Raw genomic sequence first — 213,819 nt, forward strand, 5'->3', positions numbered from 1 at the left:
AGAAGAAACTATCGGACATGGGTAAACCCACAAAGGGAAGGGATGTCCCGTTTACAAAATGCTGAGGGCAGGAAGAAGGAAGGCTTCTAAACAGAGCCAAGAAGTATAAGGCAACATTTTACTCTGTGATGTGTTGAAGGCCTTGTGTTTTGAGGTGGTTCTAGATTCTTCGTGATTTGTATTTCACCTTTACCCAGCAGTTACAAGTTAGGGCCCGTGTGTGCTGAAAGGAGTATGGAGGAGGACACCAGTTCCCTCCCACAGGGATGACTGAAAGCCTTGGAGTAGTTAGGACCAGGGACTGGAGAGAGAGCTCTGAACTCTGCCAGGAAGCCCTGGTGCTTGGGAGAGGCTGCCCTGCAGGGACTTGCCCTGTAGCTCAAGCCTTCCTTAGTAGCAGCCAATATAAATGACAGGGATAGGTTCCCACCACCCTGGGGACCCTGGAAGAAACCAACGCAATTAGCATCAGGTCTGTTGGCTGCTGCTGAAAAGACGGCAATGAAAAATACAAAATCTGCCAGGCACAGTGGCTCACGCCTGTAATCCCAGCATTTTGGTAGGCCGAGGTGGGCGTATCATGAGGTCAGGAGTTCGAGATCAGACTGGCCAGCATGATGAAACCCTATCTCTACTAAAAGTACAAAAATTAGCCGGGCGTGGTGGCGCACGCTTGTGATCCCAGCTACTTGGGAGGGCTGAGGCAGGAGAATGGCTTGAATCCGGGAGGTGGAGGTTGCAGTGAGCTGAGATGGAGCCACTGCACTCCAGCCTGGGCGTCAGAGTGAGACTCAGTCTCAAAAACAAAACACACACAAAAAAACAAAACCACAATATAACCAGGAAAGAACTAGACTCCGTAAAAGAGCTTTACAAACCTAATCAAGGGAACAAGACACCCCAAACTGTACTTTGAACACTGCTGAAAGTTGCGAAAGTCATGTTCTAGGAGTTGAAATTTTTGCTGATCAGCCCACTCTCTCAGGAAAAAAAAAACAGACCCACAAAGAAAATAGGAGGTTTAAAACACAAATGTCTGTAATTAAGCAATGGAATGACGTCTTCCGCTGGCCCGAGCTTCCCACTGTTGTGTTTTTATCAAGAGGGGCCCCGGGTTCTGCCTGGCCCGGTTCGCTTTCGCCTGCGTTGGCTCTCTCAGCACTCAGGCCTTCCAAAGTTTCCAGGATCCCGTTTCCAAGATACAGACAGAGGCTTCATGTCTTGATATTATCCTGAGTCGATGTTCTCCCACCTTTAGGCTACAAGGCGCCATAAACAGCACGTACAGAGTTGGGAGCGCTTCGAAAAGACGCACGTGAGAGGGAGGCGGCATCTTCCTAGCTGGTCACCAGGATTAACTTGGTGGTGGCAATGAGCCCCGGAAGATGGGGCAGGAGAGATGCGAACGCATCGTGGGACCCCCTCCTCGCCCCCCGGCGTGAGGTTTCCGACGACCGCCTGCGGCCAATGCTGAGAGGCGGGGCTGGGAAGGCTTCCTCCAGGCGCTGGAACTGCGGCGCGGGGACCGCCCGCTGTGGGATGCCTGGGACAATGGCGAGCGAGCTCCCGGCCAGGCAGGCCTTGTGGACCGCGGGAGGGGGCGGCTCCCTGCGCGGTAATCCGAGCCGGGATAAACAGGCGTGGAGGGGCGACGCGTCCCGGCTCCGCAGCGCGCTTGCTTCCCTGGGTCCCCGCTCCGGCCGGCCTCGCCCCGCCCCCGCCGCGAGACCCCGGCAGCGCCCCCGCCCCGCCCCCACCGCGAGCCCAGGGGCCGTGTCCCAGCGCGCGAAGTCCTGCCGCGGCTCCCCGCGCTAGGCACGCGCCGCCGGCTCCTGCTGCAGCCCCGCGCTCATTGGCTGCTCCGGCGTGGGCGCTCCCGCCCCGCCTCGCCATTGGCTGGGGCCGCCGCGGTCCCCGCGCGGAGCTGCCGCTGACATCACGCGGCCTGAGGCGGCGGCGGCGCCCCCGGCCCAGCCCCGCAGTCCCCTCGGCAGAGGCGCCGCCGTGGTGCCCGGCGGAGGATGGTGCGCGGCGCGCCGGGGGCTCCCTGCTGCCAGAGCCGCGGCGCCGCAACGGAGCCGGCCGCGGCGGGCAGTCGACCCCCGCACCGGGCGCGGGTTGGGCGGCCGCGGTGAGGCACGGAGGGCGGCGCGGGAGCCGGAGCCGGGCTGGGGCTGCAGCCGTAGCAGCCATGGGGGCCCTGACGAGCCGGCAGCACGCGGGCGTGGAGGAGGTGGACATCCCGTCCAATTCCGTGTACCGCTACCCGCCCAAGTCCGGTGAGGACGGGCGAGCGCCGCGGCCTCGAGGAGGGAGAGAGGCAGGGGCGGGGGTCCGGGTCGGGACGGCCCGAGGGGGCCCCACGGGTCCTCGGGGACCCAGTGGTCGCGGCCGCTCCGAAACGATCTTCTAGCGCTGGAGGTCCTCGAGAAGGCTGAGGTCTCCCCCCTCCCCGGGCGAATTAGCGCAGGAGGCGTTCTGCGGGGCCTGGCGGGGGTCACCGAGGGCACCGAGCCCCTCCACCGGAGGACGGGAGCGGCCTCCATTGTAATCGGCCCCGTGACGGGGACGCGTGCCCGCAGGGACTGCGGCTCCCGGGGAGCGGGGCTGCAGCGTCGCAGGCGAGGTCGGCGCCCCGCACGGACTCGGCAGGTCCGGCCCACAGCCCGTTTGCCTCGCGGGGACCGAGGGCCGGGGGGAGGCGGCCTCGGCATCCTTAACAGGCACCTTCGCCAGGTGCTGTCCCTGCGCTGCAGCCTCCGGATCTCTGGAAAGGTTAGAATTAGGTTTCTTCTGGAAAAGCTTTTATTGCCTGCGGAGGATGGAAGCCAAACATGCATTTGCAGTGCTGGTGCCTTTCCAGAGGCTGTCAGAAGCGGGTGGAGGTGGGGAAGAGTAACAGAAATGTTTGGGAATCTGAGTATCAGAGTCACTCGGATTGCCCCTTTGCCAGCGTTGCGGCAAGCTTGGGTTTTGGAGTGAGACTAGCTCTGGGTCAAGGCAGAGATATTGGAAACGTATAGAAGTATTATGTTTGTTATCAGAATCAAACCTTCACTTAAAGAGATGAATGTCTCCAGTCTCTGGGTTGTGGTATCAGCATTGGAGATGGAGGAGGATTTTGACAGCAAAGCAGAGAATCACAGGAAGGTAGTTCAGTTATGTGAGCACCAGTTAATGTGAATTGCTGCTGCATGACCTACCTGGTGTTTACTTTTAATTGCAAGTAATTTTCCTTTAATTGCAGTTATTTTTAAATTACTTTTAATCTTATTCTCAATACTTCAGGGGATGGATGGCTACCACCTTCTCTCTGGCTTAGGACCTGATGGAGATTTTGGTGATCTTGGAATGAGGTGGCAGAATTGGAGCGGAGCCTCGTCTCTTTTTGGTAGAGTAGAGACATGCTAATGAGATGAGCTGATTTCTCAGCAGTGTGTCCAGTGTCTGCCAGGTAAAAGCAGGGGCCAGACGATGAACCTGCCCGCATCCCTGCCGAGTGTCTGCCAGAGCTGTGTTTCTCACTGCTTTTGTGCCAAAGAATGAATCCTTGCAAAGATGAATATGATGAATTGTTTTATAAAGCTGTGGGTCATGAGTATTTTAATAAAGCTCTGACTGATTATGACTACATAAAATCAATGCTAAAGAAGGCATGGATTTTGTTTTTTAATAGACAAAAATATGCAGCAGTATTTGTGGACTCGGTTTTTCTTAAACCACATGGCTTTTATTGATCAGCATATGGAACATACTTTGCTGAGCTTGGAATTTTCAAACTTGTTTGCTGCCTCAGGAAAGTATTCACCCCTCCCTTCACATGTGAAACTTAACATAGATAAACCTCTGGAAGGCTGTTCCCCAAAGCATTTTTATACAAGTATGAATCTTAGGTGATGATAATAAAAGGATAATAGACCAAACCAAAACTTTTTTGTCAATTAACACACTCGATAATTTGCCTTAAATAATCCTCTCTACCCTACCAATCTTTTAAAAGTTTTACTTAACTGTAAAACTGTAATTCATGTTAAATCAGAAGTTACACATGAGAGAAGTCTTCACAGCCAGTGGACCAATTATTTCTGTTGAAGCTAAAGCACAGAAAACAGAACCAGAACATCTGTGTCTCTGTCAGCAAACCTTTGTGTATTTGAAACCTTATGTGAGCTTGCATGTATGCTGTAGATAGAGGCATTGCCTTTCTTCTGATCATTGAATTGACCTGGCTCTTTATGGGATTACAGTATTAGTCCTGAAAGGAACCTTCAAGAGAGTTTGGCCGCTACCACCATGCCTAGCTAATGTTTAATTATTATTATTATTATTTTGAGTCAGAATCTCACTCCGTCATGCCCAGGCTGGAATGAAGTGGCGAGATATTGACCACTGCAACCTCCCATGTCCCGGGTTTCAGCAATTCTCCCGCCTCAGTCTCTCAAGTAGCTGGGATTACAGGCGCTCACCACCATGCCCGGCTAATTTTTTGTATTTTTAGTAGAGATGGTGTTCACCGTATTGGCCAGACTGGTCTCAAACTCCTGACCTCAGTTGATCCACCTGCCTCGGCCTCCCAAAGTGCTGGGATTAGAAGCGTGAGCCACCACGCCTGGCTAAGTTTTTTGTAGAGACAGTATCTCACTATGTTGCCCAGGGTGGTCTTGAACTCCTGGTCTCAAGCAGTCCTCCCACCTTGACCTCCCATTCATTTCACTAATAAGAAAATGGAGACCCATTGAAATGAATTGGCATGGCTACGGTCTCTCAGCCAGTTAGTGTTCTTTATAGTATACCATCTGCCTCTGCCTTTCAAGGAATTGGGTTTTGAACTTGTATGTGTTTTCAAAACACATGACTTAAAACAATCATTCCATGATTATGGAGTAAAGCTATTTTGTGTCACAATTGAAATCCTTATAGAGGAATCAGCCTGGGTTGATTTTGAGAAGTCTCCTTATCCTGAGTACCGATAGTGGAAGAAAGCAAGCAGCAGAGTCAGTTTTCTCCAGATGACATACCTTGTGGCCTGGGTGTTAAGTTGAGACCACTACCTGGCTCTCTGGAAAGCGGCTAGAGCTGTACTACCTGTGGAACGGTTGCTTCAGAAAGAAACAACCATCATCTGCCCTTGTTTTTTTTTTTTTGAGATGGAGTTTCGCTCTTGTTACCCAGGCTGGAGTGCAATGGCGCGATCTCAGCTCACCGCAACCTCCGCCTCCTGGGTTCAGGTAATTCTCCTGCCTCAGCCTCCTGAGTAGCTGGGATTACAGGCACGCACCACCATGCCCAGCTAATTTTTCGTATTTTTAGTAGAGACGGGGTTTCATCGTGTTGACCAGGATGGTCTCGATCTCTTGACCTCGTGATCCACCCGCCTCGGCCTCCCAAAGTGCTGGGATTACAGGCGTGAGCCACCGCGCCCGGCCCATCTGCCCTTGTAATGATGTTTACTGTGCCCAGCAGAAATTGCTTTTTTCTGAATATTTGTAATGGAACTTCTTAGTTTTGTATGCACATTGAAATAGAAACATTTAAAACCTATCAAGAATGGCTGTTTTCAAGTTGAGACTTGGATTCGTAGCTTTTTTCTATCCTTAAATAGAGGTAGATAGAAATAACCTAAATTATTTGGAATTGTTTATTTTTGAGTAGGCAATATAGTCACATGGTTCAAAATTTAAAGGAATGAAAAAGCATACTGTGAAAGCCTTGTTCTCGCTGCTGTTCTCCCTCCCTCTAAACCTCCCAACCCATTTAACCACTTTTGGTTTCTTTGGAATTCTTTTAGATTTTCTTGTGTAAATGCAAGCATAGCATGCTATTAGACTGTTCTACACCTTGCTCTTTTTGCTTTCAGAGATATTGGAGATCTTTTTTTTTGAGATAGAGTCTTACTCTGTCACTCAGGCTGGAGTGCAGTGGTGCAATCTCGGCTCACTGCAACCACCGCCTCCCAAGTTCAAGCAACTCTCCTGTCTCAGCCTCCCGAGTAGCTTGGACTACAGGTGTGTGCCACCACGCCCAGCTAATTTTTTGTATTTTTTAGTAGAGACAGGGTTTCACTGTGTTAGTCAGGATGGTCTTGATCTCCATCTCCTGACCTTGTGCTAGGCCTGCCTTGGCCTCCCAAAGTGCTGGGATTACAGGTGTGAGCCACCGCACCCAACCTGGAGATCTTTTTATATTGTCTCATATTTGACAGTTTCTTTATATTTTTTAACAACTGTATAGTATTCCTCTGTATGTGCCATCATATATATATATATATATATATATATATATGTTTTTTTTTAAATTGCGTTTTAGGTTTTGGGGTACATGTGAAGAACATGCAAGATTGTTGCATAGGTACATACATGGCAATGTGGTTTGCTGCATTCCTCCCCATCACCTATATCTGGCATTTCTCCCCGTGTTATCCCTCCGCAACTCCCCACCCCCCACCCCCAACCCCCACCCTGTGATGAACATCTGTGGATTGTTTTTTCAGTATCTTACTGTTGCAAACAATGCAACAATGAAAAATGTTATGTATTAGGTGATTTTTAGATGTATTAATGTGTGAATATTAATCATTTAAGTAATAGTGTGCTGGGAGTTTCTAAATAGCATTTCTACATTAGCATAGAAGGCAGTTTAGAGCACGATTGTGCTGTATTTGGTTGTACCTTTGTAATTTTTGAGTTAGAGGTCATACATCCTTCTCTAAGATCTTTGCATCTTTAAAAGCCCAAGATAATTTGTTTCGCAAAGAAAGGTATGGCTTTGCAGAGATGGTTATTTTTATGAAAGATCATCTTTTGACAGTGATAAAAGTCCATGTTGATAAGAGCCTGTTTTCTCTATCCAGGAAGAAATAGGCATACTATAAAGACAATTTAATTTATATAAACCAGTACCTCATAAATCTAGTTTGTTTCCCCCCACATATTTGAGTAAGTTGGAAAATAGGAATAATTTGTTTTGCTGAAGTCTTTAAGAACTAAACCTACTATAAAAATTCAGAATGGTAATCAGAGTCCTGACCAGCTAGCTTGGTTAAACCTGGGTTTCTGCTTTTAAGGACTTCAACTGACTAGACAAGGCCCACCCATATAATCAAGGATAATCTCCTTTACTTAGAGTCAACTGATTGTAGATTTTTAGAAATTAAATAATTTATTTTTAGAAGCAGGGTCTCACTCTGGCACCCTGGCTGGGTTGCAGTGGTGTTATCAAAGCTCACTGTAACCTCAGAGTCCTGGGCTCAAGTGATCTTCCTGCCTCAGCCTCCTGAGTAGCTGGGATTACAGGCACATACCACCATGCCTGGCTAATGATTTAAAGTTTTTGTAGAGACAGTATTTCACTATGTTGCCCACGCTGGTCTTGAACTCCTGGTCTCAAGCAGTCTTCCTACCTCAGTGTCACAAAGCACTGGGATTACAGGAGTGAGCTGCTGCACCTGGCCATAGATGTATCACATCTCTCTACATCATCATTCTCTAAATGTTTGTTATTTTACAGTACATGTATGCTTGTCAAATGGGTCTTTCCTATTGCAAGAGCAGTTTTTAAAGGCATGGGTAATAAGTCTTTGTCAGATAACTAAAAAAGTTTGTATATAAGTTTCTCCTAGCTTTAGGAGTGTCAATTTAATATTAGATTTGAAACCATACGCTTAAAAAATATGTAACTTACTACAGAATAAGGAATTATTTGGTTGGCACAATTTGACACTTTAACTAAAACGTCCAAAATAATTTTGAAAAAGAACAAAGTTGGAGGACTATCACTACGCTATTTTAAAAATTACTATACACATAATTACAACAATGCTACAGTAATCAAGATCGTAATGGCACAACGAAAAGCATATAGATCAATGGAACAGAGTTATGAACCAGAAATCCTTACATTTATTGTCAGTTTATTTTGACAAAAGTACTGAGACAATTCAATGGGGAAAGGATAGTCATTTCCACAAATGCTGGGACGAGCAAAAAAGAAAATGAACTCAGACCTATTCTTACATCACCAAAATTAGCTCAAAATGGGTTACAGAGTGAAAAGAGAACCCAGAGAATGGGAGAATATATTTATAAATCATAAATGTGATAAGAATTTGTATCTAGAATATATAAGGAACTCTTACATTCAATAATAAAAAGACAATCGAATTAAAAATGGTCACAGCACTTGAATAGACATTTCTCCGAAAAAGATACACAGTGGACAGTAAGTACATGAAGAGATGATCAACGTTATTAAATATCAAGGAAATACAAATCAAAACTACAATTAAATACCAGTTCACACCCACTAGGATGGCTATAATTTTAAAAAGTGATAATGACAAGCATTGGTAAGGATATGGAGAGATCGAAACCCTCATACCCTGCTGGTGTGAAGGTAAAATGGTGCGGCCACTTTGGAAAGCAGTTTGACAGTTTCTCAGATGGTTAGTTACTATATGACTCAGCAGTTCTACTCCTAGGTATACACCCAAGAAAGATGAAGAAAATACATTCACGTAAAAACTTGTACATGAATTACTCATAATAGCTAAAAGGTGGAAATAACCCAAGTGTCCATCAGCCGATGAATAGAATGGCTGATGAGTAAAATATGGTAAGTCTGTACAATAGAATACTATTTAGCAATAAAAAGGAATGAAGATTTGATATGTACTACAACCTAGATGAACCCTGAAAATGTTATACTAAGTGAAAGAAGCCAGGTGCAGAAGGCCGTATATTGAATAATCTTGTTTATAAGAAATGCCCAGAAGAGGCAAATCCACAGAGACAGAAAGTAGATTAGTGGCTGTGGCTGCGGCTGCCAGAGGCTGGGTGGAGGGAGAAATGAGCTATGACTGCTAATGGATTTCTTTTTGGGGTAATGGCAGTGTTCTAAAATTAGATAGTGGCAAATAGTTGTATAATACTGTTAATATACTAGGAACCATTGGATTGTACACACTAAATAGGTGAATTCTGTGGTATATAAATTGTATTTCCATAAAGCTATTTTCAAAATGGGGCCGGGTATGGTGGCTCATGCCTGTAATCGCAGCACTTTGGAAGGCCAAGGCTGAAGGATGGCTTGAGCCCAGGAGTTCAAGGCCAGCCTGGGCAACAGAGTGAAACCCGTCTCTACAAAAACTTTTTTTTTTTTTTTAAGATTAAAACTTTTTTATTGTGGTAAAATGCATATAATGTAAAATTTGCCATTTTAACCATTTTTAAATGTACATTTCAATGGCATTAATTACATTCACAATGCTGGGTAACCATCACCACTATATACTTCCAAACCTTTTTCATTACCCTAAACAGAAATTTTGTAATGAAGTAATAGCTCCTTTTTCCCCTCTCTTGTTAGACCTTGGTAACCTCTAATGTAATCTGTGAATCTGCCTAATCTAGGTATTTCATATAAGTGGAATCATATAATATCAGTCCTTTTGTGTCTGAATCATTTCAATGAGGGCTTTTTTTTTTTTAATTAGCTGGGGATGGTGGCATGATATCAGCTACTCAGGAGGCTGAGGTAGAAGGTTTGCTTGTGCCTAGGAGTTCAAGGCTGCAGTGAACTATGATTGTGTCACTGTGCTCCAGCCTAGGTGACAGATTAAGACCTTGTCATTAGTTAAAAAATAAAAATAAAAATGGATCATAGACCTAAATGCAAAGTGAAAATTATGAAACTCCTAGAAGAAGACATAGGAGAAAATTTTTATTTGATTTGGGTTGGGCAAAGAGTTCTTAGATATAACACCAAAAGCGAAATCCATACAAGTAAAACATAATAATAAATTGGATTTCTTCAAAAAAATATTTCCACCTCAAAAGACAGTAAAAAGATGAAAAGACAAGCTACCTTCTGAAAGAAAATATTTGCAAATCACATAAAGGTTGTGTATCAATATTATGTCAAGAACTCTTACAACTCAGTATTATGAAGACAGACAACCCAATTTAAAAATGCAAAAGAGGCCAGGTGCAGTGGCTCACACCTGTAATCCCCGCACTTTGGGAGGCTGAGGTGGGCAGATCATAAGGTCAGGAGATGGAGACCATCCTGGCTAACACAGTGAAATCCTATCTCTACTAAAAATACAAAAAATTAGCCAGACGTGGTGGTACGCTCCTATAGTGCCAGCTACTCGAGAGGCTGAGGGAGGAGAATCACTTGAACCCAGGCGGCAGAGGTTGCAGTGAGCCAGGATCTCGCCACTGCACTCCAGCCTGGATGACAGAGCGAGACTACCTCTCAAAAAAAAAAAAAAAAAAAAAGCACAAGAGTTGAATAGATATTTCGAGATATAGGAATGGCTGATGAACGCATGGAAAGATGCTCAACATCAGCAGTTATTAGGGAAATATAATTAAAACTGCAATGAGGCTGGGCGCATTGGCTCATGACTGTAATCCTAGCACTTTGGGAGGCTGAGACAGGCTGATCACCTGAGGTCAGAAGTCCAAGACCAGCCTGGCCAATGTGGTGAAACCCTGTCTCTACTAAAAAAAAAATACAAAATTAAATGGGCGTGGTAGCAGGTACCTGTAGTCCCAGCTTTTCAGGAGGCTGAGACAGGAGAATCACTTGAACCTGGGAGGCGGAGGTTGCAGTGAGCCGGAGGTTGCAGTGAGCCAAGATCACACCATTGTACTCCAGCCTGGGTTACAGAGTGAGACTCCATCTCAAAACAAAAACAGAAAAAAAAAAAAAAAAAAAACTGCAATGAGATACCACTTCACACCTACTAGGATTAGGGTAACTAAAATAGAAAAAACAGACAATGTCAAATATTGAGAATGCAGAGAAACTGGAATCTTTATGAAGTACTGTGGGAAATGTAAAATAGTACAGCCACTTTGGAAAATTGGGCAGTGTCTTAAAAAGGGGAACATAAATTTGCCTTATGATTCAGCAGTTCCACTCTTATGAATCTGTCCAAAAAAATGAAAACGTGCACTCAAAGACATGGGTGCAGATGTTCATAGCAACATTGCTCATAATAGCCAAGAAACTGGAAATAATCCAAGTGTACATCAGCTGATGAATGGATAAACAAATTGCATTGTTTATTCCATGTTATATTCATACAATGAAACACTGCTCAGCAATTTAGTTTTTTGTTTGTTTGTTTTTGTTTTTGTTTTGGAGACAGGGTCTTGCTCTAGTTCCCAGGCTGGAGTGCAGGGGTGTGATCATAGCTCCCTGCAGCATCAACTTCCTAGGCTGAGGAACTCCTCCAGCCTCAGCCTCCCAAGTAGCTGGGACTATAGGCACATGCCTCCACTCCCAGCTGATTTTTTAAATTTATGTTTTGTAAAGATGGAGTCCCACTCTGTTGCCTGGGCTGATCTTGAACTCCTAGTCTTGAGCCATCCTTCAGCCTCAGCCTCCCAAAGTGCAGGAATTACAGGCATGATACACTATGCCTGGCCATATTCAGCAATTTAATGGGATGAACTACTGATACATGCTACACAACATGATTTAACTTCAAAAACATTATGCTAAGGGAAAGAAACCAGATGCAAGACTATATATCATGAGTTTGTGTATGTGAAATGGCTAGAAGAAGCACATTTGTAGAGATAGAAAGCAGGATAGTGTTTGCCTAAGGCTGATAATAGGAGTAGGAATTAATTGTAAATGGGCATGATGGAACATTTTGGGGTGATGGAAATGTTTTCAACTGGATTGTGATGATGGTTACCAAAATCATTGAATTGTTCAAAGGGTGAATTTTATGCCGTGTTTATTATACTTCAGTAAAGCTCTTTAAAATAACAGCATAAAGGGGATCCCTTTGGATAAAATAAAGGCAAGAACTTGGTAACTGAAAGGGTGGGGTCTTGGTAGCAAAAGGCATTGAAGGTAGACTTTTTTTTTATTTTTTAAATAAATGGAGATAGGGTCTCGCTATGTTACTCTGGCTGATACTGAACCTCTGTGTTCAAGCAATCCTTCCCCTTTTGGGAGGCCAAGGCAGGAAGATCACCTGAGGTTAGGAGTTTGAGCTCAGTCAATGTGGTGAGATCTCATCTCTACAAAAATTTTTAAAAATTAGACAGGCATGGTGACAGGCACCGAGTAGTTCCAGCTACTTGGGAGGGAGAAACAAGAGGATCGCCTCATTGCAGGAGATCAAGGCTGCAGTGAGCTATGATCTGGTTACTGCATGTCAGCCTGGGTGACAGAGTGAGACCCTAACTCTAAAAAAGAAAAAAAAAAAGGGTTAAATCTTTTAATCTTAGAAGAGTATCTCTTTTGATGTAGTGTTGCTCTTTGGCCCAGACTGGAGTGCAGTGGTAATGATCTTGGCTCACTGCAGCCTCCGCCTCCCAGGTTCAAGCAATTCTCCTGCCTCAGCCTCCTGAGTATCTGGGATTACAGGTGCCTGCCACCATGCCTGGCTAATTTTTGCCTTTTTAATAGAGATGGAGTTTCACCATGTTGACCAGGCTGGTCTTGAACTCCTGACCTCGTGATCCATCTCGGCCTCCCAGAGTGTTGGGATTACAGGCTTGAGCAACTGCACCTGGCAGTGTCTTGCCATGTTGCCTAGGCTGGTCTCAAACTTCTGGGCTCAAGGCCTTCCCAAGTGCTGGGATCACAAGTGTGAGCCATGGCACCTGGCCTCTCCTCATCTATTAATTGTTCACTCACCCAGAGGTACAGTTCATATAGGAAAGGCAAGATAAATGCTTGAGGCTTTCCCTTTACTTACCAGTTTCCGTAATAATGAATTGGTTTACTTGTATCCTTCAGTGGTGATTTTTTTTTTTAGATATTATTATAAATTCATAGACTTATTTTATTCCTTGCCCTTATTATCCTGATGAAGCTTAATATATTCCATCTTTGCTCTGCGGGAACCTCCTTAAGTCAGTTCTTGAGTCCTTTGGACATGACCCTAGTAGGTTTTGAGAGGGTCCTTGTTATCTGGTATGACAAGATGTTCTAGGGGGGTGGGGTAAAAAAAAAAAAAGAAAAAAAAAAGACAAGATATTCTAGTCCCATCTTGTGTATTTCCTGCCACAGACTTGGAATGTGGCCTCCAAAGAGCCCTTGTTCCTGTTAGTGGGAAATGACTTTTGGAGACTACAGACTGGGTGCTAGAGGCACCCCCTCCTACTTTGCAGGTCTTTGTTTCTAGGCCTTTTCAGTGGCCAGAGCTAGGAAACATTGTTTGGGTAGATAAAATACACATCATGCGTTTTTATTGATATTTCTAATACAAATTCAGGACTATGTGATTTTTGTTTAACCTTGGCTTTCTTTAACTTTCTCTCTGATTCTCAATACACGAGGTATGATAAAGTTGAAATATCACATAATCTGCTTAATGCCACATTCTCAGAAAAAAATACTGCCACCAATAATATGATTACTATAAACTGAGATACGTATTTTACAGTTTTCTTTCCTATTGAGGTGTACAGTTAAATTAGTCTTTTAAAGTTCTTGGGAATAGTTTCTCTTTCTGTGGTTATTCTACTAACTACACACACACTTAGGTGCGTTTGTTTCATTTTACTTTTGATTTTTAGGGATTGCTTTACAGAACTTTTAATTTTATAATTATGCAAAATGTTTACATGGTTGCAGTGGTAGATGCACAAAATGATGCATATTCAAAGAAATCTAGCTTTTGTCTGTCCCTCCCTTCCACTTCATTCCCTCCCTCCTCCTATAGATAACTGCTTTAAAAGTTTTATGATTTATCCTTACATTGCTTGTTTTAAAACTATTAATTGATATGTATATTCCTTACATGCATGGTAGCTTAATGTAAATTAAGCCTATTTATATTTATTGATATAATTGATATGTTTGGCTTAAGGTTGGCCTTTTTATGTTACATTTATATGTATATAAATATATATATAAATTTGTATAGTTGTTCACTATGTAGTCTGGTTTGCTCTTTTTTTAAGATTATTTTTTGGATTTAAGAAGGTTTGTATTTTTCTCTAATGGCTATTTAATGGTTAGTAGAGATGGGGTTTCAATATGGTGAAATATGTTTCACCATTAAACCCTTATTAAATCTTTGTGTACTACTGTTAGGTTATTATCATTATTATTATTATTATTAGCTTCCTACTGTGAATAATATGCACATAACTAGTAACCTCTTCACTCACCCTCCTCTTTACCCCAGCATTTGATTTCAAGTATCTCCTTTGACTCTTTCACTTACACCTTAAGTTTGTCAGCAAACTTATTCTGCTTTTTTTCTGCTATCCCCTTTCTCCTTTATTTTCTGAGAGCTGTACTGTATTTTCTTTCTTTCTGGTTTTATTTGTTTGTTTTTTTGTTTTTGAAATGGAGTCTTGCTCTGTCACCCAGGCTGGAGTGCCATGGTGCAGTCTTGGCTCAGTGCAACCTCCACTTCCCAGGGTTCAAGCGATTCTCCTGCCTTAGCCTCTCAAGTAGCTGGGACTACAAGCACCACTCCTGGCTAATTTTTGTATTTTTAGTAGAGACGGGATTTCACCATGGTGGCCAGGCTGGTATCAAACTCCTGACCTCAGCTGATACACCCACCTTGGCTTCCCAAAGTGCTGGGATTACAGGCGTGAGCCACCATGCCTGGCCTGTTTTTCGTATTTTGAGACAGAGTCTCACTCTTTACCCAGGCTGGAGTCCAGTGGTGTGATCATAGCTCACTGCAGCCTTGACCTTCAGCAATCCTCCCACCTTAGCTTCCCGAGTATCTAGGATCACAAGCACATGCCACCATGCCTGGCTAACTTTTAAAAATTTTTTTTTTTTTTTTTTTAGACAGAGTTTTGCTCTTGTTGCCCAGGCTGGAGTGCAATGGCACAATCTTGGCTCATCACAACGTCCGCCTCCAGGGTTCAAGCGATTCTCCTACATCAGCCTCCCAAGTAGCTGGAATTATAGGCATGCCACCACACCTGGCTAATTTTGCATTTTTAGTAGAGATGAGGTTTCTCCATGTTGGTCAGGCTGGTCTTGAACTTCCGACCTCAGGTGATCCGCCCGCCTCAGCCTCCCAAAGTGCTGGGATTGCAGGGGTGAACTACCATGCCTGGCCACCAACTATGCAATTTTGAGAAAATCATTCGCAGTTTTAAGTATACAGCTTATACAGCTTTTGTGGGTCTTTTTGTTTTTGTTTTTGTTTTTTGAGACAGGGTCTTGCTCTTTTACCCAGGCTAGAATGTAGTGGTGTAATCTTGGCTCACCGCAGGCCTGACCTCTTGGGCTCAGGTGATCCTCCTACTGAGTAGCTGGGACCACAGGCTTGTGCTACAGTACCCAGCAATTTTTTTATTTTTTTGTAGAGATGAGGGCCTAATTGTAATATATTGTGAACATTTTTAATGTCAGTAGATACAGATTTACAACACCACTTTGAATGACTTCATAATACTCTACTGACTGAATATACCATCGTATCTTTTCTTTTTTTTTTAATATACAGAGACAGAGCCTCACCATGTTGCCTAGGCTGGTCTTGAGCTCCTGGGCTCAAGTGATCCTTCCACCTTGGCCTCCCAAAGTGCTAGGATTACAGGGGTGAGCCACCATGCCCAGACTATTTTTTATTTTAATGCAAGGCAAAACGACAGTTAGCTCTACACATCTTTTGTGGTCATTTATTTTCTTTTAATATTATGGCATAAAAAGGCATTTCTAATAGAACCCTGTTGCCTGCTTTAACTCATTAGCCCCCAAATCATTAGTGCTTCTCTCTCGCTAGGTTCAATCATGGCCACCTCTAAGCCAATCATCCATGGATTTTACTGCCCCAGATCCCTCTCCTGAGCTCTCACAGGTACTGGAACCTCAGTGGTCCCACCCTGAGGTCAACCTAGACAACTCTAGACGTCAAACTCTCTCTCTTCTCCCCTTTCTTTATTCGTGATTTGGGCAAGCCATCCATCCATGTAACATCTTTAACTTTTCCAATTTTACCTAGTGTATGATAAACATATAATCCCTAATGTACACAAAAATATATCTTACTAAGGTTCATCAATAAATGACTTAAATTATTTGAGATGCCTGCTTCTACTTAAGGCAACTAGGTACCTCCCCTCTCCATAAATTATGCACTTGGAAAATAGGACTAGCAAGTGCTAGACATAAATAATTGATAATTAAGCTTTCCTAAATGATGAATGCCGCTGTTGTATCACTGCAGATGGCTGCCCTTTGTCTCTTTAAGTTTCGATGGGTGACTTTCAAGAGTTCCTCAGTGATTGCTTTGATTTTGTCTGCATTATTGCTCTCAAATAATGTTTTCCTTGTTGTTTAATTCAACAGTTGCCTCACTTTGTGGTGAGTGACTTTATCCAAACTGTTTTGTTTAATAGGTGTTTCTAGACTAAAGCTCCATGTGTAGAAAATTTTAAAAATAAATGTTTGGATCAGTTTTTGCTAGAATTTTCTTCTCTGTCTTCTTTCCTATGGCTTCTCCGCAGGCTCAAAGTGCCGAATCTCATTTTTTTTTAGTTTGCTATAAATATGTTTTTACTCTTTTCTTTTTTCTTTATTTCTTTATTATTTTTTTTGAGACAGGGGCTCACTCTGTCACCCAGGCTGGAGTGCAGTGGCATGATCATAGCTCGCTGCAACCTTTAACTCCTAAACTCAAGTGACCCTCCTGTCTCAGCCTCCTGAGTAGGTAGAACTACAGGTGCAGGCTACCATGCCCAGCTAATTTTTGTGTTTTGTATTTTTTTTTTTATTTTTAGTAGAGACAAGGTCTTGCTATGTTGCCCAAGCCGGTCTTGAACTCCTGAGCTAAAGCAATCCTCCTGCCTTAGCCATCCAGAGTGTTGGGATTACAGGCAAGACCCATCACACCCTACCTGCTACAAATCTTCAACAAAAATTGCAACTGATTTAGGAAGTTTGTGTATATCCTCACTGTATTATACACAAGCAAGCCTTTCACCATTTATAAGTTCCTTGTATTAATTTCAGAAATGGGGTATATGAGAGTGTTGATAAAGATATATTATGGGATGTGTTCTTTACTTTGAACAGCTTACCTTCATGGGAGAATTAGATAATAGAAATTAGGGGTAGGAGGCATTCGTTTAATCATCAGATTTAAAATGTATTCCCAGATGGAATTTTCAGCATAACCTAAGCCTCCTTTGGTGACTTCTCAGTTCCGTCATATCCTGGCACAGTTCCTTGGTTTGTCTGGATGAGACTGATGGGAATTTCGGCCCTGACTGCTGATTTCATTTGGTTATTATATTGTATTGAAAATATTTCTGCCTCCTGGCTGATTAAGAAGGGACAAAGGGGTCCTGTCATGACTGATGTCCCAGCCTCCCAGCAGCTCTGGCCATTAGCACTGTTAATAAATTTGAGGTGGAGAGGATATGTGTGTAGCCTTCTTTCATAGCATTAAATTGTCCTCTTATTTTATACCATAGTCTGTGTGGTAATTGGTAGGGAAAGCCAGGGATAGGTGTATTATTTAAATTCATGTTTTCCTATGAGACAATCATGTTTTGAAGCAAGTTATGATGAAGAAGAACCTTCATCATAGAAGATTATAGAGGTATAGAAGTAGTGGTGGGTGGGTACCAGGATTTCTGTGTGTAGCTTTAAGCTGGCTTATGAAAATCTAGGCAAAGACATGTATCTGCAGATATAGGGAAAAACTCAGTTTCTCCTGTACTCTCACAACACAAACAGCACAGAAAACTTCTGTATCCTCTGGTCAGCAAAATGTGTGGGGATTCTTCCCACCAGCAACCACTCAGTTCTGCAGAGGACACCAGCTGTGTGTCCTCCAGTTCATTTCAGTTCTGATAACTACCTGAAGATAACGTCTGATCCCACAGGTTGAGGGTATAGTCCCGCAAGACTGCCCCTCACTTCTGATGCCCATCGCAAGCCCCAGGTTGTTTTACCTGTGCTTCCGGCTAACCAACCAGAAAGCAGGGTTCCTATAACCCCCTCCTTGGGTTTGATTAACTTGCTAGAGAGGCTCACAGAACTAGGGAAACACATTTACTAGTTTATTATCAAGGATATTGCAAAGGATACAGAGAGAGAAACATAGGCCAAGGTTATGTGGGAAGAGGCACAGAGCTTCCATGCCATCTCTGAGCATGCTACCCTCCAGAAACCTCCAAGTATTCCCCTGTTTGGAAGCTCTCCGAACCCAGTCCTTTGGATATTTATGGAAGCTTCATTACACAGCATGGTTGATTACATCATTGGACATTGGTGATAACTTTCAGCCCCTCTTCCCTTCCTCGGTGGTTGGGGGATAGGCTGAAAGTCCCAACCTTCTAATCCTGCCATATTCTTTCCAGTGACCAGCCCCCATCCTGAGGCTACCTAGGGACTGCCAACCACTGGTTAATTTATTAGCATATGTAAAGACATGACTGGCTGGTGAGGTGGCTCACACCTGTAATCCCAGCACTTCAGAAGGCCAAGGTGGGTGGATCACCCAAGGTCAGGAGTTCAAGACCAGCCTGGCCAACATGGTGAAACCCCATCTCTACTAAAGATACAAAAATTAGCCAGGCATGGTAGCGGGTGCCTATAATCCCAGCTACTCGGGAGACTGAGACAGGAAAATGGCTTGAACCTGGGAAGCGGAGTTTGCAGTGAACCGAGATCATGCCACTACACTCCAGCCTGGGCAACAGAGAGAGACTCTGTCTCAAAAAAAAAAAAAAAAAAAAAGATCACTTTGAATATTCCAAGGATTTTTTTTTTTTTTGAGATGGGAGTCTCTCTCTGTTGCCTAGGCTGGAGTGTAGTGGCGTGATCTCAGCTCACTGCAACCTCTGCCTCCCAGGTTCAAGCAATTCTCCTGCCTCAGCCTCCCAAGTACCTGGGGCTACAGGTGTGTGTCACCACACCTGGCTAATTTTTGTATTTTTAGTAGAGACAGGGTTTTGCCATGTTGGCTAGGCTGGTCCCTAACTCCTGATCCCAAGTGATCTGTCCCCCTTGGCCTCCCAAAATGCTGGGATTATAGGCGTGAGCCACCATGCCTGGCTTGGATGTTCCAAGGATTTTAAGAGTTGCATTCCAGGAAACGGATTGAAGATTAAACATGTATTTTATAATATCATAGTGTATATATATGCTGATGCCTGTAGCTGAGATTCTTCAATACATGGAATAACTACTTCAAATTTAAGGGCAAAAATCAGGAACAAATATATATATATGATCATTAATGTGCATTGGCTGGAGGTATTTTAGACAGATCATGAGAAGAATTCAATTAAGAATGTTAAAGGAAAACAGTGACCTATTCTATGTTTGGTATCTTGGGTTTTCCCTGCTATGATTTTACTTATTTTGTGCCATTGTCCCAAATCAGGAAAAGAAAACACTCTTGGGATTAGAAATTGCTCTAATTATTCATTTGAAGGGTTAACTTTTTTGTTTTTTTTAAACAGTGTCTTGCTCTGTCGCGCAGACTGGAGTGCAGTGGCAGGATCTCAGCTCACTGCACCTCCATCTCCCGGGTTCAAGAGATCCTCCTACCTCAGCCTCCTGAGTAGCTGGGACTACAGGCACATGCCACCACACTCGGCTAATTTTTCCATTTTTAGTAGAGACAGGGTTTTGCTATGTTGGCCAGTCTGGTCTCAAACTTCTGACCTCAGGTGATCTGCCAGCCTCAGCCTCCTAAAGTATTGAGAAACCTCCAAGTATTCCCCTGTTTGGAAGCTCTCCGAACCCAGTCACATTACAGGTGTGAGCCACCACACACAGCCCAAAGGCTTAACATTTTTAAAAATCAGCTTTTTTACTACCTATAGTTTGACTGTTTTCTGGTTGTTTGATTTTTTTTCTGTTTGTTTCTCTCTAGGAAGCTATTTTGCCAGCCACTTCATTATGGGAGGAGAGAAGTTTGACTCAACTCATCCTGAAGGTTACCTGTTTGGAGAGAACAGTGATCTGAACTTTCTGGGGAACAGACCAGTTGCGGTATGACTGTAATCAGTTTACTCCCTCTGGGAGGTTAAGTTGCCAATTCAAAAAGTATAACAAAAAATAAGTTTGCAGTTGCTCATTCAGCAGTTTGTAGCTTGGTCTGTGTTGAGAGAGAGGCACTAGAAGTCACACTGCAGCCTCCTTGGTTGTACAGGGTCTCTTGGTGCTAGAGGAGTGGAAGAACTCCTGGAGTCTTGTGAGGGTGAGGATGAGTCTCACAAAATCAAGCTTTCTTAAAAATCCAGATCTCTGCCTAAATGCCACATCTTCAGGCAGCCCTTTTCTAAGGGCTTACCTTTCTTCCTTCTTCTTCAAAGCACTTAACACCAAACTTTTACTGATTTGTCTTTCTCTTCTTATTGTTTGCCTCCCCTTTAGAATGTAAGTTTCGTAAGACAAGGACTTGTTTTTACTGTATTATCCCAAACCTAGAACAAAGCCTGGTACGTAATGATAAGCCCTTAATAAATGTTTGTTGAATGACTGAAAGTGTTTCTGTTGATATATGAATTGATATGAGAATACATTTTTCTCACTTGTTCCTTCAGCTCATCCCATAAACTTCTATTAAGCACCTTTGCACCCAGCAGGAGTCTTTGTAACAATAACTGCCAGGTGGCTATTGAGTGGCTCCTGTGTGTTAGGAATGTCCTAGAGACTCCTGTTCCATATGAAGACCACTTGACGTAGAACTTATCACTCCATTTTATAAGTGAGAGAACTGAGGTGTTCCAAGAGATGAATAATGATAGTAGCCAGCATTTATGAAGTGCAATCTATGTTCTAAGCATTGTTCCAAGGGTTTTATATACATTTTTCTCCAAGTCACGTAACTAGGTTTGCCTGGTCACAGATCAATCATCTTTCCAGTGCTCCTCACTGCCTTGAAAATTCTGCCTTCCTCAAGAAACTCCCAGTTTGGTGGAGCAGACAAAACACAGAAACAGGAAATGTTTAAGTAACAATAAAGATCAGAAGTGATTGGATTTGGTGGGAATTGAGAGTGGGAGAAGGCAATGGCAAGGGCAGGTTGCTTCAGTGTTATGCTGGGAAGAGTGCAGGGAGTTGAGCTGGCCTTTGAAGAATGGTGGGTTGGATGAGGCCTTCCCAGGAGTGCAGCACCGAGAGCACAGGACTCAGAGCTTCAAGTTGTTGAATTAACAAACATTTACTGAGCAACTACTGTGTGTCAGGTACCTAGATAGGCGCTGTGGATACAGAGCTGAAACGAGCATGGTTTGTTCTTGCCTGCAACAAATAAGGAAACCAGTCTGGCCCAAATTGGAAGGTAGGCCGGGTGCGGTGGCTCACTCCTGTAATCCCAGCACTTTGGGAGGCCCAAGGTTGGGAGTTCGACACCAGCCTGACCCTAACCTCATCTCTGCTGAAAACACAAAAATTAGCTGGTCATGGTGGCACCTGCCTGTAATCTCAGCTACTCCAGAGGGTGAGGTGGGAAAATCGCTTGAAACCAGGAGATGGAGGTTGCAGTGAGCCAAGGTTTCCCTACTGCACTCTGCCTAAGGGATAGAGTAAGACTCTGTTTCAAAAAAAAAAAAAAAATAGAAAGGTAGTTGGCGGCTCTGTTACCTTGATAGGTTTTTTACTCTCTCCTGTAGACTATGAGGAATATTTAAGATTTTTAGATAGGTGAGTGACCTGGAGAAACTACTTTTCTAGGAAGATTGATCTGATGATGGTCTTCTACCTTAAGCTTTAACATAAAAATAATTGTTTTGTTGGTTTTCATTGTTCTCTTCCTTTCTGTCTGGAGTGATTCCTCTGCTAATTTTTAGTCCAGTAGCACGCTTTTCAAAATACCAAATCTTGTCTGCTTCAAATTAAATTATGCCAACTAATACTTATCAAATGTCTACGCTTTGATTTTGTTACTACTGCCTTGGTAATTAGAGTAGAGAGATATTTCTTTTTTTTCCAATAGAGCTGATAAAAATATTTCTTCACTCACCAGGGAGTCAGCTTGTGCTTCGAAAGTAGCCATTTCTTCTATTAATAGCATGGACTTGATGTTTGCATCTGTTTCTGTCTTTTTTCCTTTCATCTGATGTAAAAATAGTTTATATATTTTAAAAAATTTTTTCAGCCTTTTCAATCCATAAAGATGATATAAAAATAAGTAAATCAGGGATGTCCAATCTTTTGGATTCCCTGGGCCACACTGGAAGAATTGTCACACTGGGCCACACATAAAATACACTAGCAGTAATGATAGCTGATGAGATCAAAACAAAAAACAAAACAAAACAAAAACTCAAAAAAAATCTTATAATGTTTTAAGAAAGTTTACGCATTTGTGTTGGGGCACATTAAAAGCCGTCTACCCTCAGGCCGCAGGTTGGACAAGCTTGAAGTAAATGTTGCTTTAGATTCAACTTCAAGTTTATGCTGGCTGGCAAACTTTTCCCAAGTTTGCCTGTAGCAACCTATGAATAACTGAACACTTCGTGAAATGCTAGGTAGCAGCCTTGACCTTAAAGTTCAGGCTTTTTTTTTTTTTTTTTTTTAAGACGGAGTCTCGCTCTGTTGCCCAGGCTGGAGTGCAATGGTGCAATCTCAGCTTACTGCAACCTTTGCCTCCCAGGTTAAAGTGATTCTTCTGCCTCAGCCTCCTGAGTAGCTGGGATTACAGGCACACACCACCACACCTGGCTAATTTTTGTATTTTTAGTAGAGACAGGGTTTCACCATGTTGGCCAGGATGGTCTCCATCTCCTGACCTCGTGATCCACCCACCTCAGCTTCCCAAAGTGCTGGGATTACAGGCGTGAGCCACTGTGCCTGTCCAAAGTTGAGGCTTTTTTCCAAAGAAGATGAGGCTGGGCACAGTGGAGGCTGAAGCTGAGATGGGAGGATCACTTGAGCCCAGGAGAGTTCGAGTCCAGTTTGAGCAACATAGCAAACTCCTTCATCTTAATCAATCAACAAATAAATGCCATTTTTTTTAAAAAGGAACATCAACACTGGAGTTTTTGTTGTTGCTTTTATGTAGTAATCAAGCATGCTTAATATTGCACAGAGCGAATGAAATTTTTTTTTTTTTTTTGAGACAGAGTCTCACTCTGTCGCCCAGGCTGGAGTGCAGCGGCGTGATCTCAGCTCACTGCAACCTCAGTCTCCCAGGCTCAAGTGATTCTCCTGTCTCAGCCTCCTGAGTAGCTGGGATTACAGGTGCCTGCCACCACACCCAGCTATTTTTGTATTTTTTAGTAGAGATGGGGTTTCACATCGCTTCTTGGCCTTTTGGCTAAGATCAAGTGAAATGGGGTTTCACCATGTTGGCCAGGCTGGTCTTGAACTCCTGATCTCAGGTGATCCACCCACCTTGGCCTCCCAAAGTGTTGGGGTTACAGGTGTGAGCCACCATGCCTGGCAAATGTCTTAAAAAGACACAGTTTTATGGTTTTATAAGGAGTAAAATTTTTAAAAGTCTAAAAAAATAAAAATAAAAGAGTTTTATATTAGGAAAGCAAATCAGAGAACTTTATATAGCTACATAGAAATATAGTATAGAGAACAAATGCAGCATGTTTCTCTTTTCTTTTCCCCTCAGGTTATTTGATAATAATAATAATGGCTAACATTTGAACATCTAATTTTTGCCAGGGCTGATTGTTCTAAGCTTTTCATCTGTGTTATCTCTTTTTGTCCTTACATCATAATGAGGAAGGTCTTCATCCAACAGGTGAAGAACATGAGGCACAGAGAGTTTAAATAAAGACTGCACAGCCTGTAAGGGATCAGGATTGGAACCCAGCAATCTGGCTCCAGAGCCTGAGCCACTCTGCCATTTTTGCTAGTCAGGTCAGGTGTACTCAGGAACTCTGCCCACATCCTGTTTGTGAGTCCACTGTCTAGATCTTCAAGTGCAATTTCTGAAATATTGATAGATATCTAAAAGTGGAATGAGGCCAGTGCAGTGGCTCACGCATGTAGTCCCAGCTGCTCAGGAGGCCAAGGCTGGTGGATCTCTTGAAGTTGAAGATCAGCCTGGGCAACATAGCAAGACCCTCATCTCTACAAAATATAGAATAAAAAAAATAGCCAGGCATGGTGGTGCATGCCTCTAGTCCCAGTTACTCAGGAGGCTGAGGTGGGAGGATCGCTTGAGCCCAGGAGGCCAAGGCTTCAATAAGCTATGATCACTGCAGCCTCAGCAACAGAGCAAGAACCTGTCTCAATAAATAAATAAAGTAGAACGAGTGGCAGTGATATGTTCTCTTGGAGTGCCTCGTCAGAGTTCGTATTCCATGTGTAATTCCATCTGCTGAGCTGACCTCTGGGTTTTGCCATTACTGCACAACAGGCTTGTTTAGGGGAAGGCCCAGAGATTGAAGATTGACATGTAGCTTGAGTTCTAAACAGCTGACTTCCACTCTCTAGCAAAAGATCTTGGGTGTCAGCACCTGAGTGTTAGGTTACAGAGGAGTGAGAAAGAGAACAACCTTTTAAAGCCATCCAGCAGCATGCAGCAAGAGCGGCTCCTCTTTGCAGAGAGAATGAATGTGGGCAGTGAAATACACTAAAATTATTGTTATATTAAGGTATAAATGCCATAGACTTCCTGGCTTCTAGAATTTCCTGTCATTTCTGAAAGAGCAGACTAAAAAGTGTATTATTTGAGCTTCACACCACAGATCTACCTCTTAGGATAATCCATCAAAGCCAATTTTTTTTCCCCCTAGAGCTAGGGTCTCATTCTGTCACCCAGGCTGGAGTGCAGTGGTGTGATCATAGCTCACTGAAGCCTCAAACTCTTGGGTTCAAATGATCTGCTTGCCTCAGTGTCCTGAGTAGCTGGGACTGCAGGTGCATGCTACTATGCTGGGCCAATTTTAAGATCTTTTTTGTAGAGACAGGGTCTTGGTTTATTGCCCAGACTGATCTCAATCTCCTGGTGTCAAGCAGTCTCCCTGCCTCGGCATTCCAAAGTTTTGGGATTACAGGCATGAGCCACCAAGCCCGGCCCAAAGCCAAATTTATTATCAAGTCTTAAGGGTCAGCTTTAAAGAAACCAGTGTGTGTGTGTGTGTGTGTGTGTGTGTACAGAAAGATGGTGGAAGAGAGTTGGAATCTAGATTTCAAGTTTTATTTATATCTTACCATTAAACTCTTTGTAACCTTGGCAAATGTATCACTCAGGCACTCAAATTACCTACTTGTAACATGGAGACAGTTCTGACTTTAGAAGAATGTAATGCTTGGAAGATGCCTTGGAATTGCTGGACAAAAAGCAGCATGCAGCAATGTTAGCTATACTTGCTACCTTTCCAGTGGGTTATTTCTACAGCTGTTTATCGTTCTAGGTAGAGGGATCTTCACTGGTTTGTTTGTTTGTTTTTGAAATGGAGTTGTTGCTCAGGCTGGAGTGCAATGGCGAGATCTTGGCTTACTGCAAACTCAGCCTCCGGGGTTTAAACGATTCTCCTGCCTCAGCCTCCCTAGTAGCTGGGATTACAGGTACCTGCCGCAACGCCTAGCTAATTTTTTGTATTTTTAGCAGAGATGGGATTTCACCATGTTGGCCAGGCTTGTCTCGAACTCCTGACCTCAGGCCATCCACCCACCTCAGCCTCCGAAAGTTCTGGGATTACAGGCACGAGCCACCGCACCCAGCCTCTTCACTGGTTTTTAAGTACTATCTTAAGTAGTAAACTAGCCTTCTGAAGGTCTTTCTGCTCTGGTTCCCTATATAGAGGAACTAAGGTGTCTGTGAATCAGTTATAAAATGTTAAATAAAGGCCATCTCTTCCCTTCCTATGTGGTGGAAGAGCTAGTGTTACTTTTCTGTTCCTTTATTGAGTTGGATCTTGTTTTGTTAAGATAATTACTGCCAAAACTCTAAGTTATTTAGAGGCTTAGTGAAATTAGGATTGTCAGAGTATCAAGTAATGCCTTGACTCCTTCATACCTGCCTTTTTTTTCTTTTTGAGACAGGGTCTTGCCCTGTTACCCAAGCTAGGGTACAGTGGTGCAGCTACAGCTCACTGCAGCCTGGAATTCCTAGGCTCACGTGATTCTTCCACCTCAGATTCTCCAGTAGTTGGGACTACAAGCATGCACCACTATGCCTGGCTATTTTTTTTTTAATTTTTTATAGAGACAGTGTCTTACTGTATAGCCCAGGCTGGTCTCAAACTCCTTCGTTCAAGTAATCTGTCTGTCTTGGCCTCCCAGAGTACTGGGATTATAGGTATGAGCCACTGTGCCGTGCCTCTACCTGCCTTTTGTAGACAGAAGTTCAAACCATTCCTTTCGTTTTATAAAGAAAGTAGTTGAGTTTTAGCCTTGCCCCTAATAGTCCATTTCCTCTTGTGTGTTCTGTAGCTGGGCCCCATTGACAGCTTCTTCTTCCTCATGCTTCCTGAAACCAGGGCTGCACAGCTGGCATTATTGTTTTTTCTTTTTTTTTGAAACGGAGTCCACTCTGTCACCAGGTTGGAGTGTAGTGGCGTAATCTCAGCTCACTGCAACCTCTGCCTCTTGGGTTCAAGCGATTCTCCTGTCTCAGCCTCCCGAGTAGCTGGGACTACAGGCCTGTACCACCACATCCAGCTAATTTTTGTATTTTTAGTAGAGACAGGGTTTCATCATGTTGGCCAGGATGGTCTCGATCTGTTGACCTTATGATCTGCACGCCTTGGCCTTCCAAAGTGTTGAGATTACAGGCATGAGCCACCATGCCTGGCAGCTGGCATTATTTTAAAAACTAAAATGTGCCAGGCATGGTGGCTTTTGCCTATTTCCAGCACTTTGGGAGGCTGAGGCAGAAGGATCACTTGAGGCCAGGAGTTTGAGACCAGCCTGGGCAACACAGCAAAACAGTGACTTTACAAAAAAAAAATTAGCTTGGGGTGGTGGTACACACCTGTATTTCTAGCTGCTTTGGTGGCTGAGGCTAGAGGACTGCTTGCGCCCGAGAGGTCAAAGCTGCAGTAAGAGCCATGATTGTGCCACTGCACTCTAGCCTATGTGACAGAGCAAGACCCTGTCTCAAAAAAAAAGAAAAAAAAGAAAGAGGCCAGGCGTGGTGGCTCACGCCTATAATCTCAGCACTTTGGGAGGCTGAGGCCGGCGTATTACTTGAGGTCAGGAGTTCAAGACCAGCCTGGCCAACATAATGAAACCCCTTCTCTACTGAAAATATAAAAATTAGTCGATTACATGGTGACAGGCACCTGTAATCCCAGCTACTCAGGAGGCTGAGGCAGGAAAATTGCTTGAACCCAGGATGTGGAGGTTGCAGTGAGCCAAGATCACACCACTGTACTCCAGCCTGGGTGACAGAGTGAGACTCAGTCTCCAAAAAAAAAAAAAAAAGGAAAAAGAAAAGAATGAAAAGAAATAAGATGCATACAGAGTGTACTTTTCGTCTTTTTTCTAGTACAGATATACCAAAAGTTGTACTCAAATTTAGTTTCTGTAGATTGAACCCTTTTATTACATGTGTCAGGAAGAACAAGTTATTCAAAGGAACTTGACAGTATATCCATTTGTGACATAGAGTTTTGCACATATAGAGCTTTGTGGCGAAAAAGAGATCATTATTCTGTTAGTCCTAGTGCCATCCATTCATTCAACAAATATTTATGAGTCAGAAACTGTGCTGAGAACTAGGAATGCAGATATGAAAAGACATGACCTCTTACCTGAAGAGGCTTGCTGCAGAGTGGGACAGCTGATGTGCCCACCCTGCGAGGGACTATGATAGGTTCTACGAGAGAGGACCAGAGTGCTCTGGAGCACAGAGCAGTGGGGATGCCCTCTAACCAGGGCAGGGGCTTCTTGGAGGTGACTCCTTTAGCCTGGAGGGATAAGCAGGATTTCATAGGTAGGAGAGAAGAGGAGAGGTGTCTGAGGCAGGATTAATTAATAAGCAACACAAGGAAGCATGGAGATACTAAAGTGTGCTTTGGGTGCTCAGAGTGGTAAGTAGTCGATAAGGATTGGACTGTGAGGGATGCCGGTTGCAGTTGAGACTGGAAAGGCAAATTGGGTTCATATCTGAAGAGCCATGGATATTAAGAAGTTTTTATAGGCTGGGCGTGGTGGCTTACACCTGTAATCCTAGCACTTTTGGGAGGCCAAGGCAGGCAGGTCACCTGAGGTCAGGAGTTCAAGACCAGGCTGGCAACATGGTAAAACCCCATCTCTACAAAAACTAGCCTGGGGTGATGGTGGGTGCCTGTAATCCCAACTACTTGGGAGGCTGAGGCAGGAGAATTGCTTGAACCCAGTAGGTAGAGGTTGCAGTGAGCTGAGATCACACTATTGCACTCCAGCCTGAGTGACAGAGCGAGACTCCATCTCAAAAAAAGAAAAATAATAAGTTTTAACTCTTCTTTCTATGCAGTAGAGAAGGTCATAGTCATGAATGACTTTGCCACTGACTAACTTTGTCGTGTTGGTTAAGGTACTAGCCAATCAATGAGCCTGAGTTTCCCCATCTATAAAAATATCTACCTTTCAGGAATATTTTAAGGACTCAAAAAATGATGGTGGCTCATGCTTGTAGTCCCAGCACTTTGAGAGGCTGAGGCAGGTAGATTGCTTGAGGCCAGGAGTTTGAGACCAGCCTGGCCAACATGGTGAAACCCTGTCTTTGCTACAAATACAAAAATTAGCCGGGCATGGTGGTGCATGCCTGTAATCCCAGCTACTTGGGAGGCTGAGGCACGAGAATTGTTTGAACCCAGGAAGTGGAGTTTGCAGCAAGCCGAGGTCATGCCACTGCACTCCAGCCTGGGGAACAGGATGAGACCTTCTCTCTCTCAAAAAAAAGATACTATTACAATCTAATTTTCATTTTAGAAAGTTAATTCTATAAATTAATTCACAGTGTAGGTAATGAATCCGAAAACTGAGAAACAAGAAGACCAGTTAGGAAGTAATTTATTTTAAGAAAAAAGATATGAAATACCTGAACAGGATTAACAGCATTGCAAATAAACATGGTGCAGACTTTCTACCCTAGAACCATGGACCAATTTGTAACTTTGTGGAGAATGCCCCAGGGCTGATGAGAATTGCTGTGACTTATTTGAAGCTTCAATTGACCACATTTTGGTACTATGCCAAGGCTGAGCCACTTCCTCCAACCCCTGCTGAGATCCCTAGAACTATTCAGAGCCTGAAACAAATAGTAATTCTCTTAACAGCTCACAGTTATGGAAGCTTTGCTGAATGGTGTGGTGGCCACTGAGGTGTGGATGTGATTTTATGACAGAGAGCTCATAGGCAAGTGTGACATCATTGCTGTAATCTTTGAAGACCAATCCTTAACATCTGATTACATTTGATTTATGACTTGTATGTTCTTGGACCATGTGTGATCAGCCTAAAATAAGATATGTCTAAAAAACAATAAAATAAAATAAATACAGTGCAGATTAGAGAACTGCAGGCAGTGTGAGTTGAGGCAAAGGACACTCTAAAGGGCAGCCTCTGTGAGGGGCCACCATTTACCCCAGATGCTGTGCACATGTTATGTTTGGAGATTTGTTTGTGCCCTGGACTTGGAGTAACTAGTAGGTCACAGAACAAGAACCCTGGCACTTACTGTCCCACAGGATGGGAACGGGCGTCTTTCTCCTGCACGTGTGTGTGTGTGAGAGAGAGAGAGAGAGAGAGAAAGAAAGAGAGAGAGAGATTGAGAGAGAAACTGAGATTGGGTTATTTGCCTTTTTCATGCTATCTTCTTTCTATCTTCCTTTATGATTGTACTACAATTGTTTTTGGCCTTTAGCTTGGCAATATTGATTAATTTTTTAGCTGTGCATATCCTTTGGCCCACCTGTTTCACTTCTCTAAATCTCTCCTACAGAAATATTTTGAAGCATATGAAATAATTCTTATTTACAGTGTATATTGTAGCATTACTTGCAGTAATACAAAATTGGAAAATACCTAATGTCCATTATAGTGGAATGGTTAAATAAATTATAGTGTGCCTATGCCATGAACTGTTATTCAGCCAAAAATGAGGTGGATCTGTGTCCACTGAGATGACTGACAGTACGTCCACAAGCACATCACTTACGGAATAAAGCAAGTTGCAGTATATAACGTAGAGTCTGATTTCATTTCGGGTAAAAATAACCATGTATGTACATGTGTGCATTTATGTACATATATTTATAGCTACATAAAAATATACAATTACAATGCATTTTGAACTCTTGGGATATATCAAGAAGGGCAGGTGTTTACTTCTTCATATTCTTTTTTAAAATTTTCTTTTTTTTTTTGAGAAAGAGGCTTGTTCTGTCACTCAGGCTGGAGTGCAGTGGTGCAATCATAGCTCACTGTAAACTGAAACTTCTGGGCTGAAGCAGTCCTCCCGCCTCTGCCTTCCTAGTAGCTGGGCCTACAGATATATGACAACACGCACAGCTAATTTAAAAATTTTTCTTTCTTTCTTTCTTTTCTTTGTTTGTAGAGACCAGCATCTCACTGTGTTTCTAGGGCTGGTCTTGAATTCCTGGGCTCAAACAGTCCTCCTGCCTCAGCCTCCCAAAGTGCTGGGATTACAGGTGTGAACCACTGTGCCCAACTCTTCATATTCTTCTATATTGTTTGAATTTTCTCCAATGAACATGTTTTCATTTTTAAATTAAAAGTATTTTAATTTTCTTTAAAAGTAGAGAAGTAAATACTTCTGAGTGGAGGAAGGAAATAGGTTTAGAAGAATATATAGAAGTAGGAAAATTAAGGAAGTTTAGAAAATAAGGGTTTTAATTTTTTAGTGAACTACAGGAAAGGTAGAGTCTGCTCGGTGGGGTTGGGATGTGTGCCAGAAAGTGTCTGGGGACTTGTGGAGAAAGACAGAAAACCAGGGTAAGCATGGGGAAGAGCGGAACCAGGGAGCTCGGTCCTCTTGGTGCCAACATGCAGTGATTTGCCTTTAGAAACATTTGATTCAAAATGGTATGAGATTCAGTATGAATGTGGCCTGCTTTTCGGCAACCTGACAATAAACGAACTAGGGGATGAATATTCATACTTTTAAAATGGTTGAGGGCTTTAAAGAGTTTCACTTAAGGCATTCTTATGCTCTCCCAACTTCCAGGCTCTTCCCAGGGGTGAGCACTCTGCTCATCACACATTGTTGTACAGTCTCCAGAATGCCTTTCATCTCTTAAAACTGAAACTCTGTCCCCACTGGGCATTGCTTCCCCATTTCCCTCTCCCACCAGCCCCTGGTGGCCACCATTCTGTTTCCTGTCTCTATGAGTTTGTCTACTCTAGGTACCTCATATGGGTTGAATCATAGAATCTTTGTTCTTTTTTGACTGGCTTACTTGACTTAGCATGTCCTTGATTCATCTATGTGTAACATGTGTCAGAATTTCCTTTTTAAGGCTGAATAATATTTCATTATATAGATACACTATGTATCCATTCATCCACCAGTAGACAGGCACTTGGGTTGCTCCTGCCTTTTGGCTATTGCGAATAAAGCTGCTGTGAACAGGGGTGTTATGTGCAGTTTTTAAGGCATACATGCATACCAGTATTGGGCTAGGGAACAAATGCCTAGTTTTAGGAAATTATGTAGGCTTGTTGTCGGTTCAGTTTTGAAATTTGACTTGTTTTTATGTTCTTACAAAAAAAAACCACTTTATTCCATTTGTATTACTTTTTATCCTTAATAAAGATGAGGAAATTATTTCAAATGCCTCCTTCTAGGGAAAGTAGCATCCGGTCACTTAATGAATGGATACTGAATACACAAAGACTATTTTGCTGTGTGTATGTAACATCATAGTCATATTTCCAAATGCCAAAAAAGTATAACCAGATTGTAGATTTTATTCAAGAGTTAGTTTAAACTCTCTCATTATTCCAGAGACAGCATGAAAAAAACTGGTTACTTTTACAGAGAATAGTATAGGGTTGGGTTTTTTTTAGGTATATTAGAGCATAAAATTTGAGGCCTACCAGTATGTATAAAGTTAACTATACCTTAAAATAAGTAGCATAAGAAAGAGAACTTTGGAAAGCTATTAATAGGTCCAAGCATTTGCTCCATGGCCCTATAAAGGGGATTTTTTGAATACAAAAACAGCTGCTTTTGGCTGGGTACAGTAGCTCACATCTGTAATCCCAGCACTTTGTGAGGCCAAGTTAGGAGGATCACTTGAACCCAGGAGTTCAAGACCAGCCTAGGCAACATAGTGAGACCCTCTCTACAAAATATACAGGAAATTATCTGGGTATGTTGGAACATGCTACAGTCCCAGCTACTCAGGAGGTTGAGGTGGAAGGATCACTTGAGTCTGGGAGATTGAGGCCACAGTGAGCTGTGATCAAGCCACTGCACTCTAGCCTGGGCAACAGAGTGAGACCCTGTCTCAGTATAAAAATATATATATGAATATAAATAAATATATGTATATACATATAAATATATATATGTGTGTGTATATATTTATTTATTTATTTTTGAGATGAAATCTCACTCTGTCGCCCAGACTATAGTGCAATGGTGCAGTTGTGGCCCACTGCAACCTCTGCCTTCCAGGTTCAAGTGATTCTCCTGCCTCAGCCTCCTGAGTAGCTGGAACTACAGGCATATGCCATCACACCTGGCTAATATTTTGTATTTTTAGTAGAGACAGGGTTTCACCATGTTGGCCAGGCTGGTCTTGAACTATTGATGTCAAGGGATCCTCCCGCCTCTGCCTCCCAAAGTGCTGGGATTACCGGAGTGAGCCACCATGCCTGGCCTATATATATATATATATTTTAAAAAACAGCTGCTTTTAATTTACTTTCCAGTGTTATTTTTCTTTTTGCTTTTTTATTGTTAACATAAGTGTATAGACCATACATCTATAGTTTAAAGAATTATGAAGCAAACGCCCTCATAACTACCACCCAGATGAAGAAATGGAACATGGCCAGCACCTTCCCTTAGCTGTCCTCTGTGCATCTGACCCTAATCTCTTCTGTATTGCTTTTTTAAAAAATGTCTTCCTTGAGATGTAATTCTCCATGTAGGTTTGATCCTTTCTTTAGCTGAAGATGCTGCCTTGGCTGAGGTTAGTGAAGTAGGGCATTACATGTTATATCTACTGCAATACTTTGAGATGTAAGTTGGTGATCATGGTTTTGTCTGTCTGGCATGTAGATTTCAGGGTAAAGTTCTGTGGATTAAAGCTATAGAAAGGGGTTACAGCCAGGCCTGGTGATGTTGACCTTTAGTCCCAGCTACTCAAGTTGCTGAGCCAAGAGGACCACTTGAGCCTGGGAAGCTGCAGTGAGCTATGATTGCATCTGTGAATGAGCCATTGCATTCCATTCTGGGCAACATAGCAAGATCCTGTCTCAAAAAAAAAAAAAAAAAAGACGGGATTGCAGTATAACCTGAACTTATGAGAGGAGGGGAAAAAAATTCTCTGGAGAAGAAACTTTGCTGAAGATAAATGAAGAACAGGATGTGAGTTTTTAGTAGGTGTAAACCTAGCAGATTACCTTTTCTAGATAAGAATTTCAAAACCAATTTAGAATATAAGTGCACTGGGAGAAGGAGGAAGAAGAAGTAGAGGAAGGAATGGTTTCTTCTTTGTTCATGTTTTAATCTGGTCTCTGTACTAGTTGAGAAGATAGTTTTCTTTAATAATCATTGCAGGTTGTCAGCTTTGATCTTCTTTCTCCTCTCTGTTACACAAATCATTGACTGACTGGCTCACTCCTTCATTTCCTCAATCATTTACATTCTATTGAATACCCATTGTCCTCTAGGCTGATGTTAGATACTAGAGGTACTGATAAAATGCAATTCCCGCCTGAAGGAGTTGTATAGCTAGGAAACAGGCCTATGTTGGAGGAGAGCCCAAGAGCAGAGGCCTCTAACCAACAAGCGGTCCGTGCACTGCAGATGATTCAGCAAAGCAGGCATAGCATCCAGAGGGTGGGAGGAAACTCCACATGAGATACAGCTGAGAAGCCAGCAGGCCTGGAAAGGGGTCTGGTATGCCTTCCTGTGAGCTTCGGACTTTTGTCCTGTTAGTGTGGGGAACAACTAATGGGCTTTAAACTGAGGCTCACAGAAGATACATTTTGAAAGATCGCTCAGATGAAGTGTAGAAGGTAGATTAGAGTCCTGTAGTTGTCCAAATGAAATTTGATGGAGGTCTGACCTCAGGCTGCAGTAAGAATGAAGAGGACACTGATGCATATGGCAGAACCTATACCAGTAACCAATGTGGGGAAGAATCTAGGGTGTGGTAATTAGAGTATGTTCAGGCCCCTCCCGAAGGACACAGCCAGCTAGTGCATTTTCCCACTTTATGTGGCAGACCCATCCTCGTGGAGTAGGCACTAAGCCTTTTGAACTTTTCCTCTAAAGACTTCTGTGGCAGTTCTGGAATCATTTAGTGTGGTCCATCACTTTTCCAAGCTCCCAACAACTCCTCTACCCCAGCACACATTGATCCAGGGCTCTTGCCAAGGTGTTTATTCTGTGTCATAAGAGAATGTCCCCATATCAACAGGCTCTCCCTCATCCAACTTTCTATTCCAACACCCTCAGGAACCCCTCCCATGCATCCTTCAGGTCCTGCTGGTGCCTTTGTGGTCAGGTCTCAAGCACCTCTATCATGATAAGCCTCCTCCTCTCTTTGCAGGTCCAACAGTCCCCAGTTGAGTGATACTCAGATAATGGCCCTAATTATGGTTGGGTGGCCAGGAGGGAAGGTGGGGGCAGGTTCTCTGTAGGGCAAGCATTGTCTTGTAAGGTACTCGCTTCATTTGAGACCTCTGTGTAATCTAGCGAGGTGGAGGAGCAGGTTCCTCCCATCTTGCAGGGAGAGGGAGTAGGCTATTTGCAAGCCTAGGGAATCTGAGGTTCATGTTCCTCAAGTAAATATATACAGACTCAAGTCTTAGAGTTGAGTAATATACCCATCTCAAGTCTTAGAGTTCACTCCTTCCCTGCCAAGACCTGAATCTGGCACAGTAGACTAGTATAGGCTGAGAGTTCATCCTTCTTTTTGGTTCTGCCGCTCTTAAAATTAGGTATTGTGCCTGCAGGAGATGGTTGTCTTTAAACGCTGCCAAAGTAGCCTGGCATGGTGGCACATCTGTAATCCCAGCACTCGGGAGGCTGAGGTGGGAGGATGGCTTCAGACAGGAGTTTGAGGCTGCAGTGAACTGTGTTCACACCACTGCACTCCAAGCCTGGGTGCCCTATCGAGACCCTGTTTCAAATAAATTAATAAATAAAAATTGCCAAAGGAAGCTTACTGTTATAGCTGGCTTTATTTATTTATTTTTAGTTTTTCTTATAAAGATGAGATCTCGCTGTGTTGCCCAGAGTGGTCTTGAACTCCTGGCCTCAAGTGGTCTTCCCTCCTTGGCCTTCCAAATTTCTGGGATTACAGACATGAGCCACCACATCCAGCCTCATAGTTGGCTTTACATTTTTGATTGCTACACTTGAAACTCATTTTCCCTTTTCAATGAACGAATCCTCTTAATAACACTCACCCAATTTCGCAGTCCTTACTGCACCTGTTTCTCCCATACCTCCTGTACCAAAGACATCAAACCAGCCTGGATGTTATACAGCCCGTGTCTCCTATTCCCCTTCACTGCAGGGGAATGTCGACAGCATGCTGGGGACCATCCATATCCACCCACCTCAGTGATGGGTCCTCATTGCCATCTGGCTGGTGGATGATCCACCCCCAAAATTCCATCCATAGACAACTTCTGATAACAACCAGTTTAGGTTGGGTTCTCTGGGAACAAAGCCTGAGATGGAGATCTTTGTGAAAGCTATTTATTGAGGGAATGCTCTCTAGAGACGAGGAAGACAGATGGGGCAGTAGAGCAAAGCCAAACATGAGTGCAGTCTTGTCTGAGACCCAGTTTGGCCTTGTCCCACAGGAAGGCTTTGGAGTACAGCTTGTACCACAGAGTTGCCTCATCTCAAGGTAAAGAGGCCGGCTTTTTGTACAGCCTTGTCAATCAGTCACTGGCTGTTAGTGGCTGCCCTGGAGTGAGATAGGGATTCAGAAAGACTCTCTTGGATCAGGTGGCTCTGGTTCCCAGTTCTTGGAGACGGAGTAGCTATGGCTATTTGTAGCCAACAGTCTCCACAGCAGGGGTACAGAGACCTGAGGAGGGAGTTGCGGGAGGTTGGGACGCCAGCACGTGACTACACTCCTGTACATACTTTGGCCCTTGCTTTTTAATTTAATGGTGTATCATATTGGAGATCATTCTAGATCCATTTACCTAGGGGTGACTTGTCCTCTTTAAAAATACTTATTGACAGACTGGGCATGGTGGCTCACACCTGTAATCCCAGCACTTTGGCAGTCTGGGGCGGGCAGATCATGAAGTCAGGAGTTTGAGACCAGCCTGACCAACATGATGAAACCCCATTTCTACTACAGATACAAAAATTAGCTGGGTGTGGTGGTGCTTGCTTGCAATCCCAGCTACTCAGGAGGCTGAGGCAGGAGAATCACTTGAACCTGGGAGGCGGAGGTTGCAGTGAGCCAAGACTGTGCCACTGCACTCCAGCCTGGGTGACAGAGCGAGATTCCATCTCAAAAAAAAAAAACAAAAAAAAACTTATTGACATACGTTATACACATAGAAAGATGACAAGTCATCCATGCACAGCTGATTTTCACAAAGTTAGCCCTCCACTGTGACCAGCATTCAGATCGAGAAATAGCACAGAAGCTCCCCTCTGCCTCTTTCCCATCATTACCTCTAGCCTAAGGTAACCGTAATCCTGACTTCTATCCTGGTTTGAACTTTATGTAAGTAGAACTGTGTACAATGTGCTTTTTCATGTCTGGCTCCTTTCACTCAGCATCTTTGTGACATTTATTTATCTCATGGTAGCTTAGTCCAGGAGGGTCCTTGGCTTTGCTCAGGAAAGAATTTAAGAGCCAGTGGTGGAAGAAAACAGCTTTATTGAGGTGGCCGTGTTACAGCTCCTTTACTGCTCCTGCAGAGCAGGGCTACCCAAAGGCAGTGTGATGTGAGTAGCAGCTCAGAGCAAGTTTGCAATCATATTTATACTCACTTTTAATTATATGCAAATTAAGGGGCAAATCATGTAGAAATTTCTAGAAGGATGGTACCCTCCAGGTCATTGGGTCGTTGCCATGGAAAGGGGTGGTAACTTCCAGGTGTTGCCATGGCAATAGTAAATTGACATGGCACACTGGTGGGCTATCTTACGGAAAGCTACTTCTGCCCAGTCCCTGTTTTAGCTTGTCCTCAGTTTAGTCGGATGTCTGAGCTCCACACCTCCAGAGTTGAATCTCACTTCCTGAGTCAAGTCCTGCATCCTACCTCAATGGTGAACAGCAATGAGAAGGAACAAACTACTCCTGTATATGGCTCATTTCCATTGCTGTATGGTGTTTCATTGTGTGAATACACCACAATTTATCCACTCTATTGTTTGCAAGCATTGAGCTTTTTGGGCATTTTGGGTATTACACATAGTGCTGCTATGAATGTTCTATTATTACATGCATTTTGTTGAGTATGTATGTGCATACCTGTTACGGCTATAGCTAGGAGGATTGCTGAGTCACAGAATATGCTGTAGTAGATACTGCTAACCACTTCTTCAAAGTGATTGTATCCATTTTTTCCCCATAGCAGTGTTTAGAATTCCCAGCACCTAGTATTTTCCATCTTTTTAATCTTGGCCAGTGTGGTAGGTTTGTAGAATTAATTTTCATTTTCCTGAGAACTGATGCGGTTGGAGAGGCAGGTGTTCTTCTGGTTATGTAGCATCTGGAAAAAGAGCTAGGAGTCTAAATGCTTTTCATGCCAACTTTTCCAGTCTCCTTTTTCCAGGGTTACTATACCCCACTTTTAGGAGGACCCACACCTCCATTTCCTAAGCCTTTCTGGAGTTCTGTGGCATCAATATGTTTCTGCCATTTGGGATTTCGGCCTTTTCTGTTATCCTAAATCAGTTTCCACTTGTCAGTGTGTGTTTCAGCTTCCAAGTTTTTATTATAATATCCTCTCCCATTCCCTCTGCTCTTGTGGTTTTATACTTTTTTATCTTTCTTTTTAAATCTCTTTACTATCATTTTAGTAACAATTCAGAAGAAAGCAGAGGTATCTAAACTGGTAGGAAACCTAATCGTGTCTAGTACTGTATTATACAATCATGGAAGAGGACATAGGCCATTTCTATAGGGATAATTTTAAATGAGTTATTTGTCTTTGGATTTAAACTGTCCACTTCACAGCCCACTAAGAAGTGTCCTGCTTTTGGGAATCTTTCAATAGAGCCTGCAGAGTCATCTCAGGCTGTAGGGAATTTGCCACCCCTCCCACTATCAGACCCTGGCTTCACCATTTCTAACGTACTTGAAAGTCTCCCATGGTGGCTGAGTGCATGGTGTTCTATACTAAACAAATGAGGCCTTTGGCTATTTTACTTAAGCATTGTAAAGAGTATTGTGTCATTCTGGAAAGACCAAATCGATAGAGATGGAAACAGATCTATGGTTGCCAGGGACTGGGGTGCATGGAGGAGTTGACTAGAAAGGGGCACAAGGGGATATGGAAGTAATGGAAATGTTCTTTATTTTGTTTGTGATGGTGGTTACACAGTTGTGTGCATTTGTCAAATTCACAGAACCATACACTAAAAGGCTGAATTTTACTGTATATAAATTATACCTTGATAAACTCAAAAAAAAGAGAATGTGCCTTGGAAAGAAGTGATTAATAGAAATCCAATTGCCTTCTCTGTGACCTGGTTCCCATGTAGTCCAGGGAGTCCCTGTTTTGTGGACGTGCACCATGGAGAGGTGGTCGCTGTATTTCCTGAGGCTGTCTGTGGATGTGGCAGTGGGAGGGGTGGCAGGGCAGCATTGCTCGTGCATCAGCAGCCCTCAGCCAGTCCCTAATCTCACATCTGAAATGTGGGTGCGGCAACCTCATTGCAGGATGCGGGACAGCTTGCCCAGGAGCTGTGGCTCAGACCCCGCTTTGTTTTCTCTCTCAGCTCCTGATTGTTTCAGATCATGCTTCAGAAGTCATGTTTGTTAGTTAGACAACCAGGGTCACAACAGACAAAAAGGACTTGCTTAACTCTCACATTACCTTAAACTGTCTTCCGTTTCCCTTGTGATCATAAACCGAGAATCTTAGAGAGCCTTTCAGTCACTGTGGTAGAAACTAGTATGTGTCCATGGGTGGGAGGTGGCGGGGGTAGCTGTTTCCAAGAGGTTAAATTCCTATAGAATATGGGACAGATCTACAATAATTATTCTGGGTCACAACAAAGTGAGATATATCCTAATTGTATTTACTTCAAGTGCTTTGGGATTTATAGATAAGAGATACTTATCTAATTGCTTATATTTCATTTGTGCATTATTTTTTCCAAGCATTCAAAATAGCATTACAAGTCCTTTAAAGAAGATGCTATGTAGCATCCTACTTGGGAAGGATTAAAAAAAAGAAGAAGAAGAAGATGCTATCACTAATGCTAGTCACCAAGGATCACTAACCAGAATGTATATTTTCATAGCATTGTATTGTTTTCAAAACATTTTTATTTGATCTTAATGACCCTATGAGATAGAGGCTGTAAATCTCATTTTACAGATAAGGACATTGATGCTCAGAGATGTTAAGTTATTCGCCCAAAGTCTTGTGTATCAAGTGAGAGAAGGCTGAGCGCTGTGGCTCATGCCTGTCATCCCATCATGTTGGGAAGCCAAGGCGGGAGGATCAATTGAGCTCTGGAGTTTGAGACCAGCCTGAGAAACAGAGCAAGGTCCTGTCTCTACAAAAAGTCAAACATTTGCCAGGTGTGGTGACGCATGCCTGCTACTCATGTGGATGAAAAAGAGGGAGAATCACTCGAGCCTGAGAGGTTGAGACTGCAGCCTGAGAGGTTGAGACTGCAGTGATGGCCATTGCAGTCACCCTGGGTAACAGAGCAGACCCTGTCTCAAAAAAAAAAAAAAAAAAAAAGTGGGAGAGCTGAAGCATGAGCCTGTGTCTTCTAACTCTTGATGTCATACTTGTTTTATTAAATCATTTCATCTTCATTTTCCAGTCTTTCATACAACTCACTGGCAGAACCAGAGGCTTTCAGCTTCTAGTCAAGCTTGCTAGATATTACTCCACAAACCCTTAATTTAAAAATACATGTAGTCTGTATTTTCAGTTATTTTGTGAGCACTAATTGTACCAGTCTACCATTTAGTCTGAGGGGCAAATATTCAGAATCTGAAGAGTCACCATGGGTACATCTGTACTCTTCTGAAGAGCTTGTTGTTCGTGTATTAATTCTACAGACATCTGTTTCTGCCTTCTGCGTGTGCTGCTCTAATCACTAGGGGTAACACAAAGATGATTCCTACATGGATTTTGCCCTCAAGTTTATAATTTCATGGAGAAGACCAGACACAATACACATAGCTATAATACAGGGCAGGGAGTGAAAAATGAAGTATAGAAATAGTCATGTATAGGACCACAGATCCCTAAAAAAAAAGAGAGGGAGAGAGAGATAGTCATATAAAAGCTTGGAGAAAGGAACTTTATAATGTAAATTTTGCTGACTTGAAAAGTGCCACTAAACGCTTGAACTCTTGGTTCGTTGTTTGATGCCATGTTTCTTAGCAAACCAGAGTACAAAGAACTGCTGTGGTATTCAGTAGTGGAACTAAAGCATCTGTGTTGTAGGAATTTCCTCGAAATTTCTTTGAAACATATTGAAACCAAGTGTGCACACTCTCACCTCTGTTTCCTGTTGTCATTGTGCACCCCATCTGACGGGAAACTATACTTACTGGTTTTGCATTTCAAAGAAAAATCTGGTTAACTTTTTCAGCTCTTAAAGAGATGCATAGTGGCCTTAACTGTTAATGAACTGTTATAGAAAAGTCTGTATTGTATTGTCAAAGACTTATGAGTCAAATAGCGTAATAGTTGATTACACGTAAATTGTGTCCCTAAGCAGCACACTTCATTCCTAAAATGGTCTTTCCAGGCCAATCAAATAAAACAGTAGCCCTGATTATTACAGAAATTAATCAGACATACACTTTATCTTTAAATTGTAATTTTTTTTGAGACAGGGTCTCTGTCTGTCACCCAGGCTGGAGTGCAGTGGTGCAATTATAGCTTACTGTAGCTTCAACCTCCTATGCTCAAGCAATCCTCCCACCTCAGCCTTCCTAGTAGCTGGGACCACAGGCACATGCCACCACACCTGGCTAATTTTTTATTTTTTTGTAGAGACAGGGTCTCACTATGTTGCCCAAACTGATCTCATCCTCCTGAGCTCCAGCGATCCCGATCCTCCTGCTTCAGCTTCCCGAAGTGCTACGATTATAGGCATGAGCCACCCCACCCAGCCTACTTTATCTATAGAAAGCAGCACTGAACTTTAGGGTAAAGGTTGTTATAATTATAGAATAGAATATAGTCCTTAGCCATATTTTCTACTTGTTAAAATCTTAAATGCTGATAACACTGGAGGTTTATGTCCTCTGCTAATCCATATTCTAACATTTTTTTCTTTTTGTAGAAACAGTTGCACTATGTTGGCCAGGCTGGTCTTGAACTCCTGTCTTCCCAAAGCGCCGGGATTACAGGTGTGAGCCACTGCATTTAGCCATTTAAAATTTAAACTACTTTTTTAATTCTTTTTTTTTTTTTTTTTTGAGATGGGGTCTCACTGTGTCACCCAGGCTGGAGTGCAGTGGCGCGATCATGGTTCACTGCAGCTTTGAATTCCCTGGATTCAAGAGACTTCCCTGGACACTGCGCCTGGTGTAACCTATTTTTAAAAGAGAAAGTGGCGGGGCACGGTGGCTCATGTCTGTAATCCTAGCACTTTGGGAGACTGAGGCAGGTGGATTACTCGGGGCCAGGAGTTCAAGACCAGCCTGGCCAACATGGTGAAACTCGATCTCTACTAAAAATACAAAAATTAGCTCAGCGTGGCGACACATGCCTATGGACCCAGCTATTCAAGAGGCTGAGGCAAGAGAATCACTTGAACCCAGGAAGTGGAAGTTGCAGTGAGCCGAGATGACACCACTGCACTCCAGCCTGGTTGACAATGAGAATCTGTTTAAGAGAAAAGAGAGAGAGAGAGAGCAAGCAGTTAGCCTGAGTACTTAACAGAAGTAATACTAATAAGTGTCGGTGGTACACATCTACCCTTTACAAAGTTATTTGTCTCCACAATTCCACTGTTGTCTCCCAGCCCCACACTGCCATGTGAACACTGGGGCTGGGACTCTGCAGCTCTCTCCATTGCTTGCTACACTCGGCCACGTGCTGCCAGTGGGAGGTGCTAGAGGGTCTACAGGACTGGAGGAGAAGGTACCACTGCTTCTTGCGCCTGGCTGTTCAATGACCACCATCCCAGCAATGCCTCTTCATCCCACCAGCTGCAGTTTGTTACAGCCTCCGGTTGTATCAATTTTTTGTGTTCCCCACCCCGACACCCCCACCCCTGCCCAACAAACCCAGAACCAGCTGGGCAGTACCCTCACCTCAGAAGTCTGAGTCCCAGCTTCTGAGGCCCCTCCTCCAGGCTTCCAGGATCTCAGAACCCAACCTCTCCCCTTTGTTCCCTCAGCCATGGGGATGGAAACTGCCTCCTGCTGTTCCTCTCTGTCAGCTCCATGCCTTCTTTTTGTGTTGTACTTCCCTGATATCCATTTAACCTGTTCCTTGTATTTAATTCTGCCTATTAAAATAGTTCATGTAGTACCTATTTTTCTTACTAAACCTCAATACAACCTTTACTCACAAATTTTGAGGTTGCTGTTATGGAGCTAATTTCACTGATAAGGAAATAGAGGCTTAGTAGGGCAAAGCAGCTTGTCTAAAGTCACTGTAACCAGCAGCACAGGAGCTGAGACCCACATCTTCTGCTCATAGATCCTGGGCTCTTTCCATTTCATCTCTGCATTTCTCTTGCTGAATTAATTTTTTAAATAATTTTATTCTTACAGAAGAATCAAAAAGATAGTAGAGTTGCCATATAGCCTTTACCCAGGTCCATTGAAGGTTAATATCTTACATAACTGTGACACATTTATCCAAACTCAAAATTAACACAGATACGTTACTATTTTTAAAACTAGACTTTATTAGGATTTTACCAGTTTTTCCACTATTGTCCTTTTTTAGTTCTAGGATCTAGTCCAGGATACTTTTTGTTCTCATGTTTCCTTCACCTCCTCCAATCTGTGACAGTTTCTCAATTTTTCCTTGTTCTTCATGACCTTGACAATTTTTAGATGTACTGGTTAGGTATTTTGTAGAACCTCCCTGGATTTGGGTTTTTCTAATGTTTTCTTCTGCAACATCAAAAGACCAGGGTTATAGACTTTGGGAAAGAAATCCACAAATGTGGTTGCATCATATCAGAGGTACATAACATCGTATGACTTATTACTGTTGATATCAGCCCTGTTTACTTGGTCCAGGTGGTACAGGTTTATCCACTATAAACCTTCCCCTTTCCATGGCTTATTTGTTAGAAGCCAGTCACTAAATCCTCTTGCTGAACTTGACTTCCCACTTAATTATGGAGTCATGCTTTCTTTATAGACTATTAACTAGCCTAAAAGAATCTTTGTATTAATGACCAGAATGAGAATTATAAACTTAGAAGCCAGATTAACACCCTTGGGAGATACTAGCATGCATTGCTTTGGGGGGAATTATCTGTTGCACCATCTTTGCTTGCACCTTGTTTAAACCTGGAATTTGGCTATTTTTAGTCTCAGAAAGCTTGTGGTTAATGCTAAGACACCTATTTATTCTTCAGGGGCTGTAATCACCTCTGACAAGCCCTGAAAGATGATCAGAAGCCCAGGGTCTTAATGCAGAAAATCAGTAAAAAGAGGAAGAACCACAGAGAAGAGGTTGCTGAGAACAAGGAAAATTGGAGGTGATAAAGGATGTGGCTCAAGGAGTAGAATTTACAAGCATGGACTGAAAAGTGATGGGTATCACATGCGGTGGTGGAGTGATCCCAGGTAGGAGGCTGTGGGATGCAGTACAAGAGAACATAAGTCACCCTTGGAGTTGAACTCGGAGCATGATGCAGTATCAGTGTTCATCATCTGAAACTTAAATTTCTAGCTACTACATCTTACGATATACGGTCTTTAAATGAGTTTAGACTTTCATAAAAGCCAAAGAAAGTAGTTCACTTGGTTTACAGAACCTTGACTGCCCACTGCTATTGAGGGGTGACTGAAGAATAATCAGAGCTCTCAAGACTTTTAGAAGCTTAGCAATGCAAAATGGAGCAACTGCCACCTTGTTAAACTAGCTGCAGAATAGGTTTTTCCATTAGGCTTTTCATACATCTTTATATTAATAACTTTGAAAATAAAACTATCAGGGCCCGGCATGGTGGCTCACGTCAGTAATCTCAGCATTTTGGGAGAACGAGGCAGGCAAATCATTTGAGGTCAGGAGTTCAAGACCAGCCTGACCAACATGGTGAAACCCCATCTCTACTAAAAATTACAAAAAAATTAGCTGGACATGGTGGTGCACACCTGTAATCCCAGCTACTTGGGAAGCTGAGGCAGGAGAATTGCTTGAACCCAGGATGTGGAGGTTGCAGTCAGCTGAGATCGCACCACTGCACTCCAGCATGGGTGACAGAGTGAGACTCTGTCTCAAAAAACATAAAAATAAAATAAAACTATCAGGTATATGCTGTGGATTTTTATTTTATGCTATTTTCTTCTAACTATCTAGGGCTTCTATATCACAGGATTAGCTAAAGAAAATAAAATCCTATTAGAGTTATTGATTGAGTAGTAGCTTTCTTCCCAGGGCTGTATCTACAAATACATAGCCTAGCCAAAGTAACCAGACCTCTCCAGGGCTTTGAATTCTATATTTGTTTGGCTTATAAACTTAACTATTTCTATTAATATATTTTATACTGTTACTCTTTTTCTCAAACCAGAGCTTTAAAAAATTTTTTTTATTTTTTATTTTTATTTTGAGTTGGAGTCTCATTCTCTTGCCCAGGCTGGAGTGCAGTGGCACAATCTTGGCTCACTGCAACCTCTGCCTCTTGGGTTCAAGTGATTCTTCTGCCTCAGCCTCCCGAGTCGCTGGGACTACAGGTGCACACCACCATGCCCGGCTAATTTTTGTATTTTCAGTAGAGACGGGATTTCACCATGTTGGCCAGGCCAATCTCGAATTCCTGACCTTATGATTCACCTGCCTCGGGCTCCCAAAGTGCTGGAATTACAGGTGTGAGCCACTGCATCCGGCCGTTTTTTGTTTTTGAAATGGAAAATTTTGATTCTTTTGCCCTTCTTAGTAATTGGCCTATGAAAAATGCCTCTGTTTTAAAATATCTGGAAAACTTAATACTTGGCATTAGAACAGTCAAATACTTGGTCGGGAAAAAAAAAAAAAATATATATATATATATATATATATATGTTCTATATTTTTAAATACCTATTTAAACTGATACTGGTGCTTGCTTCTCTAAGCATATTCTTCACATACATACAGTGTCAAAGCATCTCAAAACCTGCTGCTTAAAAATGTATTCTTATTTGCAAGCTGGGTTATGAGTCTCCTGACCAAATGAAGTCAGGAAGTGAGGCAGTGAGGATGGGTTGCTCATCTGAAAGGAGTAATCTCTAACCACTAGTCATTATTTACCAACTTGCTAGAGGGGAAGAGATGACTGTGTCTGCTTTATTAAAAGCACTCCTTTCTCCTTTTAACTCAACTTAAAATTAGTTGGCATTAGGCAAAATCATTTGCAACTAAAAACGTCTCATCTTCTGGAAGGTAGTTTTAGTTTAGAAGCACATGATTGGGTAGACGGTTCAGCCTGCTGGGAAGGGAGGCTTCTTATCTCTGGGGTCCTGCAAGTCAAGTAGGTTCATTTGTCATCTAAGCAGTTCACATAGCCATGTAGGTGTGTTTAATGACAGAGTAGTACTGAGCACATTGCCTAGTCTCTGTATCCTCAAACAGTAAACCATAAGGAGAAACACAGAATGGATCTGTGATGGTCATTACCAAGATCTAGAATGCCTGACCTCGTGATCCACCTGCCTCAGCCTCCCAAAATGCTGGGATTACAGGCATGAGCCACCGCTCCTGGCCGGTCATTACCAAGATCTACTCAATTTTTTTTTGAGACGGAGTCTCGCACTGTCGTCCAGGCTGTAGTGCAGTGGCACAATCTCCACTCACTGCAATCTCCACCTCCTAGGTTCAATCGATTCTCCTGCTTCAGCCTCCCGAGTAGCTGGGACTACAGGCGTGTGCCACCACGCCCAGCTAATTTTTTAGTATTTTTAATAGAGACAGGGTTTCACCATGTTGGCCAGGATGGTCTTGATCTCCTGACCTCATGATCCACCCACCTCAGCCTCCCAAAATGCTGGGATTACAGGTGTGAGCCACCATGCCTGGCCAGATCTATGCAATTTTGTATGTGTTCTTTACTCTGAGGTAGGTTTTCCATACTCTTCTTATCACCTGTTAGGGTGAACAGAGAGAATTGCTTAATGGGGCAATTGCTTAATTTAATTGCTTAATTAAATATTTTGAAAAAGGTCACCATCCCATTAGGTGGGATGTCGTATAGCCATGACATTGGTCTTGTGTACTTCCCACCAAGAGACCTAGCAGAGTTCACAGACTATAAATGGAGTGCTTTCTTAGATTGATTCCTTTGATAGCCAGATCGGAATACAAAGCGTTTTTGTGTTGAAGGTCATCTTGTGACACTCTCTTGCTGCCTCCCTCATATCTTTGATTTGAGTACAAAGAATGTCTTCTATCTTGTCAACTTTGTGATTACTATTCTTCCTAAGCTAATGATTGGCTCCCCATGAGGATTGGATGGAAAATTAGTGAAAAGGGGTTTGCCACAGTTAATATAGATCATTGTTGTTCTGGCCTACAGCAGGCACATCAGTCTGTCTCAGGGATACATCTGGCTAAATAGGCAAATTTGTAATTTGTATTCACTTCACAGCATTCAAGCAAATGCTAAGCTGTTCTCCCTAACACTGATCTAAGAAAATGTTCTAGAGCATCACCAATCTAAAAATAGCCACTGGTAAGCCTTGGACACATTATGTATCTCAGGAGAGGGGAAGCAGAGAAAGCTGGGAAAATAACCATGAAATAAAAATAAATTAGAATTTTAAACATAAAACCCTAAAAACTATGAAAGAAAGAGATTATATAGTACCATAAATGATTTTTGATTAGTTTCTATAGTAATTATTATTTGATTATTTGGCATAAATATTAAATGTCTGCCCAATATATAAAATGTGTACTTTGCTTTTTTTTTTTTTTTTGAGACAGAGTCTTGCTCTGTTGCCCAGGCTGGAATGCAGTGGTGCAATCTCGGCTCACTGCCACCTCTGCCTCCCAGGTTCAAGTGATTGTTCTGCCTCAGCCTCCTGAGTAGCTGGGACTATAGGCACACACCACCATGCCCAACTAATTTTTATATTTTTAGTAGAGACAGGGTTTTACTATGTTGGCCAGGCTGGTCTCGAACTCCTGGCCTAAAGCAATCCGCCTCTCTTGGCCTCCCAAAGTGCTGAGATTACAGGCATGAGCCACCTCGCCTTGCCTATTCTTTGCTGTCTTAAATATAAATTGTCTAAAATGATTTCCTCTCTTTGGAAGCGTATTTTTGGTGTTTGGGTTTTTTTTAACTTAAGTAAAAAATTAATATAATATAAATTGCATAAATAAATACATAATTTATAATTTTTTTTTTTTAAGATGGGGTTTCACCATGTTGGTCAGGCTGGTTTTGAACTCCTGACCTCAGGTGATCCGCCCGCCTTGGCCTCCAAAGTGCTTGGATTACAGGCGTGAGCCACCATGCCCGGCCATAATTTATAATTAAATAAATATTTAAATAAATGAATGATAAAGGACCACTCTTCCTTACAGTAGAATCCCAGTTAATAAATGTAGAAAGCTTTAATTATGCTATATCCATAAATTTTTTTAATGTAGAAGAAATAATGGAAATTAGCCAGGTGTGATGACTTGCACGTAGTCCTAGCGACTTGAGAAGCTGAGGCAGGAGGATCACTTGAGCCCAGTAGTTCAAGGCAGTAGTGCACTATGGTCATGCCTGTAAATAGCCACTGCACTCCAGCCTGGAAACATAGTAAGACCCTACCTCCAAAAAACAAAACAAAAAAGACCTTTATGTGAATTTATTTTGGTATCTAAATAAATATTAGCTGCAGAAGACCAGCATTTTTTCTTTCAGTGTAGTCTCTGACCTAACTGCATCAGAATTGGTGGGATGTTTATTAAAATACAGATTCCTAGTTCCCACCCCAAACTGAATCAGAATTCTAGTGACAGGGCCCTGGGATCTGCAGTTTTAAAAAATACTCCCATGTGATTCTCGGCCCCTCTCAAGTTTGAGAATCACTGAGTTAGACATTAACTAGCTAAGTAGTGGACAGAGAATCAGTTGTGAATGCTGTTGCTGCCTCCCTAAGTGATCATAAACTTTACCTACTTTCTAGTGCCTCATCTTGAAATCTTTCATTATTTCTAGAGTTGCCCAAACTGTTAATTATTTTAATAATGCTGACCTATTTCCCAAGGAAGTATTGGTTAAGTGGACTAAAAATTATTATTTGAATAATGTATGTTAATTGAAGAAAAGCCAGAACATTATGATTAATGTAAAGTAGTCAGACAAAGAAAATGCACACACACAGTAGCCAACAGGAGGGGGCCAGGTGCCGTGGCTTACGCCTGTAATCTCAGCACTTTGGGAGACTTGAGACCAGCCTAGGCAACATACTGAGAACTCGTCTCTACTAAAAATAAAAAAAAATTAGCCAGGCATGGTGGTACACACCTGTGACCCCAGCTACTCAGGAGGCTAACTTGGGAGGATTGCTTTAGTCCAGGAGGTCTACACGGCAGTGAGCCATGATCGGGCCACTCTACTCCAACCTGGGTGACAGAACAAGACCATGTCTCAAAAAATAAAAATAGGCTGGGTGTGGCAGCTCAGGCTTGTAATCCCAGCACTTTGGGAGGCCAAGGCAGTTGGCTCACCTGAGGTCTGTGGTTCAAGACCAGCCTGGCCTACATGATAAAAACCCATCTCTGCTAAAAATACAAAAATTAACTGGGTGTGGTGGCACGTGCCTGTAATCCCAGCTACTTGGGAGGCTGAGGCAGGAGAATTGCTGGGGGGCAGGGGACAGAGGTTGCAATGAGCCAGGGTCACACCACTGCATTCCAGCCTAGGCAACAAGAGCAAAACTCTGTCTCAAAAAATAAAAAATAAATAAAAATAAAAGTAACTAACTGAAGTATACAATATCAATACCTTCTTTACCTGAGAATTGATGGGAATAATATCATAATTTTCACTTACTTAGGCTATATACATATGATGAGGCCTGAATCTAATAGCAAATGAAAACAAAGTATATGCTTTAAAAAAAGATTTGTATTGAAGTTAACTATTTATTTTTATGGATGGGATGCATGGATTATTGTGTTTTTTGTAGACTACTCAGAATTGCCTAATAATTTACACATGGAGTAAGGTGTCCTTTCACCTGCGCTATGATCATATTTTTTACAACAAAAATATGAGTACCACCATGGGGGTAGTTTAATATTTGAAATCAGAATGGAAAAATAAATCTAGGACATGTGGTTGATACACACACTCAGACTAAATGTGTGTGTGCCCATGTGTATGTGAATGCTCATGCACCATTCTGCCTGCATCTGGGCCTGGTCTGGCAGTTTCATCTTTCGTCACCAGGTGGCACTTTGCCGATGTGAGGTGCACGTAAAAGGAAGCTGATGAGCACCAGGGTAAAAAGCCAAAAAGGAGCTTGCTGGCATACACACAGAGCTTTCATCAGCAAACCCCTGAGGTTCACCAAAAGAGATCTTCTGACTGAGCCAAACTCTACTTTCATTCTGGGCTTGAGATGTTTGGGATTTAAGTTGTTCTCAGATTTGGGCCTACTTCAGTACAGACACAAGCAGGCCAGTCCCAATGTTATATCCAAGCATGCAGGCCACCAGATGCAAGCTCTTAGTTCCCTTTACCAGTGGAACTAAGAGAGATTTGCTGGTTTCTTCACTGTGTCCCCCAGGCCTAGTTCAGTGCTCAGGACATAGTGAGAGTGCTGAATGAATGGGTAAATAAATGTCTTTGTTTTTTGAATTTTTTTTTTTTTTTTTTGAGATGGAGTCTCGCTCTGTAGCCCAGGCTAGAGTGCAGTGGTGCAATCTCGGCTCACTGCAACCTCCGCCTCCCGGGGTCCCTGTTCAAGCACTTCTCCTACCTCGGTCTGGGATTACAGGCAACGAGCCATCATGCCCAGCTAATTTTTGTATTTTTTAGTAGAGATGGAGTTTTGCCATGTTGGTCAGTCTGGTCTTTAACTCCTGACCCTGTGATCCACCCACCTTGGCCTCCCAAAGTGCTGGGATTACAGGCGTGAGCCACCGCACCTGGCTTTTTTTTTTTTTTTAAGACATCTCACATTATCGCCTGGGCTGGAGTGCAGTGGTGCAATCTTGGCTCACTGAAACCTCTGCCTCCCAGGTTCAAGCGATTCTCCTGCCTTAGCCTCCTGAGTAGCTGGGACTACAGGTGCCCGCCACCACACACCCAGCTAATTTTTTTTTTTTTTTCTGGTGCCGTGACTCAGATCCGAACCAGCTAATTTTTTGTATTTTCAGTAGAGACAGGGTTTCAGTATGTCGGCCAGGCTGGTCTCAAATGCCTGACCTTGTGATTCACCTGCCTCTGCCTCCCAAAGTGCTAGGATTACAGGCGTGAGCCACCGCGCCCGGCCAAATATTATTTATTTATTTATTTATTCTTTTTTTTTTTTTTTTGAGACAGAGTCTTACTCTGTTGCCCAGGCTGGAGTGCAGTGATGCAATTTCAGCTCACTGCAATCTCAGCTCACTGCAACCTCTGCCTCCTGGGTTCAAGCGATTCTCCTGCCTCAGCCTCTGGAGTAACTGGGATTATAGGCATGCACTACCACACCCAGCTAATTTTGTATTTTTAGTAGAGATGGGATTTTACCATGTTTGCCAGGTTGGTCTTGAACTTCTGACCTCAGGTGATCTGCCCGCCTCAGCCTCCCAAAGTGCTGGGATTACAGATGTGAGCCACCGTGCCTGGCCCTGTTTTTTGAAAATAATTTAGTGGAGAAGTTGCCATATTTTAGAAATATCTGGCAGTAACACATCTTTGAGTATCTTGGGTGGAAGGTGAACACTGACTGACATGTCCATTGTGGCTGTGGCTACCTACTGGCAGTGTTCTCTGACATCCCCCTGACATCCGTGTACATTTTTATCTTCTGCAGGTACTGTTGGATCTTACAGACAAAAAGATTTTGTCATACTATGCTCCAAAAAAGCTCTTCTCTAAGAAGACCTATTCCTGTTAAAGACAGAAAGGAGGGCGTGTGTTGCGCTTTTGTATGTACCGCCACTTAAGCATAGGGTGTCATCCGGAGATTTTTGGCTGGCTTCCAGAACCTTCACAGAATTCAGTACTGATTGCCATATAGTATAACTTTCAGACTCCCTGAACCCTGCTGAGGTCCCTAGAACACTCCTAGGCTTAGAAGAGCCTGTCAGCTTGCCCTGCAGTAGCTGAAGCAATGCAATAGAGAGAGTATGGCTTTCGGAGTCAGATGTACCTGGGTTCAAATTGTGGCTCTGCTACTCATTAGCCCTGAGACCCTGGATGATTATGTGAATCTTTTGAGTCTCATTTTCTTTAATTGACATTCTTTGTTAGTCAGCTGCCATATTTCTCCTGCATGTCAGACTGTCCTCCAGCATACACGCAGAACTTACAGGCTGGTGAGAGTGGCAGGCGTGTTGTTCATGCTGAGAATATGAAGTAAGAGCATACCTACACTGGAGCTGGATGGTGGGGATGCCCGCACGATAATATGAATGGGAACATTACTTAATGCCACTGAACTGTATACTTGATTATGGTTGAGATAGTCATTTCATGTTATGTGTATTTTATCAAAATAAAAAAAGACCAGGCATGGTGGCTTATACCTCTAATCCCCACACTCTGGGAAGCCGAGCCAGGAGATCAGTTGAACTCGAGAGTTTGAGACCAGCCTGGGCAACATAATAAAACCCCATCTCTACAAAAATTTAAAAATAAAAATAAAAAATATGTAAAATAAAATGGGAGACAAAAAGAATCAATCTAATATAAAGCCATACTCTCTCTATTGCATTGCTTCAGCTACTGCAGCGCACATAGCATCTATCCAGCATAATGCCTGGCACATAGTACATACTCAGTTAAATATTTCCTTACATTCTCTTTTTTCATGATTTGCCAGGCTATAATTTCAGGTTACCCAAATTTTATCCCATGAAAAGGGGCTTTCTTTTGGCAGTTTTCTGGTTAGATGAATAGATTAGGGGGACCTGTGCCTTGCTGTTCTGTCGTAAAGATACTCACACATAATATTTGGTCCACAAATCCCTGAGCAGACCATATTTCATTCTTTGTTCATGAGTCCTGATCTAAGGCTGTTTTCATTATAAAAAGTGAAAGAGGATTCTATTCTATATGTAAAAAGTGAAGTAAGTAAGAGGTCAGAATGCTTCTCAGTCTTCCTCTGTCTGTGGAGACACAACCTGGGACCTGTTGCTTGCAAGACAGAAAAGGAAGCATCTTCCTGTTTCCAGATATGCCAGGCTGCTTACATCAGAAAGACTATCTGGTCTTCCTTTTCACCATGTACTGCCTTACTCAGTAGACCTAGGGCTGAGAAAATTACACTTTGCAGACTCTAAAAAAGAAAACAGAAACTCTGTGGATATGAACTGAGAAAATGATTGCTAATGCTGAGTACGGTGGACTGGTGCAGTGAATACTTCAGAAAAATGCTTGGTCCTAAATCTGTTCTGAGCTTCATCTTTCTTGGTCCCAAGAAGACATTAGTTTGCTTTCCTTTCATACTAACCTGTTAGCACATGAGTGAGATCTCTGGTTTTAGGTTGAAATAAGATATTTTTTTTGTTTTTGTTTTTTGTTTTTTTGAGACAGAGTCTTGCTCTGTCACCCAGGCTGGAGTGCAGTGGCATGAGCTTGGCCCACTGCAACCTCTGCCTCCTGGGTTCGAGTGATCCTTCTGCCTCAGCCTCCTGAGTAGCTAGGATTACAGGTGTGTGCCACCATGCCCAGCTAATTTTTGTATCTTTAATAGAGACTAGGTTTCGCTGTGTTGGCCTGGCTGGTCTCAATACTCCTGACCTCAAGTGATTGGCCCACCTCGGCCTCTCAAAGTGCTGAGATTACAGGCATGCCTGGCCTCTTTTTTTTCTTTTTAAGTCAGGGTCTCACTCTGTCCCCCAAGCTGGAGTATAGTGGTGCTATCATAGCCCACTGTGGCCTCAATCTCCTGGGCTCAAGTGATCCTCTCGTGTCAGCCTCCTGAGTAGCTGGAACTACAGGTATGTGCCACCGTGCTAAGTTTTTAATTTTTTTGTAGAGACAGAGTTTCACCATGTTTCCCAGGCTGGTCTCAAACTCCTGAGCTCAAGCAATCCTTCTGCCTCAGGCTCCCAAAGTGCTGGGATTACAAGTGTGAGCCACTGGGCCCAGCCAGGATACATCTTTTGTCTTAACTATAACTTAGTAATGGTGCATGTATTGAGGAGATAGTGTGGACAAGCAAAAAAATTTATTTGGTGTCTTGACTTTAAAAAGAATTGAGAAAATAAATAAATTTGTGTTTTCAGATCTTTTAATAACCAGCACGTTAATCCTTGAAACCTCATCTCCAGATTAAGAAGCTGCATCCAGAGCATCTTGGGGAAAGATAAAGGTAGAACATGTTCAAACCTCAATTTTGCTCCCTTTAAGACATGTTAGTTACTGGGAAAAAAAAGACCTCTGTTCCCTAAAACTTGGGGAACTTTGGAGAAGTTATTCAACCTCTTTACAACTTCTATTTTTTTATCTGCAAAAAATGGGAACAACCATGCCTATTACACAGGATTCTTCCAAAGATTAAATAAGATAATATAAATAAAGGGCTCAGCATAGTGCCTGGCACATAGTGTTATGGGATCTTTGGGGTGTCGCTTTTCTGGCCGGAAACTGGCCATCAGTGCCTTGCACAGGTTTGGCTCAGGCCCACTGGGCTTGTTCCACCCACTTGGCCTGACAGGCTACAGTCAGCTCACACTACCAGCCTATATCCCACGCTTCTAAGGGAGACTGCAAGTCAGGCATGGAGCAGCAAGGGGTATGCAAGCAAGAGGGAGGTCTGGCCACTGTGCAGTCAGACACGCTGGCTGCTGCCATGGGGCTGGCAGCCTCAGGTTCCAGGTGGGTGCCAACTGTCTGCAAGGCTGTGGCTGGACCAGGTGCACTGCAAGCCACTCTCCCAGATGGCACCAGGGAATGCAGTGGCACCTGGAAGCTTGGAGACACCAGGAACCACAGGACCACAAAGAGGAAGTCACAACCCTGGCTCGGGGAGCTCCCAGGTCTGGGCTCCCTGAAGGGCCACAGCTCTTCTCTCCTCTTTGCCCGCAACATGACAAGCAAGGAGCATGTTTCAGCCCTGTTTGCATTATAACTCTTTTAGTCCCACCATTCGATGGGTCCCTAGTTCTTGTCCTGCAACCAGGAAGAATGAGATATACAGACAAATGGAGAGTGAGCAAGACAAAGAGGAGCCTTATTGAGCGATAGAACAGTCAGAGGAAACCCGCAGTGGGTGGCTCCTTTCTGCAGCCAAGGTGTCCCGACAAGTGTCCTAGCAGAGAGACCCTGGAGTGGGAAGCTCTTCTCCGCAGGAAGGTCATCCTGTCTTCTCTGCAGCTCTCAGCAGAACGGAGGCCCTGGAATGGGTTGCTCCTCTCTGCTGGCAGGTTGTCCCATGGTCTCCCCAGCTCTCAGCAGAGAGGAGGCCCTGGAGTGCATAGCTCCTCACTGTAGCTGGTCTTCTGGATGTCTCTGCAGCTCTCAGGAGAGAGGAGGCCCTGGAATGGGTTGCTCCTCTCTGCAGGCAGGTTGTCCCGTCGTCTCCCCAGCTCTCAGCAGACAGGAGGCCCTGGCATAGGTTGCTCCTCTCTGTAGATGGTGGTGCCAACCTCTGCTCTGTTCTGGCTGAGCCCAGGCTTCTATGGGCCTCAGAGGGGAGGAAGTGCAGGTAGACTGCTCCATGGCCAGCCATGGACAGGCCCAGAAATGGCCACAAGTTCCCACTCCAGTGGGTGGGACTAGTAGCTGCCAGGTCTCCGGCCTTTAGGCCCTCCCTGAAGACCAGCACGAAGGTGCCCTAAGTACCCCCTCGGCTCCTCCATCTTCCCCCATGCTCATCAGGGCCCTAAGTCTGGAGGGAGCCGAGGCAGCAGGGAGCTGCGTACCCTGTGTGTACGCTCCCAGCCTGAGAATGACAGCACCTGGGCTTGGCCCCACATTGCTCAGAGATCAGAGCCAGCACCAACAGCAGGCAGGAGCCAGGCAGCTGGAGCAGTCACTTCTGAGCCAGTTGAGGGGTGGGGGCAGGCCTTCCCATGTCTCCAAGAGCTTATGGAGGCCCAGGTCCACAACCCTGACTTGGATGGCTGCAGCCCCAGGCAGGGCTGCTGCCTGCTCCTGGCTCCCACCTGCTCTGTGGAGCATGCAGCCCTTGCCTCACCCCTTCCCAGCCTGGGGCAGGGGCTCCAGGTCCTCACTGGGCCTGGGTTGGTGTCGGGGCAGGGTGACATCACCATGAGCTGCCCCTCTTGCCCCGGCACTTCAGGGGCGGCCTGGGGCAGAGTGGATCACGGGCCTGGGCCGGGCCATTGGAGTGTCAGGCTCAGTGGTCACCACGATGTGGAGCAGACCCAGGGACGCAGCCCCAGATGGCCTGCGCAAAGCCTCCTGAGGCACAGGAACCCAGCACCCTCGGAGGGGTGGGCGCAGTGGCTGCACTGCTGGCCAGGTCCCTGAAGTGGGGGCTGCCCTCATTTCCTGCCCTGGGCCCCTGAAACGTGGTCCCAGCTCTGTGTCCAGGCCCGGCCCTGGGCTCCCTGTGCAAGCGTTGCACTGCCCCAGACCCAGTTCTGCCTCAGGGCTCCTCTCTGCCCTACCGAGCTGCCCTCCTACTGCTCTGCTCCTCTGATAGCGGGTAACCCAGCCAGCCCCATGGGGCGGCCCCTAGGGCGGCAGGCTGTGGAGGGGCTGTCTGCCTGCTCCCTGCACCCTCCCTGCAGTGGCCAACCACTGTCATCAATAGTAAGCACTCAATAAATGGTCATTTGTAAAAGGAAGATAACTCACTAAGAAATTTAGAGAGTAATGGTAGGCAAAATCGATTTACAGAAGAATGGGAGACAACTCTAAGAGCAGAAAAGTATTTTCTTCAATTTGCCTCTGATCCTACTGTTCCCCTTCATTTATCCTTTAAGATCCCAGATCAAGTACCACCACCTCCGTGAAGCCTTCAGATTACCTCAGCCAGAAGTGATCACTTCCTTTATTTTTTACTTTGGTGGTAAAATGTTAATATTTTTAATCTCTTTGGTATTACAATTACTATGTCAGTTGCCTTATAACGCAGCTTCCTGAAAGAGCAGGGCCTTATCTTCTTTGTTTTAAATCTCTTCTTACACCTAGCATGGAATATTGCATGTAGACTCTGACTGCATGAATGAAACGCCACCAAGCCACAATCTTTGGTAGGTAGCAACCCACGAGCAAGGTTCTCCTGAACAGATTTGCCATTGTTTTCGTATATTTGTGTGTGTGTGTGTGTGTGTGTGTCTGCACGTGCACGTGTAGGGAGAGCCTAAAGTGTAGGGGTGGATTTATTCACTATTGAGCTCATTGATACCTTTCCTTAAGAGCCAAATAGTTTATGTTTCATTGCCACAGTTATTATCAAAGGTAATATTCAAAATGGAGGATGAAGAGTGCTAGGATTTTTTTCTTTCTTTCTTTTTATGTTTCTCTCTTTTGCAGCAGGGGGTAGCTATTGGAGGAGAAAGATTAAAGAATAAGGGAAAGGACGCATCTTTTTTTTTGAAATGCAGGTAGGAATTATGGATAACTCCCAAGTACCTGTACAAATTGAAAATGATTAACTTTGCTACTCCCGAAAAAAATTTTAATCCCAAAGTCATTTATTTTGGCTTTAGAATAGACTAGCATTTGTGTCGGATTTTCCTGCCTAATTACTTTTTGCTTAAGCTTATTTAAAAATTGTTTTAAATTCCTTTAGTATGACAGCCTAGGAAAGTTGGGGGAGGAGAAACGGGCCACAGATGGGATCTGAACTAGAGTTTCAGTTCTCCCATGTCAAGGCCTCCTGATGGACTGCTTGCAGGAGGGCAAAGTTGGAGTCAGCTTTGTGGAAAACAGTTTGGCAAAATAATTTTAAAAGTCTTAAAAATATGCATACCCTTTGATCCAGTAATTCCACTTCTAGGAATTTGTCCTAAGGAAATAATCAAACAAGCATGCAGAAATATAGGGACAAGGATATTCACCGCAACATTTATAGCAGCAAAAAAAGTAAAACCACCATAAAATATTGAATAATATGGAATTGATTAAAGTATGCTGTTAATCTGCACGTTTTCAAAATTATAGACTTTAAAAATATTTACCACATCTTTTTAAGTGAAAAAGAAACTGCAAAATAGTATGTTCAGTTTGAAACAACACCTAGATATAGAGGTGGATGGATGGATGGATGGATGGATGGATGAATGGATGGACGGACGGAGATACATATTCCGTAGTGTTAATTTTGGTATTGCTGAGTAGTAAAATTAGGGATAGTTTTGTACTTTTTTGTGTTTTTCACGTTTTCTGCTTAAGCATATATTACTTTGTAATTAGAAAAAAACTATCATTTTTAAAAGAATGTATTTAATAGATCAATGAAAAAGTAAATTACTACATAATACCCACAAAGTGGGTAATCTGAATGCAAATAATTTCTATTAAATGTAAGAGTCACATCCATACATGTGAGTTATAAGCAATCATACTGCATATGTAAAGTTGGATGTACCTTAATTGTGATTTAACTTTATTGTTTCCCAAGTAAAATAACCATATTCAATAAAAATCTGTGAAGGCACAGTTAGATTATAACTTGGGTGTCCTGTTTTCTGATACCCCACTCTGGAGGCGGACTCTTCTTGAGCCAAGAGAACCACAGTTTTGCAAAGCTGCAGAGACCAGTACGTTTTTTGGGAATTATATGTTAAAACATTTTTATTGCCCAAATAACATTATAAAAATACTGGGAACATTTGAAATCATTCTTGATCTTCAGAAGGCAATTTCCAGTGACATTTTGGCTGTTTCCCCTTTCTTTATCTCTTCATTATCATCAACTCAGAACTTCAAATCCAAAGATCTAAACAGGTAAATGGGAGAAAGTGGATGGTAAATGATGAAGACAACATAAACCTTTGGTGACCCCAAAATAACTCTTGGCTCACATGTTAAAGAGCTCTGCTTTATATGATCAGCTGCAGGGGAAATTTGTTCTTTACTGTTTGCAAACTTCAGCTCTGTACACATGATAGGGTTCTCTTTTATTTGCAGTCCCTAAATTCCTGGGATACCATATGGCTTCACTGAAGGAAAGGGCTTGCAGGTCTGGCTCCCTGTCGTCTGAGGTCAGATGGAAAAGCCTTTTGTGATTAACTCGGCCACAGTGTGTCCTTTGGTATTTAGAACTTCAGTGGTTTTTTATTAATTCTCCGACTTTTGAACACTGACCCAAATAAGCTTCATATAATGGAAAAAGAAGAGAAGTCTAGCTCTTTGGGCCCCAGATTGAATCCCAGTTTTCCGACTAGCTGTGACCTTAAGCAAGTTTAGTCAGTATGTCAGTTTCAGTTTCCTCACTTAATTTGGAGAGTTGTGCCTTCCTGCCTCACCTCTTAGGGCTATTCTTGGTGAACTGTAAAGCCCTGTAACAGCGAGGGACAGTTGTGGGTCTTTATAAACACACCACCTTCTCCTACTTTGTTTCTGACACAGTTTCCTTACGCCGCCCCACCTCCCCAAGAACCCGTGAAGACGCTGAGAAGCCTGGTCAATATCCGAAAGGACACACTGAGGCTTGTCAGGTAAGTTCCCGGAGACTGGGGCCAGGTCCCAGGCACCTTCCTTTGTAGGAGGTTGGGGGCCGAGGGACAGACTCCCCATGGAACTCACACAGCAGTTTCCGGCAGCCCCAGAGCCTACTTCTCCAGGCATCAGGCAGGAGTGTGGATGCTACTTTCTGCTGAGATCAGGCTGTCCACACCCATGTTGTTAGCACTGGATGCAATGCTCTGTGTTTGTGAAGAACTTTCACTTGCCTAGAAATGCTCATTATCCTTATTTTATGGATTTTTTTTAAAGAGAAGAGTGAGTTATTAAGGGAAAATGGGAATTTTTGCAGCTACTCCAGCAAGCCAATGTAAAAATGGGAAATTTGAACTTAGAATATCAAATCCTTTATTTAATTGCTTATATTTTCTTTTTCTTTTTTATTCCCCATCTCATGTGTCTGTTCTCTGAGGAACTCATAGTGCCCTGGGTTGGTCGTTTAATCCTCATCATCAATGTTAATTATCATCATTTGCCTTCTTGGTGCCCTCCTCGAGATAGTGTAATTTTTAATCTGATACATTCCCATCGCCTGCCACCCCTAGACAGTTCATCTACTAAGGCTCTCTGATTCCTTGGGGAAAAAATTTGGTTAGGGCAAATCAGAGGTCCCAGATTTTTCTGAATAGACAAGGAAGATGACTCAGAGACTATCTCATGCTTATATAGATCAGCCTTATTAGCATTACGATGTTGCTGTCTGATTTTTTTTTTTTTTTTTTTTTTTTTTTTGAGACAGAGTCTTGCTTTGTCACCCAGGCTGCGGTACAGTGGCACAATCGGCTCACTGCAGCCTTGACTTCCCAGGCTCAGGCACTCCTCCCAACCCTAAGTAACCACTAATCTATTTTCTGTTTCTATAAATTTTTTATATTTTATTCATCCCTGAAGTTTTTACTGGTTCCCCAGCTATACTTCTCTTCACCCCAGGGTCAACTCTGGGGAGGAGAGAGCCAAGGAGGTACCTGTCTGCTGCAGAACAGTCCCCCCACCCACCCACGGGAGTTCATCCAGCAGCCGAGCAGACTAACGAGGCCTCTGGGGCCTGCCAGCTGCAAGCTACTCCATCCACTTGCTTTCTCTCATCACATACGGCATGCTTACACATTTGATGGAGACCGTTCAAGGGTCTGAGCTGCTGTGAGGTCCTAGCCTCTGCCATGGCAGCCTGGCCACAGCTCTAGAGTAGGGTGAAGGAGCTGTCATGTGCTAGAAGAACCAGACTTGGAAGCAGCAGAGCCATTTGCCTCCCAGGTCCACAGATGCTTGCTTGAATGAGTCTCTGAGCTTCAGGTTTTTTAATCTGTAAAATGGTGATAATCAACTTTACCTTTCATGGTGGTTGTCAAAATTAAGATAACAAAAGGGAAAACGCCTGATGTTCGATAAATGTTAAATTGAAGGGTGTTCTTTGTTTTGTTTTTCTGTGATTATGGAAATAAATTCTGATTCTCAGATTTCCAGGTAAAGATGGAGGATTGAATACCTACTTTTGCTTCCTCTCAAAGCCCCATTAAGTAATAATAAACATATATTTAAATGGCATAAATCTGGCCAGGCGCGATGGCTCACGCCTGTGATCCCAGCACTTTGGGAAGACAAGGCGGGCAGATCACCTGAAGTCAGGAGTTCGAGACCAGCCTGGCTGACATGGTGAAACCCCCATCTCTACTAAAAATACGAAAGTTAGCCAGACATGGTGGCACACGCCTGTAATCCCAGCTGCTCCAGAGGCTGAAGCAGGAGAATCGCTTGAACCAGGAGGCAGAGGTTGCAGTGAGCTGAGATTGTACCACTGCACTCCACCCTGGGTACAGAGAGTAAGACTCCATCTAAAAAAAAAAAAAAAAAAAAAGCATAAGTCTCTAAGTATTTGTTTGGAGAATGGGAAAAGAGCAACAGCAACTAAATTTTAGAAGCTGGAAACACAGAGTGAATGTTAAATCACTTAGTAGACCCAGGAAATCAGAATCCTGAGCTAGCAGAAAGAAAAACTAAGAAATTACCCAATTTATACTGTGATTTTATCCCCCAAAGGGTTCAGAAATTAACAGTACCAGTTCCCTCTAGAAGTTGAGGTGGAAAGCTAAGATGAAGAAGATTGGTGGACAGTCTGCCCATGAGGTAGGCAGATCCCCTCCCTTGTACCACACAGCCAGAGCTACCTTCCTCCACCCTGCCAAAAGGCAGGCAGATGACTCTCCTTGGAAAGGTCGAAACAGAGAATCTCTGGAAAAGAGAGACCCAGGCACGGCTAAGGGCCAGACTCAGTGCTAAAAACAGGCTGACCAGCCTGGGCAACGTGGTAAAGCCCTGTCTCTACAAGAAATACAAAAATTAGCCTAAGCGTGGTGGTTCATACCTGTAGTCCCAGCTACTTGGGAGGCTAAAGTGGGAGGATCACCTGAGCCCAGGGAGGTTGAGTCTGCAATGAATCACTATCACACCACTGTACTCCAGCCTGGATAAGAGTGAGAACCTATCTCAAGAAAACAAAACGGGGTAAGTGGACCCTGGCATACTGGGTGTTGAGCCCCCTAGCTGCCTCTCCACTCTGCCCCTAGAATGCTGGCAGCCAGGCCTTTATCAAGAGAGAGGAAAATTGTTTTCTGGAAATTGGACCTACCTGGATAGGAAAACCTGAGACTAGAGTTGGAGTTTCCTCAACAGATCCAGGTCAGCCCACAGTGAAGCCCAGGGTCCCCAAGTCCTACTGTGCACTCAGAATTCTAATCAGCAGTTTACCTTAAATATAAGCAGACAGCCAAAGATTCTTAGATGTGTAAGGAATGGCTATAATAGGAAAGACAGTGGCAAAACAAACAAATATTTTAAAACAACCCAACTAGGCCAGGTATGGTGGCTCACACCTGTAATCCCAGCACTTTGGGAGGCCAAGGCAGGAGGATCACCTGAGCCCAGGAGTTTGAGACCAGCCTGGGCAACACAGTGAGACCCCCATCTCTATATAAAATAATAATAAAGTAAAAAAAAAAATCTAATTGGAAACAAAACTCTGCAAGAAGAAGAAAACTTCATTAATAGTTTCAGAGACATGAGAGAAGAAATCTCAATGACACAAAGTGTTTATGAACCAAAAACAATAGCTTTTAGAAATTGAAAACAAGGAGGCTGGGCACAGTGGCACACGCCCATAATTCCAGCCTTTGGGAGGCTAAGGCGGGCGGATCGCAAGGTTAAGAAATCGAGACCGTCCTGGCCAACATGGTGAAACCCTGTCTCTACTAAAAATACAAAAATTAGCTGGGTGTAGTGGCACGCACCTGTAGTCCCAGCTACTTGGGAGGCTGAGGCAGGAGAATTGCTTTAACCAGGGAGGCGGAGTTTGCAGTAAGCCGAGATTGTGCCACTGCACTCCAGCCTGGTGACAGAGCAAGACTCTGTCTCAAAAAAAAAAATTAAAAATGAGGAGCAGAAATGAAAATTTCAGTAAATGGCAGGAAGAAAAATTGAAATATTCTAGAAAGTAGAGCAAAAATCCAGAGAAAAGTAATATAGAAGAAGAAAGATACAAGTAATAGAGCACCCATTTAGAAGGTCTGACGGATTCTACAGAGAAAAGAGAATATAAAAGGAAGGAAATTGGGCTGGGCACAGTGGCTCATGCCTGTAATCCCAGCACTTTGGGAGGCCTAGCCAGGTGGATCACAAGGTCAGGAGATCGAGAACATCCTGGCCAACTCAGTGAAACCCTGTCTCCACTGAAAATACAAAAAAATTACCTGAACGTGGTGGCTTGCACCTGTAGTCCCAGCTACTCAGGAGACTGAGGCAGGAGAATCGCTTGATCCCGGGTGGCAGAGGTTGCAGTGAGCTGAGATTGTGCCACTGCATTCCAGCCTGGTGACAGAGCAAGACTCCACCTTAAAAATAATAAAAAAAGGAAATCATCAATGACATAGAATTTAAGAAAATTTCTCAGCCAGAGAGTACAAGTTTCTAAAGGGAAAGGACCACCAAGTGCCCACACAGTGGTTGAGAAAGAGGAACTTCCATAAGCTTTCAGAAGAAGGACCAGCAGTTGGAACAGCTTCAGACTTCTTGGGAACAATGCTGGAAGGTGAAAAATAAGGCAGTGAAAAGGCTTTCAGTGTCTTTTAGGAATTATTTATAATCTAGAATTCTTTGCTCAGCCAAACTTTCAGTGAAGTGTGAGTATTGAATAAAAGCTTTCAAGAAGTTTATTTCCCAACACACCCTCTTTCAGGAAGCTGGTAGAAAACGTGCTCTAGGAGAGTGGGACGTCCGCCTTCTGAGCGGTAACCTTTGTTGCGCTAACGACGAAAAAGAATTAAATATGGGTGATGTTGAGAAAGGCAAGAGGATTTTTATTCAGAAGTGTTCCCAATGTCACACCGTGGAAAAGAGAGGCAAGCAGAAGACTGGGCCTAATCTCCATGGTATCTTTGGGCGGAAGACAGGTCAGGCCTCTGGATTCACTTACACTGAAGCCAATAAGAACAAAGGCATCATCTGGGGAGAGGATACACTGATGGAATATTTGGAGAATCCCAAGAAATAAATCCCTGGAACAAAAATGATCTTTGTCGGCATTAAGAAGAAGGGAGAAAGGGCAGACTTAATAGCTTATCTCAAAAAAGCTACTAATGAGTAATAATTGGCCACTGCCTTATTTATTATGAAACAAATGTCTCATGACTTTTTTATGTGTACCATGCTTTAATAGATCTCATACACCAGAATTTACATCGTGAATGACTGACAGGATATTTTGTTGGGCAGTCCTGATTTAAAACTAAGACTGGCTTGTGGTTAAATGAATATGTTCAGTTTTTGGATTTTAATAGTAATTCCAATTTAGTAAAATTCTATCACTGTTTACCCCTTCTAAAGATATGATTAGACTTCATTAGTAATGTTAAACTTTTCACAAATATGGTGAGTGCCATCTTCAAACTTACTGGAGATTGGTTTTATATTTAGATTTATATAACTGGTTATGTGAATATATTTAAATATGGGGGAAATTCCTTCACTGTCTCAGAACCATGCAAGATTCCACCTGTGTTTTGTGTTCATTTGCCTCTTAAAGGCAAAGGTTGAAGATAAATGGGTAGCAATGGCTATATTTTTGGCCTTAACTATGCCAATCTAATTAGAATTCCCTGTATTTAAAATGGTTCCTTTTACTTATTGAAAGGCATTTTGTGTGGTTTATGTGTAATATCAAAAATTATTTAACACTTCACACATTTTATAGATGATCTATAAGGTCACGTGCTTTTAAAATAGTAGCCAATTAAACTTCACTCTTGGATTCTTTACAATCTAAGTCAAACTAAGTTATAATTTAGGATTGTCTTTAAACAGCCATTCAGAAACAAAACTGTACAACTGCTGTGTATTTGTGATTGGGAATGGTGCTTTTGCCAACTTAAAAGGATTAAAGTAGAGGAGATATACACACACACACACAAAAAGAAAACGTGATCTACCAATAAGACAGAGGAAGACCTAAAGTGCAGGAAACACAAGCTTCCACAGGAGGACAGAGGCAAAAGGGACCCACCAGGATGATGGAGGGGGAGAGATTCCAGGGTGGCAGCTAGAAGCCAGGTGCAGTGGGCCAAGTACAGATGGGAGCAAGTCCGAGGACTCCAGAAGGGACTTCCTCAAGAAGATGAAATGAATAGACCACCTGGTGCATCTGAATGTCTTGAGAGACTTAGTCCCAGAGAGCCTGGGTTGGAATTTGTGATAAGTACATAGAAAACTATGCAACTGAAAAAAGAAAACAGGATGAGCACTAAGAAAAAGTCACGCAAAAAGCAAAAAATAATAATGAAATAAAAAAGAAAAAGTTCACGCCTGTAATCCCAGCACTTTGGGAGGCCGAGGCGGGTGGATCACGAGGTCAAGAAATCGAGACCATCCTGGTCAACATGGTGAAACCTCGTCTCTACTAAAAATACAAAAAATTAGCTGGGCATGGTGGCGCGTGCCTGTAATCCCAGCTACTCAGGAGGCTGAGGCAGGAGAATTGCCTGAACCCAGGAGGCGGAGGTTGCGGTGAGCCGAGATCGTGCCATTGCACTCCAGCCTGGGTAACAAGAGCGAAACTCCGTCTCAAAAAAAAAAAAAAAAAAAGAAAAAGTTATGCAGGAAAAGAAAAATAATCATAGATTATATATTGATATAATCACAGTAATGCAGACACTAATGTACTGGACTATTATAATAAAATCATGATGCAGCTATACTGTGGGCATGGGGGAGTTCCTATATGGAGCAGAGTGAGGAAAGAGAAATCCTTGTTTCCATAGTAGGAAATCAATAGATAGTGCCTGAAACTGAAAAATCAAGAAGTCGTAACCCAAGTATATATTTTAGAAACGTGGGTAAATGACAAAATGATCACTAAAAGGGGTGTCCTCTGAAGAGGAGGAAAGGGAAGAAGTAAGGCCTGCTGTTTTTTGTCTTGAGGAAACTATTTAAACTATGTAATTAATAACTTTTATTGAAATAAAAACAAAAGTGACAAGTGCACAATGGTGTAATGGTAGCACTGTGAAATATCAGAAGCAACCTAAATGCCCAGCAATATTGATCACAAAGTACTCTGTGATCATTCAGAATGAAGAGGTAGACCTATGCTTACGATCATCTAGAGAAGTCCACAATATATTGCTAAATTTTTTTAAAAAAAAGGTAAATTTTAAAACATCGATATGCTACCCTGCAAATGCTGAGTCTCTGGTTTTCTAGATGTGCTGAGGAAGTGAAGAGCCCTGGAGAAGAGGCCAGCAAAGCTAAAGTCCACTACAATGTTGAGTTCACCTTTGACACGGATGCTCGGGTAGCCATCACCATCTATTACCAGGCCATGGAAGAGTTCCAGAATGGTATTGCCAGGTAAGATCAGGAGACCAGGTGAGCCACTTCCTTCCCAGATAGGCAGAATCCATGTCTTATCCACTCAGCAGGAGCAGAAAACATTCCTTTTCTGCACCCAGATGAGATCTGGTTCCAGAATTTAGATTTTCTTCTACAAAGCCTTACTCTACCTTTTCCCTTCAAATTGTGCCATCTTGGTATAGTGGCAAATGGTGGATAGTCCTTTGGGTCCTTAACATGCTGTTAAAAATCTAGTAAGCTACTTTTCTTTGGATGCGTAGGTTGAATAGAAAAGTTTAACGTTGCCAAGCAAGAGCAAAGGAAATGGATTATAAAGGACCCTTTCTTCTCTTTGCTAGAGCCTGCTGATAATTGAGAGCAGGCATGAGCAGAGGAAGCTGTCAGACCCATCTGTGCCGGATACTGACTTTTCCTTTGCCTCCCACTTGCATCAATAGCTACATTCCCAAAGACAACAGCCTCCAGTCGGAGACTGTGCACTACAAGCGAGGAGTGTGTCAGCAGTTCTGCCTGCCCTCCCACACCGTGGATCCCTCTGAGTGGGCCGAAGAGGAGGTGAGCTGCCTCTAGGGAGTGTTTCCCACATCGACTCAGAAGGGCCAAGGGGCTTCTTAGGACTCCAGCCGACAGCAAAGGGGCTGCTCAGATGCTTGAAGGCCATGCTTACCTCTCAGCCTTGTGACTTCATCATGTCCTTTTAAAGCTCTGCTTATTTTGCATCAAGGATATACCTAACTTCATTAATTTTTCTATTCCAAATAGCACGTTAGCCTGGGATACTTTGAGAAAGTCATGCTCCAGGAAAAAAAAAAAAAAAAACCTATAGGTTAGAGGGCTTTATTTACATCTATGAGATTTTTAAAAAGAAACTGATGGCCCTCAATTAACAAACTTGGGTAATTAATAAAGCTGATGAATGAGGAGCAGAGATGAGATTAATGCTTCTTGACTGTATCGCCCTTTCTGAGATTAACTGTGCCATCTAAATGTGTTAAGTCCTCTTTCTTTTTTTTTTTCTTTCCTTTTCTCTCCCTTTAGCTTGGCTTTGATCTGGACCGAGAGGTTTACCCTCTAGTGGTACATGCCGTGGTAGATGAAGGAGACGGTAGGGGCGATTTCTGTCCTCTATGGCTGGGCAACACTGCTCTTTTGTGGCATATTCCTGGCAGCAGCTGTGGCCCAGAATAACATGCCTTCTTTGTGGGTGTTTGTGACTGTGGGTCAGGCAGTCTCTGCATCCTCTCGCATCTGTGACTTCAAGCTCCTGGGCTGATGTGAAAAGTGTTGGTTTGGCTGGGTGCAGTAGCTCACAGCTGTAATCCCAGCACTTTGGGAGGTGGAGGTGGGTGGATCACCTGAGATCAGGAGTTCAAGACCAGCCTGGGCAACACGGTGAAACCCCATCTCTACTAAAAATACGAAAATCAGCTGGGCATGGCAGTTCATACCTGTAATCTCAACTACTTGGGAGTCAGAGGCAGGAGAATTGCTTGAACCCAGAAGGTGGAGGTTGCAGTGAGCCAAGATTGTGCCACTGCACTTTGCCCTGGGCAAAAGAGTAAGACTCTTGTCTCAAAAAAGTGTGGTTTAGCTGGGTCTGGTGGCTCATGCCTGTAATCCTAGCACTTTTGGAGGCTGAGGTGGGCGGATCGCCTGAGGTCATGTTGACCAGCCTGGCCAACATGGTAAAACCCCGACTCTACTAAAAATACAAAAAATTAGCCAGGCATGGTAGCTCATGCCTGTAATCCCAGCTACCTGGAAGGCTGTGGCAGGAGAATCACTGGAACCTGGGAGGAGGAGGCTGCAGTGAGCCAAGATTGTGCCACCACACTCCAGCCTGGGCAACACAGCAAGACCCTGTCTCAAAAAAAAAAAAAAGTATGGGTTATATAACGTGTCCCTTCTAGGGACAAACTGGCACATTTGGTTTGCCAGCTTGCAGGGAATTGGAAAAGGTCATGGGCTTCAAGGTGTGCTGTTTGGGCATCTTCACTCACATGCCTTTGTTTCTTTCAGAGTATTTTGGCCATTGCCATGTACTGCTGGGTACTTTTGAGAAGGTGAGTGACTTTAGAGGACCTTGATTTATTGCCTTTAGCCCTTTCTTTCATGTGAGACACATGTAACCCTTTGCTGGCTGCCTGAGCTCAGCAGAATGGGTCTGGCCCTAGAGACTGTGATGGTGAGAGAACATCACGGTGGGGGCTATGCTTGGATCTAGGTCCATCCCTGCCACCAGCTTGCTACAGGACCTTCAAATCCTTAGGCCTTAGTCTCCTTAAAATGAAAGGGTTAGACTGGGCCAGACATGGTGGCTCACACCTGTAATCCCAGCACTTTGGGAGGCCAAGGTGGGCAGATCACTTGAGGCCAGGATTTCGAGACTAGCCTGGGAAACATGGCAAAACCCCACCTCTGTTAAAAATACACAAATTATAAGGCCGGGCGCAGTGGCTGATGCCTGTAATCCCAGCACTTTGGGAAGCTGAGTCGGGTGGATCACGAGATCAGGAGATCGAGACCATCTGGCAAACATGGTGAAAACCCGTCTCTACTAAAAATATAAAAATTAGCTGGACATGGTGGCCTGCGCCTGTAGTCCCAGCTACTAGGGAGGCTGAGGCAGGATAATCACTTGAACCCAAGAGGCGGAGGTTGCAGTAGCCAAGATTGCACCACTGCACTCCAGCAGGGCAACAGAGCGAGACTCCATCTCAAAAAAAAAAAAAAAAGCAAAAATTAGCTGGGCATGGTGGCTGGCACTTGTAATCCCAGCTACTCAGGAGGCTGAAGCAGGAGAATTGTTTGAACCCAGGAGGTGCGGGTTGCTGTCAGCCAAGATGGCGCCACTGCACTCCAGCCTCGGTGATAGAGCAAGACTCTGTCTCAGAAAAAAAAAAAAAGAAAAAGAAGAAAGAAGGAAGGGAAGGGAGGGAGGGAGGGAAGAATAGGGTTAGACTGGATAATTGTAAGATCTTTAAAGTATTAGGATCGAGATAAGAAGCTTGCTTCTCCTCGGAATAAAACCAACACAGGTGGTCCCTCAATTTTTAAAAATAATAAAATAATAATAATAATAAAGTAGTAGGATTGTGTAATTCCATTCTGCAAGTGTCCAGGAACATGTGTACAGTAGTCTCCCCCCTTATCCTCAGGAGATACGTTCCAAGACCCTCAGTGGGTGCCTGAAACTGCAGATAGTACAGAACCCTTGTATAGACTATGTTTTTTCCTATACTACATCCACACCTATGATAAAGTTTAATTCATACATTAGACACAGAAAGAGATTAAGAATAACTAATAGTAAACTAAATTATAACTATAAGGTAATAAAAGTCTGAATGTGCTTTTCTCTCTCTCAAAATATTTTATTGTATGTAATATTTTCAAACAATGGTTGACAGTGGGGAATTGAAACCATGGAAAACGAAACTGCAGATAAGAGGGGGACGACTGTAACTGGGAGACGTAACAGAAGAAAACCTGGTGCTTTGTTACCCTCCCTTCCTTGTCGTAACTTTCGTCTTTTCATTCCAGCACACGGATGGAACTTTCTGTGTCAAGCCCCTCAAACAGAAACAAGTAGTAAGTATTTGAAGACCACAGGCTGTTAGTGCGTTAGGCTCCTTCCTTCCTTTTATTCTTTCCTTTTGTCTTCTCTCTCCCTCTTTTCATTTTTTTTTTTTTTACTTTTTGCTAAGTCTCTCTTTCTCCTTTTTTTTTTTCCCAATCTAAGAAGAAAAGAAAAAAAAGGAGTGCTTTTGAATGTTACAAGCTATTACAAACTACTTGGGTGGCCTGAAAGGAATGCTGATTTTTGGTGTCTTAATTGTTCCGGAATTGTTGGTGTTGAGGAAGCCTTTATCTGAGCAAAGGACTTGAGAAATGAAAGAACAAGATTTATTTCCCAACATTGGGTTTAGGTTTTATTTAAAATGCCAGAGTGAGAAACATTTCAAGCAAAAGGATAAAGCATTAGGGTCCAATTTAGGGTAATTAGAGTCATTTGCTTAATTTATCCTGCCATTCCTTTTCTAAAATTCAAAGTTGGCCATTCTCCCTCTTCCAGAATGATCAGCACCTTATGCGTATGTCTGCTGGAAGTCCCAGCCCCTACCATGTGCCAGCACTTTTCTTTCCACTCTTACAGAAGTAGGAGGAGGCATCACTGGGAGGAGAGAGAGTGATGCCGGTGACATTGGCAAAGGAGAGTGGGTGAGGGGTAGGTCATCTTTCGGATAGTGTAGAACAAACTGGGTAGGAAGCAGAGTTGGCATTCATCGAGATGCAAGGAAAAGCCTCCTTGCAGATGCATGATAGGTATCTGAAATTCTACACTAGTCATTCTTTTAGGTTAATTACTCACCTCTCCTTTTTTTTTTTTTTTTTGAGACAGAGTCTCGCTTTGTTGCCAGGTGCCAGACTGGCGTGCAGTGGCGCGATCTCAGCTCACTGCAACGTCCGCCTCCCAGGTTCAAGCAGTTCTCCTGCCTCAGTCTCTCGAGCATCTAGGTCTACAGGCACTTGCCACCACACCCAGCTAATCTTTGTATTTTTTAGTAGAGACGGGGTTTCACCATGTTGGCCAGGATGATCTCCATCTCTTGACCTCGTGATCCTCCTGCCTTGGCCTCCCAAAGTGTTGGGATTACATTAAAAGAGACGCCTCTCTTTTAATGAGGTCAATAATAATAATATCTTAGTATAAATTAGTTGATAATGTCTTTTCCAGTATAATTGCTAAGTTTTAAGAGCAACAGAGGAGGAAACAGATCCAGAGCCCAGGGCACTACCAGGGCAGACCAGGCCTTGGTGAGTTGCCTCATGGGGAAGGCCTAGCTCTCCAGGAGGCCTGGATAGGATGGAAAGGCTCATGTAGCTAGAGGAAAATGGTTTGTCCCTTTCCTCTTGTTAGATTGACACTAGCAACAGACTGTTAAACTGGAGAGTGGGATATAAAATCAGAGATAGGCTAGGTCTTAAGGGAAAGAATAGCTAGGAACAGAAGTGAGGCAGAAGAGCATGCTCCTAAAAGGAAATGGGGCAGGGCCAGCTTAGGCACTGATATGGCCCAGGCTAGTGGGTGTGGGATTGAGGCTTGGTAGTTGGGGTTTTAAGAAGCCATGCTGGCTGGGCACGGTGGCTCACACCTATAATCCTAGCACTTTGGGAGACTGAGGTGGGTAGATCACTTGAGGTCAAGAGTTTGAGACCAGCCTGACCAACATGGTGAAACCTCATCTCTTTCAAAAAATAAAAATTAGCCAGGCATGGTGGTATGCACCTGTAATCCCAGCTATTCAGGAAGCTAAGACAGGAGATCACTTGAATCCAGAAGGCAGAGGTTGCAGTGAGCCGAGATGGTGCCACTGCACTGCAGCCTGGACAACAGAGCAAGACCCTGTCTCAAAAAAAAAAAGAAAGAAAGAAAAGAAAAGAAACAGGGCCAAGAGGATTAATTTTGCTGTATATTGGGGATGGGGTGGCTTCATGGTGGGGGGTACACACCATTAGCCTCTCCCTCAAGGTCTTGCTATTGCCTTTTGCATCTTTATTTTTCCTTCCCCTCTTTTTCCTTGCCAATTTCCTCTTCTTTTTCTTTCTCCCTAACATTCCTTTATTTTTATGGTGTCTGAACTCAATTGGATTACATAGCAAATGTCTGTGTTTTAATGCATACCCTTCTATCCTTTTTCTAGTCTATGCCTTCTTAATTGTCCATAGTAGTAAGCTCTAGTGCAAGTACTATTATTGTATTTATGAAATTTTATGTTCCCTGCTGTATATAATGATGGGTAAATTAAATATTTGATTTTCTTTCTTCTCTCAAAGAGAAAACATAAGTAAATAAAAGCATCCTTTACTTGTCTAGGCCTTTGCTTTTTTTTTTTCATTGTGAATTGGTAGTCCTTGGTTACCAAAAGAGGTAAAAGGGGAGGGAGTTCCCACTCTTGTCTCTCAGTAGAGTCAGCCTATCCTTGAACCTTTCTGTTTGCTGTTCAGGTAGATGGGGTCAGCTACCTCCTTCAGGAGATATATGGAATTGAAAACAAGTACAACACACAAGATTCTAAAGTAAGTTTTATCCAAAATTCTGAATGTACTCTTTCCAGGAGGCCAACAGAGAAATTATCTTACAAAGCCACCGTCTAGGAATTTAGTGTGCCAAACTCTGAAATCAGTAAGGTCTTAGAAGGATATTTTCTTGTTCTTCATTTCAGATCATTATGCTTGTACCACTTTGGAAATGAGAAAAGTAGGCTGGTTTGGCTTTGTTCTGCCACAGAGCTCTGTCCAACTCGGTTTCCTACCAGGGTCCTTTTGTTGCTCCTTTTCCTTTATCTGTGTGCTCCCCTAGGTCCCTTCAGCTGAGACTCAAGAGGCCCAGCTCTGAGCCTCATAGGAGGAGCTCGAGTGGTTAGTGTCATCCTCTTGACTTTAGATAAACACTTCCCAGAAGCAGTGAAGCTAAGTATGTGGATGCGCTGGGTAAACAACAAAGTCCAATGTCAATTCAGATTTTGTTCTTATTACTTATCTTAGCTCTTCAGACAAGCTGCCTTGTCAATAAAGTATGGGACAGGAAAGGCTTTGTGCCATCGGCTAAATTTCTTTCTCCTCGGCCAGGTGGCTGAAGATGAAGTGAGCGATAACAGTGCCGAGTGTGTGGTGTGTCTCTCTGATGTCCGGGACACCTTGATTCTGCCCTGTCGCCACCTCTGCCTCTGTAACACCTGTGCAGACACCCTGCGCTACCAGGCCAACAACTGCCCCATCTGCCGACTGCGTAAGCCCAAGAGTGGCAGGGGGACTGGTGGGTGGGAGAGAGGACAAGAGGACATTTACAAAACACCGAAGCACGTGCTGCTGCTGGATCGGGCAAACGGATGCACGCTAGGAGGGATCATGGTTTCTGTCTGGGCTCTTGTTCATACTTAATCCTGCATCAGGATGTCCTGATTGCCTGTTTTCTCCTTCACAGCCTTCCGGGCACTGCTTCAGATCCGAGCCATGAGGAAAAAATTGGGCCCATTGTCCCCAACCAGCTTTAACCCCATCATCTCATCCCAGACATCTGACTCTGAAGAGCATTCAGTAAGTTGGGCTCAGAACCACAGCCCCTCTGAAGCAGATGCCTCATTGGCTTTTTTAAACCTTTCATGCTTCTCTACATGGCACTTCAGCAAGGAATTAGACCTGGGCATGCTGCTGTATTTAGCAGGCCGGCTGAGAGCTTGCATTAAAACCAACTATTACTACTGTGGAAAATTGAGTACTGGTCATGGAAACCTCCCTTTTCCTCCTTGGGAACTTGGTATCCAGTTAATGTTTACCATTCCTAGAGCCATCTATTTGCAGTTTCACTCCAGTGAGGTTCATCTCAAACTCCCCCAGGCAGAAATAATGGGACGATTGTTTTGGATTTGAATACAATTTATTATCTTTATTTGAATTCTTGAAGAAAGTAACTGCTTTTCTGTAGCCTGTTTTGCAGCCTCAGTGCCTGAGATAAAGTAACTGACCTCAGTGTCCCAGTGTAAGTGCTGATATTAGGGTGAAACCTCCAAGCTTTGCAGTTAAAGAATGGCAGATACTGCTTTCTTTAGATTAACCCACTGGTGGGAGAGATCATTATCAGTGAATGATACTGGGATAATTAGTTAGCTATTTCAGAAGGAAAAATCAGTTTAGCACGTTACTCCTTACCAAATAAATTCCAGCTGGAGTAACTAGTTAAGTAACTAGTTAACTATATTAAAAGCATCAAACCAAACAAACATTACAGAAGACCAAACAAAACATCCAAAACCTAGAATAAATTATAGATGATCATTTAGTTGACTTTGGATTGGAAAGGATTCTCTAAGCTTGAAAGCAAGAATCATACATTTTACCACCTAAAAAGTTTATCACTTCAGAGGTCTAAAAGGTGACCAAAATTAAAAGGTAGACAACAAATAGTGTTTTTTAAAAAAGTATTTACAATGTCTGTATCAGAGGAAAAGCTGATGTCTTCGCCATAGTTCATATTGAATGAAGCAGTAGATAAATCGGCAAAGGGCATAAACAAAAAATACTCAACGTAGAGTTTTTTTTAAAGTTCAGCCACATTAAAAATCAATGATATGCAAATATGAGAATACCATTTTTCAACTTTCAAATTTTAAAAACTTTTATTTTTAATGATTCTCCCTGCTGTCAGGGAAGTAGTCAAAATAGGTCTTCCATATTACTTATAAGAGTGTAACTAGAAAAGGCACTGAAATAAACAAAACAGCAGAAAACAGCAGTATATATCAAGAGTCTTAAAAACATTTATACTTCATCATCTAAGAGCTAAGAATTTAATAACGAAGATAATTTGAAAAAAAGGCATTTAAGGATGTTCCTCAAAACTTGTTTACAATAGGACATGGTAGACACTAGATAACCACCACTAGAATAGTTAGAAAACTTAGGGGATCTATGAGAAGCGGACATATATGAAGAGGCTTCAGAAACAAAGGAAAATATTCAAGTTCTGGCCAAGCATGTTGGCTCACATCCGTTATCTTAGCACTTTGGGAGGCCAAGGCAGGAGGATTGCTTGAGACCAGGAGTTCAAGACCAGCCTGGGCAACATAGTGAGATCCCACTTCTATTTTTTTAAAAAGAGGAAAGTATAATAAAATAAGCAGAATATAAAATTGTTATTTACAGACTGATCAAAACTGTGTAAATAGTACACAGAAAAAAATGGGAAGAAAAGACACCAGAATGCTTACAAAAGTAACTTTGGGTGATTTGATTACTGGTGATTTTTTCCCCCTTACTTCTACTTTTACGTATTTTCCAAATTTCCTATAATTAACATGTTTCCATTATAATCAGAAAAAGTAGAGATTATTGAGAAAAGGTTTACCAATAAGCAAGATCTACAATGTGTGTTTCTTTGATATTTTACCTCTGCTCTAGTACAGTTGTTCTTACCAGAGCTCCCCAGAACAGATATAAAAGAAAACATTTTTTTCAGTGTAGAGTAAGTAGCATGATCATGCCATAAAACAAAAGGACCTAATTAATTTTTCAACCTGTCTCTGATTTCCCTAGTCCTCAGAGAATATTCCACCAGGCTATGAAGTAGTATCTCTTCTGGAGGCCCTCAATGGGCCCCTCACCCCATCCCCAGCAGTTCCTCCACTTCACGTACTTGGAGATGGCCACCTCTCAGGAATGCTCCCTTCATATGGCAGTGATGGCCACCTGCCCCCCGTCAGGACGATCTCCCCTCTTGACCGCCTGTCTGACTGTGGCAGCCAAGGACTCAAACTCAAGAAGAGTCTCTCCAAGTGAGTAGCCAGTGCTCCATGGTATTGCCCCCGGAATCCTTGATGAGACACTTTAACCCTCTTTGGTGCTGGCTCACATCCTGGGGCCTTAGGGCAGGGTCACCCTCTGGGCTGTTCCAAGAGCTGCTTGTGGGAAGGTTATCCTATCCCTTAAGAGATGAAAATAAGATGGTATGTAGGTACTTAGGAAAATTCTGATTAGACAAATCTCTTACGTATTCTTTTTTTTTCAAGGGTAGGGGATGGGATATAGGAAAGAGGACGTTGGAACACTGTGGATAGGGTCATCCAGGCCCCTGGGAGCATTGCTTAGTCCGAAGACTGAAGGAATCTTGTGATCCATATATCTTAAACATCTAATCCAGCTAGGCACGAATCATGACAAGCTTTCTGTGGCAGAGTAAAGGGGAGGGCACTTTACAGATGAAAATATTGAGATCCTGTAAATGGCAGTGGTTTTTCCCAAGTTTAGATAGCAAGTCATCAAAGGAGCTAAAGATAAAACTTAGTACTCTGATGCCCCAAAGAGGTCTCCATCGCTCCCTGGTTCTCTTTTCTACCTCCCTAGTTCTACTTAAGATTTGGGTTTTGAGCCAGGCAGGTTGGCCCACACTTGTAATCCCAACTACTCAGGAGGCTGTACTCCTCGTCTGTTAAAAACGTCAACAAAAGGATTGCTGAAGCCGGGGAGTCCGAGTCCAGCCTGGGAAACATGATGAGACCCTGTCTCAAAAAATAAGCAAACAAAAAAGATTTGGGTTTTCCTCTCAGCTTCTCCTCGCAGTAAGTACTGTTCCTAAATGGACGTTGGATACAGCTGCTTTTCTTCTGGACTTCTACAGATCCATTTCCCAAAATTCTTCCGTGCTGCCTGAAGAGGAAGATGAGCGTTCCTGCAGTGAGTCGGAGACACAGCTCTCTCAGAGGCCGTCAGCTCAGCATCTCGGAGAGGTAATTGACATTCCTCTCCTTTTCTTGGGTGTTGTACTCCAGGGACTTTCCTCCTACCTGCGTGCCTCATCAGGTCCCTCTGCTCTCGTTCACTCATCAAACACCTTTTCAACACCCTCTGAGGCAGCGGCAAAGCTTTCATTAGATTCATGCGTTCATCAGTGTATGCCGCCTGTATTATTTGCCAGGCACTGTGCTATATGCTGAGGATAGTAGCTGGGGAACTACAAAAGTCCCTGCCCTTGTAGCATTTATATTCTTGCTGGCTGGGTTGGGGGTGGTGGACACAAAAGACAATAAGTAAAAAAATACACGTGTGCCAGATGGTACTGTGGATCAGCATGTCACACAACAGGGAATGGGAGTTACCTTTCTTAAAAAGTGGTCCAGGAGCCAAGACCAAGGGAAGTGGAAGAAGTAGCTATGCAGATATAGGAGGAGAGAGGGCCGTAGGCCTGGGAACAGCAAGTGGAAAACCCTGGGATTAACTGGGGGCTGCTGGGAGGCCTGTGTTGAGGAATAGAAGAAGAAGGCTGGAATTGTCTACCCTGTGTGTCCCACATAGACCTCACTTAACAAAAGTTTATACAGCTCCCCTGTGTAGGGCACTGAGCTAGATAGAGCAGGGCATAGGAAGGTAAAGTGCTCCCTGGCCATGGGTGCTCAGGTCTGGCTGGGACAGGACAGATGCACGGGAATAGCATGTGCCTGGCATGTTGTTGTTGCTCAGTAAGTATTTGTTAAATGACTAAATTTTATAGAAAAGAATTGTGCCCAAAACAGAGTTAATAAATTTCTGTGTCAGAGATGGATAGAGTGGAAGAGATCGGAACATGTGTTATGGAGGAGTAGCATTTTAGCTGAACCTTGAAGTTTTTAGACAAGGAGAAAAAGGTGAGAGAAACATCCATGTGGATAAGATGGTGCATGCAAAGGCACAGAGCAGGAAGTCGAGGCTCAGAGCAGGCCAGGGACATGGTGAGCGCTTCGTTTCCCAAAGGCCCACCCGACTGCGGCATGCACTCTGGACTAGACAGGAGACAGACTCAGCCAGGAAAGGGCACCAGTAGCCGAGGCAAGAAGGACCGCCTGAACTAAGACAAAAGAGGAGTGCCTGGAGGGAAGGGAAGGGATTTTGGAGACACAGTCCGAAGAGCTTTGCATCTGCCTCAGATGGGTCAGGCTGTGCACCCAGATGCCTGGCAGGTGGGGGCATGGGAGGAGCAGCAGGCTGGGAGCAAGGTGGTGTTTGTATCAGAAATCAGCTGAGCAGGAGTTAACTGTGCTCTACGTGAAGATAGCCTGCAGGCAGGGAGGCGTCTGCTGGCTTTGTATGCTTTTGCCTCAGAAGGAAAGCTGATCATAATCCTGGGGAAACCTGGGGTGTCCCCATGTCACAGCTGCTGGGTGACCTGTGTCACCCGAGCTGCGGTCTTTGTATGGCCCCAGCAGATGCTGTGCCTTGGGCAGGAGGTGTTGACTGAAGTGTGCGCCTCCCCTGGGAGGCAGTCATTCCAGGCTTGGGCTGAGAAGTGAGGACAGAAGAGAGAAGCTGCGGCCTCTGCATGCCACTCAGTCCCTCCCAGTGTCGCCTTTCCTCCTCATCTCTACCCAGACCTCCGCCCTGACCCCTTCCTCCAGCACAGGTGACTGGCGCTTGCTCCATGTCCTGTTGTGTCCCCCACACCCCCCAGGAATGTGGTGTGACTCCAGAAAGTGAGAATCTCACCTTGTCATCATCTGGAGCTATTGACCAGTCGTCTTGCACAGGGACGCCTCTGTCGTCCACTATTTCCTCCCCAGAAGGTACATGAGGAGCGGGGAGCGGCTGCATGTCCTTGCCCCTTACCCAGCCACAGCGTCCTGGTGTTTCTCCGGGAAGGGACATGGGAGTGGCAAGCTAATACCTGGGCGGCATGACAGGTAGGCCCTGGCTTGAGAGGAAAGAGGACTTGCTTTCCTACCATGGGTTAGCGGGCTTGCCTGTAGCTAGGGAGTGTCGGTTCTCTCAGCCCCAGTCCTGCTGTCATGAGGTTTCCTTTAGCATTATGACAGGGAAAAGCAAATGTCTTGTCTCCGAGGCTGAGTTCTGAGCTCTAAAATATAAAGGAGCAGAATTTTGGAAAACCTTAAACCTAAAACCACTTTTAGGGGAGGCCACTTCACTCCTTTCTGCCTGACTGTAGGGAGAGGGCTCTGCTCCCCAGAAAGCTTGCAGAATCCCTGCCTGACCTCTAGGCTCCTTCCTCCATCCCCTGTCTCCAAAGGCCCTGCCAGCACCAGCAGCAGTCTGGCCCAGTCTGTCATGTCCATGGCATCCTCCCAGATCAGCACCGACACCGTCTCCTCCATGTCTGGCTCCTACATCGCCCCTGGCACTGAAGAGGAGGGAGAGGCTCTCCCTTCCCCCCGGGCTGCCAGCAGGGCCCCCTCAGAAGAAGGAGAGGTAAGGGAAAGGACGGGAACCGCCCTGGCTTCTCTGTACTTTGCACACATGTCCAAAGTAGCATAACCAAAGATCTGCCATGCATGGCGGCAAAGCCCCCCAAAGTGCCAGGAGTGCCACAGAAAACAGGGCATTCCCTTAGCTCTGACCTTCCTATTTGACACCAATTTTCTACTGAACAAGTTTTGGGTTTGCTGTCAGGAGCTTGATGGGAGACCTGCAAAAACTGTGCTCTTCTGCAGGGGCTGCCAGCGGAGTCTCCAGACAGCAGCTTTGCTGGCCTCCCGGCTGGAGAGCAGGATGCAGAGGTAACCCCAGCAGCACGAAGTGTGCCCCTTCCCATAGCCAGAGGAGTGCTGGCCTTGGCTGGGGATGCCAATAAGGACCAGGGCCGGGAGGCTGTGCTGACAAAGCCTTCCTGGGGACATGCCTATATCAGTCACAAGTGGAATGTGGGTAGAGATGAGAGCAGCCACACCAGGGTCTGTGGACTGTCCAGTGAGTGGGGCCACTGGTTCTTAGGGTCACTGGTGTGGAGTGAGTTCAAGAAAGAACTTTTCTTGCCAGCCCCTGGCCTTCATTCCACTAGTATCTACATGGGGGACGGTGTCCCAGGTGCTCACTGGCACTGGGGCACATACAGACCTATACGGAACTGTGTGGTGAGGTTTCTGCCTACCCCAGCCCACTGGACCTATCTAGGAGCCCTGTCCAGCAGGCAGACAGGACCACGGTTCAGTGTGAGACGTGCCCTGACCGTGGTGTGCTGTGGAATGCCGGCTCACAGTGAGAGATCTAGAACTCTTCTTGAGCCAAATACTCTCAATGGAGTATCTGGATAGGGTGTGGGATCTTAAGAGATTTCTTAAAGTTTTATAATCTCACAATTTGCTCTTTCATTTAGTAACTTTTACTTCCACCTTAGAGAAACAGTATCAGCTAAGCTATTAACAAGGGTGTTCCTGACAGACCATTCTGAGCCTATATGGGTAATGTGGCTCAGATCTAATCCCTATAGGCAGATGGTGCCTCACCAAGCAAGATCTGCCTCTAGTCAGCCTCTCAGGCATATTAAACACGGATGAAAATATATGCTAGTAACGTAGGCCTTGGAGTTAGATACCATTAAGATGATTAGTTCTGTTGTCAGCCAATCAGTCGACTCATTTTCCTGCTTTATAGACTCACAAGGCCTTCCTTCTATCCTAGGGAAATGATGTTATAGAGGAAGAGGATGGATCACCCACGCAGGAAGATGGTAAAAGATCTGGTCCTTTATTTCCTTTTATTATGTTTCCTTCCTGGGTATTCTTTAAGGGATAAAGAAAAGGATACCAGTATGACTTGGTGGCACTGTTCAGTTGTATGGCTGTTAGAGGAAAGGCTGTCTTCTTAATGGTGTATCAAAGCAAGCAGGGCACTGATGACCTCTATGACCTCCTCAGCTCTTTCTGGGCCTCAAAGCCAAGGATGTCAGGTGCGGGTGCTGCAGGAGATACATGCAGGTGTATATTTACCTCAAGTAGATTGAGAGGCGCTCTGAGCAGTTCCCATCGCCAGCCTGTCTGCTGCAGGTTTTCAGTGGAGCCCCACAGAGCTGCTCTGGCAGTCTCAGTGTTGAACAGCAGTAGCCATTTCTTCTACTGAGAGGAAGGGGAGGACTATTTGGCAGCTGGTCAGGTCTTGCTTTAGTTAGGAAAATGGCGGACGTTATTGTAAAAGAGGAATCCCAGGAGCCAGCAGGCACATTAAAGGCGTGGTCAAGGAAACAGGTCCAAGTCTCTTCAGCAGCTCAGCTTAGGCAAGCATTTTAAAGGCTGTTGTAATGATTTTCCTGCACCATAATTCAGGCTTCAGTTACATCTTCAGTTGGAAGAATATTGTTTCTAGTAAGGCTAGAAGAGAAGGAAAGGCCCACAGAGCCAGCACATAGGAGGAAGAAGGGAGGTGGGAAAGTCTCCCCTGAGCAGGGAACACCACGTGTTCCAGGAGCCAGACTCTTCCCCCTGCTGCTCTGAAGCACGTCCCGCAGGGGCACCTCCAGAGCACACGTGTGCCCCGGCCTGGATGCAGACGCACCAGCAGATGTCATCCTATTGCTTCTGCTTCAGCGCTGGCCATCGCTTGGGGAGTGTTGAAGGTGTGCATGTGGACCTGACAGCTCCGCCTGGCCAAGGAGCCTGAAGGAGAAGGTGGCCGCCAAGGCAGCCTCCGTCAGCTCTTGCACTCCAGCCCGAGGGGATTTGGAGTGTCACTAACTCAGCTGACACTCCAAAGGGTAAAAGAGTTACCCCTTGTGATGGTTTCTCTTATAGAATATCTGCTTCTCAGAAGTGCAGTATGGCCAGGTTGTTTCACCTGACATTCCCTAGCCCATGGAATGGATTTGTTTTCTTCTCTCTGTTTCACAGAGAAAAAAAAGAGGGGAACTTGATTTAAAAAAAAAAAACAAAAAAACACCTTTTAAAACCTTTCCCTTCCCTTCTTACATGTCTGTAGATTTCTGGTTAGTCACTTAAAACACACTGAAAATAACAACTCAGGTCTCATACAAAAGGAAATCATAATTTTGTGAATGTAGTCATTCTGATTTGATCTGCAAAATTATGGACGCGAAGACCTTTAGTTGTTGTTTCATGTACTTATTTTGCAGAGCTCTGTGGTCATAAACACACCCAGCTCGCATCCGAGGCAGACACAGGCATGAGCAGGATGACCTCCCCACTGGCTCTCCCTAGCTTCTGCCGGGCGGTCGCAGCCTCACCGTCCTGGCCTCTGCCCAGCTCTGCTCGCTCCAGTGTTTTCTGTCGAGCCTGTGTCCCACAGCCCTCCTCAGCAATCTGACTCGTTAGGGAACAGCAGGCGGAACAGGCTCTAGGGAAGCAGCAGGATAGCGCGAGAACACAGACATGCCCATGCAGCATGACTCCTTTCCTGTCCACTCTTTACCCACTTAATTATTGTCTTTTTTTAACATATGATTTGATTTGTTTTTTGTCTCCATCCTTAAGATTTTTATTTTAAGGACAGCAAAGCAGAGAAAAACACAGCCAGCCCCTCTCTAACTGCATTAACTCCGTTACAGGCCAGAGGACATGCGCATTTCTAGGTATGGAGTGTGACAATAACAATGACTTTGACATCTCAAGCGTGAAAGCACTGGACAATAAGCTGTGCTCTGAGGTCTGCTTACCTGGTGAGTGGCAGTCTGCTGAACATGAACTTGGTGGGAGACAATCCCTGTGCTCTTACCCCTGCTTTCACCCTGGTACACCCATCTCCTGCCCTGCAGCTCCTGGCAAGAAGGCCTGGGGTGTGCTAGTGCTGGCGAACAGTTGCTGAAAGGAAGTAAGAAGGCCTGGGAGAGTCCCTGAGCTTTTTGCAGTGAGTCACCCTTGCTCTGAGTGAGAATATTAGGATAGGAAGAAAGAAGCAAAATATATGATTTGGCCTAAACACTCTCCACTCCATCTCATGGCCTTGCAGGTATCATGTCAGGTGGCCTGGTCTTGTTTTCATTGACAGGAAGTTTGAGCAGACAGATACCACCTCTCTGTGAAGGTCTTGGAAGGATTACCTTAGCCCTTTTAAAGTGAAGCCGTAGCTCCTCAGAAGAAATGTGTTTCAGCTAGGATCAGAGAGGAATCTAAAAGCAAGCATTTTAGAGGCTAAGGAATGATTCTAATTGAGCCAGTGAGCTTTGGGTTACCAGTTGCATTGTACATACTGAATTCAGATCCAAAAGAGAGGTCAAGTTAGGGCTTCACTATGCTCCCTGGAGCTGCAACTTCACAGGTGATCAGGTTGTCAGTGTGCCCTTATTCCTCTTCATGATACTAAACCGAATCTAGGTAGTGTCTTACACAGAATCATGTTCATCACACTTTGCACACCGACTGCCTTTTTAGTTAATGTGCCCGTTCAAGGGCTCCAAAAACTGCTTTTCTAAAATCCACATCTTGCCCAAGTGGACTCAGTCAAATGTCCCCTCCGGGTTTCACAACACAGATTGTCCTTCACATTGTGTTGTTTGAACCTCTTAAACATTCCCTGAACGAAGACTCACCTCAGCTTCAGAACAGCCACATCACGGGTCCAGTGCTTTACTCGCTCAGCGACGTGGCTGGAGGCGTTGGAGCCACACAACCTCTGTGGTTGCCACTCTCCATCAGCCTGTGCAAGGCACAGTCCCAGCACTCTCTGGCCTCACACAAGCTTGTGGCAGGGGAAGCTGGAATTCTCTAGAGACACTTTCTCCAGCCTTTCAAAGGACTTTCTTGAGTCATTTTCTGTTTAGTTTGTCCTAAAGACACTGCCCAGGCCTCTTCATATTCAGTGAGACCAAAAGAGGCAGTATTGGTTCCCCTGCTTTTCCTGCACAGGCCCAGGGAAGACCCCCTTCCTGCCTGAGCATAGAGGAGGGAGCGTTGACCATGGGGCCAGCCTCCTGCCAGTTTGGCCTGGACTGGAGCTGCTGGGGCCCAGGGGCTGCATCACTCCCTGCCTTCCCGCTCCTGGCCTGGCTTCCATCTGTCCATTTGTGTTTCACATCATGTTGCTAAATGTAAATTTGTCTGTTTGGTTTGTTTATTTTCTAAACTCATGCACGTTCTCTAGACTTGGTATGAAAGTTCATGTTCACTCCGTGCCAGCACTGTCCTCCCTGCCAATGCTTCACCCCCTCCAAGCTTGCTGGCCACGCACACACCTGGGAGGCGCTCGCCTGGGGCTGTAAGCAAGGCTCCCATTCCTAATTGGCGAGGGCCTATATTCAGTTTACTAAGATCTTCCAAGAAAAAATATTTGTGAGACTGTATTAATTTCTGTTCTCTGAAAATGGAAATGCTTCTGTGGCCAGGACTATGGAAAGGATTTGGTTTTGATTGGCATCCTCCGTCCATAGTTGGGTGAAGATGACATCTCTGCCTTAGCTCTGCCCTGTGTCTGAGGCAGCTGTACCCTGGTCATCCCCTTACTGGGCTTTAGGAGGGAAATTTAGCTTCCTGCCTCCCTCAAGGGGCTCCCTTACCCACCCCTGTTTTTTTGGCAGAGGGAGCTGCTGGGAGTTGTTTTAGCCAACAGTGCTGGTGGAAACTCAGTGTATTCCTCTGCTCCCTCCTCTTCCTGACTCCCCTCGGCTAATCCACTTACAGGATTGCGGGAGGAGAGCAAGGACTGGGAGGAAGAGAGCAGCCCTGGGGTTCCTTAGGGTGACTTGTGGAGGCAGCTGTTTAGAGATTATGGTGGGTTCAGTTTGGGCCAAACATGAAATCAAATGCCTGTGATGGCTCTCGGAAGAGGGCCTTGGGTACAGCACCGTAAGTGTCCCATTACATCCTCACCAGGGACCTCAAGATGAGGGCCTGTATTCAATATACTAAGATTTTCTAAGAAAGAAAAAAAATGTGTGAGACTATTAATTTCTGTTCAACAAAAGTGGGAATGCTTCTGTGGCAAAGACTATGAAAAGGATTTGGTTTTGTTTTTTTGTTTTGTTTTTTTTGAGATGGAGTCTCACTCCGTCACCCAGGTGGAGTACAGTGGCATAATCTCAGCTCACTGCCACCTCCGCCTCCCGAGTTCAAGCGATTATCCTGCCTCTGCCTCCTGAGTAGCTGGGATTACAGGTGTGTGCCACCATGCCCATCTAATTTTTGTATTTTTAATAGAGACGGGGTTTCACCATGTTGGTCAAGGTAGTCTCAAATTCCTGACCTCATGATCTGCCCGCCTTGGCCTGCTAAAGTGCTGGGATTACAAGCATGAGCCATCATGCCTGGCCAGGATTTGTTTTTAATTGGCATCCTCAGTCAGTAGTTGGGTGATGGTGATATCTCAAAACCTCTGCTTCCCCTTTTACTTGAGAGGGAAAAGCACATCTCTAGGCAAAATGTGTCTCTGGTTCCACTGGTAGCATCACCGGTAGCAAAAGTGCTGGAGAACTCTCTGGAAGTATCTGGTAGGTTACAGACAGGAATGACTCCTTTGGTAGGTCCCATGGAATAAATAGACCTCTTCACACTCAGTAAGTTCAGCTTTCTATCCCGGGGCCGAGATAGCACTGGCTGTCGTGGCGCCTCACTGCTCCTGCAGCCAGCTCTCTCCCCATCAGGACAGCTGCACGTGTGCCTGGACTCTGCTTGAGTGTGTTTCCCTCTTCAAGCAGGTACCACTCCCTTCATGGAGGGCCAGTGGGAAATGGAGCCCAGGGTGGCTCCCAGGCTCTCCCCGTGCCCTGCACCATGCTCACAGCCTCTGCCAGGAGACCCAGCCAGTGGCAAGGACTGAGAACCTTGCTGGTTCCCATCCTCACCACTCTGGTGAGGGGCTTAGAGGCACCTTTGTTATTCCAGCCCCTCTCCCCCTAAGAAGCTTCTGGGTCTTCCTGGGCCCCAAGACCAAGGGCGGATTTTTGGTTTTTCACTGGGGAGTGGTATGTTCTGAGATTGCTTCTGAAAGGAGTAAAGGGGAAGATCTCAGTTGACGGGTGTGACAGGTGGTACTAAGACTAGAACTGCAAGACCACGCTAAGTAGATGTGGCTCCAAGGAGTTTGGTGGACTGTTACACAGGTGGCAGGATAGTCATCGAGGCAAGTGATAGCTCTGTGAAGGCTCTGGGGTAGTCAGTGATGGAAAAAAGACAAAGACAGGCCAGGCGCAGTGGCTCACACCTGTAATCCCAGCACTTGGGGAGGCCGAGGTGGGTGATCACTTGAGCCCAGGAGCTGAAGACCAGCCTGGGCAACACAGTAAAACCCTGTCTCTATAGAAAACACAAAAATTAGCCAGGCTTGGTGACGTATACCTGTAGTCTCAGCTACTCAAGAGGCTGAGGTGGGAGAATCGATTGAGCCTGGGAAGCAGAGGTTGTGGTGAGTCAAGATCACACCACTGCACTCCAGCCTGGGAGTCAGAGTGAGACTGTCTTCAAAAAAAAAAAAAAAAAAGGCAAAGATAATTTTGGTCTTTTTAGTGGAGATACAAGTATAATTTTTAAATTATTGCATTGCGGGGAATGAGCATATCCAGTGAAATCTAAAAAGGCTTATGGAGACCAAATTAAATTCTCTCTTCTTTTTGAGAAGCCTTAGAACCCAGCACTAAAATGCTACTAGGAAAGTTTGCACTTTGTGGGCACTAAGGAAAAATTCAAACCAAGTTTCTCCTTCCCCTGGAGAGAAACTCGACAAAGACCATTGAGCTATTACAGTCCTTACATTTAATTAGTGGCTTGGTAAAGGCAGGAAAGGGGCTTGTGAGATTTTCCTAAATGTGCTCCCAAAATCTACCTCTAGAGGTCTCTTCATACTCCCGTTTCTGACTCCCCAAAATGAGAAGTGAATGGAAAGCACCTTTATCCATTTCCCTCTAAGGTTTAAATCTCCACTCTCCATTTTCTGGCTGGAGGGGCCTGGATTCAGCCAGACAAAATGGCGGCACCTGCTCTGGAAGGCCCCTCAGCACCCAGACTGGCTTTCCACAGCCAGGCTCGTCGTGGGAAGGAGGCTGAGAAGAGAGCAGCAGCAGGGCTTTGCTGTGGGCCCCTCAGGGTCCTGGCCAGTGGGAAGGCACCCTCCTCTTGCTGCTGAATCTCCCTCACCACAGAGCATACCAAGAGGCTGGGAGAGACTTCAGATCTGATTCTTGAGTCTTCCACAAGTAACCGATGCTCTGCCCTGGCTTATGCTTCTAGATTAGAAGGGTGGCGTTTGTTGCAAGGACTCCTGTGAATTCAGAGTCAGGGCGGCTCTCTGGGCAGCCCCTGAGGCCCAGCGTTTTGTGGCTTGCTGGTGGTGGTGGCGGTGGCCGTGGTGGCAGTCGCGGTGGCGGTGGCGGTGCTGCTGTTTTTATTTGTGCATGCATGTGTGTCTTCTCTCTTGTTTACCATTTGCTTTTGGTCTTTCCTACTGAACAGCCGCAGCTCCGGAGTCCTGCCCCATAAACATTGAGGAATAGGTATGAGATCTACCAAATTATGTCAATGAACAAACAGCTCATTTTATTTTGGGTTTCTCACTTTAAAGGCAATATTAACAGCCTTATATTCATCCTGCCATATTTAGACACACAGTGCCACCACTAGGGGTGAAAAAACACCTTGACTCATGTCCCAGGCTCCAGTACACACCCCTAGGGAGTCAAGATCCCAAATTCAGTTTGGATGTGAGAAGATCCGAGACTCTCCTGTTCTTACTCTTCCCCTGGGGTCCAGCACCAGAGACTGTTGTTAGAGCCCGAGGGTGATTAGCATGCCAAGGCACTGACGGGAAGTTAGCCATTTATACCTGCTGACTCCATGTGGGTTAAAGGCTTCATGTCCTGGGCTGGCCTGAGGCTGACTCAGGACACTTGGGAGTGGCCTCTCTCAACCTCACGGCCACACTCTACGGTGGGTCGGCCTTGTCCACTGACCACGTCCTCCTATGGGTCGGGTGTCCTGCTGGGCTCTGGACCACAGCAGTGGAAAAGTCACGGCCCCTGCCCATGGAGGAGCTCCAGGACTCAGCGGTTTCCGCCATGTGAGGCGTGCGTGGAGCCGTAGTTCAGGCTGCAGGGAGCACTTAGGAGCACACTGGCCTCACCTGGCCAGAGGTGCCTCGTGAGGTGAGGGAACTGGGAGACATGGCTTGGGAGGCCCACAGGGTCCGGAGGACGACATGTCTTCCCTACCCCAGGATGCCAGGGGGCCCTGATAGCAGAGGCGGCCAAGGCCCAAGGCAGGAGCGTTCTAGCCTCCCTGGAGAGAGGGCACTGCAGGGAGCCAGCTCATCTGTGGACAGGAGATGAAGAGGACACCCAGGGGAAAGGTGAGGTGTCCTGCAGGAGCGTGAGCACAGGCTGTTTTAGGAGTCAGATTCTCTCACCAGCACTTGCGTCCTCTAGTCCTCACAGCAAGCCTGTGAGGTCAGTACTCATCTCCCATCTGATGGGTGAGAAAACCAAGGCCCACAGTAAATTGATGTGCCCAAGATCACACCGTTGTAAACTGGAAGTGGAGCCCAGTTAGTGTGACTACAGATGGCGTCACAACACGGCTAGAAGTGAGCCCATAGGAGCTCGTGGAGGATTGGATGCGGAGCACAAAGGAAAGAGAAGCACCAAGAATGGGTTTCCAGACGGGCACTGGCACTCCTCACATGGGGGCAGTGGCAGATTTAGGGGAGAGGATGCGTTCAGTGGTGGTACCTGTGGGACCCCAAGGCTCTCAGGCTGGTGTCTGCTGGGCTGATGGCACCAGCTAGTAGCAAACCTCAACAGATGCGCAGGTGCAGGAGGAGAGGAAAATGGCAGGTGACGGGGGCTGGTGCCTCACACTGACCTGCCTCCATGCGGCCTTCTATCCCAGGAACCCTGCTGGGTGGCCAGTCCTTTCCTGCTCCACCTTGGCCCCCGCAGAAAACATTAACACTTTGGGCCAGAATGAACATAGTCTTCTCACTTCCCCCCACCTCTTCCTGCCCCAATGAAAATAGCTCAACGAGGCCCAATTTCCTTTTCCTGTCTATCGTAACATATAGGCAAACTTTCAAACCAAGAACTTAAAATACTAAAGTGGATCCTAGGGTAAGTTCACACAACAAGGAGCATCCTCCCTGTCCGGGAGCCACAGTGGCAGTGACTGTACCTAGCCCAGCGGGCAGGAGCAGCCCCTGCACCTGTCTGCACCTGTTTCTCTCTGTTCTCAAGCACGTCTGCTGTGGCTCGCGCCCTCACAGGGGTCTCAAGTGACACTCGTCCTGCTCCTTCTGTGCTGACTCCTGGGCTGCCCTGCTGGAGACACCATCTGGACCTGGCCAAAGCTTTGGCCCCTGTAATGTTCATTTTCTCTTCCCCAGGTACCTGGCAGGCTGATGACAATGCCGTCAGTCGACGTAATGCCCAGCGCCGGCGCTTGTCATCCAGCAGCCTGGAGGACTCTGAGACGAGGCCTTGCGTGTGGGGCCCTTTGGCTGTCTGAGCCCCAGCCCCTGCACTTGGGCTCCCCTCCTGCCCCTGCATTCCATCCATCCTCACTCGGCTGCTGCCTCCTAGGCATCCTCAGCAAGATGCTGGACTTTTCACCCTCCTGTGACAGCTCATACAACCTGTAACCACAATCCCTCACCTCTAAGAGGAGACTGGAGCCCTCCTTTCTCCCTGTGGCCTAAAGCCACTCAATGAACTGCAGCTCATGAGGACCCTTTGCAGGGACTCTGGAATGTCCCCATGGTATCTTGACGTTCAGATGGAGCTGGGGTCCATGGGCTAGTTGTTTCTTATGCATCTTTTTTCTCCTTAGTGGGTAGAACAAGAAGGCTTAGAGTTTTGGCAGCTTTGTTATAAACATCCCTCTGGCATTTCCTGGTCTCTGGCACACCATAAGCAATTGAAAACCTGAAGTTTGGGGTGGGGCTGGAGGATGGCTCCTGTGGAAAGGAGAGCCATACTGCACGCATGTGGCCTTCCCCTCCGCAGGCACTAGGAGTGACTTTCTCGAGGACAAGAAATGGTAGCAGCCAAAAGGTTGGTTGAAAGAAACAATCCTTCCTTCTGGGAGCAGAGCCAGTCTCCTGGGCTTGCTTACGAAGAAGCCCTTGAATCTGAGAATCCCCCAGTTAAGATGATTTCCCTTAAGGAGCATTTCTCCTGATCAGGTGCATTCAGGGAGGCCTAGGGCTCCATCCTAAGGTGACATTTCAAGAAACATGTGTTGACCTCTCTATGTGCCAAGTACTGGATGAGGAGTGCTCACATATTATATCGTAATTCATCCTCCCTCACCCGGGAGGTGGCATTCTTGTCCTTGTTGCCCCCATCTCTATCCCCTTCTGTTAATGGTGGAAGAGAAATGTGGACCAGTGATTCTCAGTTTGGTGCCCAGGTCCACACAGGAGGTGGTGAGAGGCTTGAGCGAAGTTAGGCAGCAGCATGCAGCCAGCAGCAGTGAGCCAGGAGCAGAGGCTGGAGTCAGGGCTCAGGGCCTTCACCTCAGGCCCCGTCCGTCCTCCACGTGCTCCTCCCTTGCCTTCCAGAGCTGCTGAGCCTAATTAGTAAAGCGGGAGATGGGGCCAGTCACATGCTGATTGGCAGTTCAGAGATCGTGTTCTGTTCATGTGCCCTCCCCGCCCCAGCCCAGTGCAAGGGCACAAATAGAGGAGCCAGAACAGCACGTCTGGACAACGAGGTGGTGGCTGCCCCCTTCCTCAGCACTTGTGTCTCGGTGAATTCCATGTGGCTCTTACATGTGTTGTCTACTGGCCTTTGGAAAGGTGGTTCTTTAGTAGGGCATGAGAGTATTTGGAAAGCAAAGCTAGAAACAACTATTATTTGTGAGGTTGAGATGTGGGAGAGCCTTATAGGCTATGCCCATTGTGGTGGACTTGTCTTAGGGTTTGGAATTGTTACCCTAAAAAAGCTTTTCAAGGCTGTTTCCAAGCCCGATAGCATCAAAAAGAGCCTGGTGCCCACGGGTCCTTTGCTCCTGTGTGGCTACAGAGGCCAGGAGTGTGGTGACTGTCACACTGCCTGGTGATTGTGGCTCACATCCTGCCCTGATGAAGGGGAGCCTGTTGTCCACCCTCTCTGAAATGCTGCAGTAGACTCTTGCCATTTCAGGCCCCACCTAATGTCCTTTCCTTCCCTAACGTTCTTCCAGCCCCTTTCATAGTTAAGATGCATAAGCTGAGCAATAACCCCACTTCCTGATTTCCCTGGAACATGAGCCCAGAAGCAGCAGGGATAGTGGTGGCACACAGACCACCTCCTGTCCTGTCCCCTGCAGGTAGTATTCACAGTGTGGTGTTACCTGGGAGGAGGGAGGAAGGAGCTGAGATGAAGGAGATTCAGGTAAACAGTAGCCGCAGTGGCCAGGACCCCCTTCCTGGAGGTGTCCTTCCTCGCAGCAAGTGCTCAGTCCTCTCCTAGGGAGAGGCGCAGAAAGATTCCTCAAGGCCTCAGTTCCACGTCCACAGCATACCTAGGTTAGAAATGTTCTTTACTTGTTTCTCAGTTCCAACTTCTCCTCTTCCTCCCTCCCCCACCTTCTCTTGGCTGTCATTTAGCTGTTTGGCCAGCAGAAATACACCATCCAAGGAGTTAGTCCTGTCAGCCTGATTAGGACAGGTCAGTGGTCAACCCTTTCGCCCCAGTCCTTCATCTGGAGACAGTCACATAGTCATGTCCACAGTTTGCCCAAAGAAAAGAGGTGGGGCCTGGTTTCTCCCACAGGGCACAACCCAACTCTAGAGACCCAGGGCTCCTTCCTGCTGCACTAGGCCTGTGCTCTCCCTATGGCCTTCAGGTGGTGTGATCCCAGCTTCCTTACGGAGCCCTGTTCTGCCCAGTTCCATCCCACCAGGGTTTCCACCCCCACTGAGGCATCTCTTGGACACAGACCCCCACACTCTAATGCGTCTCACCTGGGGAGTCAGGATCCTGCCCACCTGGGGTTGGCACGCTGGTTGCTCACTTTGCTTTGGTCTGCACACCTGGTGTGTGCATGTGTATACTGCTTGTGCCATCTGTGTACCCCTCTCCCTGGGGTACACTTGTGGGCACACTACAGTGGGGATAACAAGAATGCAATATTTATGGATTGCTGCATGATTCTTAAAAATGAATAAAACTGTTTACAAGGGAAGGAGAGCTAGCTAACTGCAAAGTGAGCTTATCTGTGAAAGTTTCTCTTTCTCCAGTACTCTAATATTTTTACTCAAGAGGATCTGGAATTGGAGGAGTGGGAGAGGCAAGGGCTAGGGAAAGGCATGTTGGTGGGGGAGAGATGCACCATTGCCAGGCCTTCTTCATGGCCTGGGCACCAGCCTTCCTGGCTCCAGCTCTCCAGCTCCTGGGCAGAGGCTGGGTAAGCAACCCAGCCCCCACCACTGCCTCTGCAGCCGCCTTAAACCGGAGAACTTCCAACCCTGCAGCTCCTCAATAATTAAAGAGCAGGAAAGCTGGTGACAGGAGGGAGGCCAGGGGAAGGGAGGAAGAAGGGCCACAGTCCCCAGAGTCCCTCTACCCTTAATCCCTTTCACTTAAAGGTTGGCGAAATTAATTGGCCGAAAGGCCCCGCTAGAAGAATTTGACAAGTCCATGACTTCAGAGTTTTACCCACGGGCTCTGCCTCATCAGCTGTCTCCAAAAGAGTGAGTGCACTTCTGCAGAAGCCTCTAAAATGTCAGCTTCCTGGAACCTTGAGGATAGGGGTGAGGAAGGGCCTGCTTACCGGGACACACTGGATTACCCTACCGCCTGGTGTGTCTGCCGCCTCTGTGGATGTAAGCGGCAGGTGGCATCGGAGAGTCAGACCTGCCTGGGGCACCGGAGAGAGATACTAAGTGTCGCAGGAGAGGGAAAGGCCGCAGAAATATGAGAAAGTGCCACTCGCAGCGGAGAGGAAAGAAAACCTCAAGGATACGATTCCCGAGCTTAAGCCCGCTCCCGGCCTTAGCCCCCCAACCCGAGGCTCTGTCCCAGGAGCAGGCGATGCCTCAGAGCGACCCGGACTGGAAGGGGGTGGGGACGGGAGTCGTGGTTCCCCAGGACGAACGGATCCATAGCGGTTCCAGGGGCCGCGGGCCGCGCGCTTCTCCGACCCCAGCGCGGGGCCCTCGGGCGGGAAAGAGCCGAGCCGGGACGCGGCGGCGGGTAGGGGGTTGGGTGGCGCGGGAGAGGGCGGCAGGAGGAGAGAGTTAGAAGAGAGTTGCCGCCAGAGAGAGTGGCAAGTGCCCGCGGTCTCCTTGGAGACGTGCTGGCCAATGGCAGCGGCGGAAGCTGTTTATGGGGGCGGAGCGTCGCCATGGCAGCAGGAGAAGCCTTTGGAGCGGCTACTTATTGCCGGTCCCAGGGCCGCAGTCGCTCAGAGAAGCGCCGTCGGGCGGGGGGGCAGCGAGAGGCGCTGGCAGGGCCCTCGAGCTGGGGACAGAGGGCCGCAGGGGGTGGGAGGAACTTCTTCCAGAACCTTCCTCTGGCCCGGGCTGCGCTCTGAGCCAGGTAAGGGACGAGGAGGGCTACAGGCCCTGGGGAAGGGTGGGCGACGGTACCAGCCCGCTCTATCGTTCGTCCTTGACTGAAGTGGTGGGCCCAGGGACTGACATCGGAGGAGTTTGTGGGAAACTCGCCTCCTGCCCCCGATAACTGTTCCGTCCCCTTCCTTCCCGACGACTCCCTATCATAATATTCCTTCTCAAGGATCAGAGGACCTCCTCCGTCCCTGCCCCGTCGTACTGCCTCCCAGACTTGTCGCCCCATTTCCATTTGTTGCGGGGAGGAAGGGGGTCCTGATTTCCTGCTCTTCGGGAGAAAAGGATAGTCTCGGATGCCCCTACCCTCTTACTTTATTTGCCTAATAAAACCTCGAAGAGGAAAGGAGGAGGGAGGCGGTTCTGGTGGGGGGTGGGACCCCAGGGCCTTGCTTCTATTTCCCAGACCTCGGCACTAAAAGATCCTACCCAGCTGCGGGGATGATGTTAGGGGAGGCGCCCCCTGTACGGGGCGTGGGGTGGTGCTCAGCTCCCGCCGTGGTCCTCGCAGGCACCACACACATATTCGGAGGAGGCGCCCCCGGGGTCGCGAGATGGAAGCGCGCTTCCGGGAGGCCGTGTAACGGGAGCTGCGGGAGTCAGCGGTCCGGAGAGCGCGGCGGGCCACCCCCGGCTCAGCCCGTGGATGCTGACCGCCCCCTCGGAGAGTCCCCGCAGACATGGCGGACAGCTGGCTGCGCCTCTCGGGAGCCGGGCCAGCGGAGGAGGTCGGGCCTGAGGGCGGCCTGGAGGAGCCCGACGCCCTGGATGACAGCCTGACCAGCCTTCAGTGGCTGCAGGAATTCTCCATTCTCAACGCCAAGGCCCCCGCCCTGCCCCAGGGAGGCACCGACCCCCACGGCTACCACCAGGTGCCAGGCTCAGCAGCGCCCGGGTCCCCCCTGGCGGCCGACCCCGCCTGCCTGGGGCAGCCGCACACGCCGGGCAAGCCCACATCGTCGTGCACGTCGCGGAGCGCGCCCCCGGGGCTGCAGGCCCCGCCCCCCGACGACGTGGACTACGCCACCAACCCTCATGTGAAGCCTCCCTACTCGTACGCCACGCTCATCTGCATGGCCATGCAGGCCAGCAAGGCCACCAAGATCACCCTGTCGGCCATCTACAAGTGGATCACGGACAACTTCTGCTACTTCCGCCATGCAGATCCCACCTGGCAGGTAGAGGAGGCGGGCGGCGGCCGCTCCCTCCCCATTCCCTCCTGGCTCCCCACGCCGCAATGGATTCACATCCCAGATCTGCAGGCCAAGTAGGCTCCGTGCGGCCAGGGCCCCAGAAGGGAGGACTGCAAAGGAGCCCAGTTCTTGCAACTGCCCCTCCTTTGACTTCCAGAGAGGGAGAAGGGAGAATGTCCAGAGGTGGAGGGCTTTAGGGGTGCAGAGGCTGAGATTCAAGGGGAAGGAACCTGCCATTCATCCAGCAGGCCCAGGCCAAAGACCAGGGCTAGACTCTGCGTGGACAGAGTCTCCTTGGGGAGAGCAGTGAACTGAAGGCACATTCTTGTCCCAAGTCCTAGAATTCCTAGACACTGCCCTGCCCGGGATGGTTTGTCGGGCTGGGAGTCAGAAACGGAAACTGGAACATGGCCTCCCTGCCAGGCTCTATGTCCTGCCCTTTTGCAGTTGGCTTCGGGAGGGTGGGATGGAAGGAGTGCTGTGGCATGTGAGGGCCAGCTTTGTCCCAGTGGAGGGTGGAGGGCATAGGGGACCTTCCTAAAGCTGCTGTCCCAGCCCCCTACCTCAACCGCTGCTTAGTTTCCTCCCTCCAACCCCCCCTCTCAGCCAACCTCCCTGGGGGGACAATTACCTGAGCCAGGTGCCTTCCACAGGGGCTCTGCCTGCCACACGGCTGCATGTTCCAAGTCTCTGGAACCTGTCACAGAGCAGCCAAGGGGCCCAGGCCACCATGTAAACATCCCAGCCTTGCTGGGGGCACTATCCCCGCCGCTCCCTGCTGTCCCAGCCCAGGACCCCAGGCCCCAGCAGGCTTTGGACAAGGCAGGAGAATGGTCGATTTGAGGCTGGGCGGACATTGCCCTGTCTTCAGCCATCACCATCAAGGGCTAGTTGGCAACAGAGGCCCCCCAAGGATGCCCAGACTCTTCCCTGAAGCACCCAAAGTGGGCAGGCCACAGAACCACAGTCCCAAGCCATTTCAAATGCCCCCTGACCCTAGAGCAGTGTCATTTTAGCCACAGCAAAAAGCAGGGACCCTCAGCCCCACCCTACCCTAAGCCTGTTCAGCTTTGGCTTCAGGAAACCGGCCCCAGGAATGAGTGCTATGCTTCTGGCTCTTGGCTGGGTAATAATCAACTGAGCCTGGAGTAGGGGGAGGGGGCCTTGGGGGGTGAAGGCCCAGGCCAGCAGCCGGCTCAACAAACAGGGAAAGTCATCAGATCCCACACCCCTCATCCCTGCACACACTCACGCTCTCGCGCTCTCTCTCTCTCTCTCTCTCTCTCTCTCCATCCTCTGCTGCCCAGCCCCCTCCCTGGACCCACTCACTCACAGAGAGGGCCAGCCAGGCCCAGGCAGAGGGAGATGGAGGGAGATGGCGGTCCAGGCCCTGGGGGAGCAGAGGGCTTTGGCCAGAGGCTGTGAGCAGCAGGGTGAGGGAGGGAGGGCAGGCGACGGGGGTGGCACGGAGAACCACCCGGCGGCTCAGAGCTCGGATGACTGAGCAGGCAGATATCCCGGCAACAGGGAACAAAAGCCCCCGACAGCACTCTGGGCTCCCAGTGCCCTGTGGCTGGTGTCCCAGAGCCGCAGTGGCCTGGGCAAAGCAGTGTATCTCTCCTGCTGGAGAGAAGATGGGGGGTGTCCAGGAGGGCTAGGTGCCACTTCATTGCCCCGTCCCCACTGACCCAGCGGTTCCTCTTTCTGTCTCGCTCTCTCCTTGTGCCCAGAATTCAATCCGCCACAACCTGTCTCTGAACAAGTGCTTCATCAAGGTGCCTCGGGAGAAGGACGAGCCAGGCAAGGGGGGCTTCTGGCGCATCGACCCCCAGTACGCGGAGCGGCTGCTGAGCGGGGCCTTCAAGAAGCGGCGACTGCCCCCAGTCCACATCCACCCGGCCTTTGCCCGCCAGGCCGCACAGGAGCCCAGCGCTGTCCCCCAGGCCAGGCCGCTGACGGTGAATACCGAGGCCCAGCAGCTGCTGCGGGAGTTCGAGGAGGCCACCGGGGAGGCGGGCTGGGGTGCGGGCGAGGGCAGGCTGGGGCATAAGCGCAAACAGCCCCTGCCCAAGCGGGTGGCCAAGGTCCCTCGGTCCCTCAGCACCCTGCTGCCCACCCCAGAGGAGCAGGGTGAGCTGGAACCCCTCAAAGGCAACTTTGACTGGGAGGCCATCTTCGACGCCGGCACTCTGGGCGGAGAGCTGGGTGCTCTGGGGGCCCTGGAGCTGAGCCCACCCCTGAGCCCCGCCTCACACGTGGACGTGGACCTCACCATCCACGGCCGCCACATCGACTGCCCCGCCACCTGGGGGCCTCCGGTGGAGCAGGCTGCCGACAGCCTGGACTTCGACGAGACCTTCCTGGCCACATCCTTCCTGCAGCACCCCTGGGACGAGAGTGGCAGCGGCTGCCTGCCCCCAGAGCCCCTCTTTGAGGCTGGGGACACCACCCTGGCCTCCGACCTGCAGGACTGGGCCAGCGTGGGCGCCTTCTTGTAAGAGGCCAGGCCCTGCCCCACCTCCGGACAGTGCCCAAGTCAGGGCCCAGAACTGCCCCCAACACAGGTCCACGGACACCCCACCATCCAGGCAGGGGCTGGGCCAGGGCTCCAAGGCTGGTCCCGCAAGGCCACATGGCCACCAGCCCCGCTGCCATCAGATTCAAGCCCAGGAGGCTGAGAACGAGGGCCCAGGACCAGAATCGCTGCCTCCTCCCCAGCCCGCCTTGTACACACAGTGTTTCCTTGCTCCCCGTCTTCCCAGCCCCAGAAACTGGCTAAAGGGTCCTGCACCAGGAGAGCCGAGGCCTGGAGGGGCCCGGGATAGGGTGGGGAGGAAAAAAACCGGGCCCTCCCAGAGCACCTCCACTCTCCCCTTCCCACCCCCCGCCCAGCCTCCCCAGGTCTCTATCCAGAGAGTCCCCAGGTACAACAAATGCTAATTAGATGACAGCAAATTAACCCCCTGGAGGCTTCTCCTGGCAGAGCCTCCGTGGGGCCGGGGCAGGCGGTGGATGAGGCGGAGCAGGGTAGAAGATGGACTGGGGGAGGGGGCAGAGAGAGGAGACCAAAACGAAGTGGGGGCACAGGATGGGGCAAGGAGATCCTCTCTAAGACCTCTGGGGTCTTCACCTGGCCCCGTCGATGGGGCGGGGATGTAAATCCCTAATCTTTAAGACTTGAGGCTGAGAGCAGCAAGAAGTCTGGGTCCGGGGGTTTGGGGCAGGGGCAGCCAAGCTGTAGGGGACAGACAGACTAATGTAGTGAGTGTAGCTGTAGCTGAGGCTTCACTGGGAGGGACAACGAGCTTGCTGGAACTACTGGGACCAAGAAATGGGGGTACCCCGCACCCCTGCCTGCACTTCCGGGGGCCGGGGGCGTGCCTTGCTCCACCCAGACCCCCTGGGCTGTGTCCTACATCCACCCTCCCGCCCCGTGGGGCAATTTAACCTTTTTCATGAAAAGTTATTTACAATAAAAAGTTTTTAAAAATAAAATTTTAAAAGATCTAAAAATGGACCTGCACAAAACCGTCTTTGGGAACAGGTGAGGCCGGGTGTTCTGGAGGGGTCGAGCTTCTCCTTGCTGGAGGCGGGGATGGGGTGGATGAGAGGAAGATTCGGGGGGCACTGAGGGCCTGCAAAGACCCCTGACGAACCCCACCACCTCGGCGTCCCCAGGGAGGAAGAGGCTAAGGGGTGGCTCTCGGATGTCCCCTGCAGCTTGGGTCTCAACGCTTCCATCTGTACAATGGGAAGATCGGGGCCCACAGCCCGGGGGGATCTGGAGACAAAGGGAGGCGTGGCCCCCACCCCCAGACCCAGGGAATCTCAAAGGCTAAGTGTGCCCTGGGCTTGGCCCCTGCCGTCCCCCGCTGCGAGGGCCTGCCCGGGCCCGCCTGCCCCAGTCTGCCATCCCGACCTGGGCCAGCGTCCAGCGCCTCCTCCCCTTGGTCCTCTCCAGGAGGGATCCAACCCCAGGGCCCCCACTTCCCACCCAACCTGGCCCAACGCAGGTTTGCGGAGGAGAAAGGCCACTAGGGAAGGGAGTGAGCTCAGACCACCTCTCCCACCCACACTGGCAGGAACCGACTACCAGAGTTCTGACAGGGGAACTGAGACACGGGATATTTGTGTCTGGGTGACACTCAGCTGGCACCTTTCAGTCCCCTCCCCCTTGCTTTGCCTGGGAGCCACCTCCCCACTCAGTCCCCACCACGGGTACACGACTCCTCGGGAGAGCCAATTCCTCTCACACAGGTGCACACACGCGCACACACACACGGGCACAAACAGGCAACGTCCTGAGCATTCCTGCCCAGCCTCCATGGACCCCTTTCTCCCAAAGCCCCTTTCTTTCTCCGTTCTCTAGGCTGGCTCTAGGCCAACCTGGCATTCCCCTGCTAACCAGCTGCTTTCACTTGCTAATTATTCTAAATACTGCAGAAGGGCAGGAAGCCTGCAGTGTCCAGGAAGGCTGGCTGAGGGCTACCCCAATTCCCTTCACCCCGAAGGCAATTCCCCCTTCCCTCTCCCCACTGTCCACCCTCTTCCTCTCCACGGACCCCACCATTGGGGGAACAAGGCATGGGTGCAGCATTAGGGGAATCAGCCTTCTCTCCCCAGGATCAGCCTCCAGCTTTGGATCGACAGGCGGGGAGTGTAGCTGTGTGCCCCAGGCCTGTGCTGGGGGGAAGAGGGGCAATGTCTGGGGCAGGCAGGACCCCCTCAACTTGGGGAGCGCCAGGCCTGAGAAGCTGAGTGAGGTTTGCCTCAGCTTGACAGTCACCTGGAGGCTCCTGAAAATCCCACTGCTGGGCGGCACCCTGGACCAATTAGACCAGAATCTCCGGGGTGGGGCCCAGACATCAGCATTTGTAGGGTCCCCAGATGCTTCCAATGTGCAGCCAAAACTGAGAAGGGGCCCTGGAGAGGGCAGAACTCTTTCAGCAGGCCATGCTGGAGAGTGGGAGAGCATCGGCTAGGAGCCTCTCACTGCTATTCACCCCTGCCTTGCCCCTCAGTGGGGTGGCTTTTTGGCCAGGCGTGGTGGTTCATGCCTCTAATCCCAGCACTTTGGGAGGCTGAGGCGGGTGACTCACCTGAGGAAAGGCGTGTGAGACCAGCCTAGCCAACTTGGTGAAACCTCCTCTCTACTAAAAATACAAAAAATTTGTTGGGCGTGGTGGCGGGCACCTGTAATCCTAGCTACTCAGGATACTGAGGCAGGGGAATCACTCGAACCAGGAGGCGGAGGTTGCAGTGAGCCAAGATCACACCACTGCACTACAGTCTAGGCAACAGAGCGAGAATATCAAAAGAGAGAGAGAGAAAAAAAAGAATGTTTGCCCAGGTGCGGTGGCTCACGCCTATAATCCCAGCACTTTGGAAGGCCGAGGTGTGTGGATCACGAGATCAGGTGTTCAAGACCAGCCTGACCAAGATGGTGAAACCCCAGCTCTACTAAAAATTAAAAAATTAGCCAGGCATGGTGGCTGGTGCCTGTAATCCCAGCTACTTGGGAGACTGAGGCAGGAGAATCGCTTGAACCCGGGAGGCGGAGGTTGCAGTGAGGTGAGATCGTACCATTGCACTCCAGCCTGGGCAACAAGAGTGAGACTCCAACTCAAAAAAAAAAAAAAAAGTTTATTTACCTCTTCTTTTTTTTTTTGAGACGTCTCGTTCTGTCGCCCCGACTGAAGTGCAGTGGCGTGATGTCAGCTCACTGCGACCTGCGCACCCTGCCCCACCAGGTTCAAGCAATTGTCTTACCTCGGCCTCCTGAGTAGCTGGGATTACAGGTGTGCTTCACCACACCTGGCTAACTTTTGTATTTTTAGTAGAGATGGGGTTTCAACATGTTGGCCAGGTTGATCTTGAACTCCTAACCTCAAGTGATCCACCCACCTCAGCCTCCCAAAGTGCCAGGATTACAGGTGTGAGCCACCACGCCTGGCCTATTTACCTATTATTTATTTCTGGGTTCTATGTAATCCCAACCAAAATATGTTTTGCACCATTTGACAGTGCGTTGAAGACCTGACACCCCATACCACTAAATACCTCAGCACATATTTTCTCAAAACAAGGGCACTTCTAAGCAGTAGTATAAGCATCAAAATCAGGAGATTAGCCCAGCGCAATGGCTCATGTCTGTAATCCCAGTACTTTGGGAGGCCAAGGCGGAAGGCTTGCTTCAGCACAAGAGGTCGAGACCAGCCTGGGCAACATAACAAGACCCTGTCTCTGCAGTTTGTTTGCTTGTTTTGTTTATTAAGACAGAGTCTCACTCCGTCACCCAGGCTGGAGTGCAGTGGTAGGATCTCAGCTCGCGGCAGACTCTGCCTCCCAGGTTCAAGTGATTCTCCCTGCCTGAGCCTCCTGAGTACCTGGGATTATAGGCACCTGCAACCATGCCCGGTTAATTTTTGTATTTTCAGTAGAGATGGGATTTCGCCATGTTGGCCAGGCTGGTCTGGAACTCCTGACTGCCTTGGTCTCCCAAAGTGCTGGGATTACAAATGTGAGCCACCGTGCCCGGCCTCTAGAGATAATTTTTTAAAATAGCCAGGTGTGGTGCCTCTGTGTTCCCAGCTACTCTCCACACAGAAGGCTGAGGCAGGAGAATCGCCTGAGCTGAGCCCAGGAGATCAAGGTTTCATGGCACCACTGCATTCTTGTATGGGTGGCAGAGTGAGACCCTGTCTCAAAAAAAAAAAAAAAAATCAGAAATTAAGATTGGCCTGATAATCCCATCTAATCCAGGGACCCCATTCAAACTTTGCAGATTGCCCCATCACGCTCCTCCCTGTGCCAGCATCCCAGCCCGAGAGCCCGTTCACTCCCTGTCCTATTTCTTTGGAGCTGTGTGGCTTTGAGCTCATGACTCAAGTTCTCTGGGCAGGTTCCTCACCTCCTTTCATTCTAACCTGCAAGCCCCACTTTTGGGGTAACCAGCACCTGCTGCACGTAACAGCCCCTGCCTGAACCGCCTCATGTTTTTTTTTTTTGAGACAGAGTCTCGCTTTGTCACCCAGGCTGGAGTGCAGTGGCACAAACTTGGCTCACTGCAACCTCTGCTTCCTGGGGTTCAAGCGATTCTCCTGCCTCAGCCTCCCGAGTAGCTGGGATAACAGGCGTGTGCCACCTCGCTCGGCTAATTATTGTATTTTTAGTAGAGATGGGGTTTCACCATCTTGGCCAGGCTGGATCCTCAAGTGATCCGAGGATCACCTCGGCCTCCTGAAGTGCTGGGATTACAGGAGTGAGCCACCTCGCCTGACCCCACCTCCTTTTAAGTGTTGGGGGAAGCCCGTTCCCAAAGCAAGGAGCCATCCTTCTATCCCGGAACTTCCTGCCTTTCCCATTCTGCCTTCCCACTGTATCCCCCACTAGGAATGTGCTGGAGAGGGAGGGAAGGGCCAGGACGTGGGAGAAAAGGCCAGGAGCTCAGACCTTGGAGGGCTCCCCCTCCCTGCCCAGGGCACATCTTGTTCCACAGGACAGGCCACCCAGGGCCCAGTGACTCTCAGGTCTGGAAGGCCCCCAGGGATCCCCTGAACCCCACACGTTATGCTCCGCTGGGACACACCGGCCAGGCCCCCTGCAGAGCTGAGCTACGTCAGGGACTGGTGTCAGGAATGGCTCTCCACCTCCGCCTCCGCCCCTGGACCCAGACTTGCAGGAAGAAGGTGAGCAGGAGGGCGGGAAGGAAGGTGGGGTGGGGCGGTGGAGGGTCAGGTGCAGCTCCCTCCTGGGCTGATGCCCAAAGGTAAACAGGTGTAGGTACGCTCCTGGCAGGGGGCAGTGGGCTGGTCTTGGGGCAGGCCTGGGCCTGTCGGGGGCAGGGGTGTGGGGAGGGGCTGCCGAGCCGGACTTGTTAACAATGGGGTGGGGGAGCGGCCGGGTCCTGCTGACACATTCTTGTTTGATGAGGAGGAAACAGGTGACAAGGAAGGGGGGCCACCTCAGGCAGGGGAGGGGGCTTTGTGAGCCCCCCTGGCAAAGCCTCGCTGACTACTGTGAGCTAAGCAGCAGGTGAGGCGCAGGAGGCCCCCAGGCGCTGCCTCCTTCTTCCCGGGGCACCTGTGTCCGCCCCGCTCTTGGCTCCCAGGTGGGCAGGTCAGAGGCACGGGGTGTGCTGGGGCTTGAACCTTCCGTGTCTGCGTCAGAAGTTGGCAGGGGCCAACTGGACGGATGCTGTCCCCCGGAAGCCAGCCTGAGCTGGCCAGGCAAGGAGAGGTGGGCGAACCCTCACCGAGGGGGCTGTTGGGGCTGAGGGTCTCCCTGCTGGCCCCCTCCAGTCTCCCAGTATAGTCCCGAACCTACCCCCGCCGGGTCCCCACCTGCCCTGGGCCACACCACCTGTTCTGAGGACAGAGGGGTCTGAGCCCTGGGCTCCGAACTCCCAGGAAAGCAGTAGTTCCAGGAACTGGAGAGGTGTGCACACCTCCACGAAGCCCACCCCGCCCACGGTCCCCAGGGCTCTTTGCAGCCAGAGCTGCTGCGGGGTTGTGGTGGGTGGGCAGCCCTCCCAGTGCTGCTGTTTGCCCAGGGAATTAAGCTGAGGCGGGGCGGCTGCCCACAGCTCTCCCCTCGCCCAGCCACCCACAGGCTCCGACAGCAGCCTTGCACACCCACCAGCTGCCCTGCCTCTCTTCCTGCCTAACCCTGGCCACCAAGCCCTGTCCCCACCCCCACTGAGCAACAGAGTGCCCTCGATTTCCTTCCAGTGAACTGTGTCCATGAGGTGGGTGGGGGAAGGAAGGGCCGACTGGGATACAGCCCCTGCCTCCTCAGCCCACAGCTCCACAGGCCCTGCGGGAAGATGGCCGTCCTGCTCATTCCTACCTCCCAAGCATCCCAGCCCCCACCACGTGAAGTATTTCTTGAATAAATGAATGAATAAATGGGCCGGCTGGCAGATCAATACAAGATAGAAAACCAGCCAAGAAGCCAGATAGGCAACGCCCAGGGGTTCTCCAGGCCCTGGGCTAGGAACATTCCCGAGGCCTCTGGAGGTGGTGGTTTGACCCGGGGCTGTGCAGACGGAGAAGGCATTTCAGCCCGGGGAGAACTTTGAGGAAAGCCCCAGGCTGCCCGCTTCAGGAACTGAGCGAGGGGACCGGCTGTTGACCCTGTGGATTTGGGGGCCTCTCCTGTGGAAGTGAGAACAGACGGAGGGGAGCAGAGAGCAAGGCCACCATTAGGAAACCAGGGGACCAGGGAGGAGGAGGCAAAGCCAAGGGGGAGCCCGGAGGACGCCTGGGAGCTCCGGCTAGGGGAGCCGCTGCGCTGGCACCGCTGCGCTGGCACGCCTGCTCCCGGCCGCCCTGAAGGGAGCGCCCACAGTGCGAACGCCGCAGGGCACCCTGAGTGGGCAGCGGAAGCTGGCTTTGGCCCCGGAGGCCCCCGAGGCCTCCCACGGGTCATTTCCTTAGTGTGGTTGGCGGGGTGTGGGGAGAGTCTGAGAGCAGGCAGCAAACTCCAGCTCCAAGTGGAGAGAAAGGAAGGAGAGGGTGAGGGCAGGGGTGAGGGCGGGCAGACCCAGAGAGAGCGCTAAGATGGGAGGCCTAGGCCGGGCTCGGGGGCTCGTGCCTGTAATCCCAGCACTTTGGAGGCCAAGGTGGGCAGATCACGATCTCAGGGATGGAGACCAGCCTGGCCAACATGGTGAAACCCTGTCTCTACTAAAAATACAAAAATTAGCTGGGCATGATGGCCCGTGTCTGTAGTGCCAGCTACTTGGGAGGCTGAGGCAGGAGAATCTCTTGAACACGGTAGGCAGAGGTTCCAGTGAGCCAAGATCATGCCACTGCACTCCAGAGTAAGACTCCGTCTCAAAAAAAAAAAAAAGATGGGAGACCTGAGGGTGTTTGAAGGAAAGAAGGGGTACGGGTGGCCCCGAGGGAGGGCAGACTGAAGGTGCTGGGGGTTGGCAGTGCTGAGCGAGCTCCTGGTGGGAGGAGGAGGAAGAGGGTCTCGGGAGGTAGGAAGGTTGGAAAGGGAAGAGAAAGAGGATGGGGAGGGGGTGGGGCTGCAGCAGGATGAACCTGAGAGTGTGGGGAGCTCTGGCAGTGTGCCGCACTTGGGGTGTAAGGGGCAGAAGGGCGGAGGAGCAGGGGGTCTGGAGTAACTTGGAAAGGAGCAAGGGGAGCAGAGAGATGGGACAGGAGCCCCGAGAGGGACAGCAGCACCGGGAGGTCAGGGTGGTTGATCTGCACCCAGCTCGCAGGACGCAGGTGGAGGCCGGAGATTCTCAGCTGCAGGAGAGGAAGGCCAGGGTCCCAGGTGCCAGACCTGGTGACCTGGTTTCTTACACCTTTGGGCTGAGTGGGGGAGGGGCAACAAAGAAGAAGGGCCAGACCTGGTCTAAGGGAAGCCTTTCTACCCACGGAGTTGGGAGGCCCGCAGCCGGAAGCCGTGCACAAGGGACTCACAGGCTCTGAGGCTAAAATGTTTGGGCATCGTATCTTCAGGGCGGGAATTCTGTTCTCGGAGCTTTGCTCATGAGGGATGGTTCCTTTTCCAAGCTGAGTCTCCTGCAACCCTCTTTCATTCCCCAGACTGAACCCTCTTTCAGACACCCCATAACATGCCCAAACTCATGGAGAGGCACCTCAAACTCTCCGTATGCCTGACCGGATTTCCCTTCTCCCCTTGTGGGCCTCCCTCACTCTGGACGGGACCTGCCGCCAGCTGTCTCCCAGCCCGCTGCCCTCGCTCCAAACAGCCACTGGGCCCTTCTTTTTTCTTTTTCTCTTTTTTTTTTTTGACAGAGTCTTGCTCTGTCACCCAGGCTGGAGTGCAGTGGCACCATCTCAGCTCACTGCAACCTCAGCCTCCTGGATTCAAGCAATTCTCTTGCCTCAGCCTCCCAAGTAGCTGGGACTACAGGTGTCTGCCACCACGCCCGGCTAACTTTTTGTATTTTTAGTAGAGATGGGGTTTCACCATGTTGGCCAGGCTGGTCTTGAACTCCTGGGCTTAAGTGATCTTCCCACCTCGGCCTCTGAAAGTACTCAGATTACAGGTGGGAGCCACCGCACCTGGTTTTTTTTAAAGGAAAAATTTTTACATCATCACAGTATATGCACCTGGAATACATATCAACCTTAAAAAGACTTAGTATGTTAAAAAAAACACAAAAGGTCACTAGCTCTTCCTTCAGCTCCTGTTCCCAGGTAACCATAACCACTTTCATTTCTTTCACTTGTTCAAATAATCCCTGCTGTTCTGTTTTTGTGGTGTATCTGTGTGACAGAGTCTTGCTCTGTCGCCCAGGCTGGAGTGCAATGGCATGATCTCAGCTCACTGCAACCTCTGCCTCCTGGATTCAAGTGATTCTCCTGCCTCAGGCTCCCCAGTAGCTGTGACTACAGGTGCATGCCACCATGCCCAGCTAATTTTTGTATTTTTGGTAGAGATGGGGCTTCACCATGTTGGCCAGGCTGGTCTTGAACTCCTGACCTCAGGTGATCCACCCACCTTGGCCTCCCAAAGTGCTGGGATTACAGGCGTGAGCCACCACACCTAGCCTTATACTTCTGATTACTACCAGCGCCGGATCTTCAATGTATCTGAATGTTACCCAATGGCTTCCTGCCATAGAAGGTGAGGCTGTGGCTCGTTTCCCTCCTCCATCCTGCTGTTTGGTCAGATTTTTTGTTGGGTAGCCGGACAGCCTGTGACTGGCATGACGTGGTGCATAGCGCTCACCGCAGAGCCCAGCGTGCACTCTGAGTGTATGTCCATTCATGAAGGCTGCGGGAGTTAATAATTGCCTCATTTCTTGTCAATTTAAAAATTTTTTGTGCTCTTATGGCTAATTATTCACAAACATTCCAAAAAGTCTTACAAATTCTTATCAATATCATTCTCTTTGAATACCCTTTTAAAAATCCATAAATAGGCCAGGTGCAGTGGCTCACGCCTGTAATCCCAGCACTTTGGGAGGCCGAGGCAGGCAGATCACCTGAGGTCAGGAGTTCGAGGACCAGCATGGCCCCGTCTCTACTAAAAAATACAAATATTAGCCGGGTGTGGTGGCACACACCTATAATCCCAACTACTCAGGAGGCTGAGGCAGGAGAATCGCTTCAACCCAGGAGGCAGAAGTTGCAGTGAGTCGAGGTTGCACCACTGCACTCCAGCCTGGGTGAAAAGAGCAAGACTCCATCTCAAAAGAAAAAATAAAAAGGCTGGGCACGGTGGCTCATGCCTGTAATCCGAGCACTTTGGGAGGCTGAGGTGGATGGATCACTTGAGGTCAGGAATTTTTCTTTCCCTCCCTCCCTTCCTCTCTCTTTCTTTTCTTTCTTTCATTGTGGAGCTATCTATCATAAGCTCTCACTTCAAGTTGAAGGCTTTCCTCAAATGTCTCGCCATACTGGCTGTAAATTCATTCCTAAAATTGACGTGCTGAAAAGCTAACTCCAAGTTCAGCAAGTAGAGGCAGCTGCAGCTCGCAGGCTTTGTTGTCCGACCACCTAGCCTTTTGCTGGAGGACTTAATGCTCAATACCAGTGGACCTTTCTTCCAGGGCCATTTTATTAGCTCAGGGTTTGAGCCTCGCACGGCTGCTGAGCCAGGAAGGGGTCAGGGTTTTGTTTTTTAGGATGCAGACTTCTTTCTAGGCTGATCTCGAACTCCTAACCTCAGGTGATCTACCTGTCTCAGCCTCCCAAATATCCTTGTTTTCAGACCAGTGTCTGATCCCTACCACTTAAAAGTGCCTAGTGTCCCTTGGCCCAGAACCTGGTTCAATTGCTCCAGAAAATAAACCTCCCATCTCAGTGGGGTCGGAGCTGGGCAGGAGCATTGTCTCCGTGCAGGGAGTGGGAAGACAGGGGGCTAGAGATCTCCTCAGTATGAACACTTCAGCTTTGTGTTCTGACCTTTTGCAGAATCTGGGGGGAAGAATCATTCAACTTCCTTTTGGTATCCCCTTCTGTACACCTGCACAGGAGTTGTGCCTCTGCTCTGTGACACTTTCTCTTCATCTTCATATGTTCTCAGCCTAGATTTGCTGACTCTCATCAGCCATCATCTCCCCTTCTGGGTTTTGTTTTGTTTTGTTTTTTGAGATGGAGTCTTGCTCTGTCCCTGAGGCTGGAATGCAGTGGTCTCAGCTCACTGTAACATCTGCCTCCTGGGTTCAAGTGATTCTCCCGCCACAGTCTCTCTAGTAGTTGGGATTACAGGTGCCTGTCACCACGCCTGGCTAATTTTTGTATTTTTAGTAGAAACAGGGTTTCGCCACATTGGCCAGGTTGGCCTCAAACTCCTGACCTCAGGTAATCCGCCCACCTCGGCCTCCCAAAGTGCTGGGATTGCAGGCATGAGCCACCGCGCCCAGCCCTGTTTTGTTTTTCGTTTTTTCTTTTCTTGTGGATTTATGGGGTTTTTTTTGTTCTTTTGTTTGTTTGTTTTTTGAGATGGAGTCTCGTACTGTCTCACCCAGGCTGGAGTGAAGTGGTGCGATCTCAGCTCACTGCAGCCTCTGGCTCCCAGGTTCATGCAATTCTCCTGTCTCAGCATCCTGAGCAGCTGGGACTACAGGCATGCACCACCACACCCAGCTAATTTGTGTATGTTTAATAGAGATGGGGTTTGGCTAGGCTGATCTCAAACTCCTAACCTCAGGTGATCTACCTGCCTCAGCCTCCCAAAGTGCTGGGATTACAGGCCTGGGTTACTGTGTCCAGCTTATTTTATTCTTATTGAGGTAAAATTCATGTACAATTAAATGAGCCGATCTTAAGTGTACGATTCAATCCGTTTTGATAGATGCGTATCAAAACAGAAAATTTCCTCAGGCTCCTTTCCAGGGGATTCCTACCACCATCCCTAAGCAACCACTCATTTGATTTCTATTGCCGTGAGTCAGTTTTGCCTGATCTAGAATTTCCTATGGAGGATATCAGACAGTTTGTGTAAGGGTTCTTGGGTTCTTGCCAAGTTTAAAATGAAGAAACTGAGGCCAGCACAAGAAGATCCAATGCGAATTTATTCAGCTCCTGGGTGAGGTTCTGCGGTCCGACAGAAGGGACCGGAGAAGTCGCACGGACTCCGCTCAGACGTGGGGTTTTATAGGGAGCAGGCAAGCTTGCTATTGGCAGGTAGGCGGGGTTTGAATGCTATTGGGTAGATTTACAAGACTTGACTGCTATTGGGTAGCTAAGATTCGAATGCTATTGGGTAGATTTACAAGACTTCTTTTGCATTTTGGTGGGGCTCTTTAAGGGAGAGCTAGGTGCTGTGTGAGGCGGGCAGGCGTGTCCGCCTCCGGGAGCTCCCGGAGAGGGAGGGGGTGTGGGCGTGTCCGAGCTCCCGGAGAGGGAGGGGGGTGTGGGCGTGTCCGAGCTCCCGGAGAGGGAGGGGGGTATGGGCGTGTCCGAGCTCCCGGGGCGGGGTGGGGGCGTGTCCGAGCTCCCAGAGAGGCGACCGGCCTTACAGTTTGTACTTTGTGTTCAGCTTCTTTCACGCAGCATGTTATTTTTGGAGTTTAACCATGCTGTTGCATGCATCAGTAGGTTGTTCCTTTTCATGGCTGAGTAGTATTTCATCAGCTGATGATAGGTGTTTGTTTATCCAGTCTCCTCTTGGTGGATTTCTGGGTTATTTCCAGTTACGATCTATTGTGAGTAAAGCTGCTATGAACATTCTCGTACAAGGCTTTTTGTAATATAGCTTTGTTTTTAAAAAATCCCTTTACTTTTCATTTGGATGGGGTTTGGGAAATGAAGACATAAATGTGTGTAATCTACCTGCCGTGTCCAACTGGACTACCCTGGGTTGGTTCTTTTTTTATTATTATTTTTTATTTTTGAGATGGAGTCTCGCCCTGTCACCCAGGCTGCAGTGCAGTGGTGCGATCTCAACGCACTACAACCTCTGCCTCCCAGGTTCAAGCGATTCTCCTGCCTCAGCCTCCCCAGTAGCTGGGGACTACAGGTGCATGCCACCACACCTGGCTAACGTTTGTATTTTTAGTAGAGATAAGACAGGTTTTCACCATGTTGCTCAGGCTGGTCTCTAACTCCTGATCTCAAGTGATCCGCCCACCTCGGCCTCCCAAAGTGCTGGGATTACAGGTGTAAGCCACCACACCCGAACCCTGAGTTGATTCTTCAAAGCGGAGGCTCAGGTATCCAGCAGGAGTGCAGGGAGGAAAGAAGTTTCAGGCAGAAGCAGGAGAGTGAGCAAAGGCATGGAGGTGGGACCCCCCCGGTGTGTCCAGGGCGCTGCTAGCCTCTCAGTCAGTGCTAGGGACGGTAAGAGGCCAGGGTGACCCTTTCAAGTGCAGTTCTGACCACAAGACTCCTCTGCGAATAGCACAGTGACTTCCCTTGCCTACAGAAGGAGCTTCGGGCCCCCTCTAAGCTCCATCAAGATCTGACTCCTGCTCACCTCTCATTTTCCCACCTCCCCTGACCTCTGTGACCAGTCACACTAGTGCACCACTCAGAATCACTGTTTCCACTCTTCCTGTCTCAATCCCTGCCCTCTGCCTTGAATGACCACCCTCCCGCTCTCCTGCTTCCCCTGGGTAATGCCCTTCAGGACTTAGTTCCAGAGTCCTCAGTCCTCGTCTCCACCTGGGTAAGGTGTGGGCTCTGGGCTCCCACAGTATCCTCGACACACCCCAGCTGCTGGAGACCAGGACAGCAGGCGCACGGTACTGATGACCATACAATGAACCTCTTGAGAGGGGGAACATACAACGGACTGCGGGGTGCACGTCACCATGCACCCAAGCCCAGGTCTGGAAACGCAGGTGTGAGCTTTTCTCTCAATGCGGCTGGTGACACCTGCAGAGGGAGGGTCCTCCCTGCATCACCGTCCTGGCAGGACTCACGCCAGCCTTTTTGGCCCTTCTGTTTGAGCAGGCAGTTGGTAACGCTCACCGGGGTCCCCAGGCTGGTGCCTGAACCAATGTTAGCTCTGGCAACACCACCTCTCTCACAGAAGGGGGGGCCTGGCTGGAGCAGAGTTGGGGCTGGAGGGGACATTTGCTCTGCCCCTAGCTGGCCAGAGTTCCAGAACGCCCACATCCCACTGTCCATCCTTGACCCTGAGCCCTTTTAGCTGGTGGGTCTAGAACTCAGTTTGGAGGATGACCTTCCATCACAGTCCCTTTCCCTGCTTCACCCCCACAGCCTGGTGAACTCCCCCAGGGCAGAGGACAAGTGCGGGGGCGGTGGGGGGGCTCTGTTCCTGCCTGCCCGGTACCCATGCCCCTCGCCTGCTGCCAGCACAGACTGCCCACTGTGGGACCCCTGGCTGCTGTCTGGGGTTCAGGTTTGCTACGGGCAGCACCTGGGCTGGGCCCTGAGCTCTGGGAGGCACCACATCAGCTGCTGGGCCTCTGGCAGACCCCAGATTCCTTGAGGGGCATGGGTGGGAGGTGGGGCTTGTCTGTTTGACCTTTTGTGGGAGCCAGGAGCAGCTGGAGTGACCCTCAATGACAGCAGCAAGCACCTGTCATCTGTAGGAAGCCTCAGGAGCCTCCTAGCGTTGCCCATAGCTGAGGAAAATGAGGCACAGAGAGAGGACACAACTCTGAGGATGGTGGCACAAGCGAATCTGGCTTCTCATGGCACTGCCAGCTGGGGACTCGTGTGGACGTCTCCACCTCTCCACTCACCCCCGCAGCATATGTGTCTCCCCTGCTGGCACACAGTTGGTGCTCAGCAGAGCATGGCAGCATGGATGGGGGCAGCAGGATGTGCCTCAGTTCTCACAATTACTTACTGGCAGACCCAGATCCAAAAGCCAGAGTTTTCAGCAGGGCAGACAGTGGGGAACTATCAGAAAGGCAGCTCAGGAGGCCAAGCACAGTGGCTCATGACTGTAATCCCAGCACTTTGGGAGGCCGGGGGGCCGGTGGGGAGGAAATCACCTGAGGTCAGGAGTTCGAGATCGGCCTGGCCAACATGGTGAAACCCCTTCTCTACTAAAAATACAAAAAATTTAGCCACACATGGTGGTGCATGCCTGTAGTCCCAGCTACCGGGAAGGCTGAGGCAGGAGGCTCACTTGAACCCCGGAGGGGGAGGTTGCAGTGAGCAGAGATGGCACCATTGCACCCCAGCCTGGGTGACAAGAGCGAAACTCTGTCAAGAAAGAAGAAAAGAAAGAAAGAGAGGGAGAGAGAGAGAAAGAAGAGAAGAGAGGAGAGGAGAAGAGAGAAGAGAAGAGAAGAAGTGAAGTGAAGCAGCTCAGGCCTGTCCCACCTGTCAAGAAAGAAAGAGGTGGGGGGAAGGAAGGAAGGAAAAGAAAAAGAAAGAGCAAAAGAAAGAAAAGAAAGAGAGAGAAAAGAAATAAAGGCAGGCAGCTCAGGCCTGCACCACCTGTCCCTCTGCCCTCAGGGGTCCAGGCCTCACTTTCAGCCCAGCCTCCTCCCTGGCCTCATTAAAAAGCCCTTATTGAAGAACGAAGTGTGTGTGGTGTCCTGCCAGGTAATATACACTGAGATATCTCCATTCATTCATTCATTCATTCATTTCAGGCAGACAGGAGGACCCTTCCGCGGGTGTGGACGACAGGCAAACCCACAGAGCAAGAGCACACTGGGGACTCCCTTCAGGGTCATCTCATTCAATCCCCTGCCTCAGTCAGCTACCCACCTTCCCTCCCTCCAGTTAGGGAATGAGGCCTCCTGGTTTCCCACTGCGGAGGCAGGATCAGTCAGTCCTCAGTTTGGGGTCAGGGACCATGGTGGAAACCTGGCTCTCAGCCTGCTCCTGAGGAGGGCTTTCCTGTGCCCTCCCGCCCCTAGCCAGCAGCCTGCGTCTTCTAAATACTGCCCAAGGCACTGCATCCTCCTCATTGGCGGCCCCCAGACCACTCCTGCCAGGCAGCCCACCCCTCTGAGGCCCCTCTCCACACACGGTCCAACCTCAGCTGATGCCAGGGCCCCAGGCCACTCTCCCTCGACTCCCCCACACCCAGCTGTCCTCTCCCACACCCCTGACCCCCTCCCTACTTCCCAGCTTTCCTTCCATAAGGCCGGTCCCAGTCTTGAGGCCCCTCCTCCTATCCTTCAAAATCCAGTCCACACACCTGTGCTTCGGCCTCCCTGAACTACCTATGGCCGTGGCTGTTCCCCAAATCCAGGCTACAGCCCTGTGTCTCTCCTGTGGCCTGGATGACCCAGGCCTGCAGCGCACCCCAAATTCCCCGATGTTTCCAATAGCACCACCTTCTTGTCTGGGATTTCCTCTCTCTTCCCGCTTCCTACCTCGCTGGGTTCATGAACAAATGAACGAACCTGCCCGACCCGGGAAAAATCCCCACTGGCGGGGGCCTGTGAGGGACCCTTCCCCGGGACAGCGCCACCGGTCTCCTTTCGCTCCCCACCGCAGCCCAGCGCGGAAAAAGCGCTGAGTCACGTTCCGGGCACGCGGCCCCCGGGGGAGCCAGGCCTCAGGGGCGCTCCTGGGCCGGTAGGGGCTCCTGGGCCGGTGGGGGCGCGCCTGGACCCGCGATGGGGATTCCTGTACCCGCACCCGCACCCGCTGCCCAGCGCAGCCCGGCGGCGTCCCCGGTTGCCTGGAGCCGCGGGACTGGGAGCAGTGGGTGCCAGCGGCTGACGCCACCGCTGCTCGCCGGCCGAACCCCGCTTCCAGGCTCTTCAGAGGAATGGGGGATGGAGAGAAGCCCCCAGCAGGCTGCCCCAACCCCTGGTTCCTGCCCAACCCCCAGGCCGGGCTCCCCGGGCTCTCTCGATGCCCCCTCGTTGTTTGCCTCCCCTCCGTCTCCACGTTCCCTCCCTCTTCAGCCTCCCCTCCTGCCCCCGTTCTGTCCCCACTCAAGCCCCCGGCCCCTGGGCCTCTTCTTTCCCTTGCACCCTGGACCTTCTCAGAGGTTCCAGCTGCCCAGGCGCGGTGGAGGCCAAGGGTGGTGTGGAGCTGGGGCGCCCCCTCGCGGTCCGGCCCGGGCTCGCCCCCATCTCCCCGCCTGCGGAAGCCCTCCCAGAGCGCCCCGGGTTCAACCCCCGAGCACGGCGGGAGCAGGGCGCCCCCCCGGGGCACAGTCACATCCAGGAGGCCCCTACCGGAGGCCTCCGATAGTGGGAGCTGAGGCTGGGCCAGGGGGACAGGGGACAGGCCCTTTCAGGTCCTCGTTTGCCAAGCCAGGAGGGGTGACAAGTGCCTGATGAGTTGCTTAAAGACCTGTGAGTAACATTTCCTTGAACTTACAGGCCAGGAAGTCCTCCTGCGGTAGGGTTTGCAGAACCTGCAGCATCCCTCCTGGGGCCACCACGTTCCTGGGGCCACCATGTTCCTGGAACCGTGCTGAGCCTTTGTAATGCTAATCTCCTGTAGTGAGTGTTTGGGGAGGGTTGGGGGGCTGTAGTATAGTTGTCTTTGCAGGAGGAGAGACTGAGGTGCAGAGAGGTGTCTAGAAGGTGCCAGAAGGTGACTATCCAGCCCAGTATCACTGCCTGGTGATTTCGTTTCTTTGATCTTCAAGAATGGCCTCACTGGGTGAGCCCAGGGGCCAGGAGCCTCCAAATGCTGTCAGCGACTCAGGACTGTTTGGGGGCAGATAAGAGGAGGTGAGGGGTGCCAGGGGTTCTGGATAAATTGATCAGAACTCAGAACACATTTATTTTATTTTACTTTTTGAGAAGGAGTTTCACTCTAGTCGACCAGGCTGGAGTGCAATGGCACTGACCACAGCCTCCACCTCCCGAGTTCAAGCGATTCATGGTATTTCACTGAATGGATATAATAGATTGAACCAGTTATCTATTAATGGACACTTAAGTTGTTTCCAGGTTTCTTGCTATTGCAAATTCTGCCCCCTTGGGGTAGAAAGTATATGTATATATGTGTCCTGTACACCACCACCTTTGTATAGACGTCTATATGCGGGATACATTCCAAGAGTTGAATTACTAAATCAAAACGTATATATCTTTAAAATGTATTTATTTTATTTTATTTTAATGTATTTATTTATTTATTTTGAGACAGTCTTGCTCTGTCACCCAGGCTTCAGTGCAGTGGTGCAATCATGGCTCCCTGCAGCCTTGATCTCCCACCTCAGACTCCCAAGTAGCTGAGACCACAGGCGCTGCCACCACACGCAGCTAAGTTTTGCTTTTTTTTTTAACTTGAGACAGAGTTTCACTCTTGTTGCTCAGGCTGGAGTGCAGTACTGCGATCTCAGCTCACTGCAACCTCCGCCTCCCAGATTCAAGCAATTCTCCTGCCTCAGCCTCCCAACTACCTGGAACTACAGGCATGCGCCACCACACCTGGTTAATTTAAAATTTTTTATGGAGACAACGTCTCGCTTTGTTACCTACGCTGGTCACAAACTTCTGGTCTCAAATCCACCTTGACCTTACAAAATGCTGGGATTCCAGAAATGGGCCACCATGCCCAGCTGGGAACTGCAAATTTAAACAACAGTGAGATACCACTACACAGTTATCACAATGGCTAAAATCCAAAACACTGACAGCGCCAAATGCTGGTGAGAGTGTGGAGCTACAGGAGTTCTCGCTCATTACTGGTAGGAATGCAAAATGCTACAGCCACTGCGGAAGACAGCATGGCAATTTTTAGAAAGCGAAACGTTCTCTTACCATATGATCCAGGAATCGTGTTGCTTGTATTTATCCAAATGAGTTGAAAATTTACATCCACACAAAAACCTACACAAGAATGTTTGTAGCAGCCTTATTCATAACTGCCAAAAATTGGAAGCAATTGACATCCTTTAGTAGGTGAATGGACAAGCAAACTGAGGTACATTCATATAAGATATACTTTTAAGCAGCCGGGTGTGGTGGTGGCTCATGCCTGTAATCCCAGCAGTTTGGGAGGCCGAGGTAGGTTGATCACCTGGATCATCAGGAGTTCCAGACTGGCCTGGCCAACATGGTGAAACTCTGTCACTACTAAAAATGCAGAAGTTATCTGGTGGTGCGTGCCTGTAATCCCAGCTACTCAGGAGGCTGAGGCAGGAGAATCTCTTGAACCCGGGAGGCAGAGGTTGCAGTGAGCAGAGATTGCACCACTGTACTTCAGGCTGGGCAACAGAGCAAGGCTCCATCTCAAAAAAAAAGAAAGACACATTATTCAGCAACAGGGAATGAACTATCAAGCCACAAAAAGCCATAGAGGAAACTTGAACATTGGTCAGAGAAGAAGCCAATCCGAAAGGCTACATACTGTACGATTCCAACTATGTGACATTCTGGAAAAGGCAAAACTTTAGAGACACTGAAATGATCAATGATTGCCAAGGGTCTGTGGGGTTGGCGGGAGGAACAGAGGGAGGAAGGGAGGGATGAGTCAATGGAGCACAGAGGATTTTTAAGGTGGTGGACCATGCTGTATGATACTGTAATTGTGGATATTGACATTATGCAATTGGCAAAACACACGGGACTGTATAATACAAAGCATAATAAAAATACCTATTTTAAACTATGAACTTTAAGGGAACAATCAATAAAGTGAGGAGACAACTCACAGAATGAGAGAAATATTTGCCAACTAGCTATCTGACAGCGGATTAATAACCAGAATATATAAGGAGCTCAAACAACTCTATGGGAAAATATCTGGTAATCCGATCAAAATGGGCAAAAGATCTGAATAGACTTTCCTTAAAAGGAGAGATACAAATGACAAACAGATACATGAAAAGGTGCTCAACGTCATTGATCACCAGAGAAATGGAAATCAAAATTATAATGAGGTATTTTCTCACCCCAGTTAAAATGGCTTTTTTTTTTTTTTTTTTGAGACATAGTTTTGCTCTTGTTGCCCAGGCTGGAGTGCAATGGCATGATCTCGGCTCACCACAACCTCCATCTCCCAGGTTCAAGCGATTCTCCTGCCTCAGCCTCCTGAGTAGCTGGGATTACAGGCGTGCACTGCCACACCCAGCTAATTTTGTGTTTTTAGTAGAGACAGGGTTTCTCCATGTTGGTCAGGCTGGTCTCGAACTCTCGACCTCAGGTGATCCGCCCACCTAGCGGTAATCCCAAAGTGCTGGGATTACAGGCATGAACCACCTCGTCCAGCCTCTAAAATGGCTTTTATCCAAAAGACAGGCAATAACAAATGCTGGCGAGGATGTGGAGAAAAGGGAACTTTTATACACTGTCGGTGGCAATGCGAATTAGTATAACTGCTGTGGAACAGTATGGAGGTTTCTCAAAAAACTAAAAACAGAGCCACCAGGTGATCCAGCAATCCCACTGCTAGGTATATACCCAAAAGAAAGGAAATTGGTATATCGAAGAGATATCTATATTCTCATGTTTATTGCAGCTATTCACAAGAGCTAGGAAGTGAAAGCAACCTAAGTGTCCCCACCCAAATCTCAACTTGAATTATAGCTTCCATAATTCCCATATGTCATGGGAGGGACCCGGTAGGAGGGAATTGAATCATGGGGGAAGGTTTTTCCTGTGCTGTCCTCATGATAGTCAGTAACATGATTCCTGGATCATATGGTAAGAGAACATTTAGCTTTCTAAAAATTGCCATGCTGTCTTCCGCAGTGGCTGTAGCATTTTGCATTCCTACCAGTAACTCCTGTAGCTCTATGAAACCCTCTATGGTTTCATAGAGGGCAGTTCCCCTGCACACATTCTCTTGCCTGCCGCCATGTAAGATGTGCCTTTTCTCCTCCTTGGCCTTCCTCTCTGATTGTGAGGCCTCCCCAGCCATGTGAAACTCTCAGCCTATTAAATCTCTTTTTTCTTTTTCTTTTTTATTTTTTTGAGATGGAGTTTCAATCTTGTTGCCCAAGCTGGAGTGCAATGTCGTGATCTCAGCTCACTGCAACCTCCACCTTCCTGGTTCAAGCAATTCTCCTGCCTCAGCCTCCCAAGCAGCTGGGATTACAGGTGCCTGCCACTGTGCCTGGCTAGTTTTTGTATTTTTTATTAGAGACAGGGTTTCACCATGTTGGCCAGGTTGGTCTCAGACTCCTGACCTCATGATTTTCCTGCCTCAGCCTCCCAAAGTACTGGGATTATAGGCTTGAGCCACTGCACCCAACAGATTTCTTTTTTTTTTTTTTTTTTTGAGACAGAGTTTCACTCTTGTTACCTAGGCTGGAGTGCAATGGTGCAATCTCGGCTCACCGCAACCTCCGCCTCCTGGGTTCAAGCAATTCTCCTGCCTCAGCCTCCCGAGTAGTTGGGACTACAGGCATACGCCACCATGCCCAGCTAATTTTTTGTATTTTTAGTAGAGACGGGGTTTCACCATGTTGACCAGGATGGTCTCGATCTCTTGACCTCGTGATCCACCCACCTCGGCCTCCCAAAGTGCTGGGATTATAGGCGTGAGCCACCGCACCCGGCCCCAGATCTCTTTTTCTTTATAAATTCCCCAGTCTTGGGTATTTCTTCATAGCAGTATGAAAATGGACTGATACACTAAGTGTCCATCAACAAACAAATGGATAAAGAAAATGTGGTTTATATACACATTTTCTGGGAGTACTAGTCAGCCATAAAAGAAGACTGAGATCCTGTCATTTGCAATAACATGGATGGAACGGGAGGTCATTGTGTTATGTGAAATGAGCCAGGCGCAGAAAGGCAAACTTCACGTGTTCTCACTTATCTGTGGGACCTAAAATTTAAAACAATTGAACTCATGGAGATAGAGAGCAGAAGGATGGTTATCAGAGGATGGGAAAGGTAATGATGGGGTAGAGGGAGAAGGGGGGATGGTTAATATGCACAAAAATATAGTTAGCTAGAATGAATAAGATCTAGTCTTTGATAGCACAACAGGGTGACTATAGTCAACAATTTATTGCACATTAAAAATAACGATGGGCAGGGCACGGTGACTCATTCCTGTAATCCCAGCACTTTAAGAGGCCGAGGCAGGTAGATCACCTGAAATCAGGAGTTCGAGACCTGCCTGGCCAACATGGTGAAACCCTGTCTCTACTAAAAATACAAAAATTAGCCAGGCGTGGTGGCATATGCCTGTAATCTCAGTTACTCTGAAGGCTGAGGCAGGAAAATCATCTGAACCCAGGAGGCAGAGGTTGCAGTGAGCTGAAATCACACCACTGCACTCCAGCCTGGGTGACAGAGCAAGACTCTGTCTCAAAAATAAATAAATACATACATACATACATAAAAATATGTGGTTTAATTTCCTTTATTATTGCTATTTTTCCCTACTGGAGTTTTAATTCTTTTATTTATTCCTATTTTATTTATGTTTATCAGACTTTCTGTTTTATAGCTTTTTGGTTTTGCTTAGAAAAGCTTATCCCAGGCAGGGCACAGTGGCTCACACCTATAATCCCAGCACTTTGAGAGACCAAGGCAGGCAGATCACTTGAGGTCAGGAGTTTGAGACCAGCCTGGCCAACATTGTGAAATCCCATCTCTACTAAAAATACAAAAATTAGCTGGCCGTGGTGGCACGTGCCTGTAATCCCAGCTACTTGGGAGGCTGAGGCGGGAGAATCACTTGAACTGAGATCAGACCACTGCACTCCAATCTGGAAGACAGAGTAAGACTCAGTCTCAGCACACACACACACACACACACACGCACACAAAAGCTTAGATTGGGATAAATAAAATCACCTGTGTTCTTTTCTAGCACTTGTTTCTGAGTTTTTTTGCAGTCCCGATACAGTTTCTTCCATAGAGATATCTAGATCTATTTCTTGGGTGTATTCTCTTCCATTGAAGTGCTTTTGCTTATTTCATCAACAGTACACCAGTTAAAGCAAAAAAACTTTATAACTTAATTATTCATTTAATATTTGGTGGGGGACATATCTTCCTTGGTTTTTTATTTTCCCAAAAAAACTTTCTGGATAGTCTACTTTTGTTCATTTCTTTCAGGTGAACTTGAAATTCATTTTCACAACTACAAACTGAATGTCCCCTAAGCAAACTGGTTTGAATTCAGGTCCTTAAAGAGTCTGGGGCATCACTGGGAAACCATGCCTGCTTGAGGGATGGAAGCAAAGTGTGAGCAAAGCGAGGGGGTGCTGGAAGCCAGGGCCAGAAGCCTCCTGCGGAGCCTGCGAGGTACCCGGCAGGGCAGGGAGCACTTGCCAGAAGTGTTCCGGCACCTTCACAGGCAGAGCTGGAGGGAGGAGAGGCCAAGCCTGCAGGAGCCCCGCTGGGGGCAGATCAAAGACAAGCGCAGCCAACAGTCCTTCACAGCCGAGTGACACAAACGAGGGGTGCCAGGCCAGGGCTGATGGAATCGCCATGGGTGACCAGAAGGCTCAGCGGGCCATCTAAAGGGCACCTCCCCAGTACCTGGCCTTGGCCCCACGCAGAGGGTGTTCAAGGTACCCAGTAAATCTGTGATGAACAAATAAGTAAGTGAATGAAGGCTAACTCCTCCAGGAGGAGCAGGGGCACGAAAGGAGGACCAAAGGGATGGCGTACACATCCCTGGGAAGGCAAAGTGAAGTGAAAGAGGTTGGGGTAAAGCTTTTTTTTTTTTTTTTTTTTGAGACGGAGTCTTGCTCTGTCGTCTAGGCTGGAGTGCAGTGGCACAATCTCGGCTCACTGCAACCTCTGCCTCCCGGGTTCAAGCGATTCTTCTGCCTCAGCCTCCCAAGGAGCTGGGACTACAGGCAGCTGCCACCACAAACAGCTAATTTTTGTGTATTTTTTATTAGAGACGGGGTTTCACCATATTAGTCAGGCTGGTCTCGAACTCCTGAACTCAGGTAATCTACCTGCCTCGGCCCCTCAAAGTGCTGGGATTACAGGCTGACTAGCTCTGTGACTTCAGCCAAGGGAGGGCCTCTGAATAACACGTCACAAAGGTCCCTTGGATTTGAGGTAAATTAAGTGACACCACGCATACAAAGGGCCTGGTATCTAGTAGGTGCTCAAGAAATGTTAGCCAGTGCCCACTCCAGTTCTTCCCTGGCATTCCTTATAAGAAAACGTGAAAGGCCAGGCGCAGTGGCTCATGCCTGTAATTCCAGTACTTTGGAAGGCTGAAGTGGGTGGATCACCTTAGGCCGGGAGTTCGAGACCAGCCTGACCAACACGGAGATACCCTGTCTCTAGTGAAAAATACAAAATTAGCGAGGCGTGGTGGCAGATGCCTGTAATCCCAGCTACTCAGGAGGCTGAGACAGGAGAATCGCTTGAACCCAGGAGGTGGACATTGCAGTGAGCTGAGATCGCGCCATTGCATTCCAGCCTGGGCAACAAGAGCAAAACTCTGTCTCAAAAAAAAAAAAAAAAGAAAAGAAAACATGAAAGACTGACCACCCTTGGGCTATGTGAGTACCCCAGGCCTTGCTCTTATTTTTATACATAAGAGGATTTAGTTTTTTTTTTTTTTTTTGGACATAGATTCTCACTCTGTTGCCCAAGCGTGAGCCACCGCGCCCAGCCAGCATTTTATTTTATTATTTTTTTTTTGAGAGGGAGTCTCACCCTGTCACCCAGGCTGGAGTGCAGTGACGCAATCTCAGCTCACTGCAACCTCTGCCTCCATGGTTCAAGTGATTCTTCTGCCTCAGCCTCCCGAGTAGCTGGGATTACAGATGTGTGCCACCACACCCAGGTAATTTTTTTGTATTTTTAGTGGAGACAAGGTTTCACCATGTTGGCCAGGCTGCTCTTGAACTCCTGATTTAAGTAATCCACCATCTTGGCCTCCCGAAGTGCTGGGATTACAGGCGTGAGCCACCGCGCCAAGCCCCTTCCTACCTTTCTTCCTTCTTTCCTCCTTCCTCCCTCTGGAAATATCATCTCTGTGAGTGGGAAGTGGGGGCTTGACTCTGGCTGGCACCTCGGCGTTCTGCACAAGTTTGTGGATGTGAGAACTAAGATTTCTGAGACCACAACTAAAACCGCACTTGTTCCTTTTGCTAAAGTAGCTTATGTTGGGTCTAGTTAGGGAATTATAGCTTTAACTCAATCAATACCTATTTGTTGTCGTCCCAAGGCTGATAATAGGTTGAGAATAATTTCAATTCATTTTTTCATTCTGTCTGCTCTTAGTAAATATCGTTGTCTCAAATACAACGTGCTTTTCACAATGAATTTTTTTGAAAATCAGATCGGCAGCTTTGCATAACAAACACCACTCCTGAGCTGCCCAGCATGGGGAGAAAGAAGAGGCTGCCTGGGTTGCACCCTTTCCCGGCCAGCTGTGTTGACTTAGTACGGCTGACCTCTCTGCACCGGAGCTTCCTCATCTGCACGAGGGAGATGGCAGCTGTGCCTGACTCCCAGGTTCATGAAGAGGATTAGAGGAGAATTAGCAAGCTCAGTGTTGGTAGCAGGGACAGGCAAACAGAAGGCGCTCAGTGCAGGGTGGTTAGCAGTCCCATTAGACTCAGACACTGAAGCAAACTGAAGAAAATGCAGTAAACCACACAGTTCATTTACAAAAATACAATGACATCATACAAAATTGAAAATATTAGCTTCTTCAAGAGCGTAAAGGATTCCCTTCCTAAGACCTATGGAGCAAAATATTATTATCAGTATTTTTCTTGAGCATCTACTATGGGCTAGGAATTGTTCAGAAATGCAGGTTAAATCCTGGACCACGCCCTCAGGGTGGTCCACTTGAGCCCAAAACACCCTATCCACTGTAGCTCACTGGCCCCTCATTCTGTTCTGTGACACTTAACGGTTTAAATTTCCTGTACTTAGCCCTTAGGACTACACAAGGACCACTTCTGCGAAATCATTCTGAAGCTGCCTTTTATCTCCCCCAGCGACAACAGGCCTGAAATTGTCCTCCCGCCGGAGGGAAGGCCGCCCATCCCTCTCCAGGCTCTGTGCCCCCATTTCCTCCTCCTCTTTGGGTGGCTGTGGGCGGAGGGAGCGCTTGGGAACCCTAAAGCTTGGTGCCCACTAGGCAGGGAGCAGGGGCTCACGCCTGTAGTCCCAGCACTTTGGGAGGCTGAGGCGGGTGGATCACGAGATCAGGAGTTTGAGACCAGCCTGGGCAACACGGTAAAACCCCAACTTTAGTAATAATACAAAAATATTAGCTGGGCATGTTGGCATGCTCCTATAATCCCAGCTACTAGGGAGGCTGAAACAGGAGAATCGTTTGAACCCGGGAGGCAGAGGTTGCAGTGAGCCGAGATCGCACCATTGCAGGACAGAGTGAGACTCCCTCTCAAAAAAAAAAAAGAAAAGCTTGGTGTTCCCTCAAATCTTCTCACCCAGCACATAACTCCTTGTCTATCTTCCTGGTGTCTAGACACTGAGGCTATGGATGGGCTGAACCAAGCTGGTCGGCCATTTACTTCAAGGCCGGGGGCCAGAGGCAGGGTGGGCAGGGACGGTTAGAGGAAGGAGTAACGCTAGGTTTTGCAGGAGCTGGGTCTGCATCCACAACATCCAGCCCTGCAGGGGTGTTAATTCAGGGGCGCCCCCCGCCCCCACCCCGACCTCACCACCTGGAGCTGCAATTGGAAGCTGGGTCTGGACCTGGAGCTCCAGAGCAGCCTCGCCAGCCCACACGATACGTTTTTGCGTAATGCAGGGTGGAAGGGGGAGACGACTACACAAGCCCCTGGTTCATCAAATGGACACACGTTGGCATCTACTGTGCCACCTGCTCCGTGCCGGGCTCTTTGGGGAACGTGATCGGCCTTGGTACCTGCCCACAGAATGCGACCTGGGGAAAGGAATTCGTCGCTTTCCCCAGCAGTCTTTATTAAAAACGTCGATCTTTCAACGAAAACACCAAGTGAGCTGTAAGGATCCTGCCAGCAGCGGGACATAAAGCCGATCGAGAACCTTCTCTGCTGAGGCAAGGAACAGGCGCGTCGAGGTTCCTCTTAGGATCCGAGTACGCCTCACTTCCCAGCCACACTCAAGATGGCCGTCGGTCCGATCCTGGGCTCCGCCCAGGCGCACTTCCGCCTACCACTCTAAACATGGCTCCTCCTGGGGCGGGACCAAGAGCGGAAGTGGGTGTGACGGGGACGGGGGCCTGGTGGGCTAGCTGAAGAAAGATACTGGGGAGTGGGATCTGCGGGGTTTGGAGCGATGATCCCCCCACAGGAGGCATCCGCCAGGCGGCGGGAGATCGAGGACAAGCTGAAGCAGGTGGGCATGGGGCTGGGGAGGCTGGGAAGGAGGTGAGGGAAAGGGGCCAACAGCGGGGCCTGGGTGTCTACTCGGAGAGGACGCAGCGGTGGGAGGGAGCGCACCCTGCGAGGAGATGGGGTTGAGGGCTAGGCCGTGGGGTCGGGACGCAGTGGTCTCCTTTAGCCTCTGGCTTCTGGTGATGTCCTCCCCTTCCCTGCCCCCAGGAGGAGGAGACGCTCTCCTTCATCCGAGACAGCCTGGAGAAGAGCGACCAGCTCACTAAGAACATGGTGAGTCAGTCTCCCCGCAGCTGGGGCAGGGCGGTAGTCCTCTGGACCCTGGGGGACAGGCTTGCGACCTGGCGGTTCCAGTTCCTGCGGCCTGGGGTTCTGGCACGGGTAGCGACGGAGGCCGTGTGTGGGCTTCTCTAGCAGCAGTGCGGCATCTCTCCTCCCTAGCCCCCTCCCCGTGTTCCGCCCCTCCCTGAGGAGGATGCACTTCCCACTGGCCTGGACTTGCTGCTTTCTGTCTAAACTCGCCATTCTTCCTTGTCTCCTTCTGCAAACACTGAGATTGACCAGGTGGGCTCGGTACTGGGCATGTGTCCTCGTCAATGGACCCTCTGCCCAGGAGGCTGGCACTTTGAGATTCCTGAGGGCAGAGAAGACTCAGCCTTCACTCCAGAGGACTTTAGGGGAAGAGCTCTGAAGTCAGGCAGATCTGGGATCTAGTCCTTGCTGCTTGGATGTGCGGCTCCTGTTAGGTAACTCTGGTGTCCGCGAATTTATCTGCTAAAACAGAGACTGTGCCAGCCTCCCAATGTGTCTGTGACGGTCATTTGCGCTAATGCAAGAGACTGCTTCTTGCCCAGCGCCTGGTATATAATAGGTACTCAATAAATGAGTTTCTTTCTTTATTCCTAGGGGAGACTGGAAAAGCACAAAGTGAATAGATACAAACTAGTATTTGTATTTAGTCACACGATAGTAAAGTGTTAGTCCTTTTTTAAAAATTTTTATTAAAAATTTTTTTTTTTTTTTAGAGAAAGGGTCTTGCTCTGTTGTGCAGGCTAGAGTGCAGTGGCGTGATTGTAGCTCACTGCAGTCTCTTAACTCCTGGCTCAGGTAGTCCTCCTGCCTCAGCCTCCTAGTAGCTGGGACTGTAGGCACACATCACCACGCCTTGCTAATTGCGTGTATGTATATGTGTGTGTGTGTGTGTGTGTGTGTATGTGTAGACAGGGTTTCACTGTGTTGTCCGGGCTGGTTTTGAACTCCTAGGCTCAAGCGATCCTCCTGCCTTAGCCTCACAAATTGCTGAGATTACAGGCATGAACCATCATGCCCAGTTTCTAGTCCTTATTTAATGAGTTTCATCCTTAGAGAGGGTTTTGAAGATACCAGCAATGCATTTGAGGCTACTCTGTATGAAATTACCTCCAGTCCAGTTTAGGAATACATCAGAGAGAGCAGAAGCTGAGATTTGGAGATTTGGCTTCAAAGGGTGGAAAGGAAGCCATCTTGGGCTGATTATTAGGAAGCATTAATGTGATGCTTGGTTTGCCTTCAAATAAAATTTCAATCAATTTGTCTTAGACCACCTACTATATGCCAGGCAAATCATAGGTGCTGAGGGCACAGTGGGGAACAGGTACATCCTGGTCCTTCCCTTGTGGAGTTTATTATCTAGAAACCAGATAAAAGGCAGGAAATGCCACAGGAGCGTGTGTAGAAGCAGTGCTGGGACCACCGTGAGGCCTGAGATCAAGAGGCTTCCCTCCTGCAGGTGTCTATCTTATCATCCTTTGAGAGCCGCCTTATGAAGCTGGAGAACTCCATCATCCCTGTGCACAAGCAGACGGAGAATCTGCAGCGGCTGCAGGAGAATGTGGAGAAGACGCTGTCCTGCCTGGACCATGTCATCAGCTACTACCATGTGGCCAGTGACACTGAGAAGATCATCAGAGAGGGGTGAGTGAGGCTCAGAGGGTCAATTCTTAATGCCTCTTGGACCAACAGTCCTAGTCCTTAAAAGGGAGGAGGGGTAGAATATATTTAAGCCTGGAGTCCCCTGTATTAATTCTCTTCTTCCCCTTCCAAATACTTTGTCCTTAGTCCCTCTTCATCTCCCATGCCCCAGCCTGATCTGGCTCTTCTCCTTCCCAGTCCCACAGGTAGGCTGGAAGAGTACCTGGGAAGCATGGCCAAGATTCAGAAGGCAGTGGAGTATTTCCAGGACAACAGCCCAGACAGCCCAGAACTCAACAAAGTGGTAAGGGATCAGCAGAATAATGTGAGAGGTTTGGGGACATCAGTCTCTTCCCTGGTCTCATGAGGGACATGGGGCCAGCGTGAGGATGTATGCGGTAGAATACACAAAAGGATAAGACAGTACGTCCTATAGGCATTAGGGTCTCTGCCTCAAGAATACACATTTTTTATTATCAAAAATTCTTTATTATAAATTTTTAAAATGTATTATAAAAATTAATTTATATTATAAATTACATATGTTTGATTTTTTTTTTTTGAGATGGAGTCCCACTCTCACCCAAGCTGGAATGCAGTGCTTGGCTCACTGCAACCTCAGCCTCCCAGGTCCATGTGATTCTCCTGCCTCAGCCTCCTGAGTAGCTGGGACTACAGGTGTGTGCCACCACATCTGGCTAATTTTTGTATTTTTAGTAGAGATGGGTTTTCACTATGTTGGCCAGTCTGGTCTCGAACTCCTGACCTCAGATGATCTTCTGCCTTGGCCTGGGATTACAGGCATGAGCCATTGCACCCACCCACATTTGATTTTAAAAATGCATTTGTTGTTTCTTTATTTTGGTTAAAAATGCATAATATAAAACATACTTTTTTTTTTTTTTGAGGTGGAGTGTTGCTCTTGTTGCACAAGCTGGAGTGCAATGGTGCAATCTCGGCTCACTGCAACCTCCACCTTCCGGATTCAAGCAATTCTCCTGCCTCAGCCTCCTGAGTAGCTGGGATTACAGGCACGTTCCACCATGCCCGGCTAATTTTTTTTGTATTTTTAGTATAAACAGGGTTTCACCATGCTCTCCAGGCTGGTTTCAAACTCCTGACTTCAGGTGATCTGCTGCCTCGGCCTCCCAAAGTGCTGGGATTACAGGCCTGAGCCACCACGCCTGGCCAAAATGTACTATTTTAACTCTAAATTGACAATTGGACCATCTTGGCCAACATGGTGAAACTCCGTCTCTACTAAAAATACAAAAATTAGCCAGGGGTAGTGGCACGTGCCTCTAGTCCCAGCTACTTGGGAGGCTGAGGCAGGAGAATTGTTTGAACCCGGGAGGCAGAGGTTGTAGTGAGCCAAGATCGTGCCACTGCACTCCAGCCTGGCGACAGAGTGAGACTCCATCTAAAAAAACAAAAACAAAAACAGTGGCATTAAATACATTCACATTGTTGTGTAGCCCTCACCATTATTATCTCCACAAGTATGTTCATCTTCCCCAAGTGAAACTCCACACCCATCAAACGCTAACTCCCCATTCTCCCTTCCTCTGTCTTCTGGTAACCACCATTCCACTTTCTGTTTCTGTGAATCCCCATTCTCCCCTCCTCTGTCTTCTGGTAACCACCATTCCACTTTCTGTTTCTGTGAATCTATTCTAGGGACCTGAATCTATGTGACTTTTTTTTTGCATTGTGTCTTTTTAATATATATTTTTTAAGAGACAGGGTCTGAGCTGGGCACAGTGGCTCATGCCTGTAATCCCAGCACTTTGGGAGGCTGAGGCAGGTGGATCACCTGAGGTCAGGAGTTCAAGACCAGCTTGATCAACATGGAGAAACCCCATCTCTACTAAAAATACAAAATTAGCCAGGTGTGGTGGTGCATGCCTGTAATCCCAGCTACTTGGGAGGCTGAGGCGGGTGGATCACCTGAGGTCAGGAGTTCAAGACCAGCCTGATCAACATGGAGAAACTCCATCTCTACTAAAAATTAGCTGGGTGTGGTGGTGCACACCTGTAATCCCAGCTACTTGGGAGGCTGAGGCAGGAGAATCTCTTGAACCCATAGGTGTAGGTTGTGGTAAGCCGAGACCGCGTCATTGCACACCAGCCTGGGCAACAGGAGTGAAACCCTGTCTCAAAAAAATAAATAAATAAATAAAAGAGACAGTGTCTGGTTTTGTCACCCAGGCCAGACTGCAGTGGCACAATCATAGCTACTGCAGCCTCAAACTCCTGGGATCAAGCAATCCTCCCACCTGAGCCTTCCGAATAGCTGGGCCCACAGGCATGTGCCACCATGCCCAGCTAAGTTTTAAATTTTTTGTAGAGATGAGGTCTTCTGTGTTGCTCAGGCTGTTCTCAAACTACTGTCCTCAGGTGATCTCCCACCTTGGCCTCTCAGAGTGCTGGGAGTGATTACGGGCATGAGCCACTGTACCTGCCTGCATTATATCTTTGTGTTTAAGTTTTGGGGTTAATAGGTCATCAGAGAAAGATGGTAGCTGGGCCTCTGGAAATCATAAATCTATTTTCCACCTTAATGGATTTGCCTATTCTGAACTTCTAATATAAATGGTGTCTTATAATACCTGGTCTTTTGTGACTGGCTTCTTTCACTAGCATGATGCTTCAAGATCCGTCCATGCTATAGCATGTGTCAGTAACTTCCTTTTTCTTGCCATATGATATTCCTTTATGTGGGCAGACCACATTTTCTTTTCGAGATGGAGTCTCGGCCGGGTGCAGTGGCTCATACCTGTAATCCCAGCACTTTGGGAGGCTGAGGCGGACGGATTACCTGAGATCAGGAGTTAAAGACTAACCTGGCTAACATGGTGAAACCTCGTCTCTAAAAAAAAAGAAAAAAAGAGGGCCGGGCGCGGTGATCACGCCTGTAATCCCAGCACTTTGGGAGGCCGAGGTGGGTGGATCACGAGGTCAAGAGATTGAGACCATCCTGGTCAACATGGTGAAACCCCGTCTCTACTAAAAATACAAAAAATTAGCTGGGCATGGTGGCGCATGCCTGTAATCCCAGCTACTCAGGAGGCTGAGGCAGGAGAATTGCTTGAACCCAGGAGGTGGAGGTTGCGGTGAGCCAAGATCGCACCATTGCACTCCAGCCTGGGTAACAAGCGAAACTCTGTCTCAAAAAAAAAAAAAAGAAAAGAAAAAAGAAAAAAAGAAAGAAAAGAAAAGAAGAAAAAAAAAGATGGAGTCTCACTCTGTCACCCAGGCTGGAGTTCGGTGGCAGCTCGATATCTCGGCTCACTGCAACCTCCACCTCCTGGGTTCAAGCAATTCTCTACCTCAACCTCCTGAGTATCTGGGATTACAGGCGCCCACCAACACGCCCAGCTAATTTTTTGTATTTTTAGTAGAGACAGGGTTTCACCATCTTGGCCAGGCTGGTCTTGAACTCCTGACCTCGTGATCTACCTGCCTCAGCCTGCCAAAGTGCTGGGATTACAGGCGTGAACCACCACACCCAGCCCAGACCACATTTTCTTTAACCATTTATCCTCTGATGGACACTTGGGTTGTTTCCAATTTTTGCCTCTTGTGAATAATACTGCTACAAACCCTCTTAAACATGTCATCTTGTGGACAGATTTATTCTCTTCTATGTTTGTGATACCTGTCTCTTATCAGATACGTAGTTTACAAATATTTTCTCTCATTCTGTGGGGTGTCCTCACTTTGTTGATGGTATTCTTTGCAGCACAAAAGTTTTCAATTTGATATTGTCCAATTTATTTATTTATTTTATTTGGCAAACCCCTCACTAACAAGGAGACAAATTAACGATGCGGTGAGAAAATAATCAGCCAGTATTTATTAAGCACCCAATTGTTGTAAAACCCTGCGTTTTACCTGTAAACATAAATTTTGAGAGAACATGAAGTCAAGGAGTCACTAAAGCCGCTTCCCGATGTTTCTTCTTTGGTTAAAGGATATCAGGGCAGAAAAGGACAGAGGCCCCGAGTTAGGAAGACAGAGCTTGCTTGGGCAGGGACCGGCCAGGAATGGCAGAACACTGAAGCAGCAGGCACCCACTTCCTTCTGTCATCCCTGCAGAAACTGCTCTTTGAGAGGGGAAAGGAGTCCCTGGAGTCCGAGTTCCGGAGCCTGATGACACGGCACAGTAAGGTCGTCTCCCCTGTGCTCATCTTGGATCTGATCAGTGGTGACGATGATCTGGAGGCCCAGGAGGACGTGACCCTGGAGCACCTGCCTGAGAGCGTGCTCCAGGATGTCATTCGCATCTCCCGCTGGCTGGTGGAATATGGCCGCAACCAAGGTGAGGGGTTCTGGCTCGGCGGCATGGCATGCCAGAGGCAGAGGGAGTTTTCTCCCCTTTATTCTTTAATCCACCGGTCATGGGTTTTTTTGATAAAAGAAAGTTTAACTGGGACTGGGTACATTGGCTCACACCTGTAATCTCAGTACTTTGGGAGGCAGAGGCCGGTGGATCACGAGGTCAGGAGTTCGAGACCAGCCTGACCAACATGGTGAAACCCTGTCTCTACTAAAAATGCAAAAATTAGCTGGGTGTGGTGGCACATGCCTGTAATCCCAGCTACTCAGGAGGCTGAGGCAAGAGAGTGGCTTGAACCCACGAGACAGAGGTTGCAGTGAGCTGAGATCGCACCACTGCACTCCAGCCTGGGTGACAGAACGAGTCTCCGGAAAAAATAAAAATAAAAAAAAGAAAGTTCAACTGGAACCAATATAAACAACAGTTTTATGACTTACATATCGATTGTGAATCTAGGTAAATTCCAAGTTTTCTTGACTTGGTTTTTATGTTCCTTTGCCTTTTTTGATTAGTTGTAAAATATTCAAATGGTACAGAAAGCCATGGGTGAAAAGTCGAAGTCCATCTCCCACTTCCCTGATGCCTCCGTGACTTAACCCAAAGATGAGCACTGTTAAGGTTTATCTATGCCGGGCACAGTGGCTATGGCTGTAATCCTAACACTTTGGGAGGCTGAGGGGTGTGGATTGCTTCAGCTCAGGAGTTCAAGACCTGGCCAACATGGCGAAACCCTGCCTCTACAAAAAATATAAAAATTAGCTGGGTGTGATGACACATGCCTGTAGTCCCAGCTACTCGGAAGCTGAGGTGGGGGAATGACTTGAACCTGGGAGGCAGAGGTTGTGGTGAGCTGCGATCACGCCACTGCACTCCAACCTGGGTGACAGAGTGAGGCTCTGTCTCAAAAGAAAGAAAGAAAAAAGTTTTATTTATACTCTTCCAAAAAAAAAATCTTTTTTTTTTTTTGAGACAAAGTCTTGTTCTGTCGCCCAGACTGGAGTGCAGTGGCATGATCTTGGCTCGCTGCAACCTCCACTGCCCAGGCTCAAGCAGTTCTCCTGCCTCAACCTCCCGAGTAGCTGGGATTATAGGCACGCGCCACTGCACCTGGCTAATTTTTTTTTTTTTTTTTTTTTTGTATTTTGGTAGAGACAGGGTTTCACCATGTTGGCCAGGCTGGTCTTGAACTCCTGACCTCAGGTAATCCACCTGCCTCGGCCTCCCAAAGTGCTAGGATTACAGGCATGAGCCACCACGCCCAGCCCCCCAAAAAATCTTCATGCAAATCTGTCTGTGTGTGTGTGTGTGTGTGTGTGTGTGTGTGTGTGTAAGAGAGAATATGTGTGTATCTTCTAAGTCTCAAATGGGAGGGCACGTACTTACACTGTCTTATGATTATTATTTTTTAACTTCATGATATGCCTTGATATTGTTTCATATCAGTACATGTAGATTTGCTTTGTTCTTTTAAACAGCTATATAATATTCCATGACATGATGTTGCCATCAGTTCTTTACCCAGTCCTAAGATTAGAAAAAGAAATCTTTGGCCGGGCGCGGTGGCTCAAGCCTGTAATCCCAGCACTTTGGGAGGCCGAGGCGGGTGGATCACGAGGTCAAGAGATCGAGACCATCCTGGTCAACATGGTGAAACCCCGTCTCTACTAATACAAAAAACTAGCTGGGCATGGTGGCGCGTGCCTGTAATCCCAGCTACTCAGGAGGCTGAGGCAGGAGAATTGCCTGAACCCAGGAGGCGGAGGTTGCAGTGAGCCGAGATCGCGCCATTGCACTCCAGCATGGGTAACGAGCGAAACTCCGTCTCAAAAAAAAAAAGAAATCTTTAAGCGAAAATTTCAGAAAATAAAAACTCCAGTGGATATTCAGTGTGGCACTTTGTTTTTTTTTTTTGAGACGGAGTCTTGCTGTTGCCCAGGCTGGAGTGCGGTGGCGTGATCTCGGCTCACTGCAACCTCTGCCTCTCGAGTTCAGGCAGTTCTACTGCCTAAGTCTCCTGAGTAACTGGGATTACACCACCATGCCCAGCTAATTTTTGTATTTTTTGGTAGAGACGGGGTTTTGCCAGGTTGGCCGGGCTGGTTTTGAACTCCTGACCTCAGGTGATCCGCCTGCCTCGGCCTCCGCAAGTGCTGGGATTACAGGCATGAGCCACCTTGCGTGGCAATGTTGCACTTTTTCGCCCTCCCAGCTCTTCTCTTTGTTAGTGTGCACACATACCAAGTTGTCCGTGTGGGCCTGCCTTCCCCCAGAACTGTGCGGCGGCAGGTCTCACGGCTGCGATGTATCTGACCACATGAACATATCGTGGCTCATGAGCTGGGCTTGGCAGAAAATTTTCAGGAGCTCTTTAGAATCGAGAGGGAGGCCCGGGGACAACCTCCAGACCTCTCAGCCCATGCCTCTGTGTGTCGGTCCATTTCTCACATCGGGGTTCCTTGTAAGCTATCTGTTGGGAACTTCTGAAATCCACCATAGTTTCCATGTCCTTTTCCTCAGTGATGTGTGCAAGGAGATCTTCCCGTTTTTGTTTTTGTTTGAGATAAGAGTCTCGCTCTGTCGCCCAGGCTGGAGTGCAGTGGCACAATCTTGGCTCCTGCAACCTCTGCCTCCCAGGTTCAAGCGATTCTCCTGCCTCAGCCTCCCGAATAGCTAGGTCTACAGGTGTGTGCCACCACGCCCGGCTAAATTTTATATTTTTAGTAAAGACAGGGTGTCACCATGTTAGCCAGGATGGTCCCAATCTCCTGACCTCGTGATCCACCTGCCTCGACCTGCCAAAGTTCTGGGATTACAGGTGTGAGCCACTACACCTGGCCTGATCTTCCCATTTTTCAGCATTGAGAATTGTACCAAAATGGACATACCTGTGTGGATTGCTTTTTCCTTTGAGGAAGTTCTTGGGGGTTTATTCTCAAGGGTGCAGGGATTAGGTGAAATTGTCTAAAGATACTTGTAACCTTCTTGTTATCTCTAGCTCCTCTCCAAATAGATTGAGCCAATCGATGGATTCATTGACAGTTCTGTGGCCGTTTGTTCTTCATTAATTTTGATTTTTGCTATCTGATAGGACTATCACAGTCCTCTAATTTTTTTAATTTTCACTTTATTTATGTATTTATTATTACTGTTTTTGAGATGGAGTCCCGCTTTGTCACCAGGCTGGCATACAGTGGCATGATCTTGGCTTGCTGCAACCTTTGCCTCCTGGGTTCAAGAGATTCTCCTGCCTCTCAGCCTCTTGAGTAGCTGGGACTACAGGTGCATGCCACTATGCCCAACTAATTTTTGTATTTTTTAGTAGAGATGGCGTTTCACCATGTTGGCCAGGATGGTCTCAATCTCTTGACCTTGTGATCTGCCTGCCTTGGCCTCCCAAAGGGCTGGGATTACAGGTGTGAGCCACCGTGCCCGGCCTAATTTGTACTTTATTAATGACTAAAGATGTGTGTTCTTCATTCGCTGACATTTGTTGTCTTTTTGCCTCCTATAAATTGCTCATGTTCTTTGACCCTTTACCAAGTTGAATCTGGGTGTTAACTTTATGTTTTTTCCTTTTTTAAAAAAGTACCATTCAAAACTTACAACTAGGGCTGGGCAAGGTGGCTCATGCCTGTAATCCCAGCACTTTGGGAGGCTCAAGTGGGTGGATCATTTGAGGTCAGGAGTTCAAGACGAGCCTGGCTAACACGGTGAAACGCCATCTCTACTAAAAAATACAAAAAATAGCCGGGTGGTAGTGGCATGTGCCTATAATCCGAGCTACTTGAGAGGCTGAGGCAGGAGAATTGCTTGAGCCTGGGAGGTGGAGGTTGTAGTGAGCCGAGATCACACCACTGCACTTAGTCTGGGCAATAGAGTAAGACGCTGTCTCAAAAACAAACAAAAAAAAAAAAACAAAAAAAAACAAAAAACTTACAACTAATTATCAGTTCTTTTAGAGGGTATTTTTCTCTTTTGAGACTTTGCCTGGCTGGACGCGGTGTCTCATGCCTGTAATCCCAGCACTCTGGGAGGCTGAAGTGGGCAGATTGCTTGAGCCCAGGAGGTGAAGCCTGCAGTGAGCCGTGATGGTGCCACTGCACTCCAGCCTGGGCAACAGAGAAAGACCCTGTCTCAAAAAAAAAAAAAAAAAAAAAAAAACTTTGAAAGACTGCCTGATTTGGGACAAGATGTGGGTGGCTTGTGACCCAGAATGGAGAGCAGATGCTAGGAAGGGTTGACAGGTAGACATGGCAGGTCTGCAAGGCAGGGCAGGGCCTGGCAGCCATACCTCTATCGCTCCGTGTCTCCTTAGATTTCATGAACGTCTACTACCAGATACGCTCCAGCCAGCTGGACCGCTCCATCAAGGGCCTGAAAGAGCATTTCCATAAGAGCAGTTCTTCCTCTGGGGTTCCCTACTCCCCTGCTATCCCCAACAAGAGGAAAGACACACCTACCAAGAAACCAGTCAAGCGGCCAGGTGAGCCCCCATCCTGGCCCATCTCTGCCACAGCCAGAGGCTGACTGGGACCTGCACTGCTTTTGTCCAGTCTAGCGTTCGCAGCATCAGATCCCTCCAGAGTTTGTTGTCATGGTAACCCCGACTATAGGTACACAGGACAGAAAGTGAATGTCTGCCCACCCAGTGAGGCCCCCCAAGAGTGAGGCTCTTCCTTCCAGCCAGCAGAGCCTGGGGGTTACACAGCTTCTTTGTAGTGGGGGGCTTACAGGTGCTCAGTTAATCCCGTCTGAGACAGGCTGCAGAGGCCTCCAGGGCAGAGCCCCTGCCTGGACCCCCTCCCTCACACACACATCGCCCTGTCAGGAGGCCTGGCACACTGCTGCAGCCGGGAAGGATGCTGGGATAGCAAGGGGACAGGCGCTCTAACCTTCACCTTCCAGAAAAGCAGGGTGACCTGAAGTGACATTTAGCTGAGAGCTGGATGGGGAGAATTTCACTTTCCCGGTCAATCCAGAAAGGAAAGAAACCCCAGAGCATCCTCTCAGAAGAACTTAAACTGGCTTTGGGCTCCAGTGCAAGTCGGTGCCTTGTGGAAAGGGGCACCACGATGAGAGGCTGGGCGAGGCTGTGGCCGTCCTGGGTGAACATCTCGTCATCTCTCTGTTCTTTCTCACTGGCATCATGTCCCTTGTAGTCTGTGCTCCAGGTAAATAGGGTCTCTGTGAGCCACAGCTTGGCAAGCCTGGTCTCGCCACCGAGAGATGCTTCCTGCAGCTTGAGGAGATGCTGGGATGTTCCAGTGGGGACTTGGTTATCAGGTGGGACTGAGATTGCTCTGGGAGAGAAAGCCGGAGATGCCGGGGCTGCTCCCACCCAGGCTGGCCCCCTGCCCAGCTGCTGCTGCAGGCACCTGCCCTAGTTGCTGTGGGACCTGCTTCTTGTGACAACAGGCTTTGGGTAGAGCTTACTTATACCCTCGGTTTCTCCAGTTCCCACCTGCCCCGCCCCTCAGAGAGCGAGGTGTCTGCTCCACGAGAGCACCTGCTCCCCTGCAGGCCTTTGTTTAGGGTTTGGAGAAATGGGCAGAACAGCGGCTGCTCTCAGAGGCACAAGTGAATCGAGCATTAGGGAGCTGGGGCCTGGGGCCTTCTCCCTCCAGTGTGGATGTCCTGCCCACCCAGACAAAACCTGCTGCCAACGGGGACTGCCAGCCCAGCCTGTGGGCTCAGCTGCCTACAAGGCGGCCGGGGTACTTCTGTGTCTTTTGTGTGGCGTGGAGCAGCTGTCTCCGTAAGGCTGTGAGGCTGCTTGGGCCCCAGCTAGTCTGCGCTCACTTCCTCTTCTGCCTGGTTCTGTGACAGGCCCCCGGGAGGCCCCAGAGCCCTATTTGCACTGCCCTAAGAGTGCCCGCTGACCATGCAGCCCCCAGGCCTTTCAGGGAGCAGGGATCTGATCTCAGGGAGCTCACAGTGGACCACATCGATCCTTGCCCCAGAGATACAAGAGGAAAACTCCGGCTGTGGGGGTCTGTGGGGTTTCAAGACTCGTCAGGAACTGGTAGGCTCAGGGCTGATGTCAGGCTCTAGGGAATCAAGCCCCTGGGACATTGGTTACCACTTCTGAGGAGAGGGGCAGGGGGGCCTCCCAGGTGAAGCACCAACCTCAGCATCCCTGGAGGTAATTGGGTGCCGGATGGGTTTGGTGGCTACCAGATCCACATTCCCGACCCACATCCTGCGAGTGTGCATCTGCCTCTGCTCCTGGTGGGTCGTGGGACAGGAATCAGATTCACTCATTAGTGAGCCGTGCTTGCTGAAGGGGAGAGAATGAGCAAGGCAGATGTGAGCCAGGCCGTGGGACTTGGTTATTAGGAGCTAATTGTGAGCTGGGTATGGCGGCTCATGCCTGTAATCCCAATACTTTGGGAGGCTGAAGCAGGCGGATCACCTGAGGTCAGGAGTTCGAGACCAGCCTGGCCAACATGGTGAAACTCCATCTCTATTAAAAATAGAAAAAAAATTAGCCGGGCGTGGTGGCACATGCCTGTAATTCCAGCTACTCGGGAGGCTGAGGCAGGAGAATAGTTCGAACCCAGGAGGCAGAGGTTGCAGTGAGCTGAGATCGAGCCACTGCACTCCAGCCTGGGTGACAGGACGAGACTCTGTCTCAAAAAAAGAAGAAAAAAAATAGTTAATTGTGGTGTGGTGTGGTGTGGTGCGGCGCGGTGCAGGTGCAAGCAATGAGCCTCCAGGCACTGCCCCTTCCTCCCTCAGCCTTCTGAGGAGCTGCCAGGACACAGCATCCTCACTGTGCTCAGATAGGCAGTTGGGGGCGGGGGTGTCCCTGGTGCCTTCCTTCTCCCATACATTTTGTTAACAAGGCGCTGCACTTGTCTGTTTGAGACGGGAGTTGATTTCTCCACGTCTTCGGCCCCGAGATGTCTCATTCCCACAGAGGAGGCTGACCCAGGCGGCCGTGGGCGCTGCCGTTTTCGTTCTGATTGTTTTCACTTGTGATACTAACTTCTGTTTTCTTCCCCCATGCCAAGAGCATGTACCTTCTCCTTCCGAGTGCACCCTCCAGGCTCTGCGTGGCGGCTTCTGTTAACCCCTTCTTGGCTTTCGGATTTTTTCCTGTGGCTTTGGTGGTTTGGGGAACTCTGGTGTGTGGGCTAGGCTGCCTCTGGGTCTGTGAACCTTCCGCCTTGGGCATGGCGCTCCCCGGAAGTTCAGTCGGGATGGCTTCCCGCTGGCTGCTGTTTAGCTTACGTCCCAACACTGAGCATGCTTGGAGAACTCTGCCTGGCGTTTGGGGCTGGGCTGGGGGCCTGCTGGCTTCAGGGTGCCCCCAGGCTCTGCCACCCTGGTTGTGCCCTCTGGGTGTGAGAGCTTTATCACCAGCTCCTCTGACCTGAGCCCCCGCCTATTCTGATTACAGGGCCACTCCATGGTATTTTTTATTTTAACTTTTCCTGGTGGATCTTGGTCCATTGTTATCTCTATCACCCTCGGTCCTTTCAGAAATGAACTGAAATCCAGAACAAGGAGGGTCAGTAGTAGAATCAAGGCTCCTTTGGAGAAGGAAATGATTCCTTTCCTTCGTCCTTGTCCCCAGGGTCTCTGGTGGTCCCAGGGAAGGGCCTGCTCACTGTGTGGGGCCGGGCGCGGGGCCTGGGGGCAGGTGGAGGGCCGCTGCTGTTTTCTCTCACTCATTTCCTAGGTCTTCTTATCTCCTCTCTGTGTGGCTCTGGTGACAGGGACGATCCGTAAGGCTCAGAACCTTCTGAAACAGTATTCCCAGCATGGTCTAGATGGGAAAAAGGGGGGCTCTAACCTCATTCCTCTGGAAGGTAATCACCCTGTGTTCCCTCCCGTCCCTTCCTCCTCCACTGTGTGTCCACGCACTTGGCAGGGCAGAGCCTCCCCCAGGAGGGCCTCGGGAGAAACCCTGAGGGGAGCAGGGTGGGAACGGCAGGTCCCGGATGCCACTCAGGCTTCAGCGGGTGCAGGGACAGTTTTGCGGCCCTCGGCCTGGTCCTCTCTGGCTGATGGCAGCTCTGCCCTCCCTGAGGCTTCCCTCCTCCCCTCCCTGTCTCTGTCCTCGTCTCCCGTGTGAACTCAGAGAAAGTTATTTGTCTTGGGGCAGCCCTTTCACGCTCAGACCAGCAGTGGCAGACCCCAGCTGGCCGAGGCCCCCTGGCCTTCCCCTCTTTAGAAAGGGGAGCATGTACAGCAGGGGACAGGCAAACTGGGGCTTTTCCCAAATACAGTGAGGTGGGGAACCCCCCTGGGGCCAAGCGTCAGCTCTTCAGCCCCTCCTTGGTCCTTCCCCGCTTGCCCTGAGCCTCCAGGCTTGAGGAAGTGAGCAGCTAAGGACGGTCCTGGGAGCTCACTGAAGTCAGACTTGAAATGGCTGTTCCCAAGATAGCTTGAGGTAGAGGAGGGGCTCAGAGCCCTCCCCGATGCCCGCTTCCCATCCCCCATCTGACATCCCCCTCCTGGAGATGAAGGGCTTCTTCCCCTACCCCAAGGGGGGGCCCACCTGGCCCCTGGATAAACGCTACTTGTGTTTGTGCGGCCAACGTCTCGCCAGGTCACGAGCATGATTTCCGAGTTAAGCACCTGTCCGAGGCCCTGAACGACAAGCACAGGCCACTGGCCGGTGAGTACCGCAGCCCAGCCCGAGGGCAGCTGCTGACACTGCCTTTGCAGCGGTCCCCAGATGGCCTGCTCCTGCCTGGCCCAGCTGGGCCCACTCTGCTCTGAAGATGGGCCAGGCCTATGCGCCTCTCTCTTCACTCTCTCTCTTTTGGGCCTAGGTCTCCTTGCCTCTCTCCAGATGGGAGTGCGTGCCTGGCTCTCAGGCCTGGGCCAAGGGGAGAAGCTGCTGCTACTCGGAAAGTAGGCAGAGAGGGAAGGCGGCTCCCTTGAGGGGAGGGAGCCCTGACGTCTGTCTCCTGCAACAGCTCAGAGCTCTGACCCCCTCGGAGCCCATCCCTTGGCACACAGGACCAGGCGATTCTGCCACTGGTTTTGTCTCTAGGGGTCTGGCCTCCTCCTGGGGCAGCTGGCAACCCCTCTTCTCTGGGAATTACCAGCCTCTTCTCAGATTTTGACCCCATGCCAGCTAGCCTCAGAGGCTGCAGCCCACCACCCTCTTAGACGTTCCAGAAGCCCTGACTGGGGTGGTCACTGCCTTTGCAGGCCTTGCGTTTGCCCACATGGATGACCCCAGTGCCAGCCTCCTTGAGGTGGCACTGCCACCTGCCTACCCTGGGCTTCCCTCTGTCAGGTACAACTCGGAACGCTCAGTCCTGGGGTCAATATCCAGGACATCGATTCAGGGACCTTCCCTCCTTATCCTTCCGTCCCTCACCCTCCTGTCTCTGGTATCTGACCCCACTGTCTGCACAGAGCTGAGAATGAAGCCAGAACAAAGGCTAGGCTCAACTCCCGTTGTTCCTCTCATACCTGGCGGGGCCTGCTGGCATCCTCGCAGCTTTCTGCCAGAACAGTCGGACTCTTCCCCATCCGCTGCTGGTCTGGGCTACAGGCCAGGAGCTGGGGGACCCACGCCACCCCCAGCCAGGAGTGTGGCTGGCCCCAGACCTGCAGCTCAAGAGCTGTGCCATCCCCAGGGAGAGATGACATGCTGGACGTGGAAACCGATGCCTACATCCACTGCGTCAGTGCCTTCGTCAAGCTGGCCCAGAGCGAGTACCAGCTGCTGGCTGACATCATCCCTGAGCACCACCAGAAGAAGACCTTCGACTCCCTGATACAGGTCCTGCCCCGCCCGGGGGCTCTGCGGCCAGCCCCATTGAGAGCTGTCACCGCCGACTCTTCAGCCCTCATCTCCAGCCACCATCGCCACCTTGTGCCCTGGGGACTGGTCCTGGGTGGACACTCACCACCTCCCCATCGCCCCTCTTCCTGCACACTGGCCCCGCCACACCCTACAAGGATTCCCCCACCGGCCTGGAGCCAGCTCCCACTGCCCTGCCCTTCCCTGAACCGTCTTCCTGTTGCCTCAGGATGCCCTGGATGGGCTGATGCTGGAGGGGGAGAACATCGTGTCTGCCGCCCGGAAGGCCATCGTGCGGCATGACTTCTCCACAGTGCTCACCGTCTTCCCCATCCTGCGGCACCTCAAGCAGACCAAGCCTGAGTTTGACCAGGTGCTCCAGGTGTGTGGAGAGGGGCCCTTGGAAACACGGCCAGGAGGCATCCTGCTGCCCGCATGGCCGCCCCACTCCCTTCCGTGGAGAACCCCATTCTCCGTCTCACACCTCTGTCCTGAGGGTGCATGGAAGCAGCTTAGGAAGGGCCCTGGGCGAGTGAGATGCTCTCAGGGCGACTGGAGGCGAGCTGGGGGCCCCCTGTGCTTCCTCAGGGCACGGCCGCCAGCACCAAGAACAAGCTGCCTGGCCTCATCACCTCCATGGAGACCATTGGCGCCAAAGCGCTGGAGGACTTCGCTGACAACATCAAGGTGCCTGCCATCCTCCCCTTTCTCCCTCCCTCCAGGCCCAGCGCCCCAGCAACCTGGCCCTGGGGGACTCTCAGAGAGCAGGTCTCCAAGAGGGTGGGTTGTCCCCGGGGGCCTCTGGTTGGGCTGCAGGCCTACTGTCAGCACCCCTATGCCTTCCTTTCCATCCCAGGGCCTCTAAGCCCTCTTGAGGCAGGAAGCCCCTCTCCTGCTTGGTCCAGCCTGGCTCGGCGTTTGTGCCTGAGAGGTGTCCTAGCAGCTGTCTGCCAGGAGGTGGCACCGTGAGCAGGCACAGTGGGGTGTGGGGTGGGTCAGGGGCTGCTTCAGGGAACCGGAGGCTGTTTCTCCGCAGAATGACCCGGACAAGGAATATAACATGCCCAAGGATGGCACCGTGCACGAGCTCACCAGCAACGTAGGCACCACCGAGGGTACTGGGGAGGGGGGAGGAACGAGCTCACCGGCAACGTACGCACCACCAGGGCACCGGGGAGGGGGGAGGAAGGTGGGCCCAGGTCCCTTCCAGTAGAAGGGACCCACCAGAGTTGCACCTTCATAAGCAGTCCCTGGTGGCAGGATGGGTGGTGACATGCTTAGTGTCTGTAACAGACAAGGCCTGTCCTGGCAGGCCAGAGCCCACAAAATAAAACATGGTTTCCAGCCTCACTCTTCACTGGGTGGATCCCAGCCTAGGCTGGTCCTGGGCTCTCAGAGGGGTCTGTGTGAGAGCCGTCGGCCGGGCCTGCCACTTGCCCTTCTGCACCGTCTTCTCCCCACCCAGGCCATCCTCTTCCTGCAGCAGCTTTTGGACTTCCAGGAGACGGCAGGTGCCATGCTGGCCTCCCAAGGTACTGGCACCTCCCAGCTGGGCCCCCTGCCCCACTCCCCTCCTATCGTGGAGACATGAGGTTAGAGGGCAGGGCACAGTGAGGGGGTCTCTCCAGTCCGTGGATATGTGGCCTGCACAGGGGCCCTGGGGCTGAGCATCAGGAGAGCAAGGTTTGCCTGTACCTTTCAAGACTAGACACTGGACCTCTGGCCCCTCCCTCAGCCCCTTTGACCTTCCTCGCCCTGGAAGCAGTGTCCTCATTCTGGGAGCGGTGCTGGCTGGTTGGAAGATGTCCTTTCTACCCTGCCCACCTCCCAGATCCTTCTCTCGTGTCTGCCTGCTCTAATCAGGCTCGCTCAGCTGGCCTTCCATGGGTATCAAGCGTCTCAGGGCCAGCTGAGTGTCTTCCTGCGGGCCCCTGTCCTGAGGCTGGAGCTCAGGGGGTCAACCTGTGAGCAAGAGCAGCTTTCTCGGTCATTCCAAGCACTGAGGTCCCCAGGCCCCCCCCTCCTGTCCCATTTTGGGGGCAGGGAGCCCCTGGGCAGCCTCCAGTCTTCGGATCTCCAGCTCTCTACTTGCAGGGCGCTCCCTGGTCCTCAGGAGGTCCCGCCTGCTGTGTCTTGCTGTCTGTGTTCTGGCTGTCATGGGGAGAGGTCTGCTTAATGGGTTGACATGCCGTTTCTAACCTGTTTTTTGCACTTTGCATCTTTCTCCCTCCTTTGTCTCTCCCTGCGTCCCCTCTGTGCACTGCCTTTCACTCCGTAGTTCTTGGGGACACATACAATATTCCTTTAGACCCCCGAGGTAAGCAGTACGGTTCTGCAGCCCCCTCTTGTCCCTCTGAAGCCTGGTGGGTGAGGTTCCCTGGGGACTGACTCTCAGGACCTATTGGGGAGCCCGGGTCAGAGGGGACATGAGTCTTCCCAGGGTGCTCTCAGTTCTCTCTGCTCCCTTCAGGGCCACTCTGTCTCTGAGCAGGCTTGCCCGGCCTCCCTGCCTTGCCATCCCCCTCAGCCTTCCGCACTGTGGAGGCCACAGCTTCCTCTGTTCAGTAGGGCCTGGTAGAGGGGGATGTTGGAAACGTAGGGGGAGGTGGAGAGGCTGTGGGGAGCTCATTCGAAGCCTCTGCTATTGGCAAAAGGGAGAGGCAGCCTTGTAGAAACCACCCAGGGTGGGCCGAGGGTGGGGAGGGGGCAGGGCGCTGGCATCTCACTCTTGTCCTGCCCATCCTCCTGCTGAACTGGGCCAGCTCCTTGGCCACACCACCCCATCATAGAGGGCAGCTCTGGGTACCAAAAAGTCCAGGGCTGGTGCTTCCTGCAGCAGGGGCTTCCCTGTGACTCAGCAGGTGGCCGGCTCTGCCCGAGGAAGCCCAGGGCCTGTCTCAGTGCCCCCTCAGACTGCTGCATGGGCTGGGGGAAGGACCATTGAGGGTCTTGGCTGCTGCCACTGCAATAACAGGCCTTCTCTCACAGAGACCAGTTCTTCCGCCACCAGCTACAGCTCCGAGTTCAGCAGGCGGCTGCTAAGCACCTATATCTGTGAGTGTTCTCCCGGGCGGACCAGCAGCCCTGCCGCCGGCATGCCCTGCCTTTCCCTTCCTTCCGTCTGTGCTCTCTGGCTATTCCCAGAGCCCTCTCCTAAGTGCCATCTGACCTTTGGGACCACAACCTGACCTCTAGTTCAGAGGCCGAGGGGAGGTGGGCTAAGGCCTTCTGAAGCAGGGTGAGGAGCAATGGATAGGAGTGGGCTAGCGGGTCCTGGGATGGGGTCATTTGGGTCAAACTGCCATGGTAGGGATGGCCCCACTTTTCCCTATGCAGGTAAAGTGCTGGGCAACCTGCAGTTGAACTTGCTGAGCAAGTCCAAGGTGTATGAGGACCCAGCTCTGAGTGCCATCTTCTTGCACAACAACTACAATTACATCCTCAAGTCCCTGGAGAAGTAAGTGGCCTGCGGGAGCGAGTCTGTGGCTCTCACCTTCCCCTCGGCTGTGCAGCTGTGCCAGCCCCTGCCCTCCTGGGCTTCTCTTGTGGTCGAGAGGGGAGGGGGTACTTCAGTCTCCTCCATCCCAGGACCCAGAAGGTGGGAGTGCTGCTGCTGTAGAGTTCATGGAGTTTGGGGTGCAACGGGAGGCCCCCCACAGTCATTGCTACAGCCTTTGCACCTAGGTGCCAATCCTGTCCTTCTCTGCTCTGTCCCCCACCCCCACCCAGGTCCGAGCTGATCCAGCTGGTAGCAGTGACACAGAAGACTGCCGAGCGCTCCTACCGGGAGCACATTGAGCAGCAGATCCAGACCTACCAGCGCAGGTGAGAGGCTGGCCTCGCCCTGCCCCTGCATGGACCCCCAGCCGTCTCTGCCCTCACCCCACCCCTGTGCCACCACTGTCTTCCTTCTCAGCACCTCAGGGCACAGGGATCAGTCATGGGGCACTCCTGCCCTCTGGACCCTAATCTTCCCCTTGGTTTTTAATCAAACTCATGGGGTGGAGAGAGAAGCCCCCTTCTCTGCCACTGCCTGCTCCTAGAGGCCCACTATGGCCAGCCACTTTAGAGGGGAGCCTGCCAAGCGTCAAGGCTAAGAATAATTGAAGAGCCGGCTGTCAGAGATGTGGGTAATGCTTAGCCTAGGGGAAGCGCAGGGTTACGAGAGCACTTGAGCTTGGCTGGGCCTTGCTCTGTGGGGATCTCTGTGCTTCTCTGGTCCTCTTTCTTCCTGGCTTTGTTTCTTCCCTTTGAATGTGTCTCCCTCTTCCCTCTTGTTTATCTGCCCTCCACTCACTCCTTTCTTTCCCATCTGTTTCTCCATCTTAATTTGCCATGATACTGATGTGAAATATAGTTGGCAGTATTTGTTCAGTTTATTGAACACTCAAGTGTTTATGTTTTCTCAAAGAGTGACCAGTTTAAACATTTTCTCTTTTGTTTTTTTGTTTTTTGAGACAGAGTTTCACTCTTGTCACCCCAGCTGGAGTCCAATGGCGCAGCCTTGGCTCACTGCAACCTCTGCCTCCCGGGTTCAAGTGATTCTCCTGCCTCAGCCTCCCAAGTAGCTGGGGTTACAGGCACGCGCCACCACACCCAGCTAATTTAGTATTTTTAGTAGAGATGGGGTATCTCCATGTTAGCCAGTCTGGTCTCGAACCTCTGACCTCAGGTGATCTGCCCACCTCAGCCTCCCAAAGTGCTGGGATTGTAGGTGAGAGCCACTGCGTCCAGGCTGTTTAAACATTTTCTATTCCCAGGAAGAGAATCTGTTGTTTTGCTTAGTTGTGAACCACATCCGTTCCTACCACCAACCACTAAGTAGATCTAGAGGTTTAGCAAACGACACAAACCAGGCCACCGAGGCAGGCCGTCCTCTGCCCTGATGCTTCTCTTTCTGTCTGGCAGTTGGTTAAAGGTCACCGATTACATCGCAGAGAAGAATCTACCTGTGTTCCAGCCAGGAGTCAAGGTGGGCTCAAGGCCTGGGCTGGGAAGGGGTGTCTAGCAGACGGGATACTTTGTCGTATCTCTGGGAAAAGAGGACAAGCGTCCCTCTGGGATCAGAGAGCAAAGGATGCGTATGGCCATCAGGGCACAGGAGAGAAGCGCAGGCCAAGGGTGTTTGGAGCAGAGTGCGGGCAGGCTGCCCTGCTCTGAACTGAGCTTTCTCTGCCATCTCTCCTGGCTTCCCAGCTCCGGGACAAGGAGCGGCAGATCATCAAGGAGCGTTTTAAGGTGAGTCGAGGCCCTCTGCCCTCCACTGCTTGCTGCTGCTGTTGAGACAACACAGACCCCAAGTGTTGTCTCTGGGTCCCTTCCTTTTTCACCTTTTTGATGGCCAGGGCTTCAATGATGGCCTCGAAGAACTATGCAAAATCCAGAAGGCCTGGGCTATTCCGGACACGGAGCAGAGGGACAGGATTCGCCAGGCCCAGAAAACCATTGTCAAGGAGACCTATGGGGCCTTTCTGCAGAAGTGAGTCCCTTCCCAGCCTGTGCTGCCCATGGCCCCAGCGGGCCTCTTCGAGCTCCTCTTCCTCAAGGGAAAAAGGAAAAGGATGACGGGTTTAGGCCACAGGTCCAGCACCCTGGGCTTTGGGGTGGGGCTGGACAGGGAATCACTCTGGGTCACTCTGTCAGGAGTGCCTTAGGCTGAGGGTGGAGCTGGGGAGGGTCGGCTTCCCTGTCCCCTGACGGCAGTGCCCCCTCAGGTTCGGCAGCGTGCCCTTCACCAAGAACCCGGAGAAGTACCTCAAGTACGGCGTGGAGCAGGTGGGCGACATGATCGATCGCCTTTTCGACACCTCTGCCTGAGCCTGCTGCCAGCCCTGCCTGGTTCCACCAGACTGACGTGTCATTGGACAGATAAACCAGTGTTAAGTTGCCTCTGGCCGGGTGAGCTAGAAGTCCTTTGGGACAGAGACCTATCTCCAACACCCCATCCAGGAGCCATGTCCCCGAGCCATCTAGTCCTGGGTTCCGCTCTTTCCCCACACCCCATGTTCCCAACCAAACCAGCACTCTCCCGGAAGCCTGGGGTCCCTTCACACCTTGACTTTCGTGACCCTGATGACTTCTGAAACAGGAAGGGAGAGAAGGAAGACAGGCTTGTGCCCGCTGCTGCCCTACGTGTACCAAGAGCAGGAGGGCAGCACGGCCCTACCTCCAGCCTAGGTCAGAGGTGGGGCCAGAGAACTCCCCCTACAGCCCAGAAATGTGGTGGGGCTCAGAGGGCCAGAGCCCCTGGAGAGGCAGGTAGCACTGACCTCTCTTTTGGATTTAGTGCGGAAAACACATTCCCGCTCCCCCACAGGCCTGAGGTCTGGGACCTTTCCATCTCCCAGGAGTCCCTGGGAGGGAGGCTGGGGGCAGGCCTGCTCACTGGCCGTTCCCCCTGGAGTCCAGCATGTTGCAGGAGGCATTTGGAGGAGTTCCGCCCCACCCTCTGCAGCCTTCCTCAGACCCGTGTCTCCGGTCCCCAGCCTCAGTGTCTCCTGGCCCAGGGCCAGGAGTCATGTTGCAGAAGGAGCAGTTGGGCTGCCTGCCTGTGCGCTGGGAGACAGGGACAGTGGGCAAAGGGTCAGGAGCAAAGTAGAGGTCAGAAGCAAAAATTAGGACCCCACCTATTTAGGACGAGAATGACGACTGCCCCTTGAGGCACACTTGCACGTGGGAATCGGTTTATTTCACACTTTGCTAGTATGCTGGCAGAGGGAGAGCTCAGGGTGGCTTTGTCCAGAGACCCTGTCATGGCCTCCCTCAGCCATGGGACAGCAAATGTCACCTTAAGGTATGCAGCCCAGGCCCTGCCCCGTTATGGTCTAGGCCTCCTGCCGTGGGGTGCAGCCTCTCCAGGGGCTGGGTCAGACTGGCACGCTGCCCACATCCAAATGCCAGCAAAGATGAATTGGCAGCACAGCACCCCAGCCACATACACCAGGAAGAAGATGCGGTCAGCAGTCTCAGGCCAGCTCCTCTGTGACCCCTTTACTCCTCTGGGGGGCTCTGTGGGGACAGAAGCAGGGAAAGAAGTTGTTCTTCAGGGTCCCCCCAACATGATCAGAAGAGTGAACCCCAGGGGTCACTCCGTATCTTTCCCTTTCTTAGATTCTCAGGTGATGTACATTTGGGTCTGGTCTATTTCAGGCCATCTTCAGTTGAAGAAACCCCTCTCAGAAAGACTGTGGAAGGCATGGGGTTATCAGGGCATTAAGGTCACCTGGGACTTCAGGGAGGCTAAGCTTGCTCCCTGCCCCAGACCTGTTTCTTCCAAGGGAGGAGGACATGGTGGTGACCAGGGACAGAAAAGCCAGCAGGGTAAATGCAGGGAGCCTCTACACATGCCTGGAACCCCTCGCCCTCACCCCAGCCCTACTCCTAGGCCTCATTCCTTACCCTCCAGCCCCTGCCCACCTTCAGGATGAGGCCCTGAGTTGCCATGCTCTCGATGTGCCCCTGTCAGGGCTGGGCTGGGGCTGCTCTTGGCCAGCAGCCCAGCCAGCAGCACAGTCTCCACGGTGCTGAGGAAGAGCAGCAGCAGCAGGATGGTGAAGAAGTAAACTGGGGAAGACAGGGCATGGGGAGATGACCAGAGGCTTGTCCCTGTGTCTCTGGTGCCCAGCCGGCTGAGCAGCGGGTGGCAGGGAGAAACAGGGCAGGCCAGGTGAGGGAGCAGGGCTTACTGAGCAGGGGGTTGCAGGAGGAGGAGCTTGGCAGGGCCTCCACCAGGGAGGAGTGGAAGACCAGGTAGCTCAGCAGCAAGGTCACCTTGTAGGCAATGCGCTCGATGGCCCAGAGGGGCAGCAGCCCCCCGCACACGTCAGCCAACAGCAGCGCCTCCGCGGGCACCAAGAGAGCAATGATGGACTTGAGCGACGTGTTCTTCAGGCTCAGCTGGAAGGGGAAAAAGCCAGGGCCTTGCAGGGGGAGGAGGGAAGTGGGCAGTGGGGGCATGGGGCCCGGCCTCTGGCCTTGCCTCCTCACGCCCACCGCCTCCAGCAGCCCCCTGTCAGCCTCCTCCCGATTGGACTCACCGTCACTTTGAAGCAGGGCACCACCTGCTGGGGTGGGACTTGGGTCTTCAGATCATAAACTACATATTCCCTCTTAACACTCACAATCTCGTTCACCGCGTGGGCCTGGAACTCTAATTCCATCGCTGAGGGTAGGAATGAGAACTGTGAACTAGGAGGGAGAGATCCCTGCTGCCAAGTCCGGGGCAGCACATGAGCCCAGGGTGACGGAGACTTCTGATGGCTTCTGGCAGGGACAGACTTGGAGACAAAACCAATCCATAGAAGGGCTTCTCAAACCTTGTTTCGCAACATCCCAAATTGTCTCCAGTTAAAGGAGGGCCTTTATCAGATTCGTAGATGAGCTTTCATTGTAAGAATAAAAGTACTTTGCACCACTTCATGATGGAGGGAGAAGTGGTCAGATTCATCCATCTGTTTATCATCTCACACCTGAAGTAGGGTCCACAGGGCTATGGCTGTGGTTTCTCATGGAGGGAAGGGGAGGACTTCTCTGCCCAGTTAGATGTCACCCAATGGTGACACCTTCAGCTGAGGGTGGCTGCACCTTCAGATTGTTTCCAGGAGGCAGGCCACAGCAACCAGAGCCTCTGGCCTTGCTGCAAGGGGCCCACCACCGTAGTCAGGCCATGGCTGTTGAGGGCAATTGCTCCAGGAGGACAGAAGACTGATGTGGCCCAGACTTCTAGGATTGCAGAGCTACTGTGAATCCAAGTTTGAGTCTGTGACCCTAGAAAGGGGCCCTAAGGCTACCGCTGAGCACAGAAAAGATGGGCTGCCACTCGAGTCGGGCACAGTGGGGAGAGCAGGTTCTGCCCCCCAAGCCTGGGGTAGACTGCTCTAAACACAGACCTGGGAGCCTTCCTCCTCCCCTCCCCAGCCTTGCAGCCCCTGCCCTGTCAGCACCTGTGTTGCTGAGAGCGTAGAAGCTGAGGCTGCAGTCGCTCTGGTCCCGGGGGAAGTGGAGGAGGTCGAAGTCACAGTTGGTCTCTGTGGTGAGGGCCAGCTTGAGCTTCACGTGGCCGTCCTGGTCTACTCGGGCCTGTGGGCTCTGGTCCCTCCAGTCTACCCAGAGCCTGTGGAGAAAGGCACCACAGCCAGAGCCCCAGCCCCTTGGACAGGGGCAGGGGAGACCCTGGCATCCCACCCCCAACCCCGGATGCTATCAGAGATTTGGCAGGGGGAGAGGAACTTGAGGCAGTGGAGGTGCATTGCTAGTCTAGCAGGGACTGCCGGGAGGGGCCTGTTCACTCAGACGGCCTCTAGGCTGTAGATGGGGAAAAGGAGAGCTTTGCAGGGTGGATTCCTGGGGCAGAAACTGTCTCACTTACGCCTCCAGGATGGTGAGCCTTGGTGTCCAGAGAGAGTCCCAGGGCAGTGTGACAGCGTGCTGCAGCTGTGCGCTATTGTTCCAGGCCAGGCGAGTGTCCAGCCAGGACTGGGGACACAAGGGCATCACTGAGGCTCCTCTCCACATGACCATCCCCCTAAGCTCAGCAGGTTGATGAAGCCTGGTACTTCTGAGCTGGACTCAGCTGGGCTTTCCCATCACACCTCCCCAGGGATAGGAGCTCACCAGCTTAAGCAGCAGCATGGAGGACACTGTGTACCGCAGGATGTCCTGGAGAAGGGCAGTGCATCACCTCAGGGTGGGCACCATGTGACAGAACGCAGCAGGAGATCCCAGCACTCTCCAGGTCTGAGTCCTGTTCCCTCCCCAGCTCAGCACTTAGGTCCCTTGGCCTAGTGGCACTTACCACATTAAACACATTGGACACAAACACTTCCACATCCACGAGCAGGGGTGCACTCCCATTGTTCGGAATCTGGATGCTTTCTGAACCTTCTGGGGCAAGTTGAAGTTGAAGAGAGATGGCCAGACTGAGCAATAAAGGTCAAGGTCACTCAGGTGCCCTAGGGCCAATCCCAAAGTTTATGACCTTGCCCTCCACCTACCGGCTTCTGGCCCTTGGAAGCCCTCCCCATGGACCAAGGGCGAGGTGATGCTGAGCCCCAGGAAGGTGAGATGGAGCAGGAGCTGCAGGGCCATCATCCGCTGCACGGAGGGACTGGAGGGAGCAGCGGTGCCTATGCTACAACCTCTATTCCAGTCACTTCTCTGGCAGCTGAGCAATTGGTCAGAGGCAGCTGCTCTGGGCAAGGACCCTGGGGCCTTGGACTCGGCAGTCCCTGCCCCAGTTCCGCAAATGCCCAAAGACAAAGCCCAGGACCCAGCCCCGCCCACCCCGCACCTGCCTTGGTGTCCCCTTCCTGCTCCATTTCCACCACCTGGAACCTGTTGCGACGCACAATGCCTGCCCAGGGGGACCTGGCAGGCCTAGGACTCTACCTCTCCCTGACTTTGTCCTTCTAATCAGGGCCCGCAGGTGTCGCTGCATTTCAGTGACTGTCACCAGCAATGCCTAAGACCCAAACCCTTGGTCAGAGTGTTCTGTGCTCAATGCTGTGAGATGGGGACAGGCTTAAGAGTTTCCCTGCTCTCTTAAACACTGAACAGATTTTATGTAAAGAGCCTTGGTTCAAGAACCCTGGACACGGTGGCTCATGCCTGTAATCTCAGCACTTTGGGATACCAAGGAGGGGGCATTGCTTGAGCTCAGGGGTTCAAGACCAGGGTAACATAGGGAGACTCTGTCTCTACCAAAAATACAAAAATTATCTGGGTGTGGTGGCATGCACCTGTAGTCCTGGCTACTCAGGAGGCTGAAGCTGGATCACAAGCCCAGGAAGTGGAGGTTGCAGTGAGCCAAGATCGAACCACTGCACTCCACTGTGAGCGACAGAGCAAGACTCTGCCCTCCCCGCACCACACACACCAAAAAAAAAAAAAAAAAAAAAAAGAACTCTGGTAATCTCAGCACTTTGGGAGGCTGAGGCAGGTGGATCACCTGAGGTGAGGAGTTTGAGATCAGCCTGGTCAACATGGTGAAACCTGTCTCTACTAAAAATATAAAATTAGCCATATTAGCGTTTGTGGTGGCAGATGCCTGTAACCTCAGCTACTGGGGAGGCTGAGGCAGGAGAATCACCTGAACCCAGGAGGCGGATGTTGCAGTGAGCTGAGATCATGCCATTGCACTCTAGCCTGGGCAACAAGAGTGAAATTCCATTTCAGGAAAAAAAAAAAAAACTCTGGGAAGGGAGTTCTACCTGAAGAAAGGTAAAGGCCAACTCATGAGCAAAGCCCTGGGGCATTCCTGTCCTGAACCGAATTCTCAGCTTGCACCAGCCCAGCAGTGCTGTGTACCTGGAGCCCGACCTGCCAGGAAAGACTTTGCTGGCCCCCTGGGTGAAATCAGGTCTCCAATGGAGACCTGATCCTGGTCAGCTGCAGCCAGGGAAGGAAAAGCCAAGACCAGAAGTGGGCGGAGACTGGCTGGGCTGCCCAGACTCAAAGGGGCCCTGGGAGCTGGAAGCAGGCAAGGAAGGACCTGTCACACACCAGCGCACAAATCCAATTGGGAACACACGTCTGTGTCTGTCATTGACCGACTTTATTGAACGCCTTAAGCAGTCTGCCTGTCTCTGTCGCACGCATTGGCGGCGGCCAGTTTGGCAGTGTATATATATATATATACTGATTTTGTCTTTCTAATCAGGGTCCACAGGTGTCCGCGACCCCTGCACCTCGGGCACCAGTATATATATAGCTGGTGTCACAGGGTGGCCACAGGCAAAGAGCCTTCGGTTGTCCTGTGCTCCCCAGACTCTGATTTTTATGCGGATTGCAACCCGGCTGCCTTAGGTGTGCTCAGCCCTCCTTCCTGGTAGCTCTGCAAAGGGTCCTACACTCACCCCTAGGAAGCCCCTCTGTGAAGCACCAGAGGCTTCTTCTTCCCACGGAGTATCAAGACATTGAGAAGAGCGAGGCAGTCACTGCACGTGAAATGGTTTATGCGTTTTATTAACAGGCAAAGCTCTCCCCACAATCCCCCAACAATGACTCAAACTCCGTAACATCCAAGCGTGCCCACTAAGTGCTTTCAGGTCACATCAACTGTCAGGATGCTGTTCCCTGCCTTTGGGCCCTGCCAGGACCGGCCGGGACCGGGCTCGAGGGTACACGGCTGGGAAGCGCCGGGGCAAGGACTTAGGGGCCCCGCCGCCTCACTCACGTGCGTCAGGTCGGTGGACTCGCGCTCCATCACGCTGCCGTTGTGGGTGCCCGGCGCGGCAGCGCACACGCGGCCCGAGGCTCGGCGTGGGGCACGGCCCAACAGGCCCTCGCAGATCTTGCGGAAGCCTTTGCGGAAGTGCTTGGAGACCAGAGCATAAACGATGGGGTTGACGCAGGAGTTGGCGTAGGAGACCAGGTGCGAGAGGATGCGCAGCGCATAAGTGGCGCGCGTGAGCGGGAAACGGCCAAACCACACGCAGAGGATGAGCGCGTGGTGGGGCATCCAGCAGAGGCAGAAGAGCGCGGCCACGATGAGGATCATGCGCGTCACCTTGCGCTTGGCGCGCCGGGCACCCGAGCCGGCGGCAACCGGGTCGACGGCGCGCCAGAGGTAGCGCAGGGTGCGCGCATAGGTCAGGCCGAGAACCAGCACCGGAAGCAGGTAGCTGAAGACGAAGGTGCAGAGGTCCATGGCGCGGCGGCGAGGCGCGCTCCACGCGGGATGGCACACGGTCAGGTTGGCCAGCTGTGACTGGCGGTAGTAGCTCAGGTAGGGCCCGGAGAAGAGCAGCGACAGCCCCCAGATGAGCCCGATCGCTGCCAGCGCGTTTCGAGGCGTGCGCAGCTCGCGGGAGTGCAACGGGTAGCGGATGGCCAGATACCTGCGGTCAGGAGGGGAAGGGTGACGTCGGCTGAGCTGGCGCATTCACGCTGGCGGGCCGCGACCCTTGCACCTCGGGCTCCAGGGCTGCTCTCGAGGAAGTTCCTTAGCTCATGGTTACACCGCACACGCCGGAGATGGAGGTGAGGCTCGGGGTGAGGGTGGAGGTGGGGGCGACCCAGCGCATCCCAGACACTCAGCGGAGCCTGGAGATGGGGCGGGCCAGCAGCAGGAAAGGTGCGCCTGCAAATCATTCTCCCGCTGCCCCCGGAGATTGCAACCACAGACGACTCCACCGAGAGGGCACCCCAAAGCCACTGAAGACTAAGGGTTGGAGAACCGGCTGTGGGCTCCGGCAGGCTGTGACTATCCACTAGTGACGGTGCCGCGGGAGGGCCCAGGCGCCTGAGGCTCTAGCAGACAGTCTGGAGAAGACATGCTGGGCAAGGGACAGTTAGTTTCTCAGGGAATTCCTGAGAGAATCCGAGCTCTGTAGGTCCCACCAGCGAGCTGGGAACCAACGCACTTCGCGCTTAGTGGCTACAGGTGTGTGGGGAAGTCTGGCCTCGCCTCTCTGTTTTTCCGGAGGAGGAAGAGGGGAAGATACCTGTATTTCCTCCCCAGGAACCATCCTAGTGTCCTTTCAAGCTCCACGTGAGCCCCACGCTCTCCCAAATGTGCCTCTCTCGCTCTCCTCTGGCTGGGGAGGGAGAACCCCAGGGCACGCTCCTCTCCGGGCCCCTGACTTGTTTTGTTTTGTTTGGAGCCTAGGCGCAGAATGGGCTGGGACTGAGTTAAGGACCTTTAGGCACGCTCGCTCAGACTTCTAAATGGGTCCTCGCAAAGGACCCAAGGTCCACAGCCTGGACCTGAGCCGACTGTACCAACCAACCAACCAAACCGTGACTTGGAGGCGAGCGCAGTGGAGGCGCCTGAGGTTGGCTGCAGGAGACAGACAGTCACTTTACGCACTCGATCCCTGGCTGGCGACTCTGAGCTAGTTGCTTAGGAACTCAGCTCTTCTGTACATGGGGCACGTACTTTGTCCCATCCCAACCTCACGATGTTAGGGTCAGAGTTAGGATTAAACTCAGGGTTAGGGTTAGGCTCAAGCTAGACGAACGCGCCAGAACGCTTCGTACCGGGAAATGCTGCGCGTTGTCAGGCGCAGGCGGCGCCGGAGAGCCACATTCTCCAGGCTTCGTGGCCCCAGGACGCAACTAACCGAGGGACAACACGGTCCCCCATCCTAATTCCTTTTTCTTCTCCTAATTCCTCATTCTTCTCCGCGCCCGTTTGCCTTCCATTGCCTTCTTCATGTCCTCTCCCACTCTGCGCGTCCCTTCTTGATATCCCGGTACCGCCTCCCTCTCCATCTCCCGCATGGATGCCCAACTCCCAGGGATGCCAGGGCTCTGGCTCACCTGTCCAGGGAGACGGCGGCCAGCGTGAAGCTGCTGGCGTGCATGGTGAGGAAGATGAGGAAGTGCACCGCCTTGCACATCAGCGAGCCGAACACCCAGCCGTCCAGCGTGTAGATGGTGGCCTGGAAGGGCACGCAGCACAAGATGAAACACAGGTCGGCCACGCCCAGGTTGAGGATGAACAGGTTGGTGGTGCTGACCGCTTGGCCGCCGCGCAGCAGCACCGCCAGCACCAGCGCGTTGCCCACGGTGCCCACGAGGAAGATGAGCGCGAAGAGCAAGGGCACGATGACCGCCTCTGGGTGCCAGCCGCCCCCGCCGCCGGATTGGCTCGCGTTCCCGGCCCCTGGGCCGCCCGAGACGTTCATGGTGCCGCCGACCCCGAGGCTGCCCGGGTTCCTGCAGCCGTCTGGGTCTCCGCGAGAGGGAAGCTCCCGCGACTGCGGCCGCTGCAGCTCCCAGTGCGACTCCGCCGGGCTGCAGGCGGAGGGAGCCTTGCCGCGTCTGGGGCGGGGATGGGGGTGCGCTGGGGTCAGGAGGAGGAGCGAGAAACCGGAGGGTGAGGTTGTCCCCCCGCAGCGGCCGGCGGCGCCGGGGGAAGGGCTGCCGAGTGGCCTCAGCGCGCATCCCGTGGCGCGGGCGGAGAACGGCGCTTGGGCCTGCTCCGCGCTCCAGCCCCCGGAGTCATGGGTTCTGGGCTGACCTGGTGGACTGACTTCCCCGGCAGACGCCGGAGAGGTGGAGGGGTCGACCTCCGGTCCTCCGTGTGCGCCGCACCCCTTGCGACTCGGCGCTTCCCTGAAGCCTGGCAGGCGCACGGGACGTCCTGGGACCGTCGAGGGACGGGAGTGCCCTCAAAAGAGGACGCCTGGAAGACCAGGGTGGGGGTGAGGGGACACGGGGCGGAGGCGGATGAGGGGCACCGGAGTCTGGCTCTTTCTCTCAGGCTGGAGTGCAGTGGCTCACTGAAACCTCTGTCTTCCCGGTTCAAACGGTTCTCCTGCCTCGGCCTCCTGAGTAGCTGGGACTGCAGGCGTCCACCACAGCCTGGGTAATTTTTTGTATCTTTCTTTAGTAGAGACCAGGCTGTTTCTACTAAATGTCTCATGTTGACCAGGCTGGTCTCAAACTCCTGACCTCAAGTGATCCACCTGCCTTGGCCTCCCAAAGTGCTGGGATTACAGGCTGAGCCACCGCGCCTGGACGCCTTATCCCCTTCGCTTGCTCATTAGACGTTTTCCCTCCAATTCAATCCAATATATTGAGCATCTATTGTGTCAGGTTCTGTCTTTGGCGCCGTGCCTCAGTTTCCTAAGCTGTAACAAGGAAATGGTAACACTTCCTTCTCAGAGGAATCTGCTAAGAAAGGAATGAGAGAAATAGGAGAGGCCTGAACCCAGTTAGTTAAATCTGAATACACCAGATCCTTCTTCTTTTTCTCCTTACCTTATTCGGAATACCTTGAGGAAATTCAAAATATAAGAGTTCCACACACAAGCAGCATTTTCCTGGATGGTATTTAGGTTGCAATAAAACTTAAACATTTGTTTCTGCATCAAGCATTTGGGACAATGAATCATTACTTTTTTTTTTTTTTTTTTTTGAGATGGAGTCTCGCTATTGTTACCCAGACTGGAGTGCAATGGCGCGATCTCGGCTCACCGCAACCTCCGCCTCCTGAGTTCAAGCAATTCTCCTGCCTCAGCCTCCCAGGTAGCTGAGACTACAGGCGCGCATCACCGTGCCCAGCTAATTTTTGTATTTTTAGTAGAGACGGCGTTTCACTTTGTTGACCAGGATGGTCTCTATCTCTTGACCTTGTGATCCACCCGCCTCGGCCTCCCAAAGTGCTGGGATTATAGGCGTGAGCCACCAAAATCATTACTATTTAAATAGAACTTTAAACCTCCCAGTTCAGTGGGTCTGAAAATCACCACCTTCTGTCTCTGCAGCTTCACGTCTGCCTCACCTTCCCCTGTCCTGCTCCCTGGGGCCCAGTGTCAAGAACATTCCTTTTCCTTTTTTTTCCCCCCAAGGATAGAGCCACTCAGGAGCCCTGCTACCTCCTCTTCTTGGTAAGAAAACCTTATTCACAGCCCTGCCTGCCTACTCCTTGAACAGGAAGATGATACCAACTTGTGTTTATGGGATGCTTACCATTTATTTATTCAACAAATATTTATGAAGCACCTGCTCCTTACCAGGCACTGTTCTGTGTCCTTAGGATGTACTATACCAGTGAGCTCTACACAGATCCAGGTCCCCTGTGAACTTTCTAGCAACAGAGACAGACAATAAACATAACGTATTAAGCTACTGCAAGTTGATAAGTACTTGCAGTAAAAGTAGTTTAGAGTAAGGGGATTTGGAAGTACCAGGGTGGTGGTGATTGTACCATGTGAAGTAGGATGGGCAAGCAGACCTCATTAAGTTGACATTTGAGCGAAGTCTTGAAGAAGGTGAGGGGCTAGCAAGGCAAATATTTAGAGGAAGAGCATTTCTTTTCTTTTCTCTTCTTTTTTCTTTTTTTCAGACAGAGTGTTGTTCTGTCGCCCAGGTTGGAGGGCAGTGGCATGATCTCCGCTCACTACAACCTCTGCCTCCAGGGCTCAAGCAATTCTCCTGCCTCAGCCTCCTGAGTACCTGAGACTACAGCTATCCACATGCAGCTAATTTTCTGTATTTTTAGTAGAGTCGGGGTTTCACCACATTAGCCAAGCTGGTCTCTAACTCCCGACCTCAGTCAATCCGCCTGCCTTGGGCTCCCAAAGTGCAGGGATTACAGACACGAGCCACCGTGCTCAGCCTGTTTTCTTTTTTTAGAGATGGAGTCTCCCTATGTTGTCCAGACTGGTCTCAAACTCATGGGCTCAAGCGATCCTTCCACCTCAGCCTCCCAAAGTGCTGGGATTACAGACATGAACCACTATGCCTGGCCAGAAGAGCATTTCAGAGAGAGAGTACAGCCAGTGCAAAGGCCATACGGTAGGAGTGTGCCTGTGCTCCTGGGGCAAGGAAGCTGGTGTGACCTGAGTTGAACCAGCGAGAGACGTGAGAGACACAGTGTGTAGGGCTTTTTTCCTCTCCCTAATCTAAGGACTGTGGCATGTAGTCTCAGTACAATGAGGAGGCAGTGCAGGATTTTCACTAGAGGACCTACATGATCCCACTTTTTTTGGTAACAGCTTTGTTGAAATATAATTCAGTTGGTTTTTCGTATATTCACAGAGGTGTGTGGCGGCTGCCACAATCACTTCTAGAACGTTTTCTTCCCACTCATACCTGTTAGCTGTTAGCCTCCAATCTCCCGTCTCCACCTCCACCCTACCTCCACAGGCCCAGACAACCACTGATCTACTTTTTGTCTCTACAGATTTGCCTATTCTTAACATTTCATAGAAATGAAATCATACGATATGTGACCTTTTATGTGTGGCTTCTTTCACTCAGCATGATGTTTTCAAAGTTCATCCACATTGTAGCATAATCAGTACTTCACTTTGTGTGTGTGTGTGTGAGATGGAGTTTTGCTCTTCAAAGGCACAATGTCTGCTTACCGCAATCTCTGCCTGCCAGGTTCAAGCGATTCTCCTGCCTCAGCCTCCTGAGTAGCTGGGATTACAGGCATGAACCACCATGCTGGCTAATTTTGTATTTTTAGCACAGATGGGGTTTCTCCATGTTGATCAGGCTGGTCTCAAACTCTGACCTCAGGTGATCCTCACCTCGGCTTCCCGAAGTGCTGAGATAACAGGCGTGAGCCACTTTACTCGTTTTTGTGGTCAAATAATATTCCATCGTATCGTTATACCACATTCTATTTTTCCATCCACTTATCAATGAACATTTGGGAAACTTGCTTTTTAAAGAAATTTATTATTTTTAGAGACAGGGTCTTGTTCTGTCACCCAGGCTGGAGTGCAGTGGCATGATCATAGCTCACTGTAACCTCAAACTCCTTCCACATCAGCTTCTCATGTCACCCTTCCATGTCTTCCATGGGCTCAAGCAATCCTTCCATGTCAGCTTCTCAAGTCACTGGGACTACAGGTAGGTGCCACTACGTCTGGCTATTTTATTTTATTTTATTTTATTTTTAGTAGCGACAGGGGTCTCACTGTGTTGCCCAGGCTGGTCTTGAACTCCTGGCCTCAAGCAATCCTCAGCCTTAACCAAAGCACCATGATTACAGGTCTGAGCCACCACACCTGGCCAGAAACTTACTTTTTTTTTTTTTTTTCTTTTTGAGACAGTGTCAGACCCAGGCTGGAGTGCGATCTTGGCTCACTGCAACCTCCGCCTCCCGAGGTTTAAGCGCTCAGCCTCCTGAGTAGCTGGGATTACAGGTGCCCGCCATCACACCCAGCTAATTTTTGTATTTTTAGTGGAGACCGGGTTTCACCCTGTTGGCCAGGCAGGTCTGGAACACCTGACCTCAGGTGATCCGCCTGCCTCGGTCTCCCAAAGTGCTGGGTTAACAGGCATGAGCCACTATGCCTGGCCTCAGACACTTACTTTAAAATGCATCATTTAATCTTCATAACAACCACTTAAATTGGTTATCCCCATTTTATAGATGAAGAAACAGGTTTACCGGGAGATTAAGTTACTTGCCCAATATCTCCCTGCCGCTAATGACAGGGTGGAAATTGGAATCCCAGGTCTCAGACTCTAGAAGCTGCAGAGCAAAAATTCGTATTTTCCCTTGTCTCAACACTTCTCCCTCTTTGGACTGATCGCCCCAAAGTACAGGGGTCCACAGTCCCAAGCGGTTTGAGAAAGTCCCCCCATTAGGGATACCGTCTGCTGACTGCGCAGCGCTTCCTCCGGCTTCGCTCTCTCACGGTCAGCCCCAGAAGAAAGGGCAGGCAGAGGCGGGTCCCTTACAGATGGGGCGTTCCGTCCCTGTAGGGGGAACCCCACCTCTCAAGTCCCTGGATATGTAGACACCCAGAAATCCAGTGTCTTTGGTCTCCTGCTTTCTGCTGGGCAGGACGTGAGCCAGATCCCCAGTCCAGGATGCAGGACGTGGGGTCCACCTCCGGTCCTCCCACCCTTGGGTTGTGGGGTGGGACTGCCCCTGAGATCTCAGCAACTGCGGTCTCACTGCGGCCGCGAGACCCCATCTAGCCCGCCACGATTCCCGACTCGGGATGCCAGGACCCCTCGCGCAGGCGCGCTCCAGCGAATGGCTCCCCGTTGCTGCAAGGGCCGACCGCGGCGGAGTCCGCCGCTATCCCATCAGCCCGGCCAGGCAGGTCCCGCTCTCACCGGCCCGGGTCTTTCCGCCTCTCCTATCCCGTCCTGCTCTGCGGCACAGGGGCAAGATGGCTGCTGAGAAGCAGGTTTCTGGAGGCGGTGGCGGCGGCGGCGGCAGTGGTAGTGGCAGCGGCGGTGGACGTGGTGCCGGAGGGGAAGAAAATAAAGAAAACGAACGTCCTTCTGCTGGATCGAAGGCAAACAAAGAATTTGGGGATAGCCTGAGTTTGGAGAGTATCCTAGAGTAATCGGGCCTAACTCGGAAAGACTACGTGTCGATCTGGAGGGCTGGGGGCGGGAGAGGCGGCGGGTCCCGGCACGTCCTGGCTGGAGAGGCCGAGGGTTGCAGTTTTTCTCGCCCTTACTTTTTGGCGCTCAGTGTTCCGGGGGCTCTGTTTCTCATCTAGTCTTTCCTCGCGTCCCCCTCGCCCTCCTGGCTAGGTCCTTTTCTTCCAGTGGCACTGGATATCAGGCAGGTTTCTCCAGGTGACACTATGGCCTCTCCTCTGAGCTCCTGCTTTGGCAGCTTGAGCCACTGAACTGGGGAAAGGAAACTGCAGTCTTGATATTTCGCTTAATAATCTTGTCTGACAGTCGTCGTAGACTGAGTAGTAAAACCTACAGGTTGATACTTTGAAAGTGAAGGTAAAGATTGATTCCTAGGAAAAGCTTGTTGCCCATTTTGATTGTAAGTTACTGTAATTAATATCGTTTGTGTCATTTTTTTTCTGATAGGTCTGTAAGCATTTTGTCGTGATGAGAGTCATTAATATAAGCTAGGGGAATCGGTTTCTAGTTTTCATCGGTGTGTGTCTTTGAGTGCTTGTGGTACTGTTTGTGGCCTTTTGAAATGAATAACAAATGGAGAAAATTTAGGCGAGTTTCTGAAATAACATATTGAGCTTGACATCTTAATATACTTAAAGTTTTCAGGGGTTTAGAGCTAAATTTTTAGAATTAGTGGTAATAGTTTCAAGCAGATGTTAGCAAGCGCTAATTTTACTGAGAACCGTATATCTCTTTGTCCCTTTTTAGTCATTGAAAGAGTCCTTTTAGTGTTCACTGTTTTATTTATTTATTTTTTCCTTTCTATGGCAAGATACTGAAAGTATAGTGTTCACTATTTTAAAATGTCTCTAGAGAAGCGTTGAGGAAACATTAAAAGAAAACTATAACTATAATAGATGAAGGTCATTGGACTTTCTAAAGTTTAGTACATAATCTTAAATATTTTCAGATTCTTAAAAGGAGAGTTTGGTCAGTCGTTCTTTTTTTTTTTTTTCCGTCTCGCTCTTGTTACCCAGGCTGGAGTGCAATGGCGCAATCTCGGCTCACTGCAACCTCCGCCTCCTGGGTTCAAGCAATTCTCCTGCCTCAGCCTCCTGAGTAGCTGGGATTACAGGCATGCGCCACCATGCCCAGCTAATTTTTTAATTTTTTTAGTAGAGACAGGGTTTCACCTTGTTGACCAGGATGGTCTCGATCTCTTGACCTCGTGATCCACCCGCCTCAGCCTCCCAAAGTGCTGGGATTATAGGCGTGAGCCACCGCGCCCGGCAGTCGTTCTTCTTTTAAAAGAAAAACCTTAATACTTTTATGCAAACTGTGGCCTAGCTTTGTTGACATATGCTAATCATAGACTCGCTAAGCATCACTGCTATTAAAGGTAGATTTGGCAGATGTTGGAGATTATGCAAATGGAGGCTTAGTACATGTCATTTATAACCTGAATCTGTTTGAATGAATAAAATATGGGGTCTAGGTGTAAATTGGTGTGAACCACCCCAGTTATAGTCAATATTTAGAATCCAGCAGCTTAATTTAAACTGGGTTTTGTCAGTGGCCAGTGGCCAGTAGTGCCCTCCTTCTTTAGTTTGAAAGTAGTAACAGTTCAGGCAATCAGTTTTTCTGTAGCTTAGCCTTATTCTGTGACATGATAGATATTGAAAATGGTTACAAAAGATCTCACTAATGTACTAAATGTTTAATGTGTTGTGGTTTGACACAGATAGAGACTGATGGTACAGGTTTTGGTTTGTTTGGATTCTTGCCATTGTAAGATTTTCCTTAATCCTGACTCTAGTTCTTCAGATTATTAAGGAATCCCAGCAACAGCATGGTTTACGGCATGGAGATTTTCAGAGGTACAGGTTAGTATCACATACAAGATGTATGGAAATCACTGTAGGACTTCTTTGCTTTTGTTAATATCCTATTTACTGTATCAGAAAATATACCTAGAAAGTCTAGCATTTTTCTCTTTTTTTTTTTGAGATGGAGTCTCACTGTCACCCAAGCTGGAGTACAGTGGTGCGATCCTGGCTCACTGCAGCCTTTGCCTCCCGAGTTCAAGCAGTTCTCCTGCTTCTGCCTCCCTGGTTCAAGGGATTCTTCTGCCTCAGCCTCCTGAGTAGCTGGGATTACGGGCTCGTGCCACCACGCCCAGCTAATTTTTGTATTTTTAGTAGAGATGGGGTTTCACCATGTTGGCCAGACTGATCTTGAACTCCTGACCTCAGGTGATTCGCCTGCCTAGGTCTCCCAAAGAGTTGGGATTACAGGCGTGAGCCACTGCGCATGGCCTAGCACTGAGTTTATATTGAATTCTTAAAATATATGTTATTTTTAAATTTAAAATTTTATGAATAGGCTGGGTGCAGAGGCTCAACGCCTGTAATCCCAACACTTTGAGAGGTCGAGGCGGGCAGATCACCTGAGGTCAGGAGTTCCAGACAAGCCTGGCCAACATGGTGAAACCCCATCTCTACTAAAAATACAAAACTCAGCTGGGCATGGTAGCAGGCACCTGTAATCTCAGCTACTTGGGAGCTGAGACAGGAGAATTGCTTGAGCCCCGGAGGCGGAAGTTGCAGTGAGCCAAGATTGTGCCACTGCACTCCAGCCTGGGCAACAGAGCAGAGATGGTATTTTAGTAGAGAGCATTTTTAGTAGACATGGGGTTTTGCCACATTGGCCAGGCTGGTCTTGAACTCCTGACCTCAGGTGATCCACCTGCCTTGGCCCCTCAAACTGCTAGGATTACAGGAGTGAGCCACCCTGCCTGGCCTAATTTTTGTATTTTTAGAAGACATGGGGTTTCACCATGTTGGCTAGGCTGGTCTTGAATTCCTGACCTCAAATGATCTGCCTTCCTTGGCCTCCCAAAGTGCTGGGATTACAGGCGTGAGCCCCCACGCCCAGCTAAAGATTGTTTTTTTTTTTGAGATGGAGTTTCGCTCTTATTACCCAGGCTGGAGTGCAATGGCGGGATCTCGACTCACCGCGACCTCAGCCTCCTGGGTTCTAGCAATTCTCCTACCTCAGCCTCCTGAGTAGCTGGGACTACAGGCTGCGCCACCATGCCCAGCTAATTTTTGTATTTTTAGTAGAGACGGGGTATCACCATGTTGACCAGGATGGTCTCGATCTCTTGACCTAGTGATCCACCCACCTCGGCCTCCCAAAGTGCTGGGATTATAGGCGTTAGCCACCACGCCCGACCCCCAGCTAAAGATCTTAATAGTGGATTCATACTTCTCACTGGACCCTCCAGAGTTTTTTGTTGTTGTTAAAAATAGATTCATACTGCGAGAAATTTTTTGCCAATTTTTATTTCTGCTCATAATGTGTGAGTGTTTCATTTGACTTTTATGTAAAAGGGTAAATAATACCTAAAACTGCTATTAGGGATTGAGAGAAAAAAGCCAGTTCATAAATTGAACCTAGACTATTATTTCATTTATTTATTTACTTACTTACTTACTGAGACGGAGTCTCATTCTTTCACCCAGTCTGGAGTGCGGTGATGCTGTCTGGGTTCACTGCAACCTTTGCCTCCCGGGTTCAAGTGATTCTCCTGCCTCAGCCTCCTGAGTAGCTGGGACTACAGGCGTGTGCCACCAAACCCAGCTAATTTGTGTATTTTTAGGAGAGACAGGGTTTCAGTATGTTACCCCTGACCTCATGATCCACACACCTCAGCATTCCAAAGTGCTGGGATTATAGGCATGAGCCGCTATGCCTGGCCTATTTCTTTTTTTATTTTTATTTATTTGTTTTTTAATTTCTTTTTTTTTCCTCTTTTTTACTTTGATCATTATGCAAAGCAATATTTCTTTTTTTAATAACCTATTCCCTGGTAGCTTTGATTGAGATGCTGAAGTAGTATTTTATTTATTTATTTATTTATTTTTGAGATGGAGTCTTGTTCTGTCACCCAGGCTGGAGTGCAGTGGTATGATCTTGGCTTGCTGCAACCTTCACCTCCCAGATTCAAGTGATTCTCGTGCCTCAGCCTCCTGAGTAGCTGGTACTGCTGGCACATGCCACCACGCCTGGCTAATTTTTAGTAGAGATGGGGTTTCACCATGTTGGCCAGGTTGGTCTCGAACTCCTGACCTCAGGTGATCCACCTGCTTCAGTCTCCCAAAGTGCTGGGATTACAGGCATAAGCCACCGTGCCCGGCCTATTTATTTATTTTTATTTCATTTTATTTATTTATTTGAGACAGAGTCTCGTTCTGTCTCCCAGGCTGGAATGCAGTGGTGCAATCTTGGCTCACTGCAACCTCTGCCTTCTGGGTTCAAGCAATTCTCCTGCCTCAGCCTCCCGAGTACCTGGGACTATAGGCATGCGCCACCATGACTGGCTAATTTTTGTATTTTTGTAGAGACAGGGTTTTACCATGTTGGTCAGGCTAGTCTGGAACTCCTTACTGCAAGTGATCTGCCCTCCTTGGCCTCTCAAAGTGCTGGGATTACAGGTGTGAGCCACCATACCCGGCTCCCTGAAGTAGTATTTAAATATCATTTTATATACCATATTACTTTGACTTAAAGCTTGGTTCAATTATATATATATATTTTTTTACTAATTTTATCAAAATGTGTATGTTGATTGAACATCTGTGTGCTAGATACTGTGCTAAGGCAATGCAGAAAACTTAGAAATGAAATCCTAGCCTGGTGTGGTGGCACATGCTGTATTGCCAGTTACTTGGGAAGATGAGGCCCAAGAATTGCTTAAGCCCAAGAGTTTGAGACCAGCCTGGGCAACAGCAACATGGTGAGACTTTGTCTCAAAAAAATAATTCTCCCTGCAATAAAAAGATTTATAGTAGTAGGCAACTATTGTGAGAACATAATTATAATGTCACACACTGTGATAGAAGGAAGAATAAAGAGGTACTTGAGGCCGGGTGCAGTGGTGGGTGCTTGTAATCCCAGCTACTTGAGAGGCTGAGGCAGGAGAATCGCTTGAACCTGGGAGGCTGTGGTTGCAGTGAGCCAAGGTTGCACCACTGCACTCCAGCTTGGTGACAGAGCAAGATTTCATCTCAAAAAAAAAAAAAAAAGAAAGCTACATGAGCACAGAGGAACAGGCTTGGCATAGAGGTGACGTTTATAGTGCTTCTTGGCAATAACCTAATTGGCTGCCTCATTTTTCTTCAGACTTGCATACAGTTCTTTCTCCATGTGTCCGGTGTCATTCTAGTCTCCTTCAGGATGCCCCTTTCCCTGCTTTACATTCATTAGAATCCTCCTCATTCTTTTTTTTTTTTTTTAAGACAGAGTCTCACTCTGTCGCCCAGGCTGGAGTGTAGTGTCACTATCTCAGCTCACTGCAACCTCCACCTCCCGGGTTCAAGCAATTCTCTGCCTCCCCAGTCACTGGGATTACAGGCGCCTGCCACCGTGCCCGGCTAATTTTTGTGTTCATCATCTTGACCAGGATGGTCTTGAACTTCTGACCTTGTGATCCACCCACTTTAGCCTCCCAAAGTTCTGGGATTATAGGCGTGAGCCACCGCACCCAGCCGCTCATTCTTTCTAGGCCCCACCATCAGTCCACTGCAGCCGAAGCTGCTAATAAGAGAACGATTACTCATGTCCATTCAACTTGACATTGCCTTGTTTTCTTGGTTGCCATTGTTTCTGCATGATCATCCTCAACTTTAATGTGGGATCCTTGAGCATGGCCACTATGTCCTCCATCTCTTGTGTTTTCTATAATACCAATCATATGCCCACCCATGTTTGAGTTGTTCAATAAATGTTTAGTGCTGGGCATGGTAATCCCAGCACTTTGGGAGGCTGAGGTGGGTGGATCACTGGAGTCCAGGGACTTCAAGACCAGCCTGGGCAACATGGTGAAACCCTGTCTCTACAAAAAGTACAAAAATTAGCCAAGTGTGATGGTTGCACCCGTGTAGTCCCAACTACTCAGGAGGCTGAGGTGGGAGGATTGATTGAGCCCAGCTGCAGTGAGCTAAGATCACAACACTGCACTCCAGTCTGGGTGACAGTGCAGACTCTGTCTCAAAAAAGAAAAGAAAAAAATGTTTGGAAGCTGATATGTGATAATTATAGTAACAGTAAGTATAATACCCCAAACTGTTGACCCTTGACCTTGCCTTATTACATAATTTATTATTCAAAATAGTCTCAGCTTGGCTGAGTAATTTTTGTTTGTGGTTTCTTACAGGGGCTACTGTTCCCGTAGACAAAGACGTCTTCGAAAAACACTCAACTTCAAGATGGGGAACAGACACAAATTCACAGGGAAGAAAGTGACTGAAGATCTTCTGACTGATAATAGGTAATGACTGCTCTGTGCTAGTTGCAAATTACATCCTGCTAATGCATTTATTGACCAATGACAGTGTGCTAGACTTCACACTAAACCTTTTAATTATCTCTGGTGACTCTTTTAGCAGCTCTGTGGGGTGGGCATTGTTTACTATTCCTGCGTTCTAAGGCAAGGAAACTGAGGCTCAGAGAGGTTCAGTAGCTTGTTCAAGAACTGTGTTGGGGCTGGGCACAGTGGCTCACACTTGTAATCCAAACACTTTTGGAGGACAAGGCAGGTAGATCACTTGCAGTCAGAAGTTTAAGGCCAGCCTGGCCAATATGGCAAAACTCCATCTCTACTAAAAATGCAAAAATTAGCTGGTTGTGGTGGTGGGCATCTGTAATCCCAGCTGCTCTGGAGGCTGAGGCAGGAGAATAGCTTGAACTTGGGAGGCAGAGGTTGCTGTGAGCTGAGATTGCACCACTGCATTCCATCCTAGGCAATAAGAGTGAAATTCCATCTCAAAAAAAAGAGAGGTGGTTCCCTCTCTCAGCTTTGGAGCTCCCACCCTCTGTCTCTGTACAGGGAAGTTTCTTCCTTCTCCCTTCCTTCTTGCTCTTCTTGCCTATTAAACTCTTTGCTCCTTTAAAAAAAAAAAAAAACAGAACTGTGCTAGGATGGCAAATGTTGAAGTCAGTGATTAGAATCTAATTGATTGTTAAGTAAGGTTTCTAGAATGTAAATTCCAATGTCTAAAACTAGATGCTTAAATCAATATATCTTTTTTTTTTGAGATGGAGTCTTGCTCTGTTGCCAGGCTGGAGTGCAGTGGTGCAATCTCGGCTCACTGCAACCTCCGCCTCCTGGGTTCAAGCGATTATTCCGCCTCAGCCTCCCGAGTAGCTGGGACCACAGGCACATGCCACCACGCCCGGCTAATTTTTGTATTTTTAGCAGAGACAGGGTTTCATCCTGTTGGCCAGGATGGTCTCGATCTCTTGACCTCGTGATCCACTTGCCTCAGCCTCCCAAAGTGCTGGGATTATAGGCATGAGCCACTGTACCCGGCCTTAAATCAATATATTTTAATGAAATTGAGTGGTGTGTAATTTTTTTTTTTTTTTTTTTTTGTGACAGAGTCTCTCTCTGTTGCCCAGACTGGGGTGCAGTGGCGTGATCTTGGCTCACTACAACCCCCACCTCCCAGATTCAAATCGTTCTCCTGCCTCAGCCTCCCAAGTAGCTGGTATTACAGTCACGTGCCACCACACCAGCTGATTTTTGTATTTTTAGTAGAGATAGGATTTCACCAGGTTGGTCTCAAGCTGATCCACCCACCTTGGCCTCCAACAGTGCTGGGATTACAGGTGTGAGCCACCATGCCCAACTGGTGTGTGAATTATTGTAGAAGAGTCCTGTATTTCAGTGCTGAATGCACCAGTGCTTAGCATTTCCTGAAGAATTTTTAGTCTGTCAAGCAACATATAGTGAAGGTCTCCAGGTCTTCCTCACACTTATAGGCCAAATTATGCTCCTGCCACCTTTTGTGTAAATGAAGTTTTATTGGAACCCAGCCACACTCATTTACATAGGTATTGTTTATAGCTACTTTCGTGCTACATCGGCAGAGTAGTTGTGACACACTAGATGGAGGAGAGGAGGCATGGTCCTTGAACCTCATTGACTTTCATCTTGTTGAAAGATGTTGGTCAATGCAAACCAGGGAATGCTACAGCAGAAGTGCCATGTTGTGTATCATTTACTGTTCAGCATTCCAAAGCCTTGGAAAGGAGACTTGAGGTTGAAGGCTCTTGACAGGGAAGTCAGTAAGCCTGCATGGAGGAGGCTTGACCTTGAAGGATTTGTGAGAGTTAAGAACATCCTGTGTCTGGGGAAACAGCATGCTCTGGTATCTGTGCATGCAGTCTAGGAACTGGAAAGCTCTGGACACTTGCTGGCTGCTACTCAGGCAGTGAAAAGGCTGTGAGCTTGGTGTGTAGGCCACAGTCAGAAAACTAGAGCCTGGAGACAGTTATAGCATGCAGCATTAAATCTGATGAGAACGCCAGTTAGGAGAAATCTCTCTTGCCCCCTTTTTTGGAGACAGTCTCACTGTCACCCAGGCTGGAGTGCAGCAGTGGGATTATAGCTTACTGCAGCCTTAAACTGCTTCTGTGTCACCCTCTTGAGTAGCTGGGACTGTAGTTGTGTACCACTGTGCCTACCTAACTTTTCTCTTTTTTTCTTTTGTAGAGATGGGATCTCGCTATGCTGACCAGGCTGGTTTCAAACTCCTGGCCTCAAGCAATCCTCCCACCTCGGCCTCCCAATGTGCTGGGATTACAGATATAAGCCACTATACCATGTCTGTACTCTCTTATGATATCAAGATCTTTTACTGTGAAGAGTCAAGGTTAAGCTGAAGTTTAAGACAGATTGATGAAGGCAGCAAAGAAAGATTCACCACTATAATAATAAAGTAGTTAACTAACTTATTGAGCTTAGTAAGTGCCAGGCTCTGGTCTAAATGTGTTATTTCTATTACTGCATGGGAGAGTGGTGCACAGAAATGTTAGTACTTTGCCCACAGTCACACAGCTAGTAAGTGGTGGCACTGGGGTTCTAACCCAGGCTCTGGAGCCCTTGTTCATCACCACTTAATATACTGCCCCCCCTTTTTTTTTTTGAGACGGAGTCTCGCTGTTGCCCAGACTTCAGTACAGTGGCACCATCTCGATTCACCACAACCCCTGCCTCCTGGGTTCAACCTCAGCCTCCCCAGAAGCTGGGATTAGAGGCATGTGCCACAATACCCAGCTAATTTTGTATTTTTAGTAGAGATGGAGTTTTACCATGTTGACCAGGCTTGTCTCGAGCTCCTGACCTCAGGTGATCTGCCCGTCTTGGCCTCCCAAAGTGGTGGGATTACAGGTGTGAGCCACCATGCCCAGTAAATATACTGCCTTTTTTTTTTTTTTTTTTTGAGATGGAGTATCACTCTTGTTGCCCAGGCTTGAGTGCAATGGCGTGATCTCCACTCACTGCCACCTCTCCTTCCTGGGTTCAAGCGATTCTCTAGCCTCAGCCTCCCGAGTAGCTGGGATTATAGGTACCCACCACCATGCCCGGCTAATTTTTGTATTTTTAATAGAGACAGGGTTTCACCATGTTGGCCAGGCTGGTCTCGAACGCTTGACTTTAGGTGATCCACCCACCTCGACCTTTCAAAGTGCTGGGATTACAGGCGTGAGCCACTGTGCCCGGCTTAAGGACTTTTCTAACTGAAGGAGGTGTTGATTCAAAGATGAGGCCAGATCGTGTGCCTGGACTGTGTCTGACAGAATTTAGTAGGGGTAGGTCACGATTCTGGGTTTGCCGAGTTCAAGGCAGTAGATGCTTTTCTTTTTTTTTTTCTTTTTTTTTTGAGACAGTGTCTCATTTTGTTGCCAGGCGCCAGGCTGGAGTTCAGTGGCACAATCTCGGCTCACTGCAACCTCCGCCTCCCAGGTTCAAGCAATTCTCCTGCCTCAGCCTCCCGAGTAGCTGGGACTATAGGCGCACGCCACCATACCCAGCTAATTTTTGTATTTTTAGTAGAGACGGAGTTCCACCATGTTGGCCAGGATGGTCTCAATCTCTTGACCTCGTGATCCACCCACCTCGACCTCCCAAAGTGCTGGGATTACAGGATTGAGCCACTGTGCCTGGCCAAGCAGTAGAGGCTTTTCAATGAGATATGTCCAGTAGATGATAAAAAACCTGAGATTGAGTCCAGGTTGCGAATACAGGTACTGGTTTAGAGTCGTGGCTAATAATGTCAGAAGAGTTGTTTTGAGAGCGGCAAAAGAGGGAGAGTATAAAAAAAAGTTGAGAAGCTGGAGATTCCACCTCAGGGAATATCTGGGTCTGCTGATGGCCTTTATTGTCTCCCCTCTGTCTCTCATCTAGATACTTGCTTCTGGTTCTGATGGATGCCGAAAGAGCCTGGAGCTATGCAATGCAGCTCAAACAGGAAGCCAACACTGAACCCCGCAAACGGTTTCACTTGTTATCTCGCCTACGCAAAGCTGTGAAGCATGCAGAGGAATTGGAACGCCTGTGTGAAAGCAATCGTGTGGACGCCAAGACCAAGTTAGAGGCTCAGGTTAGTGCCTTAACATCCAGCTTGTTTTATTGTGGAGAATCAAGACGTTTTATTTATTTATTTATTTATTTATTTTTAGAGACGGGGTTTCACCTTGTGCTCCTGACCTCAGGTGATCCACCCACCTCAGCCTCCCAAAGTGCTGGGATTACAGGTGTGAGCCACCACGCCCGGCCTCAAGATGTTTTAAAAAGCTACAGTTAAACAGAACGGAGTTTCTTAATGTTAGAAAGTGATAGTCAGGAGAGGAAAAAATTTTCTGAACTTGCTTTTCAAAGGTGAAGTTAGCATCTTTTGTTTATGAGCTCTTGATTTTTTATGTTTTTTTTTTTTCTTTTATTGAGACTGAGTCTCGCTCTGCTGCCCAGGCTGGAGTGCCATGTAGCACAACCTTGACTCCCTGCAACTTCTGCCTGCTGGGTTCGAGCAATCCTCCTGCCTCAGCCTCCCAAGTAGCTGGAATTGCAGGCACATGCCACCACACCCGGCTAATTTTTTTGTGTTTTTAGTAGTGATGGGGTTTTACCATGTTGTCAAGGCTGGTCTCAGACTCCTGACCTCAGCCTCCCAAATTGCTGGAATTACAGGTGTGAGCCACTGCTCCCAGCTTTTTTCTTTTCTTTTTTTTTTCAGATGGATTTTCACTCTTGTTGCCCAGGCTGGAGTGCAGTGGTGCGATTTCAGCTCACCACTATCTCCACCTGACGAGTTCAAGTGATTCTTCTGCCTCAGCCTCCCGAATAACTGAGATTACAGGCATACGCCACCACACCCAGCTAATTTTGTATTTTTAGTAGAGACAGGATTTTTCCATGTTGGTCAGACTGGTCTCGAATTCCCGACCTCAGGTGATCCGCCCACCGTGGCCTCCCAAAGTGCTGGGATTACAGGCGTGAGCCACTGAGCCCAGCCTTGTCTATTTTTTTAAACTGGGCAACACTTCATTCCATAAAATAGAATGAGTATTCCCAAGCTCTTGTTTTTTATAACTAGCTGTAACTTTTTTTTTTCGAGACGGAGTCTTGCTTTGTCGCCCATGCTGGAGTCTGGAGTGCAGTGGCATGATCTTGGCTCACTGCAACCTCCGCCTCCTGGGTTCAAGAAATTCTGCAGCCTCAGCCTCCCAAGCAGCTGGGATTACAGGCACACGCCACCACACCCAGCTACTTTTTGTATTTTTAGTAGAGAGAGGGTTTCACCGTATTGGCCAGGCTGCTCTTGAGCTCCTGACCTCGTGTTCCGCCCACTTTGACTTCCCAAAGTGCTGGGATTATAGTCATGAGCCATCACATCTGGCCAACTAGCTGTAACTTTTTAAGAAAGATCATGTTTTGCTATATAGATTAAAGCTTACATCTTGTACCTGGAAAAGTTCACAAAGTAAGAACTTTTTTTGGAAATGAATTTTTTAAAAATGAGATGGTAGATATTGCAAGGTTTTATTCAACTTCTGATGCTTATGTTATAGCCCAGAAAATGGTTGTTAAGCAAAATGAAGAAACCAAATTTCCTTCTTTTGAAGTTCTCTCCTGGGAAGTGAATGAATCATAAATTGCCTCTGTCTCACATTTTACTGGTTAAATAAGTATTTCTTTTTAAAAATCAACCTGTGATTAATATATCCATATTATTTGTTTGGGTTTTTCGTTTTTTAGCGACAGAGTCTCGCTCTGTCCCAGGCTGGAGTGCAGTCATGGCTCACTGCAGCCTTGAACTCCTGGGCTCAAGCAATCCTCCTGCCAAGGCCTCCTGAGTAGTTGGGACTAGAGGGACACACCACCACACCCTGCTAATTTTTTTTTTTTTCTGAGATGGAGTCTCGAATATCGATCTGTTGCCCAGGTTGGGTTGTAGTGGCACAATCTTAGCTCACTGCATCCTCCGCCTCCCAGATTCAAGCAATTCTCCTGCCTCAGCCTCCTGAGTAGCAGGGATTACAGGCGCCTGCCACCACACCTGGCTAATTTTTTTGTATTTTTAGTAGAGATGGATTTTCATCATGTTGCCTACCCTCGTCTCCAACTCCTGACCTCAGGCGATCAGCTCACCTTGGCCTCCCAAAGTGCTGGGGTTATAAGCGTCAGCTACCCGGCCCGGCCACACCTGGCTAATTTTTTAAAGTTTTTTTTTTAGAAATGTGGTCTTGCTGTGTTGCCCAGGCTGATCTCGAACTCTTGAGCCAAAGCAACCCTCCTGCCTCAGCCTCCCAAATTTCTAGGATTACAGCTGTGAGCCCCCATGCCCAGCCAATATCCTTGTTCTTTTTCTTCTTTTTTAAAATTTATTTTTATATTTATTTATTTAGAGATGGAGTCCCACTGTCTTGCCAAGCTGGAGTGCAGTGGCACGATCTTGGCTCACTGCAACCTCCACCTCCCAGGTTCAAGCGATTCTCTTGCTTCAGCCTCCCAAGTAGCTGGGACTACAGGCACGTACCACCACACCCAGCTAATTTTTGTATTTTTAGTAGAGACGGGGTTTTACCATGTTGGCCAGGATGGTCTCGATCTCTTGACCTCATGATTCACCCGCCTCGGCATCCCAAAGTGCTGGGATTACAGGCATGCGCCACCGCGCCCAGCCAATTTTTAATTTTTTTTTTTTTTTTATAGAGACAGGGTCTTGTTATATTGCCCTGACTTGTCTTGAAGTGTGGGTTCAAGCGATCCTCCCACCTTGGCCTCCCAAAGTGCTAAAATCACAGGTGTGAGCCACTGTGCCTGGCCAATATCCATATTCTTGATATTAAAGTTAGAAGCCAATGAAGGAAGATTGATTGGTTTGGTGTTGAAGCAGTTCCTCCTCTTCTCTCTCCTCACAGGCTTACACAGCTTACCTCTCAGGAATGCTGCGTTTCGAACATCAAGAATGGAAAGCTGCCATTGAGGCTTTTAACAAATGCAAGTAAGTCCTATAGTCCAAAGGCTGTGACCAGTTTTAATTATAGATAGTCAAATTTAAGCTGCAGATCAGGTAGTGGATTATTTCTGTGAAAGTGAGGGTGACTTTTCTTTCCTATAGAAATGTTGATGATTCTCTTTCATCTTTAGAGCATGCCAGTTATGGTAGTTGTTAGAAGAGCTTCAAAGGGCCATAATTTGTTTTTAGTCACTGTGTTCCCCATGAGTTTTTCTTTTATACAGCTGATGTAAAACCTGACTTTTCTTTTCTCTCAGAACTATCTATGAGAAGCTAGCCAGTGCTTTCACAGAGGAGCAGGCTGTGCTGTATAACCAACGTGTGGAAGAGATTTCACCTAACATCCGCTATTGTGCATATAATATTGGTGAGCAGGGATCAAGGCATTATAATCAACTTGAGCATTGACAGGTGGCCTAGTGGGAGTTCATTTCAGAGATCCTAAAGAGTCGACATAACTTTCTTCTTCTTCCTTTGCCTCCATCTTTGGCCTAAGTTTTCGTTGATGGCAAAAGCAGAACTGTTGAAGCCAACTCAGCTCAAAATTATAGAAGATAGTTCTGCTTCTGTGTCTGTCCTGCTGTGCTGTGTACCCCTGAAGAGCAGTCTTGAATCTCCTGAGTCTCTGGCTGAGTTCATTTTTTAGTTTTTTTTTTGTTTGTTTTTTTTTTTTTTTGAGACGGAGTTTCACTTTTGTTGTCCAGGCTGGAGTGTAATGGCATGATCTTGGCTCCCAGGTTCAAGTGATTCTCCTGCCTCAGCCTCCTGAGTAGCTGGGCTTACAGACATATGCCACCATGTCTAGCTAATTTTTTTTTTTTTTGTATTTTTAGTAGAGACGGGATTTCACCATGTTGGTCAGGCTAGTCTCAAACTCCCGACCTCAGGTGATCTACCCGCCCTGACCTCCCAAAGTGTTGGGATTACAGGCATGAGCCACCACGCCTGGCCATTTTTTACTTTTTAAGAGCAGTTTTAGGTTCACAGCAAAACAGAAAGATACAGAGACCCATATAAACCCACCTCCCACATCCACAGCCTCTCCCATGATCATCTTCCCCCACCAGAGGGGTGCGTTTGTTACAATTAGTGACCCTTCATTGGCACATCATAATCTCCCAAAGTTTACATCAGGGTTTACGCTTGATACTGTACAGTCTATGGGTTTGGACAAATGTTTCATGACACGTATTTACCATTATAGTAACATACAAAGTATTTTCATTGCCCCAATCAATTTCATTCTTTGTAAAAGACTTGTCTTCAGAGAACAGATCGTACTGCAGATTCATTGAAGTAGCATGTGGAGGGAGAAGAGCTGTTTAAGTCTGAGTTGAATCTAGTGAATCTCAAGAAAACAGACCAGACCCTTGAAGATTTTCCTATCTTTCTCTCTCAGGGGACCAGTCAGCCATCAATGAACTCATGCAGATGAGATTGAGGTCTGGGGGCACTGAGGGTCTCTTGGCTGAAAAATTGGAGGTAATCTAGTATGTACATTTTTGTGAAAAGTCGTGGGTTGGACAAAGACCAAAAGAAGGAGTAATTTATAATACCCTAGGGATATTTGATATTAATATATGTATATTTGTATCTGTATTACAAAATATCTACATTTGCTAAAAATTTTAACAAAAACATTTTTTCAATTAACACTTTATTCAACATTTTTTTTTTGAGACAGTCTTACTCTGTCACCCAGGCTGGAGTGCAGTGGCATAATCTCAATCTCAGCTCACTGCACCCTCCACCTCCTGAGTTCAAGTGCTTCTCATGCCTCAGCCCCTGCCAAGTAGCTGGGACTACAGGCGTGTGCCACCACGTCCAGCTAATTTTTTTATATTTTTAGTAGGGACAGGGTTTCACCATGTTGCCTATTTATTCTGTTTATTTAAATCAAATAGAAATTGGTGGCTGGTGGGGTGGTTCACATCTGTAATCCTGGCACTGTGGGAGGCTGAGGTGAAAGTTTCACTTGAGGCCGGGCGCGGTGGCTCAAGCCTGTAATCCCAGCACTTTGGGAGGCCGAGGCGGGTGGATCACGAGGTCAAGAGATCGAGACCATCCTGGTCAACATGGTGAAACCCCGTCTCTACTAATACAAAAAAAAATTAGCTGGGCACGGTGGCGCGTGCCTGTAATCCCAGCTACTCAGGAGGCTGAGGCAGGAGAATTGCCTGAACCCAGGAGGCGGAGATTGCGGTGAGCCGAGATCGCGCCATTGCGCTCCAGCCTGGGTATCAAGAGCGAAACTCCGTCTAAAAAAAAAAAAAAAAAAAAAAAAAAAAAAAAAAAAAAAAGAAAGTTTCACTTGAGCCCAGGCGTTCAAGACCAGCCTGGACAACATAGTGAGACCCCACCTCTACCAAAAAAAAAAAAAGTTCTAATTAGCCAGGCATGGTGATACACACCTGTAGTCCTAGCTACTTGGGAGGCTGAGGCAAGAGGATCACTTGAGCCCAGGAGTTCAAGGTTGCAGTAAGCTGTCTTTGGGCTTACTGCACTCCAGCCTGGGCAACAGAGCAAGTCTCTGTCTATTAAAAAAATTAAAGAGACTGGGTGCAGTGGCTCACTCTTGGAATCCTGGCACTTTGAGAGGCCTAGGCAGGTGGATCACTTGAGGCCAGGAGTTCAAGACCAGCCTGGCCAACGTGGCAAAACCCTATCTCTACTAAAAATACAAAAATAAGTCAGGCATGGTGGCATGTGCCTGTAGTTCCAGCTACTCAGGAGGCTGAGGCACAAGAATTGCTTGAACCTGGGAGGCGGAGGTTGCAGTGAGCCTAGATTGCGCCACTGCACTCCAGGCTGGGTGACAGAGTACAACTCTGTCTCAGAAAAATGAAAGAAAGCAATTGGTATATACCGTTTATGGAGTATAATATGTTGATTCTAGAAAGAGGCAAATGATAGATTCCACTTATTTTCACCTCCATCACTCATATCCACAGTTAAAGCTTTAACTTTTTCAAACTACTTTTCAGGCTTTGATCACTCAGACTCGAGCCAAACAGGCAGCTACCATGAGTGAAGTGGAGTGGAGAGGGAGAACAGTTCCAGTGAAGATCGACAAAGTGCGGATTTTCTTATTGGGATTGGCCGATAATGAAGCAGCTATTGTCCAGGTGAGGTGGAAGAACTTACTGTACTGTCTTCTGTATGTGTCTGAAGGTTGTTCTTGTGTGTTTAAGATGTAGTGGCTCATTGGTATTCAGTTCTCATAAGCATTTAATGCTGTTTGGGATTCTGTAAGTCTGGAGGTGTAACTTATTGAATAAAATTATTTTGAAAACTGAGTTTATAGAGGAATTCTTAATGTTTAGAGGCCAAAGAAATTGACAGCAACAGTCATTAACATAAAAATAGGAGGTATAAGTGGCTGGCTTAAAGTAAGGGGTCACATTTGGCCCAGCAGGTGGTGCAGCAGCTTAACTATTATGTCTCTGAAGTCTCTCTGACATGTTGTCATAGCCTCCTAGCCCTAAAGGGTTCACCTCTTAGTCCTGGGCCTTTGCAGGAGAGCCTGGTTCAACCAGAATGTCTTGTTTTGTGTGTGGTGTACATGCAATATTCATGCAGAGCTGTATCACTTGATACTAGCTACTGACATAATTACCTGTTTGTGGGCATGAACAACCAAATGCATTCTAAACATAAGACATCCTGGTGATCTTGCTATGTATGAGGTGGACAGTGATGGGGGCACTTTTTAGAGCTTTTCCACATGTAGTTAAAGGACATCTTAAAAAAAAACAGGCTGCTGACAGTTGACTCCCTCATCAGGGAACAGTGGCGTTTCCTAGGGCTTCACAGTAATCTTTTACACCCTGAATAATTTGTGTATGCATTGAAGGGGGCAGCGTTTTGTGAATGTGTTGACGAGTTGGCTTAGGCATCTAAACTTTTCAGCGACTTGCTCCAAAATGGCTACTCTGGGTTGGAGGCAGCTTTTAACAACTGAAGACTTTATGTGTGTCCTTGTATGTTTCATATTGCCTCTCTCATATCCTCATATCCCTTTTATTTGCTTGAAGGACAGACGACTAGAACAGTACCAGCAAGTTCATTTGTCCTTCAGCTGAAAGGCTGAGGAACTTTTCTGAGAGCGTTCTGTTGGCACTGTTGTATGGTGCTACCTCCTCAGGACAAGGGCTCTGGTAGCAACCATTTATATTATGTGATTGGGTTAATGCTTTGGTTTAAAGTGGTAAATGCTGGGAGAAAGAAATCACCTCATCCTCAGTTCAGTGCCCAGCAGCAGAGACAGTGGGGCAGGAATTCTGACTGGAAGAGCAGTTGAGGGAGAGAGATCCACAGGGGCAAGTTAAATGAGGGCTCTTTCAGAGTGGGGCTACAGACATGTACCAAATAAAAAACAAGAAAAGCTAACATTTGTTAAGTGATTTTGAAAAGTCACTGCTGGCACGGTGGCTCATGCGTGTAATCCTAGCGCTTTGAGAGATGGAGGCAAGAGGATCACTTGAGCTAAGTAGTTGAGACCAGCCGGGGCAACATGGTGAAACCCCATCTCTTTGAAAAAATTTAGCCAGGCGTGGTGGCGTGCACCTGTAGTCCCAGCTACTCGGAGGCTGAGGCAAGAGGATCACTTGAGCCTGGGAGCTTGAGGCTGCAGCCTGGATAGCAGCGTGCAACTCTGTCTCCAAAAAAAACAAAGTTAATAACGCTTAAAGTTTAGAAAATACATTGATGTTTTAAGAAGATCAATTTGGAAAGGGTGGGAAGGGGGCGAGAGATAAGAGACTACACATTGGGTACAGTGTCCACTGCTTGGGTGACAGGTGTACCAAAGTCTCAGAAATCACCACAGAAGAACTTATCCATGTAACTAAAAACCACCTGTTCCCCTGAAAACTATTGAAATTAAATTTAATTATCTAAAGATCAACTTACAGTCTCACTTCCCATGTGCCTTCATTGATATGATGTCATTCTGAAAGGAAAGCACTGTTTTCTTTTATTTATTTATTTTTTTACATTCATGAGAGTTCTTATGTGGTTTTTTCCCTTGTTGGAATTATACTAAGATATAGTTTTGTATCCTGGTTTTTTTTATTTGTTTTCTTTGGTTTTTTAAATTGAGACAGAGTCTCACTCTGTCACCAGGCTGGAGTGCAGTGGCCTGATCTCAGCTCACTGCAGCCTCCGCCTCCCAGGTTAAAGCAATTCTCTGCCTCAGCCTCCTGAGTAGCTGGGATTACAGGTGTGCACCACACACCCGGCTAATTTTTTATTTTTTTATTTTTAGTAGAGATGGGGTTTCACCATCTTGGCCAGGCTGGTCTTGAACTTCTGACCTTGTGATCCACCCACCTCAGCCTCCCAAAGTGCTGGGATTACAGGCATGAGCCACCTCGTCTGGCCTGTGTCCTGTTTTTATTAACATGTTGTAAGAATTTTTCATGTTATTTTATAGTTAAAAAAAAAATGCTTGTTATTCGCCTGGACAGAGACTCCACAGAGATGAGGATGGAAGGTAATGGTCCTCCTTACCCAGATGCACTGCTTAATACTGGTGTCTTATTAACCCTCTGGGGTGGGTGATGCTCTCATTTTCCAAATGGGGAAGCTGGTCTCAAGGACACTAATTTACCCACTGTCATATATTTGATAAGCAATGCTTTGCTTTAAAACCACACCCTTTTGACTCCAAAGTTCATGTTTCTGGAACTTTTCCACATATCGTCTTAGATTCATCAGGAAAGCTAATAATAGAATTGCTTTATTTGACTTTGGTGAATAGCTAAATGCAGTTTTACTTAACAGAGTATACAAGCAGAGTCCCGGGCCCCTAATAAAGACTGAACAAGCAGGACCAGTTGCAGTGGCTCATGCCTGTAATCCCAACACTTTGGGAGGCTGAGTCAGGAGGATCCCTGGAGCCTAGGAGTTCAAGGTTACAGTGAGCTATGATTTTGCCACTGTACCCAACCTGGGTGACAGAGCAAGAGCTTGTCTCTTTAAAAAAGAAAACAAGGGCTGGGTGCGGTGGCTCACGCACGTAATCCCAGCACTTTGGGAGGCCAAAGCGGGTGGATCACAAGGTCAGGAGTTCAAGACCAGCATGGCCAAGATAGTGAAACCCTCTCTCTACTAAAAATACAAAAATTAGCTGGGCATGGTGGTGGGTGCCTGTAATCCCAGCTACTCAGGAGACTGAGGCAGAGAATTGTTTGAACCCAGGAGGCAGAGGTTGCAGTGAGCCAGGTCACACCCATTGTACTCTAGCCTGGGTGACAGAGCAAGACTCTGTCTCAAAAAAAAGAAAAGAGAAAACAGCATCTTAACTGAAACACATAGTTTTCAGCAGTTGGATCATCTCTGTTTCAGTACATTAGTTGGGCTCCCCAGGTGGGAGGAGTAGGAGGAGGGATGTCCTGTAATCCCAGCTACTCGGGAGGATCGCTTGTCCTGGGAGGCGGAGGTTGCAGTGAGCTGAGATTGCGCCATTGTACTCCAGCCTGAGCAACACAGTAAAACTCTTGTCTCCAAAAATTAAAAAAAAAAAAAAATTACCTTTCTCTTGCTTTTTATACATGATGAGAGAATGAAGACTTCTGTGGGGATGGGTTTTTTTTATTCATGACATAATTCAATTTGGACTAAATTGGACCAAGAGAAGAAAACGTTTTAGAACTGCAGGTGAAGCCATTGCTTTCAAAATTGAAGGTCTTGCTGGACGCTGTGGCTCACGCCTGTAATCCTAGCACTTTGGGAGCCCTAGGCAGGCGGATCATGAGGTCAGGAGTTCGAGACCAGACTGGCCAAACATGGAGAAACTCCTTCTCTACTAAGAATACAAAAAAAAAAAAAATTAGCCAGGCATGGTGGGAGGCATCTGTAATCCCAGCTACTCGGGAGGCTGAGGCAGGAGAATCGCTTGAATCCTGGAGGCAGAGGTTGCAGTGAGCTGAGTTTGTGCCATTACACTCCAGCCTGGGCAACAAGAACAAGACTCTGTCTCAGAAATAAAATGTAAACATACAGGCACTTCTGCACACAGGTTCAGCGCTCTTCACTCCATGCCCATTTTATGCAGATACACGGAAGATTGGTCCAGGGTTCTATGATGAAGATAAGTCAGAATCAGTAACCAAGGTTTTGTGCCCCAGCTGCTGCAGGCTTTCTCTGCTGAATGAAGTGGTTATTCATTCAGATTGTGTTGTTAAGAAACCTGACTGTGCCAGTAAAAATCGTGATATGCAGGCATAGTAGGAATATTGTCGGGGCTTTTTTTTTTTTTTTTTTTTTGAAATGGAGTCTCGCTCTATCACCCAGGCTGGAGTACAGTGGCATGATCTCAGCTCACTGCAGCCTCCACCTCCCAGATTCAAGCAATTCTCCTGTCTCGGCCTCCTGAGTAGCTGGGACTACAGGCACCTGCCACCATGCCCACCTAATTTTTATATTTTTAGTAGAGATGGGGTTTCACCATATTGGTCAGGCTGGTCTCAAACTCAGGTCATCCACCTGCCTCAGCCTCCCAAAGTGCTGGGATTATAGGCATGAGCCACCACACCCAGCCTGTAGGGACTTTTATTTTATTTTATTTTTATTTATTTATGTTTTTGAGATGGATTCTCACTGTCAGCCAGGCTGGAGTGCAATGGCATGATCTCGGCTCACTGCAACCTCCAGGTTCAAGTGATTCTCCTGCCTCAGCCTCCCAAGTAGCTGGGATTACAGGCGCATGCGACCACACCCAGCCAATTTTTTTTTGTATTTTTAGTAGAGACGGGGTTTCACCATCTTGGCCAAGCTAGTCTCGAACTCCTGACCTCGTGATCTACCCACCTCCGCCTCCCAAAGTGCTGGAATTACAGGCGTGAGACACTGAGCCCAGCTTTGTAGGGGCTTTTAATTGCTCTTCCACAAGAGACAGTGGAGTGTTTGTACATGAGTTTAAAAGATTGGGAGGAACCATATGAGGACAGTTTGAGATCTTGTGATTTGGAAAGAAAAAAGCTGAAGGAGGAAGAAACCTGTTAACATAATGAATTACACTGATGAATTTTCACTGTTAACCCAGTCTTGCATATCTGAGTTAAGCCCATTTAGTTATGATATAGTATACTTTTTATATATTGCTGGGTTTTATTTGTCAACATGTTAACAATTTGTGCACTTATTTATTTTCATGGGGAATAATAGCCTATAATTTTCTTTCTTTCTTTCTTTCTTTCTTTTTTTTTTTTTTTTTTGAGGCAGGTTCTTCCTCCTTCACCCAGGCTGTAGTGCAGTGGTGTGATCAAGGCTCACTGCAGCCTCTGCCTCCTGGGCTCAAGCAATCCTCCCAGCTCAGTATCCCAAGTAACTGGAACTACAGGCACATGCCACCATGCCTAGCTAACTTTTGTATTTGTTGTAGAGATAGGGTTTCACCATGTTACCTAGGCTGGTCTTAAACACCTAGGCTCAAGTGATCTATGTACCTCCGCCTCCCAGTGTGCCGGAATTAGGTGTGAGCCCCCGAGCCAGCCCATGTCATGTGATTTTCAGAGTCTGATATCTGGATTTACAGACCTTATTAGATAGGTTTGGAACTGTTTCTCCTTTCTGTTTTCTGAAATAGTTTATGTAATAATAGTATTTTTCTCCCTTCAATGTTTGTTACAAATCATCAGTGAAACCCTTGGGCCTAGAATTTTCTTTATGGGAAAGCTGTTAAAATTTATTTTTGCTTATTTTATACAAATTCAATTTTTTAAAGAGATAAAGGGCTGTGCACTTTTAAATTTCATTTTGTGTTGGTTTGGATAAGTTTTCTTTGGTAAGGAATTTATGTTGTGTAAGTTGTTAAATTTATTGGCACAAAGTTTATAAGATATTCCTTTATTAATGTTTGTAGCATCAGAGTGTTTTCTACTATTAAAGTGTTGTTAATCTGCTGGTTACAGTTTATGCAGTTATTCCTTGGTTGTTGTTCGGTTTTGGGGGTTTTTTGAGTCACGGTCTTGCTGTGTTGCCCAGGCTGGTCTCAAACTCCGTCCAAGTAGCTGGGGTTATCAGTGCATTCCACCATCCCAGTTTATCTCTGCTTTTTAAGTATCTTACATAGGCCTTAGGGTCACCTCTTACATAGCTTTTAAGTAATGTGGTAGGTGTAAAAGATGTGGGTCAAACAAAATGTACTGACCCCAGGGCCTCTTGGTAGGTTTTAACTTTAAAAACCACTAAATACCTAATGTCCTGTATCATCATATACATCTCAAGTCAAACCAGTAAGTAAAGTAATTTAATGATGGTGTCAAGTGATGCCTAGTTAAATCCCAGGTGTCAGGTGTAGCACTGTCAGTGATTAAATAGCTATGGAACCATGGGATATAAATGGGAAACATGCCCTTTGGCCGATTGAGGATGGTCCCAGGAAGAACCAGTTTCCCTTTGGTGCCACTGTTAGATTATTTGGCTGGATATAACATGGGCCTTTCCCACCTGGCCAGTTCTAATTATTTGTTCTTTTTTTTTCATATTCAGATTGGAGGAATACAGTTCTCATTATTTTGTTGTTCTCTGTTCTGGAAACAGAACTATGACTTAGAGATAGAGGGTAGTTGATTTTGGTGTCTTTCTTTTTTAAAAAATTATTTTTATCTTATTTTTTATAGAATTGGAATTTTCTTTTCTTCTTCTTCTTTTTTTTTTAAAGACAGAGTGTCGCTCTTGTTGCCCAGGCTGGAGTGCAATGGTGCGATCTAGGCTCACTGCAGCCTCTGCCTCCCAGGTTCAAGCGATTCTTCTGCCTCAGCCTCCAGAATAGCTGGGACTACAGGCGCATTTCACCACACCAAACTAATTTTTAAATTTTTTGTAGAGACGGGATCTTGCCTTGTTGCCCAGGCTTGTCTCAAACTCCTGGATCAAGCAGTCCTCCTGCCTCAGCCTCCAAAGTGCTGGAACTACAGTTGTGAGCCATAGCGCCTGGCCTAATTTTTTGTAGAGAGGGGGATCTCACTGTGTTGCCCAGGCTGGTCCCAAACAATCCTCCTTCCTCAGCCTCCAAAATGCTAGAACTATAGGCATGAACCTCTGCACCTGGCCTAGTGTTTTATTTTTTGTAGAGATGAGGGTTCTTACTGTGTTGCCCAGGCTGGTCTAAAACTCCTGGCCGCAGGTAATGCTCCTGCCTTGACCTCCCAAAGTGCTGGGATTGCTATTTTGTTTTCTTTAATGCTTGATCACTCCTGACTTGTCACTAGTGGCATTGAGAGATTATTTTTAGATAGCTCTTTCTGCAAGGAGGACAGATTTTAAATATCTGCAGGCTTGGTGATTCTTATTCTCAAGTTATAGTTAATGTTTTAATGTTTGAGTGGAAGAAAGACTATCTTTTTCTTTAAAAAAAAAAATATATACACACACACACACACACACACATATATATATATATATTTTTTTTTTTTTTTTTTTTTTTTTTTTTCTCAAGTGAGTTTTGTTTCCTTCTTTACCAGATTTCCATGTGTTTTTTCCTAGACCTCAGTGGGCTGGGTAAGGTTTGATTCCTGTCCCCATAGTAGGGGTGTGGTGGGGAATGCGGTCAGACTTGCCTTGTGTGTCTCTTAGTCATACCACCACCTTCCAGCATTCCATAGACAAGTGAAAACAATCTGAGAATGTGGTTTTTAATAGCAGGAGGTCTGTACATCAGGCTACACCGCAGCTCAGTTTCCTCTGCACCGGTCAGCTTTGAAACTGAGCCTGATGAGAAAACCTGAACTGCAGAAAAGCCTCCTGAAGGTTTTGAGTTTTGTAAAAACTGACCTAGGATTGATTGATTCATTTGGACTAATCAGTAACATATTACTTCTGGGCTTAAGATTTCTCCCTGTCATAGGCACACCTGGGAAAAGGTCTGGTCAGACCACAAATTTTTGTGCAGGGAGCTTGCCACTTGTGTTTAGGAGCACGTCCCGGTTGATCCACTGGCTGGCGGAGAAGGTCGGCATACAGGTGGCCAGGAATCCTGCCTCTGTGTGTTGAGAGGAGTTTCTTATTCCTTTTAGGAATTGTCTCACCCTCAAATACAAATTTATAGAATAAAAATGTAAATAGCAAAATATATTGAGGGCTTCCTGTTTGCAGACATTTTGTCCTGCCCAGGGAGAATGATGAGAGCTTCTTCTTCAGAGATTAGTGGTCTGAGTCATTGCAGCGTGGGTGTCATAAGAAAAACACAAGTGGCTTAAGTCCTCCCCTTCAAATAGACTTTTTCCTTCATTGCTTTTTAAGATGTTTGTAAAATGCCCAGTGGGAACTTAGAGTTTTGTGGAAGCAGTGGGGATGTTTGCTGGTTTCAGCACCTTGATGCAGAGGCTTAGTCGAAGGGAGCAGAGGTAATACGTGGCCGTCAAGAGGTTTGGCATTTTATCTTCTTGTAAGTTTTAAACTTGAACTGTACCCTACCTACAGGAAAAGAGGCAAATCCTGTGTAGCTGGTAAGACGAAGTTTGTTCATTTCTTGAACACCCATTGTCCCAGCCACTGAACCCCACCTATCTGAGAAGGGTGTTGGTGGCATGTTTGTTGGATTGCATGGAATTAAAACAGGCACTGTAGCTCATCCTTTCTGCTGAGAGTGTGGCTCTGGTATAGTGTGTTTCTTTTTTCTTTCCTTTTTTTTTTTTTTTTTTTTCCCAAGACAGGGTCTCACTCTGTTACCCAGGCTGGAATGCAGTGGCAGAGTGATCTCGGCTCACGCAGCCTTCATCTCCTGGGCTCAGGTGGTCCTCCCACCTTAACCTCCTGAATAGCTGGGACCACAGGCATGCACTACCACACCTGGCTAATATTTTTGCATTTTTTGTAGAGATGGGGTTTTGGCATGTTGCCCAGGCTGGTCTTGAACTCCTGGACTCAAGCAATCTGCCTACCTCTGCCTCCCAAAGTGCTGGGATCACAGGTGTGACCCACTGCTTCTGACTCCATGTGTGTTTCTGAAGCTGTGCTGAGTCCATCACGTCTTTTTTTTTTTTTACTTTAAGTTCTGGGATGCATGTGCAGAACATGCAGGTTTGTTACATAGGTATATGTGTGCCATGGTGGTTTGCTGCGCCTATCAACCTGTCATCTAGGTTTTCAGCTCCACATGCATTAGGTATTTGTCCTAAAGCTCTCCCTCCCATTGCTCCCCACTTCCCACCATTCACATGTCTTACTCAAGTTTTTAGTACTCCAGATTCATGTAGCTTCTTCCAATTGCTGAGTATTATACAGCAGCACTATTCCACAGATTTGTACTTTGAAAAATTAGGCCAGTAAGGTTGATGAAGTGATTCTAAAGAATCTTGCCAACCTGGGATTGGCCAACGATATTTTATGAAGTATGTGCCCCAGTGCTGCACTGTCCAGTGCAGTAGTCACTCAACACATGTGGTTATTGAAATTTAAATTAATAAAACTTCCTGCTGGGCACGGTGGCTCATGCCTGTAATCCCAGCACTTTGGGAGGCCAAGGCAGGCAGATGATCTGAGGTTGGGAGTTAGAGACCAGCCTGGCCAACATGGTGAAATAGCCAAGCATGGGGGCGGGTGCCTATAGTCCCAGCTACTCGGGAGGCTGAGGCAGGAGAATTGCATGAACCTGGGAGGCAGTGGTTGCAGTGAGCCAAGATTGTGCCACTACACTCCAGCCTGGGCAACAGAGTGAGACTCTGTCTCAAAAAAATAAATTAATAAAAGATAAATTAATAAAACTTCTGAGTGCTTAGTGTGTGTATTGGACAGTGCACATAGAGGATATTTCCCATGGCAGAGAGTCTGTTGGACAGCGCTGCTCTGGTGTTTCTGGGAGTCAGTGGTGGCCCTGTTTGCTTTACTACGTTTATTGGATGACTCTGCCCCAGTTCGTTCCCAAGTTAGTGAACAACAGGAAAGTCAAGTAACTTGTAAGTGGAAAAGTATGTTTGATTTATATTGGGTACGTTACAAGGAAGATTTTTTTTCACACTGGAGACTAGGAAAAGAGAAGAAAAAGATTCTTAAGAACTTTTAAGAAAAGCTTTCTTAAGAGAAGAAAAAATATTTTTCTTTAAGCGCCCCCCCACCACCCATCTCTTAAAGGAGTGGGCAGTACTGAATTTTCCTTTGCGTTTTCTTAGAGGTCAGTTGAATATTAAGACTTTTTTTTCAGATTGAGTGCTTATTTCTATGGGAAGTCAAATATCATAATGGAATGTTGATGTTTTAATTTCATAGTGGGTCTGCCAGTCACACAGGTTCATCTCCTTTCTGTCTTTTGTCCATTTCTATCTGCTCAGTCTGATTCTTTAGGATGAGAATGTGGCTTGGCAGGTATTCAGTTAGTGAATCACTTTTTCACTTACCCCAACTGTGTAGCAGATGGATGACGCCCAGTACTTGTGCAAAGACTGTCGTCTCATGCATGTGAACCTTGTCTGTCCTAAAAGTTGTTCTCAGAGTAGTCATGTGGAATATCTGAGTGCAGCATGTCTGTGGTGAAGTTAGTATGATATTTAGGAGAACCATCTTTTTGGTGGGTATTGATTAGTCTTTTTTTTTTTTTTGAGACAGTCTCCCTCTGTTGCCCAGGTTGGAGTGCAGTGGCGCGATCTTGGCTCACTGCAACCTCCACCTCCTGAATTCAAACAATTCTCCTGCCTCAGCCTCCCAAATAGCTGGGACTACAGGCACATGCCACCATGCCTGGCTAATTTTTTGTATTTTTAGTAAAGACAGGGTTTCACCATGTTAGCCAGGATGGTGATTAGTCATTTTTATTACTTGCTTGGACCTAAAAGAAATCATCTTTGATTGGGTTACATTTGTAATGGGTAATTTTGTTGGCCTACAGTAGAACTTGACAGTTTGTTCTGGAAGGACAAGATAAAGAAACTTCTGGTGTGCTGTGCTTCAGTGTGAGTGCCCCGAGTTCAGTCTGTAAGGCCCCTCAAGGAGTGCCAGGTCCTGGGCAGAGGGCAAAGTGCTGGAGGGAAGTAGCAGGAAGTTCTGTGCTAGGAAGAGACATAAAGCCTTGCTAAGTTTCAGATCAGTTATGCAGTTTTTTCAGCATGTTTACTTTAAAAATGTAACTCCCCTTTCCATATGAATAATGAGTAACGCTATAAGAAAACATATGGTCGGCCGGGCGCGGTGGCTCACGCCTGTAATCCCAGCACTTTGGGAGGCCAAGGCGGGTGGATCACGAGGTCAAGAGATCGAGACCATCCTGGTCAACATGGTGAAACCCCGTCTCTACTAAAAATACAAAAATTAGCTGGGCATAGTGGGGCACGCCTGTAGTCCCAGCTACTCGGGAGGCTGAGGCAGGAGAATTGCTTGAACCCAGGAGGCGGAGGTTGCGGTGAGCCGAGATCGCGCCATTGCACTCCAGCCTGGGTATCGAGTGAAACTCCGTCTCAAAAAAAAAAAGAAAAGAAAACATACGGTAGAGAATAGTAACAATTAAAATGGTCTCTGGTGTGGAGTGAGTGTGTGGTCAGACTCCAAGCGTGATTTTGCTTTCCTCACATTAGATGACTGTGGTTTGCTCAAAGGAAAGTTTCTTACTTTGATCTGCCCTTGTTTAGGCTGAAAGCGAAGAAACCAAGGAGCGCCTGTTTGAATCCATGCTCAGCGAGTGTCGGGACGCCATCCAGGTGGTTCGGGAGGAGCTCAAGCCAGATCAGGTAGGACCCTGAGCCGGAGCCCTGGTGCTTGCTCTGGGTGGGGTCCAGCTCAGCCTGTGACCCCTTCTCAGGTGGACCCCAGTGCTCTGAGTGCACTGCTTCTTGGCCACTGGGTTTTGTTGTTGTTTTTTAAGGTGTGGTAGTCAGGACAAAAAAGGGCCTCTGGGCTCCATCACATTCAGAAATTAATTTTTCTCTCCCCTGTTCTTCCTAATGGTTTCCTATGTGGACTGTTAAGCCTGTCATCTCAAATTTGTCTCCAGGTGGACCTCTCAGTGCCTCCTTTTTCTAAAAATACTATCCCTGTGATTCCTTCAGGCATCTAGGCTGAAAATCTCAGATCTGTTTGTCTCTTTTCTCCCTGTCACCAAGCCCACTTTCTTCTCCCTTTGCGGTGCCTTGTGCCTGTTGTTGATTTGCCTGTTTCTATTTCGCTTTTCTTCTTGCGCCTAGGCAACTATGAAGGTCTCCTGACTGCTGCTTCTGTCTTGGTCTCGGCTCCTTCCTCCAGGCCTTTCTTTTGCAAAGTACAAATGGAATCTTCCTAAATGTAGTTTCCCTGTCTAATTATAAAAAGCCCAGTAATTAACTGGGCATGGTGGCTCACGCCTGTAATCCCAGCACTTTGGGAGGCCGAGGCGGGCAGATCATGAGGTCGAGAGATCAAGACCATCCTGGCCAACATGGTGAAACCCCATCTCTAAAAAAAAAAAAAAGCCCAGTGATTTCCTCTAGGTATTGAGTGGTAGCCTCCAAACTTTTATGATGATAAGCCCCATGAGCAGCATTCAGCCTGCACCACTGATGTGTTTATTTATGAATTATATATCTTATTATTTGACTAATTTATCATACATAAAATGCATTAAAATAAGGGCTTTTTTGAATGAAATAAATAGAAATGGAAATTCTAATTTTCTTTTCATACCCAGAATCCCTGGGTTTTATGTGCCCTACTTAGAGACTGCTGGTCTCTGAGTTCAGACTTCAGCTGGTGTACAAGCCTTCCTCAGTCTCTTCCCAGCCTTGTACATTGCTCCATCTTCTGAGTCCTCTGCCTCAAGCTGTTCCACTTACCGTCATCTCAGTAATGCCTTTCCCCCCAGTGCATTACACTGTTCTCATTCCCCTCCTTTCTCACACTTGGATAATCTTTCCTGCCCTTCTTCACCTGTCCAAACCTCACCTGTTTTTCAAGGTCCAGCTCATAGCTTACCATCTCTGAAAGGCATGCCTGCACCATCCTAGCCCACTGCCTGCACCATCCTAGCCCACAGAGACCTCTGCAGTTTCTAAATATTGGATACTTGCAGCTGTAAGGTTTTTTTTTGTTTTTGGAGATGAAGTTTCAATCTTGTTCTCCAGGCTGGAGTGTAATGGTGCAATCTCGACTCACCACAACCTCTGCCTCCCAGGTTTAAGTGATTCTTCTACCTCAGCCTTCCGAGTAGCTGGGATTACAGGCATGTGCTCGGCTAATTTTGTATTTTTAGTAGAGATGGGGTTTCTCCATGTTGGTCAGACTGGTCTCAAACTCCTGACCTCATGATCTGCCCACCTCGGCCTCCCAAAGTGCTGGGATTACAGGTGTGAGCCACCACGCCCAGCCAGCTGTAAGTTTTGATAGTTAATTAAGTATTGGCTCTTCATAAAAATTTATTTTTATTGTGGTAAAAAATGTAATACGCAAAACATACCACCTTAACCATTTTTAAGTGTACGGTTCAGTAGTAATTAAATACTTTTATCATGCACAACCGTCACCACCAGTCCATCTCCAGAACTCTCTTCATTTTGTAAAACTGAAACTCCATACCCATTAAACAACAGTAACTTTGAGTGTTGCTTTGCAACTATTTTTTTCAGCATCTGCCACAGAGCTTTGAGTATGAACTTTTTTTTTTCAATCACTGCTTTCTCTAAGGAGTCTCCTGCTTCCTTGCCCCTTTAGGCTGCCTTTATGTGTTGTTCTTCCCTTCATCGACTTAACAGAGGTACCTACAGGGTTCCAGCCCCGTCACTGTCACTCACCTTGAATGCATGGCAGTTGGGAGATATGTCACAGAATGTAAGGAGTTTGGTGCTGCAAGGCACTTTGATTTCCTATTGCTGCGATCATATTACCACAGACTTAATGGTTTAAGATGATACAAATGCATTATCTTATACTTCCAGAGGTCAGAATCTCATGAGTTCACAGAGCTGTGTTCCTTTAGAAGCCCTGGGGGAATCTTTTTCCAGTATTCCCAAGAATGCATCTCCTGGCTCCTAGCGGCTGCCCGTAGTTCTTGGCTTGTGGCCCTCGGCTTGTGTTTCAAAGCCATCAGCTCCTCTCCCCTCTGCTTCCATTCCTACATCTTCTCCATCACTTCTCCATGTGCCTCCCTCTTCTCAGGACTCTGGGATTACCTTAGGCCCACTCAGATAATTCAGAGATCCTGAACTTAATCACACCTGCAGAGTCTCTCTCTCTTACCGTATATTGTAACATCTTCACAGATTCCAGAGGCTAGGACGCAAACAGCTCTGGGGATACATTATTAAGCCAGCCACAAAAGGCAGGCTCTGCCAGCACAGGGGTGGAACTGGGATCTATGGCCTCCACCTTCACTCAGAGCCATGGACTGTGGAGTGTGATTTCAGTGCTTTGGGATGAGGCACTGGGAGGAGTGGACAGGAAGTCTCATCTGTCCTTTACCCTCAGTTCTCTTATTTGAGGTCAGTTTTTAGATGCCAGTGACAACTTGAGTGCCACTGTCATTCTAGATTATGTCAAGTAGTAGAGCTTTGATATTTGAGGACTCCTGTCTTATTTGAGGAGTCTGTGTCTATGTTGAGGGCACCTCAGAGACCCCACCATTGCGTGAGATGGTCAGAGCAACAGAGAGCATCAGTTGCTTTACTTTCTACCTTTTTCACTTTCTGCAGAAACAGAGAGATTACATCCTTGATGGAGAGTCAGGGAAGGTGTCTAATCTTCAGTACTTGCACAGGTAAGAGTTATTTTAATTTTTCTACTTTTTAATATTGTTAAAAGATCATTTGAACAAAAGATTATACATTATGTTTATAATTTCTTTCTTTCTTTCTTTCTTTTTTTTGAGATAGAGTCTCACTCTTGCCCAGGCTGGAGTACAGTGGTATGATCTTGGCTCACTGGAGCCTCAGTGTCCCGGCTCAGTCAATCCTCTCACCTCAGCCTCCTCCAAGTAGCTGGGACTATAGGCATGCACCACTACACCCAGCTAAATTTTTTTTTTTTTTTTTTGTAGTGATAGGGTTTTGCCATGTTGCCCAGGCTGGTCTTGAACTCCTGGACTTGAGCAATCTGCTCATCTCAGCCTCCCAAAGTTCTGGGATTACAGGCATAAACCATTGCACCTGGTCTACATTTAAAATTTCTTTTCTTTTTTTTTTTTTTGAGACTGAGTCTCTGTGTTTTGAATGTGTTAAAATTGTCCATTTCACACTGAAGTTTAATTTCAACTCAAGTTTAACTCCATCTGGAGTTTATTTTTGTGGAAGATAAGGATCTGCTTCTCTTTTTTCCATGAAGATAATAGGTTGTTCTGGAGTGATTTATTGATCACTGCATCCTTTCCCTGTGGACCTGCAGCGCAGCTCTGCCAGGCATGGGTCCCACTTTCTCCATGTGTGCTCTTTCTCTGGACTCTTCTGCTCCATTGATTTATTTGTCTGTACTTGGACCATCACAGTGCATTATATAACTTTGTGTCAATCTCGACACCTGATAGAGCAAGTTCTCCTCTCCAGGTTTGTCCTCGGGGGTGTCTTGACAATTCTTGTCCCTTTCCTCCTTCATGTACATGTTAAAGTCACCTCGTCCCAGCACTTTAGGCAGCCAAGGCAGGTGGATCACTTGAGTTCAGGTATTCAAGACCAGCCTGGGGGAAACCCATCTTTGCAAAAAAAACTTTTTTTAATTAGCCAGACATGGTGATGCATGCCCATAAGTCCCAGCTACTTGGGAGGCTTAGGCAGGAGAATTGCTTGAGCCCACAAGATCTAGGCTGTGAGCCATGATCGTGCTACTGCACTCCAGCCTGAACAACAGAGTGAGACCCTGTCTCAGAAATGAATAAAGTAGAATCACCTTATCAAGTTTCATTTTTTAAAAAGATGAGTCATTTTGTTTTACAGAAGAGAAGAAGAGTGACTTTTTTTGAAATGTAGAGGGAGAAGTAAGATTGTTAGGAAAACTCCACTTCCCATCAGATTCTCTTTTCCATTTGACCTTGAAATTTTGATTTCTTAGTGACTGCTTGTAATTTATATGGTGAACCTGACAATATCCTTAGCCATTCCCCTACCCCTCTCCATATTCCTATAAAAGCAAAACCACAAAAACTCCCTTCTTTACCCTTAAGCTTTACCTTAGGAGTTTTATGCGAATGTCAAATTCACATAAAATGTTCCGCCAGAGGACTCAGCAAGAAGGGCCCTTAGATGATGTCTGTTTCAACAACCCGATGAGAAAGGTGAGGTTCTAGGAGGTTAAGTGATATGTTTGTAGTTAACAGCCACAAAGAATCAGGAGTTAATCTACCTTCCTCACCTTGAAAAGACCCTTTGAAACATTCAACAAGGCTTAGGAAACTTTTGAAATTTTGAAGCCCCCTTGCCCATGGATTCATTCTCCCACCGTAAGATATAGCTGGTATCATACTGTGGATTTCAGTTAAGGGCAGAGGCCAGCTTTGGGGTAAACTGATGAATCAGGCTGCTTTTTTTTTTAACACAGGATCTTGCTCTGTTGCCCAGGCTGTAGTGTGGTAGTGCAATCACAGCTCACTGCAGCCTCAACCTTTTGGGGTCAAGCAGTCCTCCCACCTCAGCCTCCCAAGTGGCTGGGACTATGTGTGCCACCATGCACTAATTTTTTGTATTTTTTGTAGAGACAGGTTTTTGGCATGTTCAGGCTGATCTTGAACTCCTGGACTCAAGCAGTCCACCTGCCTTGGCCTCCCAAAGTGCTGGGATTTCAGGCATGAGCCCCATGCCTGGCCCAGCTTTTGTATTTCAGTAAAACTTTGGAAAGCTGTATCTAAATACCCATATCATTTCGTGATAATTTTTTTTGTTTTGAGTCTGATTTCTGCAAAGGTTTTTAGGAAAATCCATCTCATGACCACCTCTCCTGTTTCTCAGAAGCATCCACTTTTAATTCTTTTAACACATGTCTATGGGATTTACCTCAGTATCTCTAAATAACATGCAGATTTGGGATTTCATCATTTTGTACCTCTCCACCGTTAACCGTGTCCCACTCTCCACTCTACTTCTCCCCGCCTTGACCCTTCTTGACTCCCTGCTAACCTCACACAGACTTTCTCATTGCCGACACCATCCAGGAGCTCCTTTGTGTTCTCTGAATGTTTGGTTTTGTTTCTCTTTTTTGAGACGGAGTTTCACTCTTGTCACCCAGGCTGGAGTGCAATGGCGCTGTCTCAGCTCACTACAACCTCTGCTTCCTGGGTTCAAGCGATTCTCCTGAGTCTCATCCTCCCAAGTAGCTGGGATTACAGGCACTGCCACCATGCCCAGCTAATTTTTGTATTTTTAGTAGAGACATGGTTTCACAATGATGGCCGGCTGATCTTGATCTCCTGACCTGAGGTATCCACCTGCCTCAGCCTCCCAAAATGCAGAATGCTGGGTTTATAGGCATGAGCCACTGCGCTTGGCTCTTTTTTTTTTTGAAACGGAATCTTGTTTTGTTGCCCAGGCTGGAGTGCAGTGGTGTGATCTGGGTGCACTACAACCTCTGCCTCCTGGATTCAAACCCTTCTCCTGCCTCAGCCACCCTAGTACCTGGGATTACAGGCATGTGCCAGCACACCTGGCTAATTTTTGTTTTTTTTTCAGTAGAGATGGGGTTTTGCCATGTTGGCCAGGCAGTTCTTGAACTCCCGACCTCAAGTAATCCGCCCACCTCAGCCTCCCAAAGACTTGGAATTACAGACATGAGCCACCGCTCCCGGCTGAATGTTACCTAGTGTCTCATTCTAATTTCACAACTGCACAGCCTTCCCTTATCTTTCTGGGGTTGTTAATCATTTTTTGAAGTTCTTCTCCCCATAGAAGAACTTCCCTCTTGGTTCTGGCCTCTTCCTTCTTGGTAGAGGCTTTCCTTGATTAAATGTCTAGTGATTCTTGGTCATCCACTCCTGTTGAAGGATGTGGCTTGTCAGATGCAAGTTCTGCATACATGCATGAAGCTCCTCTTGGTGTCTGACTCTGCCCTTCCACCAAGGCTCCAACTCCAGAATCTTGAAATGTTTCCGTTGTGCTGTTCAGATCTCCGGGATATACCAGGCTGCTCTTGTTCCGGAAGCAGAGTAGAGAAGAGACCAGCAGTCAGTGCTCAGAACTTGACAGTCCCTGGATCCTGTGCTCATTGTGGAGCCCCTGACCTCAGCTGCGACCGTGTCCCCTGTCCCCAGCATCTTTTGTATCCTCTCTAAGCTCTGGCCCCTGGTCTTCTGCCAGAGTGGGCTGGGGCTCTAGACACAGAAATGCTGCTTAAACAGATTTTCGACAGTGAACATGGTTTTAGCCCTAAATATTAAAAGGACTTGCCAGGTGGTACAGTTAAAATAGTCTCTTCCATTTATACACATGGTTAGTATGCATAACCACCCAAGCGACTGTACCTTAGTGTTTTCTGAGCAGAGAAGACCCTCAGGTGAGTGGGAGCAGCTGCAGTGGAAGGATATTGTCCTCGTAGTGTGAGCTGGTCAGGGCACTAATCTTTGCTTCAGAAACTGGCTTGCCATCCATGGGCCATCTCTTTTTTTATTTGAGACAAGGTCTTACTCTGTCACCCAGGCTGGCATGCAGTGGCACAATCTCGGCTCACCATAATCTCTGCCTCCCAGGCTCAGGTGATCCTCCCACCTCAGCCTCCTGAGTACTGGGACCACAAGCCTGAGCCACCATGCCCAGCCAGTTTTTTTTTTTTTGTTTCGTTTTGTTTTTTTTGAGACAGAGTTTCACTCTTGTTACCCAGGCTGGAGTGCAATGGCGCGATCTCGGCTCACCGCAACCTCCGCCTCCTGAGTTCAGGCAATTCTCCTGCCTCAGCCTCCTGAGTAGCTGGGATTACAGGCACGCGCCACTATGCCCAGCTAATTTTTTGTATTTTTAGTAGAGACGGGGTTTCACCATGTTGACCAAGATGGTCTCGATCTCTTGACCTCATGATCCACCCGCCTCGGCCTCCCAAAGTGCTGGGATTACAGGCGTGAGCCACCGCACCTGGCCCAGTTTTATTTTTTTTTAATGTTTAGAGTCAGGGTTTTGCTGTTACTCAGACTGGAGTGCAGTGGTGTGACTGTAACTCACTGCTGCCTTGAACGCTAGGCTCAAGCGACCCTCCTGCTGGGACCCACTCTGTGTGTGTGTTTTTGTTTTCCTCCACTGTGTGGTTCTTGAAAAAAGATGCGGAAGGTATAAATCAAGCAAAAATCATAAGGTCCCATACACGTCCCCTGCAAACCTGCCACTTGACGTAGCCAAATTCAGGGTCCCTTGAAGCCCAGGCCAAATGACCCTGCTGTGGCCGCCCACCCCATCCCCCACTTCCTCTGGGTCAGCCCCAACTCGTCGTCCAGTCCTCCTCCCAGTTCCTCCGCTTCTCTGAGTATAACTTGAGCTGACTTGGGGTGCGTTCCAGCTACCTGACTTACATCAAGCTGTCAACGGCAATCAAGCGTAATGAGAACATGGCCAAAGGTCTGCAGAGGGCTCTGCTGCAGCAGCAGCCAGAGGATGACAGCAAGCGCTCCCCCCGGCCCCAGGACCTGATCCGGCTCTACGACATCATCCTACAGGTGACGCTTGAGGACCGGGAAGGGAAGGGCCTGTCTTTTTCCTTTTCCTGTGTTGGACACAAAATGACTTAACTTTGCATCACGGAAGGGCTGTGACAAGCAGGACCTATTAGTAGCTGGGCAAAAGACAAAGATCTTACACCAGTTCTGCAGTCTGTGAGCCCCTACCTCTCAGACATGTTGGTGTGTAGAGAATAGTGACCCCAGGTCATCACTGAGCACTTCACCCGTGTAAGACGCTCCCCGGTGCTGTAGAGCATCTGATACCTGCCTGACTCCACGCCATCTCGGCGCCCAGGGAGTTTGTCAGTAGGACTGTGAGACACACACACACACACACACACACACAGTCAAGACATCTGAGTAGTTGCTCAGCAAAATAAAAGCTCAGCACCGGAACAGATCCCTTCCAGCTGAGATGGGCCAAGAAGTCTCTGAAGGTGGGTTAGCTCTGGGTTGTGTTGTAAAGGACAAATATTTCCAAGGTCAGAGAGAGGAGTGGAGGTGACACCAGATGTGGCTGTTGCCAGGTCACCTCACAGGCTTTTCCCCATTGTATTGAGCTCAGGCTTTTTTTTCCTCACTCTTATCTGTTCTTACAAGGTCTTCTGTCAAAAATTTCTTCATGAATTTTCTTGTTGCATCCGTTGTACAGAATCTGGTGGAATTGCTCCAGCTTCCTGGTTTAGAAGAGGACAGAGCCTTCCAGAAAGAGATAGGCCTCAAGACTCTGGTATTTAAAGCTTACAGGTAACGTCCCATGGGATGGGCAGAGGCTTCCTCTGCCTCCCAGGTTCTATAAGCATTGGGAGCGTGATCTGGCCCACAGCAGATGGGATCGTTGGCCTTGATTGTATGGTTATCCTGCCTGTGATCAGAGGAAGGTCAGCCCGGCATGTGCAAGGGGAATTTCTAAAGGCTGTGGCCAGTAGCGGCCAGTGATCTTGTCTGCTCTTTGGCCAGGTCAGAGGGAGTGGAGTGCACACGTTAAACTTGGCTTCCTCCACTTACCTCCTCCCTCCCAGGGGAAAAGGGGCAAGCCTTGAAGGGGTGTTAATTAGCAGAACCAGAGTGGCCAGTTCAAGGAACTTGAACTAACTCAGGATAAAGCTAAACTCAGTTTCTTTTCTTAAATGACTTGTGTCACTCGTAACTTGGAAATGGGCTGGGCAGCAAGATGGGGTGCAGCCAGGATGGAAGGCAGAGGCCCTGCATTCTTCCCCTTCCTCTTCTGGCCCTCACACGCCAGTGTGCTCCGGCGCTCCAGTGTGTCCCATCTTCACTCCATGGCCCCTTCTGTCCTGTCAGGGACCAGCATCGCTCAGGCTCTGCTGAGCCCAGGAGAGGAATTTCACTCAGGAAGACCCCTCTGTGGGTTTTGTTTCTGGGAACACGATGAGCAGAGATGAATGATTGCAACTTGGGTGTGTGGATGTGGGGGTGGGATTTCTGTTCGAGCCGGGCAGCGTTCTTCCTTCCTGTCCCTGACTTCACCATGCTCCTTTTGGGAACTGTTCGTCCTCTGCAGAGTCAGCCAGTCAGTAAAAACCCATGGCTCAGTGTTGGGCCTACCTGGGCATCTCTGATGCTGGGAAGCATCTCTGCAGGGCAGCCTACAAATCTGAACATTCCCACGAAGGGGGCTCCCATGCAGTGATCCCAGGTTAAGAAGCCTGTTTCCTAAACTGCAAGGAAAGCCTTGGTCTTGGGTAATTGCTGCTTTAGAATATTGTGGCTCTTTTCCCCTCCCCGTCAGGTGTTTTTTCATTGCTCAGTCCTATGTGCTGGTGAAGAAGTGGAGCGAAGCCCTTGTCCTGTACGATAGAGTCCTGAAATATGCAAATGAAGTAAATTCTGATGCTGGCGCCTTCAAGAACAGCCTAAAGGTGAGACGTTGGTCTCTCCTCGTTTGCAAGTCTGGCAGGTTATGGAGTCCGGCTGTGGGAGCTGCGAGGGTACAACAGCTGGGCTCCACCTCAGGCTGGTCCTCCCTGGCTGCCCATGAGACCTGGTATGTCCCTGACTGCCCAGGAGCTGCAGGCTGTGTCACTCATGGCTGTGCTCCAGGCCTGAGGATGATTTAGGTATGAAGAAGGAAAGGCATTTTTCTGATATAAAAGAAACAAAAGGCTGAGACTGGGGGCTCACCCCTGTAATCACAGCACTTTGGGAGGCCGAGGCGGGTGGATCACCTTAGGTCAGATGTCCGATACCAGCCTGACCAACGTGGTGAAACCCAGTCTACTAAAAATACAAAAATCAGCCAGGTGTGGTGTCACCCTTCTGTAATCCCAGCTACTCAGGAGGCTGAGGCAAGAGAATCGCTTGAACCCAGGAGGCAGAGGTTACAGTGAGCCAAGATCGTGCCACTGCACTCCAGCCTGGGTGACAGAGCGAGATTTGTCTCAAAACAGAAAAAAGAGCAAGATTGCATTTCCAAATAAATAAAGCGCAGCCATGGAAGGCTTGCTTTGCTTCCCCTCCCCCCGCCCCCAAGACAGAGTCTCACTCTGTCTCCCATCTCCCACGCCCGGAGCTTTACTGATTATTGAATGACAACTAGCTTCTTAAGCTTGTGACCTGCTGTGATGATATAGAACTTACTGCAGCATCGGCTGGTCCAAGGAATCTGTGTATATTTGATGAGTAGAGACCATTTAGAAAAGGAAGCAAAGGTTCCCGTCGTTGGAGTCACGCCAGCGTAAAAGCTGCTGCTGCTGCTGGATACCGTGCAAGCTCGAGGGGTAGAGAAGAGACCCGGTTTCTGCCTTCAGAGAACTTGTAGTTTTGTCGTAGCCACAGAGTGGCATGCAGGAGCCCACCTGTAGATGGAGAAGAAGCAGAAGAGGCCCCAGACAGGTAGAGCTAGGAAAGAGCAGAGGGATGTGGAGCAGGTGGGCGTGACGGGCGTGGCAGCGTCATCACCATGGAGTATCATCTTGGGATGTGGCGCAAACCAGTGTGGACCTGATCTCGTGCGGAATGGTTTGGGGGGAAGCGTCAGAGAATGGAGACATGATGGGTTCTGTGGTGTCCAGACCGTCTCAGATCATTCCTGGTGTGCCAGGCAAGAGACTGAGGCCAGGAAAATTCACCCGCGTTGAAGCAGTGGGATGAACCAACTGAGGGCTTATGCCCCTGTGCCAGAGGGCCCAGCCCTGAGTCCCAGCTTGCTACCACATGGGAGCATGGCCGGCACATTGCCTGACCTCTCCATGCTTCTGTTTTCTCATCTGTAAAATGGGAGTGCAAACTGCCTCGGGACTATTGAGACGGTTAAGCTAGTGATTATGTAAACCGCTTAGAACAATGCCTGGCACACTGTTTAGTATATGATAACTTTATTAATGTTATCAACGTCATCATTATTTCCAGGCAGTATTACTTAAGCCGTGGCATAGCTTTTCGCATTTCAAACGGGCTAGCATTTTTGTTTTGTTTTGATTTGTTCTAATAGGGAGAACCATTTAAAAAGTCTAATGTCCTGTGAAAATAGCAGTGGGATCGCGTAGCTCAGGTGAGCTTGGTGTACTTCTCTGAGCTGGCCCTGGCTCCGGAGTATACATTTTCTAAATCGTTACAGGACCTGCCTGATGTGCAAGAGCTCATCACTCAAGTGCGGTCGGAGAAGTGCTCCCTGCAGGCCGCGGCCATCCTTGGTGAGCCCCTGCCTGGCCTCTGTATCCGCAGACTCCCCTTCCTGTCACTCCCCTTCTCTCCCACACCCCACACTACTGTTTTAAGATTTGAAAGGGTTGTCTCGGTTCATCTGTAAGATGTTTCTTTTTCCTGGCCTCCACTTGTGCCAGTTGGGCACCGGATCGTGTAGAGCATTTTGAGGTGCGCTGTTACCCTGGCCCTTCCTGTTACTGTCCTCATGCCACTGTGCTGGCTTCACTGGGCCAGCAGCGTTGGATCTGGGATTGATGTGTTTATCTGCACCCCTTCTCAGCAGGAGACAGGACTGACTTCCCCACATGCTGGCTCCTTTCGCTTTTAGGATGTAAGGGCCGTGTGTGTGACAGGCCTCATTTGTGACTAGTATGCTGTTATAAGTCCTTGTTCTTACTGAATCCCTGTGAAACTTTCAGATGCAGATGATTCTCATCAAACAGAGACCGCCTTCCAAGTCAAGGACAATAAGGTAAGTCTGGGTCATGGTTTTTGAGGAATACAGAGCAGGATTAGTAACAGACTAGGAACGCATGCTCAATGTAGAGCAGTGGACCCTTAGTTTCTAAGGAAACCCCTCACCTCCCTCCCTCCTCTTGCCCAACCTGAAAGCTTCCTGCATAAAGTTTGCTAGATGTCAGATCGTCCCCAATAAGAAGGTTAAGGAACCTGTTGCTATACAGAGTAGCACCTGTGGGTAAGAGCTCTATCTTGTAACATGGCCAACAGACCCGTACCCCAAGCCTAGCCTGCCCCTCTCTCAGCCTCTCTGGGTTTCAGTGACTCTGACTACAAGGGACATGGTAGCCCCTCCTCATAGGAGGCTGACGGGATTGAGCGATTAACTGGATGGCCCCTGTAAAGCTCTAAACCAGGCAGTCGGCACTCAGGAAATGTTCCACCAAGGGTGTCCAATGATGCTTACGTACGTCTCTTTGATTTGACTTCCAGCCTCTGGTTGAACGGTTCGAGACATTCTGCTTGGACCCTTCCCTGGTCACCAAGCAAGCCAACCTTGTGCACTTCCCACCAGGCTTCCAGCCCATCCCCTGCAAGCCTTTGTTTTTTGACCTGGCCCTCAACCACGTGGCTTTCCCACCCCTTGAGGACAAGTTGGAACAGAAGAGCAAGAGTGGCCTCACTGGATACATCAAGGGCATCTTTGGGTTCAGGAGCTAACCAGGCTCTTCCTCGGGGGCAGGGGAGATTCTGACTCTTCGTCTGTATTGTGAGAAAATCCCAGCAAGTTCCATGATATTAAATCCAGGTCTGCATTGGCCCGGGGCAGGAGTTTACACCTTCAGCCCTGCATTCCTACATCTTGTGTTTGTACACTTACATTCTTAACCAGTGTGTTAGGAGAGCACCCTGTCGTCTTCTGGTAGATGTGTGCGGGGTCACCCTGCCTCCTGTACCTCCTGGGAGAGGGGCCGCTGCTGTCTGGTGCCCTGTTTGGTCGGTAATGCGTTCAGGAGTCCACGCCAGGCACAGCTGGGGCCTTGAAACACTTTGTTGCGCTTCTTCAGTACCGTGGATTTGAAATGAACTCATCCTTGCTGTGAGCATCCAGGATCCCTTGAAAAGTTTGTCTATGACTATGAAACTGGCAACGTCACCCCAGAATTACAGTCAGCCTTATTCCCCTTCACCTCCCGGTGAACGCTAAGAAGTTTCAGAACAAGCAGAGAGCTCTATTTTTAGAAGAAATGTGTTACATTCAGAAATGATGAAACCAAATCTTATATTAAAAGGCAAAGATATGGAGACTGTGCCCATTTCTTACGTGCCCTCCCTCACGTCGGTCCCCGGTCTCTCCTCGGGAGCCTGGTTGTGTGAAGCTGCTGAGGTAAAGTGTAACCTGACTTCCTGGCAACGAGGTGTGGCCGATGCCAGGCGCAGATGTTAGAGGCACTATTTTTAAGGAGTTCCCGATCTGTAATTTTTAGATGCCATTACATTTTAATCCCCTTCTTTTGGCCCCTTTTTCTTAGTCATCCTTTTTCACTTCTATTATAACATCAATAATAGAAGTCACAAAACCAATGTAAGAAAGAAAGCAAGGAATAAAAGTGATTTCAACATGTACCTGACGCTTACGACTCCCTTTGGAAATCAAAACTCACCTGTCCCATAGCAAAGAACATCTGCCACGAGAAATGTTCCTTAGATGTGTTCAGTTTTGAGCAGACCTGGTAGCTTGAAGAAAAGGCTGACTGGCTAAAAATCTGAGAGCAGGAGCCGCCAGACTTTCAGGCCAGTTGTCCTGGCGCTTGAGGAGGCGAGGCTGTGTGTTCAAGGCCAACCTGGGCAACATAAGAAACTCTCATTCATTAAAAAAAAAAAAAATCTGGGCCAGGCACGGTGGCTCAAGCCTGTAATCCCAGCACTTTGGGAGGCCGAGGCGGGTGGATCACGAGGTCAAGAGATCAAGACCATCCTGGTCAACACGGTGAAACCCCGTCTCTACTAAAAATACAAAAATTAGCTGGGCACGGTGGCGTGTGCCTGTAATCCCAGCTACTCAGGAGGCTGAGGCAGGAGAATTGCCTGAACTCAGGAGGCGGAGGTTGCGGTGAGCCGAGATCGCGCCATTGCACTCCAGCCTGGGTAACGAGCGAAACTCCGTCTCAAAAAAAAAAAAATCCGAGAGCATTGTTTCAGGATGGCACTGTAACCCCTCAAGGATTTTCCTTGCCCGCTGCCCAGATGGAGCTGATTCATTGAGACAGAGGAATTGCAATAGAGAAAGAGTCTAATTCGCACAGAGCTGACTAAACGGGAGACTGGAGTTTATCATTACTCAAGTGGGTCTCCCTGAAAATTCAGACTGGGAATTTTAAGGATAATTTGCTGGGTAGGGGGTCAGGAAGTGGGGAGTCCTGATTGGAGATCAGGAGTTGGAGATGAAGTCATAGGGAGTTGAAGCTGTCTTCTTGTGCTGAGTCGGTTTCCCGGGTGTGGGCCACAAGACCAGATGAGCCAGTTTGGATAGGTGGTAGGTGCCAGCTGATCCACAGAGTGCAGGGTCTGAAAAACATCTCAAGCACCATTCTTAGGTTTTACAACATTGATGTCATCCCTAGGAGCAACTGGGAAGGTTCAGAACCTTGTGGCCCCTGGCTGCATGACTCCTAAGCCATCATTTCCAGTCTAGTGGCCGATTCATTAGTCCTACAGAGGCAGGTCCCCAGGCGAGAAGAGGGTTTATTTCCGGAAAGTGCTGTTACCATCTTTGTTTCAAAGTTAAACAGTTAAACTATACGCTTCTCCCAAAGTTAGTTCGGCTTATTCCCAGGAATGAACAAGGACAGCTTGGAGGTTAGAAGCAAGATGGAATGGGTTGGGTCAGATATTTTTCACTGTAATAATCTCACTGTTGGCATTTTTGTAGAGGTGGTTTTAGAATGCCACTGTGGGCTTGGCTGTGCCCCTTGTTTTCCTAGTAAGTTGCGGGGAGGGAGGGTTAGGAGCGCAGAGGATGGTGAGACCCAAATCAGACTTGTTAGAATTGGGTGGTGGTGAGCAACCTCTAGATGCTTGCAGGGGGCTCCGAGGCCCTGGGGTTTATTTTGGGTCTGAGAGCCTCAGGAAGATTTTTTTGTTTTTAATTGAAAGTTTCGCCGGGCCTGGTGGCTCACGCCTGTAATCCAAGCACTTTGGAGGCCAAGGTGGGCGGATCACCTGAGGTCAGGAGTTCAAAACCAGCCTGCCCAACATGGTGAAACCCCGTCTTAAAAAAAAGAAAAAAAAAGAAAGTTTCATCATCTATGCCATATAAATTTAGGACTACCCTCACCCCCTCCCTCCCTCTGAAAATATAGGACAGATAGGCTAGACACAGTGGCTCACACCTATGATCCCAGCACTTTGGGAGGCTGAGGCAGGCAGATCACTTGAAGCCAGAAGTTTGAGACCAGCCTGACCAACACGGCAAGACCTTCGTACCTACCAAAAAAATGTTTGTAAAGAAAAATATGTAAAGTACAGATTTGGTCTTCGGTTGAGGTCCTGGGTTTTGATCAGGTCAGTGTCCCTGGGGGCTGAGGGACCACAGGTTTGGGAGCTGGGGGGGCTTCATCCATGTCCTCACCCTCCTCCTAGGGCCGTAGGCCAAGATTCTGCACCTCCCTTGTCTCATCTCTGCACTGACAGCTGCCCTGTCCTCCAGCTCCAAGAACCCGACTCCAGGCCCGGCCGTGCGCAGTCTCAGGCCTGCCTGGTACCATTGCCTGCAGGCATGGTGAGGGGGACAGGCAGGGGGAACGCCCTCATCCTCCTGGAAGGTGTCCCTTTGTCCTGCCCACAGGCCTCCCAGCCCCTCCTACTCTAGAGTGCTGGCCTTATGGGGATCCAGGACCCATAAACTAGAGATGGAGACGAATCCCGACTGCACCTTTTCCTTCTCGGGTTGCCTAATGCTTTGTCTCTCGGCCACGCTACAAATTCCATTCCCCCCAGTGCTCCTGCCAGGCATTCTGAGCAGCGTTGGCTGTTATCGGCCAGTGATGCTGTTTAGTATTAAAAGCAGGTGTTTACATAAGAAGACAGATCTGGCAGGGTCGAGGTCTCCGGCGAGCTCACACATCCCTTCACGTGGGACCCCTGGACATTAAGCAGGCTGTGTCGTGGGGGACAGAGCGCCAGACGCAGGACCCCCTCCGGTCCTCAGGCCCGGGAAGCTGCTCTGCCTCTGATGGAAGCGGGTTTCAAGTCAGGCTCTCACTGCCCCAGGCCTCGCACGATGTTCACTGGTGGTTTTCACAGAAAGCACTTCGGAGGTCACACAGTCCTGCCTTCCCACGAGCAGGACATGTGGATGAGGACCCGGGGCTGGGAATGGGTCTGTTCCAAGGGGAGTTCCTGTGTTGTGCTGGTTCTGGTCCCTCCTCCAGGATGGACTCTGGTGCTGTCAGCAAGCTCTGACCCTGGAAGAGGCTTCTGTCTCCAACATCAAGAGGATGAAGAGAGCTGCATTCAGTCTCCTTACACTATTTATTTAGAGACAGAGTCTTGCTCTGTCACCCAGGCTGAAGTACAGTGGCCCAATCTCAGCTAACTGCAACCTCAGCCTCCCAGGTTCAAGCAATTCTCTTGCCTCAGTTTCCCAAGTAGCTGGGATTGCAGGTGCCCGCCACCATTGGCCAGCTAATTTTTTGTATTCTTAGACGAGGTTTCACTACGTTGGCCAGGCTGGTCTCAAACGCCTGACCTCATGATCCGCCGGTCTAGGCCTCCCAAAGTGCTGGGATTGCAGGCGTGAGCCACTGCGCCCAGCCTATGTGATCATGGTTTCTATTCTCTGTTCCAGACGAGCCCCACCAGGCCTGCTGGTTGAGGGTGGGGCTCTGTTCCTGGCCTGCTCCTCTCTTCCTGAACGTTGCCTGGATGTGCTGTCTCCTCTCTGGTTTTACGTTAAATCAGTAAGAACTCTTGGATTCCCTGCTGGAAACGAAACAGTGCCGGGCTTGGGTTCTCACTCCTTCCCCTGATGGCAACCTGAGGCTTTCACCACGACCACGAGGTGACAGCTTGTGATGACAGGGCGCCCTCAACCCACAGAGACCCTGGGTCAGAGCTGGACTTCCCTACCAGAAGCCAAGGCAGTGGCTTCACCCCCCTAGGAGCGGAAGACCGACGCCAGGGGCTTTGAGGGTGGGACTGCGCTCTGTTCACTGTCATCGCTGTGGCAATGCTAATTTTTCACATATGAGGTATCATTAGTCACACAAAAAAAAACTCATTGATCACAGAATTCTAAACAGCACAATTCCGTCTGCAGCCTTGAAAAGCTTGGAACATTTAGAGGTCTAGGAAAATATCCAAAGATAGCAAAAATATGTGTTGGTTCTAATTTTTTGTTTGGAGATACTTGTTGCTACAGAGGAGATAGAAACCAGATTTAGCTGTAAAATTTATCGACGTTCCAAAGCAAAGAGAATAAATTGGAAACTGCCTGCATCCTGACAACACCAACTGGAAGACTCCAACCTGCTGTTCTGTTAAATGTTGGCGACACTTGGGAGCAGGGCCTGGGAGGGGCCGTGGTTGGGGGCATCGCCCAGGGCCAGCTGCGGTGGCAGGCTATTCGGGTTGCACACAGTGGATAGGCCCTGTCCTCTGGGTCCGCCCGCTGCTCCAAGCACCTTCTGGCACAGAGAGGAGCTCTACAAGCATCCACTAGAGGTACTATTATTTTTCTTTCTGAGACGAGGTCTCACTCTTGTTGCCCAGGCTGGAGTGCAGTGGCGCAATCTCGGCTCACTGCAACCTCTGCCTCCCAGGGTCAAGCGATTCTCCTGCCTCAGCCTCCCAAGTAGCTGGGATTACAGGCATGTGCCATCATGCCTGGCTAATTTTTTTTTTGAGACAGAATTTCACTCTTGTTGCCCAGGCTGGAGTGCAATGGCATGATCTCAGCTCACCACAACCTCCACCTCCCAGGTTCAAGCAATTCTGTCTCAGCCTCCCAAGTAGCTAGGTCTATAGGCGTGCACCACCATGCCCAGCTTTTGTATTTTTTTAGTAGAGATGGGGTTTCACCATTTGGTCAGGCTGGTCTGGATCTCCTGACCTCAAGTGATCCACCCACCTTGGCCTCCCAAAATACTGGGATTATAGGTGTGAGCCACTGTGCCCAGCCAATTTTTTGTATTTTTGGTAGAGACAGGGTTTCACCACATTGGTCAGGCTGGTCTTGAACTCCTGACCTCAGGTGATCCATCCGCCTTGGCTTCCCTAGGTGCTGGTATTATAGGCATGAGCCACTGCACCTGGCTCAGAGGTATTATTATTTAGTACAGACTAAAAATATCTCAAACAGCCAGGCATAGTGGTGCGTGCCTGTAGTCCCATCTACTTAGGAGGCTGAGCTGGGAGGATCGCTGGAGCCCAGGAGGTCAAGGCTGCTGTGAGCTATAATCACATCACTACATTCCAGCCTGGGTGACAGAGTGAGACCCTAGCTCAACAACAACAACAAAAAAAGTACCTCAAATGACAAATACAGATGGAATACTTGTGAGGACCTTTTCAAACTGTTAGGGTACTGTCATCTGAGGCTGGTGGCCCTGTGTTTGCCTTTCGCTTTGGGCCAGGTTCCTGTGTGCCTTAGCCCACCAGAGGCGTTACCTGCTCAGCTGCTGTGTGCTCGCACTGAGACCTGCAGAGAACTTCTTCAAGGCATCAGGGGACTGCTTTTCTCCTCCAGTGATCCCTCGGTGGTGGCAGTTTGGTGTTGGGAATAGGAGCCTTGTCTGTCTGTGGTCCCTGTCTGTGGTCCCTGTCTGTGGTCCCTGTCTGTGGCAGACGCTTTTGTTCACCTTCATTAACTGTACCTCTCTGTTCTCCCGCACCACTCAGGGTTGAATAAATCCCCACCACTTGGAAAAGAACCATATCCTTTCTGTTAGGCCAACTTTCCCTAGGATCTTCTTTTTTTTTTTTAAGATGGAGTCTTGCTCTGTTGCCCAGGCTGGAGTGCAACACCGCCATCATAGCTCACTGCAACCTTCACCTCCCAGGTTCAAGCAATTCTCCTTCCTCAGTCTCCCAAGGGATTACAGGCCCGCGCCACCATATCCGGCTACTTTTTTGTATTTTTAGAAGAGACAGGGTTTCACCATGTTGGACAGGCTGGTCTCAAACTCTTGACCTTAAGTGATCCGCAGCCTCGGCCTCCCAAAGTGCTTCCCAGGGATCTTCTGACTCAGCAATGCAGTTATGATGGGCAGGTACCGGGGCCCACAAAAGCTGAGTAATGTTAGCTGCGGCTCTTCTATGGAATGGAGAGGGGTGTGGCTGTGCAAAGGCCTGGCCACACAGTGCCCCCCATGCTGCCCAAGAAGGGATGTGGGACAGAGAGAGCTGGCACCCGGGGTCCACTGAGCTCGAGTGGCTGGGGGGAGACCATAAAGAGTTTCCCCAAAAACGTTCTGAGCCCAGATCCCAAGAGAGTGTGGGCTGCTGTACCCTGCGTCAACGGGCTCACAGAGCTCAGAGACCCTTCCACGCAGCCAGCCTGCGCCCTTTTCTCCCCCTTGCCAGGACGTCCTCCTAAGTCTATGCAATGCCATTCAGACAGTAGTTCGGGTCTGATGAGCTGCTGTGTGTGCCGGGCAGTTTAATGTCCCCTTTCCAGCTTCCTGACAATAGAGACAAATCAGGCAGCTGTGAGAACTGCTTGTTCCTTCGTTTTTGTGCTTGTCTGTTTTATAAGTCTTTTTCTCCCTCAGACCAATTAGGCCGAATTTCCCTAGGATCTTTTGTTTTTTTTTAAGACGGAGTTTTGCTCTGTCGCCCAAGCTGGAGTGCAATGCCGCCATCATAGCTCACTGCCACCTTCAGCTCCCAGGTTCCAGCAATTCTTCTTCTTCAGCCTCCCGAGTAGGCTGGTTGTGACCAGACCCTTGCTGCTGTGGTGCAGCCAGTGGAACGTTTTCTCCGGCGGCCACACAGGTCATTATCTTGGCATGGACAGTTAGCTGGCTGCCTCCATCAGACCTACACTTCTCCATAGCAAGGCTGCAGGTCCCCGGACCTAGCTAGTACGGACAGCTATTATTATTAATATTGAGATGGAATTTGGAGTCTTACTCTGTCACCCAGGCTGGAGTGCAGTGGCACAATCTCAGTTCACTGCAACCTCTGCCTCCCGGGTTCAAGCAATTCTCCGGCCTCGGCCTCCCGAGTAGCTGGGATTACAGGCATGCACCATCATGCCGGGCTAATTTTGTATATATATATATATTTTTTTTAGATGGAGTTTCGCTCTTGTTGCCCAGGCTGGAGTGCAATGGCACAATCTTGGCTCACTGCAACCTCTGCCTCCCTGGTTCAAGCGATTCTCCTGCCTCGGCCTCCCGAGTAGCTGGGATTACAGGCATGCGCTACCACGCCCAGCTAATTTTGTATTTTTAGTAAAGATGGGATTTCTCCATGTTGGTCAGGCTGGTCTCAAGCTCCTGACCTCAGGTGATCCGCCCGCCTCGGCCTCCCAAAGTGCTGGGATTACAGGCGTGAGCCACCGTGACTGGCCTAATTTTGTATTTTTAATAGAGATGGGATTTCTTCATGTTGGTCAGGCTGGTCTTGAACTCCTGACCTCAGGTGATCCACCTGCCTTAGCCTCCCAAAGTGCTAGGATTACAGGCGTGAGCCACCATGCCCAGCCACACAGCTATTATCTTTTTTTTTTTTTATGAGAGAAAGAAAGAAAGAGAAAGAAAAAGGGGGAGAGAGAACAGGAGTCTTGCTCTATTGCCCGGGCTGGAATGCAATCTAAAAATAGGTAGTAAAAACCTCTTTTATGCCAATAATTGTGCTTAACAACGGAGACAGGAAGGAATAAGGGAAGAAAATAACAAACAAACAGCCAACCAATATTTCATTTAAGTCTGTGAAATGCTATGCAAATGCGGAAGAGTGATTTACTTCCAATTATGTGGTTACTTTCAAAATAGGTGTAATGTGATACTGAGAAAAATGTATGTTCTGTGGACCTGGGGTGGAGAATTCTATAAGTATTCACTAAGTTTACTTATTCCAGGTCTAAGTTCAAATCATAGATGTCCCTATTAATTTTCTATGTCGTTGATCCGTCGAATATTAACAATGTGGTGTCAAAATCTCCCGCTATTATTGTGCAGGAGTCCAGGTCTCTTTATAAGTCATTAAGAACTTGCCGTATGTATCTGGGTGCTCCTGTATTGGGTGCATATATATTTATAATCATTAACTCCTGTTGTTGCATTGATCCTTTTACCGTTATGTAATGTCCTTCTTTGTTTCTTTTAGTCTTTGTTACTATTAAAGTCAATAAGTTACAACTCCTGTTTTTTTTTCTCTCCATTTAATTGGTGAATCTTCCTCCATCCCTTTGTTTTGAATCTTTATATGTCTTTGCTTGTGAAATAGATCTAGATACAGCGTACCGACGGGTTTTGACTTTTTATTCAATTTATCTGTCTGTGTCTTTGATTGGGGCATTTAATCCATTTAAATTTAGAATTAATATTGATATTTGTGAGTTCAATATTGTCATTTAATGCTAGCCGGCTATTTTGCCCATTAGTTGATGTAGATTCTTCATTATAGAGATACTGTTTACATTTTGGTAATTTTTTGGGATGACTGACACTGCTTATTCCTTTCTGTTTGTAGTGTTCCTTTCAGAAGCTCTTGTAAAGCAGGCCTGGTGGTGATGAAATCTCTGAGTACTTGCTTGTTAGCGAAAAATTTTCTTTTTCCTTCGCTTATGAAGCTTAGTTTGGCGGGATATGAGATTCTGGGTTGAAAATTCTTTTCTTTGAGGTATTGAATATTGACCCCCACTCTCTTCTAGTTTGTAGGGTTTCTGGTGAGAGGTCTGCTGTGAGTCTGATAGGCTTCCCTTCATGGGTAACGTGACCTTTCTCTCTAGCTGCCCTTAGAATTTTCTCCTTCATTTCAACCCTAGTGAATCTAATGATTATGTGTCTTGGAGTTGCTCTACTTGAGGAATATCTTTGTGGTGTTCTCTGGATTAGCTGGAGTTGAGTATTGTCCTGCCTTACTAGATTGGGAAAGTTTTCCTGAATAATATCCTGAAGAATATTTTCCAATTTGGATTCATTCTCTTCATGGCATTCAGGTACACCTATCAATCGTAAATTAGGTCTTTTCACATAGTCCCATATTTCTTGGAGACTCTGCTCATTCCTTTTTACTCTTTCTTCTCTAATCTTGTCTTCTCGTTTCATTTCATTAAGTTGGTCTTCGACCTCTGATATCCTTTCTTCTGCTTGATCAATTCGACTGTTAAAACCTGTGCATACTTCGCGGAGTTCTCGTATTGTGTTCTTCAGTTCCATTAATTCACTTATATTCCTCTCTAAGTTGTCCATTCTCGTTAGCATTTCGTCAAACCTTTTTTCAAGGTTCTTAGTTTCCTTACATTGGGCCAGAACATGTTCTTTTAGCTCACTAAAGTTCCTTATTATCCACTTTCTGAAGCCTAAATCTGTTAATGGAACATGCTTGTTCTCCATCAGGCCTTGTTCTCTTGTTGATGAGGAACTGTGATCACCTGTAGAAGGAGAGGCATTCTGGTCTTGGGTATTCTCAGCCTTTTTACACTGGTTTCTTCCCATCATTGTGAGTTCATCCACCTGTCGTCTTTGTAATTACCGACTTTCAAATTAGGTCTCTGAATGGACATCCAACTTGTTGATTCCCAGCGCCGGAATCTGAGCAACCCACTGCGCCAGCCAAAACAGCGGCGTTAAGATTCGTGGTGCTTTTCTGTCCGGGAATCTCTGGTCTGGCTTCTCTCTTGAGTCCCTTCTTCAATCAGGTAAATGGGTGACTCTGCCTTCCCGGAGCTCCAAACGTCAACCAAAAGGGGACCTAGTCCCGTTTACTCTGCACGAAGAACCACCGCGCTGGGACACTGGCAAAACCACCATGCCGGCCACAAGAGTCGCCCTGGTGACCCGTGGGCTCCTCCACTGGGAATCTTGCAGTCCGTGGGTAACAAAAATTTGTCTGAAAGTGTGGCGTCCTCTCGTTCTGTGCGCTTTCTCTGGGAGCTACAATCCCGAGCTGCTAGTGATCAGCCATCTTGGATCTCTCTCGACAGCTATTATCTTAAAGATGTCATAGAGACCCAGGCCCTTCGGCCTACCAGTTCCTGAGTAAGATTGGCTGGGCTGCAGACTTCTGGCATGCCGGGATGGCGCGTGTGCAAGGTGGCTGCAGGGGCTAGGGAGTGGGCTGTAGCAGCGCCAGTCCTACAGCGGAACTGGGGCTGGTGCTGTGGGTCCACTTTCTCCCAGGGAGAGGGGCTGATGGTTCAGAGGGAGGGACAGATACCCCAAGGCAGCCTTGGTTTTGAGGATTCCGGGGGCTCCCTCTGTGTTCTCTCCCTTGCCATTTAGTGTGGAAAGTCCTCCCTGCTCTCTTGATGCACACGGGGTTTGGGTTTCTGTGTTTTGGAGTTTTTATAGCTGCCTCCTCTGAAGTCCCTAAGGAGTCACCAGCACCTGTTGCTCCGCACTGTCGTCTGGTTGGGCAAGCTGTGCCACCTTTTGCTTCTCTCTAGGCCGACCTTGGCATTTCATTTCTTTTTATCAGACTTGCCGGGCAGACTCACAGCCAAAAGAGCCCCCTCCAGATGGCCCTGCAGATTCCTGGACCACAGCCTCTGCCCCCCACCCCTGTACTTGCAGACAATGGGACGCGGCTGCTCCCTTGAACCCCCAGCCCTCCAGACTGTGCTACTCTAGGCCCCGCTGGAGGAGGATGCCTCTGCTCTGCTCAGTGGGCCAAGGGAGTGAAGGGAAGAGGTCATCACTCAGCTGCGGTCCAAGGGTCTGGCAGCGGAGGTTTTGTACAAACAGGGCAATTTCCTGAGATGGCAAAGCCTCGCCTCATCAGGAACACATGGGAGCCTGGCAGTTTACGGCTCCCAGGGCAAAGGAGGCAATTACCACCATCTGCCTCGGCCGGGAGAAGCATGCCTCCCCACAGGAGCCCCAGAGCTGGAGGAGAGTGGGCACCACAGGGCTTAACCGCTGACACACTTGCCAATGGCCACCCTGTGTGGCAGTCACATGTGCTCAGTCATGACTGGCAGCCTTGGAGCTGGGAGTCTCACTGTGTTTGGTCTGATCAGGCCTCTTGCTCAGGTCCCAGGCTGGGTGAGCTGCCAGCTGCCCACATCAGTGTGGAGCTCCAGGCACAAGGAGCAAGTAAGCTGCCATGCAAAGCTGTGGCTGGCAGAGGCCTGAGCAGCCCCAGGGACACTTTCATCTCTAAGTTCTCAATCCACCAAGGAGCAAGTGGGCCCAGGAGAGGGGAAGGACTTGCCGGGCCCTTCAAAGTCGGGAGATGCTATCTTTGTATACATGGCTTTAAAAAAAATTTTTTTTTCTGAAATGTAGTCTCGCTCTGTCACCCAGGCTGGAATGCAGTGGCTCGATCTCAGCTGACTGCAACTTCTACCTCCTGGCTTCAAGTGATTCTCCTGCCTCAGCCTCCCAAGTAGCTGGGATTACAGGCGCCCACCACCACGCCCGGCTAATTTTTGTAGTTTTAGTAGACATGGGGTTTCACATGTTGGTCAGGCTGGTCTCAAACTCCTGACCTCATGATCCACCTGCCTCAGGCTCCCAGAGTGCTGGGATTACAGGCTTCCGCCACCGTGCAAGGCCAAAAAAAAAAAAATTTTTTTTTAGATGGAGGTCTTGCTTCTGTCGTCCAGTCTGGAGTGCAGTGGCTCAATCTCGGCTCACTGCAACCTCCACCTCCTGGGTTCAAGCAATCCTCCTGCCTCAGCCTCCCGAGTAGCTGGGACTACAGGCACCTGCTGCCATGCCTGGCTAATTTTTTTTGTATTTTTAGTAGAGACGGGTTTTTTCTTTGTTTGTTAGTTGGTTTTTGAGATGAAATCTTGCTCTGTCGCCCAGGCTGGAGTGCAGTGGTGTGACCTCGGCTCACTGCAACCTCCGCCTCCCAGGTTCAAGTGATTCTCCTGCCTCAGCCTCCCAAGTAGCTGGGATTACAGGCGCGCACCACCATGCCCAGCTAATTTTTGTATTTTCAGTAGAGATGGGGTTTCACTATGTTGGCCAGGCTGGTCTTGAACTCCTGAGCTCAGGTGATCCGCCCTCCTCGGCCTCCCAAAAGGCTGGGGTTACAAGCATGAAGCACCAAGTCTGGCCGAAAAAAAAAAAAAAAAAAAATTTTTTTAACTGCAAGCAAAGAGACCTGGCAGAGGCCAGGACTTAGGAGGGTTGAAGGTGGGGGCACCTTATCCAGCCTCCAGGCCAGAGCTGTTCGAAGAAATCCTGATGCACCCCAAGTGCAAGCCTCGTCTGTCACTTTAGATTTCTCAGTAGCCATGTTTTAAAGAGTAAAAAACAACAGGTCAAAATTTAAAATACACCTGTAGTCTCAGCTACTTGGGAGGTGAAGTAGGAAAATCACTTGACCCCGGGAGGTGGAGGTTGCAGTGAGCCGAGATTGTGCCACTGCACTCCAGCCTGGGACGCAGAGACTCCATCTCAAAAAAAAAATTTTTTTAAATATGTTTCATTTAATTCAATATATCCAAAATATTTCAATATGTAATCAATACAAAAATTAATGCGATGCTACCCCAGGTGCGGTGGCTCACTCCTGTAATCCCAGCACTTTGAGAGGCCAAGGTGGGCAGATCACTTGCGGTCAGAAGTTTGAGACCAGCCTGGCCAAAATGGTGAAACACCGTCTCTACTAAAAATACAAAAAAATTAGCCGGGCGTGGTGGTGGACGCCTGTAATCTCAGCTACTCAGGAGGCTGAGGCAGGAGAATCACCGGAATCCAGAAGAAGGAGGTCGCAGTGAGCCGAGATCGTGCCATTGCACTCCAGCCTGGGCAACAGAGCAAGACTCGTCTCCCCGACAAAATAATAATGAAATGTTTTACATTATTTTTCCATTGTACGTCTTGGAAATCTGGTGTGAATTTTGCACGTAGACCACATCTCACTTCAGTCCGGGCACATTCAAATGCACCACGCCACACACAGCATGTTGAAAGGGCCGCTGAGGGGCTGGATCCAGGCAGTCAGCCCCATCTTGGCCTTTTAGATAAAGGACTCCTCTCTCTCCAAAGTGTGAGGCCAGAGGTGAAGCACAGACAGCCGTGCCCCGCTCTGTGTCCCTGTCCATTCTCCTGATCGCTGCCATCCGACAGAAGCATCCACAGTGACAGCTCCCCTCTGGGCCCGGGATGTTCCTGCCTGCCGCCCGGCAACCCTCATTAGAGCAGCCGGGCCTGATTAGATCCGGCATGAGAAGGTCACGCCAGGAAGTCAGCTCTTGTTTTTCTTGCAGTGAATCAGTTAGTCCTTAATCTCTGGGGCGTGTGAGGGCCCCCTGCAATGCTCATTTCCTTCCAGGAGGGATTCTGCCTGAGGGGACGAAGCTCGAAGCTTGAGTGTTCCAGACCTCAGCCTTGCTGCCCTCCGCCCAGAGCACCTCCCCCTGCACAGCTCAGGGGCCTCCCCTGGCTGCTCCCAGGCTGGAGTCTGGACACCTCTCCCCGGAGTCCCACTTCCAATGACTGTCACCTCCCAGGGAATGGTCAAGCTCAAAAGTGAAGCAGCCCGGCTCAGTGGCTCACGCCTGTAATCCCAGCACTTTGGGAGGCTGGGGAGGGTGGATCACTTGAAGTCAGGAGTTCAAGACCAGCCTGGCCAACATGGTGGAACCCCATCTCTACTAAAAATACAAAAATTAACCGGGCGTGGTGGTGGGTGCCTGTAATCCCAGCTACTCAAGAGGCTGAAGCAGGAGAATCGCTTGAACCCAGGAGGTGGAGGCTTCAGTGAGCTG

At 48.2% G+C, this 213,819-nt stretch overlaps 6 protein-coding genes and 1 pseudogene across 21 annotated transcripts; 5 read left to right on the forward strand and 2 right to left on the reverse strand.

Annotated features, from left to right (window-relative positions):
* Positions 1-2,191: 2,191 nt before the first annotated feature.
* On the forward strand, positions 2,192-91,419 carry RNF157 (ring finger protein 157). 8 transcript variants are annotated; one of them, XM_064369539.1, is made up of 22 exons: positions 19,875-19,956; positions 43,790-44,000; positions 53,797-53,882; positions 56,672-56,733; positions 57,017-57,087; positions 59,057-59,145; positions 65,918-66,064; positions 66,505-66,622; positions 67,106-67,172; positions 68,087-68,130; positions 69,611-69,658; positions 72,077-72,148; positions 72,701-72,860; positions 73,056-73,168; positions 75,164-75,402; positions 76,245-76,353; positions 78,000-78,159; positions 78,621-78,799; positions 79,042-79,107; positions 80,009-80,057; positions 81,885-81,995; positions 88,637-91,419. In XM_064369539.1, exons 5-22 carry the CDS (start codon positions 57,082-57,084, stop codon positions 88,756-88,758), a joined length of 1,899 nt encoding a protein of 632 aa, XP_064225609.1. In that variant the 5' UTR covers positions 19,875-19,956; positions 43,790-44,000; positions 53,797-53,882; positions 56,672-56,733; positions 57,017-57,081; the 3' UTR covers positions 88,759-91,419. The 8 variants fall into 8 exon arrangements, with proteins under 8 accessions (XP_064225607.1, XP_064225605.1, XP_064225606.1 ...); XM_064369540.1 differs by lacking the exon at positions 43,790-44,000 and having other exon boundaries at positions 19,872-19,956; XM_064369541.1 differs by lacking the exon at positions 53,797-53,882.
* On the forward strand, positions 59,358-65,910 carry LOC135271695 (cytochrome c-like; annotated as a pseudogene).
* Positions 91,420-92,642: 1,223 nt separating the features above from the next.
* FOXJ1 (forkhead box J1) lies at positions 92,643-97,507 on the forward strand. Its single transcript, XM_012453662.2, has 3 exons — positions 92,643-92,774; positions 93,315-93,981; positions 95,727-97,507. Exons 2-3 carry the CDS (start codon positions 93,484-93,486, stop codon positions 96,492-96,494), a joined length of 1,266 nt encoding a protein of 421 aa, XP_012309085.1. The 5' UTR covers positions 92,643-92,774; positions 93,315-93,483; the 3' UTR covers positions 96,495-97,507.
* A 25,405-nt stretch (positions 97,508-122,912) lies between these two features.
* On the forward strand, positions 122,913-147,542 carry EXOC7 (exocyst complex component 7). Of its 9 annotated transcripts, none has more exons than XM_012453663.3 (21): positions 122,913-123,067; positions 123,274-123,339; positions 124,835-125,019; positions 125,215-125,320; positions 129,115-129,337; positions 133,671-133,838; positions 137,077-137,169; positions 137,913-137,981; positions 138,958-139,103; positions 139,354-139,506; positions 139,713-139,811; positions 140,161-140,223; positions 140,590-140,656; positions 141,403-141,441; positions 142,113-142,178; positions 142,461-142,581; positions 142,854-142,949; positions 144,033-144,096; positions 144,321-144,362; positions 144,470-144,603; positions 144,839-147,542. In XM_012453663.3, exons 1-21 carry the CDS (start codon positions 123,008-123,010, stop codon positions 144,939-144,941), a joined length of 2,163 nt encoding a protein of 720 aa, XP_012309086.1. In that variant the 5' UTR covers positions 122,913-123,007; the 3' UTR covers positions 144,942-147,542. The 9 variants fall into 9 exon arrangements, with proteins under 9 accessions (XP_012309086.1, XP_012309088.1, XP_012309090.1 ...); XM_064369531.1 differs by having other exon boundaries at positions 122,938-123,067; positions 144,321-144,361; positions 144,464-144,603; XM_012453665.3 differs by lacking the exon at positions 141,403-141,441.
* ZACN (zinc activated ion channel) lies at positions 145,942-149,210 on the reverse strand. Its single transcript, XM_012453918.3, is given in 10 exon segments — positions 145,942-146,132; positions 146,541-146,687; positions 146,810-147,020; positions 147,161-147,285; positions 148,067-148,236; positions 148,492-148,598; positions 148,737-148,781; positions 148,918-149,000; positions 149,003-149,041; positions 149,117-149,210. Coding segments are annotated over 10 exon segments (1,212 nt in total).
* Positions 149,211-151,063: 1,853 nt separating this feature from the next.
* GALR2 (galanin receptor 2) lies at positions 151,064-153,853 on the reverse strand. The gene is made up of 2 exons (XM_012453953.2): positions 153,384-153,853; positions 151,064-151,960 (listed from the first exon to the last, which is right to left on the reverse strand). Exons 1-2 carry the CDS (start codon positions 153,749-153,751, stop codon positions 151,165-151,167), a joined length of 1,164 nt encoding a protein of 387 aa, XP_012309376.2. The 5' UTR covers positions 153,752-153,853; the 3' UTR covers positions 151,064-151,164.
* Positions 153,854-158,684: 4,831 nt separating this feature from the next.
* Positions 158,685-200,228, forward strand: SRP68 (signal recognition particle 68). The gene is made up of 16 exons (XM_064369568.1): positions 158,685-158,876; positions 160,726-160,792; positions 165,127-165,240; positions 169,162-169,357; positions 172,179-172,261; positions 172,534-172,643; positions 173,676-173,758; positions 175,261-175,401; positions 186,841-186,939; positions 189,868-189,932; positions 194,636-194,792; positions 195,448-195,542; positions 196,549-196,678; positions 198,376-198,451; positions 198,884-198,936; positions 199,416-200,228. The coding sequence occupies exons 1-16, from the start codon at positions 158,711-158,713 to the stop codon at positions 199,641-199,643; spliced, it is 1,863 nt and encodes a 620-aa protein (XP_064225638.1). The 5' UTR covers positions 158,685-158,710; the 3' UTR covers positions 199,644-200,228.
* The last annotated feature ends 13,591 nt before the right edge of the window (positions 200,229-213,819 follow it).

The sequence above is a fragment of the Aotus nancymaae genome, unplaced genomic scaffold (assembly GCF_030222135.1).
Source record: "Aotus nancymaae isolate 86718 unplaced genomic scaffold, 86718_ANA_hifiasm-v0.15.2.pri h1tg000089l, whole genome shotgun sequence".
NCBI classification, from domain to species: Eukaryota; Metazoa; Chordata; class Mammalia; order Primates; family Aotidae; genus Aotus; species Aotus nancymaae.

What these genes read in the sequence shown, in the direction of transcription:
- EXOC7 (XM_012453663.3), top strand. Translation starts at nt 123,008, where the DNA reads ATGATCCCCCCACAGGAGGCATCCGCCAGGCGGCGGGAGATCGAGGAC. An exon ending in GGAATATGGCCGCAACCAAG is followed by an intron (nt 129,338 to 133,670) that starts GTGAGGGGTTCT and finishes GTGTCTCCTTAG; the next exon opens with ATTTCATGAACGTCTACTAC. An exon ending in TATGGGGCCTTTCTGCAGAA is followed by an intron (nt 144,604 to 144,838) that starts GTGAGTCCCTTC and finishes GTGCCCCCTCAG; the next exon opens with GTTCGGCAGCGTGCCCTTCA.
- GALR2 (XM_012453953.2), bottom strand. Translation starts at nt 153,751, where the DNA reads ATGAACGTCTCGGGCGGCCCAGGGGCCGGGAACGCGAGCCAATCCGGC. An exon ending in GCCGCCGTCTCCCTGGACAG is followed by an intron (nt 151,961 to 153,383) that starts GTGAGCCAGAGC and finishes TCCTGACCGCAG; the next exon opens with GTATCTGGCCATCCGCTACC.
- FOXJ1 (XM_012453662.2), top strand. Translation starts at nt 93,484, where the DNA reads ATGGCGGACAGCTGGCTGCGCCTCTCGGGAGCCGGGCCAGCGGAGGAG. An exon ending in ATGCAGATCCCACCTGGCAG is followed by an intron (nt 93,982 to 95,726) that starts GTAGAGGAGGCG and finishes CCTTGTGCCCAG; the next exon opens with AATTCAATCCGCCACAACCT.
- SRP68 (XM_064369568.1), top strand. Translation starts at nt 158,711, where the DNA reads ATGGCTGCTGAGAAGCAGGTTTCTGGAGGCGGTGGCGGCGGCGGCGGC. An exon ending in GGAGATTTTCAGAGGTACAG is followed by an intron (nt 160,793 to 165,126) that starts GTTAGTATCACA and finishes GGTTTCTTACAG; the next exon opens with GGGCTACTGTTCCCGTAGAC. An exon ending in CTGGTATTTAAAGCTTACAG is followed by an intron (nt 195,543 to 196,548) that starts GTAACGTCCCAT and finishes CCTCCCCGTCAG; the next exon opens with GTGTTTTTTCATTGCTCAGT.
- RNF157 (XM_064369535.1), top strand. Translation starts at nt 2,192, where the DNA reads ATGGGGGCCCTGACGAGCCGGCAGCACGCGGGCGTGGAGGAGGTGGAC. An exon ending in CGTGGTAGATGAAGGAGACG is followed by an intron (nt 67,173 to 68,086) that starts GTAGGGGCGATT and finishes TGTTTCTTTCAG; the next exon opens with AGTATTTTGGCCATTGCCAT. An exon ending in ACAACACACAAGATTCTAAA is followed by an intron (nt 72,149 to 72,700) that starts GTAAGTTTTATC and finishes CTCCTCGGCCAG; the next exon opens with GTGGCTGAAGATGAAGTGAG.